The 285,964-nt window shown below is 38.3% G+C and overlaps 1 protein-coding gene across 2 annotated transcripts; it reads left to right on the forward strand.

The window, feature by feature from the left end:
- The first annotated feature begins 86,138 nt into the window (after positions 1-86,138).
- On the forward strand, positions 86,139-206,348 carry SPRED1 (sprouty related EVH1 domain containing 1). Of its 2 annotated transcripts, XM_057306193.1 has the most exons (8): positions 124,829-125,107; positions 131,522-131,600; positions 149,009-149,183; positions 165,161-165,329; positions 168,655-168,704; positions 184,044-184,196; positions 197,138-197,239; positions 200,334-206,348. In XM_057306193.1, exons 3-8 carry the CDS (start codon positions 149,040-149,042, stop codon positions 200,982-200,984), a joined length of 1,269 nt encoding a protein of 422 aa, XP_057162176.1. In that variant the 5' UTR covers positions 124,829-125,107; positions 131,522-131,600; positions 149,009-149,039; the 3' UTR covers positions 200,985-206,348. The 2 variants fall into 2 exon arrangements, with proteins under 2 accessions (XP_026335840.1, XP_057162176.1); XM_026480055.4 differs by lacking the exons at positions 124,829-125,107; positions 131,522-131,600 and adding an exon at positions 86,139-87,354.
- Positions 206,349-285,964: the final 79,616 nt, after the last annotated feature.

The following is a 285,964-nucleotide window of genomic DNA, read 5'->3' on the forward strand; positions in this document are numbered from 1 at the left end:
ATATCAAAAACTTGAGTCAGATCTGAGGTAGTGCCAATAAGCAACCCCAGGAAGAGTCAATAAGCAGCATGAAACAATAGCAAAATGGGAAACAAAGAACCACATTACGCATCTCTCTTGGCAAGATTCAGTTGGAGCACACGGTTTGGGGCCAACCTCTCCAAGGAGTTTTCCCTTCGTCTCAATCTTAAGTCCACATTTTACCAGCATCAAGCGGCTGAAAGGAAGATAATGGGTATCCCACCAACCCCATCTCTAGCTACTCCTCCTGCTACATTTGTGATCCACATGCATTGAAATGAATTTCATTCCTCAAACCTGCTCCACTAAGCCTTAAGATACATTGTTCCCTCTGTCTAGAATACCCTTTCCACCCACAATTCTCATTATCCTGCTAAATTCTGCTCATCCTCTGGGTCTCTGTGTCCCCTCTTATACCTCTTTGCACTTCTTCTATCAGTGCCTTTATCACACTGGATTGTAAAGGTGTGTTTCTTGTTAACACTCTAGGCTGTTAAGAACCAAGAGGAGTCAGGTACATGTTGTTCAGCTTTGTTCACCCAGAATTGTATTGATGGCCTCTGGTGCACAGTAGGTGCTTAATGGTTATTTATAGAATGAATGAGTGTAATTTCCACTTGTCCCTTTATTAATTTTTCTTAACCTTGCTCAACCATCTTTAGACCTGTGGTCTTCTCAACCAACTTTTCTAATTTTTTTGAACAAGGAAATATTTCAGAATGGAGAATTTGCTCCCCTGGCATCTTAATGTCCAAAAAAGAATTTCTTTTCAAGAGTCTCTAGGAAGGAAATCGCTATTTTCAAAACTATAGGAGAATTTTTAAAAATAATAATCCAGGAATCCATGCCTCCTGTGACAGCTGAAATAAATATACTGCCTTAGTCATCACTATTCTCCTAAACTGGTTTGAGGAAACATGTTTTGCTTTTTGTTTTAAACAGGAACAGATTGCTCAGGGTTTGGGGGAGCCAGACACGAATCAGAAAGCCCTTCCTCTTTCGTTTTATAAGTCCTTGCTCTCTGCCCAGCCCTGAGATATTTACTGAACTGCAGATGAAACAACCTTCTTTCTCTTCTCCAGGCGGCCTTGTGTGGTGTTGAAGAGTGGAAGAAATCATGAGCACTCCTCCAGCAGCCAGCCTTGAAAGGTTAGCACAGAAGGAGGAGGGCCATGAATTCTGCTCACCCTGGGCACAGGACACTCTGAACCCAAGTAGCCTGAGTCTAAACTGGGAGAGGGAACTGGGGATGGGGGTGGGGGTGGAGTTAACACTTCAGCTGCTGACAAACTCCGCAGTTTGTGGAATGATACTACTCACCAGATAAAAGAAGGAGCAAGCAGCTGATATCCACTTCAAGACTCCTCTGGCATTTTTCCCTCTGCCTTTGGAGCAACCTGTTCTTTTTTAATTTTTGGAAGTGTATAGAGGGAAATCAACATTTACTAAATTTTCTTTATGTGTCGGGCATCATGCTAAGTGCTTTACCGGCATTATCTTATTTAATTATCCAAACAACCACGTGAACTCTCCATTTTTATCCTCATGTCACAAAGAAATTGATGCTCAGGGAAAGAAGTAACTTACCCCATTTAATTAATAAATAATAGAGCCAGGGCATCTGGGTGGCTCAGTTGGTTAAGCGTCTGGCTTCAGCTTAGGCCACGATCCCAGAGTCCCAGGATGGAGTTCCGCGTCGGGCTCTCTGCTCAGAGGGGAGTCTGCTTCTCCCTCTGACCCTCTGCCCTCTCCTGCTTTCTCTCTCAAATATAAATAAAATCTAAACAAAAACAATTAATAGAGCCTAGGTTCAAACCTAAATCTAATGAATTCAATCCCAATATTTTTTTCCCCCTGCACCTGGGGATTTGTATCTCGAAATCATGGAAATGAGTCCAACCTTTTGGAGGCAGCACAAAATTTAAAAAGTTTCTGCACCACGCATATCATCATAACAGCCATTCTGTAGGTGACCAATAGTTGATCCTAGCCAGAATATTGTTTCCAACTGTACTGATACAGTTTTACTGGTGTTGTAAAACTTTTCCAAAAGAGAATTTTGACAAAGGTTAGCTGTTTACCCAAATAATCCAACTTCCCTTAACAATTGAGGGTGATTCTGACATCCAGAAATTAAGTATTCCCATCTAAAACAACAACCCTAAGCCCTTAGAATTTCCTTACCATTGTATATCCATATTTTATAGCATCTATCAAGGGATACTGTAACGATTTGTTTATCTTCCTCACTACAGTACGAACTCCTAAAGGGCAGAAGGGGCAGAGAAAATATCAGTCATTTTTGTCTTGCTTAACCCGAGTCATGGCACTCGTTAAAGCTTTGTTGGATTAATCTAGCAAAGACCAAAATTGTGAAAACAACCAGCTATAATGCAATTTGATGAGAACTGCCATTAAAACAGGTTCAAGGGGCCCCTGGTTGGTGTAGTCGGTTAAGTGTCTGACTCTTGGTTTCGGCTCAGGTTGTGATCTCAGGGTCGTGGGATCAAGCCCTGTGTACTCAGTGTAAAGTCTGCTTGCGATTCTCCCTTTCTGTCCCTGCCCCTCCCACTCATGTTCTCTCTCTCTCTCTCTAAAATAAATAATTAAATCTTTAAAATAGGTTCAAGAAGTTTAAGCATGTAAAAACAATTTATTCTATTCAGAGAAACAGCTTTTGGGAAAATTGCACAATGAAATGAGTTCACCAGGTAGAGAAGAAATAAGAAGAAAGACATTTCAAAAATACAGAAACTTAAGCAAAGGCAAGAAGAAAAGAATGGCAAGAAGCTGGAAGAGGGACTCATGGATTTTCTTCCTGAACTTTTGAAAGAAAAGAACAAGAATTAACAGAATTAAGAATTTTTGTCAACAATATCAAAGTGTTCCTAATTATTTCTTTACATCTTGTGCTTAGTGTATCATTTAAGACATAGTTGTAGTCCAGAGGCTGTGAAGCCTGGAGTGTGATTATGAATAGGTGGTCCTCTTAGACTGTTTACTCCTAATACTATTTGTGGGACTTTAGGAAAAAGTGCACTTGAGCACCCAATAGGGCAAAGATCATCAATACCAAGGAAAGCTAATGAGGAAGATAGAGACCACCTCTCCACCTACAAAGAGTAAGAAATGAAGTGCTTTCTTTTTTTATTATTATTAAAGATTTTTATTTATTTATTTATTTATTTATTTATTTATTTATTTATTTGACAGAGAGAGAGCACAAGCAGGGGGAGTGGCAGGCAGAGGGACAGGGAGAAGTAGGCTCTCCGCTGAGCAGGGAGCCCAATGTGGGGCTTGATACCAGGACCCTGGGATCATGACCTGAGTCGAAGGCAGACGCTTAACCAACTGAGCCACCCAGGCACCCCATGAAGTGCTTTCTGTAGTATTTGCACATCAACATATCCCCAAGCCCATTCTATCAAGGCCCCAAGGCCAAGCACAATGAGGGGAATTGACATGGAAATAATCAGACTCGCCTCCCGAGGTCTCAGGAGACATAGAGCAGTGGTTCTAAACCTTGCCTACATATTAGGATCACTTAGGGAAGTTTTCAAATACCCTTATGTTCAAGCCACACCACTGACCCATTGATTCAGAATCTCTGGAGATGGAACTAGACTAGATATCATTATTCTTTAAAGCTCCTTGGGTGATTCCAACATGCATCAAAGTTTAAGAACTGCTGCCCCAAGTAGTGGAGAAACTGGTGGGTAGCTGGGATGGTGAAACATTCAGTAAATCTAGGGTGAGGTAATTCTCAAGTAGGTTGGCTGCAGATCACGCCAGAGAAAACCTGGTAGAACAGATCGGACTCTGTCAGCTGTGGAGTAAGGACCATGGAAAGAAAGTCCATTTGGAGCTTCATTGCCATGCGTGAAAGACACCATCTAATAATGGATCATTGTTACATAACAGCAAATTCTGATCTATTCTTACTCCCAAGGATAACAATGCTAATTTCCTTCTGAGAAGAGGCATGACACTGTGTAAGAATATGGGGTACGAAATGTGATATAGCACGGGTGCAGTTTCCCAGATTGCTTGTCCATTAAATCCTATGATTTCTCCAACACCACCTACACTCCTGAAGGTTTTGCTGAACAACAACACATATTGGCCAAAATAATAAAAGGGGGGGGGACCTTACTGATTTCAAAAGAAAATGTATCTTTGGGGCAAAAAGAAAATGCTTTTAAGTAAATAGGTGTGTGCATATATGCTTGTAACCGCCAAATAAGAAATACAAAGAGTCTCTTTTCTCTTAATCTGAAAAGGGAAAACTTTTTGCGGAGTTAAATCAAATGCTTCTTTAATAGGGCTCATGCAATTGATATTAGTGAAGGATATTTACAGAATTTCACAAATCCATAGATTAGAAAAGAAGCATTCGGTTTTAATTAATTAAGAAGAGCATGTATTCCGTTTGTAATTTTAAAAAGAAAATAAAGATGTTGTTTTACTATATATCTACATCTTTAAGGACAGTGGTCTTCCTGAATATGTTCATGAACTGGTAATATTTGACGCTTGATCAACAAAACTGCACTGCAAATAATTGTCTCAAGAATTCAGGCTAGGGTTCAGATCCCTTCAAAAGTGACATGCCAACTCTTCTGGCGTCTTTTCTATCATTAGAGAAAAGAGTCCAGGAAAGCAAAAGAAAATTTCTCAGAGGTACATGGTATGGTATAGCAACACCTTTTCCTACACACAGAAATTTTGAGATGAATATGTTTTTACTTTAATTCCAGTGTAGTTAACTACATACACTGTTATATTAGTTTCAGGTGCACAATACAGTGATTCAACAATTCTATACATTATTCAGTGCGCATCACAATCAGCACACTCTTTAATCCCCTTCACCCATTTCACCCATCCCCCACACCCTCTCCCTTCTGGTAACCATCAGTTTATTCTGTAATTAAGAGTCCATTTATTTTTCTCTTTTTTTGTTGTTGTTTATTTTGTTTCTTAAATTCTACATATGACCGAAATCATATGATATTTGTCTTTCTCTAATTTCACTTAGCATTATACTCTCTAGCTCCACCCATATTGTTACAAATGGCAAGACTTCATTCCTTTTTATGCCTGAGTAATATTCCATTGTGCATATATTCCACTTTTCCGTTATCCATTCATCTATCCATGGACACTGGGGCTGCTTCCATAATTTGGCTATTTAAATAATGCTACAATAAACATAGAGGAGCATGTATATTTTTGAATTATTGCTTTGTATTCTTTGGGTAAATACCCAGTAGTAGAATTACTGGACTATAGGGTAGATCTATTTTTAATCTTTTGAGGGACTTGCATACTGTCTTCCACAGTGGCTATATGAGTATCCATTCCCACTGACAGTGCACAAGGTTTCCTTTTTCTCCATATCTTCACCAATACTTGTTATTTCTTATCTTTTGATTCTAGCCATTCTGACCAGTGTGAGGTAATATCTCATTGTGGTTTTGATTTGCATTTCCCTGATGAGGAGTGATGTTGTGCATCTTTTCATGTGTCTGTTGGCCATCTGTATGTCTTCTTTGGAGAAATGTCTGTTCACGTCTTCTGAGATGAGTAACTTACGCCTTCAATATTCCCTCTTATAATGCAAACTTCTCCCTCCCCCATAATTCACTGGGCTGCAGCACATAGATATTCCTAAAAAGAACAAATGCCTGCTGTCTGTCCCTGCAACACTTCCTGAAGGGAGCCTATTAACCAGGACATCCATTTTCTACCAAGAACCTTGATGGATTTAGGAATGAAACTTGGTAGATGTGCATGGTTCACTTCAGTCTAATTCATAGAACCAGGAGGCCCAGCATCTGGTTTATTAAATTATTTTTGTCACTGTGTTTTATAGGATTGTCATGATAAAAGTCATGTGCACATTAGGTAAGTTACTTGAAAACAGATTTTTTTTTTTAATGCAATTGTTTTGATAGATTCAAGTGCTACTCAGTCCATGCTAATCACTCCTGGCTTCCTATCACCACTTCTAGACAGCTGTCTCTATAGCTGCAAATATCCTTATTTGTTTATTCTCCTGTCTTCTAACCCCAACCCAAAGGTAAGGTACTTTCCTTAGTTCTCTCTGTCCCTAAGAAAGCAAAGTATCTTTCTATGCAAGCCTTTGATAGACTCCTTTGTTACAGATGGTCTTCCCAGTCACCAGATCCTCATCTCAGTGGGTTCTTCATACTCCAGTCACTAAATCACCTGACAGGTGCTCATGGGCTGTGTTCTTTTAATGTCTGTTCTGTGAACTTCTCTGAATTCTAACGATTTTCTCTTGGACTAATTTTATTAACTGCTCCTTTCACCTTCAAATCATTCTAAGTTCTCTCCCTAAAATTCTGTGCATTCTCTTGTATATCTTATACAAAGCCTTTTTTCTTTTCAGATTCAAAGAAACAAAACCTGTGCACACTTGAGAAACATAATGGAAGCTTTATTGGAAAGATCTAGGATAATGGAATGTGATGGTTTTTTCAGGGATAGGGGACTATGAAATGCAAAGGAGAGGAAATCTTTTCTCTCTGGGGCTTCTTAATACCTCCTCACCTCCTCTTCGCTTCCTTTCCTTCTTCATTATCTACCTGAAAAATGGCAAAGACAGCCACACCAGAGCTCCCAAGTGTGTATCAACTCAGTTCAAATCCCAGAGTCTAGCACCTAAGAATCTAAATTTAAAACCTCCAAACTTCAGTAAGCTTCACTCTTGGTTCAGTAAGATATGGCCTGATTAGGTAGGAAATCAGGGTCTCTGGACGAGTTTGGGGGTAGAAGAGAATCCATTTTCAAAGGAGAGACTATACGGATATGTATTAAACAGAGGATCTCCAACTACAATGGTTTGACTTAAAAATTTTCAGTTTTAAAATGGTGCAAAAGCAATATGCATTCAGTAGAAACTGAACTTCAGTTTTTGAATTTGGATCTTTTCCTGGGCTAGCAATTTGTGGTGCAATATTCTCTAGTAATGCTGGGCAGCGAGCTGCAGCTCCCAGTCAGCCATGTGATCATGAGTGCAAACAGGATGATAAGCTTACAATCATTCTGTATTCGTATTAACATTCTGTTTTTCACTTCCAGTATGGTATTCAATAAACTACATGAGCTATTCAACATGTAAATATAAAATAGGCTTTACATCAGATGATTTTGCCCAACTATCAGCTACTTTAAGTGTTCTGAGCATGCTTAAGGTAGGCTAGGCTAAGCTATGATGTTGGGTAGGTCAGGTGTATTAAATGCATTTTTAATTTATGATATTTTCAACTTATGATGGGTTTATCAGGATGTAAACTCATCGTATGTCAAGGAAGATTTATGTTATAAAAGCTACTTACCTTTATCTATAATTTCTTTGGCCCTCCAAAATTTGGGATTTTAATCTAGATCTTTGTAACAGATGCATCTTGTCCAAGGATGATGTTTTCCAAACATCTTGAAAGCAAAGAAACTTTTTTTTTCCAGCTAAATAGTTCACTGTAACACAAGATGGAAAACATAAATAGCAGAGTTGTTCTGGTTGAACAGGGGAGAAGAGAAAGAAAAACCCAGCTCCTACATACATTTGGCTCCATGGTGCCCCCTGAAGCCTTGCTTCAGCCCCCCCCCCGAAAAGTTATTGCTCTTGTGTCTATAACCAGAGACAGTCACTTCCATTACTCTAAAAATTATTTTGCAATTCTGTTTCTTGACTTGTTAACTTTAGACAGTATCTTTTAACTACCACTATAAAAGATGAAAGACTTTAACTCAATTCTGCTTCCTCCCCCTCCCTTCTTAGTTTGGAGAGTTCATTTATTTTTAGTTATTTTCTTCATCACTGTTAGAACTTTAGATTCCCATCTCTTTACCAACTAAAATAGCTCCCTTACACTGCCCTCTACTTCTCCCCCGTCCCACTATGTATATATAAATATATCACTTTTAACATCTGAACGCAAAATAATTAATAGACTTCCTATCTGTCATTTCCATTCCTTGATCCACTCTGTTACATAGTGTACTTTTTCCCTCACTGTTCTATGAATGCAAAGTTCATTTTAGAACATAAGCTCCAAAGAAGCAATGAGAGCAGTGGTTTATATTCTTTTAAATGGCACCACTCACAGGAGAAAAAGCAGACAGATAGGATGTGGCAGTGGAGGTGGTGGAAAGCATCATCATTGATTCAAGAAGCTGAAAAATCTAAATTGGAAACACTCTGGGGAGAGGAAGAAGAGGAATGGTTTCCTGCAGAAACTCCAGCATCACTTAGATTTCATGGTCCATTTTCCTTCACAAATGCCTCTATTTTTGTTATTCTACAAATACAACAGAACATTGTGACATTCAAGCACTGCGAGAACCATTTTTAATTAGTGGCAGCCAGTTTCCTAGTGGCTTTGTCAGGGAGATCCCATGCCATAACCACGGACAGATATTGTATTGTCTGTGTGATGTTCACACTTTTCTCTTGTTGTTGATGAGTAAAGCTGTCCCTCAGGCTCCTCCTCATGCCCTCTTCTACTTTCCCATTCCTTCTGTGAGGCACACAAAGACGCTTTTTCAATCAACCTTCTCTGGTGATGTTACCTCCCTCTGTAAATGCTTTCCTTAGTAATTCACTGACTCTCTTGGGCTCACTTTTGTTTCCAGATAATTGGCCAGTAATTCGACACTCATGTTGGAGAAGGTGCTGAAAAACTGACGAGGGAAGAAAACTCTCATTAGTGCTAAGTTGTCAGTGGTTTTTATAAGTGGTGATAAAACAGTAAGAATACTCAAGCAGAACCGATTATCCTAGCAGTGTTAGGAATAGAAAAGGGCCACTGAGGATTCTGTGGAATATCCTTCTCTGGAGCTTTCTTCTTCTTCTTTAGTTGTTCTTATTAGCCTATGGGTTTAGGATGGCTCGGGCCATGGGCAAGAGGGGAAGATTTTATGAGTTTTCAAAGTACCATCAGGTCAGAATACACTAATCACCAAGCACTTAATTGATTTTGAGTACCTATTGGAATTTAGAAACATTTTCAAGTATGAACTTTTTTTTTTTTTTTTTTTTTTACAAAGGGGAGTGGGCAGAAGGACACAGAAAGAATCTTGAGGCTCCACACCCAGCACGGAGCCAAATGCAGGGCTCTATCTCACAATCCTGAGATCATGACCTGAGTCAAAATCAAGAGTCACATGCTTAACTGACTGAGCCACCCAGATGCCCTTTAAATGTGCAATCTTATTTGATCTATTCAACAATACTGTGGAGTAAAAAAGGTGGATATTATGTATTCACTTTATTTTGCAGATTAGGAAACCAGGATTTGTAGGATTAGGTGTGTTTCACAGGGTCACATAGCTATGATGTAGGAGAAGCCTTTTTGCACCAAATCATGTTACCTTTCCACTTACTGCCTAGGACTGCACCAGCAGATCCTCTGGAAATAACAAAGTTTAACCAGTAATTTAGCAAATGGGATTCATGTGGTGTAATCACCAAGCATCATTATGTTGTCTCACACTCTCCCTTTAAAGATTAATCAACGGGGAACATTCTTCCTCTGACGTGGATGAAAACCCCAAAATGATTGTTCTAATCATTTAGGTAATAAAAACATCCAACTGTCCTTTCAGGTTGCAAACGCTATTTCAAATTCATACTTAAGAGTATCTAATTACATGCAATAATCAAAATTTCAAACTGGATTTGGAATTGAAATTCCTCCCACCTCCCCTCTTGCAAGACTTTTATGGGTAGGAGTTCAAGAAAGGGGTTGGGTGAAGGGAGGGGGAATCCTTCTTCCTTGTACCTCCCCTTCTCCATTTTGTTAATCTGGGTTATGATCCTTTCTTCCAAAGCCAAAGGGTGTAGAGAAGAGAAAGGAGACGATGGCATACACAGGAAAACTCTTACCAAATTAGAACTATCATAAAATGGTCCTGTACTCCCTGATAAATAACACTGACTCTTATGAGCTATTTTGTGGATTCTTAGAAAGAGTCCCATCAGTGAGGACTTCTCATCTGAGATTCCCTTGATATGAGTCATGCACCCTCCTCCAGTTCATCCATCTAAAGCAAACCCGTCTGTCAGATGCCTTTTAGATTTTTCAAATAGGAGGAAATCTCTTGTCTTCTCTGTATCCTAATTTCAAAAGTTCAGTAAGTACATCTAATAAGTCCCTTGTACTGGCCTTAAGATAAGGTGATCCTACCTCAGCTTGCCCCCTTGGGGAGAGTTGAAATCCCAGCCCAGCTCTCTCCAAAGAAATCCCCTTTAAAATCCTTCCTCGGGGCGCCTGGGTGGCACAGCGGTTAAGCATCTGCCTTCGGCTCAGGGCGTGATCCTGGAGTTATGGGATCGAGCCCCACATCAGGCTCCTCTGCTATGAACCTGCTTCTTCCTCTCCCACTCCCCTTGCTTGTGTTCCCTCTCTCGCTGGTTGTCTCTATCTCTGTCGAATAAATAAATAAAATCTTTAAAAAAAAAAATCCTTCCTCGATCCTATTCTTTTAGAACTTCTATGGAAGTATAAGTTATAAGTCATGTAATTGGTTTTGAGACATTTTTTGATACTTCACATTTTGATCTGGAACCTCTCCAGGAAATGTATCTATTAACTCTTTGTGCCTTAGCTGAAGTTTTCAAATGTTACATCCTGTTAAATCAAGTAAGTACAAAACATGATTTCTGCTCTTTAAAATTTCCATTTCTAACTGGGAAGGCAACCAACAAATGAAACTACATGAGGATCAAAACAGCATTAACCACAAGTGTTGTGGGTGATCAGTAAACAGAGAATCACCATGGGCTACAATAATACATTCTATAAGTTTTATATTAAATGAGGGGCACTTGGGTGGCTCAGTTAGTTAAGTGGCTGGCTCTTGATATTAGCTCAGGTCATGATCTCAGGGTCCAGGGATGAAGCTTCCAGTCGGGTTCCACACCCAGCAAGGAGGCTGCTTGAGGATTCTCTTGCTCTCCCTTTGCTCCTCCCCCTGCACTCTCTCTCAAATAAATAAACCAATCTTGGGAAAAAAAAAAAGTGAAAGACTAGAACAAAGCAGGCTTTCCAGAGAGAAAAGTCACCATTAAAAAAGAAATGTATGTGATAAAAATTATATTCTTAACTTTTTAAAATTTAAATTCAATTTAATTAACATATAGTGTATTATTAGTTTTAGAGATAGAGGTCAGTGATTCATCAGTTGCATATAACACACAGTGCTCATCACAACAGGTGCCCCCCTTAATGTCCATCACCAGGTTACCCCATACCCCCACCCACCTCCCCTCCATCAGCCCTCAGTTTGTTTCCTAGAGTTAAGAGTCTCTTACGGCTTGTCTCCCTCTCTGTTTTCATCTTATTTTTCCTGTTCTTCCCCTATGTTCATCTGTTTTTTCTTAAATTCCACAATGATCATATTTTCACTAGCTCCCCAGTTGTCACATCTTTTCTATCACTATAGCCTTAGTTCAGGCCACCAGGGCCACTCAGCTTGATTAAGGCAATGACCTCCTGGGTGGTCTACCTAAGTTAAATAGTCCTCTTCCCTGCAGCCTTCTCCCAGTCCATTCTCATCATCTGGATGGTTGTCTTCAGACTCATCTTTCATTGTTTCTCCTTGCCAGCCATCTCAGAATTTCCCACAAATCTCTGTGTTATTTTGCCTCCATTTTATGTATCATTCCCTCCATCTGACTCTCCTGGTCCCTCCTCATCTTCACCTGGGATGTCTGATGACTGACCTGCATTCTGCATCTATTCCCATCTCCTACTGTGCCTTCCTTTGCATAGAAAAACTCAGAAAGCTATAAAGTCACATTTCCCAGACTCCCTGACACCATGGTTCTGGGTGTGAACTGGGCCTCCTCAATCAGATGCAGTCACTCAATGATCAGCAAATGGAAACGAAGGAGAAGCCGTATTCCAGCTGTGTTTGTTTCCTGTGGACAAGGAACGTTGTGCAGATATGGATATTTCTACATTCCAGTACAAGTTTCCAACTTCACGGGTGTTGGCAGCAGTAGCTTCCTGGTTCCAGCTTCTTGACTCCTGGATCTCAATTACAGTATCATGCTTTTTTAAACCAGTAGGTCTAGTGGACCTCCTTTTTTTTTTTTTTAATCTTTTTTAAAAAAAGATTTATTTATTCACTCTAGACAGAGAGAGACAGAGAGCATGAGCAGGTGGAGGGGCAGAGGGAGAGGGAGAATCCCAAGCAGACTCCCCATTGTTCGATGGGGGGGTTGACCCTAAGATTACAACCTGAGCTGAAACCAGGAGTCAGACGTTCAACCACCTGAGCCACCAAGGCGCCCCACCAGTGGACCAGGATTCCCACCTCCTGAATGTGACAAGACAGCAGCTCCCAGAATAGGTGGCATTCTGTGAGTCATTACTGAAGGCTCAGGCTAGAGCACATTCTTCTAGCTCTTCCAATAATTTCCTAAGCACAAATATCCCTATATTTAATCCCTTTTTGCTTAAAATATATAGAGCTCCTTATTTTTTCCTACACAAAAGCTTGTCTGGTTCATCCTCTAAGGCACTCTATAGACCCCAATTCAAATGTCCCTTCATCTAGGAAATCTGAGTCATCCGCAAGATAGGCAAAAACAAGCAAAGGGGTATTCCAGATTCAAATTTACATTTTTTCCCATATACCTTCATGTCACCCTGTGTAGTGCTATCACTGTACATATCACAGAATATAAGATTTTCCTAACATTTATCTTTCCTTCCTACTAGAATTCCCTATGTCTCTTCTAGAAGGATAGATTTTATCATACTCATTTTTGTACCCCACACTCCTAGTACAGTCCCAAGTACATGACAAAATACCCAATATACGTGAAATGAATTAATGATTAGATGGTTGTATGGATGAATATACAGTGAGAGTATAAATAGACCCTCACTAAAGCAAATGATCTTTAGTGAATTGTTTCTTTTTTGTTTATACATAGTTTATAATTGTTTTTGTTTTGTTTTTGGTCTTCATACCAAAAAAATTTTTAGAAAATCTCCTAATTCATGGAAGTCAAATACTAGGACTTTCTTCACTTTCCTCTTTCAAGCAGTGTTACAAAGAAGGAAGTATACAATTGTGTGAATATTTTCCCCAGATTTAGCTTCATAACGAGGGACCAGAAACTCAAACAAAAGTAGAGACAAGTTTTTCTCCTATTTTAATATAAAATGATAGTACCACGTAATAAGGACTACACGTGCATAGTATTTAATTGGAATAAAAATAAGAAAAAAAAAAGCTGTCTCTAAAAAAGATAGGTTGTGTATCTATTAACTACAATAGTTAATAGTAATTGTTGCCCTATGGGTGTGTATCCCTTTTACAATCAGGAAATTGAGCTTTAGCTAATAAGGGCCAGAACTGGGATTCAAACCTGACTCTGACAAGAGACAAGCCTTAAGTATAAAGACACAGTAAAGTTGAAGGTAAAAGGATAGAAGTGATATACCATGCCAGCTTTACCCAAAAGAAAATTGGTGTAGCTATAACAATATCAGATTTAAAAGACCGTAAGCCCAGAAGTATGACTAGTCATAGAGAAATATTTTATGTTGACAGAAATGTCAATTCAATAGAAGTCATAAATTTCTGTTTTTAATAACACAGCTTCTACATGTATAAAGCAAAATAGTAAATTCATAATAATACCTGAAAATTTTAACATACCTCCTTCAGTAGCTGATAGAATAGGCAAACAAAAGATCAGTAATGAGGGGTACCTGGGTGGCTCAGTTGGTTAAGCAAATGACTCTTTTTTTTTTTTAAGATTTTATTTATTTATTTGCCAGAGAGAGAGAGAGCATACACACAAGTAGGGGGAGTTGCAGGCAGAGGGAGAAGCAAGGAGCCCAGTGTGGGACTGGATCCCAAGACCCAGGGATCATGACCTGAGCTGAAGGCAGATGCTTAACCAACAGCCGCCAGGCATCCCCAAGTGAATGACCCTTGAATTCTACTCAGGTTATGATCTCAAAGTCGTGAGATGGAGCCCCACATCAGGCTCTGCACTCAGCAGGGAGTCTGCTTGAGGTTCCCTCTTCTCCCTCCCTCCCCCCACCCCTGCTCACACCTGTGTGTACTCTCTCTCTCTCTCTCTAAAATAAATAAATAAATCTTTTTAAAAAATCAGTTAAGATATATGAGATTTTCACAATGTGATTAAAAACTATATAATTAATACATACATAACACTCTACCCAACAACTTTGTAATACACATTTTTTTTTAAAGATTTTTTATTTATTTATTCGACAGAGATAGAGAGAGCCAGCAAGAGAGGGAACACAAGCAGGGGGAGTGGGAGAGGAAGAAGCAGGCTCATAGCGGAGGAGCCTGATGTGGGGCTCGATCCCATAATGCCAGGACCACGCCCTGAGCCAAAGGCAGACGCTTAACCGCTGTGCCACCCAGGTGCCCCCTGTAATACACATTCTTTACAAATGTGCATGGAACATTTACAAAAATAGATCTAACAGAAAGCAAACATACAGTAGAGAAAATTAACAAAAGCAAAATATGGCTTTTTGAAAACAAATTTTAAAATTAATAACCCCAAGAAAAATTAATCAATAAAAACAATTATTAAAACTTGGTAATATCATATTTAAAAAAAGGACTTCTCTATAATTTCCACAGACAGTAAAAAGATAATAGATAAATACATCTGAGTTTAGATGGAATAGACAAATTCTTTGAAAAACACATTTTATCAAAAAATGACTAAAATATAAACAGAAAATCTCAGCAGGCCTATATTTAAGAAAGAAATTGAATTGGGGCACCTGGGTGGCACAGCGGTTAAGCGTCTGCCTTCGGCTCAGGGCGTGATCCCAGCGTTATGGGATCGAGCCCGCATCAGGCTCCTCTGCTATGAGCCTGCTTCTTCCTCTCCCACTCCCCCTGCTTGTGTTCCTTCTCTCGCTGGCTGTCTCTCTGTCAAATAAATAAATAAAATCTTTAAAAAAAAAAAAAAAAAAAGAAAGAAATTGAATTCATAATTAAAACAATGAAAATCCCAGGGCCAGATGCTTTACCAGTAAATTCTTCCTGACATTTAAAGAATAAGAGCAATCTTCTGCAAACTCTTTCTGATAATCAAAAAGAAGGACTACTTCCCAACTCATTTTATTAGGCCAGCAGTACCTTGATATCAAACTTGACATGAATATGACAAAGAAGGAAAACTGTAGGCCAGTATCTCTGATGGACATAATGCAAACATCCCAATCAAAATAGTAGCAAATTAAAGTCATGTATAAATAATAAGGATAATAACTAGATCTCAATTATGTAGGCTTTATTTCAAGAACACAAGATTTGAAAATCAATAATAATCAATAGAGTAAAGGGGGAAATCCATATGATTATTTCAATAGAAAAATAAACTTGAGTCAGTCTCACTTAAAATTCTAGGCTTTAAAAAAGTAATTGAACAGCATTGTATGAATAAGAAATGCATTCAGCTAAAAATAACAGAAAATAACAAAACTGAGTAAAATCTTAAAGTAAAGGGGGTTCATGAAGTCTAGAGGTAGGCAGTTAAAGCTGTTTCAATGTTTAATGATGCCATCTGGGATCCAGACTCTTTCTATCCTTCTGCTCTGCCACTTTCTAAAGCATCTATAATAGTAGTGCTTGGCACTGTAGTAGGCACTCAGTAAATGTTTGTTGAGTGAAAGAATCGATGTGCTAATCACTACCCTGAAGCTTATTACCTAATGGCCATAAGACTAGCCTAACGGCTATGTTCCAGGCACGAGGAACAAAGCAGAAAGGAGTGTGGTGCTCATACCCAGAAAGCCAGAAACCCTCAGCTTTCGTCTCCTTGGGTAGAACTGACTCATTTGGCCACCTGACTGCAAGAGAATTTGGAGAGTAAGTAGTATTTTTAGTTACGCACATTATCGTCTGGAAAAAAACAAAAACCAGGAGTTCTGTTACTCAAGACAAAGAGAGACTAGGTATTGGGTCCCTCTGTAAAGAAGGCACAATGATAAGCACTGTAAAATCTGCAACACGAGTGAGAAAAGACTCCATCTCTAAGGAGACTGAAGTCTAAGAAGGAGATAAGAGAAGTAGAAAATAACCATAATACAGGGAAGAGTAAGATAACGACCCTGCAGGAAGTTCAAACAAAGTGCTCTGGGAAATCAAAGCCAAAAAAGACAACATCTCTTAGGGAGACTTGAACAGCTTCATAGAATAAAAATAATTTTTTTAAGATTGTATTTATTTATTTTAGAGAGGGAGAGAGAGCATGGCGCAAGCATGGAGGGGGAGGGGCAGAGGGAGAAGAGAATCTTAAGCAGACTCCATGTTCGGCGGGAAGGTGACACAGGGCTTGATTCCAGGACCCTGAGATCATGACCTGAGCTGAAACCAAGAGTCCACCACTTAACCAACTGGGCCCCTCAAGCACCCCTAGAATAAAACTTTTGAGAAGTTTAGGGGTGCATGGGCGGCTCAGTCATTAAGTGTCTGCCTTCGGCTCAGGGCTTGATCCCAGCGTTCTGGGATCGAGCCCCACATCAGGCTTCTCCGCTAGGAGCCTGCTTCTTCCTCTCCCACTCCCCCTGCCTGTGTTCCCTCTCTCGCTGGCTGTCTCTCTCTCTGTCAAATAAATAAATAAAATCTTAAACACACACACACACACACACACACACACACACACACACACACACACACCTTCTGAGAAGTTTAAAAGATGGCTATGAGTTCCACAAGTAGCAATGGGCAGTTGTATATTCTAGCTATAAAATACCAGCAAAAGCAATTAGGCAATATGTCTGGTATCTGAAGAACAGTACAAGTATGCTGCAGAATCAGATAGTCCTAAGGGTCTAGTTGGAGATAAGCTAGAAACAAATCCGGAGTATATCCTAGAAGCACTCAGTGCTGGGTAAAGAATTCAAACAATCCAATTGATAAAGAGACAAGAATCTGGAGCAAGGAAATGGTAAGATAGATGTGGTACTTTCATTCCCCCCTCCCCTGGTTTTATTGATTTATAGTTGTGTGATGTTGTGACTCATAGTAAGAAATATATAGTTGGTCTTTGTCCTTGTTTCTGACACAGGGCTCCTAAACCCTTGGATTTCCTAAGGGGTGAGAGCTGGGAATGACAGAGGTGTCTTTTGTTATGCTAATGAGGTGACTGCACCTAAGGATGGGAGTTGGTTGCCAGGAGAACCCACTACCTGATTAGAGGATTGGCACTTTCAGTCCCACCCCTCAACCGCCAGGGAAGGGAGAGGACCTGGAGGCTAAATCAACCAATAATGGCCAGTGACTTAATCAATTATGCCTATGTAAGGAAGCCTCCATAAAAACCTGAAGGACAGGGTTTGGAGAGCTTCTGTGTTGGTGAACACTTGGAAATTTGGGGTGGGTGGCATTCCTGGAGAGGGCATGGAAGCCCTGCACCTGTCCCCCATACCTTGCTCTATACATTTCTTCCACTTGGCTGTTCCTGAGTTATATCCTTTTATAATAAACCAGTTATCTAGTGTGTAGAATGTTTCTCTGAGTTCTGTAAGCAGCTCTAGCAAATCAGTCAAACCCATGGAAGGGGTCATTGGAACTTTTGGCCTATAACTGGTGAATCATAAGCCCAGGGGACAACCTGAACTTGCAACAGGCATCTGAAGTGGGGGGAGGGAGTAGGCTTATAGGACTGAGTCCTTCACCTGTGGGATCTGATGCTATCTCCAGCAGATAGTGTCAGAATTGAGTTGAATAGCAGGACACCCAGCTCATGTCTGAGAAGTGCTTAATGGTGTGGAAATCCCTTCACCCCTACGTTAGAGTGGAATTCATACAAGAACCCTTAAATGTTCATGTAACATATTAGTTTAAGGTATACAACAATGATACATGTTTATATTGTGAAACAATTAGAGATGTGGTTCTTTTGAAAGTTTATTCTGATACATAAAAAGTTTGGAACAGGAGACAAGTTTCCAGGATATTGTGATTGTTTAGGGGACAGGTCCACATTCCAGGCAGGAAGAACAAAGCAGAAAGTTCTTAGTGTTATAATGTACCAATGAAGTGATAGGATGAGCAAGAAAAGTTAAGGCTGAATGAGAGAGAGCCTGGAGAGGGAGAACCATTTTGGTCATGACAATTGGCTGGATGCTGAGAACAGAGAATAAGTAGTGATGGTCTTAAGCTTTACTGAGAGACGGTGCTGATGTCTTTAACAGGAGAAGCGGGGGGGGTTAAGGGGACATCTAAGTGAATTTGTTCAGCCAATCCAATATAAGGCTTTAGGATTCATCCACATGGATGCCAAGAATTTCTCTGAAGGAGGAAGCCCAGGAAGAAGACACTCAAGGCAGACTCAGAAAGAGTCTGCTGAGTGGAAAATTTAAGAGGAGCCAGTTTGGGGGGGAAGGAGGAGGACAGAGGAAATGCAAGGAGGAAGAGTTAGAAATGGGAACAAATAGCAGCAGGAAGAGGCCAGGGCCTTTCTGGGATCAAACACAGAAGCAACACATTTTTGTGAAGTTCTCCATTGTTACGTATATTCCTCACCTGATCCTAAATTCCTTAAAAACACAAAGTGTCTAATTCATTTTTGTTTCCACTGCTTAGCACAATGCCTGCAACTGAATAGTCCTAACAAGGAGGGAGAGCTGGAGAGTGGAAGGCAAAAAAAAAAAAAAAGGAGTTAAAAGTGAGAGGAGGAAGAGAGGCTAAAAACAGTTGAGCTTGGTGATTAGAAGAGTGTTTTTGATAGAATGGGAGAAGGAAGAGCCAAATTTCAAGCGGTGAAAGGGGTGGCTAACACAGAATGAAGACAATGGATGCAGATTGCTTTTTCAGAAAGGCTAATGGTGAGGAGAATGGAGTGAGTAGATTAAAATCAGGGACTGCTTTGTTTGTTTGCTTGCTTTTGTTTTGTTTACCATGATGGGAATACCATTTGAAATATTAGTCTAAGAGTTTTTCCTTCTGATATTTAAAGCATTCAGTCAAATCAGTCTTTCCTCAAAAGTCATCTTGGCTTTTTGTTGTTCTCCCAAACTCTTAAACCCTTGGGAAAAATTAGGGAGTTTGTGGTTCTTTAGGGAAAATGAAGGGAGACATATTTCCCCTAAACAAGAGTTTTCCATAGCCAGGGTGGGAGGAGGAAATAGGGACAAAGCCATCCACAGATTTCCAGGGCAGAGGTGGGGCAGGGGGAACCTCTGCCTCCCAGCAGCCCCACAGGTGACAGGACCTGAGAGACAAAGCACTGGGTGACCTGTCAAGGGATTTGGGACCTGGGCAGGCTCAGCGAAGATGCCCACGCACCAAGGAGTGTGGAAACAGACTGAGCATCATGACCCAGCGCGCCAAGGACCAAGAGACCCACCACTCCCCTGGTTCATTCTCCCCCCATTCGCAAGCCTTCCTGCTGCAAGAGTTCTGCTGGGGGGCGGGGGGCAGGGGCGGTAAACCCTAAGAAGGAAAGATGTTAATATTTTCTTTAACACATCCGTGGAAGGGGGCTCTGAGTCACAAATTAAGTTGTATGAAAGTTGTATGATAGAAAGGACAGAGAGGCAGGTTGTTAGCTGAGCTTGTGGGCTGAGCTCTGCTGGAGCAGGTTTGTAGGCAGAGGAGCAGGGGCCTCCGTGCAGTTAGAAGAATCGTGCATGCACACCACAACCCAGGCTGTACCCTGGAGATGCCCGACCGGCCTGCCCTGAAAGAGCCGCCTTGGTGCAAGAGAGAGAGAGAGAGAAGCTAAGGAAAATCTCCTCAGATGGCTTCTATTTTTGAAGTAAACTTTGCAGCCAAGTCACGACAAGGTTTGAAACAGCAATCCTGAGGAGCTGTATGAAAAGACAAACGAACATGTATATAGGTGAGCAGCAAGGAGCACCCAGTGGCCTTTTGAGAGCATGCAGTGGGCAGTAATGGAAATCAGCACGTGCTTATGCATTTATGCATTGATTTATGTACATACTTCTATTCTGCCTCGTTCCACAAAGGATAGAGGTTGCTTGCAGGGCATACATAAGAACAGTACCATAAAAAATAAATGAGATGCAGAGAAAATATATAAATATAGAAAATAATTCACAAGCAGGATGCTCTAGGCAACACAGTTCTGTTTCTCCAGTCAACACTTAGCCACCTAGACAAAGGATCAGAGAATGTTAATAGCAAGAACAAAGAAGCAAGGATGAAGTAAAGCCATTAGCTGCTTATAGCACCGAGCTTTGTCAGATGTGTGAAATCAAAACAGGATGGTTAGAATGCAAGAATTGGGAGAGTAGACCACAGAATGCAATTAAGTCAAATAATAGGAAGAAATGGAAGAATGAACAGAAGCTTGTGATCAAAGACTGCCTGGGAGAGACCGTATGCTTAGATGCTAGCTAAGGGAAGTCCACTTACATGACTACTGCGGACTAGTTAGCAATGGCACACTCTACCCTGAAATCCAACACTTCCAGCCTAATGACAGAATGTCCAAACCGATTCTGTGCTTTTAGCCACCGAGTCAATAAATATTTCTTGATCATCAACTATGCAACAGGCTAAGAACTGAGGATAAAAATAAATGACCAGGTCCTTGAGGGACTCAGTGGGGAACTCAAGGTAAGCAAATAATCGCAGGGCAAAGTGATCAGTGCTATAGTGTGGACGTGGGTACAGTGCTGTGGGACCACAACTCGGTTCCATGATCAACCACCGCACCCTGGGACATCAGGGAAGAATTGCCAAAGGGGACCTTTGCTCTGTGTCGTAAAAGATGAATTCAGTTTCAGGGAGGAAACGTGACAGTGAAATTGTGTCAAGCTTTGGAGGCACGAGGGAGCATTGTATGTTGTGTAAATAAAAAGGCATTCTGTGTGGTTTTGTCAGAGGACTTAGAGATGAATGAATAGTCCATCAGGCTGAAAAGGGAGGTGGGAACCAACTGGGGAGGGCCTCCTGTGCTGCCAGGTAACCTACTGGGACCCAGGAGGAGCTGAGGTTTTTATCAGGGAAGTGTCAAGATCAGGGGTGTGGAAAGTGCCCTGACAGGAGCATGGAGAATATCTTAGTGGTAAGAAAGGATGTAGTCAGGAAGATCCCTTAGGAGCATTATGGAAGCTCATTCAAGAACTCAACTGAAGCGAAGTGAGCACAGGTAGTGTGTGCAGATAGGTGCTGCAGATGTTGGAGTTGTGAAGGCTACAGAGAAATGGACGGCCTTGTTCACTTCTCGGAGACTGCAGAAGGGGAACTTTCAGGAGGGCAGCTGCAAGAGGTACACATAAATTTCATTTATTTTTTGAAAGATTTTATTTATTTATTTGAGAGAGAGAGAGGGAACAGGAGAGTGGGCAGAGGGAGAAGCAGATTTCCCGCTAAGGAGAGAATCCCCCCTCCACCGACAACATACAGCTCAATCCCAGGACCTTGGAATCATGACCTGAGCCAAAGTCAGACGCTTAACCAACTGAGCCACCCAGGAGCCCCTCTATACCTAACTTTTATGACCTCATAATTCCATTTCTAGGAATATACCTTAAGAAAATAATCAGTATGACAAAAAAAGGCTTATGTTCAAGCATGCTCATCTAGTGGTATAAATTTTAAAACATCCTAAATGCACAATAATGGGAGAATTGTTAAATTATAGTATATACTACAATAGACTACTATATAGTCATTTAAAATTGTGTTTTCAAAGACTATGTGATGGCATGGGAAAAGCTCACAATAAAATATTAAGTTAAAAGGTATATAAAATGATATACAGTTTGATATAAATTTTCTAAATAAATACATGTATGAATTAAAATATTAGATTAAAAGTCACCAAAATGTTGTGTTCGTCCCTAAGTAGTGAAATAATAATTTTTATTTTCTTCTCTCTACCTTCTCATATTGTCCAAGTTAGAGTCAGTGAATATGTTGCTTATCTAATCAGCCAGTTATTTTTAAAAATAAGTGACTAATGGGGGTGTTTGGGTGGCTCAGTCAGTTAAGCATCTGCCTTCAGCTCAGGTCATGATTCTGGGGTCCTGGGATCCCTGCTTTGTAGGGAGCCTGCTTCTCCCTCTCCCTCTGCCTACTGCTCCTCCTGCTTGTGCTCTCTCTCTCTCTGTCAAATAAATAAATAAAATCTTTAAAAAACTAAGTGACTAATGTAAAGCAGATTCACAAGAATAGTTTGAGCTACTAGAAAACACAGGTAGCCAGGAGAAAAAAATGTTTGTCTTGCAGCAAAGATGAAGCAAGTCTAAATAATCATACTCACTGGCACTGGCATTGCTATAACCATTGCCGAAGATTCAGAATCTAATTTTGTTATCTTTGTTGCTTCACTAGCCAAGAAAAAGGCAGTTGAGAGGAGGAAAAAAAAATAGAGTTACTCCAGTGCTATCATAGGTACAACCAAGACACGACAGATGGATTTCTATGAAGATATTCTTATTACATTTAATGACATCCCTTTTCATTTTTGTATATTTTTTAAAAAATTCTCAGTATCTTGTGTCCAGATTCCAAACTGCCAGAAAAGTCAAATAATCAGAACTTTCCCTAGGATATACAGTGACTGTTACTTATCATCACTATGACACTGAAGCACTATTAGATATTTAGACATTTATTATTACCCCAAAACTGTTACGTGATGTTCAGAGTAGTTTTCCCCCCATTGCCTAAGACTATAAAAAAAATGGTTCATATGTGATATAATGGAATTAATTATCTAAAATATTCAATTAACCAGAGACCTCCCATTCTCTCACAGTGCTGAATGAGGTAGATTTTACACAAATTCATCATATCTTAATTACGTTAGTAGCTGATTGTTAGACGTGAACAAGTAACTCTGTGATCCTTATTTGGAGAAACATTTCTCTTAATCAGAAGGCATGCACCTGAATGGAGCTAGAGGAAAACATTTGTCCATGCTGACTGGTCTCCCTTTCAATTCATGGCAACTATTAATTTCAAGCACGCCCATCATGCTGCCCAGCAGCTATAGTGCATTCCCCTAGTCCATTTACAATCCTAGGACTAGGATTCCATATGTTGTCCTCTCTCCTCATACTTTCAGCACCTCCTCCCCCAACTCCATCTCAGCTCATGACCTTGATTTTTATTTCACTGAGAAAATAGAAACAATCCACAAGTTCCCACCAACACCTCCACCCGCCCACTAGCATCTGGGCCCTATATCCTGCTTTTTCTCCTGTTACCAGGGATTAACTGTCCGTGTTCCCATCTAAAGCTGAACTCTCCACCTGATCGCTAGATCCTGATCCTTTTATGACATGTTATTTCTCTTATCTATGTTGTCCTCCAGCTACAAGTTCATATTTCCATTCTTTTTTACAACCATTCCTCTGAAGAATTATCCATACTCATATCTCTGAACCTTATTCTACCATTCTCTCTAGAACCCCCTCTAATCAAGCTTTTGCCTTGCACCAAAACTGCTCTCCATCAATGGTATCCACATTGCTAATCCAATGGTCAATTCCTTTATTTGTCTCCTCAGTAATGTTTAACACCATTGTTCACTTTCTCCTTCCGGAAATACTTCATTAACTTGTCTTCCAGGACATCACATTCTCATGGTTTTGGTCCTACGTCCAAGCCTTCTTTGCTCATTTCTTCTGATTTCACCAACCTGTTAACATTGGGTCCCTTAGGATTTAGCCCCCTTCTCTCTTCATATAGATTCACTCCCCTAGTAATTTCATTTGTCCCCATGGCTTAAAATTCTATCCATATATTGATGACTCCTAAATTTATATCTTCAGCCCAGATCTCTCTCCAGCCTTCTAGTACTGGATGCCCAATTGCCTATTCAACATCTTCACCTGGATGTCTAATGGGCATCTCTAATTTAATGCTTGCTCTCCCTCATAAACGACTTGCTCCTCATTCAACCTTCCTCTTTTTGCTTAGATGAAGGAGTCAACCTTGATTCCTCTACTTGTCTTACAGCTTGGTCCAAAAGCAACATCTGTCAGGTCTATCTTCAAGATATATCCAGAATCTGATGACTTCTCGCCTTTGCTACTGCTTCCTCCCCGACCCAAGACATCATTATCGTTCTCCTGAATTATTTCAAAAACCTCGTGAGTGGGTTCCCTTGCTCTCCTGTAGTCTATTCTCATAGGAGCCAGAGACCCAAGTCTTTACGTTGGCCCACAAGGTCACTCACAATCTACCTTGCCCCAAGCCTTACCTCTCTGACCTCATTTCCTGTGACTCTCCCCCTCACTCCCTGCTCTAGTCATATGGTTCTCCTGTGGTTCGTGCAACACACCAAGCACGTTCCCTCCTAAAGACCTTCCGCGTGTTCCCTCTGCTCTTCCCCAACTATCTCCATGACTCATTCCCTTGCCTCTTTCAGATCTTTGTGTGGATGTCACCTGCTCTAGGAGGCATTTCCTGACCATCCCACTTAAAATTGCAACCTGCCCTCTCCAGCAACACACCCGATCCCTTTTACCTGCTTTATTTTTCTTCTCAGCACTTATCACCATCTGCCATATCATATATTTTGTTTACCTGACTAGGGATTAAGCTGTACTTACTGTTCACTATAACTGTAGGTGTCAGAGGTTAAATTTTCCTCTGCTGTCCTTGCTTTTGTCTCTACTGCTGTCTTTGGGTTTCCCTAGGGACTTCTTGAATATCATCTGAGATACACAGTTCCTTCAGTTGTTATAAAGGAACCCTATTGATGTGGTGTAGAGGTGTGGGGGAAGAAAGGGAGGCTTTCTGTAGTCCTGTTATTAGGTCCTGGTCTTTAGTGACACCATGCCCCTGGGCTGACCTTCACAGCTGCTTCTCTGTTTAGTTTTGTTTTGTTTTTCCTCCTTAGAACAGGTAGAAAGGCGAAAGGTTATTAGAACTCTTTATTTCTTTCCAACTAAGTTAGTAAAACCCCAGTAAATCAGGCTCTGGTAACATAGTTTCTCTTGGGGGCAAGCCTTGGTAAGAAAAACAGAATGCCCTGGGCATACTTCAGAATGGCTACTTTCCCCCTGCCTCATGGGAAACACAAGGGGATTTTTCTGTTCATCACTGGGAGAACCTGATAGGGCTTCTGGAGGGAAAAGTCACGGAAGTTGGGGGGCCTTACCTAAGACTGAGCCCCTCTAAAGTTTTTATCTCTCAGTCTTGTCCGAGCCTCCAGCGATTTGTCAATTACAGATCTGGTTTTCCTACCCTGGCATGCTTACCCAGGGAGTTTTCTGCTCCTGGGCTTCTGATTCTTAGTATCTGCCTGTTTGCCTCTCTGATTCTGGGAATAATGGTTTGCCTTATGACCTCAGTTCTCTGATGAATCTAAGAAGGGTTGATGTTTTTTAATTTGTGCAGCTTTTTCCTTGTGCAGAGGAGAGAGACAACTCCAAGATCTTTACGTGCTGGAGCAAAAGACAGAAGTCCATATTATGTATTTTATTCATTTATTTGTATTTATTGTCCTTCTCACCTACTAGAATGTAAGTTCTATAAGGGCAGGGATTTATGCCTGATTTGTTCACTGCTGTATCCTCAGCGCTTAGAAGGGTGCCTGACACATAGTAAGGTGCTCAGAGAATATTTCTTTGGAGAAACTGAATAAATGAAAAAATATCTCCCAGTAGTTTCTACGACAGAAATGTGTTAGTTGGGACTACTGAACAAGGGCCTTCGTCTATACATCCCTCTGCCTGGAAAGCTTTTTCCCATCCTCCACTTTCCTCTTTCTCTTCTTAACTCCTACACATTCAAGTGTTGGCTTGTATGTCACTTCCTCAGGGAAACTCATAACCTTGCTATTTCCTCTCCCACACAAGATTGTAAGTTCTTTAAAGGGTGGAACTGTGTCTTTTCAATTCACTTTAGTGTAATTGACACCCAACAGACTATATGACACAAATCAGATGTGCAGTCACTATTTGTTGTAAGAATAAAGGCAATAGACCCTGGAAAACAGTATGGAGGTTCCTCAAAACCTTGAAAATAGAGCCAACCTATGACCCAGCAATTGCACTATTGGGTATTTACCCTAAAGATACAGATGTAGTGATCTGAAGGGGCACCTGTGTTTATAGCAGCAATGTTCACAATAGCCAAACTATGAAAAGAACCCAGATGTGCATCAACAGATGAATGGATAAAGATGTGATTGATACACACACACACACACACACACACACACACACTGGAATATTGCGCATCTATCAAAAAGTGAAATCTTGCCATTTACAGCAACATGGATGGAACTACAGGTATTATGCTAAGGGAAATAAGTTAATCAGAGAAAGACAATTATCATATCATCTCACTGGTATGTGGAATATAAGAAACAAGGCAGAGGATCATAGGGGAAGAGAGGAAAAAATAAAACAAGACAAAACCAGAGAGGGAGACAAACCATGAGAGACTCTTAATCATAGGAAACACACGGAGGGTTGCTGGAGTAGAGGGGAGTGGGGGGATGGGGTGGCTGGGTGATGGACACTGGGGAGGGTATTTGTTGTAATGAGCACTGGGTGTTGTATAAGACTGATGAATCACAGACCTGTACCCCTGAAACAAATAATACGCAATATGTTAATTAATAGAATTTAAATTAAAAAGACACTCAATAGCATTTGTCTTGGCAAGATAACTGTATTAACTGCTACTTAACAAATTGCTCCAAAACTTGGTACCTTAAAGACAACAATGCTCATATATTATCTATCACAATTTCAATGGGTCAGGAATTTGGGAGTGGCCTAGCCGAGTGGTCTGGTCGGGGGCCACTCATGAGATCACGGTCAAGACATCATCAGCCAGGGCTACAGCTATCTGAAGGCTTCTGTGGGGCAGGAGAATGCTCTTCCATGGTGGATCTTTTACATGGCTGGGAAGTTCATGCTGGCTGTTGTTAGGCGGTGTTTGTCCTTCCCCATGGTGGCCTCTTTCAAGGCTGTTTGGATATTCTCACAACATGACAACTAACCTCCCCGAGAGTGGACGATCCAAGAGAGATCAAATGGAAATGGTAATATTTTTTAATGATCTAACCTCAGAAGCCCCAAATTATGACTTCTGCCACATTCTGTTTGTTCAAAGGAAATCCCTACACACAGCCCACATTTAAGTGACAGAGAATTAGACTCTCCACCTTTTCAAGGAATTATGTCAAAGAATTTGTGGACGTACTTTAAAACCAGCATATAACCAAAGAACAAATTAGTTGATAAGAGGATGAGGAAAAATTTGGTGTAGTGACTCTAAGTTTTCCTAGTTTTAGGATAGTGAAGGAAAAATAACTCTGCAGTAGTTTAAGAGCAATATAATGAAAAATCAAACAGTAGATTACTATCTGAAGAGATTACTTCTTTAATATCAACATAGATGCCAAGGTGTAATGTTTATAAATGTTTCTCTACCTGCAAATATGTTAGGTACCAAATCCTAAAAGGTTAAAGGCCAACAGCCACTACAGCACTGCTATATATATAAAATCAATGGATAAGGTAGCAAATAAAATAGTAGCAAAATAATAGCACCTTCCATCCTTGCAGGGGTTACAATAACTCTATAAAAAAAGAAAATCTTCAGTCTGTCCATGCATTGGTTTTTGGGTGGCGGGCCAGGAGCGCATAGAATTACTTTCTTTGCCAATTCATATCAGCCAAATATCTGATCCTAGCATTGGAGAATTAAGCAGTTAAAGTACAAGGTTAGAATTTGAAAAAGGTATAAATTACATAATCTATTGTAATAACACTATTGTGTATATTGCCAAGCAGAACTTTAGCACAAGCCAAGATCTCTAAACCACTTTCTATGGAGAAGAAGTGAGTCTCAGAGTCTTAGCTGTCTTCCAGTTCAGGTATATATATCTGTCTGCTAAAAATCCCTCTTTAGTTTTAATTGACTGTGCTGTCCTCTTCCCTTCCTTTCCTGGGCCATTTTGAGCACGGAAGAATGGTTTGCAGATCACGTAAATAATACATAGCCAAAACCACATAAAGAATATGTGCACATAAGAAATGGTGGTAATTCATAGTGGGTGAAAAAAAAAACAGTTTAAAAAATATGTGTGTGTGCACATGCATATTTCTTTTTCATCTGGATTCCTACTAAATGAAGATTTCACAGAGTAACTTTTAAAACTGTTTTTATTTATTTATTTTTTTTGAGAAAGAGAACATGCAGGGAGGGGGGCGGTGGAAGGGGCAGAGAGAGGGAGAGAGAGAATCTTTAGCAGGCTCCATGCCCAGCACAGAGCCCATGTGCGGCTTGATCTCATGACCCTGAGATTGACCTGAGCTAAAATCAAGTCAGATGCTTAATCCACCGAGCCACCAAGTGCACTAACCTTTTTTATATAACAAAAACATACTCCTTTAGGTACTCAAACATTGTTATTTTAATTTATTTTGGGGGGTTAACCTAGTTTATTATTTTTCTTTTATTTGAGTATAGTTGACACACAATGTTACATTAGTTTCTGGGGGTTCCTTTTTTTCCACATCCTCGCCAACACTTGTTATTTCTTGTCTTTAATTCTAGCCATTCTGAGTTGTTTAATGTGATATCTCATTGTGATTTTGATTTGCATTTTGCTGATGGTTAGTGATGTTGAACATCTTTTCATGTGTCTGTTGGCCATCCGTATGTCATCTTTGGAGAAATGTCTGTTCATGTCTTCTGTCCGTTTTTAATTGGATAATTTGATTTTGGGTGTTGAGTTCAAACATTGTTATTTTGATTTAACTTCTGGTAATGGACATTTTTGTAAAATACTATAGGTTCTCCATTTTTTAACTGAGTATGCTAAACTTTAAATGTTGCTTGATGGTTCCAGATTAACTTAACGATTGTTAAAGATTATTCTGTATTTTACAAGAGAACCTACTGCAACAGAAAGATTATTAGATTAGGAATCACAATTACTTTATCAAGTTCTTCAACCTCCCTGGCACACAGTTTCCTCATCTGTAAAATGGGAATAGCATCTTCCCTGAATTTCTCATTGTTTACAATAAACATTAAATTATATAACATACGTAAATATTATAAATCAGCTATTGGATATGAGAATGCAGATACTAAAATAAAGGATAGTTTTAGCCCAAGAAGTATTAGGCAGCTATGATTTTGATGTTTTTGTGTTTATTGTATATGAACCATGATTCCCCAAAGCAATTAGATTATGTTTAAACTTATAGTAAATAGATTTTGAGTAATGGAATCTCCTATGGAAAAAAATATTACTTTTAATTATATGGTTTTCATAATACCCATTTTTAGTATATGGAGTTCTTTTTTGCTTATTTTTTTCCTTCTTTGCTCTATCTGGCTGGGTGAGTTTCCTAGATGAAGGACCTCTATAGGTCTTCTCCAGTCTTATAATCTGTGTATCTTTTCTTAGCATAAACACACAACCTATGAATACTTTACTTAATATAATATTCCCCATGTTAATTGCTTCTGAAATACAGGTATATAAAAATATGACCAACACCCAGTACTGATCAACATAGAGGGGGCACCCTACACACTGACCATGGCTAACGTGGTTAGATTTCCCAAGCATTCAGGGAAAGTGCTACTTTGATGCATTTCTGTTATTGTCATCAGACTTTATTACATCAATTTCTAAAACACCATAAGTTTGGCTAGGCACATTACTAAACAGAGAGGATGACTTGGGGGTGGGGAGCAATCTCTCTCCAGAGCTGCGGTGTAAAGCAATGTATGTCTCCTCCAGAGGAAACCTTCAACCTCACTTGCATAGTTTCATCACAGAACAACAAGAACAACTGAGCATGGTGGCTACAGCCTTCAAATTGGACAGTGTCGCTTCAGGGCAATGCCTAAGGCAGTCGTTCTAAACACTGAACTGGTCCAGAGCATCAGAATCAGCTGGCAAACTTATTTCTGGCTCTGACTTCATACTTCTGACTTCAACAGAAGTCAAATCTCTTAAAGATGAGGCATAGGTGTTTGTATTTTCAACAAAGCGTCCAAGTGACTCTCATGAGCAGGTCATATGTGAGAATCACTGGTCAAAATTGGTTGACTAAAGGTGCCCACTGCTGTGCCTGATCTCGTTGTTGATAGAATATTCCACAGTGAGGCACAGGATTCAGCCATTCTCCCACACAAATGAATGCCCATCAAAAACTAGTACTCTGGTTTTCATTTCTTCAGCAAGTATTTACTAAGCTCCTACCCACTGTGATGGGTTCTGCTCTAGAGGAAAGAATAAAGCAGATAGGATTTCTTCCATCACTGGGCTTTAAATCCTGTGCTGGGAGGAGGGGGCAGTGGTATGTTAAGCCAATAATCACTAATATATCGTGGGTGCTATAAAGGAAAACAGGGTTTGGAGAAAGTATTACTAGTGCTTTGTATATTAATGAAGTGTGAAAGTGGTCAGAGAAGACTTCTGTTAAGAAATGACATTCGATCTGAGATTTTAGTAATGGTTACCAATTAGCCATATGGACAATCCAAGAGCTATTAACAGAGGGTCAATGAACCCTGCTGCAGCAATGAGTTTCATTTCTTACACACCCTTGTTCTCAAATGTAGTTTCAGGTCTACTGAGCATTGTGCCTTAAAGCAGCTTAGGAAAAGAACACCCTGATTCAGAAGGGAGTCCATTGGACGGGGGGGCTCCATTAAGAAATTCCATTCCTGGAAGTGTATTTATGTATTATCTGTTTCCAATCTGGGGCTCCAGTAATCAGATTTTACATAATTTGATCTAAAACAGTGGTTCTCAATCTTGGCTGTACATTGGAATCTCCTGGGGAGCTCTTAACAAAAACTCCTGATGGGTTGGCCTCACTCCTAGAAATTCTGATTTAATTGGTCTGGGGTGTAGTCTGGACATGAGGATTTTCTAATGCTCCTCAGATGACTTGAAAATGTAAACAATTTTGAGAATCACTTTTTAAAGGAGAAACAAACAAAGTCTGAACTGATCAATAAGGAAAGTCAATGAACAGTTAAAATAATCTGTGTGTTTTGCATATCTCTGTTAGAAAGCAAAGAATAGCCAGTGAAGTTGAACCTAAAGTCACTGGTACACCAAACATTAATGATGGCCTCACGGGCTCTCTACTTCACATAATAGATAACCTTCTCTGAACTCGATCCATTTTTACGGGGTAACCCTTTATGCCAAGGGTTTTGTGCGCTGGACTGAGGGAAAAGATGTAAAGGCAGGTTAAGAATAACTTACCCCTCAAAAAATTTGAAGTCCATTCAGAAAGACAGAACTAACATCCACAAAATAATAAAATGGATACAGTGTCAGGTGTTAGCTGAGACAAGAGAAGTTCAAAAGATGGGGGAAGGGGCGCCTGGGTGGCACAGCGGTTAAGCGTCTGCCTTCGGCTCAGGGCGTGATCCCGGCGTTATGGGATTGAGGCCCACATCAGGCTCTTCCACTGGGAGCCTGCTTCGTCATCTCCCACTCCCCCTGCTTGTGTTCCCTCTCTCGCTGGCTGTCTCTATCTCTGTCACATAAATAAAATCTTTAAAAACAAACAAACAAACAAAAGATGGGGGAAAAGATTGGGCAGATCAAAATAGACAAAAGGACATGCAACTTAAGTGATCTTGGAAGAAGGAAAAGGCGTAAGCCCAGGCAAGGGAATAAGAATAATCATGGAAGAAAAAAGAGAATAGGGAAGAAACCTACCTTCCTGCCCCCAGAGCAGGAGTTTGGATTAGGAAGAGATCAGCTCTCTCTCCAGTTGAAGTTGGCCAACAACCAACAGCCATCATCACATCTTGTTTTTCAGAGAACCATTCTTTTTAGGCATCTCCCCTTGTAGTGAAGAAGACTGACTTTTTTTTTTTTTTTTTCATTTTCCTCTATCAGAAAAGGGACTAACTTTTGATTTCTGAATGCTTTGATGTCAACTGCCAGGTTTTACAATATTTAGTTCCTCAAAGGTCTTCCAGTCTTACTGTCATAGAGAGATAAATTAGCCTTTCAAATTTTAATGGTATATTTTGGTCACTCAGGTACAAGTTTCTCCAGATTAAACACCTAAAGAGAAACCAAATCGCAGCTGTATTTTAGTATGTATTTATACCAGGCACCATGGAAAGTACTGTGCATACATGATCTCATTTAATTTTCACACCATTTCATTGGGAAACATCCCAATTTTTAAAAAAAAGATTTATCCATTTATTTGGGGGGGGCAGAGTGAGAGAGAGAAAGAATCTCAAGCAGACTTCCTGCTGAGCCGGAGAGCCAGACTCGGGGCTGGATCTCACCACCCATGAGATCATGACCTGAGCCAAAATCACGAGTTGGACGCTTAACTGACTGAGCCACCCAGGTGCCCCATCTCCATTTTTTCAGATGGAAGCTATGAGGTGCAGAGAAGGTAAGTAATTCACCCAAGTCACATAGTAAGTGGTAGATCCTGGACTTTGACCCAAGTCTACTTTAGTCCAACGTTTAACGTGTAGGTAATGTCTTTTGCAAATTTTATAACAGAAGAAATTAAGATTCTTGATATTATTTTACTATATCTAAGATCTCATGATCTCTGTAGAGCAGAACGACCTGTGGTACTCTTTTAAGCTATAGAAGTTCGAATCCCACCTTGGAACTACATGAGAATAACTATGGCAGAGTCTGGAAATCTATAATATTTTCTAAGCCCCACAGGTGATTATGATGCGCAGCCTGGATGGAAAATAACGGTCCTGCTCAGCAGCAAGAGCTGGGAAACATTTGTGTGGCCTAAATGCTACATCCTATGTTTATATGCTGCTTGGCTTAGGGCTCCCCACCTAGAAATAAGTGTAGCATTTTTCTATTGAAACTGCTGGAAACAACCACAATGAGGAAAACAGTGATGACGATAATTAATAGAAGGAAGTTTGTTAGGACACTCTCTCTATCTTGGAGGAGCTCAAACAATCCCAAATTTGGGGAACTTACAAAACATCACCATTTCTAGTCAGCAGTGGTCAATGGCATTGTTGTGTTCTCCCAAAAGTGTTAAAACATATTACACCAACCCTGTTGTTTGTGGTTTGCAAAATGTGCTTCTGGAGATGAAGCCTGTCTGAAATCAGCCCAATTGCCATCTTCAGTTGTGTTAGTACCGATGTTCCGCATCCTTAAAAATTATTGAAGTCAGTACTCATAGAGGTCAGATGCTCAACACTACTACAGAAAATGTGGTTTGGGACAGATTTGGGCATCATCAAATAACGACAGTCTAGTTAATCATGATCTCAATAGCTTTGAATGTTTTTACAACTGGCATGTGATTCTTGTAGGCAGAGGGGCTTGAGGGTAACCATGTAGGGCTGGGAGAGCCAGAAGGGGCTCTTTAGAGTGCTTGGAAATAAAGTAGGATACATAAGTCTGGGTCTATCCTTTATACTTGTGGGGGGCAATAATGAATATTCATGTTATTCAGAGGATCATTCTGAACCGACTATTCTTAAGGCTATCTATGTGAAATGAGACCTAGAAAGGAAACAGCATTCTTTTATCTTCCTTAAGGACTGAGCCATAAGTAGAAGGCAAAATGAAATTAGGCTTCATAAGCTTTATAGAGCATCTATCAATTATTTGCTTGATTGTGGCCTATTTGAAGCCCCATGCTAATCTGTTGTTTCATGAGCAATTGAAAATCACCAAGACATATACTGGTGTTGAGTCCTTTGACATTTCCTAAGTATAAATGCTAGAGAATATAAATGATAAGTCAACTTCCGGAGATAGAAGTTTTACCTATCATTAGATCTTATGTAACAACCTATAACTGCCCAAGCTTTCAAAAATAGACAAGGACAGAGCAATTAAAACACAGTTTGGGAACACATAAACTTAATCCAAGCAATAAAATTAAGGCCATAAATTTATTTGCCTACCAGCTCCTGCATATTCATTTGTTATTACAAATGGTTTAATATAGACAGGGAGGGCAACTTACCTAACATCCCCATATTCTATGATTCCCTGGGAAGTGGCAATTATCAGTGGCAATTAACACAGAGTGAAAGTGGAAGAAAGCAATTAACATCATAATTTCAATTGCTTTATCAAATTGGGATCGCAACAGATATTTTTCATTAGTTTTATGCCATCAGAGCCTATTGCCATTTGATGAGAACAAACGGCTGGAACTTACTCTTGGAGCAATCTCACCTCATAGAAACATCTCAAAAGCATCAGCTGAAAAATGGTCATGTGCTTAGCAGAGGAAAACTTAGAATAGCAAGGTATGAGAAATCACCTTCGTAGGTAGAACAGTTTTACCTAAACACCTTTGAGACCACTGGCTTGAAGAGATCTGTCAAAATGTTGGTGGTCCGGAGTGCCACTGCTAGATAGAGGATCTGCTGCATCGTAAGTGCTTCAGAACATCACTGTGCCAAGACCCTATCTTCTTAAAGTGTGATTCTTTGCTCTCAGTGAGTGGAACAGACTCACTTTGCAAAAGTGAAGAACGGCAAAAGGCTGAGTGATGTAGCGTGTTTTTTTTTTTTTTAAGTGAATTCCTTATTTTACATCTTAGTTCTGGGTTTATGGAATCATAAAACAGTCCATCTGGAAGGGGACCTTGAAGACCATCCAGCAAGCCCTTCATTTTACAGGTGAGGAAACTCAGACCCAGAGGACTTAAGTAGCTAGCTCAAGGCCATATTCCTAGCTCATTGCTGAACTTCTGGGTATATCATCTGTGTCCCTGCTTATTTGAGAGAGACAGAGACAGATTTCCCTTTCATATTCTACCAACTGGAAATTCTTTGAGGTTAACAACTAGCTCTTTTTTTTTTTTGGAAGGTGCTAAACCCATTGGTCGTTCCCATATTAATGCCTTGAGTGCTTTAGACAGGCAACATTGAGATGTTTCTGTGAAAATGTGAAAGGGAGGTTTGTTTGAAACTATGCGAGGGGAGCAGAGAGCCTCTGTCCCACAGGAATGTAGGTTTGCTGAACTTGCCATCACATTTGAAAATATCTGTCCCTAGGTCCTAACTTACCACTTGTATGACCTTAAGAAAGTTACTTGATGTCTCTGAGCCTCGATTTCCTCATCTATATAACCAGGGTACTAACAATTACTTCCAAGGTTGTTATAAAAGTAGATTTCAGGTTAAGTAAATTAGGAAAATAACCAAACAAAATGCCTGGCATTTGCTAGGTGTTCATTAGACATTAGACTCCTTTTATGCTCCTTTTCACTTACCACTACCCCTACCAGAAAGTTCTAATAAAATCAAAGTGGTTTTTAGACCACTGGGCTTAAGTTCCTTTATCCATGAAATAGAGAGAAGGTTACTGACTTCAATGTGATGTCTGTGGAAGTGCTTGGTAGCATGTACATTGCTACACACACAAGGGAGTAATGGCATTATTGTTATTACCCAAACCCCAGTACTCCAGACTCTAAAGTTTGTGCTCTAATCTGCTTAAAATACTTTCCTCTTTCCTCTCCAAGTACCGACACTCTTCCTTTAATCCCTAACTTGTCTTCTTCTCTGATCACATGACCAGTTCCTTAGTGTTTGCTATGTGCTGGGATGCTTGGTGCTACTAGTGAAGCCCAGGCTCTCTGCTCCATCAAGTCTCCCTGCACCCAAGTCCTTTACAGCGTGTGTTTATTATCTCATTTGGTGCTTACCACATATTGTTAGCCACCATTTTGCAGTTACATATGTGGATTCCTCTATTAAATTATAGGACTCTTCAAGAACAAAGAATGTTTTGTTGTGTTGTGTTTTTGTTGTTTTTTGTTGTTTTGCAAACTCTGCAAGTCTAGCAGAAAACATTGATCAGAGCAGGTTCACATTATCTTTCTGTTTGTTGAGTGATTCACCACTTGCAGTATTGAATTTGGCCAATAGCTTTGTTTTAGTTACTTTCCTTCCATTAAAGTTTACCAGGAAACCTAGTGGTAAACTAAAACAGCCAGGAATTTGGACAGGGCAGAGAGGGAATAGTTTATATCTGTTGCTGGATGGCTGATGCTGAAACGCTTGAAGGCAGTGGCTGGAATCATGGGAAGGCTCATTTGCTCACAATGAATGCTGGCTGTCATCTGGGAACGTTAATAGGAGCTGTTGACTGGAACATATATACATGGCCTATTTGTGTGGCCTGGGCTTCTTTGCAATATTGTGGCTGCAAAAAAAGGTAGCCAGGCTTAAGCTGTGTCCTTAATATGTGTAGCCCTCGAGGTCATACAGCATCACTTTTGCCTTATTCTACTGGTCAGACAAGTCATGAGTCCCCCCAGGTTCAGAGGCAAGGAGTAATAAACTCTAGCTCTTGATGGCAAAGTGGTTCTGAAGGCTCCTGGTTCTGAAGGAGCATGGAGCTCTGGAAATACTGCTGTGGCCATTTTTAGAAAACACAATCTGACTTAAGCCTTATTGCTCTAATAAAATAACACCAAATTTTTCTATGTGTTAAATTTAGGGGCTATCTTTCCCTTAAGTCTCCAAGTAGATGATCTGAAATCTAGAGGGCATTTGTTTTACAGACTGAGAAAGAGAAGCATGGAAAAGACATGGGCACAGTGAGTGTGGGTCTAAGCACCCCTTTCCAATGAGTGGTCAACTGCACCTTCAGGGCGACAGACCATCAGTTACTATTTAGGGAATCAGTAAGTGGTCCCATTGTTGGTGTTTGGTTGGAGCTTCTTTTGCTCCCTCAAAGGTGCTTTATCCTCGATGATGCCACAGAGTTCATTTCCCTGCCTGAGAGCTGGTTCTTTCCTTGGCTCAAAGAACAATCAATTCTGGACGCTTTCATGCTCAATAGCTTGCTAATGATTGCATGGCTAAGGGAGAGTAGAAGATGACTTTTCAAGTTTATGTGTTCTTTACTTTCCTGTGAGAGGTTCAAGACTCCCTTTTATCAATACCTACCCCTAACCACCAAAAATCAAATAGAAATAAACAAACAAAAATGGATAAGGTGGAAAATAAAGGTATTACAGACCCCAAAGTATGAAAAAATAACCTGCAGACATGTATTATTGTCACAGTGAAACAAGTTTCTCAAAAAAAGGTACACACTACTGGTTTTATATGGTCAATTTAGTACAAAATACTTGTTCTCTTCCAAGACACCCGACAGACAAAACTGTGAAACAGTGAAGTCTGTCTCCACCCTTCCTCTCCACATGTCTACATCACACACACACACACACACACACACACACACACACACACACAGTCCTCCTATTAGTGCTCTTTCCTGCTCTGTCCACACTTAACAGCGCAGGCTACCATGAGAGCTATTCACTAACACTTCTGGCCTACTAAAAATCTCTTCAGCCCTCTCCATATAAAAAACCATGTGCTCACCTACCTTCTCCAGAGTCCCAAAGCCAATCTGCTCCACTGGTCATGGTTAATTGCTTAATTAATTACTCCTTCCAGGTATTCCAAGTATCCCTTCCAATAACAAAGCTATTAGGATTTTCTGGGGACCTAGATCTTTATAGACTTTCCAAAAACAGTAGCAAGAATCAACGATACTTAGCAAAAGCCTTAAAAAAGTGAAAACCTTTTGATCCACCAGTTAGATTTCTGAGAATATAGACCAGATAACACCTGAACCCAAAGATGTGTGTAATGTAGATGTTTACCACCATGCCAGTTATCATAATGAATACTTGGAAATAATCTGACTATCCAAAAGTAGGGAAATGGTTAAATACAGTAGAATGTATTAGGTAATGGCTAAGAATCTACCTCATAGGATAATATGCAAATAATTAAAAGAATACATTAAATATGTATTTATTGGCATGGAAATTATTTGATAGTATATTATAAAATACTATAAGTAGGTTACATAGAGAACCATCTGGTCTTCATAAATATATTTTTCGTATGTATCTACTTTTTTCATAATATATCCTTCTAGGAAAACCCTGGAAGGATATACACCAAAATGTTGTGTTACAAAACCTCTGCCAGCTTGGGGATTATTTTAAATTTTTTAAAGTTTATTTATTTGGTTTTTTAGTGATCTCCACACCCAATGTGAGGCTTAAAATCAAGAGTTGTATGTTCTGTGGACTGAGCCAGCCAGGCGCCCCGGGGATTATTTTAATTTTTATTATTTTTGCTCATTTGAATTTTCTATTTTTACCTAATGATGAGTATTACTTGTATTTCTTTTTTAAATAACTTAAAAATTAGTAGTAAGTAGGTAGAAAATATGTTTTAACCAAGATAGAATTTTCTATTTCTCCTCACATTTCATCCCATAATCAGCCACCCAAACTACTCGCTCTAGGGTAGTCTAACTATTAAGGTGCAGTAGGTAATTATTTTATTGAAGTATAACAAGTGCACAAATCTTACAACTCAATACATGTATTCAGTGGGTAATTATTTTAAAATGAAAATGGAAGTCAATATTGGGACCTAAAACAAAGGATAAATAAAAAGTAGAAATTTAGGTGCCAAGATAATGTCTCTCTGTTCCCCAAGCTCAGAGTCAGATTAAGGGACTGCCCTCCGGGCTACTTTAGGAGAAGTCAGCATATTAGGGAGCAGCAACCTTTGCTGCTAATGTAATGAGTTGGAGAACATTGTAATTACCAGTAATTTTCTCAGGAAGCATAAAATATGGCTTAAAGAAATACCTGGATAAGGCAAGTATTGGAATGGGGTATGAGACCTTCAAAAGAGCTGAGAACCCCATTTTCTAAAGGGGGGTTCAAGTTAATTTCAGGGTTTCTGATTTGCTGCATGGTGTTTGTGAATTTGGGGACAGTACTGAAATGTTTAGACCCAAAAAGAGTAGGTGGAGCTGCCGGTGACTTTTCTCCTTTGCTTTCCCCTGCAGTGCTCCACCTCTCCTCTACATAAATATGTAAATATTTAAAGAAAACAGAATTGTGGGCCTGCCAAATTTTTATCCTGCCCGGGACACATGCTTCGTGCCAGCACAGAAACTCTCAGGGCTCAAAGTCTCACCAACAGTATTAAGACTGGAGTTTTGCTGCCAAGTAGCATCTTCATAGGACTGTATTTATAGCCATTAAGTGGCCCACTACAAAAACTCCTTAAGAATTCCCATTAATAAGACTTTGATACCAGAGTGTAAGAGGATATGCTATATTCTCTCCTCTTGTACTATATTCTCCTTTCTTGTTTCTTTCTTCTTTTTAAGATTTTATTATATTATATTATATTATATTATGTTATATTATATTATATTATATTTATTTATTTATTTATTTGAGAAAGAGAGAGAGCGCATACCTGAGCAGGGGAAGGAGCAGAGGGGAAGGGAGAGGGAGGGGAAAGAATCTCAAGCAGACTCTCTGCTGAGCACAGAGCCCAACGCGGGGCTCGATCTCACAACCTTGAGATGGTAACCAGAGCCAAAACCAAGAGTCGGATGCTTAACCAACTGAGCCACCCAGGCGCCCCTCTCTTTTCTTGTTTCTTATGAGTTGTCCAGATTATTTGCACTTTATATTTTGGTTCTATATAAATAAAATTTAGGTAACATGTTAGCATTACTGAAAATGTTGTCCTTTGGAAACAGTACCGTGCTCCCCACATTCATTTGTGGAATAGGTTCAAGATGAGCTCCAAGCAGTTGGACCAGTCGATCAATGACAGCCTGTCTTGAAAGGTATGCCGGCAGAGAGAGGCACAGTGTGTTGTGGGAACCGAACATGCCCAGCTACAACATTGAAACATGTGACTTTTGAAGGAGGAGGCAAATCACTAGACAAAAGAGGGAGAAAGATCGTTTCCTACAGCAACAGAGGTGCAGTTGCTCAAAGTTTGTTCCGTACGGTACCAGTTCAAAGGGAGCTAAAAAGTAATTATCAGGAAAAGAGTCTATGAGAAAATGTCCAACACTGGGTAAGCATGAGGCGAACCCCAAATGAAGACTGCTCTATGAAAAATCAAGGAAGGTATTCTTCAAACATATCAATGCCATAAAAGACAAAGACATGGCAGTCCTGGCGATCCGCCTGTCCTATCTGTAAAGAAAGAACCTGCGTCAAGGAATGCAGTTGGCCGATAGCCTCCAGCTGCCACATCTTTGAATTGGCGGCTGCTGTTTTTATGCTGAGACCACACTCCCCTCAGGCTGCTCCCAACCAGTGACTGAGCTCGGAAAGAGAACAACGCCAGGGCCCTTTCTGCCTGCAGCAGAGCTCTGCCACTCAGCTAAAAGGAAACCTTTGCTCTGGGGCTCCCCATAGGACTTGGTGATGGACCTGGATCTTGGGTCTTCTGTGTCTTGACTACGGTGGTGGCCACCCCATCATACGTATGATACCCATGACAAAACTGCTAGAACTGAACACACACACACACACACACACACACACAAGTACCTGTGAAACTGGAGAAATCTGAACAAGGTCTGCAGATTGTATCAATGGCAGTTTCCTGGTTGTGCTATTGTCCTCTAGTTATGCAAGCAGGGGAAACTGGGTGAAGGGTCTATGGGATCTCTCTATATTACTTCTTCCAGCTGCATGGGAATCCACAATGATCTCAAAATAAAAAGTTCACACACACACACACACACACACACACACACACACACAGCCTTTGAGTCTTTGCTGATGTATAACATTTACCTTTCCCAAGGACTAGATGTAGGTTTTAATGGCACCTAATGGAGACAACGTCTTTATCCAGAAGAGCGGCTCCAAGAGCTGGCTGCCTTGCAGTAACTAGGATAGACCCAGGGGAAAGATATTTTTGTGCAGGCAAGTCTTTTGGTAACGTTCACATCTCACGACATCAGCAGCTGCCTACTCCGCCTACTCCATCTCCCTTTGGTGGATTGAAACGAAAAGTTTGTTCTTATGCATGAGGAGCTGTGCTTAGGCTTGTCCAACTTGGTGACATGATTTGTACATTTCCCTGCGTTATAAAATGAAACCTTCTTCTAATTTTTCTTTTTGAAGGTGAAGAAAAGGTCTATGCTCAAAATGCATGTCTAGGACCTCAAAGCAGGGAAATAAAAAAAGTTGAATTCAAATGGGTGTGTAAAAGCTTCCTCCCTCCCTCTCCGCTCAGCTGCTATGAAGGAGTAAAAGCCTTTTTCTCTGTTGACAATCAATCAACAAATATTTACAACCTTTTCAACAAGCTTTTTCAACCATTAGTAGATCATTAGAGAAGACAGCGAACTCCCTGCCCTTTTAAAGGCTTTGGGGATTTAGCTGCAGAAAGATGAAACCACACACAGTTAATAGAGCTCCCACTCTGCTCCCGTACTTCAACCACAGGTAGCTTTTAAGAATCAATTTGTGGTTCTGGACAAATGGGCTGGGCTAGGATGGGAACCCAGAACAGAAGCAACCGAAAAAAGAGATAAGCAATTAGAAACTTCTAGTTATTGTTAGAACACTACTCAATTCTCTTATACCTCTTTTAAACTTAAAAAAAAAAAAAGTGTGTTAAACTGTAAAAGAAACATCTTTCACTATTTGTGCTTCTTATCTGAATAATTGAAAATGCTCTGCAATTAGTATATTTAGTAGTTTACCTTTACAAATAGCCTGTGGGTCAAGATGATAAGTGATCTACTTTGAATGCTGATTTTATTCTTTTCTCGGCATGTCTTTCAGTGGTTCAGCAGGTTAGAAATGTTGTACTTACTTGCAAGATTGCATTTATTCTTCAAGCAGCTCAAGAGTTCCCAAACCAAGTGCTTAAAACCTCATAGAGTGGGAAGAGGGTGTATATGGGAACTCTCTGTACTATCTGCTCAATTTTCTGTAAACTCAAAACTTTTCTAAAAAATAAAGTCTACTAATTGGAACACAGCAAAAACCTCACCGGGAACCGGAGCTAAGGTTACAAATATATCTGAATAATTTCTTTGTTTTGTGTACTGATAACCTTTCAAGCAAGTATAACCAAAGCCGCCTGTCCCATCCTCCCCCCGCCCCCCCGAAAATGTACTTGTTCTATTTTGGAAGGAACCTACTAATAGAGGTGGGAAGAAATAGCTGGAAGAAGAGGTCTTGACACTGTCCTGAAGGGAAGAAAGGAGGACAGACCAGCATGGTTCTCAAGGTCCTCACTTCTCAAGAGGAGAGCTACATGGGACTGGCTGACATGGCACTCAAGGAGAGAAGAATCCTTGACCAAGATTCTTGCACATGGGGGTCAGTCATCCTCCCGGCTTTCTGTAGTAGACACAACGGCCACATCTGCTGGAAATAAAGAAGAGAAAAGCAGTGTGTATTGACAGGTGGAATGTTGAGGCATCTAAGACAGGGCAGACAAGACTGGCCCATGGCCCTGTGGCCAGGTCAGGAAACGCTGGCATTACCAGACCCAGAGATGAAGTGTGTAGGAAAGACTGCAGTTCCTAAGACACTCACCCCTCAGGGATTTCCCTCCTCTTCTGAGCAGAGGCAAGGACAGGACTGAGTTCGAAGTTCCCACAGGGCACGGGCAAGGCGAGCAGAAGAATCAATTTGCTACAGTAGGACATTCCTGCTCTATCCCATGACTAGCATGGCCTGAGGGAAATCCCTGTGATGTAAGTAATCTCTGAAAAGATTCACCGAATCATGCAGTGTTGTTAAAATGCTGCATCCTTTGTAATAAAAATTCCCACTAATTTTTTTAAAGGAAACTTACTTTCAGAGAGTCAGATGATGCAACCCCTTTCCGAGAGACAGACCGCGGGAAGGCTGCGCCATGTTGCAGTTCCTTCACTTTCTAATCCCAAGAAGACTTTTCAGGGACATCAGATCAATAGGACTTAAAATCCTGAGCCGACTGCCTCTAGTACGTGTGCGCTACATGACCTGGGGCAAGAAGCTTCCCTTGGAGGTGTCCTTTTCATACTCTCTCTAAAATGAGGATAATATCTTCCCAGGAGCAGCCCCCATAACTATGTACTGCTGGTGACACTTCATCAACTGCATAAATGTATACAGAGCGTCACACTGCGTAGGCTAGAGCTTAAAAGTATTAGTGCTATGAGGTGCCAACATCTAACCCGCAACCTGGAATTTTTAGAATGATTCACAGGAACTTCTGAGAAATGTCAGTGAATGCCATTTCCCCAATCCTCAAAAGCCTAAAAGGGCACAGAGCATGGTAATTTCCTATAATGGGTCAATGCGGCAGAAGCAGCATCTGGGGGTTTCCACAGTTCAAGGGTGTGGAGATAATACTGGGATTCCCAGCAGCAAACTCCATCGCAGAGGTTCAGGATTAAATACGGTGCATGTGCAGGATGGCCAGAAACTTCCAATGTACAAGAAGCAATTTCCGAATCCAGATGCCATGGTTGATTGCTAGTCACTACCCTACTTCCCCAGATAAAATTAGAATAACAGATCATGCCGAAGTCATAGGCCCATCTCCAAGTCCCATTCTTCTGGAGAATTCCCTGCTGTAGCCAAAAGATGGATTAGGGCTTCTAATTGGTCCTGTCCTGATGCCTTTAAATGAACCCTGCTCACCCACACAAACGCATGCTGCAAGCACATGAAACACCCGCTGGCCATAGAAATTTGGAATTCGTCTAGACCATTTCCCTTAGAGAGATGAAGAAATTTGCCCAAGGTCACACAGTCAGGAACTGGCAAAACTGGGATTCAAATCTCCATTTGCCGAGCAGCAGAGGCTGTGTGATGGTGACTGTATTAACTCTAGGCTCTCAGTGCTCCTTCAAAGGAAAAAACAATGCTGCCAATTTGGTGTGATGGGTGACCTGGGCTAGGCTAAGAGCCCTAGCATTCAAGAGACTAATAATAAAACACGCAAAGAATCTCAGGTCCAGGTGGCTCTGTAAATTTCAAGAGCTGTCATTATGTTATCTGCCAAAACACATTTCCTGTGCCCACATCTCATACTATACAGGTCGCCTGTTACTAAGTAGTATTGAAGTCAGTTAATGAGTATTTTGCATTTGCTATATTCACTGCAGTTTACTGAGTGCTTTGTGGAATCGAAAGGAAGATAAAACACATATCCTGTGCTAAAGCAACTCAAGCAACTCCAGTCTCAGCGGCTGGGGGCTGGGGGCAGGAGTGCAGACGCGGAAAGTAGAGCAAAAAACACAAATGTCTGCCAGTCAGCCCACGGTAAGATAAATGCCGCGAGAGAAACAACCTGTGGAAGAGTAGGTATTACCAAAATGATTTTTCCTAAAGTACCTGTAGAGCTCTGCCATCACGTTAACCCTAAGCTCACCCTTGAATAACTTGTTGATCAGTTTATTTCACCTCAATAGCAGTTGCTTGAAAACAGTCTTAACTTGCTGTTGCCATAAGCCCCTCCTTCTTCTATTTTTGTAACAGAGAAGCAAAATTCTCCACTGTTGTTGTTTTTTTCCCCTGAGCATTCTTAACATGTTAGGACTCAGTTCAGATCTTTTGGAGAACAGCATAATTGTTAGGAATGTGATCAAGGGCCCCATTCAGGAGGAATGTACACACGATTTACATGGCCGAGTTATGTTGGTTTCGGTGGCATATTCTCAAGTCACGTACCAGCGGCTTGAAGATTAATGCACACCCCCCAAATTATGCGTTTTTTGCTCCGATTGTTGCAGCAATAAAGTGAGGCCATTCCCTCTGCTCGGCTGGTGTTAGCACTTCCAACCCAACCCTGTTTTTTCAAGTCTTTCAGACTTGGCTGTGAAACTGCCCTGTGGGTCTGAAATTCAGGAGACAGTCTTGTAAGGCCGTTTTGATTAGATTTCTGCAAGTTTCCCTGTCTGAGCTGTCTGCTCGGGACATGATACCCAGGGAAGATTGCACAATGCTGAAACTGTTGTGTTTCTAAAATGAAATGGGATTACCCACCTGATACCCAGGACAGGTTTAGTATTGTTATTTAGGAATCAATTAAAACCAATTGCTTTGATCCTTTGGAATTGTAAACAAAACAACTTTGAGTTGTATAAAAATTGGAGAGATGTGATTTTCAATCTCTATTTTTATGAAATGTAAAGGTGTTATATACATTGTCTGATTCTCTCCTTTGTGCGAGTTTTTCACCTTCTAAAATCTGGGACAAAAGAAAATTTTTTACATGCTTGTTCTCACCTTCAAGTGATATGCTTCACTACGATGCCTGATTATTCAGAGACATAGGTATCACGATTGCCAGACAATTACTCTAAGTCTGGTTCCAATCTAAACCACACACATAGATTTCTCATTTCCCAAAATAGTGTCGAGAATTGGGATGTGTTTTTAGAAAGGGAAGAACATGGATTGAAATGCTTTCTTTAAGTCATTTTGACTTTGAGTTCTGCAGGCTGCAGAGAAGGGCGGGTTGGTGTAGTGAAAAGTGCATGGCTCTGAGTCTACAGGCTGGTTTTACCACCATGTGACCAAGGGCCTATTAATGAAGCCTGGTCCCCTCAACTATAGGCTGTGAAAATAACATTTCATTCATAAGGGGTTCAAGTGGTTAGGAATCACTCATTCTTTTATTCAAGAAACATGGGGGGGGGGCACATTTACTGCTTGCCAGCACATAAGCATCAGAACAACAGATAAAATAAATCCCTGTCCTAATGAAGTGTAGAGCCAAGCTGGGTAGACAATCTTGAATCCAGTAATGACCTAAATAAAAATAAAAAGGTAGTTACAAAATGGAAACTGCCACAAAAGAAAAGTGCATGCTGCTTTGAGATCCTATCAACCTCATTCAGGGAACCAAGGCTTCCTTAAGTGAATGGTATTGAGCTGAATCGGAAGGATGGGGAAGCATTAGCTGGGCACAGTTGGGGGTACTTGACAGAGGTTGTATTCAAGCAGAGATCAGCAGGTGCACAGGGCTTGCGACAGGAGGAACCATGGCGCCCAATCAGGGTGAATGGAGGGGAATGTGGAGCTAGAGGAGATGAGGCAGGAGCCAGAACAAGGTCTTATAGATACTGTGATCCTATGAACTCCTTGTCTTTAACCCTCAAAACTGCCCGCCTTTGGGTAACTATATGATCACATTACTCATAGGCCATATAATCATTTTGACCTTTATCTTGAAAGCAGTAAAGAATTTTAGGCATGGGAATAACATAACAATTTTAGAAAGTCAAGAGGTAGAGAGTTAATCACTATACGTGCAGTCTCTCCTATGACTGCGTATTTCATATCAGCCTCAGGTTTAACCACAGCCTGAAAAGAGCAGTATTATAAATTTATCAAGGTATAATACAAGTAACAATCTTCCACAAACAGGTGTCAAGTTTTCAGGTCTGTACAGTGCCATATTAGGATTCTCCAGAAAGACAAAACCAATAGGATGTGTGTGTGTGTGTGTGTGTGTGTGTGTATGAGAGAGAGAGAGATTTTTAAGGAATTGGCTCATATGATTACAGGAGACCCAGGGAAGAGTTGCTGTTTGATTCCAAAGGCAGTCTGCTGGCAGAATTTCCTCTTCTTTGGGAGAGGTCAATCTTTTTTTCTATTAAGACCCTCAACTGATTAGATGAGGCCCACCCATGTTAAGGAGGGTGATCTGCTTTAGTCAACATCTACAGACTTAAATGTTGACTTCATTTAAAAAACACCTTCACAGGAACATCTAGAATAATGTTTGAGCAAGTTCCTGGGTACCACGACCTAGTCAAGTTGATACATAATATTAACCATCACAAGTACCTATTGGTACAGGTAAATAAGTGAGGTTTTGACTCTTCTGGTTTTTGAAGAGCAAATTGCTTAATCCAAGTATTCTGGGGATCTACTCCCAAATGTATTTGCTCCCATAGATCATGGCATCTCTGTTGGGACACCAGCTCAATCCAGACAGTTTCTGAACAGACAAAACAGTTTCAGAAGTGGCACAATGGGCTTTGTGTTCCCCAGGATTCCCACCTGCCACAGGCCCCATAGGTCCCACATTCCAGAGTGGAGAGATGAGATGTTCTGGGAAGAGGTGTGGCTGAGAGACGTCCGCCTTTGAAAGTTTCCCGCCTTGGAAGAATAAGGCAAGAACTGTTTAGTTTGTCAAGGAAATTCCCCGAGGAAAACATTAACTTTGAAACTTCACAATTTCAACAAGGAATTTATAAAGGCCAACATCTAAGAGCTGAAAGTCTTCTCCCACACTCATTTTTTAAAAAAGAAAAGAAAGAGAAAGGAAAAAAGGACATCTATGTTAAGTCGCTTCCCTGTGATACTTTTGTGCTTATGTGATGAAACAGGAGTTTTGTATTACAGTTTAACCACACCAGCTGCATTGGTGAGACAAGCCACGATTTCCCCATGGCATTAGCATTTGACTTTTTAATTCACGAAACCCTTCCCTTCTGCTCAAGAGGGGAAAGAAAAATAACATGCTCTTTTGTTGTGTCCATGTCTCCCCTTATTCGAGAAAGTAAGCAAAAAGTGAAAGTCAGAGAATTCAGGGGGTATAAGGGGCTTTCTGAAGACACACCCATGTTTTGTTTTCCTTTTTTTTTTTTCCTTGTCTTTTTATAGCTTGAAGAGGGGCAGCATATTTACAAAGTGAAGAGAACATTTTCAGTGATGAGAGTTATCGTGCAGACTAGCTGGGTTTTAGCTTCACTGTAGATGGAACAAGACACAATGGTTCAGACTTAGCATCAGTGATTGAACTTATAGAGAGCTATGCGATTGAGAGAAGTATAAACTACATGGGGTGTCTGAGAGAGACTGTGGGCTCTGCTTTCTGAAAAAATCAGAGTAGTAACAGACCGGGATTTTCCACACCAGTGATACTAGGACACACCTGTATGTTAAACATCTTATCTATGTGTCTCAGGAAGGATTTTTGCCTCACATATCCCAGAAGCCAGTTGCCCCAGACCTGTAACTGTCCAGGGACCTCAAACATTTTCCTTCTTTCTATTATCCTCTCAGTTCAAAATATATGCAGGACTTTGGGGGAGCAAATGTTTTGGACTCTCTGCTCTTAGATGTGCTTCCACCTCAATGGCCAATACCAAAGTATTAATTAGATTTCCTTTCTATGGTGTATATTGTAACAAAACAAAGCACAAAGACTCATCTGTGTTGATACACACCATGTAACCACACATGCTGACTTGAGTGTATATGTATATATATGGAAAATTATTCTAAATAATGTTCTATTACTTTTTTCTCTATGTATAAAGACATACTGATTTTCTTTCTCCGAACCAAGTGATAAATTGCTTGTCGGAAAAGCTACAGTATTTCTACCAGATTAGCCAGTTATTTGAAAGTTGAGACAACCTGAAGTTTGAAGATTCTTCATCATCAAATGCCAGCTTTGCTTGGGGCACCAGCTCAGTCCAACTAGTCCACGGTGGATAGCAAATCCACCCACTTCTATAGAGGTAGAAGTGAGCAGAAACAAAACAGCTGACCAGATTCAAGGGAATGGACCAGTAATAGAGTCGGGAGAGGGAGGTAAACCGCATATATAACCACATTTTTCACCAAATGATTTATCACAAAAAAGGTTTTTCAAGGGACAAAACATTTCATCCACCCCCATCTCTCCACCATCACAGTTTTCCTTTCTTTCCTTTCCTAATTAAGCACCGCCCAATCCATTGTATCCATGACTATCAGCTCTTCATCCCACACCCTTCTCACATTGTAGAAGGAAACCCTAGATTCTTCAGAAGTGTATAAATTCAACACAGAAGGGTTAAGTATGGTATAGACCACATCTCACCAAGATGACGTAATGCCGCTCTGCCCAAAGTTAGGGTAGGGTGCTCTAACTATAAATATTCTATCAAGGTCCTCATATGCGTATACTTTAAACTGAGTTTGATTTAAGTGATATTTCCAAATCCTGGCACTTTAAAAACTATTTATGCTCATTTGTAAAAAATTTGGAAAGATTTATTTCTTTCTAGGTATGAGGGATAGGGAATTTTTTTCCGACCCAAGAGGGTCTGAGTTTTGTTTTTGACACCATGGGTCAGGAATCAATGCTACATCCAGGTTCTCAGGGAGAGAGACTGTAATGATCTGAATTATGTCCCTGCTGCCACCCCCAAATTCATATGTTGAGACCCTAACCCCCACAATGTAACTCTATCTGTAGATGTGGCCTTTAGAGAGGTAATAAAGTTTATGTAAGGTCATTCTAATCGTAAAGAATTTGTGTCCTTATAAGAAGAAGAACAGGCAACAGAGCTCACTCTTTCTCTTCATGCACATAGAGAAGAGGTCATGTGAACACATAGCAAGATGGCGGCCACCTACAAGCCAACAGAGAGGAACTCAGAGTGAAACCTATCATGTCAACACCTTAATCTTAGCCTTCTAAGAACTATGAAAGATAACTTTCTGTTGTTTAAGCCGCCCAGTCTTCTGCATTTTGTTATGGCACAGTAGCCGACTAAAACAGAGATCAAGCTCCAGATTGGGAGGAGCAGGAAATGGGCCAGGACTAGAAGCCCAGTGAGAAATCTGAACAGCTAGAATGTCCCCATGATTTAGAAAACACTGAGGAAGCACCAGTATATATAGAAACGTGGCATGCAATTACACTGGGCTCTGAGAACCAAGCCAAAGGACCAGCTAGCACATAGCTTAGTGGTTTAGAGCAGAACAGGATTTGAATCCCTGCTCTTCCCAGCTGTGTGATCTTCAGCAACTTTTCCTGAGCTTCAGTTTTCTCATTTGCAAAATGAGGATAAAGGTAGTAACTATGCATTGTGAGGATTAAATAAAAGAGGTAAAGACCTTGGCACAGTACCTGTCTTATAGGAAACACTTACTTAAATCATCAAAAGCAAGAAAGAGAGCAGAGAAGCCATGGCTGCCACTAAGCAGCTAACGTGGCCAGAGGATAAAAGCAGAGCATGGCACAAAGTGACAATTCAAAGATGGGGGCCTGGGAACAACGTCTCCAAAGGTAGAACAACTACCGGGAACCCACAGTCCCTTTAGAGTATGACTGTTGGAGGCAGGTCAGGGGCTGGCGGCTTGCTCCCTACTCTAAGCAGCCTTGCTGATATGGATAGATGTACGCGTCATTGTTCTAGCAGAAAACAGATGGCCCACTCAATGAGGATGCAAGACGGAATAAATATGGTTAAGGAAGATTGACAGAGGATGGTGAAACATCGCTGGCTAGCAAGAGAGGAACACCACCAGCAATCCTCAGCCTGAATGGCACTGGGTGGAAGTGGTTGCTGAATCCCAGTGAGACCTGCATTGTAGGAAAGGGTCTCAACAGGAGCTGTGATCTTTTTCTAGAAGAACATAGCCACTAATAACCTGAGGCCTGGCAGGAAGGGCCCGGGGGGAATAAGTAGATCCACCTCTCTCTCCTGCCTCCCTCTGACTTCCTGTCAGTCCCTCCCGTCAGCCAAATCCAAACGGAAGCCAGAGGCAGGGAAGCCCAGGTGATTTAGTCCATAGACTTCAGCCACATAGGGTTCAGAGTAGAGGAAGGGGGAGTGTCACTCTTTAAGGGCACACAGAATATACAGCACAATGAACGAACGACAAAGGGAGTGTACTATCCCTCCAAAGAAAACGGGAGGCTGAAGGCATTGTTATTAGAGTTGAGACTGGGTTTTCTTAGGAGCCCTTCTCAGGACAACAGCAAACTCCTCCAGGCAGGAAGAAGCTAAGAAATCCCTCTGTCTCCTCAGAGACGCAATGACCCCTCCCTGGCACCTTCATCCAATACACATCTCCCTCTCCAATTATATTCCCTCATGTGCACTTCAGAATCTTCAGCACCTGCTCCCCGCCTGGGTGGCTGCTCTTTTCTCCTTCGGCTTCCTGGAAGTTTACGTTTCTTTTGAGAAATTCTATTTCCAAGCGAGCTCTGGTGATCCTATCCAACTACACCTAGGGACAAGTTTGAGTTGACGTGCTTTAGAGTCTGGCATATATATGACACAATTCAGGGGGAGAAAATGAAAGTCTTCTGCTTCATCTTTAACCTGTGTCCTGAATGCTCTACTTTGTTTTCTGTTAGTCATTGAAGAGTAATGGGACTCTGATCATTTTCATCTTGGAATGTATTGCGAAGATGTTGACTTTGGGATCTAGTCCCCTCGCCTCCACCCCACCGGATATGCACTCATAAGTCTTGTTGACATTAATGAATAGTTGTGTGTGCACAGTGTGAGGATAAGAGAGACAACTGAGGGGTCAGAGAGGCAATTTCTCTGCTAGAAGCAAGAGCAATGAACTTTATCCATGAAAGGAACTGGTAGAGTAGCAATGTAGGCTATTATTTTTGTTTTATTCTATAGGGAGACATTCGAAGTTCTCCTAATTAATAGAATCTTTTATGCATTACATTCAGAAGAGCTTTTCTCTCTCGAGAAGGAATCTAACAGCACAGCAAACATATGCATTTTTGGCTGCTTTTCAAGCCATATTTATTAACTAAGTGCTAGGGTGGAGGATGGTTTTCTTGCCAACAGGATTCATAGGACATAGTGCTTGAAAGCACATCAAGGAATGAACCATTTCTATGACAAGCACAATCACTGCCTGTAACTCCAGCTTCGCTGGTGCTGTCAGCACTGACCACACAAACCACAGACTAACTGAAGAACTTCAGGCACCTAGGATTAAACACAGTCTCCCAGTATTATGAGGTGCTGGAGCCAATCCCCAGAGCCACTTGAGTTTAGAGAAAATAGCAGCTGGTCAGACAGAGACCATTTCCGACTTCTCCCCACCATTTTGGACACAGGGATCTTCCTGGTGCTGAACTCTCTCATATCCTGTTGCTGGGAAGGAGTATCCTATTCACCAGAGGGCCTGCACTACTCCACACACCCTTTGCAAAACAACTTTTCTGGGAGAAATCCAATGACCTATGAAACTGAAGCAGAGAAGATGCCAGGTAATTAAGACACAGGCAAGTTTTCTTTGGTGCCTTCTCACCGCCCCTGCCCACCCTGCCTCCGGTCTCTCCCAACTTCCAAAGTCAGACATTCTCCTTCCCTCAGAGTCAGCCTGTGAAGATGAGGTTGGAAGAAAAGGTTGTTACAGGGTTCGTGTAAGGTGACAAAGCTGGCACACGCTGAACACTTAGCATTAGACAGCCGCCCCTGAAGGCTGCTCCAAATCCATCAATCATCATGGAAAAATTAGAAGCTTTGCTGGATTCCTGCCTCTCCAAACACATCTTTTGAACTTCTAAATGGACGCCATAAGTCAGCATTTGAGAATCGAGCTTCAGAACAGCAAGACTGTCTCTGTAACACACTGTCAGGCAACTTGGAACAAGCAGAGAGGAACAAGTCAAAACAATCAGCTATTTCATGAAGGGCACAAGATTAATCTTGAATGATGCCCAAGTCTGACTCACGTTGTCAAATATTATATATGATCTCTATGAGCAGGCCATTTTCCCAATTCACTGAAACATCTGTGCATTTTAATGGGCTAAGCTTTACCCCATCCAATGCCCTCAAGCTGTTTTTGTTGTGGATTATGTAATTTGGTGAGTGATGCAATTGGAACGAGAATGCTTTCTACCTGTGCATTGTACGTGAGGTTGTCTGACGGTTAGTGCAACTGGCTAGATGGCTCAGAACCTTGGATTTCGACACCCTAAATTGCTCTGTGACCTTGGGCCTTTTACTTCCCCTCTCCTGGCTTCCACTGTAAAAATGGGAGGAGCAAATACTTTACCTCTTTCACCACTGGATTTGAAAATACATTAGAACTGCCGTGAAAATACACACCGGTGTGAGGGACCAATGCCCAGAAAAGACAGGCTAAGCATCCTGAAAAGTGGGCAGTGGGCATAACTTAAAACAAAAATTTTTTTGCCTGTTTTATTTGTTTTTGTGTTTAAATATGTGAGAAGCTATCTGTCTGAAGAGGGACTCTGAGTATAACTTCAATTTTCATTCAGTGATAGGAAGAAGAGAAAGAGGAGTTAGAGAAAGCTAGGAAGTAAAAAGTTTGCTTTGTTAGATGCAAAAAAGCTCACACTTTACCCTCAGATATATTCCACAAGGATCAATGACTTACGTGTTTAAAAAAAAGATGTATGAAAACACTAGAAGAAAATGAGTGAATAAAACTTGGAGACTTTCTCAAACGTGTCATCAAATCCAGATGCTACAAAGGAAAAACTGAAGGATTTACCTACATAAAATTGTAAAACTTCTTTACAGGAAAAAAATAAAAGATACATACAAAGTCAATACCGCAAAGAAGAACTAGGGGCAATGAATGCTTCATTTCACTGATCAGAAAGAAGCAACTGTCCTTAACATACAAGGTGCTCTTTAGAAATCAATATGAAAATTGTGGATTCAAAAATGAGCAAAGGAAATAAATAAGCAACCCATAAAAAAGACTGAAGGCCAACAAATCTATAGAAAGATGTTCCACCATGCTCATAATTGAAGAAATATAAACTGAAATAATGTTAATATGCCCATTTTTTTTTACCTATCCAATTGACATATTTAAATGCTTCTCAAACCCCCTGATTAGTAGAGGTGTGGAGAAATGGGCTTCCTACATTCTAATGGTTAGAGTGAAAACATAAAAAGTTGGCAATTGGCAACATACATTAAAATTTTGCTTGTGAATTCAAAGAGATTCTTTTTTTTTTTTTAAGACTTTATTTATTTATTTGACAGAGATAGAGACAGCCAACGAGAGAGGGAACACAAGCAGGGGGAGTGGGAGAGGAAGAAGCAGGCTCCCAGTGGAGGAGCCTGATGTGGAGCTCGATCCCATAATGCCAGGATCACGCCCTGAGCCAAAGGCAGATGCTTAACCGCTGTGCCACCCAGGCGCCCCTCAAAGAGATTCTTTTTCTAGGAATTTATTCTGCAGATATGCTCTCAAAGTATACAAAGACTCTACATTCTAGCATTGTTTGTCATAAAAGAAATCTGGAAACAGCTGTCTGATGCAATCCTTCAGTGGACCCATATGTAACTGACAATACAAGTTGTCTAAGACATGTTCTTAAGAAAAGCTTTATAACAATAAACATAGTTACAGTCCCATTTGAGGTTAAGAAAAGATCTATAATACCTAGAAGTGTGTGTGTGTGTGTGTGTGTGTGTGTGTGTGCGTGTGTGTGTGTGTTGCTTAAATGGACTCCCTATTGTATCAGCATCTGGGCTGAGGTTTCAGCATTAATAATAAGGGGCATGTTCTCCTGTGGTTTTTTTTTTTTTATGATTTTATTTATTTATTCGACAGAGAGAGAGAGCACAAGCAGGGGGGAGCAGCAGGCAGAGGGAGAGGGAGAAGCAGGCTCCTAAGGAGCAGGGAGCCCGACGTGGGGCTCAATCCCAGGACCCGGGATCATGACCTGAGCCGAAGGCAGACACTTAACCCACTGAGCCACCCAGGTGCCCCTTCCCCCGTATTCTGAATAGAGATACTATATTATCCATTCAAAGTTTACTAAAAGGTAAACAAAACCCTATACTCTGACACTTAGCTCATCACCCACCTTCAGTGTCTATCTATGAGGATGTTAGATTGAGAAGGAAAAGGAGAGCTTGGAGAAGTCTTTTTGGCCTAATAGGATGTAGTTCCATGGATTCCCTTTCTCACGAGGGAGGCTGACTAACGTGCCAAGAGAGGGAGAAAGAAAGAGAAACCCCCTGAGAGTGGAAAGGGCTCACCAGAGGAAAAAAAAAACACAACACAAAAAAACAAAACCTCTCACCCCCATCTCATTGCTTGCCAAGCTGCAAAAATTCAGAAGGTCCCTCCGTGCTTCTCTTTTGATAGAATGCGGTGAGAGAGCCCTTGGATGAGCTGAATCTGTGTTCCCCAGAACTCAGGGGCAGAGAATGAGGGGCTGCTTCTTGCCTAGAAAAGGCTAAAGGCCAAAGGTTGTGTAGAACAACATGGAATGGCAGAGCGAAGAAGAAGGGCTGAGGTGGGAGTGGCCATTCTTCTAGGGCTTGGTAGGGGCAACAATGCCAGGTTTTCCCAGGGGCTCAATGATCACCCTGGAAGGCGGCCAGGCTATGCCATCTTGAAAAGATCTTGCCCCAGAGCCCTGCCTGCTGAGGCAAGATAATCCCAACAGAAACATTCTGGGAGAGGAGAGGGACCACAAGACTGCACTGCCGAAGTTCCCAGTGTGAACAAGCTGGAATCTGAGATTTTGGGGAGTCACAAAAGGCTAGGCTAAGAGAACATCTCTACAGCAGAGAAGAGTTCAGAGAACAGAGTCCCTTATTGGGCAGGCAGAGAGAGTGTCCGAATAAACTCTCAGAACCACCCCATATAAGAAGCAGCCAGTATTAGGTATCCACCACCCAGAGGGCATAGATGGCTGATTACACAGCACCCGTTGAGCAAGGCCTTGTCCTTTTACCTCTCATCTGGCCTCCGCAGCCCAGTCCGGAAGTGGCCAGGGCCATCAGGGTTCAGCAAGGGGCCCAGGGGTGTAGAAAAGCAAGGTGAAGGAGAGGAAAGAGCCACATCCCACACTCCTCTTTCTCCTTGAAGGCTTCTGAACCAGGATCAGGTCTAAACTCAGGAAAAGGAAAGAAATGTCTAACTGGATATAACAAGAAACTTTTTTTTTTAAAGATTCTATTTATGTATTGGAAAGAGTAAGAGAGAGAGAACGAGAAGGGGAAAAGGACGGAGGGAGAGGGAGACGCGATAAGCAGACTCCCTGTTCAGTGGAGAGCCCGACGCGGGGCTTGATTCCGGGACCCTGGGATCATGACCTGAGCTGAAGCCAGACGCTTAACTGACTGAACCACCCAGGTGTCCCAAGAAGCAACTTTTGACTTTAATCAGATTGACCTTTTAAATTTATTGGAAAATGAAAGACTTTTTAACTGTACACCTGTTTGGAAAAGCTACAGGATCTGCCCAAGGTGACATCTAAGGGATTTGTAGCATGCATTTGAAAGGCTTGGGTGAGGTGAAGAATAAAGCAACTTTTCTGATTTCACCCCCAATTTAGTTCAGCCCCTTTGATACACCCGTTCTACATACATCAAACATTTTTGAAAAGATCAACAAGAAACTGTCAGTGGAGCTTCCTCAGGTGTGGGACTAGGGCTTCACATAGGTGGGGGGCTTTTACTCATCTATTTTGGGGGGGCATCTTTTATGATAAACATAAATCACTCTTAAAATGTAAGATGTTTTAAATATGGAGCTAAAACACATTTTGCAGCCAGATTAATTTATGAAAACTCTTTGCCCCAGGACATTTAAAGTATCTTTCTCAGAATCCTCTCCTTCCCCTTTAACAGAGTTAACTACCACCTACTTGGCCTAAACAGCCAGGATTGGGTGGAGTTCCCCGGCCATCTAGTTGGCCCCAAAGGGCACCAGAACCTTCTGGCATCTATCCCATTAAAGTATGCTAGAGAACAAATAGCCCTGAGAAGTAGGCTCCTACCAGCCGGGGCCCTGGCCAGTCAGTCCCACGCAACTAGGTGCATCCCCAGGTGTAGCCCTTAAGACTTTGAAGTTGCTGTCAGGGCTCCTGCCATGTATACAAAGTATTACAAGAAGGTCCAGTGTGAATAAGCTCAGGTCTGGAGAGTTCCACATCTTCAGTGAGACACTCATTCATCTCCCCATGGATCCTTCATTCAACACATTTGGACACCTAGTATTATGATTGACTACTATGTTTCATGTCATGAGGTAGAAAACAAATTGCTGACAATACTTAGAAAAAGAAAAGAGGGGGGTGCCTGGGTGGCGCAGTCAGTTGAGCGTCCAACTCTTCGTTTTGGCTCAGGTCATGATCTCAGGATTGTGAGATCAAGCCTCTTGTTGGGTTCCGTGCTCAGCACGGAGTCTGCTTATGTTTCTCTCTCCCTCCCCATCTGCCCCTCCTCCCCCTCACTCTAAAATGAATACATAAAGCTTTAAAAAAGAGAGAGAGAGAAAAGAGAAATTTCCCTCAATAGCTCTTTTCCTAAGAATTATTTTGTTTATATTGCAGTCATCTTTCATGTCAACAATGTATTTAGTCTCTATCCTCATGAACACTCATAACTGTGGGAAGGTTGCTTCTTGCCTTCAGATTAAAGTCTGAGAGTGGGCTGCCCACCTGGTGGCTGCATCAAAGAGAGAGATGGAAGCAACCCAGGAAAGACCATGGTACAAGGCCTAAGCCAGAGCCGAGGACCTCATGCCTCAGAGAGAGTAGCGAAAGAGACAGCCCACCTCAGTTTGTCTTCCCTTTCCACAGAGGGAAAGATGAGGTAGCTCACATGCACTCTTCTAAAAACTGATTACACACCTATATCCCTCCAGGCTCAGGAAGAAACACCTGAGGACCTCTTCCCACTTGGCTCTGAGAGCTGCTGAGGAGGCAATGAAGAAAAGGGACCAAAGCAGGGGTCATGAACTGGCACCTCACCCAGCCCTAGCCCTGTCAGGCCTCTTTCCATACAAGTTCTTCCTAGCAGCTGTCATTTGGTCACGTGGGTTACAGGGCAAAACCCTCGGAAATCCAAGGCAAGGTGAAAACCAAGGACGAGGAGGGTCAAACATGGGGGACACTTGGAAGTGTAGGCAAAAATCAGGAATCCTTGTTGGCGGGATAACAGACCCATGGCCACAAGCCAGGATGACATCGGTACCTGGAGTCACTAGAAGGCAGCAAGAGGAAAAAAGGTGATGAGAGAAGACAGAGGAAGAAGGATGTCAAGAACTCGATTTAAAAAAAAAAGCAGAAGCAAAGAAGAAACTTGAAACAGAAGCAACTTCTATTTAAGACTGGAAACCTGCTTCCTCCGTCAGTATGGTCTCTCTTCTTAAGGAACATGATGTGCTAGGTCATGTCACTGAGATCTCCCCCCGCCCCCCCATAAGTAGCTGTGTCAGGGAAATGGCTGATAGGATAATTAACCTGGGTTTTTGGAATCTGAGTATGAAGGTAAAGGCGGATTCTAACCTAGCTCTCTCTGGCTAGTTAAGTATCACCACAAGACTGCTGGGCAAGGAAGTTGCACACCACAGAATATAACAATTAATTAACAATGCAAAAGAACACATTCTGAAAAGTAAGAGCAGGAAGCACTCCATAATCCTATAAATTATTCCTGTTTATTGAGTGCTAAAAGCACAAGTTCCAGACATATATAAATAATATATTCGTATAAATAATTGAAAACACAAGGAAAATTACATAAGCAGGAACGAAATCTAAATTTAGCAAGGCCCCTGGCTTCGTGAGCCCCTATAAACTATGCTTCTCACTAAGCCGCGTCACCTCACCCAGGAGCAAATCAAGATGAGAAGTATTTTACTGTATTGTATGGAACTGGCTACAGCATTTCCTTTTTCTGGTTTTCAGTTTCCGTACCTAAAAAAAAAAACCAATTTGGTGTATGTGTATGTGTGTGTATATAAAGGAGCTCTGAAAACCCTTCCAGCTCTGACATCATATTATCTCCCCCCAAATTACTAGAATACTCATTAATTAGGATTCTGTTTATACTTCTATTGTTCAGGATAACGACTTGTTTGGGGCTTAATTTTCTATCTTTATTGCAAAATCATCCATGTAAATCCTAACATCTTTGAGCATCCCAAACATCTCTGGATTTCAATTTTATTATTTAGGGCTTGACCCATCCTTAAGGAGCACTTTCTCTAGTAACATTGGTAAACTTGGTTTGGTGTTATTTAAGCTAACAAATTACTATCTTTGGCTAAAAGAGTATACTGTAACTACAACCTTAGTTCATGAATTAACTAATTGTTTCTCCCTCCTTGGGACATTAGCTTGTTGTCTGTTTCCTCCAGAGGAAGACTTTACACGATGCCAAAACTCTGGTGTAAATTAAATTAATGGGCTTCATTTTCTAAGTTGTACAAAATGCAGAAGGAGCATGCACTCCCTGGTCTTCCGTCTAGCAATGGTTACACTTGATTCTAGAAACAAATTATCATGTAAATCACCAGTAGTAGCTCTGGTTAGTGAGAAAAGGAAAAGTTAGGTGCACTTCGAATTTGGCTTGGTTTTCTTCTTCTATGACTCTGTTCAGGCTCCGAGGTAACAGTTAAATCACAACTATCATTTATTGAGTAGCAACCATGTGGCAGGCACGTCCTTTATCTCTAATCTTATGACAATTTGGGCAAGGTAAATATTATTATCTATTAAATAGTAGTACTATAGATCTCCATATCTATAGATATTATAGATACTATAACACTACAAATACTATACATTAGTTGTTAGGACGCATACTATTAATCTCTGAGTCGCAAAGATTAAAAACTTGTCAATGGCCACACAAGACACAGAAATAAGGTTTAAACTTGGGTCTCATCTGCCTTCAGTTTTCTTGCACTACTTATGAGATCCTTCCACTGCAGTGGTTAAGACTGCAAGCCCTAGAAATAATACCTGTTTTCAAATGCCTGATCTAGGATTAATGAGTTCCGAGGTCTTACACAAGTTTCTTAGCATTGAACCATTGTTTCCTCATCTGTTGATGATAGTAGTACCTACTGCATAGAGGGAAATGATACAATATTGCAATAATACAAAAATGCAAGTACATGCACTGAGCACATTCCTTGACAAGAAATAAGCGCTCGGCATGTGGTGGTGATGGTGGCAGTGGTGGTTATATTGTGCTTCCCCCAGAAGCAGAATTAATTCGAGTTCTGCTGTAGAACGAGGACCCTTGCCACAGGATCCACCAACAGTAGGTGCCCACTAAATGTTTGTTAGTGATCTCTGTGGTTTGCCTAATAATGCATTTTCTGTCTGGGCAAGTGATATATGTGCTTTTATTTCAGTTTATATTTCCTAAATTGGAATGAGTCTCTTTTTTTCCCTTATACATGTGTGTGCTCATGTGCACACATGCATATGCATGTATGTTCAGTCGTTTATATCAATGATTTATATTATTCATTCATTTATATCAATGATGCCACAGTATCATATGGTATGAAATAGCATTTCTGCATCTGAAATTGCTTATCAAATACTTAGTACAGGGGCACCTGGGTGGCTCAGTCGGTTAAGTGTCTGCCTTTGACTCAGGTCGTGATCCCAGAGTCCTGGGATTGAGTCCGGTGTCACGCTCCCTGCTCAGTGGAAAGCCTGCTTCTCCTTCTCCCTCTGCCCCTCCCCCCCAGTTGGTTCTCTCTCTCTCAAATAAATAAATAAAATCTTTAAATAAATAAATAAATACTTAGTACCAATATATCACATGTACTTTGAAGATTACCAAGAATAGATTTTGTGGGGCACCTGGGTGGCACAGTCATTAAGTGTCTGCCTTCGGCTCAGGGCGTGATCCCAGGGTCCTGGGATCGAGCCCTGCATTGGTCTCCCTGCTCTGCTGGGAGCCTGCTTCTTCCTCTCCCACTCCCCCTGCCTGTGTTCCCTCTCTCACTGGCTGTCTTTCTCTCTGTCCAATAAATAAATAAAATCTTAAAAAAAAAAGAATAGATTTTGTAACAAAATGTCACATAGAGAAAATGTGTGTGTGTGTTCCATATCATTCATTTTCTATATAATGATGATGCTGCCAAGTTCAGTTAAATTTCTGGGGAGACAATTATTCTTAAACTAGATCTATCTTATAGTTGATAAATATAGATGGTCTGCAAAATTGTTCCTTCCCAAATTGTTTTAACAGGAAAAAAAAATACCCCATAATTGAATTGGTTCCCAATGCTATACATTTGAAGGAGGCAGGCAAGCTCCATAAAATATGGCCAAGAGTGGTCACAGTCACTTTCTAAGTCAAAAATTATGGATATTTAAGGAATTAGGGGTTATGAATCCTAGATAGAAAGCTGGGAAAAGGTGTCTCTCTCTTCCACTCCCATGAAGTAGAATAAAATAACCTCCCTGGGAGTAGCATACCCTATTCCTTAAATAAAATGTGAAGATAAGGACCTTAGGACCTTTGCACTGACTATTCCCTCTTTCTAGAAATGTCCTTCATATAGATAGCTACATGTCTAACTCTCACTTCCTTCAAGTCTTTGCTCATGTTGCGTTCTCATTAAGGCCCATCCTAGCAGCCTTTATCCTGCTATACTGTTTTATTTTTCCACTACTTAGTTTACTTATTTATTAGATTTAGTATTTATTGTCAGTCGTCCACACTAAAATGTAAATTCTATGGGGAAAGGCATCTTTGTCCATTTTATTCATCATGGTATTCCAAAACCCTGGAGAAGTATCTAGAACATAATAGGTGCTCAATAAATATTTGTCGAATGATGCTTCTGCAGATGATATTGAGACATTGCTCAATGCAGACAGGTATGTTCCTAATAAAATACAAAATTTCCATCTTCGAACAATGAACCATTACAAAAACAAATTCTTTTGGGAGGGAGGAATGAAAAATAAAATCTATTATTCGTATACATTCCTTGGGGTGGGAGACCGTGACATAGTGATTCAGTCATACAAGTCTTTTCAAGTACTGGTCAACTGAATCACATACAGTGATCACTCCAGTTCTTTCCCCAAGTAATATCTCTTCACTTTGGGGTGATATGGTCTAATCTTCACACAATTACATCTGTCTCAGATTGCCTTACAATTCTCCTGGCCTTGCTCAATTGTTTATTCAATCTCCCCCCTACAGAAGTCCACCATTCTATGGTAAGGGGCTGTGAGAGCATTTCATACTAGGAGCACACCTAGTATGAAGTAGATGCTCCCGGACGTTCAATATTTTAAGTTTATGTGAAGATATTATGTCAGACACCTGCACCTTTCTCTGTTACCGTCTCCAGGTTACGCTCATCCTTACCCTGTAGTGTAGCAATTCTACCCAACCACATAAGGACAATGCCTCTGGTATTACCACAGTAGTTTCACATTGTTTGACCATATAACTGATGTTGTAGAAGAGAAGAAATAAATTGTATTAGAACCATCACAACTTTCCACTCTTATTCATTTTTCCCTAATTTTTTATACTTTCCCCTTGAAGTTAATCGATAGTTACAAATCTGTACCTTTATTATCACTTGCCATATACATTTATAACCATGATATCTAGATAGATAGATATGAAAGTTAAGTGCTTGATTGTTTTTTAACAAAATATGCACGTTGTGGACTTCGAAATATTTGAGAAGTCCTGACTTAAGATTTCATTTGGAAATGAATTCTATTTTCACTAGAATGAATTGGATCTAGCCTGTGGTGGATGTTAAAATCAAAGTGACTTTAAAAAGTGGATCTAATTCAAGTGAGAGTAGGCATGCATGCCCTTACCAAGCACAGATCTGAAATCGCTGGAAATGTTGAATGGTTGTTATAATATTTGGAGCTTTCCCTTAGCACAGAATCACTTGAACAGAGTATTAGTAGGACAAAAAGTTGTTTCAATCTCATGCAAAAGTAACAGGATTAAATGTGTCTTTGATGAATGATATATAAAGAAAAAACATTCCTAAAAAAACCCCTCCACTCATATAAAACCATCCAATCCCAATTGGCCATCGTCACTGTGATTTCCTAATCTATGACTTCTTTGTCTCCAACTCCATGCTCTGATTGCAACTGTCACTGAGTCACACAGCCTGCTCTAGGCATGGAGCCAATTGGATTACAACAACTGCTTGTGTGACAGAGAAAGGTGGTTTTCAGGGCCCTAGCAAATGGCTCACCCGAGCTTCTGACTCTGGGGCATAAATTTTTACTGTCATTCACAAGTTGGAAAATAAATATCCGCCTAACCTAGTAAACCAACAACCTGGAAAATACATATGGACGCAGAGTTCCATAACCAGGACACAGGAGGAGTGATCAGATTGATCATACTCTAGACTTATAATAAGCACAATTGAGCACAACTACATTCCTCGAGTAGCAATTTAGATGCACTCAATACATTTGCAATCTTACTTCTAATTTCCAGAGTTACAACTATGGCTTGGTCGTTTTTCAATCCCAGGTGCCTAGGACATGATATATGCATAAAACACTTATTTAGTATTTCAAATACTATGAAATAATAAGTCACTTAGAACGAAAATAACAAGTCATGTAGAGGTAGAAATGAACCTGGTAGGTAGCCTCATCTACCCCAAAAGCTGCTAATTCAAGGGGAGGAATCCAAGTATTCTTTCCATCTTTAAAACAGAATTGTTCTGTTTTAAATTACTCATTTTAGTTTCATGGAAACCAAGCCCCGTGTTTTTTGTTTGTTTTAACTTATCAAATAATATGGTATTCTACTAATGTAATTAAGACAATCAAAAATTATTTATGTAAATAAGATGTCCTAACCACAATGACAACTGTTCTGGATATCCCTCCATACTTATTTTCATGTTTCTCTGTTTCCTTTTCTTTCTTTCTTTCTTTTTTTTTTTTTAAGATTTTATTTATTTATTTGACAGAGAGACAGCCAGTGAGAGAGGGAACACAAGCAGGGGGAGTGAGAGAGGAAGAAGCAGGCTCTTAGTGGAGGAGCCTGATGTGGGGCTCGAACCCAGAATGCTGGGATCACGCCCTGAGCCAAAGGCAGATGCTTAACACCTGCGCCACCCAGGCGCCCCATGTTTCCTTTTCTTGTCTAAAACATTACCTAGAACATCAAAAGTCTTTAACCCCTTGGAGAGGGGTAAGCCTTTTGCTATATCTTTTGCCCTAACTGATAGTGTGTCTTCGCTTCATTCATATAGTTCACCTGACAAACTCGTATTAAACTGAGTACATAGTTAGGCACTATGAAAGAGAGAAAAATAGACTAAAAAAAAAAATGGCAATTGTAGCTACCATCCAATAAACACTTCTTAGGCTCCATTCTTCTGCTAGTGCTTTACATGTACTAGCTCAAATGAATATCTATGGCTGTCACGATTCTTTTTTTCTTTTTAAGATTTATTTACTTATTAGAGAGAGAGAAAGAGCAGGGGGAGGTGGGGCCCGGAGTGGGGGGAGGGGAAGAGGGAGAGAATCCTCAAGCAGACTCCTGGCTGAGTGCTGGAGCCCAGTAAGGGGCTTGATCCCAGAACCCTGAGATCGTGATCTGAACTGAAATCAAGAGTCCGATGCTCACCTGACTGAGTCACCCAGGTGCCCTTGGCTATCACTATTCCTACACCTGCCTTACAAATGAAATTAGAGGGCCAAGTAACTTGCCCAAATTCACCAGTCTATGTAGTGAGCTGAAGTTCAGCCCAGGGTTCTTTGACCCCAAAGCACAGTTCTTTCCTGTTCACATGGGAAGATGCGAACTAAAGGAAAAGATGCGTTTTCTTATTCTAACCAGGAATTTGGATGGCAAATGAGCCACGTGTGCCTGAAACAAAAGAAATGATTCTAAAGGAATACAAAAGGAAATGTAAGATGGCCTAGGCAGAGGGCCACTTTCCAGTAAAGTAAATCAACTGTCTAAGCAAAGTAGACCTTGGGAAAGTCAATCCCAAGCTGGAAAGAATCTGCAATTTTTGGTCATCCCCAACACTTCCTCCCTCTAGAATATTCATCTCCCAGCTCAGCCAGCTTTTGTGTTTTTGTTTTGCAGCTGGGATGTCCCCCAGGGCACTCTGCTTTCCATAGATTTCTGGCCTCAGTTAAAACTTCTTCCCTCTTAGTGGAGTCCAAGCTGAAGGTTTTCAAAAAGTATTCTACTGAGAAATGAAGGGGAAAATGAACACAGAGTAGGAAGAAGAAAAGGAGAAGGGAGAACGTAAAAAAAAAAAAAAAAAGAGTAGTAAAATTACATTTAAAAATATTGTTTACAAATACCATCTTTTTTTAGTTTTTTTGTTTTTTGTTTTGTTGCTTTGCTTTTTCTAGTTCTGAGAAAAGTCTACTCCGAGACCTGTTTTTCAATTTTGTTAATTCAAAGATCTCAACTTTTTTACTTTGATTGGGGGTGGGGACAGATGACAGCTAAGGTTCCTTTGTGTCTATTGTGCATATATTATTTCATTATGAGGACACAATGAAAGTGGCATTATTATCAGCTTTTTACAGAATGGGAAACTAAGGTTCAGAAAAATGAAATACCTTTTCCCAGGGTCCTTAGCCAATCAGAGGCAGAGATGAGCAGCATTTCCCACCAGGCTTCTCCCAGAGTCCACTTTGCGACCTTAAGAATGCTCTTCCTTTTTGTCCAGAGGCACTTCCCTCTACCACTTGGTCCCTCCTATTCCCTCCTCCACCTACAGCTTCTACAGTAGTTGAAACAAAAGTCAGCCCAAAAGTGGCATAGCTAGGATTGGGGATTAGAGGTTAAAAGTGAAGACTGTCAGAGTGGTTGGGTTCAAAGCTTTATGGTTTATGTCTGTGCAACTATGTGACCTTGGGCAAACACCTTAACCTTCTTGGGGTGACATTTCCTCATCTGTAAAATGGGGATGCTGCCTTATAGGGCGAGAACTAAATAATAAAGACCTAGGTGAAATGATTAGAGCAGTGCCTGGCACAAATAAACATTGTGTAATTGTAAGCTGCCATTATTACAGAAGTTGTTGTGTGGGAAGCAGTAAGAAATTAGGACTTTAACACTCTTCTTAAAATGTGAAAAATCAGTACTCACTGAGTCACTCTGGCTGCTGTTGGGTCAACTCACAGTTTTGGGACAAATAATGATAAGCAGGCAAAGAATACCCAGAAAAAAAGGAATACCCTGGAATTTCCAATGATAATACAATCATTATATTAATCTTTGGAGTAATGGTTCGTGTGAAAGAAAACAATTCCTGTTGTTAAGAGGTAAACTGAAGCATATTAAATTTTTAAGGGTTTATTTGAGCAAAAAATCAATTCAAATTGGCAGAGACAAACTGGAAGTGGTTAGGAGTGCTTTACCGACAAGAGCTGGAGGAAAGACTTTAAAGAGAAGAGGCAGAAGCAAAGCAAGAAAATTATTTGATTGGCTATAGCTTAAGTGTTTGCTTTATTTGGAAAAGCCCAGTTGACTATTTGTAGTTGGTTGTCCTTAGGTTTTGGTTTTTTAACCTTGAGGTATTTCAGGCTAAGGTTTTGGTTTGCTCCAGCAGGCTCCTATAAGGCATTAGAACCACTTCAGTCTAATGGCCTTCTTGTTTAACTAATTTAGCACTGTTTGGGCCATTTTCTTACTGTGCATATCTCTTTGAGCAAAATAGGAACTATAGATAAATATCTCAGGGCTGGAACAACCTTCAGAGTTGATAGTTAAATGCTTTCACTATACTCAATCCCAGCCTTCCAACTACCTTCCATTGTAATACAGATGTTATGAAAACACACACAGAGGAGGCAGATTGAAAGATAGCCCCAAAGGTGAAATATTACCCCAAATGGACTCTCTTCTTGAAGGAAAATGTTACTATTTTATTAAAGTGATATCTATCTAACTATCTATCTACCTATCTCTATAGAGAGAGGATTACATAATTTGGAGGATTGGGGAATAAATATTTTACAGTGATGCCCATTTAAAGAAAAATTTGTTGAATGAGATAGAACTTCAAGCCAAGGCTATTTTCCATGGCCTGAAGGATTTAAATGGCTCCTTTTAAAATCGATGGATTTTTTTGTGAAGGAAACTGATTTAAAAAAGTCATCAAGTCTTTGACATAAATAATAATCCTTTAAGCAAACTTAATATTTCTAGTATAATATATATCATATAATTATATATATTGAGTTTATATGAAACCTAATTTCTCTCTTGCCTGTAGATCTTTCCAGTTCTTAGAATATTTTGAATGGGGCCTGGGAAATTTCATTTCTCATGAGTTTCTTGGCCAATTCTATACACACACAAATCTGGAAACCACTGGCTTACTTTTTAATGGCTGCCCTAAAAGTGTATTATATAGACATGATGCCATTTATTTAATCAATCTCCTTTTCTTGGGCGTTTAGGTTCAATCCAGTTTTCATTATTATAAACTGTGCTGTGATGATTATCTTTAAAATAATATCTAATATTTATTGCTTGTTTCCCATGTGCCAGCCACTATACTACACATTTATTTCCTTAGGACAAATTCTTCAGAGGTAGAATTACTGAGATAAATTTTGTGTATTTTTAAGATTTTTGATGCCTGTTGCCAAGATGCCACTCCAGAAGTTTTTCTCTGTTGCTACTTTTGAGTGGGAAAACACTGAGGGCTATGTTGCATTGAAGACTAGCATTCAGCTCTCAGCTCAGTAGGCACCCACAAACAGTGGCTCATTCAAGATACTTAGAAAAGATACGGCATAATGTCCTGACTCGTGCATCATATCTTAGCTGCTATTGTTGCTAAAAGTAGCACTCCTGAGTGGTTGCTTCCAGGAATGCCTATCCAGGATCCAGCCATAGGGGCTCTATGCTGTTTCTGGGAACTGGCACATTTCACGTGCTGTCCCTTCTAGGGCCCATCAAGGCATAGCTGTCTCTGGTAGTCAAGGGAACACAAGGCAGGGTGGAAATGCTGGATCCAAGATTATTTTTTGTAGAATTCAATATGAAATGTTTTGATACCAGACGAAAAATAATATGCATTGACCAGGTCAAAGAAATTAAAGCAGGCCTAAAAAAAATTAATCAGTTAGGCATCCTGGAGTCATCCACTGAGTGAAAATGAAATGCCTTTCCTCTCCATCATTCTTTTCTTAGATTTTTGTGGAATGAAATGTGTGGAGAACTCTGAATCATATCATTACTTGCTTATGCTTTATCTTAGCCTTCTAGTATAGGGAGGGAGAGAAGAAATCATTTGGAAAGGTGGCATTTTTCTTTATAAGACCAGTATGAGATGTTCTTGGCTACCAAAATAGGTATTTTTAAAATTACAGCAGCAACCCATTATAATTCTAGCATTGGGAGACAAAGTCATCCTGTTTTCAAAGAAACCTGGTTGATTTAATGAACATAATTAGATGATATAGGATCTGTATACAAATGGTAAAGTCCAAGGGCTATTCACCTTTGCAAAGCAGAGCAAAAAGACTGGCTTTCATTAAAACGTGGAATTTTACACTGGAATGGATTTTATAGTTCGTTGGCTTCTCCAATCTTTTTAAGAACACAGTGAGAGTACAAAGTAAAAATAATTTCAATAAACGGGCTAGTCCCCAATCTTATAAATTAGGAAACTAAGGCACAGAGAAGTTAAGTGAACTCCTGAAAGTCACATAACTAACAAATGGAAGGTGTGATATCTGACTATAAACCAAGACTCAATTTAACGTCCATTCCTTAAATTTCTTTCCTTCTTGAAGTTGCCAACAAATTCCCAAAGAATTTGCAACGGTTACATTAAACATTCCTTCTTTGAGGAAAGTAGTAAATGAGGCATGATAACTACTCACTAAAAGTGTTTATTTTTTCCTCTCCACCTACAACATGCCTCCTATATGGTGAAAACATCCCTATCCCTTCAAAGACTTTGTGTATGTTAAATGTACTCCTCCTGGCTGAGTGTCCATCAGAGCAATCCAATCACTCTCCGTGTGGATTCTAGAAAAAACTAATATTGGAAGCAATTGGCATGTGGGGAAGCAATGAAGAAGCCGAGAGACAGCTATTTCTGGAGTTTTTGATAAGGAAGATTTGGGGCAGTGATAAAGAAAGAAGCTGTTTAGAAGAAGGAAGATCTAGAGATGATCTGATTGGTCTAACAAGCAGTAGAGTGAGGACAAGGACTCTTATGGCTGCTGTTTACTCTTGTAACCAACCTGAGCACCTGAAACCAGGCCTGGCACCACTGAATGCTCAGGAAAGGTCTGTTGAATAAGAGAACATGAGTCTCGGGGCGCCTGGGTGGCACAGCAGTTAAGCGTCTGCCTTCGGCTCAGGGCGTGATCCTGGCGTTATGGGATCGAGCCCCACATCAGGCTCCTCCGCTATGAGCCTGCTTCTTCCTCTCCCACTCCCCCTGCTTGTGTTCCCTCTCTCACTGGCTGTCTCTATCTCTGTCGAATAAATAAATAAAATCTTAAAAAAAAAAAAAAAAAAAGAGAGAGAGAACATGAGTCTGGTACTCTGAAGACCTGGGATCCAGTTCTGGCTTTCTCACTAGCCTTGGTCAACCCACCTGTCTGAGCCTCATTTTCATCACCTATTACATGAAAGACTTGGGCTAAATTATTTCCATGTAGATACAGGCATTTTTTTTCCTGCCAAGGTCCCATTTAGTAGGAGACCTGCCCCCCTCCGACTCCATCATCTATGTGGTTACAATGGGACCATACTACTAATCACCAAATTCATAAAATCTAACCCTGTCCATGAACCAGTGTTGACTGGCCCAGGCATAGGAACTCCCAGGCTGGACCAATATGAATTTGTTTTTTTTTTTCCCCCAAGGAATTTGAGAACTAAAACCAAAATGTTAATATCAGCCTTCTTCTTTTTTTTTTTTATTTTAATAATGATTTTTTATTATATTATGTTAGTCACCATACAGTACATCCCCGGTTTTCGATGTAAGGCTCGATGATTCATTAGTTGTGTATAACACCCAGTGCACCATGCAATATGTGCCCTCCTTACTACCCATCACCGGCCTATCCCATTCCCCCAGCCCCCTCCCCTCTGTAGCCCTCAGTTTGTTTCTCATAGTCCATAGTCTCTCATGTTTCATTCCCCCTTCTGATTACCCCCCCTTTCTTTATCCCTTTCTTCCCCTACTGATCATTCTAGTTCTTATGTTCCATAGATGAGAGAAATCATATGATAGTTGTCTTTCTCTGCTTGACTTATTTCACTAAGCATTATCTCCTCCAGTGCCGTCCATGTTGTAGCAAATGTTGAGAACTCGTTCTTTCTGATTGCTGAGTAATATTCCATTGTATATATGGACCACAACTTCTTAATCCAGTCATCTGTTGCAGGGCATCTCGGCTCCTTCCACGATTTAGCTATTGTGGACATTGCTGCTATGAACATTGGGGTGCATATGGCCCTTCTCTTCACTACGTCTGTATCTTTGGGGTAAACACCCAGTAGTTATCAGCCTTCTTCTGATGGCTGAAACAGAATATACAAACCTGCAATTGGTTGCTGGCCACATTCTCCCAATTTGATCCGAGTCGTAGAAATAGCCAATAGAGAAAAGAAGCAGACACAGAAGTAGAGCAGAATGGCAGATACAATTTTTAAATCCATGATCCTTAGGCCCAATGCATTCCTGTCCTTTGTGTAATTAGATACATTAGAATCTTCACATTACATTCCCCATTTTAAAAAACTAAATTAGCCATTTAGCCATTACATCATCTAGTAATTGAGATGAAAATGGTTATATCCCATAGATGTGATATCTCTTTCATTTCTAAAAGTGGAAGATTTTAAGGGTTATGGTGCCTGAAGGTAGCCAGATAGGAGCATTATATTTTGACAGGAAGCGGTTTCACTGGAGCCGAAGTAGAAAACAAGATGATCTGTTACAATACTTCTTGGGGTGGGGTCAAAGGAATGGCTTCACTTAGGACATCAGAGAGTTAAATGAGGTAGCTTCTCGCCTAAGTAAGAAGTTAAGTCTTGGAGAAACAAGACAGACTGGATATTATTTCCACAATCCCAGGAAAGCCAAATAACAGACGCCTCTGTCATTAAAAATTTTGATATTTTGTTCACCTCGCCTCAGTCCCAGCTATGGAGTTGGGGTGCCATGAGCACAAAGGGTGAAAGTGAGGGTACTGGTAAAAAGTGAAACAGGAGAAAATTCAAGAAGCTTTAGTGACGTCTTAAGTCAAATTAAATCAAGTAACTAAATGGCATGTTTAGAATTTGCCTTTTTGCATAAAATTCATGTCCCCGAGATTTTTTACCCTACAGTAGAATAGCTTTTCGTTTTCACCGAGTGACCCCAGCATGTATTTATTGAATGGTTATCATGCAACAAGCGCTGGAGAGGAATTAGAAGCATATTTCCTTGGGACTCTGAGATAAAAGTCTTCGTGATCCAATGCTGGGAAGCTTTCAATCTTGTAGTGCTGTCGGTCCATCTGCCTTGTCCCACGATGTTTTGATCTTGATGATGACAAAGGGGCAGAAGTCCCCTTCCCGCCACATTCTGCATGCACTTTTCTCACGGATAAAAGTTGTATTCTCCTGTCAATGTTGTGTTATTTGCTTTTAAGCGTGCATCGGAACTGGGATTCTTATCTAATATTGACCTGACAAAACCATTTCTCATGGAATCTCAGAAGAGGCACTGAGAGTCCAGGTCTCCTAGTTTGACACATATAGCAAAGAAGAACTGACCCCATTACTCCAGTGGTCTCCAAAGGGGGTGGGAGAATCCCAGGAGGTATTAAAGATGATGATCCATGGAGGTGTAGGAATAAAATATTAGAACTTTTATTTTTACTTATTCTGTATCTCATTCATTTTAAGAACTTTATTTTGGAATGTTTTATAATGAACATAATATACTAATATAGCAGTAGATGTATATAACTGATGTGTTGATTTTATTTGGGGCTGTATTTCAAAAATCAACAATAGGACTATATTCCATTCCTTGAATGCTCTTAGGAACAGGGATGATGAAATAAGCAGAATAATATTGTGCAAATAATTCTAGACTTGTTTGAGAACATGAGCTAGAGAACATGAATTCAAATCCTGATTTGCTTCTTACTAGCTTTGTAAGCTTGGGCAAATAAGTTCACCTTCTTGAGCCTTCACTTTCCACATCTGCTAAATGGGTATGTGAGGCTGACATGAGATAATGAACATAGGATGAGCAGAGCATCTGGTACATAAAATTTTAAATAGCATATAAATCTCAAATTGATTATTAAACACTGATTTTCTGAGACTCTCTAAATGTATCACATTATTAACTGACACATAAAAAGGCAATATTCAAATCTGTAAAGTAAGTTTTCTTAAGATAAAGAATATTCATCCAAATATCCTAGTCTAAGGGTATTATGCTAAGCAAAATAAGTCAATCAGAGAAAGACAATTATCAGATGATCTCACTCACATGTGGCATTTAGGAAACAAAACAGGATCATAGGGGAAGGGAGGGAGAAATAAAACAAGACAAAATCAGGGGCGCCTGGTTGGCTCAGTAGTTAAGCGTCTGCCTTCGGCTCAGGGTGTGATCCCGGGGTCCTGGGATCGAACCCCATGTCAGGCTCCTCCACTGGGAGCCTGCTTCTTCCACTCCCACTCCCCTGCTTGTGTTCCCTCTCTTGCTGGCTGTCTCTCTCCGTCAAATAAATAAATAAAATCTTAAAAAAAAAAAAAAAAAAAAAAAACAAGGCAAAATCAGAGAGGGAGACAAACCATAAGAGACTCTTAATCATAGGAAACAAAGTGAGGGTTGCTGGAGGAGACGTGGATGGGGTAACTGAGTGATGGATATTAAGGAGGGCATGTGATGTAAGGAGCAGCAGGTATTTTATAAGACTGATGAATCGCTGACCTCTACCTCTGAATAATAATGCATTATATGTTAATTAATTGAATTTAAATAAAAAAATAAAAAATACACCGATTTTTTTTTAAAAAACAACAAATATCCTAGTCTAATTATTGAGTAATAATTATTCCTTAGGCAGTTTCACTAGAATAAAGGATTTCCTTTCTTTTCTTCTATTATTCTTGCCCCCAAAACACATGCTCAGTTTCATTTCAATCCGTGGCTTTATAAAGAAATACCCAAATAACGTCATTCATAAAATCCTCTGCAAAGTCTTTCATGGCCAGAGGTAGAAAACTCTAGCAAGAAATTGTCCTCAAATATATCGGATTGGACCTTTATACGATTTCTGTTTTACACCGTTTTGTTTTTCCATGAATGGCTTGGCCTTAGGCCAGACAGGAAGGAGTCGTAAGGAAAAAGTAGAATTTGGCTAGAAGGAAAAGTTGCAGTTGTCTTTGTATTTCTGTTAGGGAACGACTTCCCATGCCACTGAAGAGAAGCTGTATAGTTTGACCTGGGTAGCATTGCCTTTCAGAACAGAGGGTTCTTAACCTTGACACTGTTGATATTTTTGACCTGGATTGTTCTTTGGTGTGAAGGGTTGTTCTTAGTAGCATCCCCAGCCTCTACCCATTGATGCCAGTGGTATTCCCTCCCTCACCCCACCCCTCTGCCCCAGTCGTGACACTGTGAACTAAAAATGTCTCCAGACATCACCAAATGTGCCCTGGGGGGCAAAATCACCCACAGTCGAGAACCACTATCATAGAATAATCCCCATGACCTTTTCTACTATGTTCAAGATGAAGTGAGTCTAAAGAATTAGGGAGAAGTTGAAATCCAAATCCAATTTTTACAATGTTTCTTCTAGGATTTTTTTAAGGGCACACTTTGTAAACATTTGATCACTGGCTTGTATTATGCCTAAAAGCACAACTCCGACAACCAGTGTAGAGGCAATCCCACCTTCCTTTGCGAGAGCCGCCATCTCTACAATCTTTGTCAATCTGTGAAGTGCAGCACAGGAAAACGCCAGGATAAGCTCCCAAGTTGGAAGAAGTAAGTCTGAATATGGGGGTGAACGGGTTGCTGGGTCAAGGGCTAGTGAGTTCGAGGAACACCAGACCCATAATGCAGTGCCTCTGTGACCAAGCCCGTTGAACTGGTAATTAGGGTGAGAGGGTAATTTTCCCTGTTTCTTTCTTGCCTCTCTCGTCTCCTTCCCTCTCCTTCCTTTTCTTTTGCTTCAGCTTCTTTCTTTTCCTTCCTTCCTTCCTTCCTTCCTTCCTTCCCTTCCTTCGCTCCCTCCCTCCTCTCTTCCTCTTTCTTTCTCCCTTTCTCTCTTTTCCTTTCTTTCTTATCCTTCACTTCTTTGTTTTCTCCCCTTGTCCATGTCCTTTTTCTTCTGGTTCTTTTCCGCTATTACTATTCTAGTCAACACTGGTCCTGCAAGTCAGGCATTCTGGCTGTGACTGGGGCTCTGGAATCAGATGGCCTGAGTTTGAATCAGGGCTCTGCCGCATTCTTGCGGCGAGACCTACTCAAGTTAGTTAACACTATGTGCTTTCATTTCTTCATCCCTAAAACAGAGATGATACTAATCACAGCTATCACATGATGAGATTAGCATATGTAACATACATAAGCACATGGAACAGAGCCTGGCATGCAGTAAGCACCCAATGTTAGCTATTATGATTCTCTTCATGTCTTCCACCCCAGAAGAAAACTGTACCACAGTTTTATATAAAAGAGTCCACTTTGGCCACTCGTATTTATCGAGAGGGTCATTGTGTATTATTGTACTGGGAGAGGAGAAAGTTAGGTGTCTGTCTCATAATACTTTTAGGAATAATCCTTGTTTTGTTTAACACCTTTGTGCTGGGGGATCATTATGGACAAATGAACATTTTATAGTAATAGAACATATGCACTTCCACTGAATTTCTCCCTAAAGTCTATGTGTTGCTATTGCTAGTCTGAATACAATGGATATAGTGTTTCTGTGTGACTGGAAAAAAGGCAGATTTTAAAAGTACATAAATAAAAATAGAATATCGAATACAGGAAAGAAAATTTTAAAAGTCTTTATAAACAATACTTTTCTTTTGTATTATTTTTGCTATAGAAGAAAGTGGCTCACGGAAAACCATGTGTGAGAAATGAGTATATTCATAATGGTTACTTCATAACAATATTCAGCTAAGGGTACAGCTAAGGAAATTGAGACAGAGAAATTAATGAAAAACAGATGGATTATGGAATTCACTGAAGAAGAAACATGAATGAAATGAAACCTAGTGGTTAGGGAAATGCAAAACAAACAATAAGATACCATATTGGGTGGCCTTACACTGGCAAAAATTAAAAGAGATTGTTAATATCCACTTTGAGTGAGGGTATAGAGAAAAGGGTACTCTCAAACACTATTGGTGAGAAGATAATTGATTTAAAAAAATGGAAGAGTATTTTGGAAGACAATTTGGCATTATCTTCCATTATTTAAAATGTTCATTCTTTTTGACCTTGCAATTTCACTTATACAAATCTTTCTGTGAGAAATCTTCACCCTTAAGCCCAAAGATAAGTAAGCATGGTGCTCACTAAAGCATTGTTTCTACTAAAACCCCCCAAATCTGGAAACAATCAATGATTGATGTCCATTTATACAGAGAAATAGATAAATTTATAGTATACCCACATTGTAAAATACTACATAACCATTTAAAAGAATGAATACTAATATTGAGAATATGCATGGCATGTTAGAAAGTCAAATAATATATAAAATTTGTTTTTATTGTGTGTGTGTAAATACATAGAAAAGGATCTAAAATTACATATTCTAAACTGTTAATAGTAGTCACCTTTGAGACAAGTGAAATTAGAGTCCTCTTACTCTGCACTACCTTACCATAGAGTTCTAAGTTTACAGTTCTAAGTTTTACAAGTAAAACAAGTTTTTTTGTTTTAATTTTAAAAGTCAACAAAAAAGGCAGTTTGGTGTTTTTGTCTTTGCACTTGGGGATTTCTGTGAATGTGTGTGTATAGACACACACACACACACACACACACACACACACACACACATGTATATATAAAGTTTACAGTGCTGAACTTTAACTCCAGTATATCTGGTTTGAGGTAGCTGATTAAGTCTTGGGATTTCTTCATATTGATATTAATTATTTTGTACCTTTTCATATTACTGTTTTTAATGCACATCATGACCCAGGTTCACATGAGCTCCCTTCATATTTTGGGAAGGCGATGAGCAACTTCTACCTGTCAACACCGTTGAGGGTACAACAACAGACATTTTGGGAAGATAAAAGAAATTTTAGAAAGCAGAGCTCCTGTTTTCTTAATTTGATATTCAGGACATATACTAGAAACCTAAGAATACCTTGTGGATTAAAGTAAACACACACAAAAAATGTCCAGTATAGAATTTTTACATGCATTCAGAAGAGAAAAGAGAAATGGAAACCCCAGTGGGAACGACACTGGGATGGATGACATAAGAAGCAGGACAGGTGGCCTTGGGCATTTAGTATACTAAAAGCAACCAAGGACAGTTCTTGAACTGGAAATCAAAACAAAGTGCATTATGTAAAAGATTATTTTCTTAGAGCATTTCAGTACTAATTAGTAGATTGCTGAAATAAACCAACAGGGCCTATATAATAAATAACTGCCGGACAATACAATTGAAAATAAATAAGCCAGCCACATAAACACCCATCAGATGCACTCCCTGGGGAAAATGAAGATAGGTATTGGTGAAAGGGGTAACATGTTTAAATAGGCTGAGGGTTGGGGAGTGGCTGTAAGCACTTCATCCTCCCAGGGCTTCATCTTCAGCATGCTGACCTTGTTGTTATGTAAGTGTGCAGAAAAGAACCAAACATTGATCAAATCTCTCTTAGTTCCAATTGTCCCTTTGGAGGTTGAAGTGATACAAATAAACAACCATCAGCATTTTGGTTTTCCTATTCACACTCTCCTTGAACACATGAAGCCATTTTCAAGGATGGTTTTTCATTTCATTGTTCTTGTTTTTGTTTCACAATAATGTTTTATGGTAACTCACTGTGAAAAAGTAGAAAATATATATATATTGGTCTCTGTCTCCAGTTCCTGGCACAGAACTCCTAAAACCCTTGTAATTTCCTAAGTGATAAGAACACTTGGAACATCTCTTGTTCTAATATTTGTCTTTGACCCTGTCCCTGACACAGACCTCCTAAAACCCTTGTAAATTCCTAACTGATAAGAGCATTAAGAGCATCTTTTGTTCTAATGAGGTGACTCTGAGTAGCTTCCTAGATGGCTTCTGGATGGGGGCTGGTCATCAGAAAGACCAAGCCATGATTAGAAGCTTGGAATTTTCAGCCCTACCCCTTATTGTCCACAGAGGGGAGAGGGGATAGAAACTGAGTTAATAATTGATCATGTCTACGTGAGGAAGCCTCAATAAAATCCCAACAGCGGAGGCTTCAGGAAGCACCCAGGTTGGCGAACATACATGGGTGCTGGGAGAATGGTGTGCCTGGAGAGGGCATGGCAGCTCTGCACCCCTTCCAACATACCTTGCCTGACTCATCTCTTCCAGCTGGATGTTCATCTGTATCCTTTATCATATCCTTTTGAAATAAACTGGTAAATGTAGGTAAATGTTTCCCTGTGTTCTGTGAGCCACTCTAGCAAATTAATCAAACCTGAGGAGGGGGCTGTTGGAACCTCTGATCTATAGGCTGTTGGTTAGAAGCACTGGGCTTGTGACTGGCTTCTGAAGTTGGGGCAGAAGCGGAGGCAGTGGCGGGGATGGTGAGGGGGGTAAGTTTTATGGGACTGAGGTCTTAACCTGTGGAATCTGATGCCATCTCTGGGTAGATGGTATCAGAAGTGAGTTAAATTGTCGGATGCCCAGCTGGGGTTGCAGGGAAATACTTGGTGTGGGGAAAACCTGCACCCATTTGGTGCCCAAAAGTAAAGTGTGCTGTGTAGAAGTAAAGGAGACATGCAGGGGAGAAACGCAGTAGAAAAGACCTGGGGTCTTCCCTACACAAAAGGGGGAAAGCGGAGTTTCTTCCTAGATGCTCTCCTACGGTTAATCTTCCATTTTATGTGAAGCAAGTGAGTTGTTCCTACAGGATGTCACTCATGACACTTCTAGCACTTACTGTGGGAATGGGAATTTACCTAGTTACGTCTTCACTAGACATAAGCTCCTTGCAGTCAAGTACTGCTTTCGTTTCATCTCTAGTACTGAGCCTGGCATATTTAAGTAACTAATTAGTTAATGAGTTCTTCTGATACAGTTATCATCTGTGACTTTATCAAAGATGGATCCTTTGAGAGTTGCCCCTAAGGACCACTCTCTAATAAATCCTAAAGTTCTCTCTATCCTAAGTACTGTTGGTTTTGTAAAAGAAGATCAATATCAGAAGTGAACACCATGAAAAAGAATTTAAAAAACCAAGAAATAGGGGCGCCTGGGTGGCACAGCGGTTAAGCGCCGGCCTTCGGCTCAGGGCGTGATCCCGGCGTTGTGGGATCGAGCCCCACGTCAGGCTCCTCTGCTATGAGCCTGCTTCTCCCTCTCCCACTCCCCCTGCTTGTGTTCCCTCTCTCGCTTGTGTTCCCTCTCTCGCTGGCTGTCTCTATCTCTGTCAAATAAATAAATAAAATCTTTAAAAAAAAAAAAAAACAAGAAATGATTAATGTTAGAATTAAATGAGTTAAATTCAAGGGATTTCCAAGGAAATTTGATATTGTAGCTATATGAAAAGTAAAGGATAAACTGGGATCATACATAAATAGAATTTATGAATTTGAGTGAAAGTTTGGCCAAATCTCTAATGTCATTTATATATTTGAATGAGTAGGAAGGAGCTTCAGAGATATAAATTCAAAATACAAATTAAAAGTTGTCCTTTTGGAATAATAAATTACCAGTACCATACAAAATAACATTTAAGAAGCACCTACCAAACATCTCACTTTATAAGTTATTATACAAAAATAATCTGACACATATGAAAGTTGGGGTTTTAGAAAAACTTGGAAACAATGGATAACTAAATATAGACATTAAACAAATACACAGTTAAGAATAGTATCATGGGACGTATCAAGAATAACCACATTTCTAGGATGTAGACTAGACCAAATAGTGTAGGGCGTAGCAAGCAATTTTATTTTCCCAAATCAATTCTAGAAAGCTCTATGGAAAATATTAGGAGACATACTTAAAATAAGCAAGGACAATAAGGCAGGTTAAGAGAGACTGTTCTAAGTCCTTGGCACAACTTGGCAGGGGCCCCAGAAGGAAGACTGGGATGATCCAACAAAGGAAGGAAACTTGAAATAAACAAAGATTGGCTAAGACCCAGAAGACACTAAGGGTGTGAAGTGTTTTAGCTTCCTGATAAAGAGCTTTAGAGCTGAGGGCGGCATTCGCTAGTATGAAGGACAGTCAGTGTCTTCTTAGGATTTAAAAATCTTATGGAGAAAGAAAACATCTCTGTGTGGTAAAGTAAGGACTGGCCAGATGTCACTGGAAGTTTTCCGCATCTAATAATTTTTAAACACAGAATTCTTCATTCTGTTGTATATTTAGATTTTCTTATGCGAACCTATTAAAGATACTATCACAAAATTCCAAAATGGACATATTTGGGGATGCTAAGAAGATTAGTGTCATTAGAGGAAAACAACAGCAGTTATTTTTATGACTTGTCATGGCATTTATTCAGATAACATCTTGTATTTTCTAAATGTTTCCTTTTGGTTTTCCATGTCTCCCTAGCTAGATTGTAGATTTCTGGAAAGCAGGCTTCCTCCCAGCACCTAAAGTAGTCCTGAATATTCTCTCACCTACATGTCTTTTATCCATCCTCTCTCTAGCCCCTGACCAATGCCCTAATTTTCTCTTATGTAGACCATTGCAGCAGCCTTTTTACTGTCTTCAAAATTTTACAATATATCTAGGAAGACATGAAACACCAAAAGGAAACATTCAGATAACACAAGATATACAAAACAGATCATAAAAATAACTGCTGTCTTTTCCCTCTAATACTGACAATTCCTTTATAGCTCTCCTTCTACCCCATCACCTAAACTTCTATATTCTTGGAATTATAACTGCTAAACTATATAAATTACATATATAAACACACACATACATTACCAACACAGGTAGAGGGCTGGAAGGGCCAACTCTGTATGTAAATGTAAGGTCTTCAGTTTTGTTTTTAAGTTAGAGTAGAGCAAACAGAAGTTTTAGAAAAAATGTGATGTTTTAAGATCCCCTGTGTGGCTTGTGGAGAACTGCCAAGCTTTATACATGCCCAGTAGAGTGTGATGAAGCCTAATTGAAAGCGTAATATTGCAGAGTAGAAAGAGGAGGAATCTTTCAGATAAGTCAGAAAAAGAGAGTTGGAAGAAAAAAGGAATGCTTTTTAGGGAAGCAGGGAGATTTGAGAGAAAAGAGGGAAATGGGGAGGTGGGAGGAAAGGGGCAGCCCTCATGGGCACAGTCCCCTGGCAGAGAGTCCTGGGCTATATGCAGCTGAGTGCCGCGGACTTGATCTAGGGAAGAGCAGAGACAAGATGCTGAGTGGTCCAAATCCTAGACCAGAAAGAAAAGGATAAAAGGAAATAGGCACAAAAGTCCTCTTCGGGCAGGGGGAGGGCAGAAAAAAGGGCTGAAAATGATGGTGGGAATATCTTACTTTTATATACTTGGAGGCTAGGCAAGCCTGAAGAACAATACACCTAGTCAGGGTTAGGAAAGGCCACCTAGCAGAGACAGAGATTATTTACAGCAGGGCTTCTTAAACTTTAATGTACTGCTGAATCACCTAGGGATCTTGTTAAAATGCAGATTATAATCCAGTAGCACTGGGGTGGAGCCTAAGAGTTTGCATTTCTAGCAAGCTCTCAGGAAAGCTATGCTGCTTTGAGTAGCAAGGATTTAGGGTTATTAAATTTGAGCGTTTAAAGCATTTTTATTAAATAAATAAACACATAAATAAATAAATATATATACATACATACATACATACATACATTAGTGCTTCTCCATGGAGATAATTCTGTGGGTATATCAAAGATTCTAATTATGAAATTAGCCTCTTTTTTACCCTTAGTTGATCGCAATGAAGACATATCTAAGATTAAAAGAAGGAATAGAATACGCAGTTCAAACCAATAATAACATATTCAAAAGCATAATCATTGTTAGATGTCTATATTAATAACAAGATAACTACTTGTGTTGTTCACAGCAACACATCTGCACACAAAAGTACCCAGGAGGCCTTTCTGTGATGGTAGAAGGGCTCTGTATCTCAACTGTCCAGAATGGTAGCCACCAACCTTCCATGGCAGTCAAGCACTTGAAATGTAGCTACTATGACTAAGTTTTTAATCTTCCTGAATTTAATTAATTTTAATTTAAACAACCACACATGGCCAGTGGCTAACCATGATCATGAGAGCTGACAGCATCACCAAAAGATAAGCTGATGTTGCCGCCTCTGGAACCGAGGGTATAAGGGCATTTATGTACCTAAGTACCACAGGAGGCAGCTGATAACAGCCAAGGGATTTACTCCTCCTTTTTTCTAAAGTACAGTTCTCCTTCCAAGTCATCATCCACAGTAAAAATGACTTGAAATAGAAAGCATACCCACCGAGGAGCTCATCTTTGAGAAGTTATATATAATATCAAAACACACACACACACACACACACTCTCTCTCTCTCTCTCTCTCTCACACACACAGGTTTTTAAAGGAGAAAAATTTTAGTTTGAGCGCCAGCCACTGCCTCACTAATGTGTGAACTCTGGCAAGTCACCTAACCTCTCTGATTGTCAGTTCCTAATTCTTTCTGTAAATTGGAATTGATGATAATACCTAGTGGGCGAGGGTGTTAGGGAGGTAAATTCCTAAAGGACTTTCCAAGTTTGATCGTCGTATATAATGGCTAAGTATTACTCACTAAAAGGGAAATCCAATGCCATATTTAAAACAAAATCCAAGGAATCATCTAGACTCTTTTGTTATAGTGAATTTGTTGCACGCACATAGCCTTGGAAATTTTATGTAACAGATATTTCAATCCTTCATATTTACTGTAATGGGTTGTAACCTTCAAGGAACAAACATGCCAAATCCATTTGGGAGAATGATGGTAAGGGAGAAGTGCTTTATTTAGTAGTGTGGGCCTGGTAAGCATCCTCCCTGCTAAGATTATGCTGAAAATAAAGGAAATCGCAGACTGCTCATTTCCCTTGTACTGGTTGTAATCTTGTGGAAACTTCCTGTAAAAGGCAGTTATAGCATTAAAAGTAAACTGATTTCACACTCACCGGATACTACCAGACCAACAATTGCAGTCCTTTGGGAGAAAAACAGAATAGCATACTTATCCTTTATACTTTGTATTAGTTTGGAAGAACATGGAAACCCTAGTGATGGAGAAACAGACTCATGCCAGAGGCAAGGAAACTATTTAGAAACATGGTTACCATTTAGTAATTCCACTGAGAGGCAGAGCTCATTAGCCAAGAGACTGGTTACACTAAAAAAAAAAAAAAAAAAAAAAAAAAGAAAAGAAAAGAAAAAAGAAAAGAAAGAATAAAAAAGAAAAAAAAAGATTGTTCATTAAACAAAGTATAGCATGAAAATAAAATCAATCCCCTTTGATCTAGGCACATTCTAGCTACAGTTTAGAAATTTAGAATTTTAAAACATCTGCTCAGGGGTAATGTTTAGAAATGGAAATTTGAATATGTATTTTATGCACTGTTAGAATCTCACATGTTGGCATGATTATCTCCTCTTTTGGCTTTTCAAGTATACAGATCTCTGCTGAGAGCTTATTAGTGCAAGGGGTGGCGTGTGTGAAATGCTGAGCTGCTGTAGTGTTCAGGTTGCAATAGGAAGCTGGAGGGGGCTCTGAATTTCTATCACTGTGTCGGTCAATACAGCTTCGTTTTTATACACATACTGGCTTGGCTATCATATTTCACTAGAAAAGCCTTCATTACTGAAAACGACAGCTGAAGAGAACACCAAAAATATACGAAATGCAGCCTCTGCTTCAACAAGCCACTTAACATTTAACTGGGAAAACAAACAAACTCAGAAAAAGTTGAGGAGAGAGAGAGAATGATCAATACAAGGGTAAAAGGGTAAAGGCAAAAAGAAAAGAATTTGAGAAGATAAAGTCTGAGTTCATTAGAAAGATGATCACTATGGACTGAGCAGCCTGGAAAGAGGGAGAATGCCTTGAGTCAGAGAGCTACGTGCCATCTGCCAGGGCCTCCATGAGGATAGGCCACCTTTGCTGACCTTTGTGAACTCTGGTCTGATACCTACCTAAAACCCAGAACCCACTTGTACCTTCTTAACTGTGATGATGTCCTATACTGGCAGTTACTTGGCACTTTGTGCTGTTGGTGCATAAATGCTTTTGATAATTAATCATCTATAACAAGTTTGTAAGTGGTTGTGGTTAATTCCTAAAACTGAGGACAATAGTAACGAGAGCCACCTGTGACCAGCCTCTTTCCCACAGACCCACCTGAGAAAACACAACCCAGTAAATACAAGCACATCCCTGCCCTGTTGACCCTGACATGCCCATAGCATCTTTGACTAATGCTCATTGGTAGCTATACCAACTGAATGGAGCCAGAACTTCTGGTGAAACTGCGACCTGCGTCTGTATTTATCTTTTCAAGTCTCATTAGAATCGCTTTCCCTGGCTGAACCAGCCCTTTGGCCTTGATAGCCTTAGCCTATGATAGACATTGGGCAACCCTTTTTTGGGTTCTGCTAGAATCGAGGTTCTTAGGTAGGGATGTGTTCGGAGATGGGATGAAAAGTAGTTGCAAAGAAAAGGGGAGAAGACTGTGAAGGGCTAGGAAGGACCAAGTACCTGGCATACTGCTGGAAAAGCAGGTTCGTCAGTTCCATTACAGATCTGCTGATCCCAATCTTGGGAGTGGGGTTAAGGAATCTGCATTAAAGCAGTTCTTGCAGTGTATTAAAAAAACATTTTTATTATAGAAAAGTTCAAAAGTGTGAAATAATAAAGAGAATGTGCTCATTATCATTTCATAGCCAATCTTCTTTCATCTCTATCCCTACCTACTCCTTCCCACTCCTCACCCTACTGTTTTATTTTGAAACAAATCTCAGATATATCATCTCATCTGTAGGTATTTCAGTATGTATTTCTAAAAGATGAAGACTTAAAAAAACCCCACATAACCGCAACACTAAAAAAAAAATCCCTTATTATCATCAATCTCCGGTTAGTGTTTGCTTCCCCAATTACCTCAAATTTAAAAATATTTGTTCAAATCAGGATCCAAATAATGTCTCCCACATTGCATTTGGCCGCTCTGTCTCTTGTACTGGTAAAGGTACAGACGCTGGGATAGAGTAGTGAGGCCTCTTGAGCTTCGGGTAGCTGCTGACAGCAAGTTAGACTGGAAGACCCCTGGCCCCTGAACCTGAACATAGGACCATTTCTGATTGTTTTAGAGTAGAATTCTCTGTCCAGATCAAGGCAATTTTCTAAAACGCTGGTAAGATCTTCAACAACTGGGTGAGAAGCGAGGGCTAGAAATGCACCCTTAAAAAGAAGGGCACAAAAGAGTCCTGCGAGTGGTATAGGGAACACTGGAGGCAAGGAAGTTTGGTGACTGTGTCTTGGTGATAGGAGTGGGAACGATCTAAAAAGCATGAATTTGGGCTATTGATCATATATTGCCCCTTTAGGTAAGTAATGTATGTGAAAGTGGCCAGCACAGTTCCTTGCACGGGACAGCCAAGATGGTTTTCATATCTTCTCCAACGCCCATCATTGATCCTTTTCCTGATGCAGTTGAGCCTCAAGCAGATGCAAATTTCTTCAGAAGAAAAGGAGGACTTTGCAAGGACCCAACTTTCCTTGTACTTACTTAATCATAATGACTCTGAGAGCAATCATTTATGGATGGCTTGCTAAGGGCCAGGGCACGTGTCTAGCAAGAGCGGTACATAGAAGAAAACCCATAGTTCTTTGTCGAATGAACAAACAAGGCTGTGCTTAACCTTCCGAGCCACTGCCACCACCATGTCATGGAGTGTACTCTCATCTCCATTTTACAAAATCAGAATAAGAGCTAGCATTTATTGAGCTCTCAATCTGTTCTAAGTGTTTCATATATGTTATTACCTCATGAATCAGCACAGCAGCTCTATGAATTAGGTACTATTCTCCCTATTTTCCACAGGCTGTGTTTAGGTAACTTGTCTGGAACACAAATGATAACTGATGGGACTTGATTCAAATGTGAGAAGCCATAGTGGGTAGTAGGAGGAGGAGGAAGGAGAGCAGGCCAGTACCAGCACTCCCAGGAACAGGGTCTTCCCAGGAACAAGATAAAAAAAACGCATGGTCAGCAGGGGTGACAGAGGTAACCTCTGACTATCACAGATCCCCTCACCTCTTCTAGCCACCAACACTGCCCTTCCTCACTCTGAGTAAGGACAACGCTGCTGCCCAGACAAGAAGCAAGAGTTTCATAAAGAAACCTCAGAAATCAACGGGCTGTTTTTTTTGGGCCGCCTGAGTGGTTCAGCATCTTTATTCCTCATTTATGAAGCACCTACTATGTGCAAAACACTGTTTAACAGTCTAGTGTATGCGCTCTAGAAAGCAGCAATCCTGAAACCTCCTGGCAGATGAGGAGTGCTGGCTAGTTCGGGAGCTTTTCCCACTTTCCTCTTCCTCAGGAATTGTTCTACCCCTCAAGGTGGCAGGAGCAGCGACCTTTTCTCTCCGGTCACACAAACCTGAGAATGAAGAGAAGAGCACTGCACACAAAGCTAGACTCACAGCTAGGGAGATGTGTCAGAAACTTAGGATTCAGTCCCCAGGCCGGATGGGGTACAGGCTGGCTTTCTAGGTAGAAAAGGGATAATAGAATTTGCAGAGCCAGGAGCTGTGAGTTCTCTAGTCCCGCAGACCATAGACTCCCGGCTGAAACCCCAGCAGGTTTCTGTGCAAAAACCTTTCGAGATGAATGCATACATTGTCCTCCAACAATGCAAAAGTGACAGCTGCCTATTCAATAATCGTTCCGCCTCCGTTTAGAGCAGTTCGTGCCACAGAGGCATCTTCTGCGCTATAGTTATGCAACCTCACTCGCAGCGGGAGTTATTTCCTGTGCTTCTGGCTGCGCCAGATTCATGTAACACGCCTACTCTGGGCTTCAATGGAAGTCGTTCTCCATTAACAACCACTCTAGCTTTCGGAGATGAATGCCCTGCACCGCATACCCCTTGCGCATTAAGAATCCAAGGTATTAAAACTAACTCTAACACACACACACACACACACACACACACTCCCGCTGTACATGCAGCTAGGGGACTGCAGCAATGCAACCAGAGGGACAGCAGGCGGAGCTCTCTTTGTACGGTCCCTCCCTCTAACCCCCACCAACTAAAAATGAACTCATGCCAGTTCCATTCTTTGCTCTGCAAGGACACACACACACACACACACACACACACACACACACACACACACGGCAAAACAGAGCAGCCTCCAATTCCCCCCTTGACCACACTGTCATTCCAGCCTACTCGTTCTAACAACCCGGATATTCCAAAGGGAGCAACGGGGAGTAACGGGGAGTAACGCGTCGCAACAATGCAACCTCCCAAGCAGCTCCCCGTGCAGCTCACACCCCCGCCCCCTTTCGCAGCGTGCCAAGAGTTTGGAGCGCGCGCACGCACACCGACACGGTGCCTGACGTATCCCTCCGCCTCCCTCCTCCTTTCCCCGCTCTGTGGCTCGACAACGATTTGGGAAATGAAGGGAGGAGGGAACTACTTTCCTGAAACTTGCTATGCTGCACACGACTTCGAGTTGCAGTGATTCGCCCGGAGGCCGCAGCTCTTAGCCCTACCCACACGCTCTCACAGCCCGGGTACTGCGCTCGGCAACCGCACCCCGTGCCCGCTCTGGCCGCCGGGGGAGGCTGGCGGCCGGGAGAAGTCGCCAGGGACTACTTCGCCTCCTTCTCCCGTGGGCGCCCCCGGTTCGGGCAGCGGCGGCGGCGGAAGGAGCGGGCGGCGTGAGCGCTTCCGCCGCCCCCCTCACGGCTCCCCTCTGGCGGGTGTGAGGCGCTTGCCCGCCGAGCTGCTGGTGGGCACCGGCTGGTGGGGGACCTGCGGCTGCTCTCCTAGCTCTCCCGCTGCTTCCCGGCACCCTGTTTCCTGGGCGCGTCCGCTCTTCTCCGACCCGGGTGGGGGATATCGGCTCGTCTGCCCTGGCCTCACACGCTCCCCGCCGCCCCCTCCTCCCCCTGCTGGAGGCGTCCCGGCAGGAGCGTGTCTGGAGGAATCCGCCGCCGCGAGGCCCCTCGCCCGGTCCTGCTCGTGCCTGAGGACCGCCCCGGTCGCCGCCGGGCGCTAAGCGGGCAGCCGGCGGCGAGGTGGGAGATGGTGGGGTGGGCTCTGGCAGGACCGCGCCGCCGCCGCCCGGAGCCTGGGCTCGGCACCCTCCCGCCGGCCCCCACCGAACGGAGCTCTGCTTCCTCCTCGCCGCATCCCTGAGGGAAGCGCCGCCTCTGCTCCCGGGTTCTCCGCCCGCCCGCTCCTTCCTGGCCGGACCCCGCCGCGCTCCACCCCGGTGGCGGGAGGAGCAGCTCTCCAGTCAGCCTTCGCAGCCCCTCTTCCCTTTTTCCTTTCCACCCACCCTCCCTGGCCTCCTCGGATCCCTTGGCTGGGCGCTGAGGCGGAGGAAGAGGCTGGGGTCGCCACGGCGGAGGTTGTTGCCGCCACCCCCCTGCGGGGGTGGCCGGGGTTCCCGGCTGGGGGGGCACCGTTCCGGGTGAGGCATCCACCATGGTGAGGCCCCTGAGCCGCTGCCCCCGCGCCCCCCCGGCCGCCGCTGCCTCCTGCCCCTCGGTGCTGCTGCTGCCTCTCCGCCTGCTGTTGCTCCTCCATCTCCAGATTGGATCGCGGTGAGGGAAAGATGAGCGAGGAGACGGCGACTTCTGACAACGAGTAAGCGCCTCATTGATCTTGATTAGTACCCCCCCCCCCAATCTTTCCAACCCCTCTAAGATTGGGTGCCGGAAAGCTTGCAAGCTTGGAGAGTTCGGTGCATCTTGTTCCGGAGATAACATTCGATTTCTTTAGTCATTTAATGGCAGCACCCTCCACGGCCCCCCCCCCCCCGCATTTAGTTGCTTACTTCTGGGGGAGGGTATTGAGTGTTGGGGTGGGATGGCAATTGTACATCCATGAGATGGAGTAATGTGGACGGATCGTGGCGGGGTAGAAATTACCTCTTTGCCTCGAGGACCCCTGGCCTGTCCTTTTTCACTTTAGCATACCAGTCAACATACCCTGAATATCCGTCCTGCTTCCTTTATAGCTATTTTACTTGGAAACTAATGTGTGGGAGCACCTCCTGCAGCAAACTGCTCTTGAATCTTAATTCGATGAGTCAGTGACTCTTAAATACCGATTAAACCCCCCCTCCCCCCTTTAAACTTATGACCTGTAAGCTTCATGTAAAAAATGGTATTAGGCAAACATTTTTAGAATTTAATAACATTAAGGACACCTGGAGTGTGAGAGACGTTAAACTATTATATTTTACCTTTGCGAATACTGGGCATGTCTTTATCAGGGGCATGGAAGAATATTGAATGTTAATTTTTATCCTTCAGCTGTATTGAGAAGCACCATTTACGTTGATTTAACAGTATTTACATTGCTGAATATGTTGATGACTTCATTCATTAACTTCTGGAGTGTCATGGCTTAAGTTTTTGTTTATTTGGGCTGTTTGTTTTCCAAACGAAATACGTTGCCTTTTAAATATTTTGCTTTAACGTAACGGCTGCCTGAAAGAATAATGGTGCGGTAACAGTTTTTACTGAGACCGGATTTAATTCCGTGCAGAATATTTGCATCCGTTCTCTTGTAATTAAGTTCAAGTTTTGTTTATCTTTGGAGGGTTGGAAAGAGTTAAGAGAGTTAGGACTAGTCCGAGGATGCATTCCTTTAAATAAAGTGCATTCCTCGAGTCAGACCTTTTTGAGAGAACTTTAAAATCCAAAGCCTAGGCCTGTTTAACATAAAATAGCTTGAGAAATGCCAAGCAGCGTTTCGCCTCAAACCTCCACCTCCCCCCCCCCCCCCAACACACTCTTCTGATGAGCGGGTGTGGGAGAAGGTAGATTGCTGCAGTGTCAGTGCAGTCTAGAAGCAGAAGTGGCCGCCATGTTCTCTCTCTTTTTGTGAATCGCCCTCATTTGCATAGCACACTCTTCATTCATAAAAAAATAATTAAACATCCATCACCTTGGACATCTTGAAAGGATTTCCCAGGACAAAAATTCAGAGCTTGACTGTCTGTCTTCATGTAGATTTTTGAGTTCAGGAAGTAAGGAGAATTCGAAGTTATAGGTTAAATTCAAAAACATACGCACACACAAACAACTACCCCTGTTCTCAGAATGTTGACACAGTTATGTGGGAAATATCAGTTCGGGGAGGTGCTGGGATCACGTGATCGCCTCCATTCATAAAATACCTGGCTGTCCATTCACAGTGCAGTACACTGTCTCACTGCCTTCCGCAGATTAGACCTACTTTGAGAGGGATCAAGAAGTATCTCAGATAACGCTTAGTTAGGGGAAAAACTGCTAAAAATCCTGAACGGAAGGACAATAATTTTTACTGGTATCTTTTAAGAAAGTAGCCTGGATCAAAATGTCAAATTCTGTTTTAGAGATGGGAAAAGACTAATTACCATATTTAAAGTAAAATATTAATATTTCCTTTCTGGATGCATCTAACAGAAAAACAAATGAGGGAATGTGAATTGACACATGCGTAAAATATATTGTTTCTAAATGGGCTCTTTTTCTAATACTTGCTATGGACAAACTAAGAATGCAAGTTTTTCATGTTGTGATACTGATATATGATACTGCTGTTACACTGAAAATGAGTAAAAATTCCCAGTACTTTAATCCCAAAGATGTTCCTATTTGAGACACCAAAAGGCAAGTTGGGAGGGTTGCCTTTTTCTTTAATTTTAAAAAATTCAAAGTTGTTGATATAGGACAACTTGGAAATTACCTCACTCACCCAGACCTTTAGAATTCTGTTTTCACAAATTTATCCTGCATTATTAATAAGTTATTCCGTAGAAGCTTTGTTATGTTAGTTTTGGTAGAACAGAAAAAAATGTTTTCGCGTATATGTATTTTTTATGAGATGTTAACACTTCATGGGGACAAACTCTTGGGGGGTTTTATTTAATTTTTTTTTTTTTTTAATTTTAGGAAGTGATGTGTTCATCTGGTAATCACTTTTATTAGAGCCAACATTGTACATTAGCTAAGCCACAAAGTATAAACTTCTTTGGAATGTAGTGTTTATTCCAATAATTTATCTTAAATATATAATATTTGAAACGGTAATTTATTACTTATAATTGTATATAGTATGAAGAAACAAAAGATTTATATATGTTATGGCAGATGCCCTTAAAGCCTCAGCATAGTAAAACTCTTTTACCCTCTAATATGGATTTTATCTGGGCCTTACATATATTTTTTTTCTACTTTATTTTCTCCTTTTTTAGAAGCCATAATCAATAGGAATTTAATTACGTTAGAGACTGTTCTTAACACTTAAAAGTCTTTCATCTGATTTCAACCTTTAAAAGAGTGAAAATCACCAATATTTTGGGAAACCATTAAGTTTTTCTAGGTAACCATTGTGGAAAAATCCAGTAAGGCCTTTAGAGGCCTCATTTTGAAATCCTCTAAAACGTGCTGTTATTTGAAATTAGAGTTCTGTGTGGAGAGAGAGCTCTCAGAAGTTGATTGTGAGTGTATATTTAATCAATAATTAATGAAGGATCTATTATGTATAAGATTTTATCTTATGCAGTGCCAAATTTGGGGAAGGGTTGGTAAAAGTCTGCTTTTCTTTTCCATCCTTCAGTAATAACTGGAACTTATTTAGAGTGTCATAAAAAAAAAAAAAGCTTTCCTCCTTGCAAAAGTAGTAATTTCAGATAATGTACAAAATAATCCTTAAGGGGAGTAAGTAATAATTTATTTGTGTATCTGTTATTCAGATAACAAGTCTTAACATTTGATATACTATAATCAAACCTTTTCTATGATGTTGATGACTAATTATATTCATTTATTGGATTTTTATTATGTGCCATATACTATGATGAATTTTTTCTGTATTATTTTATGTATATACATCTATTCTCTATAGAGTGGAATTGCGTAGTAGAAACTTCATACCCAAATATATTGTGACTCTTCCAATGTCATTATATATTTCCTAGAACATAGTTTTTAATGGCTACATTAAGTTCAGCATATAACAAACATTAGTTTTAACCAGTCTACTATTGTTGGATATTCTGTTATACCTGAACAGTGCTGCATTTGATCCTGAGTTCTGTCCTACATATCTTTTACTCTTTCCTTAAGATAGTCTAGGAATGGAGTTAAAGGAGATGCAAATTTTAAGTTGTTCTTTCTGCTGCATTGCCCTGTAGAAAAGAAAAACTCATATGAGAGTGCTTATGTCTTGAAATATCTGTCCAGTTCTCTTTGAAAACATTTTTGCCAGTTTTGAAGTTGGAAATGAGATCTTGTTCCTATTTTTAAAATGTGCTGGATGGTGAAATAAAATTGATTAAAAAACCCCCAAAACTTGTTAGGTTGTTTTGGGCAACCGTACTGTTTTCAAGTATCTTATTACAAATAGAATTAAAGTGATCATACAAAAGGCTTTTGCAGATAATTTACTTAACTCTTACCAATTTTTATGTAGTATGGTGTAATGTAAAGAGCATTGGACTTGGAATTGGGAAATGCCTTTCTGTCCTAGCTGTCATTGGTCTGTGATTCTGGACAAGTACAGCCTCTGCGGGCCTCAGTTTGCTCATTTCATTTGAGTAGTTTGAACTAAGCATCATTATAGGCCCTTCCTGTACTAAATTACCCTAAAATAATAACAGTGATAGGCACATTACAAGTCGCTAGGCTTGTAACAAGTATTTGTTAATTGATTAATTTTTTTGGATTGATTTTATTATATTGTTGTTTTTGATACATTTAAGCAAATGAAAGACTTCCAGTAGAGATCTGGTAGGATACTGAAGTAAAAGCATGAATTTTGAAGAGCCAAGATAAAAAATTTGGAGACAATTGGTACATTCATAATCTTTTAAGACCTTATTATTTTGGGCTTAATAGCCACATGTCTTTGATAATATATATACTCCACAGATGGAGAACTTTGTACTGCTCTTTTTTTTTCTTTTAAATAAATACGGCCTCTGGATGAATAAGTGAACAAAAGACTTGGGCTTAAACACCAACTTGAGTAGTTCTAAAAGGAACATACTAACAAGAGACTCTCAGGCTTTACTTACTGGCTAAGTGTCAAAAGTAAGTCTTCATTTGGTTATTCATACTAATCATATTAACCTAAGACTAAGGGATAATTTTACACTTGATTAGTTTAAGAAGTTAACACAGATAATGAATTTTTTCATTCTTTAATAGTTAGATTTAATTCACTATTTATGACAAGTTTTATGTCCTAGCTGCATCTCATTTTAGAGTCGAAAGCCAAAGTCATTACAAATCCCTGAGATGTTTTTGTGGCAGTCAGCATGGTTTGAAATGAAAAAGATCTATTCATGTATTTTTGTTTAATTGTAGTTCATTATTTTTGTTAAAACATAGTTCATTAGTAATGGATCTTAGACTGAGGTGTTAAATTGCTTCAGACATAGGGTTCTTAGAATAAGAATGTTTTTACTAATCTCTAATTGAAACTGTTTACATTCAAAATTGAAGGAAATTCCAACAAACCATAGCAGCATTAGAGATACTTGGGACAGCAGTTAGTTTTCTAGGGCTGCCATAATGTAACAAAGTACCACAAACTGGATAGCTTAAAACAACATGAATTTGTTGTTTCAATTTTGAAGGTTGGAAGTGCAAAATTACGGTATTGGCAGGGCCATGTTCCCATTAAACTGGTAGGGGAATCCTTCCTTGTCTCTTTCTGGCTTCTGCTGGTTGATGGCAATCTTTGGCATTTTTTGGTTTGCAGCTGCTTGATTCCATTTTCTGCCTTCATCATCACATGATGTTCTGCTTGTGTGTCTCTGTGTCTTCCAAGTGGCCATGTGACAAAAGCCTTCCTGGATTAGGAGCCTCCTCTACTCCAGTATGACCCCCTCTAAAGAAATTACACTTGTAGTGCCCCAATTTCCGAGTAAGGTCATGTTTTGAGGTAGAGGGTTAGAACTCAACGTATTTTCTTTAGAGGGATGCTATTCAACCTATACCACTAATGTAAGTCAGATTTTTTTTTCTTAAGGTACAGTTGCTGTTCATTTGTTGCAGATTTATTGAAATAGTGCTTTTGAGTCATCACTACTTTGTAGTAGGGACATCTTGCTGGCTCATTCAGTAGAACATGTGACACTTGATCTCAGGGTCGGGAGTTCAAGCCCCCTGTTGGGTGTAAAGCTTACTTAAAAATAAATAAATGAAGTTATGGTTATTAAACCATTGGTAGAGCTTATATGTATCTTAATGTTAATAAAGCACGAATATTACTCTGTCAGATATATCAGTATAATTGATTCTTTTGTAATCCTATGTATTTTGTTTTAGGCCTTTAATATTATTCTGAGAAGGGGGGCATAGCCTTTGTCAGATGGCCAAAGAAGTCTATTGGCATGAAAGGTTAAAATCTCCTGCTATAGACAGAGGCCCAGAAGGCTGAACTCAAAGATAGAGTTTATAAAATTGGAAGATTAAGAAACATGAATGGTAAAATAAACAAGTCCAACATACAGCTAACAGTTCCAAAAGAAGAGATCGTAAAGGAGAGGAAATATTCAGAGACAATGGTTGATAATTTTCAAGAAGTAGCAAATCAAACCCAATTCAGTGAACTAAATATGAAACAAAGCCTCATAGTCAAACTGGGTTTATCTTGAGATTGCATGAATGGATCAACATGAGAAAATTGATGTAATTTTATCACATTTGAAGATTAAGGAAGAGAAATAATATAATCTTAAATGCCAAAAGTGCAGTATTGTCCTTCCTTCTCTGCCCATAATATGGAAGTAAATGTTTATACAGTATGTGTTCATAATGTAGATTTATATTACTTTTTACTTCCTAGAATTTTAGACTTAACTATCTCTCATTTAAAGCGAGGGTATTGGATTTGGTCAACTTTAGGATAGCTTTTAGTATAAGAGTTCTAGAATCCTAGTTCTTTGTACTTCTGAAATCCACATTTAATTTATCATTTCTGTTACTCATAAATGGAGGATTGCCTGGTGGAAATTACCTTGTTACTTAAACTTTTGAATTATCTTGGAAGGCATTTTCCTTTTACATTTAGAAGGCAAAGAATAAGGTTTAGTGAATTCAAGAGTAATTGAAAATTAAATTTTAATATAATACCAGTTTTATAATTTTATTTCTAAATTGTACGTGCATAGCAGGGATTATGGTTTAGATAAACGCCATTATGATTTGGAAAGTAGAGTAATTGTTTTCCTAGGAGTATTTAATGATACTCTTGCATATGATTAGATGCATCTTGTCTGTTCACCTGATTAGAGATTATTTTAACAAATATACAGTTTTTGTTGATGGCTTCTCTATATTAGTATAGAAAATCCTACTGTAGTAGGATTACAAAAATTTAGGTGAAATTTAGTGAGTTGTGATTTTTCTGATACCACTTTATCAGAGTTATCATAACTTACCATATCAGGATGTTTAATTTGGCATAAAGTCACACCAAACTTTTTTTATCCTGTTTTGTTGTGAATTACATTGATATTTTGAGTTTGGAATTAGGGAGTCAATTTTGGGTTTGCTCTCTTAATGATATGCAAAAGCATTTCAGAATTTTAGTTGCTTGGATTATATATATATGTAATCTCTCTCTATATATAATCTCTCTATATATAATCTCTCTCTCTCTCTCTCTCTATATATATATGTATATGGATTTCTTAGTTTTTCAGGACAGATACCTTTAGTAACTTTTTCTTCAAGAATTTCAGTGCAGTGACATTTGAGTGCCTGCTAGGTACTTGACTTTTCTGTAGCCCTGGAGATACAAAGATAAGTAAAACCTGATAACTGCTTTCACTCTCCAACAAGGGAGCTAGATCCTTCTGAAATGTGATGTGTGTTCTGTAATACGAAGTTCTTCAAGGCTCAAGGAGAAAGTGATCATGCCTGGCTGTGGATGGCAGTGTGGGAGTTGTGTGAAGGAAGGCTTCAGAAAAGAGGTCAAATTTTAAGAGTTCGGGGGAAAAACAAAACAAGAACAAGCATGAAAGGAGAAATGGGAAGTTGGGAGAAAAGCAGTAATTTTTTGGATATGCTTATTTGCAGGAGTGGTGGGGGGAGAACATTATATCAAAAACTAATGATGTACTGTACCTTGGCTAATTGAATTTAAATTAACAGAAGAAGAATGTTGGAGGCAATTTTGAGAAGTCTAGATTTGTGCTTAAGTTGTATCAGCAGCCTTGGGCCAAAGGGTGGTGGCTAGCCCTAGAGCATGACACCCACAAGATGAGTGTGAAAGAAGCCCCTGAAAATGTTTTTTTTCTTCTCTCCTCCCCTCCTCTCCCCTCCCCTCCTCTCTTCCTCTCTTCCTGCTCCACACCCAGTGCAGAGCCCAACACGGGGCTCAAACTCACCACCTTGAAGTCAAGACCTGAGCCACCCAGGCACCCCGTTGGCTCAGGTCATGAGATTGAGCCCCCTCCCCCCCCCTCCCCCGCCCCCGGGTGCCCTCGGGCTCTCTGGAGCCTGCTTCTCCCTCTCCCTCTGCCTGCTGCTCTCCCTGCTTGTGCTTTCGCGTGTTTGCTTGCTCTCTCTCTGTCAAATAAATTAAAGAAAAGAAAAGAAAAAAGCCCTGAGCTGAGATCAGGAGTTGGATGCTCAACCAGCTGAGCCACCCAGGTGCCCTGAAAGTCAGTCTTTCTTGACAAGATGAGAAAATTTATTTTAATTGGTTAGTGATAACAATTTTGAACAGAGTCCTCATTAATTTTTTGGACAATGCACTGAATTCAAAGAAAATTTGTTCTTTGAGCTACCCTTCCTCACTCGCAACTGGATGTCTTAGGTCGGTAAGAATACTTAATGAGAAGCACAAGTTTAAGTCTTTATCATGTGGGCAGTGCGGAAGTATTACTTTAAATGAGGGAGTGATACCAGATTTGTGTAGAAAGCTGAATGCTGGGATTCATTTAGACAGTTGATTAGAGGGAGAAGAACGTGAAGTACAATTGATGAGGAAGATGTAATCAAGGCGAAACAGCTGGAAGTAGTGCATTTGGAACTGTGGTGGATGAATTCGTGGGGGGCAGTTCAGATGTCCAGATGATTACTTGACTGGATGTGAAGGAATGAGTAGGAAGAGTGTGGGATGACTTCAGCATTTTAAATTTGGGCCTCTATGATGCTTTTAAATGAAGTGGGAAGAGGCAGAGGTTTTTAATGGGAGAACATCTCAATTTTGACCTTTTAAAACTTGCCTACCTCGAGTTATCAAGGTAGAAGATGTCTCATAAAGTGTTTTAAATATAGGTTTGGTGTCCAAAGAAGGTTGAGAGGGTAGAGTTAGAGGTGACGTCTTCAGCATATGTAATAGTTGAACCAGGGGGAAATTGCCCAAGAAGAATATTAAGCAGTAGTGGGAAGATGAATAGTGAGAAACAGCAGTGTTTTTAAGAGACACCAAAAGACAGAAAATTCTTAATAGGTAGGAGAGTTTAGAGGAAAAGTATTAAAGACAAATAGGAAGTAATGCAGTAGAGACAGCAAAGAGTAAGGTTATGCACATTCAGGGGAAAATTGGGAGTTGAGATTATTGTTGAGGTAATGTTAATGGTGGAGAGGAATAGAAAAAATTTAAGGAAAGTTTGGGTAAAAGGTAGAACAAAGTCAGGAAAGATAAGTCTGTCAGTGTTTTACTGTTTGCCATACGCCGTGCTAGATTTAATTCTTCTAACGACCACCTGAGCTAAGTTTTATCCATAGTTTACAGAGGACATAACTGAGACTTAAGAGTGGTTTAGTAACTTGCCCACAGCCACAAAAGGGAGTAAGTAGTAGAACCGAGATCCAAATTGCATTGCATTTGTACCATACTGTATGCCATACAATTAATGGCCAGACTTGATTTTAAAGAAAAAAGTAAGGTTGAAGTGATAGGTTGACACATAGAACTGTCGGCTGTTCGAGGGACTGGGAGTTTTGGTAAAGTTAAAGAGCATGTAGAATAGAAGTGGGAGAAATCGAAAGATAGATATTGATTAGAGGACATAGACTCCAGAGTAATGACAGATGAGAGAGTATTAAAGTAGAAGAGGTTGTTGGAGTAAAGGAGCCAGGATCTGCTAGGATATTTATTAAAAAAGGTCAACAATATGGCTGTTTAAGTTGCTAGGTTGGATGGTATCAGGAGTTGAGGTGGAAAGGAATCTTGAGCCAGCACCAGTGTATTTAATGCGTGTGTGGATTGAGTGACTTAGAGTGGAAGTATGAATGCTGACATCTGCCTCTACAATTTGAAGAGACTAGAATAAGGATTTTGGAATGAGAAGTTGATGATGGAGGGTGCCAGGGGGAGGAGGATAAGAGAGGGAAGGATTTAGCTGGGAAGAGTTTAGAGTATTGGAAATGATAAGCTCTCATGTAATAATCGTCCTATCAGGAATGAGGGATGTTGGGAATTAGGGATGTTGGGAGTTAGAGAAAGGAAGATAGACATGAATAAATTATCCAGATTTAGATTTTATTGAGAACTTTAAGGTTTTCTGAGGGGCTATCCAAGATGTTGACTGATACTGTAGGGTTTTATCCAGATACATTATACTGTCTTTGGCAGAAGGTTTTATATTTTGGGGGGTACTCTAGTTATTCTTAATGTAATCAGAAAGTCCTTTTCAAAACAAAATTCACTAATTACACTTCTAAGATTAATCTCGTGTTCAGAATTAACATGGTCTTGCAGTTACTGCTGACTGCCACATTAAGACTTTGGCAAATCGCATAACGTGTCTTTGTGCTTGATTCTCCATCTGTAAAACCAGGATAATATGTCACTACTTCAAGGGATGTTAAAGTAACCTCCTACTCCCCCCAACATTTTTTGATTAGAGATAACAAAATATTAAAAAGAACTTTTAGTTCTTGAGAAGAAAAGTACTATGATCATGAAATAATCAGTGCTCATTTTCTTTTAGCCTAAGGTAGGGTTACTTTTTAAAAAGGATTATTGACCTGCTGGAAAAATTGTATTTCAGATTAAATGTTAAAGAAGCAGCTTTTTGGAAACACTTAACATCTAAAAATTCCAACAAGCAAAAAATAACAAATCTATGTTCTGAGCATTTTCTTTTATGTTGTGAGCAAAGAATGAGAGAAGAGGTAGCTAGATTAATAACTAGTATTGGACAAGACACAAGGCAAAGACCTGGCTCCAGCCAGTTTTTTGTTTGATACTTAGTACAGCTAATTATATAAGGAGTGTATTTCTAGAGCTTGTTAATTAAAACAATTTTAATACCTGAGTACATTTTGGAAGTATGAGTAGATTTAACATCTCTGTCATTTTCAATGGAAAAAGTCATCTTTCTCAGAAAAATAACGTTATATGGAAGGCATAAAATCTTTTGTGGGAGAGAAAGTGGAGAGGAAGGTTTTTTCAGCTTATTAAAGATTTAGACATTTACTTTTTTGCAGCTATAATCAAACTAAGATTTCTACTTAATAGGTGAGATAAGCTAAATCTGCTAGTTAGCAGTTCATTGCTCTGGATTAAGTCTGTTAATTTTAATTTAGGCAGCTAAAGGTTGGTAAACTTATGTTCATTTTAGTCACCAACAACTGAAGCCAAAATCTGTTTATATTTTCATGTAGCCTGATTAGCTTATTATTCTGAAACTGTAATTTGTTAATTAAAAAATAGTTGCTTTAGATACATAATTACTGAAACTTGATTTAGGAATGAATTTGAAGTTGTCTGTGAATCAAGATCTTGAATGAACATAAATCAGGAACTTAAAAATATGATGAAAATTATATATACTTTTTCTCTTGAGAATTATTTAATCCAAAAACCCAAACTTAATTAACTTAAAGTTAAGAACATATACCAAATAACTTTAATAAGTATATCAAATTAAGATATTCTTCAACTCCATATTTTTTAAAAGATTTTATTTATTTGTTTGACAGAGGTAGTGAGAGAAGGAACACAAGGGGAGTGGAAGAGGGAGAAGCAGGCTTCCTGCTGAGCAGGGAGTCCTATTCGGGGCTTGATCTCAGGACCCTGGGATCATGACCTGAGCCAAAGGCAGATGCTTAACGACTGAGCCACCCAGGCGCCCCTCAACTCCATATTTCGATCATTTTAAAAAGGAAGGGGAGAGACACAGATGAATGAGACAAAGCTAGGCTCTAACCACCTTAGTTTTCCTTAGCAGTTTTTCCTCGTCTCACTGCTTCAGGAGAGAGTGAGCTTCGTTTCTAAGTGAGCCAGAAAGAAAAATAATTTAATCTGGAGTTACATAGACCATATTGCTGTCGAGTCTGAACCTGTATCATGTGTACAAGGCCACAGCCACCACATAAAAATAGTTTGACTTATAATTACTGGCTAACTTTGAGTCCCATTTTTGCATTTACCCTGTCTCAAATAGATATTAACTAGATGGTAGGAGGAAAACAGTGAAACTGAACTGAATCCTTTTAATTGACTGGTATGGTCTGATTATTTTGTCCTCCTGAATCCATGTTGAAATCCTAACCCTCAAAGATGATGATATTAGGAGGTGGTAGGGCCTTTGGCAGGTGCTTAAATCTTGAGGGTGGAGCTCTCCTTGAATGGGAGTAGTGCCTTCAGAGGCTCCAGAGACAGGCTTCCAAGAGATTCTAGCCCGTTCTACCATGTCAGGGCACAGGGAAAAGCCCTCAGCTATGAACCAGAAAGAAGTCCCCCTCAGCCGACCTCGCTGGCGCCTTGATCTAGGACTTCCCAGCTTCTAGAACTGTTAAGAAATAAATTTCTTTTGTTCATAAGCTACGCATTCTGTGGAGTTTCGTTACAGAGGCCTGAGTGGACTAAGACAGTGACTTTGTTTTGGGTAGTCCAAGGAGCAGTAATTACCTCCAAGAAGAAATAAAAAACTCAGCACAATTTTCAGTTCCTTTTAGTTCCATACATATAATTTTTACTTGTTTTAACAGTGTATGTACAAATATTTATTCATTTTCACCTAATATACTAAAAGAATTTCTATGCTTATGCATAGGTTTTTTAGTAATTATTATAATTTTAATGCTTGTAATATTTCATCAAGTTGTACTATAAGTTTACACAGCTGTTATCTTATTAGTGAAAACTTTTGGTTTCCAACTCTTTGCCTTAATAAGTAAATAACATTGTAATGAGCTCTTTTTTCTGGCATATAATTGTTTTTTTCTTTTCAATTAATTTCTTAGGGTGAATTTGCAGGAGGGAGATAACTATGTTGAAGAATATTAAGTTTTTAAAAAAAGTTCTTGATATGAATTGCTGCTTCCAAAATTCATATTTATTTTCTATTGTGGATTGTTTATAAATGCAATTCATTCTCAGATTTCTTGGATTCAATTTGTGTGTGTTTGTGTGTGTGTGTGTGTGTGTGTGTTTTAGTATCTTGCAGTTTTTTTATATAGCTCCCAGCACATAATTAAGTGACAACTAATATTTGAGTGATTACCAGCATCGTCTTAAAATTACCTTGTGGATTTAATCTTCACAGCAACCATTTTAAATGTTGTTCAATTACTATACTCCCATTTACAAAGATGAGGAAACGGAGGCTTAGCAAAAAGTTAAAGAACTTGGCAAAGATTATATAGATGGGAAAGACTCCAAAGCTTGTGCTCTGAAACAGGCTTTTAAACTTTTGACTGTGACAGTAAAAAGTACACACATGCATGCATTCATACGCACACATCATTTCATAGAACAACTTAGACATACTGTGATGACACAAGCAGAATTTTGTATCCTATTTTTTTTCATTGAGGTATAGTTGACACACATTGTTAATACATTAATTTCAGGTGTACAACATAGCGATGTAACAATTCTGTATGTTATGCTGTGTTCACCACAGTAGGTGTAGCTACCATCCGTCACCATATGTTGCTATTACAATACCATTGACTATATTCCTTATGCTGTACCTTTCATCCCTGTGACTTAACTCATTCCAAAATTGGAAGCTCGTACCTCTCACTCCCCTTTGTGCCCACCCCCTATTCTGTATAAAAACATAATGCAGGTCAAGACTTTGTAGTTAAAAGTCCCGTCTTCTGAACTACAGTGTATAAAGGATGTTGTCCTCCAAGGATGCATCTGTTGGTACTAAAGATTTACATTTATGGTCAGTTTATTATTTCATGAAAATAAGAGTTAATACTGATAGGCATAGAATCCTCAGGGGAGTGCATTTCAAGGTCGAGTTGTGAGGAATTTCGGGGGAATTCAAATTTGAATTGCTGTAGCTAGATTATAGATAATAAGTGTTACATCCTCGCTTCTCAGATTTTTTCACTGAAGGATTCCAAATGATAAGGGAATCCGCCCCAAAGCAGCCTTAAAAAGGTATAAAATTGTTTTGAGTAATCGATCTCAAAGATTCATGTGAATCTTGCATTTTAATCAATACTGTAGTTGTATTTCCAGTATGACATGCTTATAATTATTTATATTAGAGAAAAATGGAAAGCTTTTTAACCATCAGATCTTTGCATGTTTATATCCTATGGCATTATGTGTCTCTAGCTCATGTGGCACGTTCCTGGGAGGAAGTGTATTCTGGTGAGAGGCAGCATTTGAAGTACATCAGGGTGTTTTTGCTCCAGAGTGAAGGGCATGATGTGTCCTGTAATTATAGGGACTGCCATTTTCAAACAAATAGGAACCTTTGGATCCAGCAAAAATTAATATAAACTTTCTGAAGTACAGAAACAATACAATTACATTGTAGGAAACTGGGAAGACAATGGGAAGTTACCCATTGAAAAATTTACTTTTCTGCACTTATTTGTAGTAAAAGTATTATAAAGGCAACAATATATAGAAGTGATCTTAAATTTAAAATTGGTTTCTGTAAAAGCTTCAGGTAGATTATACAATTTATATAGACAGTGAATTACCTGTATCAAAAAGAACAGAATTGTGCTGATTGGCACTCTAGAAAATACGCAAACCTGTGTAAAAAAGAAAGCTCAGATTCTGGTCTCAGTTTTACCATTTACTTATGTGACTTAGAACAAGTTTTTTTTAGTGTCTCTGTTAATGAGGACAGTAATCTTTTCTCATCCATAAATACTTTTTCATGAAAAATGTAAATAAATAAGTTTATTTACCGATGACTTTTGATTTACTTGGAATAAGGAGGGTTTTCTAGAGGATTGGAATAAAAAAGGGAGGTAAAGCAGAAGGCACACAGAAAAATAAAAGGTTTTTACCATAAACCTTAGGGAGAGGAAGAAAGCTAAGGAAAATGAGCCTGGACCTGTTTTTGGGAGCCACGTGAAATCTGTGTAAGAATGCGTTAGCGAAGTTAGAGGTTATATAACCTATATATTGTGACGCTTTGTGAGATATCTGCATAGTTAAAATCAGACTATGAATATTTGAGTGGTGTATCAAATGGTTTAGCAAATTTACCTTTTAAAATACTGTTTGCAACAAAACAGTAAATTCACAAGGATGTTGAGATCATATAGGGAAGGGGGAGAGTTCCTAAACACTTTTAAGTTGATCAGGGGATGGTAAATGAGAATTCATTATACAAGACTCATTATTTTAAAAAGACAGATATTATTGATATTCTGTTATTTGAGCATACTTTCCTTATTGCTTTACTAATGAAGTTGAGGTAATTTTAAGAGTTTTCATAGGCTCATGTGTTACAAGAGTACTTGGTACACAGTAAGCACTAAGTGTTGCCAATATGCATTCAGGTATGGCCTCAGGTCTCAACCTTATTTTTTGAGTTCATTCCTTATTTGCAGTAACAACTTTATCTTAGTTGCGGAGGGATTCCTGCCTGTACATCTCCAGCCTTTAAAATCATCAGACTGTAATGGAATTGTAGAAAAAGAAAATATATTTTTACCACTAGCTTTTAATTCATTGTCTCTCACAGTTCTTTCCAAATGGTTCTATTACTTTATTGAAAGATACTTTTTCTCCCCTAAAATTTTCCTTATTTCCATTTGCTACCATTTGGCCCTTATTAGAATCCTTTAAGAAGCTAACCCATCATTTCCAATAAAATTTCCTGTGCTGGAAGAAGGATTCTGTTTGTAAAGCCAATCCAATATGGTAGCCACTGTGTGGCTCTTTGGCTAGTGAGTACATAAAATGTGGCTTGTGGGACTGAAGAACTAAATTTTTTTTTTAAAAGATTTTATTTATTTATTCGACAGGATAGAGACAGCCAGGGAGAGAGGGAACACAAGCAGGGGGAGTGGGAGAGGAAGAAGCAGGCTCATAGCGGAGGAGCCTGATGTGGGGCTCGATCCCATAACGCCGGGATCACGCCCTGAGCCAAAGGCAGACACTTAACCGCTGTGCCACCCAGGCGCCCCTGAAGAACTAAATTTTTAACTTAATTTAAATAGCCACATGTAACTAGTAATTCCTGTATTAGATAGCACAGATCCTGAGAATTTCTAATCTTTCAATCCCAGCAAATTTTTGAAAACAATGACCTGTTCTCTATTAAATCTTAGCCAGTTTGTTGAAGAAATTTCTAATTTTTTTTTAAATAGGGAGGTAGCTGAGGTAGTACATAAGCTTCTTCCAAGGTGTGATATGTAAGATAATTTTAGTTGTTTCACAAACATGGCATTAAGTTGACATGTTATTCCTTTCTCAGTACTTTCTGCATCTTAATTAAGAAAAACGGTTTGTGTGTGTGTGTGTGTGTGTGTGTGTGTGTGTGTGTGTGTGTGTGTTTAATAAGGAAAAAGTAATATCAGCCTCAATCTCTGGTAGACAGCCAATAGAGTAAAAGCCAAACTGTATTAAATTTTATAGTTACCATCTATTTATGCCTTGTGATTTGTTATTGTTTTAAATTGTAGTGATAAAAACCTTTCAGGAACATTTTTTTTTTTTTGGATAATTTATATGTGGCACCACATCTAAGGTGAAAAATTGTTGATGGTAGTGAATGTCAAAACAAAAACAAATTTGTGACATACTGATCTAGTGGAAGGAGAATTGGATTGGTAGAGAATCAGGAGCCATGCTGTGACAAGAGTTTGCTGAGGCAGTCTGTCTTTTTTAGGTGTGGTTTCTGCTTTGGTGAAATGGGAAAGAGGTTGGTTTAGAGTGAGAGGAGATTTAAAACTTTCAGAATTTTAATTCTGTATGGTTAACATACAGTGTTGTATTAGTTTCAGAGATTTGCATTTTTAAAGTGTACTTTATGCTATAATTGATAAAGCATACCATTTTGGACAGAAGCTAAGATGTATGAAGCATTTTGTTGTATGTCAAACATGAATTACCTCAGTTAATCCTTCAGTCCAAAGCAGTTTACACATAACTGTCATTCCTTTAAAAAAAAAAAACCTTCCGTGCACAGAATTGGCCTGATTTTATCTTGGTGCATACTGTCATCATTGGTTTATGTATGGACCTTTGTAGCCTGTTATTTTAATTTTTCATTTACTTGACAAATACCAACTCATAGTACAATCCAAGAATCAGGACATTAGTGATAACTAAAATCTACCTAATGTGCTTCTGTCATATTCCCTTGATTTCTTTCTTCTCAGAAGTTACTCTGTCCTGAGTTATGTTTCCTATTCCCTTCCTATTTAAAGAAAAAAGTTTTATCACATATATGTATGCCTGAACAAAGGGAATATATTTACTTATATGTCAACTTCTGGAACTTCATTTTTTAAACTATTTATTTATACTTAATAATACTAAGATGTATCTATTTTTTTGGTATAGGTTTTTATTCATTTGTACTGCTGTATAGTATTCCATTGTATGAAGTGACCACAATTATGTATGTATGTATGTATGTATTTAAATACATATATTTGGAAGTTTATTTACCAAATTGCAAGATAGTCAAATACTTAGCATATTTCATAACACCTGAGTTTTAATTTAGCACTCAGGGTGATATCACTGTAGCACATGATGAAATCAGTTCATCTTCTTATGTATCAATTTCCTTGTTTTCAGAATCAATGATAGTCAGATTTAACCATCTCTAAATGATGTATAGCATAACTACACATAGTTGAAGATACCTGAATATATTTCCCCTGCTTTTCCTTGGTTGTGATAAATACTCAGCACACTTTAACTTTCCACTGAATCTTTGTATTAATTGAGGAATAAAGGGGACATTTTAGGAACAAAGGAACAAAAAAGTAAAAGACGTTTCAGATTGGTGGTTGAGGAGAAATAATGAAAGCCAGAAGAACTAGATTCCCCCCGCCCCCGCATCAACTTCCATTTTTAGGAACCCTTTCTTCTCTTCCTCCCTCAACTATGTCCTCTACCTCAAGCCCTAGCTTTTTATTAAATCTCAGTATAAGATCAGTTTGGGGAATAGGGGAAGTGGAATATAATTTATTTAATAAAAATTACAGAAATGATTTAAGGAAAGTAAAAGTAAGTGCATAATTTGGAATAAAATCAGTAAATAAAAACTAGTATCCCAATCCCTTTTCCATTTCTAAAAAAATTTAAAGTGAGGAAGTCTTTATCTAGTATGGCTAACAGTGAGAATCATGATTTCATATCTCCTGTGAATGGCAGCAATATTGAGATATGTAAGAGTTTTTAGTGGCAGAAGTAAAAGGCATCTAGAATAAAGGTCAAAGCAAGAAAAGGATATTTTAAGGGGCCAGTAGATAATTTTAAAATCACATTTTGAAATTGATTAATTGAACATTTAATACATTTGGCTTTTAGAAATGTGACATATATACTGTCTCTTGATTTCTCTATAACCAAATTATAAAAGATAATACAACATTAACAGCAATAGGTGATTTTTGAATGTGATCAAGAACTTATGATGAAGCTTTCTCACTGAAAAATTAAAGTAAATGCAAATGCACAAAGGCAGTTTATACAAGATTTTATACTAAAGAACCATCCATTTAAATAGATGACATTTTACTGTTTTTAATAGATGAAATGCAGTAAAATGACAAAATGTATTTAGAATATCTGACTATATTTGATTTAAAGAACTATCATAAAAATCATGATTATAATTCATTTTAGCAACTTACCATGATGATTACAGCAGCGATTAATCAAATGATTCCATGATGATCTATGCAACAAATGGGTATAAGAACAAAAGGTGATAAAGAACTTGCAGTATAGCTTTAAAATGCTTTGACTTGGGGTGCCTGGGTGTCTCAGTTAAGTAGGTCTGCCTTTGGCTCAGGTCATGATCCCAGGGTCCTGGATCAAGCTCTGCGTCAGGCTCCGCTCAGCGGAGAAGCCTGCTTCTCCCTCTCCCTCTGCCTGCCACTCCTCCTGCTTGTGCTCTCTCTCTCTGTCTCTGTCAAATAAATAAATAAATAAATAAATAAATAAATAAATAAAATCTTTAAAAAGATTTAAAAAAATGCTTTGACTTGTGTACACTTGATGTTAATGTATCAAAAATAGTGTGACTGTTAATTTTAGTCATAGGTTACTTATAGTGATCTATCAAAGTATAGAATGCACCTTTGACATTTTTAAATTTCTTAAATTGTAGGGTTTTAAAAGATGATTTATTTATTTTTAGAGAGAAAAAGAGAGAGCTCCTGTGTGTGTGGAGGGACAGAGGGGGAGAGAGAGAGAGAGAGAATCTTAAGCAGGCTCCATGCTGAGCATAGAACCCTACGTGGGCCTCGATCTCAGGATTCTGAGATCATGACTGAGCCAAAATCAAGAGTCAGACACTTAACCAATTGAGCCACCCAGGTGCCCCTTAAATTGTTGTTTTTATATCTGTATCCTCTCTGCACACTATTTTGAGAAGTGTGAAAATAGTTGTCTGTTTAGTAGTATAATGTAGAGAAAAGAGATAGCAGGGATGCCTGGGTGGCTCAGTTGGTTAAGCATCTGCCTTTGGCTTAGGTTGTGATCCCAGGGACCTAGGATCCAGTCCTGCATCAGGTTCCTTGATCAACAGGGAGCCTTCTTCTCCCTCTGCCTGCTGCTCCCCCTGCTTGTACGCATTCTCTCTCTCTCTCTGACAAATAAATTTAAAAAAATTAAAGAAAACAGAAAAGAGCATATCACTAAAATGTATCTAATCAGGATTTGTATTTATACTCCTCTATAACATACAATTTGAGGTACTTTCTTGACCGTAATATTAAAATTAAATATTAGAATTAGTATCCACTGAAGCTAATAAAGATGAGAATCATAGACCATAAAGTTACGTAGGATTGTTATTGATGAGGAAGTTTAGTAGTTTTTGGTTTTTAATCTTCTGAAAGCACACACTGGAAAAAAAATTTTTTTTTGGAGTTCTTTTTTTTTTTTCTTTCCCATATTTTTATTTAAATTCTAGTTAGTTAACATGTAGTGTAATATTGGTTTCAGGAATAGAATTGAGTGATTCATTCTTTTTTTTTTTTTTAAGATTTTATTTATTTACTTGACAGAGAGAGAGATAGCCAGCGAGAGAGGGAACACAAGCAGGGGGAGTGGGAGAGGAAGAAGCAGGCTCCCAGCGGAGGAGCCTGATGTGGGGCTTGATCCCATAATGCCGGGATCATGCCCTGAGCCGAAGGCAGACGCTTAACGACTGAGCCACCCAGGCGCCCCTGAGTGATTCATTCTTGCATATAACACCCAGCACTTATTATAACAAGTGCCCTCCTTAATGCCTATCACCCATCTAGACCATCCCCCCCACCTCCCTCCAGCAACCTTCAGTTCTCTATTGTTAAGAGTCTTTTATGGTTTGCTTCCCTCTCTCTCTTCCCCCCCTTCCCATATGTTCACCTGTTTTGTTTCTTAAATTCCACATGTGAGTGAAATCATATGGTATTTGTCTTTCTCTGACTTACTTCAGTTGGCATAATACATTCTAGCTCTGTCCACGTCATTGCAAATGGCAAGATTTCATTCTTTTGATGGCTGAGTAATATTCCACTGTGTATATATACCACATCTTTATCCTTTCATCTGTTGATGGACTTTTGGACTCTTTCCATAGTTTGTTGTTGATAATGCAACTGTAAACATCTGGGTACATGTACCCCTTCGAATCTGTATTTTTGTGTCCTTTGGGTAAATACCTAGTAGTGCAATTGCTGGGTCATAGGGTAGTTCTATTTGTAACTTTTTGAGGAACCTCCGTACTGTTCTCCAGAGTGACTACAACAGTTTGCTTTCCCACCAACAGTGTAAGAGGGTTTCTCTTTCTCCACATCTTACACTAATACCTGTTATTTCCTGTGTTGTTAATTTTAGCCATCTGACAGGTGTGATGTGATACCTTATCATGGTTTTGGTTTGTATTTCCCATATGATCAATGATTTGAGCATCTTTTCATGCGTCTGTTAGCCATATGGATGTCTTCTTTGGAGATATTTCTATTCATGTCTCCTGCCCATTTCTTAACTGGATTATTTGTATTTTCGGTGTTGAATTTGATAAGTTCTTTATAGATTTTGGATACTAACCTTTTATCAGATACGTCATTTGCAAATATCTTCTCACATTCCGAGGGCTGCCTTTTATTTTTGTTGTTTGTGTCCTTTGCTGTGCAGAAACTTCTTATCTTCATGAAGTCCCGATAGGTCATTTTTGCTTTTGTTTCCCTTGCCTCTAGCGACATTTCTAGGAAGAATTTACTCTGGCCAAGGTCACAGAGGTTGCTGCCAGTGTTCTCTAGGATTTTGAAGGATTCCTGTCTCACATTTAGGTCTTTCATTCATCTTGAATTTTTGTGTATGGTATAAGAAAGTGGTCCAGTTTCATTCTTCTGCATATTGCTGTCCAATTTTCCCAACATTGTTGAAGAGACTGGCATTTTTTCCATTGGATATTCTTTCCTACTTTGTTGAAAATTAGTTGACCATAGAGGTATGGGTCCATTTCTGGGTTTTCTGTTCTGTTCCGTTGATCTGTGTGTCTGTTTTTTGTGCCGGTGCCATACTGTCCTGATGACAAAGCTTTGTAATGTAGTTTGAATGAAGTGACCACAATTTAGGCATTCTTGTTTAAGGGTATTTGAGTTGCTTCCAGATATTTGCAATCATGAGCATTACTATTTAGAACATTTTTGTTATGTGCTTCTGATACATATGTACTAAAAGTTCTCGTGAGTGTATACTTAGGAATAAAATAGTTGGATCGTAAGCTGTGTTGTGGATTTTAAATTTATAAGGTAATATCAAATTGTGTCCCGAAATAGTTCTAGTTTGTGCTCCCTACTAGCAATATAAGAGACCAGATATAACATTGTACTTTATTGTGATCTAATGATTTTTGCTAAGATGTTTTTGAGTGTTTACTATGTACCAGATACTGTTCTAAATACATGAATTAATAAATTCTTTTAATCCCACAACATCCCTCTTGGGTAGGTATTGTTATGTTGAATGAAGCAACTGAGGCATGGTGAGGTTAAGCTAGTAAATGAAAGAATTGGGAGTCAGATTGGTCAGGTCAGGCTGCAGAGCCCAGCCTGTTAACTGATATGATATACTGTACCTCTTCAGATACTCGTATTTGTGCATTTATATTCTTTTTCCCTTTTCCCCTGCTCCCATCAGTCTTGGGCTATATGTATTCGTGATGGTGAGTGTTGGGTATTCTATCCTTACTTTGTTGTGTGTTAGCACTGTCTATTGTGTGGTCTTCCTTTAAAAAGCAGTTTCTTACAAAAGCTCGGTTTCCTCATTGCTGGAATGAGTAAGATGTTTCAGATGATTTGTAGCATTTTTTGCTCTAATATTTTATAATTTGACTTACTGTTTTATTTTATTTTGTTTTTTAAAATATTTTATTTATTTATTTGACAGAGAGAGACAGCCAGCGAGAGAGGGAACACAAGCAGGGAAGTGGGAGAGGGAGAAGCAGGCTTCCAGCAGAGGAGCTTGATGTGGGGCTCTATCCCAGAATGGCGGGATCACGCCCTGAGCCGAAGGCAGACGCTTAACGACTGCGCTACCCAGGCGCCCCTGACTTACTGTTTTATACAGTTCATTTTAATTTTAGAATAATCTGTTATTTGTATTTCTCTTTGTAGTGTTAAACAATTTGTATACTTTATTCCATTGTATAATTCCGTATTAAGTTAACTTTATTTTTTCATAGAATATTTTTAATGTATTAAGCAGCTAAAAAAATTCTGGAATGGACTTGAATGTATACTGATCTCCACATAAGCTTTTTTTTTTTTTTTTTTTTTAAGATTTTATTTATTCACTTGACAGAGAGTACAAGCAGGGGGAGAGGCAGCAGCAGACTCCCTGCTGAGCTGGGAGCCAGACATGGGGCTCGATCCCAGGACCTGGAGATCATGACCTGAGCTGAAGGCAGATGCTTAACCATCTGAGCCAGCCAGGCGCCCCTCCACATTAGCTTTTGTGCATACATCTCTTGAACAGATTAAAATTTTTTTCTTTAACATTTCTAGGTAACGTCCTTGAGATAGTTCTTTATTAAGCCAGTTATTTTTATCATCTGTTAACATGCTTAATAGATGTTTTGGGGGTTTTTTTGTTTGACCTTTTAGGTACTGAATTTTTTGAGATAAAATATTATTTAAAATTATAATTCTAGTGATAGATGAGAATTTATTGGCTTAATAATTATTGAATAACAAAGTTCCAAACCTAATAATAAACACCTAATTACCCATGTATGTTGCCGAAGTAAGGTATTATTTATTCAGATATTAAAGTGTTTAGGTTCTGTAAAAACACTGTTTAGGCCTTTTTCAGTAAGGAAAAATCTTTTAATTCAAATACTGCATATTTTAGTGGTAGTTAAGTGTTTTACTGCAGTGAGCCCAAGAGGGTCAATCACACATGTGCCTTGGAATGGTAGGCTAACCGAAGCACCAAACAGGTGGAGATCAGGACGTTGCAACGTTTCTCATTAGTCAGATTTAGTCCTTCTCCTGGAGTTTACACTGCTGTTAGGTTTGACACAGTCATTCATGTTGATATCGAATGAAATAGTTACAACGAACATTTATTGAGTATTTATTATGCCAAAGAAAGGTTTGGAACTAACATTTTTGAGGTTTACTGTGTTCCATGTGTTAAGATGGTAGGCTTTGGGGAAGTAGATGAATAAAAGCTGGATTTTTGCCCTCACCGACTTCTCAATCTGATATTAGAAATAAGTGGTTTATTTGGTGATGAAGGACTTGGAAATACTGATTTTTCTGCTAGGAGAAAATACAGTTTTCCCAAAAAAGTGAGAAAAACTATTCAAAGTAAAAATTAGTTCAATTTGAAGAGGCTTTTTTTATGTGTTATGCTTAACGTTATATATACTTCAGTAGTCTTGTTAAGTAGCTACAGTCTTAACTGATTTAAATTTGAAGTTTTTATGGCAGGATAGATTCTGTAAGAAAGGTAAAAGATATAGTGTTGGTTAACTTAGAGCTAAGCATCAGATGAATATTGTGAACTTATTGTTTTTATAACTTTAGCCTTTATTATAAATAAGATTTTATATATGAATGATACTTTATTATTTATAGAATATGTAGGACTTTAATCTTTTTTTAGAAAATAAGTTCTTTCACTAGGAAGAGCTTTGAAATGAGTAATTTGTAACTATTTAGTTTGCTCGGGTCAGGCTTTAATGTAAGAGCACGAGGTGTGTCATTCTAAATCAGACAAATGGTCCAAATAAGCCTAGATTTCTGATTAAGAGACTAAGGGGTATTTTAGGTGAAGTACACGATTGTGGTCCCAGACTCTTCAAATGACTTCTCATTAACCTACTGAACTATGATTTTTCTTCCTTTCCTCCCAATTATTTGTACTCAAAATTGGAGATTTTATGGGTGAGAGGTCAAGGTAGGAGCATTGAAAGGATTGTATAAACATGCTGGTGTGTCATTGCCTCTTACCATCCTATATAATCTTGAGAAGTTTTTCACTATTATATACTGAAGAGCTGTCATTCAAAGATATGTGGCAGCTACTGGTAAATTAAGTATAAGCTGGTCCTCATATTGCTGTGTTCCTTCAGAAAATTCTAACGCATTCATATATATATATATGTATGTATGTATGTATGTATGTCACTGACTCTGAAATGTTAGACCTTCAAGTAGGAAAAAATACACAAAAATATATTCCTCAGTCAGCTTCCCAAGATGTTAACCTCTTACATAGCCAAATCAGGAAATTAACATTGATGTAATATTACTCAAGTTTCATCAGTGCCACTGATGTCCCTTTGTACTTCAGGATACAATCTCACATCACATATTTTGCTAAGTATTTATGTCTCCTTTAATCTAGAACAGCTCTTCAGTCTTTCTTTTATTAACTTTGAAGTTTTTGAGGAGTACTGGCCAGATATTTTGTAGCGTGTTTCTCAGTTCAGGTTTGTCTGATGTTCACTTGTGATTAAATTCAAGGTAAGCATTTCTGGCAACAATGGTGTGGAGTGGTGATATCCTCATGCTTCAAATCAGAAGGTCTATGATGTTGATATATCTCATACTGATGATAATGAACTTTGATCATTTGGTTTTAAGGTGGTGTCTGCCAGGTTTCTCAGCTGGTAAATTCTCTTTATAATAAGCATCTTCTGGGAAGAGATACTTTGAAACTATATAAATATTCTATTTTCACACACTTGCCCACTTTTCTTTAACATCTGTTGATTTTTGCCTGCAGCAATTATTGTGATGACTGCCAAAGGTGATTTTCTATTTCCATCATTCCTTCTGCTACTATTAATTCAAATTCTGTAGAGAGGCTTTCTCTTCTTCTCCCTGCATTTATTTAAGTATTTCTATCAGTATGGAATATAATCTATTGGTATCATTATTATGATACTCTTTTGGCACAGATTTGGCCATTGGGAGCCCCATGAGGTTGGCTTCTATGCCTTTTAAACATGTTTCTTCATTATTGGAGCACTTTCTTTTTGGCTTCACAAAATGCTCCAAAGCTCATCTTACATTTTCTTCACTCCAGCTTTAGAGTCATTCCATTAATGCAAAGAACTCTGGTTCCTTTTATTGGAGAATTATATTTAGGAACTGTTATCCCACTGCTAGGTGTGCTCATTGGCATTAGGGTGAGGTTGGTGGTACCCATTTTACAGATGAAGAAAACTTAAGATGAAAGTTTAAAGTTTTGTTCGTAACACCCAGATAAAAGTGATAGAGTTAGGACATAAACTCAGGCCTTCTCAGTCTAGAGTTGAGATTCTTTCTACTTACTGTCTTTTATTACTATAATATTCCTTTTTTACACTGGTCGTTTTCATTAATTTTGTTATTTGTCTTTCTTGGCAAGGACAGAGCACAATCTAATTCCAATATTCAAGAAAATTTTTTGCCAATAATAGGTATAACTATTTCAAAACAGAAAATTGTTACAATTTCAGAAATATTTATTGTATGCTTGATATGGGTAAGTCAGTGTGCTAGACATTGGTAGTATTTGAGTATGTTTGTACTTGTGCTGAGAATGCTTTTTTGTTTACTGTGACTTTTCCCCCCTCAATATATAGTTAAGGGGTAGAGAGAGACAGGTGGAGTGGCTATTGTAAATTAATTATCCATGGCTCCAAATGGCTTAGGGATTTATATATTATGTATAAATATATATATGACATAAATATGTAGAATTTAGATTTATATGTATTTATATGTGTCTTTTAGTGTGCCGTCATTTCATAATTTTAGTAATGTGCAACTGTTAAATAACATTTTTGCTAATCACACTTGTAAGCACTTTATGTTGCTGCTTTTAATTCTTACAATAGTATCTTAAATTGGTATTATTTTTCTCTCATATTCCAAGTGAGCAGAAAGACTTAAATGGAGTGACTTGCCTGAGATTATAAAGCTTAATAAAAGTAAGGTGGATTTAAATCCAGATTTTACACTGCTTACTATGTGAAGTACTGTTTCTGTTATATATGTATTTTGTTCAGGCTTTCAGAATGTCCCTTTGTTCTGATGTTGAGGTTTTGGTGAATAAGTCTATTCTGTATCCCTCTTTAGGGGCTTTTGAGTTCATTCTGCCAAGGATGAAGACCCAGCTCTGTCACTTACCAGTTTTGGGATCGTGGACATCTGTAAAAGAATAATAATTACAACTGTTTTGAAAGGTTATTGTGAGGATTAAATGTAATCCATGTAAAGCATTGTACTGTGTCTGCACATAACAAATACTGAAGTGTTAGCTACCTATTAGTACTATTATTAGCAGAAGTAGTAATTAATTCATTGCAAAGAAACAGTAGAAGTTCATACCACAGTATAAACACTAATACATGACAAACATTTACGGTGCACTTCCTGAGAAATGTTACAAGCCTTGGATATTTCATGGAATCAAAGAAATTTAGAATGAGAAAAAATTTTGATTAAAACAGCATCTTGTCTCTGATTTTTTTGGATTAGGCTACTAAGGGCTGGAATGGTAAAATAACTCACCCAAAATATTGTAGTTGCAATGTGTCAGTCTCAGTGGAAACTCTGGCTTTGTGACTTTTCAGTGTTTTTTTCCTGTTGATTTTTTCCCCCAATGTCCATGGAAACCCCAGTCTCAATATATTAAGGAAATAATTTATTGGGGATATAATTTTTTCTTTATTTATAGGAATCATTAATACTAGTAATGAACACTGATTCCTAAAATATAGCCAATGTAAGTTTGAAGAGAAATACCTAATTTGCCTTTTTAAGGGTCTGTGGTAGCATAATAATGCTTTCAATCAGAAGAATCCCTTTGAGCAAAGGGTCAATGAAAAAGCTTTTCTGAAAGCACTGTTTAGATTCTCATGTTAGTCAAATAGGGTCTCAGCAAGAATAGTTTATTTAGCTTTTGGGTGAATGCTTATTTGTTTATTTTTTAAAGAGATTTAAAACATAAAGAGAAATGCAAAGTACATAACATTCATATGTATCCTTATCATCCAAAATCACTGTTAACATCTTTGTCCCAGTTTTTCTTTTTAACCCATTATTGTTTTTATGGTGGTAATTATAATCGAGTTACGCTATTAGATCTATTTTATCTAAAGATAGACTAGAGATGAAAAATGTTGTATTCTCATGTTCATTATTTAGGGCATTTGGTTGGACACTATATTTATGAAGTTAATGAGTATGTGGACCAACAAACTACATTTTCTTTCATAAGAAAAAACAATTGTTTGCAAAACCAAGTGAGTTAAAACAAATGAGTACAAACTAGCCTCTGTTAAGCTAGAAGAACTACTTAAATTGCGATCTCTTGACCGTCATTCAGAAATATAATTATAGAATGGATGGCACATTAAAAGGGAAAGCATTAAATGCTTTGCCTGGTGAGTGAACTTAGCCCCATCACCTACCATCTATATCTAAAAGGTTATTTATTTTTTTCTTGTACACACAACCATTGTGATAACTTCATAATCTACCAGTAGGTTGAGGTATTTAGGAACTAGGTAAGATGAGAAAAAGTTGTAGGAACTTGCCAGCTTGAGCTTGGAGAGGAGTTGATCAATGAAAAATATTAGCTGTCTCCAAGTAATTGATAAGCCTCATAAAATATTAGGCATATACTTAGACTCTCTTGTTCCTCAGAATAAAACTAGAAGCAGTGGATGAAAGTTAAAGCGTGATGTATGTTTTTGTTTTACACAAAAGAAATTTCCTAAATGATGCAATTTGATTAATAATGAAATGGACTGTCTCATGAAGTGTGCAGTTTCTTGTTATTTTCAAACCAAGAAGGAAAGGATCCGTTTGTGTGGATCTTTTAAAAAGGAGTGCTGTGTTGTGTGTTAGGGTAGTTTAGATCTTTCAGATGCCTTAAAACTTCCTAAGGTCCATGCTTTTAATTTTTATACATTTAATACACCACCTGTTTTTGAAGTCCATCTGAAAAATGCGTATTTATTGTATAAACATAAAATGCATAGCTTTAAAAAAAATACCTTACAGTTTGAGATTTATGGATGAAGAAAAATTTGTTAGTCCCCATTAATCTTGAACATTTCTGTGGCTTTTAAATTAATGTATCTATGTGAAATCTGTATCATATATATCTATATGAAATTTATAGGAATGAAAAGCTTTCACTTATTGTTTTAAGTGATTGACCCTTGATATTTTCTGAATTGTCATATTCCAGTGGGCACCAACATTACTGAGATCATCCATGGTCTGTAATATTGCATCCATGGTTCATAAATAAGGTCTTTTTGAGAAAGGGTGTGGATTTACTGAATAGACTTTAAGCATTCCTTACTCTGCCTAAGGAACTATGGATAGTATCTTTGATTCATACCAGCTGTGTCTGATATAAAAGCTACTAAATGGGTAAGTGGTGTTAGAGTGCTTTGCGTTTTCAGATTTTGGAACCTCTTGAAAATTCTTGTTTACCTCTTTCCTAATGTCAGTGGGAAATGTGTTTTGTACATCTTCACTGTAACCTTTTACTCATTGCAAGTTTTTTTTTCTTTTTTTTTTTTTTTAGGAGAGGGAGGGGGAAGAGAGATGGGGGAGAGAGAGAATCTTAAGCTCCATGCTGAGCATGGACCCTTGCAGGGCTCAGTCTCACAATCCTGAGATTGAGACCTGTGCTGAAATGAAGAGTTGGATTCTTAACCCACTGAGCCACCAGGCGCCCCTCATTACAACTTTTGAAATGAAAGTTTATACATTATAATTTACCTGATGATTAAAATTTGTCTGATGATGGTTTTTATTTTATTATTGCCTATTTTTCTTCTTTGTGGGGACCACGGTCTGTAGGTTTGTAAGGGTCTCACTGGCTTGCTGTTTTTGTTACCGTTTTCTTAAACTACTGTGTATAAGGACCATGATGCCAATTTAAATCCAATATTGCTCACAGTTAAAAAGTGTTTTCTAAGTTTTAGTGTATTTCCATGGAGTGTACTGTGTTACTAAACATTTTTGGGCTGGGGGATGAAGGGATAATGAGCATTATATAAAGGATGTGTTGTCAAGGTGGAGATGTTTCCTTTGTGAAATGGGATTACAGGTTTTGAGATTTGCTCCTATGCGGGAGGTGGGAGTCATCATTATGGAATCCTGTTTTTTGAGTAGATGTTGTGAGCTTATATTTAGACTTATGAAATTGTAGAAAAACGAAAAACATAACTGATAGAGAATATTTACTCCAAATATTTCTTTTACATAAATGAAACTGGGGATAAAGAGTGACTTTTTTTCCTTTATAGTCACAGCTACTCAGAACTATAACAGCATGGATTTTAAATCCTTGCTCGGTCACTTTGAAGTGATGCAAGTCACTTAAGATTTTGGAACTTCAGTTTTCTCAGCTGTAATGTGGAATAACACCATTTTGCAGAGCTGTTTTCGGAATTAAGGAAAATATCTTTAAACAAATACTCAAAACAGGCTATGTAGATAATAAGAGCTAGATAAATGTTTACTATTAAATGTTTATTATTAGAGTGTGGATTGCTTTGTTTCATTTTAGGTAGTTTGATTGTTTTTGTGATTCTAGGAGGAAAATAAAGGTAACCTCTAACTCTGCTACTTGTAAGTTTTACCACTTTTTTTTTTTAAGGCATATTGTACACATTTTATCTTTTTATTTCTTCAAAACTGGGTATTTAGCATTGGGCCTATTACTGTGCATGAAATATGTAGCTTTTGCAGTGTTTTGAGCAAGAATCAAATGACCTGACTTATGCGGTTTATTTTTTTTTAAAGATTAATTAAATTAATTAATTAATTTTTAGAGAGCCAGTGCTCACGAGGGAGTGGAGGGAGGGGCAGAGGAAGAAGGAAAGAATCTGAAGCAGACTCTTAGCTGTCTAGCCCGACATGGGGCTCAATCTCACAACCCTGAGATTACATCCCTAGCCAAAACCAAGAGTCTGATGCTTAACTGAGCCACCCAGGTGCCCCTGACTTATGGTTTTAAAATATCATTCAGAAGTTCTTGGCTTCTAGGTGTACTTAGGATTTTTTTTTTTTCTTTTAAGATTTTATTTATTTATTCAACAGAGAGAGAGACAGCCAGCGAGAGAGGGAACACAAGCAGGGGGAGTGGGAGAGGAAGAAGCAGGCTCATAGCAGAAAAGCCTGATGTGGGGCTCGATCCCGTAACGCTGGGATCACGCCCTGAGCTGAAGGCAGACGCTTAACCACCGTGCCACCCAGGCGCCCCTGTTTTTTTTTTTTTTAAGCTACCTTCTTCTTCCCCAGAAAAGACCATTGGTATTTTAAACTGAATTTCTAATAAGTAGAATTTAGACAGAGTTGTCATCTTCATAACACTGAGTTTTGCTTTTAGAAAACATAAAAAGTTGGGGTGTTTGGGTAGCGCAGTAAGTTAAGCATTGGACTCTGTTCAGGTCATGATCTCATAGTCGTGAGATCCACCCCATGTCAGGCTCTGTGCTGACCCTTGTGTTGGCTTGAGATCCTCTCTCTCTCTCTCTCTCTCTCCTTCTTCCCCTCCTGCTTATTCTCTCTCTCTCTCAAATAAACAATCTTAAAAAAAAGCAAGTCTTTATTCATTCAAGTCCTTTATACCCTTCATTAAAGTTTTACAGATTTCATGTTGATCTGCACATTATTCTAGTAATTTTATATTTTTTTATTGTGAATTGGCTCTTTTTATATTGCAATTTCTTAATTCATTCGTAAATAGGAAAGCCAGTTAATTTTTTTTATTATTTCTTATATTCATCTACTGCTGTGCCCTTTTTTTTTTTAAATAGACTTTATTTTTTAGAGCAATGTTAGTTTAGGTTCACAGTAAAATTGGGGGAAGGTATAGATTTCTCCTATATCCCCTGCTCTTACACATGCCTAACCTCTACCGTTGTCAATATATACCAGAGTGGCACATTTGTTAAAATTGATGAATCTACATTGATACATCCTTACCCAGAGTCCATTTGGTTACATTAAGGTTAACTTTGGGTTTGTTACAAATGTACAATATGTATTCACCATTATAATATCTTGGAGAGTAGTTTTACTTCTCTAAAAATCTTCTGTGCTCTGCCTACTCATCTCCCGTCTTTGCCAACCCCAGCAACTACTGATCTTTTTTTTACTGTCTCCATAGTTTTGCTTTTCCAGAATGTCATAGAGTTGAAATCATACAGTATATAGCTCTTTAGACTGGCTTCTTTCACTTAGCAATATGCTTTTAAAGTTCTTCCACGTCTTTTCATGGCTTGATAGCACATTTCTTTTCAGCATTGAATAACATTGCATTGTCTGTGTACCACAGTTTATCCATTCATTTACTGAAGGACATCTTGGTTGCTTCCGAGTTGAGTAAACCTGTTACAGATTTTTATTGTGGACATTAAGTTTTCAGATCCTTTGGGTAAATACCAAGGAATGCTATTGCTGGTTGTTTGGTAGGAGTATGTTTAGTTTTGTAAGAAATCACCCAACTGTCTTCCAAAGTGGCTATACCAATTTGCATTCTCACAAACAATAAAAGAGAATTCCTTTTGCTCCAGGTCCTTACCAGCATTTGGTGGTGTTAGTGTTTTTTTTGTTTTTTGTGTTTTTTTTTGCCATTCTAATAGGTGTGTGGTTGAGTCTTGTTGTTTTGATAAGGTGACATAAGATGTGGAGAATCTTACTGTATGCTTATTTGCCATCCATATTTGGTGTGATGTCAGGGTCTTTCGTCCAATATTTAATTGTGTCGTTTGTTTTGTTATTATCGAGTTTAAGACTTCTATGTATATTTAGGACAGGAGTCCTTCATGAGCTATTTCTTTTACAAATTATTTTTCCTAGACTGTGGTCTGTCTTTTCATTCTCTTGACAGTGCCTTTTGCACAGCAGAAAATTGTACTTTTAATTAAGCCCATCTTATTAATTGTTTTCTTCATGGATCATGCCTTTGGTATTGTATCTAAAAAGTCCTTGCCACACACAGGGTCATATAGATTTTTCTCCTATATTATTTTCTAGGAATTTAGTTGTTTTATGTTTTATATTTGAGTCTGTGATCCATTTTCAGTTAATTTTTGTGAAGGATGTAAGGAATTTGTCTAGATTCTTTTTTTGGCATGTGGATGCCCAGTTGTTCCAGCACCATTTGTTGAAAAGACCATCTTTGCTCCATTGTATTGCTTTGTACCTTTGTCAAAGGATAGATCAGTTGGCTCTATTTATATGAGTCTATTTTGAGGCTGTCTATTCTGTTCCATTGGTCTATGTGTTCTTTCACTGATATCTTGATGACTATAACTTATAAGTCTTAATCGAGGAATGTCAGTCCTTTAACTTTGTTCTCCTTCAATACTCTGTTGGCTATTCAGGGTTTTTTCTTCTCCATTATGAACTTTAGAATCAGTTAGTTGATAACCACAAAATAACCTACTGGATTTTGATTGGGATTTCATTGAATTTATAGATCAAGTTGGGAAGAGCTGACATCTTGAGAGTGTTGAGTCTTCCTACCCAGGAACATGGGGTATCTCTCCATTTACTTAGTTCTTTGGTTTCTTTCATTAGAGATTTGTAGTTTTCTCATATAGATCTTATACATATTTTGTTAGATTTGCACCTAAGTTTCATTTGTTGGGAGGTGCTAATGTAAATAGTATTGTGTTTTTAATTTTCAGATTTTTTATTATTAGTGTGTAGAAAAGTGATTGCTTTTTGTGCATTAACCTTGTATCCTGTGACTTCGCTTGATTGCTTATTAGTCCAGAAGTTTTTAAGTGTTGATTCACTCAGATTTCTACATAGATGATATCATCAGTGAACAGACACAGTTTTATTTTTTTTCGTCTCAGTTTGTATGCCTTTTATTTTCCTTTTTTTGGCTTACTGAATTAGCCAAAAATTCAAGTACGGTGTTGGGGAATCTGTATACATTTTATTTTAATTTCTCGTCTTACTACATTGGTTAGGACCTCTAAAATACTGCTGAAAAAGAGTGGTAAGAGGGGGCTTCCTTGCCTTGTTCCTGATCTTAGAGGGAAAACTTCTAGTTTCTCACCATTAAATATAATGTTAGCTGTATAGTATTTTGTAGATATTCTTTATTGAGATATTCCGTATCTGTTTTTAAGTTACTGACAGTTTTTATTATGAATGGCTGTTGGTTTTTGTCAGATGCTTTGCAGCTATTGATAAAATTATGTGATTTTTCTTCTTTAGCCTTTGACATAATACATTTTATTAATTGAGTTTTTTAAAATGTTGAACCTGCTTGGCATACTTGGGATAAATCCCTTGGCGGTGGTATATAATATTTTTTCACACAATGTAAATTTTTTACATACTTTTTTATACATTGCACAGATGTTCATGAGAGATAATAGTCTGTAGTTTTCATCTGGTTTTGATGTTAGGGTGACATTGGTGTCGTAGATTGAGTTAGGAAGAATTCTCTATTTTCTGAAAAAGATTGTAGAAAATTGGCATACTTTCTTAAAGTTTCCTTTATGTTTGGGAGAATTCATCGATGAACCCAAGCAAGGCTGGTGATTTCTGTTTTAGAAGGTTATTGATTATTGACTCAATTTTTAAAAATATATCTAGGCCTTTTCAGACTGTTTTTTTGTGTGAATTTTGGCAGATTGAATCTGTCAGTGAATAGATCTATTTCATGTAGGTTGTCAAATTTGTGGGCATAGAGTTGTTCATAGTATCCTTTACCATCCTTTTAGTGTCTGTGGAATCTGTAGTAATTTCTGGTATTGGTCATTTGTATTTTCTCTCTTTTTTTCTTAGTGTGGCTAAAGACTTACCAATTTTATTGATCTTTTCAAAGAACCAGCTTTTGGTGTTATTGATTTTTTTCTCTAATAATTTTCTGTATCCAGTTTAATTGATTTCTGCTCTAATTTTTGAAAAATTTCTTCTCTTCTGCTTTTTCTGGATTTCAGTTGCTCTTCTACTTTGCTAAGGTGTTAGCCTAGGTAATTGATTTTAGATATTTCCTTTCTTATAGATGCCTTCAATGCTGTAAGTTTTCCTTCAAGCACTGCTTTCACTGCATCTCATAAGTTTTGACAAATTCATATTCGTTTCGTTTAATTCAGAGTATTTTTAAATGTCTTGAGATTTCTTTGACTTGTGTTATTTTGTGTTTCATGTATACACTACACACACATGTATACATATTCACATAGTCATAAATACATAACTGAATACATTGTTGTTATTTTGAACAATTTTGGCTGTTAAATCAGTTAAGAATAATAATAAAAGTTTTTATTTTACCTTCACTTATTCTTTCTTCAGTTCTCTTATGTAGATCTAGGTTTTCCTGACCTATGTTAGTTTTCTTCTGTCTGAAGAACTTTTAACATTCGTAAGCAGGCCTTCTGGCAACAAATTCTCTCAGTTTTTCTTTGCCTACGAGTCTTTATATCTCCTTCACTTTGGAAGGATAATTTCGCAGGGTACAGAATTTTAGGCCAGTTGTTTCTTTTCTCTCAACACTGTAAGTATTTCACTCCCATCTCTTCTTGCTTGCATGGTTTCTGAGAAGTCCGTTATAATTCTTATCTTTGCTTCTGTAGAGGTAATTTTTCTACCTCTCACTTCTTTTGGGATTATTTTTCTTTATTTGATTTTCCGTTTGAAAGTGATGTGGCTAGGTATAGTTTTTTTCACATTTATTCTGGTTGGTGTTCTTTGAGCTCTTTGGACCTGTGATTTGGTGTCTGGTATTATTTTGGGTAAAGTCTTAGTCATTAGTGTTTCAAATATTTCTTCTGTTTTTCTGTTCTCTTTCTGTTATTACACAGTTTTTAGTTGTTTCACAGTTCTTAGACTTTTTTTTCCAGTCTTTTTTCTCTACTTTTTAGTTTTGGAGATTTCTACTGAGATATCATCATACTTGGAGATTCCTTACCTACATCTAGTTTATTAATGTCTTTGAGTCCATCAAAGACATTTTTCATGTCTGTTTCAGAGTTTTTGATGCCTACCATGTCTTTTTACTTCCTTCTTAGGATTTCCATCTCTGCTTTCATTGCCCATCTGTTTTGCATACTGTTTACTTTATCCATTAGAACACTTAGTGTATTAATTATGGTTGTTTTAAATTCTTGGTTTGATGATTGTAACATCTCTGTCATAGCTGAGTCTGGTTTTGATGTTGTGTTTTAAAATTGTTTCTTGACTTTTAGTGTGCCTTGTAATTTTTTCTTGATAGCCAGACATCTTGTACTTGCTGAAATGAACCGCTGTAAATAGGCCTTTAGTAATGTGGTGGTTAAGTCTGGGTGTAAGGGAAGTGTCTTAGTCCAGCTATTGGGGCTCAGTCTTTTTTTCCTTCAGCTTTATTGAGCTATAAATGGACAAAAATTATTTGTACTTAAAGTGTGCAGTTTAATGTTTTGGTATACATGTACATTGTGAAATAATCACTACAATCAATCTAATTAATGTGTCTATCACAGCATATAGGTCCTCTCCCCCCCACCACGTTTTTGCTGGTAAGAAAATTTAAGCTATATTCTTTTAGCAAATTTCAGGTATATAATACATTATTGTTAATTATCATGTTGCTATACATTTGACCTCAGAAAGTATTTAAGTTTTAGTCTTTTTGTGGTCCTCTGTCTGTGACTGTGAACTTCTCAAGTGGTTTTTTACTCTTCGCCCCTCTTAGGTAGGACGATGACTGGAGGGAGCTGTAGTTGGGTATTTCCCTTTCTCTAGGTTACTTTGGTTCTGATAAAACTTCAGGAGGTTAGGCTGTGCTTAAATAATTTTTCCTGAGAGCAAATTTTGTTAAGAAGCACAGAGTGCTCTGGTGTATTTCAGATTGCTTCCTTTTCCCCTTCTCTTCTGGAAGCATCAGGGGATTTTTCTCTGTTACTCACCATGAGTTTGGTAGAGCTCTAAGAGGTAAAACTCAAAAAAGTGTGGGGAACTTCAGTGATTGGTTCCCTTTAGCAATTTGTCAGTCATAACTCAGGTCAGGTTTCCCTACCCCACCACTGTTTCCTGCAGAGGTCTCTTTCTCTGCTCTTGGTTTTCTGCTCCAGTAAGTTGTGATTCCTTGTATTCATATGCCTGTCTCTAATTTTCGGGGCAGTGGTTTGCTCTGTGACTTCACTTCTTTTACAGCTCTTAAGAAGAGTTGTTGACTTTTCAGTTTGCACACACCGGTGGATTTCAGTTTTCTTTCAGGCTGGGGTAGAAACCAAAAGTCCTTTTATGCTTTCTAATAAAAATTTTGGTTTATATTTCTTAGGTGAGCAATCATATAATCTGCAAATAACGGTAATTTTTAATCAACACATTTTTTCTACCCTCCTCTTTAATCATATTATTGTAATTTTAATTTTTTTTTTAAGATTTTATTTATTTATTTGACAGAGATATAGACAGCCAGTGAGAGAGGGAACACAAACAGGGGGAGTGGGAGAGGAAGAAGCAGGCTTCCAATTGAGGAGCCTGATGTGGGGCTCGATCCCAGAACTCCGGGATCACGTCCTGAGCTGAAGGCAGACGCTTAACGACTGAGCCACCCAGGCGCCCCTGTAATTTTAATTTTTTTTTTATCCTCCCCAGTAATGTCCACACACACACACACAAGCAGGGGGAGGGGCAGAGGGAGAGGAAGAAGCAGAAGCTTCTGCTCAGCAGGGAGCCCTAGGCAGGGCTGGATCCCACTGGGGTGGAGACCTGAGCTGGAGGCAGATGCTTAATGGACCCAGCCGCCCAGGTGCCCCAGGAAGTACCTTTCTTTCTTTCTTTCTTTTTTTTTTTTTTTTTTTAAAGATTTTATTTATTTATTTGACAGAGAGAGACAGCCAGCGAGAGAGGGAACACAAGCAGGGGAAGTGGGAGAAGAAGCAGGCTCATAGCGGAAGAGCCTGATGTGGGGCTCGATCCCATAACGCCGGGATCACACCCTGAGCCGAAGAAGGCAGACGCTTAACTGCTGTACCACCCAGGCGCCCCAGGAAGTACCTTTCTAATAGTTCTTTATCAAGTGTATTTTCAAGAATTGAAGTTGAATTTCTCAATTTTTTTTCTAAACATTGTTAAAGGTAGTGAAGTGTTTCTGAAACTGGCTATTGATTTCCAGTTTAGTTTCTTTTTTCAGTGTTTTATTCTTGGGATATAAAACAATATGTAAATATTTAAAAAATATTATTCCATTTTATTAAATTTATCAAATTTGTATTTAAGATTCAGCTCTTCCTGTGTTTCTCTGTATTTTCATTCATATGCACATTGTCATTTTGCCACTTGTATTGTCTGTAATGCTATGTAATAGTGCTGTTTCGATGGAGAACTTCTTGAGGGAAGCAGTGGTACTTGCATAATGTAGTCTTCTTTCAGGAAAACCATTCTTTCCCTTCCTTTACTTCTCCCTGTTCTTGCTCCCCCCATCTCTAATTTACCTTTACTCATCCTTCACTCTCTTAGGATCCAGAATACACCTGGTCCTGGGAAGACCCGTCACTCGGAGATCTCAGGTAGTCTTCTTTGAATGATACATAATTGAGAAAAGTTCTATATTTTGGCAGTTTTACTTGGATTTTAAGAATGTACCCGCTTGTAGCTCTCTGTTTCACTAGAGTTGCTGCTTCTGGAGTCTCTTATGTTTACCTACCGCAAGTCAAAATTACTTGACCAAAAGGATATAGGGAAATGACTATTTCTGGAGAAAGGGAGCTCAGAGGAGCAAGGTAGAACATTTAAACTTGCTTAGGACTAAAATTTTATAAAACGCTTTTTCGTTTTCATAGAGGCTCATTGATATGGCACATTAGTAAATTGAGAGCAAGATTATGAGTTTGTATACTTTTTCTGTTCATTTACTCAGCAATAACATACATATTGAGCACTTACTATATACTCTATTCGACATGATAACGAGTAAAGAAGACACATCCCTGCTTATGTAGAACGTAAACTCTCTTGATAGGAGACAGACAATAAATACCTAAAGAAATAAGTAAATAAGATAATTTCAGATGGTCATAAGTATTATGAGGAAAATGAAACCAGGAAAAGAAATAGAGTGTAATAAAACTGGATGGGGGGGCGCGCCTTGGTGGCTCAGTTGGTTAAGCCTCTGCCTTGGGCTCAGGTCAGGTCCCCAGGTCCTGGGATCAAGCCCCTGTGATCAAGACCCTGCGGAGTGGCATTGTCAGGCTCCTTGCTCAGCGGGGAGTCCGCTTCTCCCTCTCCTTCTGTCCCCCTCCCCCCCCACGCTTGTTTTCTCTCTGCACGCGCGCGCTCGCTCGCTCGCTCTCTCTCTCTCTCAAATGAATGGATAACAAATCTTAAAAAATTTTATAAAATAGAATGGAGAGAAGCTGGATATTGGGACTATTTTAGATTGGGTGAATCCACTTTGAGGAGGATTCATGTTAGCTTATATTTATACTTAAGGAGGAAGGCTTAATGTCTCTGAATGTCTCAGGGGAGTATCCAAGTAAAGGAAACAATAAATGCAGAGGGTCTGGGGTGAAGGGAAGCTGTTTAAGAGTGGGAAGAATGCTATTGTGGTTGGAGATAGTGAGCTAAGAGAAGAGTAAGAGATATAGTCTTAGAAAACTATGGTAAGGAGCTACTAAAAGATTTTCGATTGCCAAACTATCTTAAATGAATGATTTTGCTTTGACTATTGAGTTCCTTTGTTAGTGCTTTCTTTTGGAATTTAATTTTTAAGATTATAGTAAGACTAGAGTAGTTGTCTATATTGCCTGAAGTGATAGTAAAGAAGAGTTTTGGATAAAACTTTGTAGTGGAAAGTTTTCAGTTAATTTATTCAATATTAAGGTTTTATAGTTTAGTATTTTGAATAAGTAGTTATTCCCCAATACAGCTACATATCAGAACTACTTCAGAAATTTAAAATACAGATTTCTTAAGCCTCATCCCTTAGGAATCAGGGAGTGGACCTTGGAAATCTGTTTCTAAAGGTTCTCCAGATAATACTCAGAGCCAGTACTCAGACGTGAGTTTGGGAATCTTTGAACCAATGGAATTTTTCTAGAACAAGTTTGTCCATGATTCCTGGTTACCTGTGTGGTTATTATTAAGTTAATTTGTTGAGATTATACAAATTTTTTAATTTCATATTTAAGAGCGATGTGTATTCAGCGCTTTGAAAAGAAAAATGTATTAAGTGACAGTTTAAGGAATGAAGAATAATAAAATACTGTTTGGTTAATTGCTCTTCCTTGTTGCTTGCATTGTTGAGGAGAGCCGAAAACATACTATATTTTTTTGTATAGTTTTCTGGTTTAAAAAGGAAAGAGAAGTGTAGTGGTAAAAATGGATAAAAATAATTTATGTTTCTGTTGAACTCCAGAATAGTTAATTGTCTAAGAAGATGAAAACTTTAGGTAAAACTGGTCCACACATAAATAAACCAGTACTTAAGAACTCAGATTTCTTATAGGCAAGATTTCCAGCTTTTTAAAAAAAGATCAAAACATTCTCATAATATTGAGCCTGCATTCCTATAAGGCAGCTGCTGGAGTAGAGTGTGGAGTGTTAAGTATTCCCTTTAGATGGCCATAGTCCCCACCACTGCAAGTATTGTACACACTTAAAAGCAGTAATCGTTGCTCATTTAGGTTTGTCTTTGATTTCTGCTTAGGCCTATATTACAGTTATCGTTATAGGCCGAATCAGTCTCCTTTGTGAAGGGAGAAGAGATAGAAAATTCAAACATTTATTTTATAGCTATTACTTTATAAAAGTCAAACTATCTTAAAATGATATCAACAGAAATCAACAAAATCTGAATTATTACTTTACTTATTCTGTTACTGGAGTAATGAGTGTTCCACAGTTATTGTATCAATCCATTAGTACTTTTGCATTCAAATCATACTTTAAGTTACCTAAACCATTATCTTGGCTTTCATTACACTTTATTCCTCAAAATTTCCTGCCTGCCTTAAGGACTGTGACGCCAATCACTGACTCTGCTCTTCCTTAAAAGGAGTATTTCTCCTGAAGTTCAGTTTCAGAAGGATATTCTACTTATCTTCTATGCAGCCATCGGACTCACTTTCGAAGCTCCATTTCCAGAATTAATCACTTGCTCCTCTGAACCCTAATGGCTGTTTAAAAAAATAATTTCCCTTATTATTTATTCTAGTTAGTTGGATTGTAAATTCTTTGAGAAAATGGACTGTGTCTTATTAATCTTTGGATACTCTTTGTTCAATATATTATTTGGCTTGTGAAAGACATCCAATCCATTCATCCATTTATTTGATTTTTTTTAATCTGTTATGTGCTAAGAACTGATGAATTACTTACGCTCTCCATGACTTTTTAGTTATTCCCCTTGAATGTTCTTACTACACTTGACAATGGAACTCTTACACTAGATTGATGAGTTTTCTACATCCCTTACGCTGCATGCAGCACCACTAGACTGAATCTTTACAAGTTTACAGTCCTGGAGATTATCTTGGACTTCTGTATTTCCTGTTTTTTACTTTCATGGTATTTGTTCTATGAGTTTTGTTTAAAAGAATAGATCTAGGACTCTGCCTGGTACTTTTTTTTTTTTTTAATAATTTTTTATTATGTTAGTCACCATACAGTACACCCCTAGTTTTTGATGAAAAGTTTCATGATTCATTAGTTGCGTATAACACCCAGTGCACCATGCAATACGTGCCCTCCTTAATACCCATCACCAGCCTATCGCATTCCCCCACACCCCTCCCCTCTGAAGCCCTCAGTTTGTTTCCCAGAGTCCATAGTCTCTCACGGTTCATTCCCCCTTCTGTTTACCCCCCCTTTCTTCTTCCCTTTTTTCTCGTACCGATCTTCCTACTTCTTATGTTCCATAAATGAGTGAAACCATACGATAATTGTCTTTCTCTGCTTGACTTATTTCGCTTAGCATTATCTCCTCCAGTCCCGTCCATGTTGCAGCAGATGTTGAGAAATCGTTCTTTTGTAATGGTCCATTGTATATATTCCATTGTATATATGGACCACATCTTCTTAATCCAGTCATCTGTTGAAGGGCATCTCGGCTCCTTCCACGATTTAGCTATTGTGGACAATGCTGCTGTGAACATTGGGGTGCATATGGCCCTCCTCTTCACTACGTCTGTATCTTTGGGGTAAACACCCAGTAGTGCAATTGCTGAATCATAGGGTAGATCAATTTTTAACTTGAGACATACAAATGGCTAACAGACACATGAAAAAATGTTCAAAATCATTAGCCATCAGGGAAACTCAAATCAAAACCACATTGAGAACCACGTTAAGCCAGTTAGAATGGCAAAAATTGACAGGGCAGGAAACAACAAATGTTGGAGAGGATGTGGAGAAAGGGGATCCTTCTTACATTGTTGGTGGGAATGCAAGTTGGTACAGCCACTTTGGAAAACAGTGTGGAGGTCCCTTAAAAAGTTAAAAATTCTGCCTGGTACTTCTATCTATAAGACATTGCTGTTTTCCCAGGGTTCATTACTGAAATAGTATTTGAATTCAAATAGCATCTTTCTAGCTCCCTTTCTGTCTTTGCTTCCTGGCTCTTCCAAGCTTTCCTGATCCTATTTTTTAATAAAATTATTCTTATATACCAATTTAATGATATGCCCCTGGCACAGAAGCGTAGAATAGTTCCCTTTTGAATATGCAAAGCCTTGACCAGTAGGATTCCTGTTTAGTCTTATTTTTGTCATCTTCAGTAATCTTCCAACTCACACAAGAATAATATATATATTGCATACTCTTATGTCTTCTTTCATCATGTTCCACCTACTTTAAATGACTTTTTATCTTGAATCCACTCCCATGTTTCCTTCTTCAACATTGTAATGGCCGTCTTTTGTTTTAGTATGCCACTGTAACTTGATTCTTCTGTTAAAAGAAGAGCTTCCTGCTCTTTGGGGAGAATCATCCCTTCTTTACTTTGAGGCCTTTGGTTTGAATTGCATGACCCTTCGTAGGTGTGATTTGTTTAGGAATTATCCAGTGACCCAAGCTAGACAAATCAGAGACAATGACACTCATTTCCAGAACTTTTGAACTCTGAGAAGAGGCCATTTCTGCTGTAACTGTGAGGATTTTGTGTATTTGGAGCTAATGGGGTGAGGGAGATAAATAAGGAATCTTAACCAGAGCCAACTTTATTTTTTTAAAGATTCTTTTATTTATTTTAGAGAGAGCACAAGAGAGTGAGAGTGGGGGGGAGGGGCAGAGGACGAGGGAGAGAAAGTCTTAAGCAGACTCTGTGCTGGGTATGGAGCCCAATGCAGGGTTCCATCTCACGACTTTGAGATCGTGACTTGAGCGGAAACCAAGAGTTGGACGCTTAACCAGCTGTGCCACCCAGGCACCCCTAGAACCAACTTTAAAATGAAGTCACCTTTATTTAAAATTAAAACGCTTTTGGTTTGAAGCATTGTCACTACACTTCAAACAGCATAATAGCAAGAATCCTTCCCATATTGGCAGTTGTATATTGTGTCCACAAGCAGGCACAGGTTGTGCACATGTGTGTACATGGAAATGTGCAAGAGAAATAGATAGCATCCTAACTTATTCTGTGAGAATCCTAAAGCTTCTTGGAACCTTGAGATAAAAATTTATTTTTAGTAGATGTATACTTCAATGTGAATACTATTTTTTATCACTGAGTTATATCACCCATGCATTGGCTTGGAATGATGATAAAAAACAGAGGCTTTCTATTTAGACCTTTTTAAAAATACTTGCTCTGTCACTTACTATCTGTGTAATTGGGTATGGAAAAAATGAGGGTTTAAGGAAATCTCACTGTAAGAAAAACTAGCTCTGCAACTGAATCTAAGTTATTTTAGTCTTAATTGGAGAAATGTTATCAAGTGTCTTTGTTTTGGTCCCCAAAGGGATCCCTGTTCTTTTGGTTCATTATCAGCTGGCAGACTTTCTCCTCAGAATGCTTGATTCAGAGGAGCATATGTCCTGCCTTTCCACTTTTAAAATCTATTTAGTGCCAGTACAAATTGACTGACAGGTCTTGTAAACTTCCTCTCCTGCTGTCTTTCCCCACAACTCCAGGTACATGTTTGATGTTATTTCAAAATTTTCTTTCACAGTCCACTTTTTATTTTATTTTATTATTATTTTTTAAAATATTTTATTTATTTATTTATTTGACAGAGAGACAGTCAGCGAGAGAGGGAACACAAGCAGGGGGAGTGGGAGAGGAAGAAGCAGGCTCCCAGCAGAGCAGGGAGCCTGATGTGGGGCTCCATCCCAGGACCCTGGGATCATGACTTGAGCTGAAGGCAGATGCTTAACAACTGAGCCCCTATTTTATTTTATTTTTTAAGATTTTATTTCTTTGTTGACAGAGAGAGAGTACAAGTAGGCAGAGTGGTAGGCAGAGAGAGAAGGAGACTCCCTGCTGAGAGGAGCTCCATCCCAGGAATCTGGGATCATGATCTGAGCTGAAAGCAGACGCTTAACCGACTGAGCCACCCAGGTGCCCCCACAGTCCACTTTTTCAATACGATGCTACTAGAATTTTCTCTCCCTTTATCAGTGATGTTTTAGAGGATATGTTGTTGGAGTATGTCTTATTTCTTAAAGACAGCAATGCTTTTCAGATTTACAACTCAGATTGTTAAAAAAATGTATGTGTAAGAAATACTAAAGTCATTTTTTACTGATTTTATTCTTACACAGTTAGAATATTATTATAATGAATAAGTTATATATAATGAGGCAATATCCGTATTCTGATAGCTGATAATAATAGAATTAATTACAATGACCAAGCATCTCTTTAAATAAAACATGTATGTAAATGTGTCCTCATCTAATTGGAAGTTATTCTGTTTTAGATAATAGTAAAAACTTAAGCAAATCCATTTTTCCTTTTTTTTTTTTTAATGTTTTGTTTATTTAAGTAATCTCTACACCAGTGTAGGACTGGAACTCATGACCCTGAGATCAGGAGTTGCACGCTCTTCTGACTGAGCCAGCCAGGTACCCTTCCATTCTCTTTCTTTATGGAAAATGATTTAGGGTTAATTTTTTAAGCTCTGGTTCTCTGGAATCCTGATGAAAGTGGAATGTGAGTTGTGTTATTAGATAACATTGCTGATTGGTTAACAGCATCTGGACTGGGAAAATTGTGAATGAGCTGTATACTGGGTGGAAAACCCGAGCTTTACTCTGCCCTGAGCATGGTGTATTCTTTTACCTGGGTATATCCCTTAACAGGACTTCCAAGAAGCTATGTCCATTGTACTGGTACCGGATATTTTGGTTCCTGTTTGGAGCTTTTAAGCCAGGAATGATTCTATACATTCATGATTTCATACCCATAGGGTTTTATTCCCTCACAACTGAACAGTCAGTTAAGGAGCTGTTCTTTAGCATGAATTGCTATGAGGACTCCTGCTGAAGAGAAGTCTTGAAGTTGCTCTGCTCTGTTTCCTGTGCTGTGTTTTCTTGAGTTAAAGATGCTAGGTAGCTAATTCACATTGTGTGGACTTTGCTTAGAGGGTTTCATGTTGCACATGTTCTTTTGGTTTTATCATGGCCTGCAGGTGAGATAATGTTCATTAGTTGTAGTAGAAGAGAATTGTGATGGAACAGGAAGATGTTGAATGTCAAATCAAGTTTTTGGTCTGTACAAGGGTCTATGGGTGTTATGGGAAATTTAAGATGTGGTAAATGGGAGAAGGGTTAAAGCTAAATGATACAAGGCAGTGCTAGAGGAATTATAACTAGTAACTGCATAATGAAAGATAGAGATTATAAATACACCGAATTCACCAGAAGGAGAAGCCTTTATAGCCTCTAGAAGCTAAGACAGGCATTAGCTATGGGTATTGCTGTAAAGAGCATTCTGGAAGAGAAAATAAAATGAAAGGTAGGAATATGCATGTGTTTATTTCTTTGGTGGCTGCTTCAGTTTGGAACGCGTCAGGGATAGCTGCAGGTGTTATATGAGAGGAAGTGAGCATTCCTGGGGCGCCCTGGGTGGCGCAGGTGTTAAGCGTCTGCCTTCGGCTCAGGGCGTGATCCTGGCATTCTGGGATCGAGCCCCACATCAGGCTCCTCCGCTAGGAGCCTGCTTCTTCCTCTTCCACTCCCCCTGCTTGTGTTCCTTTTCTCACTGGCTGTCTCTCTCTGTCAAATAAATAAATAAAATCTTTACAAAAAAAAAAAAAAAGAAAAGAAAGTGAGCATTCCAGATTTTAAGAATGTCTTCTTTCAATATATGCTCACCTGACAAGTTATTTTTGTAATCTTTTTGTTAGATTTCCTGTCCAACAGGGTAGCTGTTAGCTACATATGACTATAGAGCACTAGTCAAAATCGACATGTGCTATGTATAAAATGTGCACCAAATTTCAAAGACTTAGTATGAAACAAGTGGAATATTCTCATTATTTTATTTGAATATCTATTAAAATTACATGTTGGATATGTTGGATTAATTAAAATATACTTTTATTTTACCTCCTTTTCCTTTTTTTTTTAAATTGAGGAAAAAGTCACATATTTAACCATTTTAAAGTGTAGAATTTGGGGCGCCTGGGTGGTGCAGTCGTTGAGCGTCTGCCTATGGCTCAGGGCGTGATCCCGGCGTTCTGGGTTCGAGCCCCACATCAGGCTCTTCCGCTGGTAGCCTGCTTCTTCCTCTCCCACTCTCCCTGCTTGTGTTCCCTCTCTCGCTGGCTGTCTCTCTGTCGAATAAATAAATAAAATCTTAAAAAAAAAAATAAAGTGTAGAATTTAATGGTAATTAGTACATTCACAGTGTTGTGCAACCACCATCTCTATCTAGTTCAAAATAGTTTCATCACCCTAAAAATATACCTCATATACATTAAGCAGTTACTTCCCAACCTGCAGGCCAACAACCTATTTTCTGTTTATAGATTTACCTATTCTGGTTATTTTATATAAATGGAATCATATAATATGTGACCTTTTGTGTATGGCTTCTTTAACTTAGAGTAATATTTGTGAGGTTGCACATTGTTGCATGTCAGTGCTTAATTGTTTTTTATAGATGATGTTATGTTCATTATTAAAAGTGTGGTATTCAAGTCCCCAACTATTATTACAGATCTACTTCTCTCTTCATTTTGTCAGTGTTTACTTTGTATAATTTGGGACTCTGCTGTTTGGTGCATGTATATTTCTGATTTCTACACCTTCTTGATGAATTGACCCTTTTATCAATATCTAATGACCTTCTTTTTCTGTTGTAACATTTTTTTTTTTTACTTTAAGACTGTTTTTTCTGGTATTAATATATCCATTCTATCTCTCTTTTGGTTATTGTTTCATGGAATATTTTTTCCCATCTGTTCACTTCAACCTATTGGTAGTTTTGGATGTGAAGTCAGTCTTTTGTAGACAATGTATAATGAGTTTCTTGTACAGAATATATGGTTGGGTGATGTTTTTAAAAAATCCTGTCTGCCAGTTCGTTGGCAGCATTTAATCCACTTGCATGTAATTACTGATACTGAAGTACTTCTGCCTGTTTGCCATTTGTTTTCTGTATATTTTATGCCTTTTCTGTTTCTCATTTCCTCTTTCCCCCCCTTTTTTGTGTATTTTATTTTTTTGTAGTGTATTTTCAATTCTTTTATATCTGTCTATAGGATATTTTCTTAGTGGTTACCATGGAGATTACAGTTAACATCTTAAATTTATAACAACTTAGTTTAAATTGATACTAGCTTAGCTCTAATAGCACATAAAAGCTGTACTCCTGTGCAGGTCCACTGTATGTTGTTATTGTCACAGTTTGCATCTCCATACATTAATGTGCCCATTAATACAGATTTATAATTATTGGAAACAAGAAAAATCTACAAACCAAAAAAAGAATAATAGTGGCTTTATATTTACCTTTGTGGTAACCCTTACCACAATTCTTTATTTCTTCATAAGGTTTTGAATTACTGTCTAGTGTCCTTTCATTTCATCCTGAAAGGTTCTTTTTAGCACTTCTTGTACAGCTGATCTGATAGTGGCAACTCCCTCAGTTTTTTAGTTATCTTAATTTCATCTTCATTTTTGAAGGATAATTTGTATGTAGAGTTCTTGGTTGACCTTTCCCCCCCAGCACTTTACATCATTCCACTGCCTCTGGCCTCCATTGTTTTCTATGAGAAATTGGCTGCTAATCCTATTGGGAAGCCCTTGTTATATGAGTAGTTTTTCTCTTGCTGCTTTCAAGACTTTTTGTCCTTTAACAACTTGATTATAATGTGTCTCAGTTTCAAAACTATCTCTTTGTTTATCTTTTCTTGGAGTTTAACTTCTTGGATGTGTAGATTTATGTCTTTTGTCAAATTTGTAAAGGTTTTTCTTCTTTTCCCATGTCTTCAAATATTTTCTGCCTGTTTCCCTTTTCTCTGAAATTCTCCATTACATGTATGCTGGTACATTCGATCATGCCTCACAGATTTCTTAAGCTCTGTTCATTTTTCTTTATTTTTCTTTCTCCAACTGGATCATTTTGGTTGACCTACCTTGAAGCTCACTGATTCTTCTTCCTGATCAAAGCTGCTGTTAAACCTTCTAGTGAATTTTTCATTTCAGTTACTATATTTATCAGTTCCAGAATTTTTTTTTTTTTAAGATTTTATTTATGTATTTGACAGAGATAGAGACAGCCAGTGAGAGAGGGAACACAAGCAGAGGGAGTGGGAGAGGAAGAAGCAGGCTCATAGCGGAGGAGCCTGATGTAGGGCTCGATCCCAGAACGCCGGGATCACGCCCTGAGCCGAAGGCAGATGCTTAACCGCTGTGCCACCCAGGCGCCCCTATCAGTTCCAGAATTTCTGTTGGGTTCCTTTCTATAATTTTTTTTAAGATTTATTTATTTTACAGAAAGAGAGAGAGAGGAGGGGCAGAGAGAAAGGGAGAGAGAGAATCCTCAAGCATACTCCACTGAGTGTGGAGCCAATGCAGGGCTCAATCCCAGGACCCTGAGATCATGACCTGAGCCGAAACCAAGAGTCAGATGCTTAACTGACTGAGCCGCCCAGGCACCCCTTATAATTTGTTTCTTTATTAATATTTTCTGTTTGCTCATATATCATTTTCTTGGTTTTCTTTACTCTGAGTATATTTATGACAGTTTATTTGAAATGTTTGTCTAGTAAGTCCAATATCTTTGCTTCCTCAGGGACAGTTTCTGTTAATTTTATCTGTGAATGACCCAGACATTCCTGTTTCTTTTTATGCTTTCTAAATTTTTGATGAAAACCGAACAGTTTGAATATTATAATTTGATAACTCTGGAACTCAGAGTCTTCCCACTCTTCCGGGTTTGTTGCTGGTTGTGGGCTATAGTTGTTTGTTTAATTTTCTAAACTCCAAAGTCTTTATTCTTTGCCATGTGTGGTCTCTGAAGGCTCTCTTCCTATAACCCGGGGTCATCTCATGTTTTGACAGAGATTTCCCTGAACTCCAGGAGCTAAGAAAGAAAAAGAAAGAAAGAAAGAAAGGGAAACTCTCCCAGTCTTAACAGATTATCTCTGTATCACAGTGCTCCTTCATTGCTTAGCAAAGCCATTTACAGCTGCCTTACCCTTTACTTCCCACTTGTGCTGAGCTTAGAGGTCAGCCCAAGATAAAAACTTAGAGTCTTTGAGAACATCTCTGTCCTGGCTGTGTGTGTGGCTTTCTAAATTCCCCAGTCTATAACATCAGTTTTGATTGCTCTAATTCCCAAAGAAACTCTCCCAGCTTTTCCTCTCAGGCTCTTGGTACATCTATTGCTGGCCATCGTAATATTTTGCTCTTGGCAGCAGCTGGTTGGTTGTTTGCCTTATGATGTGTTTGAGGAGTGTAAGCACCTTATGTCAAGTCCTTCACAGAGCTCCAGATGCAGGTCTTTGAGACTGAAGTCTGGCTCTGCTTTCTCCAGAACGAGGGACCAGGATCCCATGCTGAGAACACAGGTTACCATCTTTAACACCTCTGATGGTGGGGTTGGGGAGTGGGGTTAGGCCAAGGGGAAGTGCCACAAAGCTTTCCTACCATTCTCAAGTTGCCCTTAGATTTTACATTTGCTTGGTCACTGTAAATCTTTGACTATTTTCTGGAGTTACAACAAAGTTGATTCTAACTATTTGCTCTGTGTTTTAGTATTTCTGTTGAGGGATGGGCCCTTGAAGCTAACCCTCTCTGGTGTTTTCACTGTCAGCCTACTCTTTCTACTTTTTTAATGTAACTACTAGAAAATTAAAGATTACATATATGGCTTGTGTTATATTTCTATTAGACCACACTGCTGTAGGGTATTGCATTTTCAGTGAAAATTGAATTCATTTATGTTGCATTTGGAAGGAATAATGTCTAAAATTCTCAAAGGTCCTGCAATTGCACAATTAGGACTAGCTATTTGCTACTATACTTTTTATTTTCAGACTAGCGTGGCATTTTTAGAGAACCTCTAAACTTCCTTCTATAGGATGAAGTATTATTAACATTGTGTAATTATGTACCTATCATTGACGACTCCTAAATTTTGACTAGATTCTCATCTGATTAAGTGTTTAAATCATCTTGGGCTGTCTCCTTTTTTCCAAAAGCACTCTTGATAGGTATTTATAAGAATTGTTGAACATTCTTCATGCTTCTTCATCTGATTTTCTTTTTTATTTCATGATTCAATTATATAAGTATTTATTAAATACCTATTTTGTGGAGGTACTCCCAGGACTTTCACGTGTTAAGCATATCCAGGACTATCAGATACTCATTTTTTTAAAAATACTGTATGGAGAGATCTTTCCTTTTTCTCAGGGGATTATTCTGCTGATTAATTTTGGTCCCTGCCACTGACTCCATATCCTTTTAGCATCCTCAGCTTGTTTGCCTAATCAGTGAAGAATTGGCATTCTAGATATGCAGGGTTGTCAGCTTACCCTCATTATTCCTTTGTTCCTTGCTATTAAATGCCAAGGCACTATGTACATTCTCAGCACGGGTAAAGCTTCATTCTCAGTACTTGCTTCCAGGTGCATTTGAAAAAGTAAATGTTCATCACCTCTTCTAAATAAGGTTACATGTACAAAACCATATAGAAGGACTTGGCAACATATTCAAAAGTTGGGGGCGCACACAATATAAAGGATTCTGCTGGATTTCTTAGTGAAAACATCTTACTTATGTTGACAGTGAAAGAATTACTTCATCATGAGTGTCATCTGAATCTCCTTGTGTCTGTTCCCTGACCAGAGAGAAGGGTAGTCTCTCACCAAATGTTCTTGGTATTGACCTGATGGACTTAGATGAGAATTACTTCATCTTAGTCATAAACCCACAAATTTTTCGTTAATATTTCTGGTAGCACAGATAAGATCAGGCAGTAAAATTTTACTGAAGACACCAAGAAACAAGAGAAATAGATAACTATGCCTTCCTACCTGGTAAGGAGGAACTTCTCATGTAATTACGTAGTGGTACATACAAGGATATCATGTACCTAAATCAGTGTCCCCTTTTTGTTTTAAACAGGAATTATCAACCACAGCTAATTATCAAATGTGAATTATTTTGAGACTTCTACTCACACTTTACATGATGGAAGCATTTATAAGAGGTACCTAACCTAATGATAGGCATCAGGGAAGACTTTTTGGAAAGTAAGAAATATAACTAGATAATGTATTATAATTTAGAGATTGTCCATGTTCACCTTGGAGTCTGTACGAATACCTGTCTGCTAAACCTATGTCTGCTTTCAAAGGGTAGAAATCATTTTTCTTCTACCACTCAGGAATCCCTGTCAAGCCTTTCTTTCTCAAAACCTTGATCCGAGGTGCAAGACTTAGGAAGACTAAGGAATTCCCTCCTTTGCCTTTCACCTTCTGTGTTTGTATCTCTTCGTAATATGCCCATTATTTGTACATCCAACATGAGAATATCCAACTTTCTTCAGGCACGTCCTTATTTCCTTAATGAGCCCAGTCTCTTTAGAAGTAAATGCATATGATGTAATTTGTGGGATGTTCTATGGAATGTGGAGAGGGCTGAGATGCTAGGCTATATTTAAACAAGTCTCTGTTATTAGGGAGAATTATACATTGTAAATAGGTGGGAACAGTGATGCAGGTTCTTTCAGGTTCTTGGGAGGAACTCAGTGTACAGGGTGGGGCAGGTTTTGACAGCAGGGAGGGCAAGAAGGCTGTTAAAATCAATCTGCATTCCACTATAAAGTCATTGTTTTAGTATAACCGACATGTGTACAAAAACTGCTACCTCTTGTTACAGAGACAAGTACCATTTTGAGATCGTAGCCCTTCAAGAAGTATGTGTGCGCACACATGTGTGTGTTTAAGAGCTTGGTAAATACATTTTTGAATAAAGGGTAATACATACGTATAGTATAAAATTCAAAAAATATAAAAGAACATTTAATGAAAGGAAAATTACTCTTGTACCTCTCTTTTTCCCTTGCTAAAGAAACAGTTAATCTGTTCTCTTGTGTAAATATTCTATTCATATGCAAGCATATGTCTTTTCCCCATTTTCCCCACAAATGATAGCATACTAAACATACTTATGTACCTTTAAAAAAAAAAAAAGCCAAAACCTAACAAAACTTAGAGATTAGCTCACTTGACACTATAAAGAGCTTCCTCATTTTCATCCTGGGTACATAGTATTGCATTCTTAAAAGTGGAGAACTTTTCCTGACAGTAGGACTGTGCTCAGAGAGAGATGTGACTACAGAAGAGTGAGAGAAGCAATGTTCCTGGCTTTGAGAATGGAAGGAGGCCACAATCCAAGGAAGTGGGTGGCTTTTAGGAATTGGAAAAGACAAAGAAACTATTCTCTTCTGTATTATCCTGAAGGGAATGCAACGCTGTTAGCACCTTAATTGTAGCCCACTGAAGCTCGTTAGACTTCCAGTGCACAGAACTGTATAAATTTGTGTTGTTTTAAGCCACTGTTTTCAGTAATTTATTATGGTAACAATAGAAAACTAAGAGATATATGCTATACATTTTTTCCCTCAATTTTTTACTCCTTTTTTACTGTATTGTTTATGGTGTTTTTGCTCTACAGGAATGTGTTTCATATCGTTGAATTTATCCCTGTATTTTTTAATGGCCTCTGGATCTTAGGCCTTTCCAACTTTAAGATTGTTTTAAAACTTACTGTATTTCGTTCTAATGCTTTTATCTCATTATGAACTCTGGTATTAATGTTGGTTCCCTGTCTTCTACGTTCTGGTCTCTTACAATAAATATTTTTATAGTTCAGCTCTTCTAACATAGACCAAGAGTACTTCAAAAGATGAAATCATATCATCAGTGCTGGTAATTAAGGAATCGGGGGGGATTAACAGTAGTGGGTCCAGAAGGCATGGGACATACAAAGTTATTAGAGTTTTAAACTACTTTGGTAGGTTGATGATACTGTCTAGTGGAACCCAGAATTGTTGGCTCTACAGGCATAGTTTTTGAGTACCTCTATATCCTTTTTAGATTTTAGTTTTTATTTCTCCTTCTGGAAGGCTTCCCAGATGCCTATGACTCGGTTAGAAGTGCTTCCGTCATGTAAGCAGTATGCAAAAGAGTTAGAGAACTGATATTTGATACTTAGTTGTGGCTAACAAGTCTTACTAAAAGTAAAAAGCTATCTCCTGGGTTTATTTTACAAAACCATCATACATACAGAATGAGATAAATTTAGACAATTCCAGAATGCAGGTATTATAACATCATAAAGTTGATTTAATATATGAAGGCATTATAATAGTAATATTTATTGGGCACCAAACTTTTGAGCCAAGTACAATACTAAGCACTTTACTTGCATTTCCTCATTCACTTTTCAAACACTGCAGTAGATAGTTATTATCCCCATTTACAGACCAGAAGAATGGGGGTACAGAGAGCAGAATAATTTGCCCAAGATTATAACTTTTAAATGATGCAACTGCCTTTGGAATCTAGGAAGTCTGACTTGCTATTAAACACAATGCTATTAATTGCCCTGTGATGCTTTGGTGATTACTATGTGGAAAATAATATTTGCTCCCAAGTTTAAAGTTGCTAATACAAAACGAGTAATTCAAGACCTTTATCTTTATAATCAAACTCAGTCTTTTATATCCTTATCTGTAAAATGTTGAAATAACCTATCTCATTAGGGTTGATGCAGTCAAGTTCTGTTACTGCTCTTGGTCTTAGAGAGATTTTTAAAGACACAATTCTACTCCCTTGATAGATTGTCAGCCTGTGGTCTCTTTATTGTGATAAAATAGAGTACTGCCCTTGACCATGGTATGAAAGACCTGATACAGTAAGATCGTCCAATAAGTTAACTTAATGTTGGTCCTTAAATGTGACATGCTTGTGTCACGCTCCCTCCATGGAATGTCCTTAGCTTTTCTTCCACCTGATATACTGCTGTTCAAAACCCACATCAAATGTGAATTTTAGTCATCTCTAACACAAAACTCCCCATTTTGTGTTAACATATCCCACTATTTATATTTCCCACTAAATTATGAGCTTCTAGGAAGAGACCAAAACTTTTAAATTTTGCCTATGTATGAAACATAAATAAATGCTCCCTGGATAATGAATAGATGAATGGGTGGTAATGTGGTTATCTTCTGAATGTCATTTGTATTTTTTATAGTTGAGAAACTGTCACACTTATACTGTGAAATGCTGTATCATTCTAATTTACTTCTATTAAATACTTTGTTTTTCTCTTATACCCAGTCTGTGTAATAATATTTAATACCTGGATGGTAATACTTACTTTAAATATACTGTTGAGGACATGGAATGTTTTGTCACTGTAAATACCTCCTTATGGAAAAATATAAATTCTTATTGTACTGACCAAATCTTAAGGGATTCTAAGTTTTTTCTTTGTTTGTTTTTCTTCAGTATTTTTAGTGATTTTGTTTCGTACTGTTGTAGTTAGAAATGGAAAATAGTCATCTTTGCCTCCTGTATGTGGATTTGCTTTCATGTCCTCAGGAAGGTTTGCCCTCATCTTTTGTATTAGTTTCCTGTTGCTACTCCAACAAATTACTACAAACTCTGTGGCTTAAAATAACAGTTTTGTTCTATTGTAGTCTGAAGGTTAGACATCCAACTAGATCTTACTGAGCTAAAATCAAGACAGTGGTAGGACTGTGTTCCTTTTGGAGGATCTAGGGAATCTGTTTCCTTGCCTTTTCCAGCTTCTAGAGGCCCGCATTCATTGTCTCATGACCCCTTGCATCTTTAAAGCCAAGCAGTATAGCATTTTCATATCTCTGATTCTGACTTCCTCTTCTGCCTCCCTTTCCTATTTTAATTGATCTTCTTTTAGTTTTGTTTTTGTTTTCTGGATATTAGTATATTTCATTTCCTTGGAAATGTAGTAGTTTTATGATTTGCTTAAGAGAGGATCATGTAACTCCACCTAACCAGCTTTCAGGTAACTCATTTGCAAGGAAATATCATCTTCACAAATCTGTGAATTATCGGGCCTAAAAACCTATCGTAGAGCAACTCTGCCCTTTAGGTCGAGTATTGTTCATCTCAGGCTTGTGAACCTCTTGGAAGGGATTATGAATCCCCAAAATTGTATTCAAATGTGATTTTTTTTTAAGCCATATATATTTTTTCTTCAGGGGAAATAGTCTGTAACTTTAATCACAATTTCAGTAGTATCAGTGATTACCCTGAGCCCCCAATTTAAGAACCATTACTATACAAAACAACAAATTGACTTATTTGTACAGTTCTGGTTTTTTCTCAGATCTCTTTCCTAAATGTGTACATTTCTCACGGCCTATTGGTCGTTCAATAATGGTCTAGCTGACTATTTTTAAACTTACCATTTCTGAAACACTTTCCTTTTTTTGTTGTTTTTTTTGTTTTGTTTTGTTTTTAGTCTTTTTCTCCTTTTCTGTCTGTTCCTCTCTCCTTTCTTCCTCTCTACTGTCCTATCCCAGTGCACCTTTGTACTTCATTCTGAGAACAGTTTGGTTCCAAGGTCTTAAGTTTTTATTTGTAATTTTTTTATTTTACCTTTTTGCCAGAGACTGCTAATTAGTCCCTTGTATCTGTTCTGTTTTTCTTTGGTAAGAGTGTTCCCAATTTTCAGATGGGCACACGGTTGCCTGGAAATATATATAGACTGCATTTCCCAGCTTCCATTACAGATAGTTGTGGTGTTGTGACAAAGTGATAATCAGAATTGTCTATATAAATACATTTATTAAGATACTTTATTATGTAAAATTTGTTAAAATAACTTTCTAAGTAATCTCTGACCACAGTCTCTCCTTGTTATAAAATTTTCTGTACTTTCAAGCTTTAAATCTATATTAAAAATCCTCTTTAGGTTGCTGAAGAGGGGGGAGAGGAGTGAGGTGATGGGGTAATGGGGTGATGGACATTGGGGAGGGTATGTGCTGTTATGAGCACTGAGTATTATATAGGACTAATGAATCAGACCTGTACCCCTGAAGCAATACATTATATGTTAATTAAAAAAAATAAAGATCAGCTTACAGCACACACAAAAAAATCTTCTTTAGGTTAGGAAACTTCTTAGGTAAGGGCATAAATGATGTATATTGGCAACATCATTGTAATAATTTGGCAGTGTTTTGGTGAAAATATAATTGAGCTCTGTTTGAAGTAATGTTCAATATATAGGTGAAATTAAAAAAAAGATACACCTAGAAGTGTTAAAGTATGGAAGGGTAGGAAAGTTTAGAGGTTGGGTTAGCCTTCAGAATGGGATGGGGAAGTTTTCTGGTATAAATCCATGCTGGACCATAGGGGATCCTAGATACAGAAAGAACTTAATGAAGGTAGGTGTCAAGTCACCAGCGCTACGTATAACAGGCTTGGTTGCCGTGCCCAGAGGAAGCAGAATCATGTATAGCTGAGAAACCAAGACCAAGTTGGATTTAACTTCTGGTCAGTGGTCATGGGCTATAATAAAGTAGATATATGAATATTTTCCAGACATGGTGACTTTAAGGACTCTCTTACTTTCAGAGAAAGTAGAGAATTCTGTTTGCTGAAATGATTTTAAAAAGAAAAAGAAGTTTTATCTCTTAATAGAATGTAAAAGGTTTATAATAGATATGTATGAGATCTTATAGAAAGTCACCTGCACAAATCATTAAAGGAAAAGAAATACATTTGACCATGGTAAAAGAAAAGCTTTGTTCTTTGAAAGACATGACAAAAATAAAAGAAGCCACAGATCAGAAGATACTTATAATTCACAGAACTGGCAGAGGATTAGCATTGCTAATATAAAGAATTTATGCAAATCAGTAGAAGGACAACTCAGTTGAAAATTAGAGATAGTATAGAAAGAATGAAGAGAGCAAGAAGGCAGTTGGGTAGGTGTATATAATAAGCTTGGTAATAAAAGCAAGAGTATGATACAAGGGAGAAAAGAAACTAAAAAAGAAGGCCATTTTTGGCCAAGGACATTTTTCATATTAGACTACTGGGGCTTGTAGTAGCCCCATGACTGTACCCTGATTTGATAAGAAATGTTTTTGCCAATGTGCAAATTTGAAAATGCAACTGTAATAGGCATTTACTACAAAATACAATAATGTACAGCTTTAGAGTTGTTCTGGATTATGTATAATCCAGTACTGCTATTTCAAAAGAAACTACATGGATCAATACAAGAGGGTCAAAATTTATCTTTATGTTTGGTTCTCTTCTGTTGCCTTTAACTTTACTGAAGTACCAGTTGAAAATTTTAGAAAATAAAGGTCATGGTGACTAAGAATTTTAGGTAATTTAGAACACTTGCTTAACCCCATCAATAAATCCTCCTGGCTCTTCCACCAAAATAGACCCAAATCAGTTTATTCCTCTTGTGTCCAGTATTATCACCCAAGGCCAACACAACATTACCTCTCACCTGCACTTCTACATTAATTTTCTAATTTGCTGACTATAGCTGAAAGGATATATTTGATATAATTGTTAAGATGAGATCAGAGATTAGCAGTTGAGATGCAATTTAGATTTTGAATGAAATAAAGGAAACACAGCTATGTTTTACAGCAAGAGCCTCTTCGTTTCATCAGAATAAAAGCTAGGCTGAAAAGTGGTTATTGTGTAGTCCACTACCACAGGAAAGAATAGAGCTTTAGTTTAAACTATTTCAGAAAATTATAGAAGTAGTCTAGGTTTGACTTTTTTAAGATAAATCACTGAGAACAAGTACCTTTCAACTAAGTATTAAAGCAGCTCAAGAGGGTAATTGTTCCATTCTTAGCAATAAGAATAAATTGTCATCATAAATAGCTATTGCCTCAGACTAATAGACTAATAGATTACAAATCTGATAAACAGAGTAAAATCCAACAAGTTCTTAATATTTTAACTCTGTGATGGCAAGTATTATTTTTCTTTATTTTCCACATTTACTAGGATGGGCTTCTGTTTACATGATCAGGGAAAAGTGTTTATTATTATTTTAAATAGAATAATACAATTTTGTTCCTTGCTCTAAAGTCACTTTTATCTAAGGAGGGGATTACAAGTACAAATTTTATTATGCTGCAAGGCAGATACGGCAGTTTGTAAGAGCTACCATTAGTCTTTAGGTGAGGTTGCATGTTTTAGACAAAAGAGTTACTACTTTTATTTGGGAAAAGACATTTGAAGGTAAAGAGATTATAAAAATTAAAAGCACAGGTGAAAAGATTAACCTTGGCAGGAAGGAAGATCTCTCTTTAAAAACAAACAACAAAACCCCATCCTGCACATTTATTTAACAGCTTGAAAAATTTTATTGTACGTATTCTAGTCTTAGGTCTTAAAGTTGGAAGCTGAGTTGTTCAGTTATAAACTAACAAAGGCTGTGGTAGGGGAATACAGATTTATTTACGTGAGCTCCTGAAGTACTTTAAAGCTTGAAGGGTCAGCTTGAATAGATAAGGGAAACAATGACATATTTGGTATAGTTGAAAGCATGAGATTTTAAAAAGTACATAAATTACTGGTCAGCTTTAAAACTTCTTTTATTGTATTAAAGTGAACAGTGAATCAGGCAGCCTTATTACTCTTCTACTAAAGAGATCTTTGTTTTATCTGATTTTTCTAGAAAGGACAATATGTCTCTTTTAGGTGGCACTTTATAAAGTAGAAACCAAAATAATTGGGTTAGCAAAGAGAGTTATGTTAGGGATACTTTTTTGAAAAAATGCATTCATACATTGTTAAAAAGAACATTCTAAAATTTTTACAGTATCTTGAGAAAAGCCAAGACATAGTTAAAATGTAGTAAGTTCTATATTTAAATCACTTTTGATTTATAAATATTAATTAAAAATAATTTTGAAGAAACAGAAATGAAGGGAAAATACCTAACTTCACCATCCTAAAATAACTACTTAGGATTTTTATATATTTTCTAATATTCTTTATTTATGGACATTTTTATATTTTTAAAATATAAAATATGCTGAGAAGCATTATGCAAATGTTAAATGAGAATTAGTAAAATTCAAAGATGAAAAAGTAAGAGCTTATACCCTAAAGAGGTTAACTACTCTTACACTCTGAACTCAAAATATACCCTGAGCTTCTGAATGGGTTATTTTACTCCTTGGGTTTTGTAAGTCTTGTGGAACCTAGGATAAAATTCTTAAACTTCCCAGTTTACTACAGAATTAGATAAGAAGGAAGAGTCAGGATCTTACAGTAAAATAAATACTTAAATGCTTGTTGGGAACTTGAATTTTGGTTTTAACCCAGGTTCTACCTTTGTGACTGAACTTCAAACATATTGACCTTTAAATGAATGAGTTCAGTTCACAGACATTTAATCTGAACCCAATACGTCCATGTGCTGTGCTTTTAGAGTATCCTTAGGTTAAATTCTTGACAAACCAAATGACCTTTGTCTAGTATTGTATCCCTCCAAGCTGGTTCTCAGTCTAAGAAGCTTCCCTGGCTTGTTGGTATGCATGTCATGTTTACTTATAGTAGAGGTACTTGTTCCAGCCCATCCTAAGAGGAGGACTCCCAATTTGGTACCTCTGTCAGACCAGCTTTTGTGCTATGCGTTCATACCTCCTCTGACCAGTTCTCTGAGTTGAAGATTGATAAGAATGGGGCCCAGACAAGAATCAGAGGCTCTGAATAACTGAATAATAAAAGCTTAGAACAGTAACCTGTAAAGCTAAAGACTTGTAGCGCTTCCCATAAAAATTAGTTTGACTCCAATAATAGAGAATTATGGTTGACTGTGTAAATTTTATCTTTTCCCAGGTCCTTCTTGGCTTTGAATTACCAGGCTGACTTCTACAATTTTAATTATTTGTTTTAGTAATAATAATTAATACTTACATATTTTTTATTATGTGTCAGGCATTGTTTACATTTATTAAGGTGCATACAGTAACTTTCTCAAGGACACACAGCTAGTAAGTTGCTGAGCCAGGATCCAACTTGTGAAGATAAGACTTTAGACTCCTCACTCAACCACAGCACAATGATGCTTTAAATGTATACAGCTTTCTGACAAGAGACTTGGGTCAAGAATATATAAAGAACTTCTAAAAATCAAAAATAAAAGCATAATAAAAAAATGACCAAAGACTTAAAAAGAGGATGGCATGTAAATGGCCCATAGCCGTATGAAAAGTTGTTCAATACCATGAGTCATCAGGGAAATTGATACTAAAACCATAATGGGTTGCCACTGTAAACTCACTATAATGAGTAAAATTTAAAAGACTGGAAACACCAAATGTTAGCAAGGATATGGAGCAACTGAAATTATGATGCATTATTGATGGGAATGAATAATGATAAAACCACTTTGGAAAATATAATTTCTTTTATAGTTAAACATACTGTCCTGTAACCCATCAGTTCCATTCCTCCATATTAAGAGAAACGAAAGCAAATGTCTACAAAAAGACTGGTACAAGAATATTTATATAACAGCTTCATTCATAATAGCTAGCAACTAGGAACAATCCAAATGCCCATGAACACAGGACAGAATTAAGTGAATTGTGATGTATTTATTCAGTGAGAGGACTACTTAGCAGTAAAAAAGAGTGAACTAATACAACAGCATAATGAGTCAAATAAGTCAGACAAAAAGGGTACAAATGGTGATTCTGTTTGATCCCATGGATATTGAAGGCCCATAACAGTCAAAGCTAATTATTTGCTTAGAAACAGAATAGTGGTTACCTATTTGATGGATAGGAGGCTTAAGGGCATTTTCTGGAGTCATGAAAATGTTCCATATCTTGATTATCATGTTGGTTATGCAGATGTGTACATTTGTCAGAATTTGTTGAATTTTGTATTTAAGATCAGTATGTTACTGTATGTAAAGTATACCTCAACGAAATAAATATATAAAGCAAAAAAAAAAAAAAAAACCAACGACAACCAGGGGGAGATTTCAGACAAGAACTAGCACAACAGAAATGACAACTGGCAACCTAACACTTTGAACATGCAAAGACACTAAGTAGCACAGAACTGTTACATAGAACCTCAATTGTTATTCTTAGTAACCAAGACAAGTGTAAGTTATATTTAATACAATTTTCTAAGAATTTATCAAGGGGTATTACTTTTAGAAAGGATTTCATTAATAATTATTACATTGAAAATTTGAAACTAAAATGCTTAGATGTCAGTAATCTAGAATATTAGTTTATGTGACACATTTCTTAGATTTTATGTAAAGAACAGTTGTGGTTAATATTGGGAAATGATTCTGGCTAGAACTAGGATGTGGTCTCTTTAGAGACTGCTAAAAAGAGAGCATGAGAAGTTTCTATGGATGAATTTGCTTGATAAGTTCTTGAAATAGAACATTTGTCTTTATATGATCTATGTGATTTAGATTCCCAGTTGTTAGAAGAAATAAAAAATGTGGCATCTGTACTGCATTTGCTTCAGCACTTTATTTAATAATCTCGAAATGTTAGAAACTTACAGATGTCACAATTAAATGTGCTAAAATATAGCAGTAACTTGTCCTGGTTATATTGTAACAGGTGGACATAAATAGACAAGTTTGATCGTGGCCTATGTAGTTTGACAATATTTGTCCCTGGGGTCCTTTATAACTTGTTCCATGGCAATCAGATGTACTTGAACTACTCAAATGATGAATTGAAATACGAGATCTGCGGTCTTTTATTTTAAGGTTAGTCTTCAAAATAAAGGTTAACCTTTTAAGTTTGTGGTTTTTGTTTTTGTTTTTTTTTTTTACCTCTTTCATGTAGGTTACTTTGTGGACTGTCATGGAAGTAGGAAACAGTTATCACACATTAACTAATGTGGTCTTTGATTTCTCAAATAAGACTGACAGCTTGGCTGTTTCTTGCTTATGGAAAACCTAATTTCTAATCTTTGCATCTGTTTTAGTAATAGTTATGCACGAGTGCGAGCTGTGGTGATGACCCGGGATGACTCAAGTGGTGGATGGTTACCACTTGGAGGGAGTGGACTAAGCTGCGTCACTGTCTTCAAAGTCCCTCACCAGGAAGAGAATGGCTGTGCTGACTTTTTTATCCGTGGAGAGCGACTCAGGGACAAAATGGTAATGAATAATGTATCTACTGCTATAATTTTAAGATTCTATAGAATGAATTATCTACTTAAAGTTTTAATCAGTTACCATTAGGAGAATGATTTTTGCCCAGGATCAGTGATTATGTTTCTAAGCTCTTTTAATCTTAAAGACGGTGAAATATGCCTGTTGCCTGTTTCTTTGCAACTGGGACTCATTAATGTATATGTGTTAGAAAGGAGCTGCATTTTTTTATCAGGTTTAATGCATGAATAGCCCCCCTAGTTATTAAACTAGGTACAATCTGCCTTTCCTTCTTTCTCACTCTCCCGTAGACTAGTGGTTGACAAACTACAGTCCACAGGGAATATCCAGGCCTGCCTTGTGTTTTTGTATGACCCATGGGTTAAGAATGGTGTTTACGGGGATGCTGGGTGGCTCAGTTGGTTAAGCAACTGCCTTCAGCTCAGGTCATCATCCCAGGGTCCTGGGATGGAGTCCCGCATTGGGCTCCTTGCTCAGCGGGGAGCCTGCTTTTTCCTCTGCCTGTCATTCCCCCTGCTTGTGTTCGCTCTTACTCTCTCTCTCTCTGACAAATAAATCAAATCTTTAAAAAAGAGTCTTCAAGTTAAAAAAAAATCGTTTTTACATTTTTTAATGATTGAAAAAAAATTGAAGAAGAGTAACAATTTTGTGACACATGAAAATTATGTTAAATTCAAATCTCAATGTCCATAAATAAAGTTTTATTGGAACATAGCCTAACTCATTTGTTTACACTTTGTCTATGGCTGCTTTCGTACTACAGTGACAGAGTAGAGTAGTTGCAGTAGAGACAATAAGTATTTGGAGTTTTACAGAAAATTTTACTGGCTCCTACTCTGGAGTCTGTTTTCTCAGGTTCTTTCTCTTCATTCTCTATTAGTCTAGTTATTCTAGGCTCATAAGACTACCTGGTTGCCAGACTAGTTTTTAACTCTCCTGTCTTCTACCTAGATGAGTGTTTTCTTCCATCTGTGTATTTTAAAACTGAATCTAAACTTTGATAATGTTAGATATTTACTCTCTTAATTGGTGTGGAAAGCTCTTTTTTATTTCATTTGTGAGCCAAAAAACAATTGCAGTCATGTTAATGTCATTTCTTCATCAAGCAAAAGGAAAGCATACACTTAGAAGCAAAATGAGAATAAAATGCCAGAAATTTCTAAGACTCTTGAAAAGACCTAGAATTCCCTTTAAATATGTAATTGTGGACTAGTTTGTAAGCCCATTTAGTTAGCATCAACAATGTTATGTCTATTGAAAATGTGTTTTAAGTTCCAAATAATTCTTTCAATATATGAACATTTTGAAAAAATCTACTTTTAATTCTGGTTTGTTTTCTGGATATTTTTTACTACTGAATTATCTTAGTAATTTAGAAAGTTGCCCAACTTGTCTGTGTACCAATATCTGCCTCAGTTAAATGGAGAGTTACCCTAAATCCTCTTCAAAGCTTTCCAACTCTGTTTTTTGAGTTTATGATTCATTCCTGACAAGGTATCTCAATTAACCAGAATGTGTTTTTAGGATTGTGGAAACCCCAGTTGAAGTCATAAGTGTATATAATAAATCTAACATGTCATCTCTAAAAGTTTAAATATTTAAAGGTGGTTTTGAGCTTGCATAATCTGGCATATACTAATGCTTATTTAAATAAGCCTTGTAAACTTCTAAGAAAGAGCCTGTGATGACTTGTTCTGGAGTTTATGCTTCTTGTCTGAGATAATAATAATGGGTATGTTATTGGAGGAGAGGTTGTAGATTTTAGGAATGGAGTGAAATAGTGAAGATTTAAGGCATGTTTTAATTTTGTAAAAATGGGAAAAAAGAAGACAGAAGTCAAAGGTGGAGAAAGAGTTGGAGGGAAAAAGCTTGCTAGAAAAAGCATAAAAACAAGCAGAAGATAACCTAGATGTGAAGTAGAGAAAAGGAATATCAGAGTGAAACAGAGTATTAGTTATGTTAATGAATGTGGACAGTTTACTTTAGGATAATTAAATATGGGACCAAATCTTACTCCTTAACTAGGAGTGAAGCTGGTCAGAGAAAGTTCAGATTGATGGATTAGGTGGAGTGTGGCTTTGACATAAAGCTAGTGAGAATTAAAACTGGGGTTCGGAAAGAACACACAAAAACTTATTTCCTTATGTCAGGACTTAATTTGAGCCCATAACCTAATCCTGGGGTATAGAATCGTAACAGACTAACAAGAAAAGAGGTTTTTCTGAGAAAGCGCTGACCTAGGAATCGGAACATGTGTTGTTTCACCTGACCATTTCGCCTAGAGGAAACTTATTTGTGAAACACAGATGATAAGTCTGTCTCTATGTAGACATAGAAGAAAAATGACTTTCAGTTGGAGGGTTGCCATTTTTCTTGTAGGGATTAGCTATAGTAAAGAGTTGTAGGTGATGGGGACTCGTGTAATCAAAGGCAGAGGCAGCAATGCATGGATATAAATTGAAAATAACAAAGTGTTATGGAATCTCAAGACAAATGGGACAGGGACATTGAAATAATTTGGCCCCCTCTCTTGGGTAATGCACATTTGGTCAAGATAATTCTGAAGCAATAACAGAATTGAAGTATATATCTTTTTCATGATCACTGCATTTTGGGATCATTAATGTCCTTATCTGCAGATATTTTTGTTGATTAGTTTTAGTTTAATCCATTTTTCTGGATTCTAGTTTCATGATTTACCTAAAAAAGAAGTACCTTATGACTGTCGAGTCTATTGAGTTTACAAATTTCTTCCCAAGTTAATTATGGTTTTCTTTAAAAATCCTTGGTGAGTAAACTGCAATTAACTGTTATCCCCATGCAGTAGTTAATCTGGTAAAAACTGTGTTCTGTACCCATTTTTTTATGTGAGTCACATCTTAGAATCTTCTACCTTAGATGAATTTTAGAAATGACGTGAGATACCTGCCTCTCATACCCTATGGGCAAACTTGTGCACTTTAAGAAAGGATCGTGATTAGTAATCTGAGAACACTTGTGTGTAGCTGATAAAGAAATACTAGATGATACTTTAAAGAGTGCGTATCAGTCTGAATACTGGTTCACAATAGTGAAGAAGAAAGATGGCTTTTCTCAAGGGTAAAAGAAGCACTTTGGTAGAAGACTTTTTCCAGTCTTTGATTTACAATTACTTGTACTAAAAATGTCTTGTTACACTTCCCAAAGGGCTATATTTCACTTTTTTTTTTTTTTTTTTAAACAAGAAAGGGAACGCAGATAAAGAGCAGGCTGACTGGGATTTTTTAAGGAAGGCAGCCTTTTGTGTAAGTAGGTCATTACTCATTCATTCATTCATTCATTTGTTCATTCAGAGAGATCAGAAATTATTTCCTGTGGTGTTTACCTATAACTTGCCTGTTTTTATGATGCTTACAAAGGTGAAATTTATTTCTCAGGCTACCCTTTCATACTCTAAATTAGAGCTCATGAATAGGTCAAAGTGACTGGAGCTCCCAGGCTGCTTGCCTCTCTCTTTACCACTAGCAGTTCCTCCGCTTTCCTGGTTGCCTTACAAATGTTATTTTTCTAAGTGTGCCCGAGGAAAAAGTTGGAAAGTTCTGCTCTACATTGACTTTCATATTTTATTGATGATTGAGAAGGAATTCAAAAGAAACACTAGGTTTTGGTGTTGTAGCCTAAGATAATGAAATATTACCTTTTATTAGGTAATAATGACTCTTGGGGATGGGTGAGATGGTTTTTGACAAGGATGGATTCTCAGAACTGCTTTTTTTTTTTTTTTTAATTTATATGAATTGTAGCCTCCATTTCCTTCTAAATCTTTACAGCCTTGGTTTCTTCAATGAAAGTGTTATCTTGGATCACATTTTTAAAAAATGCTAACTAAAATTTAACTGTTAATTTGGGTAGATAATCTTCACTGTGGAGCTTCACATTTTCCATGATAAGAACTTTCTCTTTTGCATTCAATTTTCGCTAGATACAGTGACCGTTCTCTGTTAATATGACACTCTTATAGGCAAACATTTTATCAGAGTATTTTACCATATGTATAGTTTATATTATTTGACCATTTTAGCTAAGTTGCATGTAATATATAAATTTGAACACTGAATTATACCTTTAGAATCTTTATGAGTACTCGAATAAACTATCCATAATAATATTTACAATTTTGCTAAAGTATTACTAAACAGTTTTTAATTATCATGGGATTCTAAAATAACTATTTAAAATATTTTTATGTAGTAGACAATAAAAATCCTAATTTAAAGGTTATTTTGCTTTTAAAAGCTTAATATATACTAAGAGATAACAAGAAATGGGGTAGGCTGTATAGAAAAATAAAGTAGGACTCTTAAAACATCTGGATTACTTAAAACATTCTGTGGAAATAAGAAAAAGGCACTGTGCTATGTCAAAGCAAAGTTATAGATATCATTGTAAGCTTAGAGTGACAAAGTAATATTAAAATGAAGAAAGGAAAAATAAGAAACATTTCAAGTTTTAAGAATTTGCCAAAGATTTAAGGAATTGTTTTTTAGATTATTAAGTAATTAGGTTGTGGATAAAAATGGTTATAAAAGTTAAAATGCCTATAAGATAATGGTTCTGTTGTTTAAAAAGACACATTTTAAAAATGGGGATTCTTTCCATTTACTAGAGGCTAAAACAAAGTGGAGTGTTTGTTTTCTAGGAAGAAAATAAAGTAGTTAAAATATAGCAGTGGCTTTTTTAAAAATGAGACTCCCCCATTGTCCGCCATTGGAAACCTTAGAAGATCAGAGATCATCTTTCTTCCTTGAATTGAACTTTATAAAAGTACAGAACAGTTTCCTGCTTAGCCTTTCCCACTATGCCTCTGTGAATTATTCCATTGTGAAATATCAGTCCTTCTACAGAACTCTTCCTCCATTGAAAACCAGTTGCATGAACTAGCTTTCCACTTAGGATTCAGCAGCTCTTTCTCTTGGAAGATACTGGTTCTATTCACCATAAGACCACAGAGTTAGGGGGAGAAGTGGGAGTGGGAGTAGAAGTAGTTCAGCATTTTTATTGTTCCTTACTCTTCTTACAGAATATTACTCTATCACCCATGTATATACATCCCTCTGTTGACACATTGTACCATTCAGATCACCATCCTCTAGCTTTTATTTTCATCTGTTGACTGTAGCAGTTCCTTCCCATAGCCAACTTTTCCACATCTGAGCCTCATCATCATTTTTGGCAGCTTTTCTTTGCATAGTCTTGACCTTCTGGTCTTCCTTTCAGCAACCTACTTTCCTGGATCTGGTTGTTACTCAAAACTGTTCTATTTGAGGAATTTTACAATTTCCTGTCATTTCTATTTTATTCCCCTTTTCTTGCACTTAGAATGTTGTGCTTACTCTATCACTTTGTACCTCCAGTTTTTTCCCAACTTCACTAGACTCCTTCTGGCTTTAGTATCTTCCTTATTATTTTCTTTTTGAGTCCAATCTAAATTTTTCTTGTCAGTCATTCAGACCACTCTCATTCATATTTCAGTTGCCAGTATGGGCTGAGTTTTTAGCTTACCTTGCACTAAAGAAACTTCATTGAATCCTACATTATCAAAAGGGAATACTCCCTTTTTAAGGGTGAGTCTTTCATGTAACAAGTATTTATTGAGTAGCTACTATATGCTAGACACTATTCTACGCACTGGGGATATGTAAATAAACAAGTCCCAGTTTTTAAGGCAATACGCATTCTAGTGAGGGATGAAGAAATATTATAATAAATAAAATAAATAATATGCTAGACAATTCTAAATGCTAAGGGGAAAAAACAAATCAGGGAAAAGGGGGTAGGGAGTTATTTGTAGGGAGGTTTGTTAAAACCTTAGGTAGGATAACCAAGGAAGGTTTTACTGAGAAAATGTAGGTAACATTTGAGCAAAGATTTCTATTTGGATTAGGCCTTATATTTTATATGTTTGGACTTTCAAATCTTGAGTATCCTTAAAGTAGAATTAATCTGTAATTCTGGCTGAGATTTTATGCTACATTATGTAAGGTCTTGGATTTTTTTGTGGACTTGGTGAATGAATTCAAATGTCGCAGCAATAATAGTCATAGACCCAGGTAGGAGTTAGTGATTCTTCCATTTATTCAAACAAGTGTTGTTTTTGATTCTGTTTCATTCTTTTCATGTGTACATCTCTCCTATCTTGCCTGGATTACTGTAGATAAGGCTCCTAATATTTTTCATGGCCCGGTTTTACCTAAACTTTCTCTAGCTCTTCTATATTGCTTATCATACTGAACGTCTAAAGCTTGGGTCTGATATTTTCTTTAGTAGTTTCCAAAAACTTCCTTGAGACAATTCTGTCTCTTTATCTCAACACAAAAAAATTTATAACCTGGTCACTGCTCTTTTTTTTTGTCTTGAATTTATCTGTCTGTTTCCCAAAGTAGTCCTTTCCATGATGTTGCCTTACTGAATTATTCATTCATGATTCACCAAAAGCATGCATTTGAACTTATGGAAATGCCTTCCCTTCTTTTACATTAACTAAATAACTGTAAAAATAGCATGTTAAAAGTTTATGTGAAATAGAGAATGCAGGCAGACAGCTTGCTAGTCCTGAGGAAATGATAATGGAAGGAACAGTTGCCTTTTTATTGTCGCAGGTAAGTCACAGATGGAAAAATAGGAAAATTGAGTTAGAGAAAGCACCTTGAGCAAACCAGTTTTCCTGGGAAGGATTGGAATAGAAGAAATGCTTATTAATAACATTCATCTAGTCTAAAATTACCAATTCATTATTATCTTTAGAAACGATAATAAATCGTACTATTAATGACTTTTCTGTATAGCCATGAATTTTGTGACTTTTCTCCTAGCAGTTGTTTTACACCAGTTAATTCTTTAAATAGCCAGTATTCCTTGAAGAGGAAAAAAAAAACCTGCCTGTTATCATTTCTATTCTCTTGCTTCTGGAGCCATGCAATAGCTGTTTTTTGAAAATTAAGATTTGAAATGTGTCCCACATTACCTTTCTGGTTGCTTTTGTCTTTTCAGAAAACTTCAGCTTAACACTGGTTTCAGCGCTCTCTTTACTGACGATATTATATTTCCTCTTTAATATTCAATTATTAATTTTAAAGTAATATTTCATTGTTTAATGATTGATTTATACTGGCTGATTTGGTCTGTCAGGCTCATCAGGATTATCTTGGCTTCGTGTTTCTGTTTTATACCTGATTGTGGTATATTGCACATCTCTTCCATTACATTCTAGCTGCCATTAAACTGTTAATGATAGCTAATAGCCTCCCTGATAGCTAAATTGAAGCCTAAACTCTTTGACCCAAATTATTGACTTCATTAGCTTTATAAATATTTCCTCACTATTTTTGCTTTATTAGAATTTAAATGTAATGTAGCATGCCTTTAATTGGTTAGTTGATGGATATTATTCTTTTAATCAACAGATATTTGAGTGCCTTCTTTGTGCTAGACTTTTTAAGTTTATGATAAACAGTATGATGGTTTGGTTTAGACTTCTTATTTTAGTCTGCTTGGGCAGCCATAACAAAATGCCACAGATTGCCTGCCTAAACAGTGGAAATTTATTGTGAAGTCCAAAATCTAGGTGCCAACTGGTCCATTTTCTGATGAGAGCTTTTCTTCCTAGATTGCAGAAGGATGCAGCTCAATCCATACCGGTTTCTATTCAGTTCCACTGGTTTGTCTGTTGATTGCTAGGTGAATATTTCACTCTTTAACTAGTTTTAGTTTTATGTAGTTTAATATCTGCTAATACTAGTTTTCTCCTTATTAGTTGTCTTTACCCATTTTTACTGGTATATCTTTGCTCATTCAGAACACTAAACAATTTGTCTTTTTTTTTTTTTTTTGGCATAGGTACACTCATTTAAGTTTTTTCCTAGGTACAACAAAAATGTGTGACTGCTGTAAATGCTTTTTTTTGGGGGGCGGTCATTTCTGATATCCTTTAAAGCTCATTCACACAACTTATCTTCCTTTTGTATAGCATTAGCTAGAACTTCAGAATAATGTTAAATGTTGGTGCTAATGTTGGCTTCTTTGAGAATTTAATGGAATTTCCAGTGTTGCAGACGCAAGTATGATTCAGCTGTTGTTTTGAGATGTTCTTTATTATAGGGAAGTGTCCTTAATGTCTCCTAGGTTCCCCTACCAGAAGTTGATACTCATTTTTCTGAAATCTAGTTTTGCAGATGTTCTGTAGATTTTTTAATTGATATTTTTATTGTGACAATTATAGATTAATAATTGTCGTTAGGAATAATATGAAGAGATCCTGTTACTTGTTATCCAGTTTTCCCATTGGTAACATTTTGCAAAACTGTCGTATGTTCACAATCAGAATATGTATTCACATTGATACAAACCATCAGATTCAGATTTTCCTACTTTTACTTGTACTTACTTGGGTGTGTATTTAGAACTATACAGTTTTACCATCGACAGAAAAGATACAGAACAATTCAGTAACTACAAGAATCCTCCTTCCTGTTATTCTTTTATAACCACATCCACCTCCCCCTTGGCCTGGCAACCACTCATCTGTTCTCCATTTCTATAGTTTTGTAATTTCAAAAATGTTATATAATTGGAATCATAAGTAAGTAACCTTTCAGGATTGGCTTTTTTCATTCACTGTTGTACCGTGAGGGTTCATTCCGGTTGTTGAGTGTATCAATAGTTTGTTCCTTTTATTATTGGTTAGTATTCTGTGATGTCTTTGTACCAAATTTGTTTAACCATTGACTCACTGAAGGACATGTAGGCTATTTGCAATTTTGTGCTATTGCAAATAAAGCTGCTCTGAACATTCACGTACAAATTTTTTTATGAATCTAAGTTTTATTTCTTTGGAATAAATGACCAGGAGTGCAGTTGTTGAATGTATGATAGTTTCGTAAGAAACTGCCAGACTTTTTCCCAGAGTGGCTCTGCCATGTTACATTTCCATTAACAGTGTATGAACGATCCAGTTTCGAAGCATTCTTGCCAGCATTTTGTGTAGTTACCATTTTTTATTGTAGTCATTCTGATAAGTATGGAGTGAGAACTCACTGTGGTTTTTAATTTTCATTTCCCTAATGGCTAATGATGTTGAATATCTTTTTATGTGTTTATTTATACCTGTTCAGTAAAAAAATCTGTTCAAGACCTTTACCTGTTTTTCTCATTGAATTGTTTTGTTTTTTTGATGTTGAGTTTTAAGAGTTCTTTATATTCTAGATACTGTTCTTTGTGGGAATATGTGGTTTGCAGATATTTTCTCCCAGTCCGTAGTTTTTCTTTTTATCTTCTTCATGAGGTCTTTTGCAGAGCCAAAGTTTTAAATTTTATGATGTTCAGTTTATCCTTTTTTTCCTTTCATGGATGACGATTTTGGTGTCAAGTCCAAGAACAAGTCTCCAATATTTATCCGATTTTTTTTTCTAAAAATTTTATAGCTTTACATTTTATATTTAAGTCTTCAGTCAGAGTTGAGCTAATTTTTATATGATGCATAATACTGAGGTCAGGTTGGTGGTTTTGTTTTGTATTTTGTTTTTGCCTGTGAATGTCCAGTTTTTCCAGCACCATTTACTCTATTTGTCTACCCCTCTACAAGTATCACACATTGTATTACTATAGCTATACTGTAAGCCTTCTCCTTCCCTGTATGTAAGGTAGTGATTTCTCCCATTTTATTCTTCTTTCTTAAGATTATTTTTGCTATTATAGTGTCTGTGTCTTTCCATATAAATTTTAGAATAATCTTACCTATGTCAACAAAAATCCTTGATAGGATTTTGATAGGAATTGTATTAAAGCTATGGGTCAATTTGGGGAGAATTGATATCTTTACTATGTTGAATATTCTAATTCATGAACGTGATTTGCCTCTAGTAAGGTCTTTGAATTCTTCCATTAGCATTTTGTGATTTTCAGCATGTAACTCCTATATTTGTAGTGTTAAGTGTATCATTTTTCTTGGAGCAATTGTGAACAGTATTGTGTTTATAATTTTGGTTAGTACATGCTCATTGCATAGAGATGTGATTATTTTTTGTATCATCTTACCTTGCTGAACTAGGAGGTTTTTGGATTCCCTGGGATTTTTTTTAATGTAGACAGTCATGTCATACACAAACAGTTGTATTCCTTCCTTTTCAATCTGTATACCTTTTATTTCTTTTTCTTCCATTATGCAGTAACGAGAACTTCCAGTGCTTTGTTCAAGAAGAATGACATTAGTGTACATCCTTGCCTTGTTCAGATCTTAGTGGAAACACATCCAGTCTTTTACCCTTGAGTAAAATGTTAGCTGCAGGGTTTTTTATAGTGTTCTTTAATGAATTGAGATAATTCTTTATTCCTGACTTGCTGATATATTTTATCCTAAATGGGTTTCGAATTTGTCAGATGCTTTTTGCAGGCAGTTGACATGATCACATCTTTAGCTTGTTGGTATGATAGATTATGTTGATTGATTTTTGAGTGTTGACCCAGCCTTGTAGCCTAGAATAAATCCTACTTGGTCATGGTGTATAATCATTTTATATATTATTGGGTTTGATTTGCTATTATTTTTTTTTAAGTTTATTCACTTTCTTTAGTAATCTCTACACCCAGTGTGGGGCTTGGACTTATGACCCTGAGATCAGGAGTTGCATTCTCTTCCACATGAGCCAGCCAGGTGCCCAGATTTGTTACTATTTTGTTAAGGAATTTTGTATTTAAGTTATGAGAGGTATTTGTCTGTAGTTTTCTTTTTTGATATTAATCTTTGTCTGGTGTTGGTGTCAGGGTAATACTGGGCCTCATAAGATGAATTGGGAAGTGTTCCTTCTTTTTCTGTTTTCTGGGAAAGACTGTAAAATTGGTGGTGTTCTTTAAATATTTGGTAGAATTCTCCAGTTAAATCATTACAATATAGAGGGATTTCTTTAAGAGCTTTTAATTACAAATTCAATTTCTTTAATGGTTATAGGACTATTCAGGTTATCTTTTTTAATCTTGATTGAGTTTTGATAATATACGATTTTCAAAGAATTGGTTCATTTCTTCTAAGTTACGTAACTTATGATTGAAAAGTTCTTTATATATCAGTTATACTTTTAAAGGCTGCAAGATCCTTAGTGCTGTCTCTTGTTTCATTCCTGAAATTGGTGATTTGTGTGTTCATTTTTAATTTGTTAGTCTTAGTAGAGATTTATCAATTTTAATGTTTTCTTTAAACCAGCATTTTGTTTCATTGATTTTTTTCTTTTTCTTTTCATTGATCGATTCTTATTTCAATTGATTGGTTTCTATTTATTATTATTTTCTTTCTTCTGCTTGCTCTGTTTTCTTTTTAGTTTCTTGGGAGGAACTTCAGTTACTGATTTGAGACCTTTCCTCATTCCAATGTCCATTGCCTTTTGAAAGGCTTCAATTCACTGTAATATAAAAGGTTGGATTTATAAAGCTTAACCTTGTTTATTAAGTTTTTCAATCTTATATATCCCCCCCCCCTTTTTTTGGTCTACTTCAGCTCAAAGGCTGAAGCTCTCCAACTATCATTATGTTTTTGAATATTCTTGTGTTTCTAAATGGTTTTTGTGTTACAGATACTGCTGTATAAATTGATTAATAAGGATTCATGGCTGTTAAATCCTCAGATCATTGATACTGACTTCTTCAGAGTTGTATGGTCCCCTCTCCAAATTATGCAGACCCAGTAGAGGGAGAAGAGAATTGTTTAAGGTTGTTTTTAGTCTGGCAGTTCAGAGATCTAACAGTCTGTGGGGGCTTGGGAAAGAGCCAAGTAAAGAAGCAGGGGTTATTGCCTGTGCCCAAGAATTTTATGTTGTTGTTTGTGTGGCCACGAGGAGTTAGAACAGTGTTCTTAATTAGAAGCCAGTGACTACGGTTTCTCCTCTTTCTGCTGATAGTAATCCCTTCTAAATTCTCTACAGGGGATAGCCTTCTTGATGGTGGTCTTTATAGCTCTCAGAGGTGCCGAAGGAATCACAGCGTATCTCATTTTCCATTCCCAGGAAATTGGCTATTTCACTTTTTCAAATTTGGGGTTTTATACATTGTATTCTTTATTACTTTCTGAAGTTTTGCTGTGCTTTCAGTTTTGTTCCACTTTCATTCCTAATACTGTTTATTTGTACTTAAAAAAAAAAAAGATTTATTTTAGAGAAAGTGTGCGGGGGGAGGGGAGGGCAGAGCTGAGGGAGAGGGGAGAGAGAATCTTAAGCAGACTCCGTGATGCTTAACTGACTGTACTTCCTAGCCCCCCCCCCCCCCCGTTTATTTGTGCTTTTATGCCTTTTTTGTTTGTCCATTTCACTTCTTTGCAAAGAGTCAACTGTTAGCAAGAATAGTATAAGATCTCCTGTGTATCTTTTACCCAAATACACCAGATTTTTCCCCCCAAATATACCAAATTTTTAACGTTTTGCCATGTTGGTTTTGTCATTCTCTCTCGCTCCCCCAGTACACACACACAGACACACCCACACTGTTACTTGTTTCTGAACTATTTAAAGTAAATTGCATATGTTCTGCCTTTTACCTCTAAGTACCTCAGTGTATTTTTCCTAAGAACAAGGGTATTTTCTTAGTCACAGTTTAATTATCCTGTTTAGGAAGTTTAACATAAATAAGGTACTTTAATGTACAGTCCATATTCCAGTTTTGTCAACTGTCCTACTAATGTTCTTAAAACATTTTTGTTCCTTCAGTACAAGATCACATGTCTTTATTCTCTAATCTGGAGCAGTTCCTCAGTCTTTCCTATATGACATACATATATTTAAAGAATACTGGCTCCCTCCCTTCTGTTGTAGCTGAACTGCTGTTATGTGAGAAACACTGCCATTGTTCCTTCTGTTCTTTTTAAAAATGTCTGAAATCCAACTCAGGTCAGAACATTGCATTAAAGACAAATTGTTATTAATAGATAATTAGTAAAATTACGTATTTGATGATAATATAGTTTGATATTTTTTGGTGTCTTTATAAAGGATACTAGCTTTTATATCATCCAGAAAACTAAATATGAAGCAACTATTTGAGATACCAATTATTGATTTTGGCTAGAAGTGATCTAATTTGAATTCGGCATTTTTATTTCAAAAATGAAATGATTTTTCCTTGGACTCAAAAATATTTCAGGAAGTTACTAGTGAAAAAATTTAAGTCTAGTTACCAACTATACTACTTCTTAGATAATACAATTTGTAAACATGTAATTATCTGTTTGTAAGGTAGCAACTATAATAAAGTACATAGTAGTTTGAAAGTACGTATTTAAATTTACTCTGCTCTCCCAAATTGTTAGTTGTTATTAATGAAACAAAAATGTGGTTGTACCCATTTTTGACTTGGTCTATTTTAAGTTCTTCTGGCAAACAGTCCAGTAATTTTATGATGGGAGTTTTGCTCTATATTTCCCAAAATAACTTGGAATATATCTTCAGAAGTTTTAGTTATTTAGTGACTGTGGCATTTTCCTCTCCCTGCCATAAAATACCCTAGAATTTCTTTCAGAAGAAGGAAAAACATTGGAGATTGAAATTTTTCACTGCCTTTAAAATCCATTAACTTTAGCTTCTCAGAATCTGTCCATAAGGTCTTTGAGATCCTAAGTGCTTTTATTTATCATTCAAATTTCTCTTCCTTCTTTATTAAAAAAAGTCTCGTCTTATAAATAATGATCTAATTTTTCATAGCGGTTACTGTATTGTGGATTAGAGGTGTCACCTGACGATCAGCATTGCCATGACTACTACTATTGATTGAGGGCTACAAACCAGTGTTAAAATTTTACTGCTTTTTAAAATGCTCATGCACGTACCTTTATTGAGATCCTTATTTCTCTGTACAGCTTCGAGTTACTGTCTTGTGTTATTTCATTTCACTCTGTAGGATTTCCTTGAGCTTTTTTTGCAGGGCAGATCTAGTTTTAACGTTCTCTCAGCTTTTGTTTATCTGGGAATGTCTTAGTTTCTGTCCTACGTTTGAAGGACAGCTTTGCCACAATAAAGGATTCTTGGTTGACTTTTTTTTTCTTTTAGTACTTTGACTATATCTGCCCATTATCTTCTGGCCTCCAAAGCTTCCAAAGATAAATCTGCTCGTATTCTTTTTTAGGATCCCTTGCATGTGACAGTTCACGTCTGTCTTGCTGCTCTCAAGATTCTCTCTGTGTCTGATGGTGCGGCTCTCTTTTGAATTCATCTTAATTGGAGTTTGTTGAGCTTTTTAGATGTTTATATTGATGTCTTTCATCAAATTTATGAAGTTTTAAACTATTGTTTCTTCATGTATTCTCTCTGCCCCTTTTCCTTTTCTTTCTGCAGCTCCCACAATGTGTGTGTTCCTCTTTTTTTAAAAAGATTTATTTATTTATTTATTTTGAGGGGGTGGCAGGGTGGCACAGTGCGGAGGGGCAGAGAGAGAGGTAGAGAGAATCCCAAGCAGACTCCATGCTGAGAGCAGAGCCCAGTGCAGGGCTCAGTCTCATGACCTCAGATCATATGATCATATGATCTCAGATCATAGAGCCAAAATCAAGAGTCTGATGCTCAACCAGCTAAAACACCCAGGCACCCCTATGTTGGTCCTCTTGATGGTGTCCCACGGGTCCCTTAAGCTGTTTGCTTTTCTTTAATCTTTTTCTTTCTGTTCTTCAGACTCAGTAATGTCTGTTGTCTATCTTCAAGTTCACAGATCTTTTTCTGCCTGCTTAAATCTGCTTTTGAATCCCTGTAGTGAATTTTTTGTTTCATTTATTGTACTTTAGAGCTCCAGAATTTCTTCATTTCTTTTTAGATTTTCTATCTCTTTATTAATACGTTCATTTTGTTTGTACATTTTTTTCTTAACTTTCTCCTTAAGACAGTTTTGTGAGTTTTTTAAAACCTTGGCCTAATAGATCTGCCATGCCTTTTTTAGGGACAGTTTCTGTTAATTTTCTTTTTTTCTTATAGTGGGAAAAGGAAAAAAATGAATTTACTGTTTCTTTGTGTGCCTTGAGCTTTTTTGTTGAACATTGAACATTTGAATCTAATTATGTGGTAACTCTGGAAATCAGATTATCCCCCTTCCTTCCACAAGATTTGCTTTTTTGCCTTTTTTTTTTTCCTTTTAAATTGTTTTAGGCTGTCTCTATGCTGAGGATCTGCGTGAAGTGTAAATTTAGGTCTTCTCATGTCTTTTCTGAGTATTTCCTTGGGTATGAATAGTCACTTTCTAATTTTCCCCATGAATGTAATTGTTTTTGAATGTCCTAGACTTTAATGTCTGGCACTGAAAATGGGAAAAAGTAAAAAATGATAGATAAAAAAGGATGCTGATCCTTTAAATAGCCTGGACATTTCTTCCTTCTGCTGAGGGAGGGACTAGCCATAATAACTATGGCTATCCTCCTCTTCGTCTACATCTCTCTGATCACAGTCAGCCATCAGTAATCAGAGCACAGATCGCTGATATTTGGAGGACAGGGTCCTTTTTACCCACCCTGGCTCCTGCGATTTGATCAAGCAGATCCAGGAACAAGATGTGCATACCTCCCTGCCATGGGGGATGGGGAGCTGCTACTGTACTAATGCTGAGATTGACCAAAATTAACCCCAATTTAGTGTCTGTGTCTTCCCTTGGGAGTTGCAGACCTTCCCTTCAGAGTTCCAGCATAGTTATGTCAGACAGATTCTGCCAGTGTAATTGTTGTCTAAGTGGGGAGAAAGTTTCCTTCTTACTTTGTCATCTTCCCAGAATCCTCTCTAATCCCATTTTAAAATTTCTGTATTGAGTGACTTTATGAAGTAGATTAAGTAGCAAGACTTCTATATTAATAAAGGGGGGAAATGCATTTACTGAAATATAATAGCTCTTGTTCTCACCTCAGTTTGTATTTAAGAGCTACATTAGATTATTTGATGTATGTATAGTAATCTTTCGCATTTAACTTTTGGCAGGTGGTTTTGGAATGTATGCTTAAAAAAGACCTCATTTACAATAAGGTCACTCCAACATTTCACCACTGGAAGATTGATGACAAGAAATTTGGCCTTACCTTTCAAAGTCCTGCTGATGCTAGGGCTTTTGATAGAGGCATTCGAAGAGCTATAGAAGATATTTCTCAAGGTAGGTTTTCTTGACGATTTTCTTAATTTGTTTATCATATATAGAGTAGAGTGACTTTAAGCAAGTCAGCTTTTGTGATGAATGTGATTAGCTTAGAAAGCTCACTGTAGGCAAAGATAAAAACGATGGGTTTTTAAAATCTGGTCTATATTTGTCACATCATAATATATACCACTTACATGTATTTTCTTGAACCCATCAATAGCAACCTTCGGATAATGCAAGTGTTTTTAAGTAAGAGCATGAAGAGGGAACAGTCAGAACTTTTAAAATCCTTGTGTGTTGTGAGATCAGTCATATCCTTGTTTTGGTCATAAAAAAGAGAAAATTTCCAATAATCAAATATAGTTGACCCTTGAACAACACAGTTTGAACTGTGCTGGACCACTATATGTGGATTCTTTTATAGTATAGTACCATGAATAAATTTTCTCTTCCCTATGATTTGCTTGGTAATGTTTTCTTTTCTCTATTTTATTCTAAGAATACAGAATGTAATACATATAACATACAAAGTATGTGTTCACTGTTTATAGTAATTGGTAATGCTTCAGTCAACAGTAGACTATTAGTAGTTAAGTATTTGGGGAATCAAAAACTGTATGTGGATTTTCAACTGCATTGGGGTGGGGCAGGGGTAACTCCTGTATTGTTCCAGGTTCCACTGTATTTGGTTATTAGAAGTTTTCTGTTTTTCATAGGTAGACTCAGTTTTTCCTATGGCAAACCTTTTCTTGAAACTCTCTTAACTCTTCACCTGATTTCATTACTGAGGTTTGGTAGAGACCACAGCCCCATCTATCTCTGTATATTTTGCCAGTCTGTTAAGATACTAACTAAAGCTTGCAGGTTTTAAAGGGAAGAAGAATGTATTTACATGTAAGACTGGCCTCTGCTTAATTAAGCAAGAAGAAATCACTTTAAAGCCCATTTCTTCCCCACAATGAGGTTATAATTAAGACTTGATTTGTTTTTCTAATTAAGAAGGAAAATTGTCTCTATAAATAGAAATCACCTTCTATATAAAGTAACTGAATCAAAATATATTAGGCAGCATGTGATTTGTATATTTTGAAGATAACGTTTTAATAGGAAAATTAGAAGAAATGAATGAGACTGACCATAGGCAAGAACATGGAACTGCTTAATACAGATCTGTACTGATAGTGCTTGAAACTGCTTAAATAATTTATTTAGCTATTTTAAAAGATTAGAGATTGGTAAACAGTGATTTTCAGTTCAGAAAAATTTCCATGGAATAGTAGCATTCATTTTATTTTTATTACAAGAACCTGTAAGTTCTTTCTAGATAATTGTTCTCAATGTTGGCTACCCATTTCAGTCACCTGGGGCACTTTGAAAAATAGAATAACTGGTCTCTACTCCAGACTATTTGAATCTGTCTGCCTAGGGAGGGAGCTGAGGCATTCTTTTTTTTTTTTTTTTTTTTTTAGAGTTCCTATTTCAAATGTGATGAAGAATTGTGAAATGATTATATTATGAATTTAGAGGGGAAAAAATTCCTGGGATTCTCTTGTAGTGGTTGTGGTTCTCAAACCACTGCAGGAAATAAGAAGAGCCCTATGCCTCATCCCACAGATTCTGACAATATTGGTTTGAGAATATGCTGTGGTACCAGTATATTCTCTAAAAGTTCCCCATTTGATTCTGATACTTAGCTGGTGTTCAAGAACCAGTACTTTAAAAAGGCAATCATTATCCATAGCTGCTGGAATTTTAATTTTACTTTTTACTTTTTTTATTAAGCTTTTTATTTTCATTCCAGTATAGTTAACATACAGTGTTATATCAGTTTCAGATGTACGATACAGTGATTCAGCAATATACATTACTCAGTGCTCATCATGATAAGTGTATTCTTAATCCCCTTCACCTAGTTCGCGCATCCCCCAACCACCTCCCCTCTGGTAACCATCAGTTTGTTCTTTATAGTTAAGAGTCTAATTCTTGCTTTGTCTCTCTCTCTCTTCTTCTTTTGCTCATTTGTTTCTTAAATTCCACGTATGAATGAAATCATATGGTATCTGTCGTTCTCTCACTGACTTTGCTTAGCATTTTACTCTCTGGCTCCATCCATGTTATGGCAAATGTCAGGATTTCGTTCTTCATGGCTGAATAATATTCCATTGTGTACATATACCATTTCTTTATCCATTCATCTATTGATGGACACTTGGGGTGCTTCCATAATTTGACTATTGTAAATAATGCTGCAGTAAACATGGAGGTGCATGTATCCCTTTGAATTAGTGTTTTTTTATTTCTTTGTGTGTAAATAGTAGTGTGATTACTGAATTGCAGGGTAGTTCTATTTTTAACTTTCTGAGGAACTTCCATACTGTTGTCCACACTGGCTGCACCAGTTTGCATTCCCTAAAGTGTTACTACTTTTAAGCCCATACTCAGTGTCTCCATAAAAGTATACTTCTTTCACTAGGATCAAACAGATTGGGTTTCCCATTTTAAAGGACAGTTTATATATATGGAGGAGCCTACAAACTCCTAGCCAGGTAGAATAGACTACAGTACTAATCTGTCTCGTTATTTTTGAACATTTTTTAAAACCTACTAGTTAGTGTCATTACCAACCACTATATAGACTTTCAACAATTCCATTAAATTTCTCCTACTTACTCTTCCATGACAATAAGAATAAACGATGCAACCCTTTCCAAAGGACAGATTTGTCCTCATCTCCATGCTAGCTATATCTCTCAAGGGTAGCATAGACTCAGAATACTTTGCTAAGACATCCTTCCTTATTAACTTATTGAAACTAAAGGCACTCTTGAACACCATGAAAATGTACAGAGAGACACTGATACACAAAGATCAATAGCAACAACTGGTCAATAGTGGTTTAAGGCTTATTGTTTTCTTTCATACAAAAGCAACTAAAATCTTCATTTGGGGTATTAAATACTGTTTTCTGGGTAAGAATTCTTAGAAAATTGAATAAGTCGTATGTGGGTAAACACCAGAGGAGTTGTGATGCGTATACTCTGCCTAGCAGTTTGAGCATTTTAGAAAAATTAGGGGTAGGGCTTACTAGAGATACTACACTTTCGCAGAAAACATCTCTTTAATAAATAACTGGAAATATACCCATAGAAGAGGAAAATAATCACTTTATTCTCCTAACAAAGAGGCAGGTATGAGTGGCTAACATCTGACTTGTTGCCAGGCAGCCCAGAATGATCTCTGATCAGTTCTACAGTATTATAATGATTTAATCAGTTAGTCAATAATACTAAAACCTAAGACAAAAATTCTTTGCTTAATTAACATCTACCTGTTTTTTTAGGATGCCCAACATTTAAAAATGAAGCTGAAGGAACAGAAGATGACTTACAAGTAAGTAGTTTGCCTTGAAAGGAATTTCTGAGCATAAACGATAAGGAAGAAATCACTAACCTTAATAAACAACTTACATGAATTTCTAAGAAAATTTCTCAGACACTGTCAAATACAGAGAAACAGAAGCAATAGGATGTGTGGGCATGTGTATAGGTAGGTGTTATAAAGAGTTTGTTTTTGTTTGGTTTCCTTGGGTTGGTTTGTTGGTGGTCGCGGTTGGTTTTTTTGGTTTGTTTTTAAAGGGATTGGCTCAGCGATTGTGGGGACTGACAAGTTAGAAATGCACAGGGTAGGTAGCCAGGCATGTATGGCAATTTTGACACACTTTGATGTTTCAGTTTTGAGTTGGAAGGCAGTCTCATGGCAGACTTCCTTCCTCTTTCGGAGACCTCAGTCTTTTAAGTCTTTTTGTAATGAGACCTGTCTGCTTTATGGAGGGTAATCTCTTTTACTTAGAATATACTGATTTAAATGTTAGTCGCATCTGAAAATGCTGACACAACATTTAAACCGGTGTTTGACCGAACAGCTTGGCACTGTAGCCTAGCCAAATTGACATAAAATTAACCATCACATACAGGCAAGGTACCTGTATAAAGAATTCACAGAAAAGGAATTGCAAATTGTTAATAAGCATATATGACCAAGTAAGCAGCAGGTGGTGTAAATTGACATATTTAGTTACCAAATCAAGAAAGGTTTAAAAATTGACACTCCCCTCTAGGGGTGACTAGGTGGCTTGGTTGGTTAAGTGTCCGACTCTTGGTTTCAGCTCAGGTCATGATCTCTGGATCCTGGGATCAAGCCATGTGTCCGGCTCCATGCTCCGCATGGAGTCTTCTTGTCCCTCTCCCTTATCCTCTGCTTCTCGCCATTCTCTTTCTCTCTCTCAAATAAATAGATAAAATCTTTAAAAAATTAAAATTTAAAAATAAAAATTGACTCTGGCCCATACTGTATCTATCTGTGAGATTGACAGATTAATGCCATGCTGGAAAAAATGTAGATTGGTAGGTTCTTTTCTAGAAAGCAGTTTGGTAATATGTATTAAAAAGCCTTAAAAACAGAAATCTGAATGCCTATTGATCTAGTGAACCAATTTCCAGTAATTTATACTAAGGAATTAGAGATGTGTAAAATGTTTTTATTGTTTTTTTTTCTTCCACAAAGATTTTTTTATACACAGATTTTTGGATTTGTGTATTTAAAGTATTAATAATAAAAAATAAGGTATTTAAATAGGAAAACCTAAATGATTGAATTAATTAAAGTATATCTTTATTGTGTAACCATTAAACATTTTATTATTAATTTGCTTTATAATATACTGAGTAATAAAAACGTAAGAATTATGTGGTGTTACCACTACTTTGCTAAAATGCTAAATATTTTTGTTTATTACTTTTGGATTGTGGGATTCTGAGCTATATATGACTTTATTTTTAGAATTTTTCCATATTTTTCACGTTTGATGCAAGAAGTATTAATACTTCACAACAATATTAGAACAGTAAATGAACCCAAATTTGTCTGTATACCTAGTATGAATAATCACTTATATTACTGTAAAAATTGTGACCTAAAGACATGGCAAAATGTTTTAAGTGCATTTATAATCAGAAAATAAAAATGTTTGTATTTTGGAAAATTTGAGAGGTATAGCAAAGTTTAAAGAAAAAAATATCCGTGTGCTACCATCCATGATAACCACCATACTTATTTTTAAATATAGCCTTTGGGATTTTTTTCTGTACACATAAATGTGTATGCACATGGGTTATTATAATATCATTGTACTGTAGTCTTTTTTTTGTACTCGGATATATAATATTTGTGTCCTTAAATACTTTTTCAAGTTTATAATTTTTAATGTTTTTATGTATTTTTTTATAGATGTATTTTAATTACCAGTCCCCCTATTGTACACTTAAGAGTCCTTTGTTGTGTTTAAATATATGAATCTTTTAATTTTATTTTTGGTTTTTTATTATTTTAAAAATACAGTGAATTGCAGTTAATTAGATATAAGAAATAAGTAATAAAATGAAAATAATATTTTTTACTTAAGTCTTTAACAAAGGAGTTCCATTTTCTACTGGTATCAATCAAAATATGAGTCCGGAAATAGGATTCTGGATTGCTCCCTGTGATGAGAGTAAATTTGGTTAAAATTCAGTTTCAGAAAGTTAGAGTTTCATATACTAACACTGTTCATTACATAATGGCTATTATTCATTTTAATATTCTTCTGATTTGGTTTCACCTCATTTCTTTTTATACCATTATGTAAAGGAAAAACTGCTACAGGGCATAATTGTTTGCAGTACTCTGTGCATATAACAGTCAGTGGATTTTGTAAAAAAAACCATTGTATCCATAATCATATTTACTACTAGTACTGTATTTTTCAAAGCTTTGGTGTAGAATAAAAAATGGGGAAGATATTAATGAGGAATAATAAATGTATCGCAGAAGCAGACGAAAGAGTAAAAAGTTAGAATTAGGACAAGGCTAGTGAGGAGAATTACTGTATAACAAAAAGCAGCAAGAGTAGTTTTCTATTAGCTCCTTGGGATGGCTGCTTCATAGTAAGGTATCTCCAGTGCCCCCAGTCCAAATCCACACACACACACACACACACACACACACCCCTAAAAGAGTTATTTGTATTTTAGCTTCATTAGACATTAAAGCACTTGGTTCCTTTTTTATTTTCTTAATGAAATAGAAAATATGCATTGTTACTAGAGATTGTAGTAGTAGGCTTCCATTTAAATGTAATTTTACTAAGCAATTTTTTTATCAAGTTTTTAATTCTTGGTTTTACATTCTGTAGTGTTTTTAAAATAGATTATTAAATTATATTCCTTTTGGTAGAATCTAATTGTTCTCCCCCTGAGTGTACGTTATACTTAGTTGTTTCTTAACAAAGAGACTTATGGTAGAAGTGACAGAATGTGACTTCCAAGGGTAGATCATAAAAGACATTGCAGCTTCTTTCTGGTTCTCTTGGATTACCTGTACTAGAAAATGACAACTGTCATGGGATGAGGACACTCAAGCAACCTAGTGGAGATGTGCATGTGGTGAGGAACTGAAGTCTTGTGACAATAACGATGTTAGTGAGCCATTTGGGAAGCAGGTCATTTACTCCCAAACAAGCCTTTAGATGACTATAGCCATAGTTGATGTTTTGATTATAACTTCATTGGAGACTGTGAGCTAGAACCTATTAACAGTTACGCTGTTCTTGAAATCCTGACCTGCAGAAATTATAAAATGTTAAGTATTAATTGAAGCCTATAAATTTGGGGGTAATTTGTTACTAATACAGATTTAGGTACCCATAAATGTGATGCTGCCAACAAATACTTTAAAATGTGGGATAGACCTTGAACTTGAATAGTAGATAGAAATCTTAATGTCAAGCCTTTGAGGAGACTGCCAATAAAGGCTTAAATCAAAATGAAGAAAACCGTATTGGAAACTGGAAGAAAGGGAGTCGTTACATAGTAGCAGGAAGGTTAGCAACACTGTCAGTTACAGTAATATGGGCCCTAGAAAATGTATCTAATGAGCTATGTGACCTAGCTAAGGAGATTATCAAGCAAAAGGTTAAAACTATTGCTTGGTTTCTTTTTTCTGCTTATGGTAAATTGGGTAAAGAAGGGCTCCAAAGCGAAATGGAACCAGGACCTTCTGGTTTGAAACTTCTCATCCTCTCAGTATATCAAACTATGCTAAAATTAGGAAATGGTTTCCAGGCAAAGATCAAATCCAGGGCACTCTCAGAATAGCTTTGTCTAAAGATGAAGCCAAGTGTGTGATATATAAAATCCTTTAAGACCTCAGAAAGATCTAAGGTATGCCTCCAAGAACTCTTCAATCAAAGTGATAGGGCTTATTATCAGATTAGGGTTGTCCCTTAGCAAAAATTAAAAGTAGAGAAGAGTTTATCTCAGGTTTGTGACTGGGCCTTTTGTCTAATGGTGTGAACCCCAGTAAGAATCACAAGAAACCCACAGTGTTTTCAAAAGAGTTATTTTGGCAGAAGTATCACCACCTCAGACTGAAAAGTGGCCCGTTAGATCCCCAAAATTCTGGGAGAAGGCAGGTTAAAACATTCTATACGCATATATGTAAATATGGGCTACCTTTCATAAAATGGAAGGGTGACTCAGAAATCAAAGACTACATCTCCAAGGCCAGAGACAAGAGCTGTGGAGAATTATTCCTAAATCCTAAGTTCTCTTCAAGCAACTTGGAAGGTGTTTCCACCTTGATTTCAGAATTACTTTGGATCAGTGGCTCCATTATGCTTCCTGTTTTCTTTTGTACATGATGGTGCTATAGCAGTTTTCCTCTGTCTGTCCTACTGTTGTATTTTGGGTATATGGAGGGCAGTTAATTTGTCACTTTAGTTCCCAGGTCTTTACATTGGGAGAAATTATACTCCGAGAATTGTGCTTAAGGAACTATACCTTAGAAGTTTCATCTATATATGGATCTATTTAGATCACAACATCCTGAATGTGAAGTTATTGCTCTAGAGGGATGAGACTTTTGGGGAGTCTTGGGAAGGGGATGAGTGTGTTGTGTATATGAGAGAACTGTAAATTACTTGTCTATAAAGTGGTGAACAGTAGTAGTTTTAAAATATGTCCACAAATTCTTTCATACTCCTGTCTTCACTCTAGTCTAATTTCCCTCTCTTTGAGTGTCACTGTACTTAGTGACTCACTTTTAACAAATAGAATGTGAATTAAGTGAGGATATGTCCTAAGAAAATTTGTGGCTTCCATCTTGCTCTTTCTCTTGGATCACTCACTTTGGGAGAAGTCTGATACTGTGTGCAAGGACACTTGAGTGGTTCTATGAAGAGATCCATGTGGTGAGACCTTGTTTCAATAGCCAGCAAGGAAATGGGTCGATCTTGGAAGAAAGTCCTCCAGCCCCAAACAAGCCTTCAGTTTACTGCAGCCATGGATATTACCTTTGCTGTAACCTCCTGAAGCACTGTGAGCCAGAGCCATTCAGCGTAGGTGCTGAAATTTCTCACTCACAGAAACTGTGAGATAATAAATGTTTGTTCTTTGAAGCTGCTCTTTTGTGGTAATTTATTGTGCAGGAATAGCTAACCAGTACACGAGCAGGAAGGGTATATGATGAGAACAAAAGCTAACATCTGTACTCATGTTCCTTTAATCCTAATCTTCATCAGTCCTCAGTTTTTTAGATGATCTCTAGCTTAGGCTAAATTCTGTCTTTCAATAGAAGTGTGTGTTGTATCTTGGTTTTATAGCCCTTTTATAACTAGGAGTATGTTCCGGTAGAAAAACTCATGTTTATTGTTTAAAGAAGTCTGACCTGATTATAATACATTAACCTTAATTATATCAAGAAAGGAGTGGGGGATACTGAAATGCTAGCAAATATGTGAGATAAATTTTTCTGAACTTCCTATTTGAAAAAATTTTAAAAGAATCACTATCCAGAATTAAAACTGCCAAAGAAAACTCTTAAGTTTACCTTAGTAAACTTAAGAGTTTACTAAGTTTGATTTCACGATATGCCAAAGTTTGATTTCACGATATGCCAAAGTTTTACGTGTCGTTCTTATTTTGGAATATATTGTAAGTTATAAAATATTTTAATTTATTTAATCACTTTATCAGAAATAAAGTACATCATTCTTTTGTAATTCACCTAATGGGCTTGGCATAACTAAACATTTTGAAATTATTTTGAATACAAGTTGGCTGTGATTTATAGCAGTAGTTAGGTTTACTTTATTGGTGATTATTTGCAAAGACAACGAAGATGGTTTTTAAAGAATAACCCATTATCTAATTTTTTTAACCCAGAAGAGGTAATGATTTTGTTTTATTTAGATCATTAAATGTCTTGAAGGCATTAAATACCAGAGTGGAAATCCTCATCATTTTAAGTATTTATTAATTTATTCAATAATTATTTGAGCACCTTTTCTGTTCTAAAGCTATAGTAGACATTTGATTATTTGCTGGTGGACACCTTTCTGCTTTCAGCAGTTCAGTGTCTTTATCAGTCATCATGAATCAACAGGAAGATTTTTATTTTATATCTGTCTTTGAAGGGTTATGTAAAATATATCATCATTTGGATTTAAAATCATATCTCACTCATCTTTCATCCCTGATGTTTTTAGTTCAGTGCTGATCATATACCTAGGTGGTACCCAAGAAGGGTTTTTTAAAGAAAAATCTTCACACTCGAGATTTTTAATCTTAGCTGTAAAAAGGTATGAATGTTGTATTCATTGGTTTCTTTCTTTGACTGTTTTAATAAGCCAGTTAAGGTTTTGTTTTGTTTTGTTTTTTTAAATGCTAGCTCATATTTGTTATAAGATCATTTTTACAGTGTTTCTCCAATCAGAGAACAGCTCTCGTTGTTCAGATATGCTGGATTGGTCAAAACAAAACAAAACAAAACAACCCATAAAATTAACTCACCTCCCAATAGGCTGTGGTTCTAAGAGGAAAAGATCTCCTATTTCATGCTTTTGGGAAGAAGAAAGATGACACTTAATTGATCTGAAGTGAAAGTTGTCTTATTTTTTCTTTTGGCCACTGAGAAATACTTCACTGACTTAATCTTTTAGAATTTGATAGTGTCATTTCTGAGCCAAAATGATTTAAGAGATTATGATTTACAGTTATTGATTGTTCAATGTAACTTTGCTTTAGGAAGGGGGATATGAATTATTCATGTACTAACTTTCAAAGGTGGTAGCATTTTAATAAGGCTTTATATCTGAAAACTAAGTTAGTAGATAGGCATTATTCTTTTTTAAAGATTTATTTACTTAGAGGGAGGGAGGGACAGTGCAAGTGCTTGAGCAGGGGACGGGACAGAGGGGAGGAATCTCCAGCAGACCCACTGAGTGCAGTGCCGCACGGGGTGGGGGGCTCAGTCTCACAACCCTGAGATCACGACCCAAGCCAGAATCAAGAGTCAGATGCCCAACCGGCAGAGCCACCAAGGCACCCCCATGGATAGGCATTATTTGGCTAGCAAATGAATGTTATAATACTGTGACTGTCACCATCCTACATTAAGTACTGTCCGATAGTTGAGTTCCACAACTTTAGTATATTTCAGATTGAGTTTTATTATCTAAAGGGAACAGAAGAACTGTATAACCTTTTTGCATAATGGTTTGTTATTTACATTTTTTTTCTTGACTCTTAGACTAATACATCTTCAAGTAGAATATTTGGGTAGTTAGAAAATTATAAAGAAGAAATCAGGAATCATTTATTCCTACCCAGAGTTAACTGCTATTAATATTTTAGGTACTTCTGCCTAGGTTTTTCTTTGTTCTTTCGTATTGTGTTCAAATACATACTTCTTTAACGTACCATGAGAATCAAAATCTCTTTTCCATTTTCAGTGTGTGTGTGTGTGTGTGTGTGCATGTGTGTGTGTGTGTTTTAAAGATTTTATTTTTAAGTAATCTCTGTACCCAGTGTGGGGCTCAAACCTACAGCCCTGCAATCAAGAGTCTCATGCTCCGTGGACTGAGCCAGCCAGGCACCCCTTGACTGTGTTTTGAAAGGAGTTTTGTTTGTATTGGTGATGGTAGTGATTGTGGTAGTTGGAATTCAAGTAGTATAAATCCTAAAATTTGAACCCACAAAGTCTGACTTCAGAGTTTTTGCATGTAGCCATTATAATCATATAATTGTCCAAATAATCTATTTAACCATTCATGTTTTATTGAAACTTTATTTTTCACAGCCTCTCGCATTAATTTTTGTTGGTATTTTTCTGAATGTGACCTTAGGATAAAATCCTAGAAATACATTTACCAGTTCCAGGATTGTATAAATTAATATAGTTACCAGAACAGTGTAACTACTGCCTAATAACAAATTAACAGACAATAAACAATTCCTGAAAAGCTAATATCACATTTAAGTCACGCTAACTTTATTAGAAAAGGAGTTTAGTTTGTGTGTTGATCAACCTAGACTGGAGGACTTTTTTTTTTCTTCTGTTTTTGTGGGACATTATGTCTTGGTACATTTCTCATTCTTTCCATATTGTTTCATCACTGACTACTGTGCTCAGATTGCTTAAACGAAATTCTATATGTGCTATTAATGTTTTTAGACAAAGCTCATAGACAAATGCAAGATTAAAAACTCACAGGTTAGTGTATTCTTACTCCTAAACTAATCAAAGGAATTAAAGAAATCTAATGAGCAGGATAGGAGATAATTGTGGTCAGATCTAAATTGAATTGCTTTTGGGTGCTACACCAAAATATTAATGGTGATTTTGCTGGGCTTGTGAAATTGTAATTTTTTTTCTGTGCTTCCCAAGTTTTCATAATTTGAGTATATAATTTTAAATGCCAAAAGAATAGCACTTTTGGTAGCATTTTTAACATATGCAATACTAAAATATAAGACTTCTTTATCGAAGAACATTTTAAAATTCTTCCTTCACTCTAAAATTAACTAATAATATAATTACTAAAATCTTCTCTTGTTAGGTATAACCCAGCCACATATTTTCAAACCTGTGCTTTGTGATATACAAATAGGAGAGTAAAGTTCTAGTGCAATAAGTAGACTGATAACACTTTTTTCACACCTGATTATTTGTTGAGAATCATATATTTAAAAAGGTTTGCAGAACAACGGTAAGTTGTCTCTACTCAGAATTACATAGTAAGAAGGGACCAAAGGGAAGCGAGAAGCAAAGTCTGTGTCTGTTTTCTCTGCAGCTGTCATCTAGCCTTATGTTCTGAAAGAGAGCTACAGCTGGAATTATTTTATTGCTTTACCCAGCATCCTTTTGCCTCTACACACAAAATTGCTATAGTAGTCTTAGAAAAAGGAAAAGCTAAACAATCTCTTAGCAACCATAGGAGAATAATTATTATAGCAGCCTCGAGAGTGAAACAGATTTCCATTGTACATAAAATATTGGCATAGGTTACTATATAGATAATACAGATGAGCCTATGCCAGCACTGAATGTGGGTGTATATGACTGCTATAGATAATTTTTTTTAAGCTAGAGATCATGAAAATGTATGTACAGTCTTTATGTATATTATGTGTTAAATTTTCTGCTCTTGTGAAAGATTTTTGGCATTTCCCACCACCTAACTTTAGAATATGTCCATGTTCCCATAGTAATTGTTACTTTTAAGGGGTTGTAATTCAGTTAAAAACATTCAAATTTGACGAAGCCTGAATACTTTTTACTCAGTTGTATCCAACTTAAGAAAGTTTTGGTTATTATTAATTTTAATTATGGAAATATCGTTTTTGGAAAATAAAATATTTTTCTTATTTGGCAAATAAGATTGGCAAAGATCAGTAAGTGATAAAGCCCAGTGTGAACAGACATGTGAGGAAATGGTCCCTCTGTCATATACTATTGAGGAGTTTTCAAATGATACATAAGCTTGCTGAAAGATAGCTTGGTAATTTAATGGGAATATATGCATATTCTTTATTCAGTGATTCTATTTAATGGGAATGAATCCTAAGGAAATATTACCATTGCACCAAGATGTATGTATAAGGACATGCGTTGCAACATATATAACAAAAAGTTGGAAAGAATCTGAAGGTCCATAATTAGAGTATTGCTTATAGAATAGATGACACACACAAATACTAAACTGATTTGTGACCACTTCAAAGCACAAGGTATATCTTTATATATTGATGTGATGAGAGGTCCATGATACATTAGGAAGTGAAAAAAGGCACCACATGGATAGACTGTCTACAGTATAAATGGAACAGTATTATACATAGGATATGAACAAATACACATGCATTAAGAAGTCTGGAAATCTCTGTCAAATAGTAGTAGGTGTTATTCCATGGGGTTAGGAGTATGGGCAGAATTTCTCTGTGTAATTTGAACTTTTACATTCATTAAAATTATTCTTTTGTGGGTGAAGATTTTTTTTGTTAAGGAGTTCTTTTTCATCATTTTTTTTTCCTGTTACACCAGATTTACTCCCAAGAGTCTATATTATTTTATTGTGATCTGATTTGTGGATGGTTGCATATTAGACATTATTTATATGATACTCACTATATGACAGGCATAATTATAAGCTCCAAGGATAAAATGTAGGCAAAGTCTCCCATTAGTAGTTCTTGGCAGAAATATAAATAAGAGAACACTTAGAATATAGGGTGATAGATACAAGTATTTTTGAGGAACTTTAGAGGAGGGAATGATTAAGTTGGGAGTGGATCACCAAAGACTTTTTGAGAGTTTATAGCTGACATAGAGTTTTTCTTGTGGAAAAATTGAAGATAGTCATTGTGGGCAGAGGAAATGACATGTACGAAGAATCAGAAGTGTGAAATGTCAAATGGTAAGAAACAAGTACATCAGTATTTCTGACACCAAAAGATTTGAGGATGAAATAGTATTAGGAGCCATGGTAAAATAACAAACCTGTGCATTCGTTTGTTAGTTCTTTTGTTCATTCTCAGAATTTCTCATTTGCAGAAAGAAATATTATGTAACTTTTAGTAAGACTGATCCATTGTAGAAATTAAATAGCAGATAAATACATAAAAGTGCACATTGTGATAATGCCTGGGCTTGGTGAGAATATGGATATGTAAATTGTTAGAATTACCTTGGAAACTAATTTTTATCATGTAAACTGGGTCATAAGTAGGTATGTCCTGTAATCCACCGTTTTTATTCCTGGATATTTACCAGGAAAACCTCTTGTACATATATATCATAAGGTCTGTAAAAGAATGTTCTTAGCAACATTGTTTGAAATGGAAAAAAAAAAAAAAAACAGTTTCATTTTAGCCAAGTTACTTAATCTTTCTTTTTTAAAAAGATTTCTTTATTTTGGAGAGAGAGAAAGAGCACGCACACAGGCATACAGGGGCAGGGGGAGGGGCAAAGGGAGAGAATCCCAAGCAGGCTTCAAGCTCAGCAGGAGGCAGGGCTCAATCTCCCAACCCTGAGATGATGACCTGAGCCTAAATCAAGAGTCAGATGCCTAACTGACTGAGCCACCTGGCACCCCTATTTAATCTCTTTTTAAAAATTTCTTCATATGGGGTAGAGAGATAATACTATCTACCTTGAAGTGTTGCTGTGGGGATATAGATGAGTTAACTCATGTAAAGTACCTGGGACAATATCTGATTCTAAATACGTGTTAGCTGTCATTGCTACAAAGAAGTGAAAATGAATGAGCTATTGCAGTACGTGTCAACATGAATGAGTTTCACCGAACAAAAGTAAGTCCCTTATAGTATCGTATCAGTCAAATAAAATTCAAAAGCATCTGTAACTAAATATTGTTTAGTGATGACACTTGTGTGGTAAAACCCAAAAGAGTGTGAAAATGAAAAAAACTTCAGGATAGTGTTTTCCTGCTGGTGAAGTGGGGAATGAAAACATGGAGAAACACATAGCAGTGATTTGTTGTTGGTTATAGTCTCTTTCTTAAGTTGAGTAACAAGTAAATATACACATATTCATTTCATTATTCTTTATATCATTATATATACAGTCCTTTATAGAAAATATTTCCTTAGGGAAATATCAACAGTTCAGTGTATATCCTTCCTGGTACTGATAAAATTTTAAAGTATCCTATCAGACAAAATGGGTCATGTCATACTGACAATTCTGTACCTAACTTTCTTTGATTTAACTGTATCGACTTTAATTAGGAATGAAGTCTGATCTTTTCACATATTTATGGTCCTTTTTTCCCCCTATGAAATAAAAGTGGACTTTATCTTGTATGTCAGTGTTGTCTGGGGGGAGAGGGCCCATTTTTATGGATTTGTATAAATTATATTTCTTATGAAGGTGTTCCTCAGACAATACTGATTTTCTTCCTTTCCACTCTCTAGTATGTGTAGGATTCCCCAACAGAGCTTTGATAATTGGAAATCTTAGAAGGGTTCTGAGCAGGAAAAAAAATAGATTTGTATGGACAGCCTTCCCTAAGGCTGGAAACAGGAGATCAGTTAAAAGCCTACTGAAATAAGATAGGCAAAAAAGATGAGGGCTTGCGTGAGAGAAAATGGATTTGAAGGATATTCAGAAGGTGAACTTGTTTAGAAAATAATTTTTTTTTAATCAACAGAAAGATATTTTGTATGAATCCGAAGGGTTTGGGGCAAGGGGTGAAGAATGTCTTAGTTCATTATTTCACATACAGAATAGGGGGAAAATGTATTTAAGCCAAAAAGCATATGACTAATTCCCTAGTTGAATTACTTGAATATTTTAATAGCCTATATTATATTTCAAAATATTACATTCTGTATCACAAACAAAAGAGAAGTATATACCTAGATTTTAAGAGAAATTGTGGCCAACATAAAAGTAAAGCTCTAGGGGCGCCTGGGTGGCACAGAGGTTGAGCGTCTGCCTTCGGCTCAGGGCGTGATCCCGGCGTTGTGGGATCGAGCCCCACATCAGGCTCCTCCACTATGAGCCTGCTTCTTCCTCTCCCACTCCCCCTGCTTGTGTTCCCTCTCTCGCTGGCTGTCTCTGTCTCTGTCAAATAAATAAATAAATAATCTTTAAAAAAAAAAATAAGTAAAGCTCTAGAAAAATCGGAAAATTACTCATAATCAACCATCAAGAATAGGTGTTAACATTCCTTTTATATCCTTTCAATCTTTTATTTTTTATGGTTATGATCATACTGTAAATAAAATTTTGTATACTGACTTTTTTAACACTTAATGTTTCCCCATATAATGGATATTAGTCCTAAGCCTAATTTCAAATGACCACTCAATATTCCATTAAGTGGGGTTACCATAATTTATGTACCCATCCCCATATTTAGGGATTGGCATTAGGGTTATTTCTTCATTTTTACTATTAAAGTAAATATGAGAAAAATACTTTTGCCTAAAGCTTCTTCCATTTAGTACTTTTTTTCTTTGCAAGATTCAAGAATTTGTCAAAATGTTTGAATGTTTTCAAAACTTTTGATACATTCTACTAAAATCACTTTTCACAAATGGTTATTCTAGATTTTACTCATGTATGTAGAATTAGCAATGAATAAGAATGGCCATTTTACGTATTGCTGCTTTTTAAAAAAAAAAAAAACTTTTTCAATATACATCTAAATTTATAACTTGCTGAAGGAGATATAATTAACTGGTAGACAAATACTCTCCCAGTTTGGGATTCTGTAAAAAGGTTAGTTTGTTTCTCATAGTTGAGGAATAATGTGCATTATTATAGATTGTAGACTCTACAGTAGATGGGGGGGGTTTGTTTTTACCGTATGAGACACCTGAAGGATGTTTTCCTTATTTTATTAGCTGAGACCCATTTAGATGTGTAGTTATAAATTCACTGTGTGATATGACCTGTAGTTATTAGGTTAATTCTAGCTGTTTTGGTAAACATTTTTAAGTAGAACTAAGTTATTTGTTACCCAAACAATAAATACATTTCTGTTTATTTAATAATGAAACAGTCAACACTCTGGATAGTTCCCTTTAAAAAATAAATGTATTCTTAATCAAAATGAAATGTGTTTTTGCATAATGTACAGAATATAAGTAGAATTAACCCAGGTCAATAGAGTAAAATGCTTGTTATATAACAAGTTTATGTTTGTTCAGATATGGATTTTTTCAGTAGGCTTTATTTTATTTTACACATCTTAAGTTACTCCTCAATTAGATTGGAATTCAGTAAAAACAACCCGTTCCAAATAGCTGTCACCATTATATGTGTAATTACTACTGACTACTACCACCACTACTGCTACTATAGTAATTCATGCTTGTTTACAGATTTTAATCTCTTGAGTATCTCAAGTAACCCCAAAGTTATTAGTATAAACATACCCAATTTATAATAAAATAATAATTTAGAGAAGTTAATTGCTTAAATTGCTTAAATTTTAGACCTTACTTGGATGAGGCAAGTTTCCAAATTAGGCCCTTTCTCTAAACCTCCTCCCAACCCCCCATGTTTTCTTCTATTCAGTTTGCTTATGATTTTTGACAGTTACTTGAATCATTTATTTTCAAAACTCTAGAACACGTAAATATATTTCTTAAAATTTTTTACTCCTTCCAGTTTTCATCATGCATTTTGAAAGAATGTTTGCTGGTTACTAGTATTTAACCAACTTCTTTCTAGTAATTAATTTAGCATTAACTATCATAACTCATTGGGACAACTATAATGCAAATTAGCTAAAAAGAACAATTAATTGGGTTTGAGATTTAGTTTTAGGTGATAGTACATTCTCAAATATATTTTCTTAAGTTTAATTGCTTTTAGTTTTCAGGGCATTTTCACATATATTATCATCTCACTAAATCCTTAAGAAAACTCATGTGATAAAATAGCATAGGTATTAAAAGTATTTGGTAATTGAGAAAACCAACTTCACAGAAATTAAATGTCATAAGGCTACTTTGTTCCAGAGCAAGGACTAGAACATGCATTTATGAACTAAAATATGTTAGCTATTTTATGAATTTTATTGCTTAATTTTAGAGCACCAAATTTTTAAATATTTTTTTTAAAGCTCATAAAGGTTTACACCTTTAAGATTATTAGCCCTGTAGTGATTACTCCAGATTATTTTAGGTTAAGCCAATGAAAGTATTTCTGTCATTTTTATTTGGCTTTCACAATCTTTTCACATAATTATAAAATGGCAAATAATTTTCTCATTTCTTGAAACAAACAAATTATTGTTTATGAAATTTCAAAAACATGTCATTAGGGACTGTCATTGAGCATATCCCCTACCTAAGTGTTAATGTGCATGACTTGAATCAGTATGTTAAGGCTAATTAATTCTTCATTCATTCAATAAGGTCATGGACTGCTGTCTTCTTTTGATCCCCTGTATCATATAGCACAGCACAGTCCTTGGTACATACTTTTTTAACTTGCAAGACAACACTTCAATTGATTTATATCTTCTCTGTAATAATTTCTTCATTTTCTATGTATGTATGTCGCTTCTTATTAAAATTTAAAGCTTCATTTTAATTAGATTATCTCTCACATGGCATGGTTAAGCTTTTAATTCTTCCTAAGTTGTTTTCTATAAGGAAACCCATTTTGCTCATAAAGTTGATTTATTATTAATATTACTGTTATTTTTTTTTTCTTTTGACCTGGCTCTCTGATCATGATTGAGTTTGGGTAATTGCTGTTTACAGTGATGGTAGTGGTACATAATGATTTGCTAAATACTTGCTAGAGTGAAAGTATCTTACTTTGTTTTTGTTTATATTCTGGCAACTAATGAATTATGGGGATTATTCCCATTAGGCAACTGAAGAGGACACTTCCAGTTCTCTAGTGAAAGATCATCTTTTCCAGCAAGAGACAGTTGTTACCAGTGAGCCATATAGAAGCTCAAGACCTTCTGCCTTTGAAGATCTGAATGCCAGAAGAGTTTACTTACAAAGCCAAGCCAATCAGGTGAGAAGATTAAATATTAACAACAGAAATCTAGGAGAGTATGATTTAATTGAACCATAAATTTGACTTTACATTTTTTGATTACAGAGGTGAAAAAGGAAAGTGTGTTATGTTTTCATTATCTGGGAGGAAAAGCCATTTCAGCCTCAGGAACCAAAAGTTTCCCTAGCTTTACTCTACATGAAACTTCTCAGATGAGATGAAAAATATCCCGAGCAAACGTATCTGTAGCAAATTCATTGATAAATTTCGTAGAGTTGTTTCTTATGGCTTAACGTCAAATACTAATAATGTACTCCTTTATTTTTTTTCAAGATTTTATTTATTTGTTTGATAGACAGCCAGTGAGAGAGGGAACACAAGCAGGGGGAGTAGGAGAGGAAGAAGCAGGCTTCCCGCCTAGCAGGGAGCCTGATGCGGGGCTCGATCCCAGGTCCCTGGGATCACACCCCGAGCTGAAGGCATATGCTAACAACTGAGCCACCCAGGCGCCCCTAATAATGTAGTCCTAAATCAACTCAGTGAAAGTGTTTCCTTTGGGTACTCAGTATACAACCCTCTAATTGTTCCAGCTTGATCTAAAAAGGAAACCTTAATTACAGGCTATAACCCTATTTTTATGCCACTCACAAATGTTATCAAATCTGTCAGAAGACCATTCTTGACCCCATTTCTCTTAGTGATAGAAACAAATGCTTTCATTGTAAATAAGCGTTTTAAGTGTTTCGCTATGAACTCATGTGGTTTAATCCATACCCGGTATATGTCTACAAAGTCAGAAGGCAGTCAAAGTGGTTTTTTAAAAAATGTTTTAAATACTCTTCTTGATAGATGATATTTATAAGATGTGTTAGTGTCCAGTGGCATAGTGGCTATGACTAAAGCCCACCCGATTCTCATTCATGATTCTCATTTTAACCTGATGATCTCACACATGCAGCTTGTTAGGGAAGACATTTGCTTTGCATTTGCTCTTCCGTCTATCTGGAACACTTCCTAGATCTTCACAGAGTTTGTGCTTCAGGTCACTTCTATGAAGCCTTCCCTGGGCAATCTAAATAAAATAGCAACTTTTCTATCACTGTATCCTTACTCTGCTTTATTTTTCTTCATAACATTTATCGCTTCTTAACTTTATGTATCTAATTTTTCTGTTTGTAGTGTTTGTTTCTTCCCAGGTATCTTCAGAAACTTAGAAGTTTCTGAATAAAGTGAGCCTCTAGTTAACATTTGTTGAATGAGAGAGTGAATGAACGCTAACAGGATCAGCTTGAAAGCAAATGATGTTTTGATTCAGTTTATTCCTGGTTTTATCATTCAGTACTGAGAACTTGATTAATTTAGGATCATTTGGTTTTGCAAATGACAAATCCATTCAAACTAGCTTAAGGAAAGGGGACTTTATTTTATTTTATTATTATTATTTTTTTAATTAACATATAATGTATTATTTGTTTCAGGGGTACAGGTCTGTGACTCATCAGTCCTATATAATACCCAGTGCTCATTACAACACATACCCTCCCCAGTGTCCCATCACCTAATTACCCCATCCTTCCACTCCACTCCCCTCCAGCAACCCTCAGTTTGTTTCCTATGATTAAGAGTCTGTTGTGGTTTGTCTCCCTCCCTGGTTTCATCTTGTTTCATTTTTTTCCTCTCTTCCCTTACGATCCTCTGCCTTATTTCTTAAATTCCACATACCAGTGAGATCATATGATAATTGTCTTTCTCTGATTGACTTATTTCACCTAGCATAATACCTTATGGTTATATCCACATTGTTGCAAACGGCAAGATTTCATATTTCTTTTTGATGGCTCCGTAATATTCCATTTGTGTGTGTGTGTGTGTGTGTGTGTGTGCGCACACATACACATATATATATGAGGAGGACTTTAATGACTCAGTGTCATTCCTCAGAATTCATTTTAAGAATAAATACAGCTAGGAATTTTGAGATGTGGGCATTAAGTAGCTTCTCTCTTTCCCCACTCCCACTCTTTGCCTCTATCTTATTCATACAAACTCGGCGTGACATTTATCGCTGTTTCTCTTTACATATCCATTTCATTCTTTTCTTCTATGGCCTAGGTTCCTTGTTGCCTCGTTGATTAGTAGTGTATTATGACTATCAGAATGTCAGGCTCAGCTCTTTAGTCTACATGACATTCCAGCCTAGATCCCTGTAGTCCCAAGCCAATTCTGTATTCTTATAAGAAGGAAGCTGATTGGCTCAGCTGAGGGCAGGTTTATTAATATATTCTACATAGCTCTCCATTCCAAGGCTACCGGATGGGCTGATTAGGCAGAGAAAAGATAAAATGGTGCACACACTATCCAGCATTGCCACTTCTGGGCAGAGCTCCTGTTCTAGGCTCTTACAACCTAATGGCTTGCCTTTGTGTCAAGTGCCAGATCCAGATCCTGGTTTAATTATAATTATGGCTGGTTGGCAGGAGAGTGGCAAGGCTAATCGTGGCAACCTTTGAGCAAGGAGATGTTTCTTTCTGCCTTGTGTATATTTAAGCTGTGTGTTTTACATTTCCTAACTAAACTTGTTACTTTGCTGGTTTTCCATAAGGTCTGTTTGCTTAATAGAACCAAACTAGGCACTGGGGAGAAGTTGTTCCCTGGATAGAAATTTCTCCAACAGTGGAAGATCTTGGGCTTCAGACATAGGCACATCTAGTTTTAAATCCTGTCTTTTTAATTTACTTACAATTACAAAACTAATGCTCTCCATCTGCCTGTTTCCTCATATGTAAATATCAAAAATAATAAAACTCCCATAGTATTATTTTAGGGGTTAAGGAAGATCATTCATTCATGCAAACATTGCTATGCACTTGAAATAAATGCATGTGATAAATGTTAGAGCACCTACTATGTGCCAGGTCCTATTCTAAGCCCAGAGAATAGCTGTGAACAAGAAAGATATGAGCCCTAGCCTCATGAAGGATATAAATGCTAGTAAGGGAGATAGACAATAAATAAGTTAAACCAATAATATTTCAGATAGTCGTAGTGCTATAAAACTAATGGGGAAATATAATAGTAGGAATATAGAGGGGAACTTCTACAGATCTATAAGATAGGGAAAATCCTCTGGGGAGCTATTTATATGGAGATATGGATAATATCAAAACAAAACATAATAGCCATATGAAAATCCAGGAGTGAGGGGTGGGATATCCAAGCAGCAGCTTGGCATTTCAGAGAAACAGGCTAATGGAGCTGCAGTTTAATTAGTAAAGGTGGTAATAGACTAGAAGTTACAGTTAAGAGAATTTGGTAGTTTGGATAGTGTGGGCTATTGGGAGGAGTAGGAATTTTATTCTAGTTTCAATGAGAAGCAATTGGAAGGTTTTTAATCTCCAATAAAGGGTCCATTTGCATTTTTAAAACATTATTATGGCTTCTTTGTGGAGAATGGACAATTAGGATATGGTCATGAGTGGAATGAAGACCAATTTTGAAGCTAATGTTTTCATCCAGGTAGAAGATTTTGGTGATTTGGACTAGATAGAAATGATGAGAAATGGCTAGATAAGGGGTAAATTCTGGGAGGAAGAGCCAAAAAAGTCTTGATAATAGATTAGAGTCCAGGATGCCTTCTGAGTTTGAGGTCTAAGCAGTAAAATGAGTGATGATGCCATTATCTGAGATGGACAAGACTAGGACAATTACCTCTGTCCCCACCAGTATAGTACCACTCCCACTTCCCACTCGTGTTGGCAAAGAGTGAAAGATTTGCCCAATATCCAGAGGTTGAATGTTAGGACATATAGGCTCTTATATTCTAAACGATGTGTATCATGATTAAATAAACTGTCATGATTATTTCATGGTGATAAAAGATGGATCTTAAATATTTGTTGTGATCACTTAGTTTTTAATTGTTTACTTAACTGAAGTTCTACTTTCCCCACTGACCTCAGACTTTATAGCCCCTTTCACTTTAATGTTGGCCATTTTTCAAACACATCGTTAGAGGTTTTTTTCCTTCTCAGAAGATAAGACTCTTGTTTCTTTGATAGTGTTTGATAGTCTTAATTTGTTCTGTCAAACACATGAGTGTCTCTGTTCCCCCAGTGTGTAGAACTCCAATTTATATTGATATTCTTTACATTTTTCCCCTCTAATGTCATGGTAGATGAAGTGGCATAATGAAACCTGTTAGTATTTCTTCCTGGTGTTTTCGTAAATAAAAACAACATTACTGAAAGCAACACTTAGATTTCTGAGAATCATTCTGCTTTTACTTTGGAAGATGACTTTCATTCTCATATTTAATTATTTTCAGATCAGTTGTTAAAGTGTTATATGTGTTTTCACGTTTAATAATTTTATCTGACCTCTGTAATTGTCCTAGAAAATCAAGAAGACTAAGAATGAGATTTTATAGTCTTTTGGTGCTTCGCTAAAATGCTTTTGACTCCAATATTTCATTTGAGCAGAGCCAATATCTTCAGTTTTTGTCAGTGAAGAAATTCCTGCGTAGAATCATTAAGTACCTGAACAGTCACTAGATTAGTACTTGCTGAATTATTAGAATTCTGAGGTTATTTACAAATGCTAAATGTTTCTTCCATCTACCTTCTTCCTGCTCTCCTTCTCTTTCTTTTTATTCTAGCTCAGATTAAAATATTTCCTTTTATGGTAAACAGGCAGCTTTATATTTCATTAAATCTGATAAGTTTGGCTTGTTAATCCTTATCATAGCTGGTTCCTACTGTATGCTAAGTACTGTTTAAAGCACTTATATAACTCATATTGATCTTCACAATACCCTCTAACAAACTGCCTCATTTGGGGGATAGAAATTATCTATAGTTTATGCATGTTTTTGTCCAAGTTGACTATGAAATTTTATAGGAAATGCAAGAAAAATTAATTGGTACAAGAAGGAAAAAAATAATTTTAAGTCCGTTTTACTTTGTGAAAAATAATAGCAAAAATAGAGGCTGAAAATAGTTTCCATACCTTTTCCAGGGATTTTGGAATCAAAACAATCCATCTGGAGTCATATTTGCTCATCAACATATAGGCATCCTAGGAAATAAGATAGTTAAGATTGGAGATATCCAGTTTAACACTTTTAAATACAAAATGTGTTCCAATATCTTGAGTGATGGGCTGAAAAACTCAACAGTAGAGGAGAGAGTGGACGTCTGTACATCCTGAAGCCGACCGGTGATTCATATAGTTGGGCAGTGAGAAGAAACTTGGTGAATGTAAACCAAAGTTATAATAGACTAATATTCATCATCCCAGACCCTGGGAATTTATTTGGCCTACCTTTTTTGGCTGAGGGAACTATAAACTTTAAGCTACTCTTTTGACTGATGGAGGGAAAAGAACTGAGCCCTTCTCCCAAAATGGCAATGATGATAATGGCGGAGTGGTTGAAGAATGTAGTCACCATGCAGAAAACTACAAAATAGTGCTAGATAACTGCAGAGAGGGAAGTAAACAACATTTGGCAGGCAGTTCTTAGCATGGGGATTTTGAACATGGCTTCTGGAGCCAGACTATTAGGGTCTGAATTCCAGCGTCTTTACAGCTTTTCCTTATCTCCAAGATTGATGTGATGTAAAGAAACAAGGGTTATGTTTTATGAATTTGTGTAACTAGACATTTAATTACACATTTGCTGACGTTAAAATAAGTGAACTCCATTTATTAGGGATTAGAATGGAGTAGGTATTCTCCTTTAAAGCTACAGTAGATATTAGCTATGCATTTAATAAGTAATTACAGAAGTTTCTTAACAGGAATAATGCACATTTGCATTTGGCACAGTCCTGTTACAGTGGTATACCATTTGTCCACTTGGATGTCACCCAATAGGCCTCACAGAGTGAATTTCCCGTATTACAGAATCTGGCCTTAAACTTGAAGATCAGAAACCATATTTTCAGTACTTCAGGATGTTAAGACTGGAATCATCTTTCATGGTGTAAAATAATCAAATTTAAGAAAAATGGTTTATAAAAATTGGAGTGTAAAATTTAATTTAAGCTATCATGTGGACTGTAGTACTTAGTGGTGGCTTCTTTAGTACATTGTCTGCATAAAATACATCTTCATGAGATACTAGGTCTTGGCAAAATCTAGCTTCATGCGTATATGCTCAACAGAGTACTTACATGCTTTGAGTGTTTAATTGCCTTTGACTGGATAGCTTGATGGATCCTTGTCTACAACCGAACAGTCTTGCCAAAACGACTATTGTGCTTTCTTGCTGTCAAGAAATATGAAGAGTCTGAGATTTTTATCCTGGCTAGCAGGTTAACCTGCCAGTTGTATGGATGCTGACAGAGGACAGGACTGGTAGATGAGAGACAAAAGGCATTATTACTCACAGCACAATAAAGTAGCATGAGCTTCATGTTTGTGTTGGTCCCCTGGCCTTGCAAGTCCCATGGGGATGGTGCTGAGCTGCTCAGGCGGATGTTGCAACTCAGGAGATTTGCATCACAGCATTGGAACCCTGTTACGGAACCCAAAGTCTTTTATAGAGGACAGTTAAGCTTTGCTTGACTTTTGCCAGGGAGGGAGACAGTGTCATGGTCATACCGGATACTAAACAAACCTAACTGAAAACTGGGAAGACACTATGTTTCAGTGGTTTCACTTACACATATCTTTGCATAGAAATAGTCTGAAACAAAGGCAAACAGTGCCTCACCTCCCTAGATCTGCAGAAATGAGACCTATGGAGAATTGTTACCTAACACTAGCTGAACAAACACTAGGTTTTTCCTCAGGTTATGCTTAGATAGGCATTTGTCTTTGACTCATTTTCTGTGCTTCCATGGGCTATTTAAATCCTTTCGATGGATAGGTACATTCTTTCAAAATGCTAATGCTCTCAGTCACGTATTAGGTCAGTTAGGTCTAATAGGCCCAGAAGCCATTATAGCTCTCTTACGCAATTTTCCTTACTTTCAAGTTCCTGAAGGTCATTTCATTGTGGACAAATAAAGGCACATGTATCAGTTAGCTTCTGATAGAAAATTTATGACATATTTAATGCAAAGAAAACAATATATATAATGAACACCTGCAAACCAGCAAACAACTTAAAGAAAGGGGTACCCCCATTCCCATCCCCTTGCTTCATTCATTTTTTTTAAACTTCTTTTTTGTTTAAGATACTACTAAGTAGGTGATTGAAGTTGGATATATCCATTTAAATTCATTATTGAATTGAAATATACAAACTTTTTAATCCAGCAATTCTCCTTTTAGGAATTTGTGATGCAGATAAACCTGTATGTGTGTATTAAAAATAAATTTGTTCTGTTGTGTTTATAAGAGGAAAAGCTGGGAAAAGTCTGTATATTAATCAGACTAGTTAAATTAAGTCATTCATTCAGTGGAATATTAAGATGCTATTAAGCTGCTATTAAAAGAAAAGCTATATGTATAAACAGAGAAAGGTATCTGTAATGTAACAAGTGTAAGGAAGCACTAAATTTTTAAAGATTCACATAAATGCAAATGTGCATGAGTGTGTGCGTAAATATATAGCCCCAAAGTGGAAAGTACCACCAGTGGAAAGTTACAGCTGATGAACTTACCTTGGCATGTCGTAATCACCCAAAGTCCATAATTTACATTTGGGTTCACTTTTGGTGTTTTGCATTCTGTGGAGTCAGACAAATGTATGACATGTATCCATCATTATGGTATCATAGAGTTTTATTATTGCCCTAAAAATTCTCTTATGTGCCGCCTGTTCACCTCCACCCCACCAAAACACAACTCCTGGCAACCACTTATCTTTATAGTTTGCCTGTATCAGAATGTCATATAGTTGGAATCATAAAGTATATAGCCTTTTCAGATTGGTTTCTTTCACTTAGTAATATGCATGTAAAATTCTTCCATGTCTTTTTTAAAAATACTGAGTAATATTCTATTGTCTGGGTATACCACACTTTATCCCTTCACCTACTGAAGGACATCTTGGTTGCTTCCAAGTTTTAGCACTTACGAATAAAGCTGCTATATAAACATTGTTGTGCAGATTTTTGCCTGGACATAAGTTTTTGAATCTTTTGAGTAAATATCAAGGAGCACAATTGCTGGATCTTATGGGAAGAGTATGTTTAGTGTTATAAGAAATTACCAAATTGTCTTCCAAAGTAGCCGTACCATTTCGAATTCCCACCAGCAGTCAGTAAGGCTCCTCTTGCTCCATATCCTCCCCAGCATTTGGCATTGTCAGTGTTCTGAATACTGGCCATTCTACTAGTTGTGTTAGTGGTATCTCATTGTTTTAATTTGCATTTCCCTGATGACTTAAGGTATGTAGCATCTTCTCATTTTGCTTACTTGCCATTTGTGTGTCTTCCTTGGTGAAGTGTCTGTTGAGATCTTGGCCCATTTTTTTTAATTGGGTTGCTTGTTTTTTTATTTTTGGTTTTTAAGAATTCTTTGTGTATTTTGGATAATAGTCCTTTATCAGATATCTTTTACAAATATTTTCTCCCAGTCTGTGGCTTGTCGTCTTCTTATTTTGACATTGTATTTTGCAGAGCAGAAATTTTTAATTTTAATGAAGTCCACCTTATCAGTTTTTTCTTTCATGGATTATGCCTTTGGTGTTGTATGAAAAAAGTCATCACCATAACCAGGGTCATCTATTCTGTTCCACTGATCTATTTGTTCTTTTGCTGATACCACACTGTCTTGATTAATATGGTCTGGAAGTCAGGTGATGTCAGTCCTGCAGCTTTAATTCTCCTTCAGTATTGTATTGGCTAGTCTGGGTCTTTTGCCTCTTTCTGTAACCTTTAGAATCAGTTTGTCAGTATGCACAAAATAATTTGCTTGGGGTTTAATTAGGATTGCATTGACTCTAGAGACCAATTTGGGGAGAACTGACATCTTGATTATATTGAGTCTCCAAATCCATGGACATAGAATATCTCTCTGCATTTACTTTCTTTTCTTCTGTTCATCAGCATTTTATAGTTTTCCTCATACATATGTTATATACATATTTTGTTAGATGTATGCCCAAGTATTTCATTTTGGGGAGTGCTAATGCAAATAGTACTGTGTTTTTAATGTCAAACTCTGTATGATTATTGTTCATATATAGGAAAGTGATTGGCTTTTATATATAAATCTTGTATTCTGCTGCCTTGCTTTAATTGCTTATTAGTTCTAGGAGTTATTTTATCACTTCCTTGAGATTTTCTACATAGATGATTATTGTCATCTGTGAACAAGGACAGTTTTATTTCTTCCTTCTCAATCTATATGCCTTTTATTTCCTTTTCTTGTCTTATTGCATTAACTAGAAATTCTACCTTTGGATTTAATCTTCTTTTCCTAATTTCCTAAGGTGGAAACTTAGATTATTGACTTTAGGTCTTACTTTTCTGATATATATGCATTTAATGCTATAAATTTCCCTGTAAGCACTTCGTTCACTCCATCCCACAATTTTCATTTCTCTGTAGTTAAAAATACTTCTTAATTTCTGTTGATTTATTCTTTGATCTACATGTTATTTAGAAGTGTGTTGTTTTGTTTAATCTCCATATATTTGGGGATTTTTCACTTAACCCTTCTGTTGCTGATTTCCAGTTTAAGTCCTTTGTGGCCTAAGAGCAGACATTGTATAATTTCTATTGTTTTAAATTTATTAAAGTCTGTTTTATGGCCCAGAATGTGGTCTGTCTTGGTTAATGTTCATGTGAGCTTGAGAAAATATGTATTCTGTTGTTGTTAAGTAGTCCGTAGACATCAGTTATATTCATTTGATTGATGGTGTTGAGTTCAACTAGGTCATTACTGATTCTTTGCCTGTTGTATCTGTCCATTTCTGATAGAGGGGTGTTGAAGTCTCCAGCTGTGGTAATAGGTATATCTAGTTCTCCTTGCAGTTCTATCAAGTTTTTCCTTCTGTAATTTAATGCTCTGTTTTTAAGCACTTACACATTAAGGATTGCAGGTCTTAGAAAACTAATCTCATAACATTATGTAATGCCCTCTTTTATTTTTTTTAAGATTTAATTTATTCCTTAGAGAGAGAGAGAAAGAGGGAGGACACACAAGTAGGGGGAGCGGCAGAGGGTGAGGGAGAAGCAGGCTCCCTGCTCAATGTGGGGCTTGATCCCAGGACCCTGGGGTCATGACCTGAGCCAAAGCCAGACGCTTAACCGACTGAGCCACCCAGGCACTCCTGAATGCCCCTCTTCATGACCAATAACTTTCTTTGCTTTGAAGTCTGCTTTGTTTGAAATGGATTAAATTTGCTTTCTTTTGATTAGTGTTAGCATAGTGTTTTATTCCCCCTCTGTTTACTTTTACTCTGTATGTGTCTTTACGCTTATAGTGCATGTCTTATAATTGGGTCTTAACTTTTTTATTTATGCTGACAGTCTGTATTTTTTAACTAGAGCATTAGCATTCAAAGTGATTATTGATACAGTGGAATTAATATCTATCATATTTTTTCAATGTTCTATTTGTTGCCCTTGTTCTCTGTTTCTCTTTTCATCTTTCACTTACTTTCTGTCTTTTGTGGTTTAATTCAACATTTTATATAGTTTCCTTTTCTCTCCTTTTTAGCATATAAGTTATATTTGTTTGTTTTTACCTTTTTTTTTGTGGTCTCCTTGTGGTTTTCATCTGTGTCCATTTTCAAAGAACACTAAACCACTTTATAGGTATTGGGATTACCTTATAATAGCAAAATAATGCTAACTCCTCCTTCCCATCTCTTATATCATTGCTATCATTTATTTCACTTTATATATGTGAGTATATATGTGTGTATATATAATCATATATGATTGAATACATTGTTACTATTTTTGAATAAGCTATTCTCTGTTAGCTCAATTAAGAATAAGAAAAATTAAAATTGTATTTTATTGTGAAAATAAATTACCTTATTCTTTCCTCAGTGCTCCTTTACTCTTATGTAGATCTGAGTTTCTGATATATACTATTTTCCTTCTCTCTAAAGAACCTCATAACATTTCTTATAAGGCAGGTTTACTGGCCATAGATTTCTTCAGTTTTTATTTGCCTGAGAATGTCTTTATATCTCTTTTGAAATTTGTTTGTTTTTAGGCAAGTTACAGAATTCTAGGTTGACAGATATTTTTCTTCCACCACTTTAAATATTTCACTCCACTCTCTTCTTACTCTCATGGTTTCTGAGGAGAAGTCAAATGTAATTCTTTGCTCTTCTATGAGTAAAGAAATTTTTTGGGTCATTTTTCAGGATTTTTTCTTTATCTTTGAGTTTTTATAGTTTGGAGATGATATTTTTAGGTGTAGTGTGTTTTTTGGCATTTATCCTGTTTGGTGTTCTTTGAGTTTCCAGGGTCTGTGGTTTGGTGTCTGACATTAATTTAGGTAAATTCTCAGTCATTACTATTTTAAATAGCTCAGAGATTTTTTCCTGTCATGTCCAGTCCAATAAGTTGAGTAAAGGCATTCTTCATTTCTCTTAATGTTTGTGACCTCTAGCATTTCTTTTGGTTCCTTATTAGAATTTCTCTCTCTTTCCTTGTATTGCTCATTTGTTCTTGCATGCTGTCTATCCATTAGAGCTTTTAGCATATTAATCATAGTTGTTTTAAATTCCTAGTCTGCTAATTCCAACATCCCTGCCATGTCTGGTTCTGATGCTTGTTCTATCTTTTCAAATTGTGTTTTTGCCTTTCAATATGTTTTACACTTTTTTTCTTAATAGCTAGACATGATGTACTGGGTAAAAGGAACTGCTATAAATAGGTCTTTAGTATGTGGTGGTGAGGTGTTGGGGGGAGAAGGGAAGCATTCTGTAGTCCTATGATTAGGTCTCAGTCTTTTAGAATGAGCCTGTGCTTCTGGACTTAGAAAAAACTGCAAAATACTTGCGGAGTTCAAACTTTTTAGTTGGGTCAGATGGTTAGATTGGACCAGAGTTGGCTCTTTCTCTTAATCTAAGTCAAATAGGCTCTGATAATATCCTAGGTCAGGCTCTGGTTAACTCATTTCTCCTGAGGGCAGACCTTGTTAAAAAACAAACAAAAAAACCAGAGTATTCTGGCATAGTTAAAAAATGGTTCCCTTTCCCCTCCCCCTTCTGGAAGCATGCAGGGATTTTTCTGATATTTACTGTAAGAACTTGGTTGAGCTCCTGGAGGTAAACACAAAAAAAAGTTTGGTTGCTTCACTATGACTGGGTCTACCTGGGGTTTTTAACTCAGTATATACTGAGTATATACTGAGCTCTGGCAACTCATCAATTATAGTTCACGTTTTCTTACCTCAGCACTGGTTTCTGTGGCAATTTCTGCTCATGAATCTGCTCTAGTGAGCTGTGACTCCCTTTATTTTCCTGTCTGTCTCCAATCTTGGAGGCAGTGGTTTGCACTGTGTCCTCCTCTCTCTTACAGGTCTGAGAAGAGTTGGTGATATTTTTTCTATTTAGATTTTTTACTTGTTAGGACAGAGTGGCAATTACTAAGTTCCTTACATGCAGAATCAGAAACCAGAAGTTTGTTTATTTTCGAAATTAAAATTTAAATGTATAAAGAATGACCTAAATTCAAATAATAGGATGATTGAAATAATGCTTTTTATTAAAACTATTTTAAAAAGCTTCACTACTAAGAGGCTATGAAGTTTTGGAATACACACTGCATGTAGTTTTATTAAAAATAAACACATTCTCGGGGCGCCTGGGTGGCACAGCGGTTAAGCGTCTGCCTTCGGCTCAGGGCGAGATCCCGGCGTTACGGGATCGAGCCCCACATCAGGCTCCTCCGCTGGGAGCCTGCTTCTTCCTCTCCCACTCCCCCTGCTTGTGTTCCCTCTCTCACTGGCTGTCTCTATCTCTGTCAAATAAATAAAATCTTAAAAAAAAAAAAAATAAACACATTCTCTTGTCACTTAAATAGAAATTGTTTATATTTTAGATAACGTTCAGTCATCCAGGCCTGGACATTCAGAGCAGAAATATAGAATATGTACAACGGCAAATATCCAAGGAGTGTGGAAGCCTAAAGTCCCAGAATAGGGTAAGTGATCTTAGTTTTATCTTCTGATATAGAATATAATAAACATATAAGTGAAATTTTTCAGTCCTTCTAATTCTGAATTATACTAGAAAATTTATTTCATGTGTACATTTGCTACATATATGATTATAAACATTATTACTTAAATTCCATCTAAATTTCTGGTTTGAATCTGGGGATTGCCACTGTGTATTTATTACCTGATACACCCAGTAGGAATTATATATTGTTATTTTAATAGACTGTAGCCATCATTTGACCTTCAGCCCAGATCTGGAGGGTTTTTTTAGCCCCAGTTCTATAATATCTTGAGAATGGAAGTTTGCCTCAACCTGGATCAGGTGCTTTCCTGTAAACCAGTCACTGTGTCCAGGGACTAGGACTAGGAAATAGAAATGTGACTATAAGAAGCCCACTTGTATAAGTAAAGGGAAAGGTTATTTTGATTTAGACCCTGTTTGGTTTATCCCCAGAAAGGTTTAATTTGCTCTCACACCTCAGGAAGACAATATACCCAGAAAGGGGGTGGGAGAAGAAGGAAGGGGAGGGAATAAGAACAAGTGGGTGTGTAGTGTGTTTTAAGTTACTTTCAGAGAGTCGTATAGTCAAGCTTTATACATGGGTGTCTGTGTATTAGTTTGCTAGGGCTATCTTAACAAAATATTAGACGGAGTGGCTTGAACAAAAAAAATTATTTTCTCACAGTTCTGGAAACTGGAAGTCCAAAATCAAGATGTTGGCACATTTGGTTTCTTCTGAGGCTTCTCTTCCTGGCTTGTAAATGTCTGCTTTTTGGCTGTGTCCTCACATGGTCCTTCTTTTGTACACCCACATCTCTGGTTCCTCTCTGTATGTCCAGATTTATTTTTCTTTTTTGCTCTTTTTTTTAAGATTTATTTATTTGTCTTAGAGAAAGAATGAGAGAGAACATGTGTGTGAGCAAGGGGGAGGGGCAAAGGGAGAGGGAGAGACTCTCCAGCAGACTCTTGGCTGAGCGTGGAGATCCCATGACTCCAAGATCATAACCTGAGCTGAAATCAAGAGTCGGAAGCTTAACCGACTCAGTCACCCAGGCCCCCTCAAATTTCCTTTTCTTAAAAGGATACCAGATTGGATTAATGTAATCACCTTTTAAAGGCCTTATATCCAAATGTTGTCACATTCTGAAGTATTGGTCTCAACATATGAATTTGAGAGTACACAGTTCAGCCCATAACATTCTGCCCTCTGGTTCCTCACATTCATCCCTTCTTTTTTTTTTTTTTTTTTTTTAAAGATTTTATTTATTTATTTGACAGAGAGAGACAGCCAACGAGAGAGGGAACACAAGCAGGGGGAGTGGGAGAGGAAGAAGCAGGCTCCTAGCGGAGGAGCCTGATGTGGGGCTCGATCCCATAACACCGGGATCACGCCCTGAGCCAAAGGCAGACACTCAACAACTGAGCCACCCAGGCACCCCACATTCATCCCTTCTTACATGCAAAATACATTCATTCCATCACAACAGCCCGAAAGTCTTAACCCGATCTAGCATCAGTTCTAAGTCCTGCATCTTAGTATCCTCTAAGTTGAGTGTGGGTGAGACGCAAAGTGTGCTTCATCCTAAGGCAAAATTCCTCTCTACCTGGGAACCTGTAAAGCAAGGCAAATTACCTGCTTCCAAAATACCATGATGGGAAAGACATAGAGTAGATACTCCATTTTGAAAGGGGAGAAATCTTAGAAAGAAGAAAGCAGTCATGAGTCCTTAAAGTCTAAAACCTATCAGGGCAAATTCTGTGAGATTTTAAGGTTTGGGAATAATCTTTCCTTTGGCTCAATGTTTTGTCCTATGGGCCCAGCAGGGTGGTGACCCCAAACCCTTAGCAGTGAGTGATAGCCTCATAGCCAAGGTTCCAGGTTTTCTGGCCCACTAAGACTGAGGAATTGGCCCTGCCCTACGAGACTGAGGAAAGAGCCTCACCCTTTTCTTATAGGATAACACATGTTTTCAGTCAGATAGCTGTCTTTGCCAGTCCTGTAAATCCTAGAAGTCCAAAACCTTTCTTCGTTTCATGCTACCTCTGTTCCCTGTCATCTGTTGTGGCAGCATTGTCACTGAGATCGTTGATTGAATTCAGGAATCACACCATAATCTCTTCTATGATATGATTGGTCAGCCACACCTTTGGTATTCTCTCTAGACCATGTTTCCTCAATTTTTGCACTACCCGTAGACAGAGAATTTTCCAATTCTTCAAGATCTAATTCCTTTTTCCTTAAAATTTCTACTTCAGTTTATCCCTTTCCTCTCACATTTTAGTGTTAGCTGCAAGGAGAAACTGGGCACCTTCAACACTTTGCTTAGCATCCCTGCCAGATATCCAAGCCCATCACTCACAAGTTCTTTCTTCCACAAAATGCTGACATACAGTTCATCCACATTCTTTACCAATTTATAGCAAGTATCACCTTTCCTCCAGTTTCTAACGTGCTCTTCATTTCCATCTGAGCCCTCATCCGAAGCACATTTAATGTCCACATTTCTAACAACAGTCTCTTCAAGGCTTTTCGTAACATGCCCCTCAAAACTCTTTTTGCCTCTATCCATTTTCAAAGGCATTTCCACAGTTTTAGGTACTTGTTAATAGCAACACTCCAATTCCTGGTACTAGAATCTGTATGAGTCAGGGTTCTCCTGAGAAACAGAACCAACTAGTTGTGTATATTGTACACAGAGATTTATTTTAAGGAATTGGTTCATGGAATAATGAAGGTACATATGCAAAATATGCAGGTAGGATTGAGACCCGGGGAAGAGTTGCAGTCCCATCCAAAGGCGGTCTGCTAGCAGAATTCCGTCTTGCTTGGCGGTGATGAACCTTTATACTATTAAGCCCTTCAGCTAATTGATGAAGTCTGTCTATATTGTGGAAGACAATCTGCTTCATTCATAATCCACCAGTTTAAAGATTAATCTCATCCAAGAAACACGTTCACTTAAACATCCAGAATAATGTTTGATCAAATATTTGGGCACTGCAGCCCAGCCAAACTGACATATAAAATTAACCTTCACCATTCTAATTGCCGTTTTCATCTCTTTCCTTTTTAGGTCCCTTTGAAATCAATCCGACATGTCAGCTTTCAAGATGAGGATGAGATTGTCAGAATAAACCCTCGAGATATCTTAATACGTCGTTATGCAGACTACAGACATCCTGACATGTGGAAAAATGACTTAGAGAGAGATGATACTGATTCCAATATTCAATTTTCTAAACCAGACAGTAAAAAATCAGACTATCTGTACTCTTGTGGGGATGAGACTAAGTTAAGTTCACTCAAAGACTCTGTGGTATTTAAGACACAGCCTTCCTCATTAAAATTTAAGAAGTCAAAACGAAGAAAAGAAGATGGTGAACGTTCCCGCTGCGTATACTGCCAGGAAAGGTTTAATCATGAAGAAAATGGCAGGGGAAAATGTCAGGATGCTCCAGACCCTATTAAAAGATGCATATATCAAGTTAGTTGCATGCTCTGTGCAGAGAGCATGTTATATCATTGTATGTCAGACTCAGAGGGAGATTTTTCTGATCCCTGTTCATGTGACACTAGTGATGACAAGTTCTGCTTACGATGGTTAGCCCTAGTAGCTTTGTCTTTCATTGTACCATGTATGTGCTGCTATGTCCCTTTGAGAATGTGCCATCGTTGTGGTGAGGCGTGTGGGTGCTGTGGTGGGAAACATAAAGCTGCTGGATGAAAGGATCCAGTGCCAAAATGAGCTTAAAATCTTTGTTTCCAGGAATTAGCTAACTTGGATTTGTGGAAGCTTTTGGCAAGCAATATGAAATCTTGCCTGGTATCGTTGGGGCCACACGTGGAGGAAGCAGAACTTGTTAGTTCTTGGCTTTTCACAAATGCTAGCCATGCCTAACTTTTTCCCTTCAGTGCATGGCATGTTTTGTTACAGGTTGTAAAGAGTATTTGCAAAAGGAAACCATTTCTGGTTATTGGCTATAAAAAGTGAGCATAAAATATCCAACTAAAAGGGATTAATTTTTGGCATTTTTGTATATTTATGCATTAGGTGATGGGACTTTTAAAGTTTTGAATTCATTAAGACATAAACTAAAAGTGCACTAGGGGACAGTTGATTTCAATCTAAGAAAAGTTAACACTTGGGAATTGTAAGAAGTAAAACAAGTGCAACTAAATCATTTATTAGTTGTTTTTTGAAAGCGGTTTTATGTATAAATAACAAATGTTTATATTTAACTATAAGGTACGAATTATCACGTATTAAACTTTTCTTCCCCTTCTAGTTCTGAAGTAGATGTACGTATATATCTACTGTCACATTCCATTATATTTTGAATATTTTACTCATCTAGTTAATAATGTTTTTATTCCATGTGAATGATTTGACATTTTCATCCCCATTTCCCTCTGGCTACAGTTTATATTGAGTTCTGTCTGTACATTCTGGTAATCTAAAATCTTTAAAAATATTCTAATAGCCTTGAGTGACCAATTTTTTTTTAAGCACAGATGTAATTGTCTAATGTTCTGATGGGAACGTAACACTTATTTTTATATAAAAAGAGACTAAGTAAACATTATAGAAAAAAGTGAGGTTTTGGGGTTGTTTTGTTTTTTGTGGTATTCAACCAGCAAGTTGTTTTCTTTCAGAGTTTCCTCCTTCAAAAAATCGTACTGCATTTACAAATGTTTGACAAGGCAAAAAGTATAACTGGACAGTTCATGTAAAAGTTTCCTCCTGAGATCTCCATTTATCATTCTGCTAAACTAGAATATGTTCAGCTGTGTTAATGATTTTCTAGCTTAATTCTCAATGCTTATTATTCACATAACAATAACTTCTCCCAGTTGCATTTTACTTTATTTAAACTTGCCAAAAGCAAAATTATTTTATGTTAAAGTATATACTAAACTATCCCAGGAAAGTATTTAATCCAACATTGTGAATGAAATATCTTGTACATATAATTTTATTTCTTTCGCAGAGCATCGTATTACTGGATGTTTTATTTACAAAATAGTTGGATAAATGTTCCAACAAATTGTTTAAAGTAGTTGGGGTCAGTTTGTCTGGTTGGTTTGTTTTTTGTTGTTTTTTTCGTTTTGTATTGTTGTTTGTTTTTTTGTTTGGTTTGGTTTGGGTTTTTTTTTTTTTTTTTTTTTTTTTTTTTTTGTCTTTTTTAAGTGTTACATTAAAACTCTAACAAGTAAAGGGTTCTTTAAGAACATTCCCTTAGAGGGATAAAGTTGAGAAGTGTGCCTTTTTTTTAACGGCTTAAAGTTTCAGAAGTGATAAAATTAAAATCACACTACTATTTGAAGCTCATTTCTATGCAGGTTTTAAAATGTCATTTATGTATTGTTCTTTTTACATATCACACTTAAGCTTGTGTTAGCTTTCTTCTTTTGCCCCAGATCAAACTGAACAATGTATATAACACTATCTGTCTGTAAAATACTTTTTTTTAAGAAAGCATTTATATTTATATGACAGCTTGAACTGACAACATTGTGTATATAGATCATCTTGAAGTATTATTTCACATTGAAAAGAAGAAAAATATATTGATAACTATAGATGTTATGAAGAAGAGGTTATTTCTAGTTTTGTACTAAAAATCAATTGGATGAATTAAATCCAAAATATGACACTGTAGCAGCAGTTCTAAGACTTATTTTTACTGTTTATATAATTGAACACTGCTACACCAGGTGATCTTCATCCCTGAAGTTTTCAGCTAAACTTGGTTTCCTAGAATAGACTGTTAACTTTCAAAATTACTTTTTATTGGTAAAATGGAAATATTGGTTTTCCTTGTGAATGAATTTTCATATTTGTAAGTGCTGAGTTCATAATTCAGGTTTGAGCAAGGTGTGAATAACTGAAGAAAATAACTTGCTGGCTCTATAGGAAAATGCTGTGGAAATGAACTGTGTATATACTTCTAGGAAGAACAAATTTAATCATTTCTTCTGTTAAGCACTAATCAGTATAGTGCAACTCCTGGTTCTGTACTGTATTTTATATGCAACATATATGCTTTAATATTTTAATGTTTGTGCATTAATATTTTCAATTTGTTTAACCACTTTGCTGCTAAGATTTTGCCATCCCATTCCCATTTTTTCCTTTACAATTTTAAACAAGTTTCTTCATTAAAAACTATGGTGATGAAATGGTTTTTATTTCACCTTGGATCTTTATAGTTAACACACTGAGATTCCAAACCAGTCTAGAAGACTAACTGGTAATATAATGTTATCTGAATCCCTATGTGGAAATGTTCTCTTGAATAAATTAGAATTATGTGGGGGAAAAAAGGATAGTTTAAATTTCTTAAAGTGTGTATAGATATGTTCAGGAACGTTTTCTCCTTCTGCGTACAGACTTGGCACTGCCAACTGGCTTTTCCTCTGAAACCTTTCTCTTTGCTTTTAATCTGGTAGTATCAGCAAATGGCTAAACCAGCTTAAGTAATAGTAAATATTGAAAATGAAGTCATCTGGATGGCATAACAAGAAAGACTTTGGTCTGATGGCTTGCTGTGTTCAGAACTGATAATTCTTAAATGATTTTTCTCCTGCCTCGACAGGGGAATCATTTGATTTCTGAAGAAATATGAGATACGGAACTTCAGCACCACCTGCTGGATGATTTATAGACCAGAGACTGACAGGGTTCATCACTACTACCAATAAAAAGGGCTATTTAAGTAGTGGCCACCTCCACACAGAGAGAGCAAGAGTAAGATGTATCTCAAATGAACTGTAAAACGAACCTTTTCTCTAATGTGTCTTTTGGTCACTGAAAGATTTTAAGCACTTTCTTCTTACATATCCTGTCTTAAAATATTTATTGATATTTGGAACTGGCAATCAAACTTGATGTGCCGAAGCATTTATAAAACTAATTCTTTTAACCTGCAAAAGCCATTACCAAAATGGTATTCTAATTTTCCTCCCATTAACAGCTAGGGAGTTTTAAAAACAAACAAACAAACAAACAAATAAATAAATAAATAAATAAATAAATAAACGTCACCTATATTTGATCATGACAACTTCAGAGAATGTGTGTATGTCTCTGGGATGATGTTGGGACAGGGGTTAAAATTTAAAGGGGAAAACTTGAAACTACCTATTTTCATTGGTTATTCAGCAGTGCCTAAAAAGAACTTTTGAAGTAATACAAATGCACTTTCAATTCATGTGTATAGTGCCATCTGATATCTTGGGTAAGTCTTGCTTTTTCTTTTCTTTTACTCCCCACCCCACCCCCTTAATTGAATGCCACAGAGATGTTTTCTAATATCCATATAAGTCTTCAAAGTACAGGAAACATGTACTTTCCTCCAGATGGGCAATTTAAAGGATGTTTCTTTTGTTGAAATTTACTTTAGGCTTTGTGATTACTCTTTTGGAATATGTGGGTAAGATTTGAGTTTTTAATTTTAGCCCAAAGATGCATTAAATAAGTGTAACATTTTCTGCATAAAACTTTGAAAACTTCAGTTACCTAGAAAATGGATTCTTCACTAAATATTCTCATTCTTAATTTGACCTCCAGGATCACATTTCTAAGTAGAAGGGAAAGCACTAGAAACTTGCATTGTTGTTGCACTTAAAAAAAATTGGTCTATAAACCATGATAATAATAGGACCGTAAGGTGTTTTGCAGTGAGTCAAAACATTAAGAAATCACAGCCTGAGGTGATTTATCTAAACCAAAACCAAAACCCAACAACAACAACAAAAGGGCTTTAAGGTTTTAAGGTACTGTTTGCCTAGCAGCCAGGTGGTTATAAAACTTTCATATGCTTTGATACACTGATGTTAGCCATTGTTCCTGAAAGCTCCTTAAATTGCATAAGTTGCTAGTTTTGAAACTTTTCAAGAATAATCAAGTTAAAAAAAACCTTTGTATTAAAGATACACATAGATTTTTGTGAACATTGCCAGTATGTAGTGTCATTTGCTTTCTATTCTTGACCTCAAAAGTGCCTCACTTGTATATTCCATTAAAAGCTTGACTGCATTCTTTCAATAAGCAATGAAAAATTGTTTAACTCATGTCATAATGTATCTCCTTAGATATAGTTGATTAGCTTGATAGTTTGGATATATAATGTAAATATGCATATATAAGTTTGTAACTGTTTTTGTTACATCATACCCATGTAATTGGACATATCAGATGATATCATAAGAATTTGTTTTAATTACCTGATTAAACCTATCATGAAATACAAAAGGACTTTTTCTTACTCTTCTAGAGGATAACAAACTATCACATAAGAGATAGTAATTACTCAAGGAGAAAGTAGAAATGGACTTTTTTTGTCTTCATTTTTTAAGGTATATTTTTAACTTGAAAGTTCCTGTATATAGTTCATCTTATTGATTTATTCGCCCTTGATTGTATCCAGGTTTTTTAATGGTCTGTTACCCATAAATAGGTAAATACAATAAATATAAACATGTTATATTTATTGGTTTGGGGAACATGTTACCGCTAAATCTGGATTAAATGATAATCCTTGAATGATAATGTGGGAAATTTTTAACCCAAGACTACTACTGATTTTTTTGTGTGTCCTACTTGGTTTCAGAGTTTCATTTGTAATATAAACAAATATAACTAATATTCTAGATGAAAAATTAATAGGACAGTACTCAAAAATCATAGCTTATTTCAACACCAGAGTTAACTTTTGGATTACTGTATTACAGTTAGATTTACTTGAAGAATCAAGAATTAACTGTTTACCATGAATTATGAAATGTAGTCTCATGTGCTTATTTACAGGTTTTCAGAAATTTGCTTTATATTCTTCACAATCAAGTTAATATCCACAAGTAAGTAGAATAGTTTTTACTTCAGAGAAAATCAAACTAGGGTTTCTGCTTGGCCATCAGTATACTGTCATGCTCACAATGGTCCTTAAAGAAAAAAACATTGGTATTAATAATAAAACTGGAGTTGACTCCTTTAAAATTAACTGCTTTAAGATTTGCAGTTTTATAGAGATCCGTTGAAATGATGGCTCAAAAAATATATTCATAATAAAAGTCTAACAAAATCATAGTTGAAATGGTGTTTTCTTTTGTCTATCAGGTTTTATTTTTGTTATGTAATACACAGTTCTCAAGCCCATAATGTAGTATTATCCTCCTCGTTTTTCTTTTCTTTTCTTTTCTTTTTTTTTTTTTACTAAAGAGATTTAGGCTTCAAGACGTTAAAGGCATAGTAGAGGCACCGGGATTTGAACCAAATTGCCTTACTTCAAAGTCTATGCTTTTAGTCACAATCCAGTTTTGTGTTCATTATTCTGTTAAAATGAAATTTTATTTAAGCTGGAAATGTTATAAGGGAATAACTTCTTAATTCCCACTCCGTTTTGTTTCCATTCTGGCTCCCCTGTTGACCTATCTCACTAGGTTGTGGAGTACTATATTCACAGTGGCATGTGGGGATCCTTAAAATTGGGAGAACAAGATTGTGAGAATACTTCAACATATCAAGATCGATCAGTTTGTGCCAACCCAATAGAAACTGCCGAAGACATACCTGCTATCCAGTGTGTGGTATTGTTCGCTTTGCTCAACTGGATGGCATTTCCCTAAAGATTTTGATGGACTCTTTTTCACCAAAGTAGGGATACTTCCTGGTGAGGCAGTATTCTCAAATGAGCCTTTTTTCAACTAGTGAGCCATTTGTATGTCAGCTCTTGCACAAAGCCTGTCTTTGAACCAGAGTTGCATTTAGTGTCAAGGCTCCTTACGTATATGTCCCGATGAGGTTAGTGTACCCCTTCCCTCAAACTTAATTTTAACCTAGAAATAATTTACAATAACCAAAGGTTGTGTGCAATTTGAAAAGGACAGGAAGAACTCCAGAATTCCTGATACTGAAATAAGATCATTCTGGATGATAAAACTTAAGGAGACCAGTTTAATTTTCATTTCTATTAATTCTTAATTTTGCATTGTCAAATTGCAAGATACTAATTTAAATGATTTTTTTCTTTTTAAAATATATAGTGATATAGAAGATCTTATGGATATTACTTGTCCAGCATAAGCCCCTTTTGCCGCCTCCGTATTTTCCTCCCTCCTTTTCCCTGTTATAGGAATGTCTCCAACCTCTCCAAATTCATGAGGGGAAAAATACATGGAAAAGAAATTTCAGCAGTATAATTCTTTTTAAAATGCTTGTATTATTCCCAGGAATGACCAGCAAGCTTAAATGTGTGTCTTTCATCAGTAAGGGAAACCAGTGTTTGACTATCACTTCAAATTTAAAAGAATGTAAGTTGCATGAATTTGTGAACTCTTAGCTAGTTAACAGTTCTCATTAAAGTTCTTGTTAAATTTTCGAAGTGAAATGCACACAGATAGCATGATACTCCAAAATACCGAGAAGGAAATAAGGATCCAAGTCAAATTATTTAAGATTGCTGATAAAGTTGAGGTCACTGAAGTTTTAGGACAGGGACTATATTCATCTGTCTTTAGAGATTCATACAGCACTCTTATTTTACAAATGTAGAAAAGGCCTAAGAAGGTTAAGATATTAATGCAAGGTCATTCACTCATTTAATAACACAGCCTGCATTTTTAAACCTGTACATCCTACTGCCTGAAGTGTATCTCCTGCAGGTACCTCAAGTTCAGTAAGTGCCAAACTAATATCTCCCCATTCCTCAAACCTTTTTTTCTCTTCTCTGTCTTGATGAATAGTGACACCACTGTGTATACAGTAGTCTCAGCCAGAAAACTGGTCATCATCAATTTCTCATTTTCTCTTACTTTTCACCATTAGTTCTCAGTTTTTTACAGTTCTATTTCCTATATGTCCCTCAAATCTGTGTTCCTCTGTCCTCACTGCTGCCATCCTAGTAAAGTCATCTCACTACTGATGTTGGCTATTAGGCATTGAATCACTTGTACATTTTTATATTTAACAAAGGATGGTCTATATTTTAAATACGATTGGAAGGTGAAAGCACTTTAGACTGCAACAAGATGGTGATAAAAAGTGGACATCTTCAGACTGAGATATACCCAGATTCAGACAAAAGAAATGGTTTATGGTGGGATTGAGGGATCAAATGATAGTGACTTTGAAGAAAAGTTAAGCACCTAGGACCAGTTAGGGAATTAAGAGCAACTTGAACTGTAAGGTATGAACTTACAAAAATGATAAGCTTCATTATTTTTTTTTTAAGATTTTATTTATTTATTTGACAGAGAGAGACAGCCAGTGAGAGAGGGAACACAGGCAGGGGGCGTGGGAGAGGAAGAAGCAGGCTCCCAGGGGAGGAGCCTGATGTGGGGTTCGATCCCAGGACTCTGGGATCACGCCCTGAGCCAAAGGCAGACACTTAATGACTGAGCCACCCAGGTGCCCCACAATAATGATAAGCTTTAAACTGTATGTTCACCTTTCTTTAAAGTCATTCTCCCCTTCCTCTCCCCCCTCCCCCAAGTAATATAAGCTTGTCTATATGTGGTAGTGGTGGTTGTTTTCTAAGAGCTCAATCAAGTAAAAGGAGAGTCCATTGCTGGAAACCTTTGAGGTTGTATTGCTGATAGCATTATAAGTAAATCAGTAGCTCCTAATCAGATGAACCCATATTCAAAAGGGTTTCTTTGCTTTTTACAACTTGTTTTTCCCTAAAGAAACATCAAAAGTAGCTTACATGGTAGAGATTTCCCTTTCAAAGGTCACAAGGTCATGTCTCTAGGCAAGGCTAACTACTTAGACGGTAATTGGAACAGAGCCATCCAGGTTAAAGGAAGAGCAAATGCAAAGGCTCCCAATAGAAAGGAGTTTGGCCTGTTGAAAGAACAGCAAGAAGGTTAGTATGACTAGAGTGGGCAGAGTGCAGGATCTCATGAAAGGAGATAAAGTCACAGAGATAGCAAGTGCCAGATCTTGTGGGAACTTGAGGCTCATGGGAAGGATTTTAGGTTTTCTGTGGGTGACAGAAATCCACTGGAAGATTTTGAAAGGGAAATTTAATGATCTGCCTGCTATGACTTCTTTTTTTTAAGATTTTATTTGAGAGAGCATGAGCAGGGGTGGGGGTGGGTGGGAGGAACAGAGGGAGAAACAGACTCCCTACTGAGCAAGGAGCCTGACGTGGGGCTTGATCCCAGGACCCTGAGATCATGACCTGAGCCAAAGGCAGACACTTAACTGACTGAGACACCCATGTGCCCCAGTGAATTTTTTTTTTTTTAATAGAAAACCCAATACTGGCTTCAAATGTTGGGCTGTCACATAATACCTCAAGTTTTGTCCTGACCATTTCACTGAAATGCTCTCAATAAAGTCCCTCACCAACTCTACGTTTCTAAATCCAGTGGATGTTTCTTAGATAGACCTCCCCTTGCTGACCAGCCTTTAACATATTCTTTCCTTCCTTTCACTACACGATCCTGGCTTCCTCCTATTTCCCTGGTCCCTCTTCTCCTTGCTGGATCCTCCTCTTCTTTCTGATCTTTACAAGTTGGAATTTCTCAGGAGACAGTACTAGGTTCCCCCTCCTCTAGCAGTACTCCCCTTAGGGGATCTTATTCCATCTCAGTTACCTGTCATGCATATGCTGGTGGTATCCACATTCAGGTCTTCTACTTGACACCTCCACTTGGCCGTCTCAGGCATTTCCATCTCAGTAAGACCGAAACAGAACTCTTGATCTCCCCACCCCCACCACACACACACACCTGCTCCACCTCCAATCTGCCTTATTTTAAGTAATAATCATAACTTACCCAATTACTCCAAGAATTACTTTTTTCCCTATCAAAGACTTTAAAATAGATTGTGAATCTGAATGGTTCCTACCAGGTGCGCCATCACCATCTTAGTCCAAGCCTCACTCACCTCCTGCCTGTACTTCTGTGGCCGCTTCCTGCTTCCACTCCTTCACTCTTCAGTCTCTGGTTTTTAGAATTGACTTATTACCTTAGGTCCATTGCACCTTTGTCTTTTCCATGATCATAGTTTCAGAATTAATACATTTCCCCCCCCTAATTTGACAGTTATTTCCCCTACTCTTTTTCCTTTCCTTCCCATTTGTACTTTGTTGTCAGGTAATAAGGAAAGGGAACTTAATGTTTATATGCCAATTAGGTGCCAGGCACTGTGTTGAACATGTTCACAGATATTATTTAATTTCTCAGTAACTTTGAGAAGTAGATATGATCACTTCCATTTCACAAATTAGGAAATTGAGGGCCTACAAAAACTAAGAAATTACCTACAATCTTAATTGTGGGAATTGAAATTCAAACCCTGTTCTTTCTGACTCCCACTCTTCTGCCTCGGGGGGGGGTGTTCTCCATTGTCCCCTCCTTAAGTCTCTGGTTTCTCCTCAACTTCGATTTCTATTCCTTTATTGCTTTTGCTCATTCTGCCTTCTTTTCCTTCAAATTCCTGACTTGGTTTTTTTCTCTCATATTCTGCATTTCCTCTTACTATACTCTCACTGACCTATTCTTAGCCACAAATGACACTCAAGCAATACTAGATTTTCAAAGGGAAGTCTGTAAGATGCCATCTATATAAAAGCCATTTAAAGATGTTAAGTCTGGGGGCGCCTGGGTGGCTCAGTCGGTTAAGTATCTGCCTTCGGCTCAGGTCATGATATCAGGGTCCTGGGATCGAGTCCCACACTGGGCTCCCTACTCAGTGGGGAGTCTGCTTCTCCCTCTCCACGCCCCCCACCACTACCATGCTCTCTCACGTGTGCTTTCTCAAATAAATAAATAAATAAATAAAATCTTTTAAAAAAAGATATTAAGTCTGTGTGTTGAAGACTCAAAAAGTGACTAACTGAGAAGTCAGGCTGAGCCTCTGTAGCATGTGTCTGCAGTGCCTTACATTCTGATAAAGAGGCCGTTATCCTGGTAATGGGATAGCATTAAGTCTCTGGTGCTTAGTAAATGCTGGCACTTACTCATTTCTTCCTGTAGTTTGATCCGCAATTGGTTAAAACCATCTCTACTTCTGATGACATGGTATAGGTTTAATCTGTGTGTATCTTAATAGAGAATTTCTCCCCTTCAGCATTTAAAAATTATCTTCTTCTGTATGAATGATATTTTTCTTAAGCTTTTAATTTTTTCCAGTTTTTAATATGAGTAAACCTAATGATACATGATAGTATTTTTAAGCAGAAATAAATTGTTATTAATGGTAGCAGTATCTAATTTCCAAGTTCCCCTGTGCTTCCCAAGAAGTCATCCAATTCAGAAGATTGTAAAAGAAATCAACAACAATAAGAATCAACAAGAAGAACTCTGGGAAAGTGGTGTCCAAGACTTAAAACAATCCTTGGACCACTAAACTTCCACCAGCTAGAAGCAGGCTGAGAAAGCTGTGCAGCCCCCAAAGGCTCACTTCAGATGGAGTTATGGAAGATAATAAAAAAGGATTAAGTTATTACAGTAGGCTGAATAATGGTCCCCAAATATAACAGGTCCTAGTCCCTGGAACCAGTGTTACCTTACATTGAAAAATGGTCTCTGCAAGTATGACTAATGTAAGGATTTTGATAGAGATTGTCTTGGATGGTCCGGATGGGCCCCAAATACAATCACAAGTATCCTTATAAGAGAAAGAGGTAGTTGACACACACACTCACACAATGTGTAAAGACGGAGCAGGGAGACTTTTGAAAATGCTGCCTTTGAAGACTAGAGGGATGTAGCCATAAGCCAAGGAATGCCAGCAGCCGCTAGAAGCTGGAAGCTGAAGGTAAGGATTCTCCCCTACCAAGAGGGAGCACAGCCCTGCTGATGCTTTGATTTCAGCCCAGTGATTCTAATTTCAAGCCTCTGGGCTCTAGAACTGTCAGAGAATAAATTTCTGTTGTTTAAGGTCATTTTTATGACAACCACAGAAAATGAATACATCTCTCAAAAGGCAGAGCATTAGGCCACAGAGAACAATGGAAAAGGCAGTGTTTCTCAGCAAAATCAGGGGTCTAATCAAGGATTCTTTCCCACCTTTAGGGTAGTAGATCTTCCTGGTATTTCCCAACTGGGAGCATTGCCCTGACTGTTGATTGCTTTATATCTTCTATTCCTCCACTTTTCAAATGAGAGTTTTTATTGTGGTTATTCTGTTCTTGCTTTAGCATTGTAGATTGGATGTGTTGGAGAGAAGGGCAGATAGTTGACTCTTTTGGCTTATAAATCAACACAGAAGAAACATGTCTGAAGAAGAGAAATGCATAGATGACTTGAAGATCTAGAACATAAGCTGGATGCAACAATAGCACGGTACAGACAGTCCCCAACTTACAACGGTTTGACTTAACCATTTTTCAACTTTATAATGGTGCAAACGTGATTTGCATTCAGTAGAAACCATACTTCAAATTTTTAATTTTGATGTTTTCCTGGTCTAGCAATACACAGTCCAATACTCTGTTGTGATGCTGGGCAGGGACAGTAAGCCACAGCTCCCAGTCAGCCAGGCGACCCAGGAGGGTAAACAACCAGAACACTTATAATGATTTTGTTTTTCACTTTCAGGACACTATTGAGCAAATTAAACGAGATAGTTAACACTTGATTATAAAGTAGGCTTTGTGTTAGATGATTTTGCCCAAATGTAGGCTAATGTAAGTGCTCTGATCACATCGGAGGTAGCCAGGCTAAGCTATGTGTTCAGTAAGTTAGGTGTATTAAATGCATTTTAGCTTACAATATTTTCCACTTACGATGGGTTTATTGGGACATAATCCCATCATAAATTGAGGAAGGTCTGTATTTTAGGTTGTCTTACTTGGGAATGGGTTGTGTTCTTTGTGTGGATAGAAAGGATCAAAGGACCTCATCAAGGCAGAGGTTTTTGCCATGTGCTTCTCTACATTGCTAAGCTTCCCCTGGGGATAGGTTCAAGCCATGTGACTAATTCTAGCTAGTCTAACTTGAGGGGTAGTTTCTTGTGTCACCTTTGGGGCATGGCAGTTAAGAACCACTGTGCCTCCTTTGTCTCTTGCCCTGCTGCAGAACACGTGGATATCTTGTGTAGCTGGTGTAGCTACAAGATGGAGAACCACCTAACTTCATTGAACTTTGCTTGAATAAGAAATAAACATTTGCATTAAGCCCATGGTACTTTGGATTTTTTGTTTGTTTTGTTTTGTTTCAGCAACATAATCTAGCATTGTCCTGACTAATGTAAGTCATAAACATTTTCCTGAGTTAGTTTAGGATACTGAGTTTATCAGTGAAAGCAAATTAGAAAGTGTATCTTTTTCTTTGTACAATTTGTATTAGTAGACTGTTAATCTGTCCCCATCCTCACTCTATAAATCCTCAACTTTAAAGAGGATCTATCCGATGAAACAGGAATTTGTTAGCCGTTTAAATTCTCATGTGTCTTTTCTAACATGGAGTATAGGAAAGAGTAGAACTAGATATGAAGTTTAGTGTGATATTCTAAGTTTACTACCATATTTCCAGTGGCAACCTCTGGGGATGAATGAAAGTTAAACATTTTATTATGAAGATTCATATCTCATGCCAGAAAGTCTAAACTTTATCCTGCAGATTATAAAAATTCCTTAATGGAAGGAGGGATGCCATGATCGGATTTGCATTTTCAAGTAATGGTTTGTTTTGTTTTGTTTTGTTTTTTGAGAAAGAGAAAGCACAGAGGAGCAGGAGGAGGAGAGGAAGAGAGAATCTTAATTGGACTCCCTGCCCAGCACAGAGCCTGACATGGAGCTCGATCTTACGATCGTGAGATCATGGCCTGAGCTGAAATCAAGAGTCAGACACTTAACCAACTGAGCCACCCAAGCGCCCCAATAATTCTTTTAAATTATTCAATAAATATTTATTCAGGGAATTCCAGGGTAAATAAGATAGACATGTTACCTGCTTTCATGGGTCTTATATTGTAAGTAGGGGAGAAATTATTCAGTAAACAAACAAGTAAATTAGAGAGTTGAAAGTTATGTACAGAAAATTAATATGCAGTTGGAATACAGAGTACCTGAGTAACCAATGAAGGCCTAAGAAAGTGGCTTTTGAGATGAGGCCCAAATGTCAATAAGAAGCCAGCTATGTGAAAATGAGAGGAAAGTACATTCCAAGAGTGGAGAACAGTTCTGGTACTTATATCTGACTTGCTTCTCCTTAGCATACAAAGGATTAAACTTCCCCACCATCTTGCAAATAGGTGGGATTATGGACAACTTCTGGAAAACTGGTTGTGAGAGGAAGTGATAGAAATAATTTCCAGGCTGATGTATGACCCTCTCTTCTTCTACTACAATCAACGTTGGTGAGGCTGCAGACTGAAATAGTGGAAGCTCAAGATTGAGGCTGCCTGAATTACTGAGTCCCCATGGTGGATCTCAGTTGTTCTATGGAATACAACCCTACTGGATACTTGGTATGACTTGGGGATTTTATATTGCAGTAGCATAACCTATCCTATCCTGTCTGATGCAGACCCTGAGGTGAGAACAAGTTTTATGGCTTGCAGGATGAGCTGGAAGACCAGAGTAAGAGTAGAGTGAGCATGGGGAAACAGTCAGAAGCCAGATCATACAGGCTTTGTAAAGTGAGGTAAGGAGTTTTTACCTTATTCTAAGTATGAGAGGAAATAATTGAAGGTTTTTAAGTGGGGATGATATTTTATAATTTATAATTCTAAGAGATTACTCTGGCAAATCTATGGAGAACTGCTTAAGGAGAAAGAAGATAAAACAGAAAGCAGGAAGGCCAATCAGGAGGCTGTTATAGTAGTCTTCTTGAATTATTCTTCTTTGGTTCAGGTACCTGTAGTAAGAATCAACAGAGGTAGACTGACGGCACATAGTTTTGGAGGAGGCATCAGAAGCACTTCCTAATGGATTAAAAGGGGGGTTTGGGAGGAGGGAATCAATGAAGGAGAATAAGTCTGGTGAGATGTTGATGTAAGTAGGCTTGGGGAAGGAGCAGGTCTTGGTGGGCTGAAAAAGAAAGCCATATCACATTTGTGGTCACTATTAGACATCCAAGTAGAGATGTTGAATAGGAACTTAAATATAGGAATTAGTTTAAGGAGCAATCAGATTTAGAGAGGTAAAATTGGAATATAAATTATTTTGCTTTTGCCCTTAGTTTTCATTTTGTGGGGCTCATAGGATTAGTAATTACATTATAAGTAAGCTTGATCTAATGAACACATATTGTACCCCAAAATTGCAGAACATACTTTATTTTCAAGTACATTTAGAAAAGTTACAAAAATTGACTATATATTGGACCATAACACATATTTCAGTACATTTAGAAGATTGGTCATAGACACATCTATGATAGGGAATAAAATGATAATTAGAAAAAAGAAAACCATATTAAGGCACATTAGAATTGCACTGTTAAATAACTTGTAGTTCAAAGAGGGACTTATGATAAATATTTAAGATTCTTTGACCAGAGCAATAATAAAAATTATAAATATAAAATATCAAAACATGTAAGATGCAGCTGAAGCAATACTTGGAGAAAAATGTGTAGCTTTAAATTCTAATATTAGAAAAGAAGAAAATCATAAAACTAATGTGCTACTAAAGAGCCAATAGGAAAAGTTAGGAAGAATAGTAAAATAAAGTTGAAGAAAGGTTATAAAGGAAGAAAATAAGAAGATAAGGTAGGAATTAAACTGGAAAATATGCAATATAGAAGATTAACAGAGCTAAATGTTGGTCTTGAAAAAACTAATACAATTGATAAACCTCTGGCAAGATTGGACCAAATGAAAAAGGGACAAATAAGATCAGGGCTCTATGTCCAACAAAAATATATTTCAAAAATAAAGGTGAGATAAAGACTTGTTCAGATATAGGAAAGCCAAAAGAATTCATTATTAGCAGTCCCACACTGTAATAAATGTGAAAAGAAGTCTTAGCCAGAATAAAAATGATACCAGATGGAAATCTGGATCTAAACAAAAGAGTGAAGACCACCAGAAATCGTAACTACACAATCAAATAAATACTTCACTCATATTTAATTCTTTTTTACAAAAATATTGACTGTTTAACCAAAAACAATGTGTATGTGGTTTATAACAGATGTAGAAATAGAAGTTATGACAGTAGCACAAAAGCTGGGAGGGGAGAAATGGAATTATAAGGTTCTTAGACTATATATGAAATGTTATAACTTGAAGGCAGACTGTTAAATATACTATAAATTCTAAAGTAGCCTCTACAATATAGAGTTAAGCAACAATTCCCCTGTCTGTAAAGGAGATAGCAGATAACCTTTTAGATTATTAGACTGGAAAGCTTTTGTCCTCCAGACTGGGAGCAAGACCTAATTTGCATAAAAACACTGTCTAGGATGTTTTCTTTTTCTTTTTTTATTTATTTGAGAGAGAGAGAGAGAAAGAGGGAGCATGCACGCACATGAGCAGGGGTGGAGGAGCAGAGGGAGAGGGAGAGAATCTCCAGCAGACTCCCCACTGAGCACAGAGTCTGACGCTGGGCTCATCCCACGACCCATGAGATCATGACCTGAGCTGAAATGAAGAGTTGGACCCCCAACCAGCTGAACCAATCAGGCACCCCATCTCTAGGGTGTTTTCTTAAAGGTGCCAACCTCCTGCTCCTTGGCTATCAGCACCACAAGCAAACCAGTCTTCGAAAGGACAGTTTCCTGAGGCAGAGCTTCTAGCTTCAGTAATCTCAGCCTAGAGAAGGAGGTCATCTACAGCAACTGTTTCATGTACATATGGAATCTTCCCTAACAACGTATGATCTCCCTTGGGCAGGAACTGAATGTTATTTAAATGTTGTTTATCGTTCAGCCTGACAAAGTACTCTTCATTTTGATTTTTATCTTGGCTTAGAAGTAAACTAAATATTTGCTGAATTAGTAATAATCGGCGACATGTTATTTAAAGCCCCATGGAACAGTATAAATGAGTCACAGAAAGGGGAAGGTCCCTGAGAGGGTCCCACCTCCCACATTCCTAACTCGCCATAGTTAGAAATCTGTCTTCTCAAGACTTGTCGTATGATTGCACTACTTTTGCCTCCTACCTCATGCTACATCATGACACTCCGCTACCACGGCTTTTTCGTCATTTTATCCTGGCCTCAATTTGCAAAATTATCTGTACTGATTTCTAATACCTTGCTTATCAAATATTACTGCCTGTTCTACACAGACGTTTTACGTGCCAAGGAATCTATCATTCTCTACCCGCCCCCGACACTGGATAAAAAGTATGTTCATTACTTCAATTACTTACCCAGTTTAGCTTCCCTTCTCTGAAGAAGTTCTCAACAGATTTTTGAAGATTAAAGTGGAGAAAATATAGGTAAGCAACTTCTAGTCTTCCCCAAATGCTGCAGTTTAGTGCCTTCTCTGCAGAAATTTATTTTCCTTCTCAGTCAATAAAGTGCAAATAATAATGTTTTCAAATACTAATTCATATGGTTAAATTTGTTAGTCTGCTTCTATATGTGGTAAACCATTATGGTTTGTAGCTATCTGTTATGCAGCTTTAAGAAAATCTTTAACATGCAATAATGCCACCTAGTATTTAAATAACATATGATTTCACAAATAAAGTTACTATATTTTTTGCATGAGTGAATGGGACAGAAAGGAGTGTGAAGCATATCTCTCTCCTCCAAATTACAAGTGTCATATGCCTTGCTGTCTAACTCGCACTTTGAAAATAGTGTCTGGGGGTGGAAAGTTGGTGTTGGGGACAGGAACGGGAGGTGGGGACAAGAATATGGAAATGTAGAGTGGAGAAAAACAGGCAAGAGGGAGGCTGGGCTGTGGTTCTCCTCTGGCCTTTCTTCATTGGATCCTCAAATCACCCCTTGAATGCTTGAGTTCTGAAGATTCCTTTCCAGGGTATCTAGGCTTCCTACATAGTGCACATTTCTGGGGAAATCTCATTGATCTTGGGGGCTTCAGCTACCATGCATATGCACGTGACACCCAACTCTATAATGCTGGCCCAGATATTTCTTATGAGTGTAAAACTTGTGTTTCCAATTGCCTATGGACATAACCAACTGGACACCTCTCCAGTAGAGCAGGGGTTGGCAGACTATAGTGTGGGGGCCGATTCTGACCTGATAGCCTGCAAGCTAAGAAACTTGTTTTCATTTTTAAGTGGTTGAAAAAAGTCAAAAGAGTAGTATTTTGTGACAAGAAAATTGTGTGAAATTCAAACTCATTGTCCCTAAATTAAGTGTTCTTGGGATTTGAATTGCCCATGGCTACTTTTGAGCTACAGTGGCCAACTTGCGTAGTTATGAGTGGTTGTGGCAGAGACCATATGGCCCACCAAGCCTAAAATATTTATTATCTGGGCTTGAACAGAAAAAGTTTATCAATCCCTGCTGAAAAGTACAACAGAAGTGATGCTATGTAATTCCCTAGGCTTGATTGTAAAAGGGAGTGCAGCTTCGGCCCTGTTGTCTGCAGTGCTTAACTTTGAAGCCTTTAGCCACCACATAAGCAGACTGAGTGCCCGGGGTCAGCATGTTGTAAGAAAAAGCAAACCAGATGACTTGGAGAGTCCCTGAGAAGGAGCTGCTCCAGTCCCCTTAAACTCCAATTGCAAGTGCATTATAAACTCCCAAGCTAGAACTGCCCAGCCAAGCTCTTCCTGAATTCTAGAGCCACAGAAACCATGAGCAATAATAAAATAATTGTTTTTGCTTTAGGCCACTACATTTTGGGATAATTTGTTATGCAGCCAACACTGCCAGTACTTTTCACTACTGCAAGTCTCTCCTTGTTCCTTCTCAATCCATTTGTAGCACGTTCTTTTATCATTTCCAATCATCTGTTCCCTCCCCTGAGAGATTATTTTGCATCACCATTCTTGTTATACCTTCCTACCTTCCTGTTGGCTAAGTATACTTCCTCATTCCTCTGTTTGGCTTGGACTAATGGAAATGTGAGTAGACAGGACTCCTAAGCAGAAGCTTTTAGGGATATGGGAACTTTCCTCCATACCCTCTGCCATGAGAACAGGGAGTCTCCTAGAAAGGCTGCTCAGTCAGCCTGAGTCCTAGAATGGGAAGACCTGGGGCTGACACACAGTCCACCTGCAACCTAGAGCAGAACCTCAGGGTCACAGGGCTGCTGAGCCTCAGCTGGTCCATTGCTAATATGTAACATGAATGACAAAAAACCTTTGTTGCTGCAAACCACTGAGATTCCAGTTACAGTTCCTCAGCATCACTGTAGCAAAGCGAGCTTCTACAGGCTGTGCCAACAGTGAGGACATAGAGAATATATTGTGGGGGATTCCTCTGGTCCTTCATCTCCCACCATCACCTGACAGTATCTTCCCAGTGGTTCCCTGTTTCTGTGCCCTGTGCGTACATGATTTCCTCTTTCTGGGATGCCCTTGGCTGCCTATCAAATTATATGTACTCCAAAACTTCATCACACCATCTCTTTTGTGATATCTCTTCCGGTATCTTCTCCAGCACTTGTTCATGTGCCAATGAACACTAATCTTTGTATGGTGATACCTGTTTAGCAGTCTGAGTCCCCACTAGACTGTCCTACCCTGGAGGATAGGAAAAGTGTCTTTTCTGTGTTTCTATCAAGTCGCCATATCCTAGCACGAAGCCTAGCACTGATGAGAACTCAAAGAACCTTGGCTGAACAAGTGACCTGAGGCAGAGGGAGTCCTGAGAGTGAGAGATAAGATTTCAGTTTCGGGCAAATCCTCTGGAAGTCTCTCATTTCTTGCCTCCAGCGTCTTCCTGCAGAACATATCAGATTCAGATAAACATCAAGGGCAACTCAAGAGGTAAAGGAGTCACAAAAATTCATCCTGAAGACTGTTGTGGTCTTAGGAGTTTTGGAGTTGATTTTATATGTATGAAGCTTTGTTTGTCGGTTGGTTGTTTTAACACCTCATGCTACTGACTCATCATCTCCTATCCCTGTCTCCATCTTCTTGTCCTCAAATCCCCTAACCAGTGAGTTCCAGGCAACCACCCAACTTACAATACCCTAGCATACCTTCAAAGAACTACCCTGGTTCCCTGCTAGAGCGGACATTTCTGATTCACCTATTCACCCTTTGGGGGTCTCTATCAAAGTTCTAGGGCTAGGGACAGCTTTCTGAAAGAGGACAGTTGATGACTAGTGTGGATTAATCCCCACCCAGGAGGGACAGAGGAGAGGGAACTGAGCCTTTCTGTCTTTTAGTGCCCATAGCACATTGCATGGAGCTATACACCTTTTGCTGATTGATGAGGTCTGCTGTTAGAAGAACTGGATTGTCATGTTAGCTTGATGGAGACATGCTAAGGTGAGTCTTAAATTTTCTATGTTTTTTTTTTTAAAACCCGATATGAAAATAATATAGTAATTATCAGAGACTGTATTAATTGGACGTGTACTTGTTTTATTTGACTGTCATCCTGGCTCTGTCTTTAGCTAGCTCTTTGGGCCTCAGTAAAATGAGTGGTTTGGAAGTAACTGGGAGCTAATGTTCCCTTAAACCTCTGAGATTCTAAGATTTCATAATGGATTTAGCAGCTGCGGGTTTTTGATGATGTGCCCAGAAATACATACCACAATTGGATCAAGATTGTGAACGCGCTGATCTTTAAATAAGGATGAGTAGGGGGAGCTCATGAAATTATGGTGAGGATAAAATAAAATGCTGGATGTGAACATGCTTTGAAAATGTTTAGGCATCTTATGCAAAGTCCTGCCCATATTGAAGAGTGAAACACTACATTCAGCAGCTTGCTATCTCCTTAACAAAATTGGTGATTATTCTGTACTGATGGTAGCCCACAAAGGAGAGAAAAGGGTGAAAGCAGGTTCTACTGAGAGATGGGAGAAAGAATAAAACGTTCCTCACGTTCCTCGTGGTCTTCTGCCCTTGTCTCCATGAATCAGTGATTGTCATCACCATCTGGCCAATCTGTAAGCTAGAAACCCAGCGTCCTTCTGGACCCTCCCTGTTCTGCATTCCCATTCCTGGGGCTGCTGCTCAGCACCACCTCCTTGGTCCATGCTGCCATCACCTCTTGCCTGGACTTGGCACTAGTCTATGCCACCTACACCTATCTGTGCCCTGGCCCGTCTTCCTCAACCCCTTCTCTATGCGTCAGGTCTGACCAAGGGCCTCCCCTACTCTGAACACTTCAATGGCTTCCCACTGGCCCCTTAATACTGCTGCAGGCTCTCTGCAGGCCCCTCAGCCTCAGAGCTCCAGCTCCTCTGGCTTTCTTTCATTCTTTCCATCCGTACTGTCACCACAAGGCCTTTACTTGTGCAATCTCCAGCTGACAGTGCCCATTACATCTCCCCTCCTGACGAACCCTTACTCGCCTTTTGAGAAGCCCTGCATCATTTCCTCAGGAAAGCTTTCCCTGGATTCCCTGGCTGGTTATGCTCTCTCATAGCTTTATGCACGCACTTGACATTTACTCATGTGATTGTTTGATAAGTCAGAAGCTGTAATTCCCATGAGACCAGGAACTGTGTTTATTTTTGTTCATCCTTAAAATCCCCAGCACCTAGCAGAGTAGGAGCTCAATAAATATTTTTAAAATAAATCAATACTGTTAAGCATTGCCCTTTTCCTCTGGTCCTCTCTCGAGGCCCAAGTACCTCAGGACTAGAACACTTCAAGTTAGTAGATCTGTTTTCATCAGTGACTGTAATCACCTAGAAGGGTACCGACATCATTTAATACACGGTATTTTGGCAGAGAGCGAGTGACCCCTGGGAGGGGAAATGAGGAGTGCTGAAGATTAGGTAGGACGTCCTGCTGCCCCTGGTGCCTGGGATTGCTCTGCATGTGGGTTTGTCTACTCAGAGATCCTGCAAGGACAGAGCGCATCCACCCACTGGTCCCTGAGCTCTAAGGGCCTGACCGGTTCTGAAAACCAACAGAAAGAACATTCAGGAAGCCATGAATAATTAAAGTAATTATATCTGAGAGTGACCAGAAAAATCATGGGCCTGGCCTAAATTCTATGCTTGTGGGTAAGGCAAAATTAGCCTGCTCAAAAGAATTATTAAGGCAATTGTGAGAAAGGGATTAGGTTTTTTGTTGTGCCCTAAAGTTCTACTTATTCAATGGAATGAGTACATTTTTGCAGAGTATTTTTTATCCTTTTATGTCTATGTGAAAGACAATTCAGGACACTGGACCTCTTCTCCTTCTCTTGAAACATGCATCCTTTAGCTCTGGGGATATCACTTTCTGGTTCTCCCTAAATTCTTCAGACCCCTTTGCTAGCTCGCCTCCTCTGCTAAGCTGCCTAATTGTGCTCCAGGGCTCGGGCCTCAGCCCTTTTGCCCTCTCTGAGTGACCTCATCTGCAAAATGGTTTTACTTACCATCTATTCACTGAAGAGCTCCCAAATTTATATCTCTGATTCTGACCCTCCCCTGAGTCCCAGACTTGCCCAACCAAAAGAACCTTCTTAAATCTCCATTTGGATGCGGTGCTGGATGTTTTCTGTATTCCCCTCCAGATCCACTCTCCTTCCATCTCCTTTCTGTTCTGTGTCCTCTCTCTGAGGCTGACCATGATGGATAGCATCGCCAAGCTGTCTTCCTTCTGGCCTCCAGTTGGGTTGGCCCAATGGGAGGCATTGGCATGGGTGGGAAGGTAGGAGGAGAGTGAGGTCCAGTGTGCATTCCCTTGTCTTCCTCTTTGCCTGCTCACCATGGGTTAGACGTTTCCCCTCTATTGGGGGTCACCCTCCCCAGTGGCCACAGCTCTTCTCTCTGGCTTCTGATAAACTCACCCTTCCTCCCTTTGCCCCTTCAGGCCCAGAGCCGGTCACCCTTCTGTGCTGTGGTTGGTCTCAGGGAGCTTCACCTCTGCCCTCTGTTCTTCTTGCCCATGCTCTTGGAACAGTCTATTCATTGACCGCTCTGCAGTGCCCCAGTTGAGAGTGCATCTGTTTCCTGCCTGATCTGGATGGATATGGACACCACCAGGCAGAGGTAACACAGCACCAGTAGGACTCCCATCCCTCCTAGACCTCAGCCTTCGCCTTAACAGGGCATGGTACCAATATGCATCCCCTTCCTTAAGTCAAGAACCCAAGACTCAATGCTATTGTAAAGTGTTGGCATTTTGTTTGGTCTTCACGGTTTTTATGTAAAGGTTGTTGTCAGTGGCTCTCCATCTTTAATAACTGCAGAATTAGAAGACTGAGGCTTATCTGAATGCTGTATAACCCATCTGCAATGAGAATTTCCTGCCATTTCTCCCTGCACTGTGAGCCCTTCAGTGGTGTAATCTTATTCATCTTTGTAACATTACCTAGCACAGTATTTGAAATATAGTAGATGCCCAAAAAATATATATGTTGGATTTATGAGTTAATAAGGTTTGCCGGTTACTGGTCTAGTTAAAGGGACCCTTTTTGTTCTTTTATATTTAAACTTTTAACAAAAATGTAAAACTTTTACCTGATCAATATGGTCTTCACTTACCTAGAAGTAATTCTCCCTCAGCTTTTGTAATCTATGACTGTTATTTTGAATTCTTCTACACTGCAAGGGATGAGGATTAAGTAGGACTGTTTTTGGCTTTTGAGTTGTTTTTGAGCTGAATGAAATTCGCAAAACTACTGGGAGATTCTTCCATGAACAGCTGTTATGTGACCCTGTAGAAGGAAATGTGCATTTAAAAAAAAAGCAGTGTATAAACAATAAACATACTGGGAGGTCAAATTGAGAAGGGGAAGAGGAAGGCTGGGAGTGGGAGGGCTGAGACAAGGGAATATTTCACACCAGCTCGGAAAGAGCTAAGCATTTTTCCTGATGTCTTTAAAAGAAGTTTTCGCCGTTTTTGGAGAAAAGATGATTGTGGCTATTTATGAACATCATGTTGCTAGGTGACACCATGGGACGAGCACCATGCTAACCTATCACTCACTGATTTCCAAAACTAGCAGTGAAGGGGGTATATGGGGGTGGGGGACAGAATCCAGGAAGGAACACAGAGGCATCAGGACAAGAAATGTCTGGAGTAAGTGAATCAGCCCTAGAAAAACCATTTTTCTCTCTCCATTCCAGTAAAGTGATCTGTTCAGGATCTTGGGTCCAACCTTTCTCCTGCTCTCTCATTTGGGGCCCCCTTGTTGCTTGCAGCCTTTTCCTCTATTATGACATTTGGCCTCCTCTGGGAGAAAAGCAGATCTGCTTCCTGCAGAAGCCAAGTTGGGAAATCACCAGGGAGGAAGCCGAGAAGTCAGGCTCCCCGTGCAGTGAGTCTGAGAACAGACATTTTCTTGTCGGTACACATGCAGTGTGGGAATGTGTGGAGGCTGTGTGTCCATGCTTGAGTGTGAGGCGTGGTGTGAAGAACGTCACCGTGTGCTACAATGTGGTGATACTGACTTCCAATCAACTGACCACCTGCAACTTACATGCATTTTAGCCATTCTGAAATAAGAGTGACCTGAAGCAAAGCCAGTCATCATTTAGAAATGCACCTATTGAAAACTAGTTTCCAAATGTCTAGTCACCGAGTAAGCATAGATTTAGGTTGAGAAGACCCAGGTTCACACAGCTGCCGGGAACCTGTGACTGACCACCTGGGGGATATTAGCCACATCCTGTGGGTATCAAGAATTTATGAATGCTTTGGGACAGGGTAGTATGGGTGCATGTGTTCTGTAGGCCTATGGTTCCTGAGGCTACCCGCACCCTGGACACATAGGCCTGAGTATAACTGCAAGGTGGGTGCTTTGAGCCTCTTCCAAAGCACTCACCAGCACTAGGAGCGCCTTTTAACCCCGCCTATCCCTGCGGCGACAGTGAGCAAAATGCACCTCCTAGTGGTCACGAGCTCAGGAGAGCCAGGTCGCCTTCTGCAGATGCTGCTCGTTGGAAAACTGCCCCTGGAGTCCTTTCTCTCCCATCTGCTCTTACCTGGCTGGGCCCCTGGTGCTGGTATCTGCGCTGCTCTCAGAGCTTCACTACCCCTTCTCCCGATAGAGAAGAGGCTGTACTCAGTGACACCAGCTCTTAAAGGCCACCCTTTCTAGAGCACCCTGGCCGTCACCTTTAGACAAGCTTTTCAAGAATAACTCCCTCCCCCCCACCAAGAGCAAAAAGATGACCTCTCTAAGTGAACCGCTTAAAAAAATATGTTCCTCTTCCTGCTGACACCTCTGTCCTCTAAGACTCAAGGCTTAGCAAGAGAGGCAGGGCTGGAGTTCTGTTCCCAGTCGTCCTGTTCATCGGGTTGGTGCCCTGTGAATACCATCGGTAGAGGCCTTGTGTTTGAGAGAGCACGCTAGTTTGGGGGGGGGGGAGTTTTATTATGAAAATGTTAAACCTATGCAAAATAGATGGAATAAGAATAAGATAAAGCATCCAAAATACTAATCATCCATCTTCAACAATCATCAGCTCATGACTAATCTTACTTATATATACTTTACCTTTCTCCCCATCTCAAATATTCAAAAGAAAATTCCAGAAGGATTGTGTTGGATCTGTATCATTTCATCTGTAAATATTTCAATATGTATCTCAAAAAAAAATAAGGACTCCTATGAAAATGTAACCAGTTATCACAGACCGTTAAACAGTTAATATTAAAAATTAAATATCAAGTCGATGCTCATATCTCCTTGTCTGTCTCATTGTTGTTTTTGTTTTTTTTTTTTAACAGTTTGCTTGTTTCAATCAGGACGCATTTAAGGTTCATACACTGTGATTAGCTGGTATGTCTCTTAAGTCTTTCTGAATGTCTTTTGTTTTCCTGCTTTACAAATTTTTGTTGAAGATCAAATGAGGTTGTTTGTTCTGTAGTTTCCAAAGTCTGGATTTTACTGATTATATCTCTGGTGATTTAACATCTCCCAGTATGTACGTGGTATTGTGTGGAAATTGGAAATTGGATCAAGAATCTTGGTCAGATGCAGGTTTGTTTTTCCTTGGTGAGATGAATTCATGGGTGGCATGCTTCTATCAGGAGATGCTGTGTGTTTGTTTTTCTTTTTGTGATATTATTAGCCATCGGTGTTCACTGTTTGTTTCCAATAATTCATTGAGTGCTACAAACTGATTCTGTTCTGATTCTCCTGTTCCTTCTTCATTTGTGAACTGGGATGCTACTCTCTGCCCTGTTTTGATTACCACAAGGCTTATATCATGTGGAACAGGCAAGATAAATGCTTGATTCTTTCCCTCAACTTACTAGTTTTCAAAATAGTGAGGTGGTTCCCTAGAATCCTTCAGAAGCAGCCAATGAGGGTTTTTTTGAGTATTTTTTTTTAATCCATGAACTCCCGGACTTAAAACATATTTGATGTACTTTAATCCATGACTGATGTTATCTTTATGATATTCAAATTGTCCCACCTATGGTCGGTGGAAAATCAAGTGGTTTGGCTTCCCCAATATTATCTTGTTGTTGTTACACTGTTATTTATTTATTCGCCAAAGTCATCAAACTTTCCCCTCCTGATGTTAACGTCCTTTTCTACATTTATTGTTGACATTCTACTGTAAGATGGAGCTTTCCTTTTTCTACATTTGCTTATTATTTATTTCATTATGCGAGCGTGAAATGGTATTTCAAGGAGTTATATTATTATCATTGTTTATGTCGATGATCTATTGTTTTAGATTTGGCCAGTGTGAGCTCTTTCAAACTTACTTCTGGTATTTCCCCATCGTTTTTTGAGTGCTCTTAAATTTTCTGGCCTAACAGATGTTCCAAGCTCATCTTGTACTTTCCCTGTCCCAGTCCTGGAACTGGCCATTTTCCAGTCAGCTCTAGGACTATTAGTGGAGGATGGCGGTTGGAAGCCCAGATCTGGGCTCTGGGCATTTCCCTGTTATTGAGGTATTGCTATTCCCAGGCCTTCTCAGTGGACACACGTGGGAATATATGTATGTATGTATGTATGTGCGTACACAGGTGTATGCATGCACACATTTACATCTCCATCAATCTATCTACCTGTGTATTTTAAAGACGCATGTTCAATCTCATATCTCTGATTCCAATCTAACGCCACAGGGTTCATTCTTTCCTTCCTTCTTCCCGTGGTTGTAAGTCCCTTCTTCCACAGTGAGAAGCCTAGATCCCATTTTCTCGACAGAACTACTTGTTCAATCCTTCTCTATCCCACTTAGCATATAGTCCTTGTGTGGGCCCTCTACCTGCCTCTGAGATGTCATTGCCCACACTGGCATAATTTTCGTATGCGGGTCCCTGGTACTCCGCACGGATACTATATGCATCTTTTTCACCCAGGCCCCTGACTCCAAAGATTTTTTTGGACCAAACTAGGAAGAGAAGGGGAAAAGGAGGAGGGGACAAAGATGAGGGGGGAAAGAGGGAAAGAGGAGGAGAGGGAGAGAGGAAGGGAGGAAGAAAGGAAGAGAGGAAAGCAGGAAGGGAGAAAGGAAGGAAGAAAAGATTTACGTTCATTTTTTTTTTTAAGTACTGTGTGACCTTTATTCTATGAAGATCTTGAACTCAACACAAATTTCATCTTTACATACGATGGTAACTGTACAAAGAATTAAAATGTTTTTGATAAATCAGATTAAAACACTGATTCCTCCTATCTCCCCACCCCCAAGGGAAGTAGACAGGATTGAGGGTAAGGGCAGGGCAGAGGCATTCAACTGCCTGGGGAGTCCTTTTTTAAAGACAGATTCTATAGAATTAATGAAGTTCTATAGAATTAATCAAGTTCTATAGAATTAATCAAGTTCTCCAAAGAATCCAGGTCTCAAAAAGGCTGAGAGCTGCTACTTATATAGCTTGTAGGAACATAGTTAAATGTTTCTGAGTCCTCAGATAAGAAAAGTATTTTAAAATAACAGGGTGCCATTGTCTCAGATGTGTTTTAAGTTTTAGAGCCATGATTAAAGTGGGAGTACATCACTCAAGTAATAAGTAACGATTCATTAGGGTATGGGAAGAAATAATAGAACTTCTAAGTATCTTTACTTTTAATTAAAAATGTAAAAACAAGTTAAGCTTTATAAATATTTATTAAAACAGGTAGGTGTGTGTTAATCACATAACACAGATGTTAACCAAGGCGTCCTGAGGTCAGGCAAGGAGCTCGCTGCCTCAGAGGCCTACCCTTTTTGTAACTATGTGCTATTTGTGTATACTCGATTGTGGGGACTTACCCATAATATTATTTACTTTTAACAAATAAACTATGATAAATGGACAAATGGCTTTAAAAGATCCCTGCAAAGAAAATTAAGATTGAAGATAATACTATTAATGTCAGCGCATATTTATAAAGGAAATGGTGGACAAGGCACGGTGGTAGCCAGTACAAGCGCGTCAACAGCCACGTGAGATTGTAACAATGGTGGCTTAACGTCAGCCCAAAGGATTAGAGATGCAAAGAGACCATTTGAAGTATGAATTTCTATCCACTATCTATCCCTTTCCTGGCATGGTTATTGAAGATACTATGTGCACCATGTTCATAGCATCATTATTCACAATAGCTAAAACAAGGAAGCAGCCCATGTTCATTGACAGGTGAATGGATAGACAAAATGTGGTATATCTATACAATGGAATATTATTCAGCCTTAAAAGGGGAGGAAATTTTGACATATGCTGTAATGTGGCAGAGTCTTGAGGACATTATGCTAAGTGAAATAAGCCAATCAGAAAAAGGCAAATACTACATGGTATCACTTTTCTGAGATACTTAGAGTAGTCCAAATCACAGAGACAGAATGTAGAATTGTGGTTGCTGGAGGCTGAGGAGAAGGAGGAATGGAGAGCTGTTGTTGAATGAGTACAGGGTTTCAGTTTTACCAGATCTAAAGAATTATGGAAGTGGATGGTGGTGATGGCTTCACAACACTATGAATATACTGTATTACTCAATCCAGTACCATATAGATTTTTCTGAACTCAATAATACACTTTTAGAAGACTCTTTTATTTGCTATTAATAAAAGACAGTTTTAAATGTCATTTAGAAACACATTGTTAACAATGGCATAGGAATCAACATGGCAAAGATATAAATGATATTGTGTTGTTAGGACATACTATTGGAAGACAGAAATCATTGCTGACCATATGAAGATACAAATAAAAGAAAAAATTATGTAGAATGGGAGATTTGCTATCCAGTCAGATCAAGCGGTGGTCAAATTATAGCCTTTTTGTCAAACTGGCTTTTTGCTTATTTCTGTTACTGGAGCACAGCCACACCCATCTGTTTGTGTATTGTGTGTGAATACTTTCATGCTACAATGGCAGAGTTGAGTAGTTATGATAAAGACTAAAAGTGGCCCTCAAGGCCCAGAACATTTATTATCTGACCCTCTACAGAAAAAGTTTGCTGACATCTGAGTTAGTTAATTAGGACTTAGGTGATCCTAATATATCAAAGTATATTGTATTTCCTAGAGTATTTCAATAATAAAATATACAAAAATATACTTTTGTGTGTGAACTTCTAAGATTATATCACAGAATATAGGGTCTCAATAATAAATGCTATTTTAAAACTAAAAAACACTAGTATTATAGAAAGTTCTATACATGTTACCCCACTGAATGGAGTGGCTGCCTTGACCAGAATGAATATATAACGGATTCTGGAGTTACAAATATAGCACCATCTATGAAATTCATTCTCCACATGATTCATAGGCAAGATATTGCTGAAAAAATGGGTAAATCCAGACATTTACAGAGAGCCCCTAAAATTAATTAGGTTAATTTTATACAAACAAAACTGTTTAAAAACCTTCTGTACCTCACAGAAGCTTGTGTGTTTCCTGTGTCAAAGTACTTACATCTGTAGTTGAATGTCTATCATCGGTTATGGCAAATGCTCCATTATTACATCTTCAAACATTTCTTTTGTCCCAATTTGCTCTCTTTTCTATTATAGATGCTGCTCATATTTATACCATACAGGCATATCTTGTTTTATTGGACTTCACTTGTTTGTTACGCTTTGTAGACACTGCGGTTTTTCCAAATGAAGGTTTGTGGCAACCCTGTATCACGCAAGTCTATCAACACAGTTTTCCAACAGCGTTTGCTCACTTCATGTCTCTGTGTCACATTTTGGTCATTCTCACATATTTCAAATGTATCAATTGCTATTATATTTGTTATGGTTATCTGTGATTAGTGATTATGACTCACGGAAAGCTCAGATGATGCATTTTTTAGCAAAAAAGTACCTTTTAAGTAAGGTATGTACATTGTTTTTTTAGACACAATGCTATTGTACACTTAACAGACTGCAGTATACACTTAACTTTTATATGTACTAGGAAACCAGAAATTAACTTGACTTGCTTTATTGTAGTATTCGCTTTGTTATCGTGGTCTGGAATTGAACCAGCAATATCTCCAAAGTATGCCCGTACTGTGTATTTCCTTTCTTTATTTTCTATCCTTTCATTTCTTCATGCTTCATTCTAGATATTTTCTTCTGACTTATCTTCCAGTTTACAAGTCTTTTTTAGGCTGTGCCAAATTTGCTATTAAATCTACCCTTTGAAGTCTTAATTTCATTTATTATTTTTCAGTTTTAAAATTTTTATTTGATTACATTTTATACTTTCCAGTTCCCTGCCATCATTCTCAGATTTGTCTTTAATTACTTGAACATATTAACCATATATATTTTAAGGTAATATATGAAAATTTCATTATTTGGATCCTCTGTGCATTTTTATCTACAGTGTGCTTTTTCTCTTGAATGTTAGTTATGCCTTGTCTTCTTGTATGCCTGGGTTGTTTTTGTTTTTGTTTTTGTTTTTTTGAGATCTTGACACTGAAGAAATATTCTGAAGTTCTGGATTATGTTATCTTCCTCCAAGAAGATTTACTTTTGCTTTAGGCAGTTATCTAGGCAAGGGATGCTAGCAATTTCATATAACCTTAATTCGAACAGAAATTGACATGCTTCAAAGCTGGGCTTCAGTCTTTGAGAGGTATGATTTGTTTCTGTTCACCTTACTCACAGGTTTAGCCCGTGAAATATTTACCGGGGCTCCTCCTGTGTTGGAAGCTTATTTAGCCTTTCAGCCCTTACTTTTTAGACTGGCAATTGCACAGAGGGAAAAAAGCAGCTCCGAATGCTGGGCCTACCTCTCTGGGCTCCACTCTCCTTGGGTCTTGGACCACAATTTCTCACCACCTTAGGAACTCTCTAATACTTTCAAATAATTTTTTTGACTTTTTTGTTTAATTTTTCTAGTTGTTTTAAATAGGAATGTAGTTCTGAAGCAACCTAGCCTACCAAAGATGGAAGCAGAATTCCACTGAAAGGGAAGGACAAAGTACGAGATTTGTTTTGTGAAAGATAAAGTGTACTAAATGTGTTGATGTTTTTTCTGATGCTGTATAGTTGTTGATAGTATGCCGCTTAGCAGATTTTTAAAAAAATTATAGCTGACATACAATGTTACATTAGTTTTAGGTGGACACCATAGTGATTGGACAAGTCTATACATTACCTAGCAGCTTTTTTTTTTTTAATTAATATTCTTGGTCTATTCCTGTAAAGTAAAGGTGATGTTTAACAGTAAGCAAGGAACCACTTTTTTTTTCTTTTAAGGAACCACTTTTTAAAAGAAATTTGTGCTATGGAGAATTTTAAAAAGTAGTGTTTGAAAACCATTCCAGCATCTCAAGATTTTGTTTTTGCAAATCATATCAGGTTGGCACTTATAAAAATCATCTGCACAGCAGTTTAAAAGTGGGAATCATGGTTTTCTAACCTATTTCAATTTTTCTAGCTAAAAAAAATTTCAGTGAGTCTTGAAGCCATTTGTTAAAAATACAAAAATGCAACACCTTCCAATTTTTGCCCAATAGCAATAGCGATGGAAATTTACTAATCAGATTCTTTCCTCCCACCCACAAAAAACTTTTGCATAATTGGTAGATGAGGTTTATATAACAGAAACCATGGTTTAATAAATGTAGCAAATGATGATGCACTTTTTCCATTTGGATTTACATATCTTTGTGAATTTTTTCTAATTATAGCTTCCATTAAAATCAAGTATAAAAGCTGAATTTGGGATCAGATGTTTGAAGCATAGTCAGTAACATCACTCACATTAATAATTTTTTAATGAAATAAAATATAATTTTGTACTATTTTAATAAACATTATTTAAAGTATTGTTATTTTATCCTTTCTCTCAGTTTTTAGATGTTATTTAGAATGCACACAATATATAAATACCATAGTGTATATATATATATAACCTATAAATATACTTACATACATTGGGATAATACTCAAAAATGTTTGCTGATGGGTATGTGACCAAAAAAGTTTAGATACTACCGCTCTAGGAAATATATCAGAGACAGTGCATATACTAAAAAATCTCAGTGTTTATATTTCAAAAACAAAACAAACGGTTATAAAGAAAAACAAACAGCAGGGTTAACATTCCCTCAAACTACAGAGCCAGGAGGAAGTTGGGAGTTTCTGCTTCAAATTACTTTTTTGTTTTTAAACAGGCAGTACGGTTTCCACAAAGCTCTCCTGAGGCTGGACACATTTTCAGCCATCGCTGTGTAGTGGTTAGGAGCACAGGTATGAGTCCTGGCAAAGTGTGTGAACTCAAGGAAGTTAGAGAAATTCTGCATGCCTCAGTTTTCTCATCTGTACAAGGGGCTGATGATTGTATTTTATTTGTTTGTTTTTGCCACCTGACATCTGAGGACCCGCCCCCACTCCCCCCCCCCCCCCCCGTTTGCAGTTGTCCCTCTGCCCATGTGGGAATCTCTGTGGAAGCCTAAGGGGGCAACTAGACATGAGTGGCTCTGGCAGAATGAAACACCCTGTGCTAGCAGGAGGTTTCTCAAGTATCACCTTCCCGGTGTGCCTCCTTTGCCCTTCTTGTTAACTCCGTGAGCTAATCAACAATCTTCAAATAAAATCCTTTCCGCCTACGCTAGCTGGAGTCATTTCTGAGGCTTGTACCCAAGCAACGTGAGAGATCATATTATCTTGCTGCAATTTCGTTGTTGTTAATCCTATTTTTAAAATTATCATACAAAATAGGGGTAGGTTTTTGTTTGCTTTTTGGGGTTTTTTTGGTGTACAGTGTTAGAATTTTAATACCTGCATAGATTCATATTACCACCACCACGATCAGGATACAGAACATTTGCATACCAAGAAACACTCCCTCCTGCTGTTTCTTTCTAGTCATACTTGCTTACTGTCCCACATGTACACCATGCAGTCTGCAGCCTGGCTGGTGGTCTAGTGTTAGACCATTTTGGTATGCCCAGTAGGATCCAACCCATGTGAGCACAACCAGAGGGTGAGCCCAGTAGTTCACAAAAAACTTTCCTGGTTCACTTTGCTGAGCTCCTTCCTCTGTGCAATCTTCCTGTAATTTCTGTTTCCCTGGGCTTCACATTTGGGTTCCGTAGCCAGAACGCTGTGTCTCTAGTGATCCATCCCGCTTTGCTATCCATGGGGTCAAGTGGTGGAAGGTTGGAGAGAGAAAGAAGCAAACTGGCAGCCTAGTTCACCCTACTCTCTTGGGATCACAGCTCCATTAACTGGAGAGGAAAGCTTCCTTCTCTCACAGTCCTGGCTCCTGTTGAATTGCAGCCTCTGTGATGGCTGGCTGCTGTTGGATTGTGGGGTACAAGAAAATAGCCAGAGGGAAAATAGAGGGAGGGGACCTCTGAAGCTTCTCCAAGTTTTTAGAGTGCCTTTTTCTGAGCCAAATCTGGAGAGCTTCTCCTGGATCTCTGTCTGTTCACACCAATGCCCACTTCCAGGTTCCAGGCTGCATTGAGTTCAGGCCCAGGGATATCAGAGAGGAAAAAAAATGGTAAACATCGCCAGATTGGTGGTCCTTTGAATTCTGATGTTCTTCCTCAATCCATCTGCAACCATTTTACCTTTGGAGTCTTCAGGTCAGTGCTGCATACATTCTGTCCAGAGTTTATAGGAGCGTTTTCTGAGAGACTCTCCGGGTTTTTGCAAGGATTCAATGTGACATTGTATGTTGTATCAGAACGCCTGACAAAAACTAAAGGCTAATTAAATATTATATATTATTATCTTTACTAACTTTTATTTATTTTGGTTAACTAATCTATTTACCAAGATTAATAAGAAATGTCAAATTTCTTCTGAAGTATTTAAAACTGAAAGACTGACTTAAAAACAATTCTGCACAGGGGCACCTGGGTAGCTCAGTAGGTTAAGCATCTGCCATCTGCTCAGGTCGTGATCTCAGGGTCCTGGGATTGGCTCCCTGCTCAGCTGGGAGTGTGCTTCTCCTTCTGCCCCTCCCCCGCCTAGTGCTTGCTTGCTTGCTCTCTCTCTCTCTCTCAAATAAATAAATTTTTAAAGATGTAAAAAACAAAACAATACAAAAAAAGAACACCCCACAATACTGCCCAGGACCATGTATGACAGTGTCTTCTTTTGAAAATTGTTTCTGAGAAATACCTTTTCTCTCCATCCCCCCATTCAACTTGATTTAGAGGTTATGTTTATTTACAGTTAGGATATGCTGCTTTTAATGGTATCTATGTCACAGAACAGACTGATTTGAAGGTGCCATACCCCTGTCATTTGTAGATCCGAGTGGAGATGTAAGGAATGGATGGGGCAGGGAAGCTCTGACTCAAGGATGGTGTTTTTCTTTCGAATCCTTGTTTGTGAGCACAAGCCAATTACTGTGTTGACACACTGATTTATTCGTAACTTAGCCCAAAGAAAAGAGAACATGGTTTAGAGTCTGGAGAATTCAGTTCTTCTATACCAGAGGCTGGCAAGCTATAGCCTGTGAGCCAAACAAACCTGGCTTATGCACCACATGTAAATACATACGTAAAGTAATAAATAAGGTAGCAGGTAAAGAAACTTCTGCTGGAAAACAGGCATGCTCAGTTCGTAGACCGTTACATACTGGCTATGGCTACTTTCTCTTTCTTTTTTCCTCAGTTTTATCGAGAAAAAATTGTCACACATTGCTGTACAAGTTTAAGGTGTGCGGCATAACAGTTTGATTTAATATATTGTGAAATGATTGCCCCAACAGGTTTAGTTAATACCCATGATGCCATATAGATACAATAAAAAGGAAAGGAAAAAATACTCCTTGTGATGAGAACTTTCAGGACGTGTTTTTTTTTTTTTTAAAGATTTTATTTATTTATTTGACAGAGATAGAGACAGCCAGCGAGAGAGGGAACACAAGCAGGGGGAGTGGGAGAGGAAGAAGCAGGCTCATAGCGGAGGAGCCTGATGTGGGGCTCGATCCTGTAACGCCGGGATCACACCCTGAGCCGAAGGCAGACGCTTAACCGCTGCGCCACCCAGGCGCCCCTCAGGACGTGTTGTCTTAACAGCTTTCCTGTATATCATACAACAGTGTTAACTATGGTCATCACGTTATACATTACATCCCTCGTACTTATTTATCTTAGAACTGGAAGTTTGTACTTCTGACCACATTCCCACCCCTGGGAACCACAAATCTGATCTCCTTTTCTATGCCTTTGGGTTTTGTTTTTGTTTTTTTAGATTCTCCCTATTATGAGATAATACAGTATTTGTCTTTCTCTGACTTATTTCACTTCAAGTTCCATCGATGTTGTTGCAAATGGTAGGATTTCTTCATTAGTTATGGCTGAATAATATTCCACTGTATGTACAACGTCTTTATCCATTCATCCATCGATGAACACTTCGGGTGTTTCCATGTATTGGCTATTGTAAGAATGCTGCCATGAACATGGGGTGCAGATCTCTTTTTGAGTTAGTGTTTTCATTTTCTTTGGGTAAGTACCCAGTAGAGGAATTGCTGGATCATATGGTAGCTTTATTTTTAGGTTTTGAGGATCCTCCATACTGTTTTCCACAGCGGCTGCACCACTTTCCAATCCCACCAACACGCACGAGTGTTCCCTTTTCTCCACATCCATATCTGCATTTGTTACCTCTTGTCTTTTTGATCATAGCCATTTCTAACAGGTGTGAGGTGATGTCTTCTTGTGATTTTAATCTGCATTTCCCTAATGACTAGTGATGTTGAACATCTTTTCGTGTATCTGTTGGCCACTGCATATCTTCTTTGGAAAAATGTCTATTCAGGTCCTTTGTCTATGGCTACTTTCATGTTATAGTAGTAGAGTTTATTAGTTACAACAGAAACTGGCCTGCGAAATCTCAAATGTTTACTATATGTCTCCTCACAGTTTGTAGACCCCTGTTCCAAACTGATCTCTGCCCATTTGGGCCACCACTTTTTTCTTCCAGTGTACCAATTTCCACATTTAAATACAAAGAGTAAGCTGAATTAGATGATCTGTAAGGACATGTTAGGACTCTGCCACCATTATTAAGGGCCAACCCACTTGTGACCCAGTAGCAACCAACTGGTTGACTTTAAACTCTTACCTGTGAAAAATTTCACATACACACAGATGTGGAGAGAATGCTATAACAGGTTCTTATGTACTTATCACACAACTTCAATAAATGTGATCTCATGGCCAATCTTGTTTCAACCATACCCTCCCAGTTCTCCCCACTCCCCACCCCACTAGATTTTTTTTTAAAGATTTTATTTATTTATGTGACAGAGAGACAGCCAGCGAGAGAGGGAACACAGCACGGGGAGTGGGAGAGGAAGAAGCAGGCTCCCAGCGGAGGAGCCCGATGTGGGACTCGATCCCGGAACGCCGGGATCACGCCCTGAGCCAAAGGCAGATGCTTAACGACTGTGCCACCCAGGCGCCCCACCCCACTAGATTTTTAAAAAGCAAATCCAAGGTATCATCATGCCATTCATAAACATACTATGCAGCTTGAAGGGATGAGGACTCTTTTTTTAAAGACATAATATACAATGCTATTAAAAAATGTTTTTTTATTGAGATAAAATTCACAAAATATCTAACTCACCATTTGAGCCATGTTAAAGTATACAAACCAGTTGCTTCTAGTATTATTTACAAATGTTGTCCTTCACCACTGGTGAGCACAGAAAACAGGAAATTCCAGTACATTTCCAGCATCCCTTTAACCATCACTTCCAATTCCATCCTCCCCACATCCTTGCAACCATTAGTCTACTTTCTGACTGTATAGATTGACCTACTTTGGACATTTCACATAAATGGAATAATATGTAGCCTTTTTGTCTGGCTTGTTTCACATATGATATATGGTTTTGAGGTTTACTGATGTCGTAGCAGCCATCGGTGCTTCATTCCTTCCCGTGGCTGAATAATATTTCATAGTCTGGATATGCCACATTTTGCTTATCCATTCATCAGTTGATGGACATCTGGGCTGTCACCTCTACTTTTTGGGTATTGTGATTAGCGCTGCTATAAAGGTTCATGTATAACTTCTTGCGAGAATATATGTTTTCATTTCTCTTGGGCATATATGTAGGGGAATTACTGGATTGTATGGTAAGTATACATTTAACTTTTTGAAGAACTGTTGAACTGTTTCCCCAAGTGGCTGAAGAACTGTTGAACTGTTTCCCATTATACATTCCCATCAGTCATGTGTGTCATTCTGATTTCTCTGCCTTCTTGCTAACACTTGTTATTATCTGTTTTTCTGTTTATAATCATCCTGGTGGGTGTGAAATGATATCTCACTGTGGTTTTGATTTGCATTTCCCTAGAGACTAATAATGTTGAGCATCTTTTTATGAGCTAATTAGCTATTTATAGATATTTTTTGGAGAAATGTCTATTCAAGTCCTTTGCCCGTTTTTAAACTGGGTTATTTGTCATTTTTACTGTTGCATTTTAAGAGTTCTTTATATATTCTGGATATTAGACCCTTGTTGGAAATATGATTTGAAAATATCTTTTTCCATTCTGTGAACTTTCTTTTCACTTTCATTATGGTGTCCTTTGATGCACAAAAGTTTTAAAATGTTGATGAACTCCACTTTATTTTCTCCTTAGTTGCTTGTGTTTTCGGGGTCATATTTAAGACTATTGCCTAATCCAAGGTCACAACACTATTGTTACAACTAAACAAATGACAACAATTTCCTAATATTATCAAATTTGTAGTCAATGTTCAAGTTTCTGAGATGATCTCAAAAATGTCTTTTTATAATTGGTGTTTGTTTGACAAAGACCACAAATTGCATCTGTGTATAAGTCTCTCAAGTCTCTTTAAACCAAGGAGGTCCTCCTCTGGGTGTCTTCTTCCCTTGTCATTCATTTATCTGTACAGTTTCCCACATTCTAGATTTTGCTGATTGCATCCCCAAGAGAGCTTCACCATGTTTCTCTACTTCCTGGATTTCCCAGGAGATGAGTAGTTAGAGCCAGAAGCTTGATCAAATTCAGTTTACAAACTTCGGCAAGAAGTCTTGCTAGGTGGTGCCGTGGACTTGCTACTGCCTCACATCAGGAAGCACGTGCTGCCTGGTTGTCTCTTATTTTGTGATGTTAAGGTTGATCAGGGATTTCCGATGTTGTCAACTTGGCCCATCCATTTTATAGTCCCTATCAGCTCTTAGTGAATGGTTTTAGCAGTCGTCGATGAGTATTGCCTAGCTGTAGTATTTCATTAGGGGCTGGAAAGTATAGAGGATTAATTTGCTTGACGGTTGCTTTGTTGCAACTGAATACTGAAACTTCCAAATGAATTATTTGTTTTGAATAATGTCACACAACCTACCAGTACCTGTGTTCACCCTCCTTCTCATACTCTGACTTTTAATCTCTTGACATTTTTTTTCCCTGAGCTAAATTGCAGCTTAGATCATGTGGTTCACATTCCACAGAATTATTTAGTCATTTATTTACTATATGGTTTTAGACACCCAGGGAATGAATGTCCTAGACATTATTTACATCCATTGTCCTTGGCATAATTATGAAATCTCTGAAGATAGTCTTTTGAGTCACTCTTTTTTCTCCTACTTCCAGCTCCTCAATTTTCATACTTATCTTTCCTCTCCCCCAACACACATATCTTTTATCTTCTAAAGACTTTTCTGGAGTCAGGGATGACATAGGATAAGCTTTACACTAAAGTGTAAGGGACTCACTCTTGCCTCTCAGTGAGTTCGCATTTTAAAAAAAGAAACTTACCTAAAGATTTAACCTAAAAAAGATAAACCCCTAATGATGAGATGTCAAGCTGGAATTCTAGGATTTTTCTTTCAGCCAGAGTTTTCCCTGACAAAGGTGAGCAATCACAGGCCCTTTTTACCTTCAAAACACAGGATCTGGCCTATACATTGTGTTTATTCTTGGTGGAGAACCTCACTGCTCTCAACTGTTCCATTTCAAAGGCCTTCCGGGTCGCTAGTAGGTGTTGGAAGCCACAAGAGTCAAATGCCTAAATAATAGATAGGGGTAGGATAGCTGATTATGACCACATCATCTTAAAACCAGGTTTAAGTTGTATGTATTAGAGAATTCAGACTTCTCTGCCACTTTCCCAATAAAGCAAAACACTTTTAAAATAGGTTATTAGCTAGGATTAGCTTTGGCTGCAAGTAACAGACAAACTTAAAATAACAACTGCTGAAGCAGTATGGATGTTTATTCCTCTCATGTTCCAGGAATCTAGAGACTGTCAGTCCGGACATTGGGGCACTGCACAGGGTCAGAGACCTAGGCTCCTTCAATTATATTGCCTCACTGTGCCTGGCTTCCATTCTCAGGGATCCCAAGGCCCTAACTGATTACTAGTACTTCCCTCACTGCTACTGTGGGTCTGAATTCTGACCTCCGCAAAGGAGGAGGAGGGCTAAGAAGAGCATGCCTCCTCTCTTTAAAGATGCACTCGAAAGTTGCATGCACCACTTCCTCTTTGTATCAGCCATAATTAGCCACATAACCACACCTAGCTGTCTTTATTCCAAGCAGCCATTGGCTTAGTTAAAAATCATGGGTTTTATTATGGAAGGAGAAGAAGAAGAATAGGGGAAAAGTAGTACCAGCCACAAAAAAACCCCACATTACAACAGCAAATAAGAAGCAATGTGGTATTTAGTGCCCCCCTCCCAAATTAAAAACAAGATACTTTCTTTTTTTTTTTCCCCCAAGATTTCATTTATCTATTTGAGAGAGTGAGACACAGCAAGAGAGAGCACAAGCAGAGTAGAGGTAGGGGTGGAGAGGGAGAAGCAGACTCCCCGCTGAACAGGGAGCATGACAACACCAGGCTCCATCCCAGGACCTGAGCTGAAGGCAGATGCTTAACTGACTGAGCCACCCAGGCACCCCCAAAACAAGATACTCTTAAATTGTTCACTCACCAACAGTATTATAAGTTATTTTGGATAGGACTGATTTTGCGTCTTAACATCACACCAAGCTTATGATCCCTAATCGTCCTACAGAAAAAGACCAATTCTTTCTGGTGCCTTTTTGATGTTATTTGAAAGCCTACACTTGATAAAATTATTGTGGCCAGTTGTCTCTATTTCAGGAACTTCCCTTTTTAGGAGAAAAAACTTCTAAAATAGTTTCATGTGTATTGTATTTTTAAAGTTGGAGTAAATGCATGCTCATTGAATTTATTTAGTACTTGGGTTTGTCAGCTTGGGTTTTTGAATTGGTCATGTGGGAGAGGAATTCCTTGAAATCTTTTATTTATTTTCTGTTTTATATAAAGCACACCATGTTCCCAGGCTCAAATGTTGTAAAAGAAATCCTCACTTCCAAAATAACATATTGTCCAAAGTGGTTGCCCTAACTCACTCCTCTGGTTAATGGCGGCTGACTCATTGTGTGCTGGCAAGACTTCCACCTTCCACAAACAGTTTGAATTCTGTAGACATTAGGACAAGCTTCCTGTTTGGTCAGGCAGTGGCTAGGAATCAAATAGAGGTTGTGGTTTCTCTCTGGATATGATATCCAAGATGGAACTCACTGTGGGAGAGCTTCAGTGTTATTCTGGTTGTATGGCAGAGAATGGCCCAGGGATCCTCCCATCAGTCATCCCCTGAACTTCTCCCATGATAGAGATCCAAATTCTCATATTTCCACTAAAAGTTTCCCCTGATCATCATTCAAGTCCCTCCGGTCTGTACCTTACTTTTCCAGACATGTAATCGCAAGGCGAATATAACAATTTGCATGCTTGTCTTCCAGGATTTCATCTATAACCAAAAACTTTTGCCTGCATTTTCTTTGAGCTGCTCCCTTCCTCTTCAACAGGTCAGTCTCTAGAGCCCCTCCTATATTCTCACACATTTTCTTTCCTAACTTGCCTGCACCTTCTTTTTTTTTAATCATTGTTAAACTTGGACATCCCCCTGAACCCCAATCACCACCACCAATTTCTGATTCTATGAACAATGGCTCTTCTCTTGCAATGGCTTTAATCTGCTAGACCTGATGCTCTATTTCTGCATAATATCTCTCTCCTACAAGGGCTGTCTAAATTCTTGCCTCATTCAAAATGTTAAGGATGCAGGTCAAAAGCCCAAGTCAAAGAGAATCAAGGGATTGATTATCATTCTTTGCCATAACTCTAGAGTATAACCATATTTTAAAGGATAACACACCTAAAAATAAAAGTACAACCCACCCCTAAACTCATTGATTCAGGGGCTTTTTTCCCCTTCTTCTTCTTCTTCTTCTTCTTCTTCTTCTTTTTTTTTTTGCCACCACTGCTTTAGAGGACTATGCTGGAGGGTGAGGGAGGAGTACTAAGTCAGCTTCTGCATTTTTCTCTTTTTTTTGGTCACCACTTTTTTAAGATTGTAGCATGAGTTTGTGTGCCTATATTTCTCACTTGGTTGTGCTTATTTGTGTATAATTTTTCTTGGGTTTTGAAAGATATAATTAATATGTGACTTTACTCTGTCCCCCTATTCTAGAAGGCTTTATTATCCCACAGGCTTTTGGAGGGAGGGGATGAACTATTCAACTTATTATTTTTCAAAATCAGTTTCTCAAAAGACCTTACCAGATCCATATAATGGTTAAGAAATAGTGATAATAACAATGAAGTTACAATAAAAGACCATGGAACATATCAGTGCTCTCATCCAGTCAAAAATTATTTCCAGGACAAAGGACAAAACCAGATTACACTTCCCAAGGCAGATGCTGATGAGTTAACAAAATAACTTCAATAAATAATTACTCTTTACCTACTTGAGTTCAATCTATTCCTTGTTTCTTTTAATTATGGCAAAATGACATAAAATCTACCATCCTGACCATCTTTAATGTACAGTTCAGTGGCATTAAGTACGTTCACACTGTTGTGCAACCATCACCACCATCTGTCTCCAGAACTCCTTTTCTTTTTTAAAGATGTATTTATTTATTTGAGTAAGAGAGAGAGTGAGAGAGAGCACACGCATGAGTGGGAGGACGGGCAGAGAGAGAGGGAGAGAGAAAATCCTTTAGCAGACTCCCCACTGAGCGCCAAACTGAATACAGAGCCCAATCTCAAGACCCTGAGATCATGACCTGAGCTGAAACCAAGAGCTGGCCGCTTAACCAACTGAGCCACCCACATGCCTTTCCAGAAGTCTTTTCATCTTGTAAAACCAAAACTCTACCCGTTAAACATTAACTCCCCATTTTCCTTCCCTTAGCCCCTGGCAGCCACCATTCTACTTTCTGTCTCTATGAGTTTGTATACTCTAGATGCCTCATATAACCGCAATTAGGCAGTAGTTGTCCTTTTTGTGCCTGGCTTATTTCACTTAGCATAGTGTTCTCAAGGTTCATCCATGTTTTAGCATGTGTCAGAACTTCCCTCCTTTTAAGGCTAAATAATATTCCATTGTGTGTGTATATATACATATGTGTATATATACACACACACACACACACACACCATCTTTTGTTTATTCATTTATCTGTCAGTGGACACGTGTACATATCTCTTGAGACTTTCTTGTCGATTCTTCTGGATATATACCCAGAAATGAAATTGCTGGATCATATGGTAATTCTATTTTTAATTTCTAGGGGAATCATGATTACTGTTTTCTATCCATTTATTCCTTTTAACTTAAAGTGGAATCTCATGATAGGGAGCAATTCACCCAGGATTTGGGTTTGCTTTTGAAAAGACTGCTGAAAACAGAGTCTAAATATTAGTAATTCAATAGTAGCCCCAAGTTAGAAAAACTATATGGCAATTACAACCAACTAAGCAAAGCACAAGGGGAAAAGAACATATGAAAGAAATAATGAACAATGGATTTGGATATAATTACTCTTTCCCTACTTGGAACTGTGCTGTGGGTAAATGCTCACTATTTTCCTTCAATTTCAGGTATCCCCAAAGAGGCTCTGGGTGATCGGCACCTGGCAAAGCCTAGGATGCTCTTCCCAAAGAAACACTTCCATGGGAGTGAGACGGAAACAGTTTGAAGTCTGTTCATCATGGTTTGGTATCCTGTGGATTTCACTGGAATGAATCACTAAGTTGGGCTTCCAGAATGCTACCCTGAGAAAAGTGGGCAGAGCTCTCTTTGAATTAAAAACAAGGGTCTGGAATACATCTTGTGTTCCCCTGCCAGGCGAAGGGCTGTCTGTGGAGGAGGCCGAGTTTGCAGCATGGTGGGCTTTCTTCCCACAGCTGCTGGGGAACTTTTCTGGGAAATGAGAGAACATATTTGTCCAGACTTCAAACTTGTCGCTTTTCATACGCTAGGTGAGGCCTGATATTGCCTGTTTTCAGGTACTAGGCTTACTTTTTGACAAAATCTAACTTCCTGCTTTAGAAATTAGGGATGGGGTGGGAAAGGGTGTGCTTTTAGAGGCTTGTGGTTGAAAAAGAAAGCGGGCACACCTGGGCGGCTTAGTTGGTTAAGTGTCCATCCGGGTCTTGATTTCAACTCAGGTCATGATTTCAAGGTCGTGAGATTGAGTCCCGCGTGTCAGGCTCTGTGCTCAGTGGGGAGTCTGCTTGAGATCCTCTCCCTCTGCCCCACCCCCTGCTCATGCTCTCTCTCTTTCTCTCTCTCTAAAATAAGTAAATCTTTAAAAAAAAAGAAAGAAAGAGAAAGTCCATCAGGCTTCTTAGACATCAAATGGGTTTTATAAAACTACATTTTGGTGGGTTTAGTAGAAATGATCCCAAAACATGTGGATTAAATTTTCCAAGAAGCACACACGGATTTAAAAATTAGAAGGAAGGAGATCTTGGCAATTTTAGTTTGGGGCCTTCCCAGACTCCAAATGCTTTGCTGTTCTTGGTGCCTAGTGGGTTTCTATAATCACACTCAGTGTTTTTTAGTGACAGTGACTCACAGGACGGTTGACTGAAGAGTTGCCTGAGAAATGAGGCACCGCCAGTGGCCAAACTGAGCCTAAAGTTAGAAGGAAAACTACTTGAGCTCTCATCATTCAGGTTGGCTTTCCGTATCACCAGATTCCCCAGTGACTCAGCCATTCCTACCCTCTTCGTCACTTGGCCCATCCCCGGATCGAGCACCAACAATTCTGCCACCACCAGCACCTCCCCAGTCAAGGACAGTAATGTACAGGGGTGCACTCACCCACCTCCTGCTTCACGCAGGTGAAGCGCGAAGGAGGCCGCGCAGAGCAGGAAAGGAACATAGGCCTTGAAAGCGTGGGTTCACGTCTCGGTGCCACCACTTACCAGCACTTCTTCCTTCAGCTGCGCAGCCCTAAAATGGCCTCACAGCACTGTGAGGACAGAAGGAGGTAACAGGCATAAAGGTGCCTAAAAGAGTCCAGGGCAGGAGGCCCCCGAGTGGCTCAGTCGGTTGAGTGGCTGCCTTTGGCTCAGGTCATGATCCCAGGGTCCTGGGATCCAGCCCCGTGTAGGGCTCCCTGCTCAGCGGGGAGCCTGCTTCTACCCCTCTCTCATGTGCTCTCTCTCTCTCTCTTAAATAAATAAATAAAATCTTAAAAAAAAAAAAGAGTGTAGGGCACATAGGAGGGGCCTAATCAATGGCAGCTGGTGGTGGTAGGTGGCCACTGTTTTAGTTTTTTGCTCCTTTTTTATTATACCTCTCCCTGCTTCCTCTGGAAAAGCAACCTTTTCCCCAGTGATCTTGTCCCCAGATCAGAATCATAATATGCAAGGGTGGTGCAAATCACCTCAGATGGTTTTCTAAAAATGCAGATTCTTGGGCCCCATGTCTGTCCAAAAATGTATCAAAATAACACACACATACACACACACACACACACACACACACACACTGGTCCAGGCATAAATAAATTGTAGAAGTATACACAAGAACTCGTTACACAAACCCTGAGAAGTACAGCAGGGAGTGGGGGTGAAGACAATGTAAGTCTTCATATTCCACCTTTCTGAATCGTTTGGTGTATTTTCTTTAAATATGGGCATATTTTTATTTTAAAATTTTAATTTAATAACTATGAAGGAAAACAACTAAAAAATACAAATAAATATTTATCTGATTTTGAGAGGGGGAAACATGAAAAGAAAGTCATTACAACAAAAGAACTTAATATAAAACTTTTGTAAAGTTTTTAAGAAAATAGACAGTCCTCTGGCAAAACTCATCAGGGGAAAAAGGGATTTCACAAGTCAGGAATGAAAAAAGGGACATCAATACATATCTTACAAATACAAAAAGTAAAAAGAGGTTATTATAAAGGCATTTCTGGTAAATAATTTGGAATTTTAGATGGCATGCACAAATTGCTAGAAAAGCATACAGTAACAAAACTGATTCAAAAAGAATTAGAAAATCTGAAAAGTCCTATACCTACTGAAGAAATTAAATCTATGATTAAAAACCTTCCCACAGGGGCGCCTGGGTGGCACAGCGGTTAAGCATCTGCCTTCGGCTCAGGGCGTGATCCCGGAGTCCTGGGATCGAGCCCCACATCAGGCTCCTCTGCTATGAGCCTGCTTCTTCCTCTCCCACTCCCCCTGCTTGTGTTCCCTCTCTCGCTGGCTGTCTCTATCTCTGTTGAATGAATAAATAAAATCTCTAAAAAAATAAAAATAAAAACCTTCCCACAAAGTAAACCACAGGCCAGTATAACAGGACCAGTGAATTATACCAAACATTTAATAAATATCTATTATTGATAAGGGACTAAACTAATTATTAAATAAAGAGCTCTCTTAAAAGTCAATGGAAAAAAGCCTCATTAAAAACAGAAAACAACACAATTAGGCAATTTACAGAAAAAAAAGGAAAAGAAACTTAAACTACCAATAAGCTTATTAAAATGTTCATTCTTAATAATTACATTAAGAAGGAGTTATCATTTTTGTGCTGTTGAAGGGAAGACTCATTGGCGACCACTATGAACTTTGCAGAGGGCGATTCAGGGGTACGTAAGAGGCACCTACAAAACCTACGTGTCATTTGACCCAGCACTTCCACTGACAGAAATTTGTTTTAAAAAAAAACCAAAAACATAGACAAAGAGGAAAGGTGTGTAAGAATGTCTATCTACGTGTTTCTAATAGTAAAATTATTTCAGGAATCTTAAATGTCCCATGATGAGTTAAATAAAATAAGCTCCACCATAACCATACAATGGCATATTACGCGGCCATCAGAATGTCAAAGAATAGTAATAGAGAAGACACCTGTAGAAAACAGTGAAAAAATGGTCAGAAAGTAGGATTGGCTTGCTTCTGCTTAGATACCCACCTTTCTCCCCATATCTCCCGGCACACAAACACTTGTGGGAAGAAAACAGAAAAAACACACGAAATGTCCAAGCAGTTTTTCTGCATGGTATGATTCTAGGTGATTTACACTTATTTTCTTTTTTGCTTGACAACATTTTCCAAAACAATGAATATTCATGAATCATATAAGAAATAGGAAAATTAGTGGATAATACCTGTGGAGATAAAGATGGAAACACAACAGCACTAAGAGTATCTGCATTTACTGTGTGATAGATGCTTAACCTGATTATTTCCATAAACACTTGGACGGATTGGACACTAGTATCATCCCATTTTACAGATGAGCCTACGAGACCTGGAGATAGGAAGTAATTTTCCCAAGGTCAGCAAGCCAGTGAGTGGAGAAGCCAGGATGCAAATGGAAACCTTTCTGACACTGGAAGCCTATGTTATGAAGACCACCTCGTAATGTTGCTTGACTACTAGGCAACCCAGTGCCAGATTCTGGAAGAATTTTACAGTAATTGCAAAGCCCAAGTAGCTGATTTTGAGAACACCACTGGTCATCTATGCCGTGCTATGCAAACCAGAACAAAGATGGGATGAGCCACCTTTTTGTCTGTCGTTCAGAAACGGAAGTTCTGCACCAAATGGAAAAATGGGCAGACTTCCCTCTCCTGTGTTGGCGCTTTTCTTTTGAAGCAGTCAGTGTTGTCCCTGTTTCCCATCTGTACCTCTTTTTCTCTGTATTCAGCAGAATAAAACACTTGCAGGAAACAACTGGGCAGGAAGTAATGGAGGACTGAGTTTCATCCTGGGAGGTTTGATTCCCACAAGTAAAGAGCTGCGGTGGGAGCGGCCGGGGAGTAGTGTCGGCGCATGGGGACTGTCGTGCTTTATGAACTCCATCTGTTCAGAGCATCTGGGACTCACGCAGAACGGCAGGGCGAGATTCTATTTTGTTTCGGCTTATCCCTATTAGATGAAATCCGGCTAGAAATTGGGGGCTAGCTAAAAAGTGTGTGCATCAACTATCATGCACGCACATCAGATGTAGATCCGAGAAGGGACTCAATCCACTGCACTTGGAGTGGGGCCAAGTGAGAACATGGACTCTGTGTAGGTATTATCCAACACAAGCTCTGATGGAGCCCACCTCATTTTAGGATGAGAAGACAGAGTGAAATGTGGGTCTCATGGGGGAAAAGTGTTACCAAGTAAAAGGAAGAAAGCATCATTCTCAAAACTCAGAGAAATCTGAAATCTGAAAATTAGTTTATCATAAGAACCGGGAGAAAACTGTTTGGGGGAACTTCTAGGATGTAGAAAGACATGACTGTGAAATGTGTGCAAAGAACTAGAAAAAGCGTCGCTTCCATGAAACACAATGGCATTGTATGAAAAGAAATACATGAGAGCAGAGAGGGGAGCAAATAGAAAACTGAAATCCTAGAGTAATCATTCATCTGTTATTTGTTCAGGAAACATGTAATGTTCACATATGTGCCAAGCACAGAAATAGAAGCAGGAAGGAGCAGAGTTAACATGGTAAAAATTCAGTCAGAGATGTAGAGGACAAACTTCAGAAGATTTTCAAAAATGCAGGGAGAACAAAGAAATGAACATGGCAGAGAAGATGAACAACATGGGGGACAAGAATTGGAGGTCTAATCCAGTGGCAACAGGTGCTTCTGGTGATGAAAACAACAACAAATAAACAAAAGCAAGGACAATAGGGGCATCCACCATGATCAAAGAGAAAGATATTTTCCTAAGCTTAAAAAATAAAAACAAATAAATATAATGGGTAAATGGAACTAGTTTACCACGATCCAGGCAAAATCAATGAAAAGACAATCATCTTTAGGCGTAACTTGAAATTTTAAAAAAGTAACAGTAATTTTTAGAAATGATTTTTAAAACATTCATACAGGAGCAAAACTACCTATAAAGAAACAGCACCCAGGCTGGCCACAGACCTGTCACTTGTAAAACATAAATGCCAGGTGAAAATGTAGCCAAATTGCCCAAATTTTGAGACAAAATGGTCAGAAACAAGTAAGTTTAGGCACAGCGTAACTGTGTATAAAAATGCAAAGATGGTTTAAAATATGTTAGAGTTTGGGAAATATCATGAAAATTACTCTAAGTATTTCAACTTATTGAGGGTTTGGGGAACAGTGAAGAGCACCCATCTTCTCTGCCTAAGTTCTGAACTGATTTAGAGATACGAGTTGGGGGGCACCTGGGTGGCACAGCGGTTAAGCATCTGCCTTCGGCTCAGGGCGTGACCCTGGCGTTATGGGATCGAGCCCCACATCAGGCTCCTCTGCTATGAGCCTGCTTCTTCCTCTCCCACTCCCCCTGCTTGTGTTCCGTCTCTCGCTGGGTGTCTCTATCTCTGTCAAATAAATAAATAAAATCTTTAAAAAAAAAAAAAAGAAATGCGAGTTGGGCAGATGGGCTAAAATATTCCCCTTATGTTACCGATAAAGCTCCTATTGGAGAATATGCCCTCCTTTATGATATGATATGAATATGTTTATGAACTACCCAATTTCCTAACTGGACCCTAGGATTAGACAGCTGTACCCACAAATGTCTCCCTGACGTGGATGTCAGCATGCAGGGGGCTGAGCAGAACAGATGCTTCCTGAAGGCAGGCTTGGTTCAGAAAGGATGGGGCAATTCCAAACATGACTGATTTTTAGCCCCAAACTGCTCCACTCCCACTCCTTCCCAGGAAAAGGGAGGAAGGGGGTGAGAAAAGGGGCCAGGTGTTTCACTGGGGACATCAGGAGTAAGGAAGAAGCACCCTCCTTTTCCATGTTGTATCATTCTGTACCTCCTTTTCCTGCCCCTCTGCCCCCCGCCCCAGTGCAGCTGCTGGAGAAATAAGTACAAATGAAAAACTGAAAATTGAGGAAGTTGTGATATAAAAGGACTGACATTCATGTTTCCTAATGGAACCAATTCTAAGTAAAAAAATAGAAGTCAAGACAAAATTGATGTTATTCATTCTAGCATTATGTATTATTTAAAGATAGCCTGGTACTATTTATAATAGGAAAATACTTAAATAATTTAAATGATTATCTTTAGGAAATGGAAGGTGCCTGAAAAGTGATGTGTTTAAAAGGTCTTTAACAGCATAGGGATCTGCAAGAATCATAATGATATGTGGTACAGTAGTTGTTTATAGTTGTGGGCCGTCTGTCAACCACAGCTGATGGTGAGTGAGTGCTTTTTTATTTTATTTTATTTTTTTCAGGTAGATTTTGAGGCCATATCTGGGCGCAGTGGGAGAATGGTATGGATGATGTCGTTGTTTGGGGTGGGATGGGGGTCAGGGTAGGAAATGGTGTGATATGTGCCAAATATTTGCCATCCATCTTGGTGTGTAGGAAGGCAAGCAAAACAAAATGTGAGGAAGTTATACTGAAATGTAAGCAGACGTGGCTTCAGGGAGTCAGGATCATGTGTGGTGTTTTTGCAGCTTCCTCTCTGTGTTACTGTCATGGATGATCTAAGAGCCGGTCTCCCTGGGATTGAGCTCTGGCTCTGCCACTTCGGGACACATGTCACTTAACTTCTCAGTGCCTCAGTTTCCTCTTCCAAATAATAATTTCACCTACGTCATGAGGTCGGGACTAAGGCACACAGGCCAATATTAAATGCATTAAAATATAAGAATGTGTGTAGCACAGTGTCCAGCACACAAGACGTCTCATACAAAATTTAGCCCTTAGTAGTAATAGTAGTAGTCGTGAGCAAAGCTATTTTCCATAATGAGATAAAAAGGAAAAACAAGAAAGACAATGCAGAACCGTGAAAAAAATGTTTGATAACATGTTAACAAGCTAAAGCCTTAATATATGATTTTTTTAAATTTGAATGCAACTGTACAAAACTGTTATACAAGTGGAAAAATTTTTGAGAGAAATAGCAAAAAATAAAAGATTTTTAAGAGATTGGAATTAGGGGTTTTAAAAATCATTTTTTTAAGTCTTAATTAAGTTATTTAAAAATATGCATTGATTTTTAAAAACCCCTCTCCCATTTCCCTACAAAGAAATGTCTTCATCTGTAGTAGATGTTCATAATTGTGTTTGATCAGAATTTCTCTGCCTTTGTTCTGGGAAGAACAGTCTGCTTTTTCTGGGCTTCATCCTCCTCGGTAACCGTGGGGTTTGTACAAATGCTGTTGAAGCTGATTGATCCAAGAGGGCACTTGACCCAAGCTGAGCTGATTAGAATCCTTCCTTGGGGAATTTTGAACTTGGGACTAGAGAGTATGATATACATATGTATACATATGTATGTGTGGATATATGCACATGTACATACTATCTGTCTCTATTATCTGATCTCTCACTTATCGAGTGTGTCCTGGTAACATTTATGCCCTCTAACCCTGCCTTTCCTGCAGTTTCATTGTTTAACCCTTGTTCCATTTATGGAGAGACTCTAATATCATTTCAATAAATTTCCCTTTTTGCCTGAGCTAGTTTAAGTTGGTTGCAACCAAGAACCATAACTAATTCATGTAACGGTTTCGCTAATAATAGCAAGAAAATCGGGAACAGTCTTAGTCAAGAATCTTAGGGACTACTTAAATAAATTATGTCACATCCACATGATGGGAAATTATGCCGTCGTTAAAACAATACCTTCAAAGAATATCTGAGAAATCATTTGCAATATTCTTAAATGAAAATAAGAGCCTACTACCTGACATTGGAATAGGGATGGAGATTGGGCGTCATTCAGGAAGAAGGACCAGCACATGCAGAGGCCTTGAGGTCCGTGAACTTGGCTTGGGAAGGTACTGACGGGAGGCTGATGTACTTGGAATAAAGAAAGCATGGAGGAATATGGAATTAGATGAAGACGGAAGGTAAGCACTCTGGACCCCTGTCGGGCATTTGAGTTTTAACTCAAAGCCCCGAAAAGTCATTGAAGGGTTTTGTAGAAGAAGAGTAAGATGGAAAATTGATATTTTTAGCTTCTGGAAAGAGAACATGTTGAAGATGAGCAAGAATAGAAACAGCAGAAATGGTCAGGAGGCTGTCACTAGGAGAGCCATATAATGATCTTTAAAATCTGGACAATTTCATGAGGGAAAATGAGAACTTTTACACCAGGACGATAGGTTCAAGCCAGGACTTCCCTGGCCAAAACAAGACAGAGGGTTACCGAGCTATGATAGTAGTCCAGGCGACAGTGGTGACTCGAACTGGGGTGGAGAGACTGGTGAGCGTTCTAGCCATGGGGGCTTAAGGCTGACTCGCAGTCTTCAACTGGCTACATTTGGCATAACGCTCTTCTGATGGTCCTTGCTTTGCTTGACTGTGTTCAAGAGGTAGCTTTTCCTGATGATTTTAATGCCTCTGGACCAGTGGTTCTGAGAATCTAGGGAGCGTCAGAATTACCTGGTGGGCTTGCTAAAGCACAGACTTCTGGCCCTCTCTGCAGGGGTTCGTGATTCATTAGGTCTGAGGCAGAGCCTGGGAATTTGCATTTCGCACAAGCTCCCAGGTGCAGCTGGGGCTGTGGGGCTGGGGACCACATTTCGAGAACCATTGCCCTAGGTGTATGCTGACGGGGAAGGGTGCTCAGGCTCTCCCGTACCAGCTGCAGTGCAGTTTCCATTATGTATGTTTTTTATGCTTTTCTGATGCAAGTTTCCTGTTTTGGTTTTTAAATCTCTAGTGTATCTCTGTTTCCTTGCATTCATGCACTCATGCATTGCTTCACACAATTGACCGGAGAATCTCTGTGATCTACTCGGGAAAACGAGGACTTTTCTTATCTGTTGCACTTTGTTCTAAAATTTCCCTGGGCTTAGGGGTTTTGTGTGGTTTGGTTTTGTTTTTGTGTCTGTTTTGTTTTTTGGTTTTTGATGATGGCTTTTGAGTTTCTCACTTCTAAATCATCCCTCACTCCCAATTTCCAGTACCCATTTTTTATGATGCTGCAGTTTCCTGTACTAATTGTTGACTAAGCTCTTCTTCTGCCCATTGTAAATTTTCCTTGGAAGCTGCACTTTTTCTTCACCTACAGTGTCTGAGGGCTTCCACCCTCTTACATCCCAGAACCCTCATCCTTACCTGCAATGGCTGTCAACCCAGTAAGACCTTTCTTCTGTTCCTACCTTACTGCTGGTCTCAGGGGACCAGGTGGCTGCAGCACTGACTGCAGTGAACTGTCAGTCACAGTTCTCTGGCCTGTCCTGACTCTGCTTCGGCTCAAATCTCTCCTGGTCTCTGCTGACTTTGGGTCGTGTGAATCCTCTGGATTCATCACTCATGAATCCCAATAAGACCATGTAGGAAGGCATCGCCTCTTAGAACAGTGTTGCCAGGGAGACATTAGCCTAGAAATAGCAGCCACTTTTCTCAATAGTCTTTTCCTGTTCCTGCTTTCAGAATCTTTCCCCTTTTTCACAGCTTCAGGATAAGAGACAAAACAGCTGTGCTTTATGTTTGAAAACTGCAACTCACATTCAAAATGCCCCGATCCCAGCGGAAAGCCTGTTTTCAGCACTTTTTTTTTGAGAAGTAGGCAAAACGCATTCTTTTATTTTAATATAACTTTGTGTGTGTTTTAATTACCAAAGTGAGACTTCTTCATTGTTGAAAATTTGGAAGATGCTGTAGAGGCCGTTTTTTAGGCAACTGACTTGAACAATGGAAGCCTGAGTCAGATAGGGGGGCCCACAGGGACCCCCCCCTCCCCTGGTTGAAAACAGACCCATTAGGCAACTCGCCTGAAAATCGCCAGAAGCCCTACCTGACCAATGGGTTACTTACAGCACAGGTACGAAACACAGAGAATTCCATTCGTTCCCACACCTCCTCACCTTCCCCCTCAACTCCAGCCCCCACCCCCCACTCCCCACTGCCTCCTTGGGGACAGTCTGTCCTTTGCTGTCCTGCTCACCACTCCCTTGAAGTATATTCAATAAACTTTCAACTCCTTTGCTCTGCCTCGGGTGAACTCTTTGACCATGGGCACTGCTGGCCTCCAGCTGCTGGCCTCCACCTGATGGAGACGCCCCATAGATGTGGAATGCAAAAATAGGAAAATAACCACTGATGATCCCCCAAATAAAAACCACCCGGCGATAAGCTTTTCAGCACGTTCAAATCCTCTAATATTTTTTAGCAGCAAAAAACCTTTTCTTCCAATAAAATTGTAGTTGGAAGCCCAATTTGTAAACAGATGTAGCTGCTCGGGTTGAATTGGGGGCAAGAGACTTGGGGTGCAGCTGCTTGACCTGACCCATACTGCCCACAACACCCCACAGGCCCAGCTGCTGGACGTTCAGCTGTCCACAGGCCTGCATGAAGACTGCTGCTCTGGGTAAATCCTGTGCAAAATTTAGACCCTACAGGTTCGTTGCCCGAGGCATTGTCTGCCTGCTACGCTGGTTGCCTGGGGGCGGGAGGGACAGATGCTATTTTGGGGTGGATGGGCCTTTCAGCTTCTCCATATTCCATCTTTCCTTAGAGCCCATGTTACCTCCAGTCAGAAGCAGAGATTATTAACCTGGGGCTCAAATCTTTCCAGAAAAATGTATATCCATAGCTTTAATTAATGTGGGGCTCATGCAAATTTTTTTTCTTTGTAAATGATATATTTGAAGATCTCAGCAATTTCCAGTTCAGTGGTATGATTGAAATCTTTGCATTTAAATAGTAAATGGTTGAAATGTTAAATATTTAGGAACAAGGGAGAAAACGATTTGAGTAGAGATTTTGTTCCCATTGCTTTTAAGCTTGCCCTTACTCTGTCTATCGTGTTTTTTGAACAACTGATTCTTCCTTCCCAAATTTAAATTGTAACGTCTTGCATCTAATATTTTAATTACCACCATTATAAGGTAATTATGTTGTGCATATAACTAACCTTAGAATAAAAAAACAATGGGAATGGCACTGATTTCATATAAAGATTGTGCTTTTCCCCCCTGTTATTAGTGTAATTCAGTATGCCATAAATACATCGCTGAAAAGGTATGTTTCTAAAATTTTGGCAAATTCACATACTTTAAATTTTGGCAATTTCACCTATCTTAAATGTACTAGGAAGATTTCTTTCAAATGAAAACCCACAACAAGCACAGGCTTTTACAAACTGATAGTGGTTTTGTAATGTGAGCACATCTGTAACATAAATAGAAGTCTGTATTTTGTTATTTTATAGTTTCCATCTGGTCTCGTATTTATTTTGAATTTTCTGAAAGTTGAGCCCATTTTGTAATGGGCATTTTCAGTTAGGCACTTGTCCTACACAGGGAGAGGCAGGCCTCACATTCTTGGGCTGATAAGAGAGGCAAGTAATTGAAATGCCTCTCACCTCTGAAGCATTCCATTTGCCAGTCTGTAGCAAACAGTTTGCTGCCTTGAAGGTTTTTGACCTTGGTGGAGCAGGACTGGGTGATGACTCCACCCTCCATCATGACCCCATCGCTAGGTCTGAGCATCTGTGCCCCTCAACAACATACAAGATGGTTTACCCCTATCTATCCCATCTGCCTCTTGTTTTGTGTTCATGCTAAAACTGTGAATCTAGAAAACAAAACAAATGAACAAAGAAACAAACAAAAAAGAGATTCTTCTGTTTTTTGAGAGAGAGACAGAGAGTGCACAAGCGGGGGTGGGGGGACAGAAGGACAGGGAGAGAATCTCAAACAGGCTCCATGCTCAGTGCGGAGCCCATTGTGGGGCTCAGTCTCACCTGAAATCATGACTGGAGCTGAAATCAAGAGTCCGACGCTTAACCAACTGAGCCACGCAGGCGCTCCCCAAAAAACAGGTTATTAAACACAGGGAACAAATTGGTGGTTACCAGGGTGAAGGATCGTAAGGGGATGGATGAAATAGATAAAGGGGAGTAAGAGATACAAACTTCCAGTTATAAAATAAATGAGCACAGGGATGAAAAGTACAGCACAGGGAATATAGTCAATAATATTGTAATAACACGGCGTGGTGACGGGTGGGACTGCACTTAACCGTGGTGAGCGCCGATAACGTACAGAATCCTTGAGTCACTATGTTGTACACCTGAAAGTAATATAACATTGTATGTTTAGTGATAGTTCAATTTTTAAAAAATGTTCAAGGGAAAAATTGTGACGGAATTACAAGGACAGACTGATAAGAAACCCTAAACTTCCTGACCCTTCACGGAGACCTCAGTCACTTCGTATTTAATATCCTTTTGCTTCTAATGATTGCTTTTAATGTATAAATGCAGCACCGGGCGCTCTCCTGTTAGTGGATATCCCAGAGAAGAGGCACAAATCCATGGTTAAGGATTTTGAAATTCACGCGGCAGCAGCGTCCTTGCGGGAGTCTCCCTCTGCTCCCTGGAGCTGCGGTCCCCCCTAGTGGCCGTTTGTCCTCCCAGAGCCTCCTCCTTACTCTGTTGGGCTGCACTGCCCGCCAGCTGGTGGCTCCAGTGTGTTTGAATTCGAGAATCACAGCAAGTTCTGCCTCTCTTTGAAATCAGTTATATTCAGGGCTTTTTGTTTTATATTGCATGGCTTCAAATGAGAAAAGGTCCCTGAAGCATGGGAACAGTAGGTAATTGAAATTCTTCATTTCCTCTTTTGTTAGTTGCCTGTCCTCTTGAGATGAATCCTTCCCCTGTTCTGCCGGAGAGAACATAAGTGAGGGAGGTGTACAGAGACATTGAAGACGGGGGTACGGGACACGGCACCTCCAAAGGTCTACTCCTGGGAAACCCAGCTCTCTCTGAGCCCAGCGCTGTTGATCTGTGTTCCAAAGCCCTGTAAGAGAACTAAGCAGTTCTTTTAAGCTCTTGAAGCAATTTGGGCATCCTTAAAGTTCCGGGGTGCTAGAAATTTCTTCTGTTGAATTGTAGACTAGCTCGTTGAGTGCGGGACCCCTTTGTTTCTGAGCATAGAGTCTCGCACGTAGGGTGCGCTTACTATGTGTTGATAGGATACAACAATGAATAGGAACTGTGTGTCTCTGATACCCCATCTCAACTCTGGAGTCATAGGGCAAATGCCCTCTTTCCCTTGCCTACTCTCCCTTCAGAATCACTGGATACTTGAAAATGGTCCCTGAAGAGATCAACACTTTGTTTAATAACAAAGTATTCCTGTTTTTGACCCCATCTTGGGAGACAAACTGAAAATCTCATAGACTGTAACATGGTTTGTTTAAATCTAGGATGCAGATCTGTGAATAGTGGTGGTCTGGGGACACTGAGTCCCTCCATTTTGGAGTCTTATAGAGAGCCCACCACTCTGACAATTCGGTCTGACAATCAAAATGGGCTGCCATTTGAGGGAATGACGTCCAAGGAGGGGCTGTGGGAGCCTCCGTCAGGGGAGATATAAAGAAAAGTTTGACACAGGGAGTTATTGGAGAACTGGATAAGCTCTAAACTCCCTGCCAGCTCTGTTATAGGAGTCTGCGATTCTCACTCTAAATTTTCAAATATTCTGGTCTTATGAACCAATCATCTTAGCTTTTGTTGTAAATATTAAAAATGTAAAGGAAGGACTACGAATCAGGGCAACTCACCGGTAGCCTCTGACCTAGTGTCCACTGAGGAAATTGTTGCCTTCTTGTGCTGGAATACCCTATGCATGCCTCCACAATCCAGCATCCTCCTGCCACCGCCCCCCCTTGCTGTCCCTTTCTTCTCCTATTCCACCATGTGGCTCGCAGATCATTGCTGGATAAGATGCCCCACCCCGGCTTGGCCTGACTCCCCCAGGAACCCCCTGCTACTCCCCTCCCCATGTTTGCTCTGGCATTGTCCTGATCTGCTCCATTCTGATTGCTGCCTTGCTAAAGGGGGACAAGAGTGGTGAGAATAGGAAGAACACCCTCTACTATCTAGTAAACTCTGTCACCAGGTCACAACACAGTGCTCCCTGTGTCTTCTGATAAAGTTCTTTCATTTGGCCAGATACCATAGTTGGTTGTTGCCCCTGGAAAACTGGGAAGCCATCTGAACCAGAAAGCAAAGCCCCAGGGGAGAAAGCGAAACAATTGTCATAAGGAGATCAGTAGAAGGAACTGATATCCCGAACTCTATACCCTGAAAGAGTCAAAGTCAGGGAGTCCTGTTGAGATGGACCACCGAGATGGAAACTGGCTAAGGGTCCTTTGAAGTACGATTGCCACAGAGCAGCAAGGGGTTGGGGTTGGTGGACAGGTCTGGCTCAGGGATGGCATGGTTGAGTCTTTGAGAAGGTTCCAACCCTCCTGGGAGTGGCCAGGTGGTGGTCGAAAAGGATTGGTCTCAGAGAGGCCTGTGAGAGCCTGAAGCTTTCTTTGGGGAGCAGAATGCTGGGGCGATTGTTCTCTTTCAACGCGCTCTTATAAACCATTCAGTACCGTGGCAGGTACCAGCAAGCAAGCCTCTGCAGCCGGGTCCCCAGGCCAAGGTTCTAGAGCCTGGCATGTGACTGAGCTGGGATTAAAACACAGGTTCTTTCCACCTTGTCACCTTGTCCGGTTCGTAAGCCATTATGAATCCCAGAACTGAGTGGCCTTTGCGTTTTAACGACTGACCCAATGTCAAGCCAAAATGCGACACAAGATGTCTGGTGGAATTCCAGAAATGAGCTAGTGGGGGAGGATGATTTGGGGTGCCGGAATGCTGGTGTCTGCCTAGTGTTTCCAAACGCTACCTGGGTAATCAGCATTTTAACATTCTCTGCTTGCAAAAAGCCGAGCTGGATGGAGCCTGTGTATATATATAACAAGACTCAAAAATGTCTCCCAAATTCTTCTGAGGTCTTGTATCGAGGGTGTCCTTTCAATGTCTATCCATTTTATTTCTGACTCCTGGTTTGCAGCAAACATGACCTCAGGACTCTAAGTAATAGGGCCAACATCTATCTTAGCATTTCAAGAAAACAAAATCATTGGAAATTTGTCACAAATTATACAGAAAGAAGGGACCTGTGACATACCTATGCTTTTACTCATTTCAGATATAAAGATACTAATTCTGTTTCGAGAGATTACTGCATTTCCAACAGTGCTAAATCTTACCTATTTTTTTAGCATGCACTTTAGAATGATATGAAAATTACTTGATTCTTAAAAAATAGTTTTCTGTAATAATTCATTAGAGCAAGGACTAATTTGATACTATTTCTTTGGGGGAAAAGGAGAAGTATATTTTAAAAGATATCACATCTAGACTCCAGGTAAAATGAACCTACTTTCAGAAATCTTAATCATGCTCCCTTCTAGTTTGATAATCATTAAATTTGTCTTGTAATCAATTTGAAATAAACCACAAAATAGTAATGAATAGAATTGACTATAATTTAGGAAGAACCTGGCATCTTAAGGTAATAAAATAGGATCGATGAGAATGGAATGAAAAACGAGTCTGCTGTCAACAGTATAGTTTACACAGGACTTGGGCTCTAGGGTAACTCGAAGTCATAGGAAGCAGCTAAAGGACTCTGGATAAAGGCATTCTTTCCTTTTAAATGCATCTAAATGTTATCCTATAACGTTTACTCCTAAATTTAATGTTGGTTTTACTATAAATTTTAGCTTCAATTAAATATCTATTGAGTGATGTTTCCCTTTGTCTGGCTGGTTGCAAGCAAATAAGAAACTAACTTAAATTAAAAATGAATTTTTGGACAAGTGCGGATAGCTTCATGGGATTGAAAAAAAGCTGAAATACTATGCTGGAGTTTTAAGGGTCAGTCTATAACACCTCTCTTTTCCCCCCAGAGTTTGGGAGCAGGTGAAATGTATATATAGGACTTATAAAAACGTAGGTTTAAAAAATCATCTTTATTACCTAATGAAGCTAATTGGACAGCATGGCTTTCAATGTGTGGCCAGGTGGGCTTACTAATATACCATCACTGAGTTAGAATTATACATGGGGATCTTGGCAGAGCTGGGCAACCGTAGGTCTCTCTCACAAAGGCAGGCTCCTTGCCACGTGGCAAAGAGCAAACAGAACCGTCTCTCCTTGTAAGCAACAAAGCTGAAAAGACAGAGAGGAAGTGGCAGGCTTGGGCATATCAGGTTCCTTCTATAATGTCTTCAGTCAAGTAACTCATTCCTGCAGAGAAGTCTACAAAGGAGTGGAGACAGCCCAGAAACTGATGGAAGTTCCTCCATATGGAAGCAGGAGGCCAGGGAATCAGAGCATTATCTATTGAATAGTATGGGTTGTGCAGTGCACAGCCTAGACAGCTATAAGATGCAGCCCTATTAAATAGGTCTTCCTAATAAAGTAAGCTAACATGGATCTTCATCCTGAGAAGCCTTTCCTCACCTCCACCTTTTTAAGAGATCTTAAAAGAGATTCCTTTTTAAGAGAAACTGACTACTCACTTTCTCTTCCACACTTGACCTTTTGAAAGGGTTCTTTCATCATTAGGTGGCTTCTTCAAAGCTTTTAAAAAGCTGACTTATGGGGCGCCTGGGTAGCGCAGTGGTTAAGCGTCTGCCTTCTGCTCAGGGCGTGATCCCAGCGTTCTGGGATCGAGCCCCACATCAGGTTCCTCTGCTATGAGTCTGCTTCTTCCTCTCCCACACCCCTGCTGTGCTCCCTCTCTTGCTGGCTGTCTCTATCTGTCAAATAAATAAATAAAATCTTTCAAAAAAATAAAAAATAAAAAAAATAAAAAGCTGACTTAGTGATGAGCACTGGGTGTTATACGTAACTAATGGATCTTTGAACACTACATCAAAAACTTATGATGTCCTGTACAGTGGCTAACTGAACATAATAAAAAAAAAAGGCAGACTGAGGAATAAACAGAGCATAGCATTGTACAAAGCCAAGAGCGTGAAGAGAAAATTGGGGGAGATTTGGGGAAAGTGGACATTGGAGAAGTTACGACGCCTGAAAGAAGCACATGGCAGGGGAATGAGGGATTTCTAAGAATGTTACTGGGAATTATTCATCCCCCTGCCCGCGGTGTTTGAGAAATTCTGTGAAGAACTTATGTTACTTTGTAATTGGACTGTGTTCCTTAGACCACGATACACCCAGAAACTGTTGCATTCAGTTGAATATGAAGGCGGCTAGCCACTCTTCAGCACATCGTTAGTTTTTGATGACGCGTTCAATGATCCATTAGTTACGGATGACACAGAGATCACATAATATTTTATTATGTATTAAGCATATTTTTATTTACTTAGGCAATTTATTTTAGTTTTCTTTTTTCCTTTGCACTACATTTTCAATTTTTATTGCTATTGAAACAAAGAATCATGTCAAATTAAAAAAAAAGGTGTCTAACAGGAGGAGACAGGGTTTGCAACATGGCTACTGAATGATTTGGGGTGTCTTTAATTAGGATAAAAAAACAGCGGAAGGAGTGCTTAGGGGATAGAGGGTACTGATTTTCAGCTCTGTTTTTTGCTTTGGGCAATTTAACTTGAGCGTGTCATCTTAATTTGGGGGATTAACAACCGTATTGAGGTATATAGCACACACACCATACAATTCACCCACTTGAAGTGTTAATTCAAAGTATGTTAGTCTACTCACAGAGCTGTGAAAACATTACCACCATCAATTTTAGACTATTCTTATCACCTCAGAAAGAAACTCTGGACCCTCTAGCTATCACTCCCCAAATCCCTCCCCTACTCTTGCCAGCTTTAGGCGACCACAAATATCCGTGACTATATTTTTTGTCTTAATGGATTTACCTATTCTGGACATTTCATAGAAGTGGAATCATGTCAGACAAGGTCTTTTATGACTGAATATTTTCACTTAGCATATTTTCAAGGTTCATCATGGTGGAGCCTGTGTCAGTATTTAATTCTTCTTTAGGACCAAATAATATTCCACTCTATACACATACAGCATTTTCCTTATCTGTCCATCAGTTGGTGGATTGTTTCCTCTTTTTGGCTAATATGAACAATGCCACTGTGAACATTCACCTACAAGGGCAGAAGACACGAAGTGACATTTTTCCAAGAAGACATCCAGATGGCTAAGAGACGCATGAAAAGACGCTCAACACCATTCATCATCAGGAAAATACACATCAAAACCACAAGGAGATACCACCTCACGCTGCTCAGAATGGCTACAATTAACAACACAGGGAGCAACAGAAGTTGGCGAGGATGCAGAGAAAGGGGAGCCCTCTCACACTGCTGGTGGGAATGCAGGCTGGTGCAGCCACTCTGGAGAACAGTATGGAGGTCCCTCAAAAAGTGAAAAATAGACTTACTCTCCGACCCAGCAATTGCACTACTGGGTATTTACCCAAAGGTTACAAAAATACAGATTTGAAAGAGTACATGCACCCTGTTGTTTATAGCTGCATTATCAACAACAGCCAAACTATGGAAATATCCCAAATGTCTATCGACTGATGAATGTGTAAAAATGTGGTGTATACATATATACACAATGGAATATTACTCAGCCATCAAAAGAATGAAATCTTGCCATTTGCAACAACATGGATGGACCTAAAGGGTATTATGCTAAGCAAAATAAGCCAGTCAGAAAAAGACAATGAACATATGATTTCACTCATATACGGAATTTAAGAGACAAAACAGATGAATCTAGGGGAAGGGAATTATTATTTAACTTTTGGATTATAGCCATTCTAGTGCACGTGGTTTTGATTTGCATTTCCCTGATGACTAATAACGTGCAGCGTCTTTTCCTGTACTTATTGGCCATTTGCACATCTCCTTTGGAGACATGTGTACACAGATCCTTAGCCCATTTTTTAACTGAGTTGTCTTTTTATTGTTGAGTTGTAAGAGTTCTTTATATATTCTAGGTACAAGTCTCTTATCAGATATACGATTTGCAAATATTGTCTCCCATTATATGGGTTGCCTTTTCACTTTCTTTTTTTTTTTTTTAAGATTTTATTTATTCATTTGATAGAGAGACAGCCAGCAAGAGAGGGAACATAAGCAGGGGGAGTAGGAGAGGAAGAAGCAGGCTCCCAGTAGAGCAGGGAGACCGATGCAGGGCTTGATCCCAGGACCCCGGGATCACTCCCTGAGCCGAAGGCAGATGCTTAACGACTGAGCCACCCAGGCGCCCCATCTTTTCACTTTCTTGACAGTGTCCTTTGAAGCACAAAAGTGTTTTATCTTAGTGAAGTCCAATTTATCTATTTTTGTCTTTTGTTAACATGTTGATTTTTAAGGGCTAATCATTTATGAACAAAGTATTTTATTTTTTGCTTTCTATTACATATATTTTTAAAAATATCTTGCCATTACTGAAAATCTACAGTCTACATATACAACCCATACCTTGATAAAAACTGCTGTTAGATCTACAGAGCTGTTTTGTGCAGTGCTACGTTATAAAGAAATAGTAGTGTAGTATTTTCCTTAATAATCATGACCTACTATCAGTTATTCTTTCACCCGACCCATGCCTAGAATTTTATTAGCACATATCTATATAACTTGCACCAAATTCTATCAGACCTTTCCCATCATTAGCACAGGCTCAAAGTATTTTTTACCTAGCATGAAATGTTTAAAAAATCCTTGCACTTTTTCTCCTCTTCTTGAATCCAATGGTATATCAGTTAAGGGAATCAAATTGTCTATTTGTTGGTAAGTCAATCTTTTCTTCCACATCCTAAAGCTGAGAGAGAGCACAATGTTTATTTAGATATGTTAAGTCTCCAAGAACACACATGAGCACATGATAGCATTTCCTTGTTTCATTTTTAAGCAATACGTTGAACTCAGAAACTGCTGCCTTTGTAGAATTTTCAGTTATAAATCCCACGTGTTGCATGGTGCACTGGGTGTTATGCGCAACTAATGAATCATCGAACTTTATATCAGAAACCAGGGATGTACTGTATGGTGACTAACATAATATAATAAAAAAAAACATTAAAATATAAAAAAAATAAATCCCATCAGATTAGAACTATCCAGTGAAATTTAAAGAGAGTGCTTTTAACCTATTCACATTATTCCTAACTCAAGTGTAGGAAACCTTGTAACTCGAATCCCTCTTTCCTTACAAACCCACCGGTTAAGAAGGTCTTATCCCTTCTTTTCTGCGTGGGGGAAATAGGTTTTAACTGCTACACTTACTCAGGGCTTAGCTGTTTGCACATCTCTGTTGATACCTGTGTGAAGAAATGTATTTCAGATTGTGAAACTAATGTTTTGTTGTTTCAAAAGCTTCCAAAGGAATAGGATTTAACTCCGTTAGTGTTTTCAGCTGGAAGGGACACAGCGCTGTTGAGAACAGCACGGAGGCTCCACGCGCATCACCTGCGTAGCCTTTAAAAGCCGGGCTGGGCCGCCGCGTCCCCACCGCCCGGGAGGAGACGCCGCAGTTTGGCGGCCACCGCAGTGGCTCAGACCAGAGAAAACGAGACGAGGCGATGTATTCGAGGAGCAGGGCAGCCCTGCGGCGTACGCGGCGGCTTACTGGAGCAGTGGGGAGCAGAAGCCCTAAAAGTTGATGTGGTGACCAATTGGCGAGAGAAGGATGGATGTGTGCCTCTTTCCAGAACTGAAAACACTGGAGCGCAACGCAAGGTACCTGAGTCTCATCACCTTTCCCTGCTCCACCCCCACACTTAGGAATGTATTTTTAAAATGTATTTATTTATATTTTACAACAACTCAAAAGGGAAGCTAGCTGATCTATGCTGTTGTTTAAATTCAAAATATATGTTGATATTTAGTACAACAGTCATTTCCGAACCTTAGTCTTCATTAGGTCATCTGAAGAACTTTAAAAACCTACAGATTCATAGGCTCCATCTCTCTTATTGGATCAGAATCTGCGGAGGGAGCCTGGATCCGTGTTTGCGTAGAAAGCTCTCCAGGTGATTCTGACTAGCAGACATCCCTGCTTCGGGGCCAGCACAGGTGAAGTCAGTCAAGCCCCCGTGTTTTCACACTTTTCATCAAAGAACACTGAGAAACTAGGACCCAAAATATAGCTGGAATGGTGGCTTGCCGTAGTGGTCCTCAAGAATGTTCGTTAGAAATCTTTGTTCCGAGAAATGTTAGCTTGGTTTGTAAAATGGAGAACAGCAAGAAAAACTGGAATTACTGCATTTCGTGGTGAGGGGGGAGGGAGAGGAACGGGAGAGGGGCTGCATCCTCCCCCCGGGGGAAAGAAGACCGGCAAGGAACCCCCAGGGCTGTGAGGGGGGCATTTACAAATCTGCGTTTGATTTCATTCTCTCCCTCTGCCTTTCCCACTGGGGATTCCTGGGTTTCTGTTGACATGTCCATTCTTCTTGCTCTCAGGAATCAGAACCAAGAAGTCAGGAGGCTGCCTGTTAGGGGACCCCTTACTGCCCCCACCTTTCTCCTTTCTTTCTTGGGACATAACACCCTTGACTCCCTAGACGTGGTCCTTACTCTCAGACAATAGGCGCCAGCCTGGATTTTTAACTCGATCTTTCCTGGTGAACCAAGCTGGACAAGCTGGAAGGAAAGGTGGTGCAAACTAAGCCGCGTCCCTCAGACGCCTCTCCCTGGACTTCACCCTCTCCAGCTGCGCTTCTAAATGCCTTCTCTTCACACGAGTCTCTCAGAAGGCCCAGTCCTACCAGCTCTCTGATATTCACAACCCCTCACGTCCCGTACGGGCTCCACTCCCTGATATCTTGATGGCTTCATGTTAGAAATGCGATGTGGGGAGGCTTAAATCATATGAGCTCCTGCAGCCTCTTCTCCCCGAGCTATTGTCTCATCTACGTCTAGGTTATCCGTGGGGAAGTGAGTACTACCCACGTTGCTCTGCTCGGGGAGAGCAGCCTCCGCCATCACTCTGTGCTACGATGTCCTGATGACCGGGTCTTCACCCAGAGGAGGTTGGAGCCAGGAGAATAGGCTTGGTAGTGACCAGTGTCACATGTGTGACTTTGGAAAACTCCAAACTCTGGAACTGACACCTCTCTTGCAAAATTCCCAAGCGCTCTTTAGTTTAACAAAAAACGGTGCTACTTCATCTGTGATTCTTCCTCCTTCCTTTCCCTCCTATTGTATCAGTGGTCACCTCTTCCCCCATTTCAGTAAGTACATTAGCTGTCCCCTGCCCTTGCCTTCCTGCCTCTCCGAGGCTCATCCACAACTTCGTCACCTCCCGTGTAGACAATAACAACAGGATCCAGTGTTCTCCATTTTCTTCCCCAGTCAGGAACTTCAAATTGCCAAATACGTTTTTCTAAACACCTCTTTTAGTTTTGCTATTACTCTAATCAGAAATCTACAATGGCTTGCCAATTCCTACCAAATAAGACATTAATCTTTTGTCTGGTATCTCAGAGTCTCAGCAGACTGATCTGAACTTTAATTTCCAAACTTATGTTCCATTCCTCTCCCATGAGGCGCTCTTCTCCTGGTCCAAACCGTTCTAGTCATTCTTTCCATAATTGTTTTCACCTCTTCCTCTGAATCTCTTCCAAAATCTCTTCTTTCTCACCCATGATTAAATCTTACCTTCAATAAAGCCCAGCTACCATCCTGTGCTCGATGGAAAGTTCCCCCCACCTCTGGCAGTCTGTAATGGTCTTTGGTCCCACTGAAGTGCTGTTAAGTCTCGCTGCCCACATGACTTTTGGCTTTGACTAAGACTTACTAGATAACTATATCTTTGAAGACCTGGATGATACTGGATTATTATTCCTCCTCAGGGCATAGTTCAGTACCTTCTACAAAATGTGTACTCAATTAACATAATCTGTTGACTATTGGATGCTTATTTATTGGTTACTTAGAAATACAGCCACATGTAAATGTCAGGCGTATGTGGATTGTAATGATAATTCTACACCAAAGCGAAGCATTGCACGTACTGTGAAATGCACACCCGTCTATGCACGTGTGCATGCATACACACCCATACACACATGCCCACACACGCACAGACTGCAGGGGTCTCTCTGGGGTCAGGTGAAAGAGTGTCAAGAGATCAGTCTGATTTGTAGAACCTTAGGAAAAGTTATTAGTCAGGAGTAGCTCTTAAGGAGTAACTTAAAGTATATGTATTGGCCTCTGTGATGGGGAATTCAAAAGAGAGATTTCAGATGCAGCTGAATTTAGGGATTCCAGTGTGTCCCAGCCCTGATTTAGTCCATGTCGATTTCTTCTTCGGAGAAGTTCTTTCCACATTATGATAAAATCACCCTTGGCAATTCCAGGCTGAAGCAGTCTTAAAATGAGCAGTCTCCGAGAACAGCTGCTTTCCAACAGCACAGTGATCTGCTCTTTGACCACGGCTTTCTTAGCACCGATGCCCCTGGACCTGCCTCACTACCCTCATGTACAGCAGGGGACAACTCATGATGGCACCCAAACACTTGGCAATCCCCATTTTTCCTAGTCCCACCTCAGATACAGCAACCAATCCAGAACTCACTTCCTAGACCAGCGTCAGAATCCTGTAATGGGACCCATACCTTACATAAGATGTTTTCTTGCTGAGCAGCATGTCACAATTCCTGTGATGGTTCATTTTATTAGTCGATTTGGCTGGGCTAAGGGATGCCCAGATAGCTGATAAACCATTATCTCTGAGTGTGTCTGTGAGGGTATTTCCAGAAGAGATTAGCATTTGATCCAGTAAACTGAGTAATAAAGATGATCCACTTTCACCAATGTGGTCAGGCCTCATCCAATCCATTGGACACCCAAATCGAACAAAAAAGCAGAAGAAGGGCCAATTCTCTCTCTCTCTTTTCTTCAACTGGGACACCATCTTCTCTAGCCCTTGGTCATCAGATCCAGGTTCTCAGGTCTTCAGATTCAGACTGAATTATACCACTGGCTTTCCTGGTTCTCCAGTTAATAGGCAACAGACTGTAGGACATCTCAGCCTCCACGACTGTGTAAGCCAATTCCTGTAATAAATTTTCTCTTCTATGTATCCACATAGAAATCCTATTTTGTTTTTCTGTAGAATCTCGACTAATACCGTTCTTCTGCAGTGCACTCCCTCATTGCAAATCCATACATCTGATTTTGTCAGACTATAAGTTTGTGCTTTGTGGTCTCTAGCTAATTAAATTTTAACAGAGACATGGGAGGAACGGGTCTACGTCAATAACTTTTACCCTAAATTAGTTCTTAAAGGATGTTTTCTGATTATATTTTCTTGTGGGACTTTGACTTCTTGTGTTATGCAGCATCTATCCATTTTTACTGGCAACTCTCCACATGGATCTGAATGCTTTTAACCTGTGTCACCAAGGACATCTCCCCTTGATATCTAGCCTCATACAAAAGCCAAGATTACGTTGTCCTACGAGTCCCAATTTTATATAACTAATTTTCAACACAAAAACTAATGTATATAGGAATGTGGAAAGGTAGGTATTACAGGTCAAATGAAAAGTGAATATGGCAGACTAAGAGTGACTGTTGGCAGCCCACTATATCTTATCCATTTGATTATCTTTCTTCTAGAAGGTTTTCCTTTACTACTAAGTTCAAGTTATCTATCCTGCTTATCAAACCAATTTAGCAGCTTAAAGTAATTATTTCATCATCTTTATAAATTCTGTGCATCAAGAATTAGGAAAGAATACAATGTGAATGGCTTATCTTTGTTCACAGTATTTGGGGCCTCAGCTGAGATGACTCAAGAGCTGGGGGTAATGATTCTAGGGAGCAAACATCAGCTGCAGGTTTGTCATTCACACGTCTGGCAGTCAATGCTGGCTCTTTGCTGGAACATCTGCTGAGGCTCTAGGCCAGAATGCCTCTTCAGGTGAACTATGCTCCCTTTTACCGTGATGGCCTCAGACTTCTTACATGGCAGATGAGAGCACTAACGTTCTGTGTCTCAAGAAGACAAGTCATGAACTGTGTTGCCTTTGATGGCCTAGCTTAGAGTATATCGCAGCATTCCTTCCAGTGGGCACTATTGGTCTATCGGTCACATGTCCTCCCACATGCAAGGGAAAGCTATAGATTCCACCCCTTGGTGGTACAGATGTCAAAGAATTTGCGGGCATGTTTTAAAATTGCCACAATTAATGACTAAGATAATTATCTCCCATCCCTTCACCCCACACCTCCACCTTCTATGTGTATCCTGGTGATTTCTATCATGTTCAATACATGGTTAAATATACTATGTAAATTACAGTGGTATTGTGGTGTCCATCCAGGGATTCCTTCTGGAACCCATGACTCTTTTGGGACATACAGACCATAGTTTGCATATTTTTACATTTAGATTCAGCTAAAACTGATTTTACTGAGAAAAGTATTCTTTCAAAGAGTTGAATTTAATTCACATTAACTTTAACTGGGGACTGAAAAACAGAGTTGTGTCCCATAGAGCAACTTGAGTAATGGCTTTGGCTTCCATTGCGAGCTGCTGCAATGTCTTTTTAGTTGAGCAATGGGATGCAGTTTAGGGAAAATGAAAGTCTATCTTTGTTTTTAGAAAAGTACTAATGAAAGAGAAAAGTGCTTACCTACCAGTAGCTCTGACAATGGGAATCTCTGCACAGTGGGAGAAGATTTTTCAAAGATGGAACCAGTTAATAAGTGGTTTTGGACTCTGATCACACAAGAAAAAAAGAACAGTAACTAGATTCCAGCAGAGACAAATGAGATTGAGTCTATTAGTCCAAGTATATTTATAATGTCAGAAAATTTTTTTGAAAAGGAATATTTGGTGAACTTTCTAGGGGAGTGTTTTACTGGGAGACTCCACTTTAGTGTTAAAGGAATTTTTATTGGTCTTCATCCAAAACTTTTGGAAGCATAAGACTAAGCAGTTTGGTGGCAGCAGAAATGACAGACTTTTGTTTTTACAAAAATAATAAAATTATTTCCTTCTGGGAAAACCAAATATTATCAGATACACTATTTCTGAAATTGTTTTCCTTTTTAAATTACTTGTTAGTATTGCTCACAAGATCAGCATCACAATTCACCAAAGTTCCTCGTGGAAGGGCAGTTACACAACATAGTCTATGAAGATTTTTTTCTGAAGTTGAACCAACACAGGGAAGAATATCATTCACTATAAAGGCAGTGTTGAGATTTGGAGCCGGAGCAAATTATGTGAATTAAAATACCAGGTCTTCAAATACTTTATGTGTTTTACGATCATGAACATGACCTTCTTCCTCAACATTGAAACTAAAAACCAATCCAGTGTTAAAAAATTAGATATCTAATTTAGCATTTTTCTTTCCACAAGAAGAAAAAGTTTGTAACTGTTTTGTAATGAATGGTAATTCAGCTTATTGTGGTAATCATTTCATAATACATACATAAATGATTATGTTGTACACCTAAAACTAATACAATGTTTTATATCGAATCTCAATTAAAAAATACAGTAAAATGTTTAAAAATTAAAAATGGTACTATTTCCATGATCCAGCAATCCCACTTCTGGGTATTTATCCAAAGGAAATGAAGACAGGATCTCGAAGAGATATCTACACTCCCATGTTCATGGCAGCATTATTCACAATAGCCTAAATATGGAAATAACTTAAGTCTACATCAACAGTTGAATGGATAAAGAAGGGGTGTGTGTGTGTGTGTACATACATATGTATTTCAATATTATTCAGCTGTGAGAAAGAAGGACATCCTGTCATTTGCCACAAAATGAATAGACCTTGAAAGCATTATGCTAAGTGAAGTCAGTCAATCAAAGATAAATCCTGTATGATCTCACCTATACGTGGAATCTAAAAAAGCCTAGCACATAGAAACACAAACTAGAATGGTGGTGACCAGAGTCTGGGGGGTGAGGGAAATATTGGTCGAAGACTACAAACTTCCAGTTATAAGATGAATACGTTTTGGAGATTTAAAATACAGCATAATCATTAGAGTTAATAATACTGTTATATACTTGAAGGTTGCCAGGATAATAAATATTAAATGTTCTTATCACAAAGAAGAAAGTATTTAGGTGATATGATGCAGGTGTTTGCTAATGGTGTGGTCATAATTACTTTGCAATATCTAAGTGGATTAAATCAACACATTGCACACCTTAAACTTGCACATTATAGTATGTCAATTATATCTCAATACAGACGGGGGAAACCTACAATTACCTACATGATATTTACTCATGTAATGCTTGCCTTCGTGTATGAATATCTATCTATATATATATATATCCTATATTTGCACTATAATTTGACAAAAAAAAAAAAGAGTAAAAATGATACCATCAAGGTGAATCTTTGGGTTGCCCAGTATTTATTCTCCTTCCTCTCAGGAACAGTTCCCTAGTTGTTTGGGTCTCCCCTTTCCATGTCCACACAGCCCACGTGCTCAGAGGAAGCTAACTCTACTGTCAGCTTCAGGGGTTGTGCCTAGTAGGTTTAAATCAATCAGCACAACCTGTCTGGGCTCAGGGATTAGGACAAGAATGGGCCCAGGACCCAGATGGGACCAATCAGAAGCAAGGAGATAAGGCTGAGAAATACTCTTTCACGGGGCACTTCGCCTTTCTGAGAGCATCCCCAGAAGAAACCCTCCTTTGTGATGGAAAGAGGCAAAAAAAGGAAGCTGAGGACAAAGCCGCCCTCACAGAGGTCAAAACAGAGCAATAGAGCTAAGTCCTCAATACAGCATAAAGCCTCTGGTTCGACCCATCCCCCAAACCTTGGACTCTAAATTTAATTTAGCCAACACATTAAGCCAGTTTGGATTGAGATTTTTGTTTCTTGTTCCACAGAGTCCTAAATATGTCATGAGCTAAAAAGTTCAGTAGAAGGAAGAGCAAGATATTTTGCTGAATTGATCATTCTATTTAAATAGAACGTTCGTAAGCTAGAACTCATAATATTTCAATTATCATCTTACACAGGCAGCTTTCATTCCTCCCATCCCTTGCCTTTGTTTGCTCTCACAGGTTGACAGAGCTCAGAAAAGGAGCTGTGTTAAGAATGATGAAGTCTACCCTAGGCTTAGACGGGGTGACGGTCCACTCCTGGGAAAGTCATAGGTGCGCAAAGAGGGTGGTGATAGCTGTCATGCTATACCTGTGTCACCTAAATTAATTTGTAAATACAGTTTCATTAAAGTGTAATTGACAGAGTAAATGGCACATGCTTGAAATATACAATTTAATCAACATTGACATATTTACACGTATGTGAAACCATCACCACAATCAAACGTTTGTGTTCCTCTGTAATCCTCCAGCTCACCCCACCCTGACACCCCTACCAATCTCTAGGCAACTAGTGATGTGCTTCCTGTCATTCTAGATTATTCTGCATTTTCCAGAATTTTATGTAAGTGAAATCATACGCTGTGTATTCCTTTTTTGTCTGGCTTCTTTCGTCATATTTATTTTGCGATTCATCCATATTGCTGCGTGTATTAGTGGTTCATTTCTTCATGCTGAGTAGTAGTCTATTTTATGGGAGTATCACGATTTGTTTATCCGTTCTCTTCAACTGTGGATTGACATTTGAATTATTTCCATTTGGGGGCTATTACAAACAATGCTATGAACATTACCCTGCAAATGTTGGCTGTACCTATGTTTGCCTTTCTAGTGGGTAAATGTCTAGTTGTGGAACGGAGGCTCAGATGGCAGATATATATTTAACATTTTAAGAAGCCACCACACTGTTGTCCAAAGTAATGGTACAATGTTACATTCCTACTGGTGGTGAGAGTTCTAGCTGCTCCACATTTGGTACCATCAGTCGTTTGTTTGTTTTATTGAAATTCAATTTAGTTAACATATAGTGTATTATTAGTTTCAGGAGTAGAATTTAGTGATTCATCAGCTGCGTGTAACACCTGTTGCTCGTTATATCAAGTGCCCTCTTTAATGCCCATGACCCAGTTACTCCATCCTCCCACCCTTGCCCCTCCAGCAACTGTTTGTTTCCTATAGTTAAGAGTCTCTTATGGTTTGCCATGATCAGTCTTGTAAATATTAGCCATCGTCAAAGATACAGAGTGGTATCTTACTGTTATTTTAATTTATATTTGTGACAATGATACTGAGCATAATTTTATGTACTTATTTGCCATCCATATATCTTCTTTGGTGAGGTACCTATTCAAATCTTTTGCCCATTTTTTTAAAAAAAGATTTTATTTACTGGGGGTGGGGGGCGCGCACATGAGCCTGTGAGGAGGAGGAGGAGGGACAGGCAGAGGGAGAGAGAGAATCCCAAGCAGACTCCATGCAGAGTGAGGAGCCTGACTCAGGGCTCAGTCTTACATCCCTGAGATCATGACCTGAGCCGAAATCAAGGGTTAGACATTGTCCTAACTGAGCCCCCCACGTAGGTGCCCTTTGCCCATTTTTTAGAAGTTTTTATTTTAATTCCAGTTAACATACAGTGTTATATTAGTTTCAGGTGTACAATATAGTGATTCAGCAGTTCCATGCAGTACCCAGTGGTCATCACGCCAAGTGCACTCCTTAATCCCATCACCTCTTTAACCATCCTGCCACCCACCTTCCCTCTGGTAACCATCAGTTTCTTCTCTATAGTTAAGGGTCTGTTTCTTGGTTTCTCTCTTTCTTTTTTCTCTTTGCTCATTTGTTTTGTTTCTTAAATTCCACATATGAGTGAAATCATATGGTATTTGTCTTTCTCTGATTTATTTCACTTAGCATAATACTTTCTAGTTCTATCCATGTCATTGCAAATGGCAAGATTTCATTCTTTTTTATGGCTGAATAATATTCCATTATTTGTGTATATGTGTATGTATATACACAGACAACCTCCCCACATCTTTTGTATCCATTCATTTATCAGTGTCCACTGAGATGTTAGGTTGCTTCTATATCTTGGCTATTGAAAATATCTCATTTGTGTTTAAGATTTGCATTTCCCTAATGACTAGTGATGCTCAGCATCTTTTCATGTATCTGTTGGTCATTCATGTATCTACTTTGGAAAAATGTCTGTTCAAGTTCTTTGCACATTTTTAAAGGATTTTTTTCTGTTGAATGATATGAGTTCTTTATATATGTTGGATATTAACTCCTTATCAGGTGTATGGTTCACAAATAACTTCTCCTATTCCATATGTTATCTTTTCACTTTGTTGATGATTTCTTTTGCTGTGGAGAAGCTTTGCAGTTTGAGGTAGTCCCACTTGTTTAATTTTGATTTTGTTGCTTGTGTTTTTGACATGATTTCCAAAAAAATCACTATATATCAGGGTCTTTTGTGGTTCCATACATTTTAGGAGGGCTTTTTCCTATTTTTGTAAAAAATACCACGAGAATCTTGATAGAGTTTGTGTTGAATCTATAGATGGCTTTTGGTAGTGATTAACATTTTAACAATATTAATTCTTCCAATCTATGAATATGGAATACCTTTTCATTTATTTGTGTCTTCTTTTATTTCTTTCATTAGTGTCTTATGGTTTTCAGAGTAGAAACTTCCTTGGTGAAATTTATTCCTTGGTATTTTATTCTTTTTGAAGCAATTGCAAATGAGACTGTTTCTTAATTTTCTGATAGTACATTATTAGTGTATAGAAATGCAACATATTTTTGCATGTGGATTTTGTATCCTGCAACTTTATGAATTTGTTGATTAGTTGTAACAGTTTTTTGGTTGGGCGTAGGATTTTTCTATCTATAAAATCATGATCTGCAAATAGAGACTACTTCTTTCTTTCCAATGTTGATAACTGTTATTTCTTGTCTAATTGCTCTACGAAGACTTCCAGTACAATGTTGAATAAGAGTGGTAAGACTGGACACACTGTCTGGTTGCTATATTAGCTGTGTTCTTTCTGAAGTTGTTTTGGCTATTGGTCCTTGTACTTCGTATGGATTTTATAATCACCTTCTAAACAAAAACACCTGCAGGGATTTTGCTTCAAATTGTATTAAATGTACAGATCAATTTGGAGAGAATTAACATATGAATGATATTGAGTATTATAACTCTTGAATAGAGTATTTGTTTCTACTTACTTAGGTCTTCTTCATTTTCTGTCGGAAATATTTTGTAGTTTTAATGTACAGATCTATATACTTCTGTCATATTTCTGTCTAAATATTTTATATATTTTAATGCTATACAAATGGTAGTTTTAAATTTTAATTTCTGATTCTTGTTATAGAAATATAATTGATTTAAAAATTGTTTTTATTGACATGTTAGTTTCAGGTGTACAATGTAATGATTCAATATATGTATATATCATGAAATAGTTACTATAAAGAGTCTGGTTAAGTTCCATCACCAAACATAGTTACAATTTTTTTTTCTTGTGATGAGGACTTTTAAGATTTACTCTCTTAGCAACTTTGAAATGTACAACACAGTATTATTAACTATAGTCATCGTGCTGTACATTACATCTCCAGGATTATTCATTTTATAATTGGAAGTTTATACCTTTGCATCACCTTGACCTATTTTGCCCCGCCCCCCACCAACACCCACCTCTGGCAACCATGAATCTATTCTCTGTATCTATGAGTTCATTAAAAAAAAGTTATATTCCACATACAGGTGAGATCATACAATATTTGTCTTTCTCTGAGCTATTTCACTTAGCATAATGCCCTAAAAATCTATCCTTGTTGTCATAAATAGCAGGACTTCCTTCTTTTTATGGCTGAAAAATAATTCATTGTATATACCCCATCTTCTTTATCCATTCATCCGGAAATGGGCATTTAAGTTATTTTCATGTCCTGACTATTGTAAATAATGCTGCAGTGAACAGGGGAGTGCAGATATCTTTTTGAGTTGGTGTTTTTATTTCCTTTGGATAAATACCCAGAATTGGACTTGCTGGATGACATAGTAGTTCTATTTTTAAACTTTTTAAGGAACATCCATACTGTTTTCCATTGGGGCTGTACCAGTTGTCATTCCCACCAACAGTGCACAAGAATTCATTTTTCTCCACATCTTTGCCAACACTTGTTATCTCTTGTCTTTTTTTAATAAAGCCATTCTAATAGGTGTGAGGTGTTATCTCATTATGATTTGGATTTTTATTTCCCTGATGATTAGTGATCTTGAGTATCTTTTCATTTGCCGGTTTGCCATCTATATTTCTTCTTTGGAAAAAAATGTCTATTCAGAGTCTGTGCCCATTTTTAAATTGAATTGTTTGTTTGTTGGCATTGAGTGGTGTGAGTTCTTTATGTATTTTGAATAGTAACCCCTTATCAGATGTATCATTTGCAAATATCTTCTCCTACTCAGTACGTTGCATTTTCATTTTATTGATGATTTCCTTCACTGCGCAAAGCTTTTTAGTTTGAGGTAGGCCCACTTGTTTATTTTTGCTTTTGTTGCCCTTTGCAGAGGAGACAGATCCAGAAAAAAATATAGCTAAGACCAGTGTCAAGGACTGTATTGCCTATGTTGCTTTTAGGAGTTTTATGGTTTCAGATCTTACATTTAGGTCTTGAATCCATTTGGGGTTTATTTTTGTTTACAATGTAAGACTGTGTGGTCCAGGTTCATTCTTGTGCATGTAGGTGTCCAGTTTTCCCAGAGCTATGTATTAAAAAGACTGTTTTTTCTCCATTTTATATTATTGCCTCCTTTGTCATAGGGTAATTGACCATGTAAGTGTGGGTTAATTTCTGGACTATTATGTTCTATTGATCTGTGTGTCTGTTTTTGTTCCACTACCATACTATTTTGATCTGTGTACAGTTTAAAATCATGAAGCATGGGGACATCTGGGTGGCACAGTCAGTTAGGCTTTTGGTTTCAGCTCAGGTCGTGATCTCAGGGTCATGAGATCGAGCCCTGCATTGAGATCCATGCTCAGTGTGGAGTCTGCTGAAGACCCTCTCTCCCTTGCCCTTCCACTTCCTGCTCTTGAATAAATAAATCTTTAAAAAAAAATAAAATAAAATCATGGAGCATGATATGTCCAGCTTTGTTCTTCTCTGTCATGATTTCTTTTGTTATTTGTGGTCATTTTCGGTTCCATACAAATTTTGGGATTATTATTCTATTTCTGTGAAAAAGGTCAATGGAGTTTTGGTAGGGATTGCATCGAATCTGCAGACTGTTTGGAGTAGTGTGGGTATTTTAACTTGAATTCTTCCAATGCATGAACATGTTATGTCTTTTAATTTGTGTCATCTTTAATTTCTTTCATCATTGTCTTACAATGTTCAGGTAATAGTTTTTTTTTTCACATCCTTGATTAAAGTTATTTCTAGGTATTTCATTCTTTTTGAGCAATTTAAATAGAATTATTTTGTTAACGTCTCTTTCTGATAGTTCATTTTAGTGTGCAGAAATACAACCAATTTCTGTATGTTAATTTTGTGTCCTATACCTTCATTCTAGTAGTTTTTTGGTGGAGTCTTTAGGCTTTTCTATTTATGATATCCTGTCATCTGCACATAGTGACAGTTTTGCTTCTTATCAATTCGGACGGCTCTTACTTCTTTTTCTTGTCTGATTCCTCTAGCTAGGATTTTCAATACTGTGTTGAATAAAGATGGCAAGAGCGGCATCCTCGTCTTGTTTCTGATTTTAGAAGAAAATCTTTCAGCTTTTTATCATTGAATATGATGTTAGTTGTGGGATTGTTATCTATGGCCTTCTTTATGTTAAGGTGGTTTCCATTATATACACTTCATGAGAGTTTTTATCATAAATGGATGTTGAATTTTCTCAGATGCCTTTTCTGCATCTATTGATATGATATGACTTTTAGCCTTCATTTTGTTAACATGGAATACCACACTGATCGATTAGTGATTATTGAAACACCTCGCATCCCTGGAATAAAGCCCACTTGATCATGGTGTATGGTCCTCTTAATGTATTGTTGAATTAGTTTTGCTAATATTTTGTTGAGGATATTTCCATCTATGTTCTTCAGGGATATTAGCCTGTAATATTCTCTTTTGTAGTACCTTTGTCTGGTTTTGGTTTCAGGGTAATGCTGGCCTCACGGAATGAGTTTGAAAACATTTCTTCCCCTTCAATTTTTTTTGAAATAGTTTAAAAGGGTTTGGCATTCACTCTTCTTTAGATGTTTGGTAGAATTTACCCGTGAAGCTCTACGATCCTGAACTTCTGTTGTTTCTGAGTAATCATTTGATTACTGATTCAATTTCATTACTTGTAATCGGTCTGTTCAGATTTCTTATTTCTTCCTGATTCAGTTTTGGAAGATCATATGTTTCTAGGAATTTATCCATGTCTCCTGGATTGTCCAATTTGTTGGCATATAATTGTTCGTAGTAGTCTCTTCCAATCTTTATTCCAGCAGTGCTGGTTCTCACTTCTCTTTCAGTTCTGATTTTACTTACTTGGGCCTTCTCTCTCTTTTTTTTAATGGGTCTGGCAAAAGGTTTATCAATTTTGTTTATATTTTCAAAGAACCAACTCGTAGTTTCATTGATCTTTTCTATTGTTGGCTTTTTTTTTTTTTACTCTGTATTTATTTCTGCTCTAATCTTTATTTTGTCCTTCCTTCTCCTAATTTTATTTTTTGTTGTTTTGTTCTTTTTCTATTACCTTTCATGTGAGGTTAGATTGTACACTTCAGACTTTTCTTATTTCTTGAGATAAGCCTGTATTGCTATAAACTTCTCTGTTAGAACGGATTCTGCTGCATCCCAGAGACTTTGAAACATCGTGTTTCCATTTTTATTTGTCTCAAGGTATTTTTTGATGTCCTCTCTGATTTCCACATTCAACTCCTTGGTTGCTTATTAGCTTGTTGTTTGTCCTCCGTGTGTTTGTGTTTTTTTCCAGTTTTTTCTTATAATTGATTTCTAGTTTCATACTGTTGTGGTCAGAAAAAATCCTTGATATCATTTCTATCTTCTTAAATTTATTGAGACATATTTCATGACCTAACATGATCTATCCTGGAAAATGTTTCATGTGCACCTGAATATACATTCTGCTACTTTTGAGTGGAATGTTCTGTATATATATCTATTAAGTCCATCTCGCCTAATGTGTTATTAAAGCCACTTTTTCATTATTGATTTCGTGTCTGGATGATCTATCCATTGATGTATGTGGAGAATTAAGTCCCCTGCTGTTATGTTACTACTTTCAAGTGCTCCCCTAGTGTTAATATTTGTATTATATATCTAGGTGCTCTTATGTTGGGTACCTAGACATTTACAATTGTTATATGGTCCTGTTGGATTGATCTCTTTATTATTATGTAATATTCTTCTTTGTCGCTTTTTACTGTCCTTGTTTTAAAGTCTATTTTGTCGGGGCGCCTGGGTGGCTCAGTCATTAAGTGTCTGCATTTGGCTCAGGTCACGATCCCAGCGTTCTGGGATCGAGCCCCACATCAGGCTCCCTGCTCAGCGGGAAGCCTGCTTCTCCCTCTCCCACTCCCCCCGCTTGTGTTCCCTCTTTTGCTGCCTCTCTCTCTGTCGAATAAATAAATAAAAATCTTTAAAGAAAAAAAAGTCTATTTTGTCTGTATAAGTATTACTACCCACTTTCTTTTCATTTCCATTTGCATGTAATACCTTTTTCGTCCTCTTACTTTTTTTTGTTTTTATTTAAATTCCAGTTAGTTAACATGCAGTGTAATATTAGTTCCATCCTTTTACTTTAAATCTGTGTGTCTTTCAGTCTGACGTGAGTCTCTCGTAGGCAGCATATAGTTGGGTCTTTTTATTTTTATCCATGAAGGCATCCTAGTTTTAAAAAGTTCTTTATTAGAATTCAATTTAGTTAACAGATACTTCACAGAATGACTTACATTCTTAATTAATAATAATTATTAATATGACAATATTGTCTTGATAAGGGGCATGTTTTACGGCAAAGACGGTGAGACAATTAGTGAAACACCGAAGTGTTTGCGGTGCTACCTGCCGCGTACCTGATGAGAAGCAGCTGTCCTGATAGAATGGCAAAATGGTCTACTGAATACCAGTGAGCTTAGGCTCTACATCCTGCAGGCTGACGTGCTGGTTTCCAGTAAAAGGTATATGAGGTTGAACCAACAACTGATGTGTAGTGGTGCACCCATCAGCTAGAGTACATGGGCAGGGACTAAGGGGGGAAAGTAGGTTGGCTCCCTGACCAGCACTCCCAAAGACATACTTACAGAATTTGTGCTTAGCGTTTCCTCAACCATAGGCTCTTAGGGACCCTGGCTCCCAGGGTGGGAGGCCGTTGACTGAGGGTAGCAATTAACTCATTAAAATTTGGGCTCCTCATGCCCATGGACTTGGAGGCAAATAATAGTTACTTTAGGGCAACCCTGTTGGGACCCCTCTCACTCTTGAGAGCTTTTTCTGTATCTTCATTTAATAAACCTCTCTCGCTTTACTCTTCATTGTCTGCGAGATCAATTCTTCGACTCCACGAGACAAGAACCTAGCTCTCCCACTTCATTTGGTGCCGAAACCTGGGATCACTTCCACAGAAGGGTGAGTAAAAGCAGACTCTTCTTTCCTAGGAGACGTCTCTCCCTTGGATCGTCTCTTCTCATCAACAGCAAAATCAGGCACCTGTCAGCCAGTTCAAGGCAAATAGTGTGGCTGCCGGTCTTAAGATTCAGGTGACAGGCTCCTGGACAAAGGTTTGGTCAATCCCCCTTCCTCAAAAGAAGGGCATGTTGGTCTAACTCTACCCAGTTCTGCTTTCAGTTCACTGGCTTTTCTCCAATGGCTTTCTCCCCCCAGGACTTTGCCTATAGTAGGGCCCTTTAAATCTCCGCGGATCACTATGCCGGTTTAATCGGGGACTCATTTCAGGAAGTGTTGCCTATGTAGCTACAAGGCTTTTTCATTTAAAGATGTCTTTCATTAGAACTTAGGAGGAGAATCTTTTCCTCATTTCTGCTCCCTGCTAGGACATGTTTTTCTGTTAGATGCCCCTTAGGTTTTCATCCCTGGCCCTGATTAAACCTAAGTTATCGGCAAGCAGGATGAGAACTATCTCTTTACATGTGAAGTTGGAGGGAGCCAAATATTTCTGGGTATTTACTCCCCTTGGAATACTTTGGGCATTAAGGAGGGAATCACAACCCCCCAGCCATTTCCTCGATTGGTTGCATTAGCGACTGCGACTTTAATGGGTCATATAATTGAGGCTTTCTTGTTTCAGCAACAGAAATAAGAAATGATGATGATGGTAAATGTCGGGGTCTGTACCCCTCAACAGGGCAATGCTTGCAGATGGGATCTCAGGTATATGGACAGAAAAAGCGCCTGGGGGTAAGGTGAGGGAACATAACTGGGTCAAAGTTTAAGCTGTTAACCTTGATAAGCCTTTATGATTGGGCCAGATTTTTTGGGGTGGGGGTGGGGTCCAGGGGAGAAAAGGAAGATCAGGTGACAGACGGGTAAGAGTGGCTACTCCCGCTGGCCTGAGCCCTCCTCAACGTTAGACGTTAGGCCACTCTTTCACCCTGGGGAGGAAACCACGGGATGCCTTTGTTCACAAGGGAGAGCTGACATGTAGGGACATCTCATAGTCACCTCTCTACAGCAGGTACGGGCTAACTCCTACCGGGATCGCGAGATGGGAAACAAACCATTCTCCATGGGGACTCCTCTGGATTGGGTACTGCAAAATTGGGTAATTTCCCCTTGAAAACTTTCTACTGTTTTCCATGGGTTAAACACGGTAGGTTCTCCAAGGCAAGGTAAAATAAGGCGTGGCCTTCGAGGCAAGGCATGGTCTCTTCAGTTCCCAAGGACTCTCCCTTGGGGTGACTTTTAACCCACTGGAAACAATTTGGATTGCAAATTTAGAAAAGGATTGAGCTCCTGTAACGCTCACTGCATGGCCACAGTGGGATCAGGTGTCTCCTGCAGGAAACAGGGTGGATAGACTGAGGTACCCTAGATCCATCCAGGCTTTCAGGGCTCTCAGTCAGGACCCCGATGCAAAGGCCTCTTGCAGAATGCGTTTACCCAAACACGTTGGCTAGTAAATTCCCTCCTGACATATTGGATAATTGTCTAAATAGGCCTCCTCCAAATAAACCCAGGTTGCTGGAGGAAGCACAGGCCATCCCAAGCAAAGGGGATGCTGACTCTCTCACTGTTCCTCCTAATAGATGTGGGGGCTTCTCCCTCACTCATTTCCTGGGCTAATGGCTATAATTGGAGCCAACTGTGGTTAGTCCACCTCAGGACAGGGACTTCAAGGAATATTCCCAAGCAGCTGCCAAAACTCCCTTTGTTTCGGTGAAGTTCCCTGCCTTCTCCAGCCTGACATGGACTGCCTAATCCCGCTTGTTGGTGGAAAAGCATGGTGTCTACTCGTCTGTCCAAGTGTCTGAGCTTTAGAACTGGGAACCCTTTTTCTCTGTCTTCTGGCAGCACTCTGCCTCTTCTGTCTGCCCCACCCCCTGCTGTTCTGTACCTTGGCTGGGGCCAAGTACACTGCTCACTTCAGATTTCCCCTCCAGGGTCTCAGGTAAAAATTGATAATGGGGAACAAACTGACTTTTTAAAAAGTGGACCCAGGTGGAACATAAGTTGGTATTTAAATTAAGTTTGTTGTCTATTTAAGATGGACATGGCTTTAAAGTTATCAGCATTAAATGTGAAACTTTTATTTTGCCAAGGTTTGCTGCAGATCGAATAAGCTTGTATTATCTCTGTTGCAATTTGTTAGCAAAAAGATGGCTAAAATGATGGTTGTCTGTCCAATCAAAGTTTTCATATGACATTGTTAAAATAGTTTTCAGAGTCTTCAGGATTAAATGCATTGGACATCTAGGTCTTTTCCAAATAGCATAAGGTACTAAATCATGATTACTGGACGTAGGCTTGTGCTTTTGACTACTTATGGCAAAGAAACTAAGGGTATTTAAATCTGCGGGTAAGCATGCTTTGTGCTTAACCAGTTCATAAATTTGCCATGTAAGGAGTTCCGGTGTGACGGTTCACAATCGGTTATTACTTAGTCTTCACCGGAGACGAAGATTTCTAAAAGCGCAAAATTCGGCAACTCTGTATGTAGAAAAGTAGGCGATGTGTAAGAAAGATAAAGGGAATGGGAATACGTTTTTGTTGAAGGTAAAAGAAAGCAATTTTGTCCTAAATGAGACTGGTTGGTTGCAGAGAAATGACTTGGGACAAAATCTGAATGCAAAAGAAAGTTGTAGAAGGTTTGTGGAGGCAAATCTTTGGAAAGGGATTTTAGGTGTGGTCAGGAGGGATTAAGATTATTGGTTTAAGATCGAAAGTCTGCTATTTCTCTGTTAAAAAGACGGCGTTTTCTTGAATTGTTGGTGCTCTTGATAAAATGTCAACAGCTGTTTTCTTTTCGCCTGCCCAGAAAAAAAAGTTTCTATGTTTTGCCTTTATCAGGTCTTTGACAATCCCTAATCCTATTTCGGCACGTGCTTTAATAAAATTTTCTAATGTCTTAACAAGCTTACCCAAGATTTAAATTGTGAACAAAGGCCCGTTGACTAATTAGGTTGGTTTGTTTGGTGTGTTACGTCCTGGTAGGTCATCACCACTGCTATTCTGGCCACTGAAGTGTTACATGACACAGAAACAACTGAGTTTCCTTGTCAATTGCATCATAATGAACTCACCTATCATTAATAATGTCCATCTCTGAGTTTTTGTCATTGATCATTGTTCTTATTCTCTTGCAAAACGAGTTTCATCTTCAAGGAGGTTCATAAAAAGGACTTTTAGGACAAATGCAGTTATTCAATATCTGTAAGATCAAAACTGAGATGGGTAAAAACTTTCAAAACGAAATCAAGTGGCATTTTATTTATTTTTTTTAAATATATTTTTTAAAGATTTTATTTATTTATTTGACAGAGACAGCCAGCGAGAGAGGGAACACAAGCAGGGGGAGTGGGAGAGGAAGAAGCAGGCTCCCAGCAGAGGAGCCTGATGTGGGACTCGATCCCAGAACGCTGTGATCACGCCCTGAGCCGAAGGCAGACGCTTAACGACTGAGCCACCCAGGCGCCCCTCAAGTTGCATTTTAAACAAGAAGAGTAACATGGGACTAAGTGAACTGGGAAAAAAAAAAAGATTATAGTTTTTTGTAACTCTTGGTTGAAACACTGATTCTCTAATGTTTGCTCTCCCAGATTAAGGAAACTTTCTCTTAAGATATCTATGACTTACAAAAGTATGATAAAGTATTCATTTGTAAACAAATTAAAGCATTTAACTTTTTTCTCTCCCTAAACCCTCTAAAATTCAAAAGGTCTCAGTAAGCTTTCTTCCATGGGAATCATAGTAATTTGCATAAGTTCAATAAGAATCTGTTCTCCTTGTAACAGGACATCATCGGAAACATTGGTTATTTTACCAAGGCTTTGACTGGAATGTCATATTTGAGAGACATGCATAGACTCAGATATGACCAAACAGCTTTCAGGAACTAAGGTTGACTTTATGAAACCTGGAGCCATAAAGCCCCTTGGAACTGTTGGCCTGATACCTGGCTTACAGAGTTCCCAGCAGCCTCACCAGGTGAGTAAAGAATGTCACTTCCTGGCAGGTGCAGGAACCTCAGGATGTACTGGGGACCTCGGGAAGAGGAATCCACCCAATGTACAGGTTTGCAGGCATGTCTGATGACAACTACTTGGCTTGGCTTCTGGCCTGGAGAAGCTACTAGAAGTTCGACCTGGAGATTCCTTGTAAGAAGTTCCAGCAAAGCAGTTTCTAAAAGAGCTATGTGATCAATCGTTCTTGCTGAGCTTATGCAAATAATTATGCCGTTTGTTAAAACTGGACTTGTTTTTCAAACACCGTAGTCTTATTTGGCTGTCTCTGGAAATGAGGGTTATTATAGAGAAAATGTTTCAATACCATACTTTGTGGATGCTAAATTTTAGTTCTGATTGTCTTTGAATGTTGTTTACCTAAGCTAGACAACTTGAGGTAAACTTCAGAGAAATTACCACAATAGCTCATGTACAGACAATCTCCTTGCTTATCATTCTGTGGGGATAACAGGACCCCATGGGCATATGATTACTTGAACAACTGGGAAATGGGATAGATTTCCCAACAATTACATAACTTAGCTATCACCTTGACCAATTCTTTGCGGCTGGGATGATGAAATCGCTCTTTAAAAGCCAGAGCGTAACCCATGGAGATAATGGATGGCCCCGCTTTCTTTATAATTAGATTGGATGATGCACTTTGGGATACCCTTATCTCCTGAGACAAGTCTCCTCCCATTTGCCAGTGATTCCTTGTAATTAGGATATTGTTAAGACTGGACCTCAAACAAAAAGGGCTTCTTGATGGTTTCATCCCTCATCGCCTTTGATTCTAGAAGTCACCTCTACTGACGTAAATTGCAAACAAATGCTTTAACCAAGCGTACAACAGCCCTCCTGGTTAAAAGAGCCTCAAAGCTCGCTGTGGGACTTCCGGGACTTACGTTAGGACTGCAATATAAAACAAGTGAGACAGTATGCTTGTTCAGCAGGCCTCTAAATGATATTTCCCAGGCATAAATGCACTCAGCCAAGAGTTAAATAAATTCAGAGAAGGATGAGAACCACTATTGACTGTCTACAATTGCTACACCATTTGGGGTGTGAAAAATTTCTTCATATGTGTTTTAACATTACAGTTATCTCCTGCCAGGTGGCCCAATTAATAGGGGACATTTGTGATCAATTAAATAAGATCAAGATATCCACTGATCTATTTGACAAAATTGGTAATTGGGGATCTTATCTAAGGGATGTGATCATAATTTGGGGCCTAAAATTTTTTTTTTTTGGTTGTCAAATGAACTTTTACTGAAATTTTCCTTTATAGTTCTTTCTTTTTATTATTAACATATTATTATTATTAACATATTATTAACATATAGTGTGTTATTTGTTTCAGGGGTACAGGTCTGTGACACATTGGTCTTACACAACACACAGTGCTCACCACAACACATACCCACCCCAATGTCCATCACCCAGCCACACCATCTCCCCACCCCCTTCTCCTCCAGGAACCCTCAGTTTGTTTCCTGAGATTAAGAGTCTCTTATGGTTTGTCTCCCTCTCTGGTTTCGTTTTGTTTCATTTTTTCTTCTATTCCCCTATGATTCTGTCTTGTTTCTTAAATTCCACATATCAGTGAGATCATATGATAATTGTCTTTCTCTGATTGACTTATTTTGCTTAACATAATACCCTCTAGTACCATCCACGTTGTTGCAAATGGCAAAATT

The sequence above is a fragment of the Ursus arctos genome, unplaced genomic scaffold, assembly GCF_023065955.2.
Source record: "Ursus arctos isolate Adak ecotype North America unplaced genomic scaffold, UrsArc2.0 scaffold_36, whole genome shotgun sequence".
NCBI lineage: Eukaryota > Metazoa > Chordata > Mammalia > Carnivora > Ursidae > Ursus > Ursus arctos.

Bases quoted from the DNA above. Each gene is read 5' to 3' on its own strand.
- SPRED1 (XM_026480055.4), top strand. From the start codon at position 87,323: ATGAGCGAGGAGACGGCGACTTCTGACAACGA. The intron at 87,355-149,008 runs GTAAGCGCCTCA...CATCTGTTTTAG, and splicing joins ACGGCGACTTCTGACAACGA to TAATAGTTATGCACGAGTGC. The intron at 168,705-184,043 runs GTAAGTAGTTTG...TATTCCCATTAG, and splicing joins GAACAGAAGATGACTTACAA to GCAACTGAAGAGGACACTTC.